The following is a 288,358-nucleotide window of genomic DNA, read 5'->3' on the forward strand; positions in this document are numbered from 1 at the left end:
CAATGATGGCATTTTTATTGTTAGTGAAAATAATGTATTTTCAGTTCCAAATCAGAATCAGTATATACAGAATATATATTCACAATTGTTATAACATACTATTCAGAAAAACAGGGGTTTTGTATCTGTACTTTTTTGTCAATTTTGTGCTCTTAAATATAATACTGTGCTTAAAATTTAAAAATTGGTGTAGGTTTCTCTTCTCCAGGATTTCATCATGTTAGGATAAAAAGTGGTGCATGAGAAAAAGTGATGAAGAAAGAAAATAATAAAAAGTGCGTGTAAATCTGTAAATATTTGATATAATGAAGACACCTGGGCAGTACTACCAATATAATGTAATAACATGTTTTTTTCTGTACCATTACATTCCACATGCCACTTCACTGGTAATTTAATTATTGTTTATCTTTGCTTTTCCCTATAGATCTATCAATATAGTAATGATTTGAAAGTAATACTCAAGAGATAGCAAACCCACAAAATATGAAGATGCGTAACAGAGATAACCTTACATCGTCATCAACCTCTGTATGCCTAAGGTCTCAGGATGAGGTATCCTTGGTTGGCTCAGGGATCTCTGATTTGATTGTTCTGCCACTCATCAAAAGCGTGGTTCTCCAGTGCTTTGTCTTCTTACACCCCTTCCCCCATTTTTGTCTGAGTTAAGTATCTAGAATACTTGACTTCGTTCACAATGAAAAAATCCACATGAAGACTAATGCCTAACAGATTCAATATTTATCAGCATACTGATGATGGCTGTATCCATCAGTACCTATTATTCTTTCCAGAAAGTCTTAAAAAAGCATCATTATAATCATTTACCCAACCTTCAAATATCTCTAATAGCTAGAGAAAACTATTCTAAATAATAAAAGTTAATACATGAACTAAAAACAAATTGAGAAGCCAATGAAATGAAATGTAAGTATGCTTTTTAAAAAGCTATTCAATTAAATTATCTTAAATGAAGTAGTTCCTAAATAGGACAGATAACAATAAATTTTTAAAAAAATCCTAAGAAAAGGTTTTAAAATTTCACTGAATTTTTGTTAAAAAATAACAACATTGGTGATAATTTAAAGCTTTGAAATTATAAGCATGTTCTTAAGATAATGAACAATAGTTATATTTAGCTATCTGCTAGGTGTAAAATGTTTCATGATTTTGAATATAAAAAAAATTTTTATAAAGTTCTCTAATTTAGATTAAGCCTTTGTAGTGTATACACAAGTAACATTTTCTAGAATTCATAAAATCAAACTTAAGAGGAAGCTCAACCTCAAAGGTTTTTTTATCTACTGACAAAGCAAAGGGGAAATTTCATTGAAACTAGCTAATTGAGAATTTGGCTTTCCAAATAATTTTCTATAAAACAAGTAGTTTGAATGCAAATAGTTCTGATAATTGCTTCTATCCTCTATTTGCCTATGTATAAATATCCCCCACTCCAAAAAGGAATCCCACGTAGAATCTTGATGTACATTAGAAATGTTAAAAACTTCTAAGAGTAGTGTCACCTAAGTGGTGAATTTATTAGCAAATACTTTTTACTAAGGACTTGAACCCCACGAAATGCATCCTGTATTGAACTGACTGGGGAGTTTTTACTTTTTATTCTGAGATATTTTGGACAATATGGTGGTTAGGCTTTGATTTATTAGATTCAAAATAGTTTGTTTGGTTTTCTTTTTCACAATGAGGTATGTTAATTTGTACCCAACTATTATTTTTAAAACATTACAATTTGTTTCTTGTCTCTGCTTTAAACTCTAAAAGCAGTGGTTTATTTTACAATAAACAATCTCAGCATGTGGATTGGTCTCACTACAAGTATATTCAATCAGAACCTTTTTAAGCATTTATATTGTAAAATAGGCAATTAAAATATGTAAATAACAGAAAATAATAAAATCTATCCAAGATGTTTTGGTAAATATATATAATAAAATATTGTTAATACATTACTTTATGTATTAAAGACTTGATATATATTATTTAAAAAGTTATATAACATTAAAAGTGTGGAAATTTTGAGAAGTAATTTTGAAATTTAGGTTACAATAATTTCTTTCAAGAAAAAGAAAGATATAATTACCCACCATCTCAAATATTGACAGAAACACTATTTTTGCTATTGATCAAAAGCTATAAAAATGGATAAGCTTAAGCTTTCATAAGCCAGATCTCCCAAAACATTTCATGAATAAAATTAAATTTGTAAAGTAAATGACTTCATTATAATTGAAGGCTCTTTGTAGTTCAACAGTATTGGAATACTCAATTGAGTCCTTAAACAAAAGCTTAGTATTTCTGCCCAACCAGAATGACAATTTAAAAATATATATATAGGGCAGCCTGGGTGGCTCAGCGGTTTAGTGTCGCCTTCAGCCCAGGGCATGATCCTGGAGTCCCAGGATTGAGTCCCACATTGGGCTCCCTGCATGGAGCCTGCTTCTCCCTCTGCCTGTGTCTCTGCCTCTCTCTCTCATCTCTGTGTTTCTCATGAATAAATGAAATCTTTAAAAAAATATATATAAACATACATTTGCGTGTGTATATATATATATTTAGTATACTTCTCGACAAAACTGTTTTAAAAAATGGGGACTCTACATTATTTAATAACAGAAATAGAAACTGTATTTTATCCTAAAACATTTTCAACATAAATTATTATAAGGTCACAATGCAAGGGAAATATATGTAATTTATATAACAATTTCAATCATAATGTGTAAATCACATTAAAGAAGATGGAGGCACTGCAGTTCAGAAGAGTTCAAATTTCTTCCTTACTATATAAAAAGAAGTCAATTATCTATATCAAATAATCTTTTTATTATCAACCATTTCAACATGTGATTTCACTTATTTTTTGTTCTTTTCTTTGATACTGAACTAAAGCTGATACAAATTGGCCTTTTAGTTTTGGGCAGTGGCCAAACTGATGTGACTGGGGAGGGGTGGAGAAGTGTGTCTTCTTGTAAAAATTCTTTAATCATTTCATAGAGGTAAACATACTTGAATGCTAAATACCTGACCTTTTCAAATAAATGCAGACCTACCTTGATTTTTCACAATAAGCTCTATTAATTTCCATGAGACAATGTTTTCACAAATGTAAGGCAAAACAGATGTTAAATTACTTAAGAGAACTCATAATTTAAATAATTAAAACTAATTTGTGTTTAAAGCTATTTGCAGATTTATTAGAGAAACAAATACAAATATGCATTTCTACAGAACTGTTTTTTTTTTTTCCAAAATGAGCTTAAAACTTGTTCCACAGTTTTTACTTGTTTATATATCTATGGTAACCCAAGTATTGGCTTCTGTACCACTTGTAATGAGACAATTGCCCTTCCATTGCAATTATAAAAAACTATTTAAAAAAAAATTCGGCACATACACGTTAAATATTTTTCCTTAAAAAAATAATCTAATCAAAATATTGAATACTTTAGATTTAAACAATATTTTATTTACAAATCTGATTTGATTACTTTATTAATTACACAAGGTAATGCTTCAATTTTCAAGAACAGTTTTTTTTTTTAATATATAGACCAGTGGAATGACATCCTACCTAGTAATATGCACTACACTTCATTTTTTTTCAAAATTAACATGACAAGTTTTCTAATACTTTCATTTTTTTGGAAAAAATGTTATTTTATTGGGGCACATATCTGATGAAACAAAAAATAACATGCAGAATTCCAAAAATAATCTGTTAAAGTAATGATACTTACCCTTTATGTAATAAGACATCTATGAACAACAGTGCATAACAATATTATGTATTCATGTTTATGAGAAACCAAGCAGGAGGCAAAATGAATTCATTCTGCTTTCTAATCATGTGCAATTTCATATGGCTGTTTGCATCATTTAAATAAAGTGTGTACATTAAATTTCTAAGACTGCATTGCACCCAAAATTATTATGGATAGCCATGCTTGCCCTGTATTTAATGAGTGATGAATTTCTCCTACTAACAGAGTAACTGCTCTCAAATCGTGTCTGTGATGTAAAGAGTATTAAATTATATTTTCATTCTTTTCAATTGCTGCCTTGGAAAGCAAGAATTCCCTTCTTGGAGAAGACTTACAGTAAGTAAAATTTACTTAAGGACTCAGTGAGGAATCAGCACATGAATCAAGAATGCAATATAAGAATGGCTTAAAAAAATGTGATTATCAGTACCTTTGTTGAAATCTATTACCACCATTAAAATTTCCAAGGAAAGATAGGGCCTGTAACATAGTGATTCCATTCATTGTTAAATTACTAAAATCTACCAATTTAATGCTTTCATACTGTTTATTTTTTTCCAATAGAAAAATAAATCTCATACATTAGAAGTGGTACACAAAAAACTGGGATAAAATTTATCAGATTCTTGATAGCACCATTTACACATTCTTAAAGTAAACATTAATATGCACTTTCTTAGAAAGCGATATAAATATATAATACAGGACTTGCTAACCTCTGTTAACCATCTGAATACGATGGAATAATCTATCTCTACTGTGCAGGTAGGCTGTGCATGGTGGTGTGGCAATATAATTTTAAAAGTTTGTTACAGATGTGATGGGAAGCTGGAAGGAGTCGAATAAGCAGAAAAAAGAGCTTAGATCTATTGTAAGCAATGAGTCGAAATGAGCCGTTACAGGTTAGAATTTATCTTTGTTTCTGATCATTCAATGAGAAAATGACTTCCACAGAAATAGATACATTTAACTGTTTCAGGAGTGGGGTGGGTGAGGTGAAGTAGGATTGAAAGTCCTACAGGTAATAGCAATAACTGGAAGTGCAGACGAAATTGGTCTTCAGTGCAAAGAGGAAGGCAGCCGTTTTAAAAAGTCTAGGTGCAATGTTGTGGTGCTGAAAGAAAAGCTCCCAGTGATAAAGGAAAAAAAAAAACTGCAATGCAACTTCAAGCAGTAATTTTGTGGTGCTGAAAGGACAGCTCCCAGTGTTGAGGAAAAGATCTTGGATCTAGAATGAGGTGTCCAATCTGTATGATAAACAGCACACTGTGTCTCAGAGCGCCCATTCAATCTCAGTAAGTAAATGAAATATTGATTGAAAGTGACCCTGAAACAGAATGCATTAAAAAGACATAGAAAGCTGCAGAACTGAGGTAATTCGTATTCAGCATGTTCACCAGCCTCCCTATAGCAAAACAAGTCTATAAATAGTTGCATTTCATAAGATGTTTGGCCCTTGTATCATCAGTTTTCTCCATTTTGGATCAGTATAGCTGAACAGCCATTGTTACATGCCTACCTGTGGCAGTTTGAAGCCATACTAATTTTCTTCCAGTAAATTAAAGCATCACATCACAAATCAATTCTACATGGTCTATAAATTTCAGAGAATAAGTTTTTAGACAGCATGAAGCTGATTTACACATAATGCACACAAACCCTTATCTGTTACCATAAATTAAAATGTAAATATCTTCAATTTAGCTTTCAGATTTAACTAACATATAACCATGCCAACTAGCAAAAGTTTAAAATTCCCATTTACAATTAAAATCGAACTGAGTGCATTTTTAGCAATACTAGCTAATAAAATACACATAATTGTTTAAATGGTTTGGCTTCAAAGTAACATTAAATTCCAGATGAAATGCATGGGCTCCACAGTGGACTACTGGAATTTTGAAATAAAAGGTTGAAGATTTGCTAAGACTGAACAAAACATTTTAAAGACCCAACATTTGAAATGCTTCTAATACACATCCTAGATCACTTCCTTTCTCTTTTTCAACTAAGTGGGGCCCCAATCTTTGCCTTTGTTCACTGCTGACTCTGAGACAGCATGGTGAAAGAAATTTACATAGATATTATTTACTGTTAATGTATTATAAATGATCTGAGACTTGTGACATGCAAGGAAAAAATGAGACGGGAGACAAGTGATGCTACATGATGAACTAAGCACATTTATAATGATAAAATGAGTAAATATAATAGCGGCAATGCTAACCACTGATTCCACGAGATACACTATTTGTCAAAACTTACACAGCTACAGAGTATCGACGATAAATAGTCATTACCAATTAACACAGTTTACTACAGCTTTTCTCTTTCATTTAAACAAGCATATCATTCCCTTTTAAAATCATTCTCTAAATAAATATTTAGAGATAGAGAACTCTAAATGAAATAACAGTCCAATGTTAAAAACTAAAAAAAAATATGAATCTACTCTTACAGTTTGACAGAAATGAATTATTAATAGTGGAAGGGGAAGGGATCAGGAAATAATTTCAAGTTCTCAATGTCCAAAAGTAAATTGCACAGTAAATCAATATGAAATGAAGAGTCCATATAGTTCAATGAACAAAAGGGAAAGTTCATGAGGACAAAGATCACAGTTCAGAGAGAGGCTGGACGAAATTCAGACATGGAGCATCACACTCATTGTTCTTTAATTGGTTGCACAGAAAGGAGCAGCTGGGATGCCATTTAGCTTGCTAGGATGGACGTAATCAATGGGTTGAAGTTGAGATGGAAGTAATTCTCTTTTGTAATTCAGTTGCTCAGCCAGATGATCCAGAGGTAGCCAGCATTTTATTTTTGTCCATTGAATTTAAGACTGCATGCACAGCATGAGGAGGTGCTTGGGGATGGATGCCCCTATGAGTGGCCTTGAGTGGGCAAACTCAGAGGTTAACAGATGGTGTGTCAAATGGCCTGGACAGTTGGCACTCAGGAGAGGTACAGAAGAGGGTGACAGTTGTTGGGTCTTGGGAACAAAGGCTTACTTTGAAATGACCTGTCAAAAAGCCTGACAAAGGTAGATCACACTACCTCTCAAGATAAACTGCCTCTTCTAAATAAGCATGCAGGAAATACTGTCTGGTTGGTGACATAAAAATGCTCCACAAAACATGCAAATTACCGAGTATTAGAAACTGCATTGGCTGCTAGCGCCATGCTGCAAAGACTCCATCATGGGAGCAAACAGCTAAATCACAGATAGCTTCACAGTAAAATCTACATTCACAATACTAATAGGTTTCTAGTGTTAACAAATTATACACAATTATAAGCTCTTAAAATGCAACATACTTATCAAGCAGTTGCAGATAATGAAACATTATCAGCTATCAATAATTTGTTGGCACTTTCACTTTTGTTTATAAAATTTCCAATACACTGTACCACAGTTATGTGTCTAAACAGTGAGGATGTTAATGGAGTAATGACTGTTCTACTGGCCAGGCGATGGGATCAGTAGTGAATTCAGTGCTTAAAAACAAATGTACAAACCTCTGAAGAGGTGGGACTCCATGTGAGAACTTTTGTTGAACTTACAAATGATGAAGAATGGGCCATGGCCAGCATGCAGCATTATTTCCATTGTCTAGTTCAGATGGAGAACAGGTGCTTTTATTGATCTGTAAACTTACCAATATAATTTTCCACAGTTTTAACCTTTTAAATATTTTACAGTGCTTTTATGCAACTATATTGCTTTTTGATCATTTTAAATTTAAAACTTATTTTCAAAATATTGTTTCCTACTTCACTGTGCCCTAAGCAGGAAGTAAGACTTACATGACAGTGCTTTGGCCTCACTCCATTTTAGGTCACTGACCCCACCATACTCAACCTAACAGTAGTTAATTTAGTGTTATCTAGAACTAATACTGAAAACTATACGCATATCCCTGTCTACATTCAATCATTAAACTACAATAATGCTGGTAAAATGGCAGGCTTAAATCTTACACTAGAAACACCTCTGACAAATATACACAAGCAAAGTATAGAGAACAAAACAGATCAAGAAAAAATTCTTTCTATGAAACATCTGGTAAAACACATATTATTTACATATACACATTGTCAACATAGTCGCATTCATTTGCATAATTATATATTAATAACAGAAAAACTTCACTTCTGCAAAGTACAGTACATCCTTCTTGAAAATGGGGTAAAGGAGGGGTTAAAACAATCTGATGTATAATTGGGGCACTCAACCCACTTTCTGAGGATTGGCAGCCCGCACTCCTTGCTCATATGTGATCCTTTGTGTAATTAAATACTGAGCAGCCTGTGTTGCAGCTGGTGTTCCAGTAATGGTTACCTTCCGATTCCTTGTGCCAGGTACGAATTCTCCTTTTTTGGAGATCTGTATCCTTGCACCAGTCAACTCCTGGTATTCCACTAATGTTTTCCCTCCTTTGCCAAGTATTGCACCAACTAAGTTTTCTGGCACTGCTATTTCAACTACATCCTTTGATCCATCTGTGGATTTTTCTGTTCCTAGAATGGCACTGGCAGCTAGGGGAGAAGCAGCTCCAAAATATCCATTGGTTGCAGCAGTAGCAGCAGCCAGGCTACCTAATGCAAATGTCCCCGCCGTACCACCAGCTGTGCTGCCACTGGCTGAGGCTTCACTGGCATAGGTGGCCAACAAATTGGCTGCTGCTGCTGCTGGGTTGGCGCTGGCAGCTGCTGCAGCCAAGGCCCCTGTTGCTGCTGCTTGACTGAGACCTAAACCTAAAGTGTTGAGATTATATCCGTAGCTGGCTAAAGTATTAAGTGCAGAGGTGATGGCCACCAGGTCATTGCCTGTGAAGCCAGATAAGACTGCTGGAAAGGCTGCAACGCCAGCAAGGTTAGCATGTCCTAATAGCCCTGCGGCTGCGGCAGCAGTTGGTAACACTTCAGCAGTGTTTGCATAAGGAGATCCGGTTGGATTGGAATTTGCCACTGGACCTGTAACATTGGCATAACTGATATTGAGACAGCTGCCACTCTGTGGATCCTCTTGTATCTTCTGGATGATAAGTTCAACAGCTTTTCGGTTTTGTTCAGGTTCTCCACTCACAGTGACAACCCTCTCTTGCAAGTTGATCCCATCAGGTTTCTGGGAAAGCTGCACCCAAGCCCCTGACTGCTCCATTATAGCCTTCACAGTAGCACCTCCCTTCCCTATTATCAGACCTGCTGTGCTGTTGGGAACTATAATCTTTACCTGTAATTAAAAAAAATACGTATAAATAATACTTCTGTTTTGCACATATACATTATATTACTTTGCTATCCTAAAAAAATAATAAATTGAAAATTAGTTTAAACATAAGTTATGAAAGAGAAATATCACAACTTCTAAAGTGACTTTTATCGCATTTTAATACAATTATCTTGTAAATCAGAATTTCTGAAAAGCAATTTTCAGCTTAAAATTATTAAAAAATTTCCTGGAGTCTTTGTGCATTGCAGTAGAAGTTATAAGAAATAACTATTTTTTTTAAAAGGTATCATAACTATACATCAATGGTAACATTTTTATATAGCTCCAAAATAAAAACACTGTTGATATTCTTAACCTATTGTAGCTTTAAGAATACCTTCAATCTAAAACCTATAAAAACAAAGAGTGCTGGATTATAATACAAAGTTTGTAAAGATAAAAGTAGTAAAATTCTAGCTTGAGTCCCTTCAGAAAATTAATTTCATGTTCCTTACCACCTAGCAATTTTTGTATTATTCAAGCCTTACTTGTTTCGTGACTAATATTTTCAGAGATCAACAAAATTGTTGCTAGTAGTATTTTTGATTTTTCAACTAAACTGGCACAGAATATGGAACTTCATAAAAATAACAGCTATTTCTAAATAATTAATACAAAAAATTTCAATCACTTTAGGTAGGTGAAGAACGATTTGAGAATGATATTACCTGGATGTTGTATTTAAATTTGTAAAAAGACTATCTTAGATAGGTAATTCTCTTTTTTGGCAGTCACAGTTACGTTTTAAAAAAATAGGGATCACCATTATATTATCAAAGGTTACTAAAAAATTACTGAAGTCACAGGAATAATTACAATGATGCAATGTGACCATATGAATATAAAGGCATTTTAGCTAATTTGTATTGAAACATACATCCCCAAAACCTAGCCTATTTTATTTAATTACAAGCCTATTTTATTTAATTACAATCAAATACTATTGTAAAAAGTATAAAATCAGTATGATATTTTCTATAAACCCTAAAATTAAAATATAAATATTAAAAATTTTATTTTGGCAGCACAAAGATACACAGGCACTGTTTTATGACTCTCCAGGTAGATAAAAAACTGTGAGTGTTATGTCACTGGCAAAACACTGAAGGGATTGCTTTCCTTGTTCTAGATATTAAAATGGGCAGGTTGAAGCAACTTGTTGAAATGTGAGCAGGGATTTGGTAGAGATATTCTCTGAAATAATGCATTAGCTAGTTTTTAGCAAGTATTGTCATGTTATCTTGAAAACACAGATCTGGGTAAAAATATATTAAAGAAATGCCACCATGCATTTCTAGCAATTGTGCTCTTGAAAGGAGCAAGCAGTCAGAGTATAAATTCAAATTCTATACTGGGTCACCTCATAAATATGTTTACATGTATTAACACTCATGTACACACACACAACCAACTTTTCTTTTCACACATACAGTTTATAGGAATGAGATTTTGTTTCATTCTAATTTGTCTATAAAATAATTTCATTTTATTGAAAACAAGCTGAGTTTTCTAGAAACATTTCTTAGGAATGTCAAATATATCCTTCATATTCCTCCTGATTAGGTGCATTCAGTTCCAAGAAGCAGGCTGAGAAATAATTTTTTAAAACATGTTGTTAATTTTGTTCATAGACTTTTTTGTAGAAAATCATTTGTCTAAAATGCTGCAGTATGTTAAAGTATTAGAATTAGAAAGCTTAACCATGATTACTTCTTACACTAATTATAAAGATTAATTAGAAACATCCTTACATTTTATCCTGCACACACGAAGTACTGAGAAAATTTACTTAAAAGTAAATCTTAAAAGATTTTAAATATCTGTTAAATATGATTATATTTTATAAATAAGTACTTCTTTTCAAAATCAGAACATTTTTATATAGTTGAAAACACTTATATATGGCAAACTGTAGTTTTTAATTTAATTCTTATGTTTTAACATAATTTTTATGAAGAGAAATATATTAACCATAACTTTTAAAAGAGTTGTTTTTAAATTATTTAAAATTTTAACATCACTATTGTTTTTGCCCAATATTATGATTACCTGCATGATTATAAATCAAGAAAAAAAGAACACATGAAGGGTTAACTATGGGAATGCTCCTATAGACTGATAATAAAAATAAATGAAATATATAAATACACAACATCCATCCTAAAATCACCTTAAGCTTTTATGAGATGCGTGAAAATGATACTAATTTCTACTATACTCCACATCAGTCTCCTACTATATTTACTGCATCTCCACAGCTTTTTTTTTAAAGTCTAGTATTAGTTCTATCCTTTCAAAAGAACTTGCAAACGTGTGCACAGCATTTCTATTATTACACATTTGTCTTCTCTTTTCTTGCTTTACCCTTTTTCATTTTTCTTTCTTTTCCATATTCAAAAATTCTGAAATAACATATAGTTCAGAAATGGTGTGTGAACCTCTCATATCAGTAAACACCTTCCAAAAAAATCTCTTTGGAAATTGAAAAATGACATCATGCCATCTATCTTTATATTAAAGATGTCCTTCTAATTAGAATTACTGTTAGCCCACACAAAAAAAGATATCTTCATATAGTAAGTACTAGTCCCTGGATTTTACTTTTAACTATTTGAAATGATTTTATATAAAGTACTGTCACCATAACTGCTATTTTATAAATAGTGTTGTGGTTCCAAAATTTTGTTGGTAGAACTTACATTTATTCACATATAACTAAGTAAAGGTGTGTTATGATTTAAGAGAAGATATTAATTATTGCATATTAATATTTATAGTAACACTTCCTAACTTTAGATAGTAATAATTCTGTATAAGGTTACTGATCTCAGAAATTAAATTAACGAATTAAAGAAAATATAAATATAAAAGTTAATTAAATTCCAAATTTAAAAATATAAATACTTAATAGCCTAGCAAAGGGAATATGTCACTTAATTTTTACTTTTGACCCAAGGAAATGAAAAACCTCTTTGATTTATACTTTTTTCCTTGAAGAATTAAAAAAAAATGTATCTATTTTCACACTTAATCTAACATGGACACAAATAGGAAACAAACTCTCTGAAAAGAATAAAGTGAGACAAAAAGAAAAATTAATCAATTTGCATAACATCTCAGAAAAAGTAGAGTTCTAGTTCCATTTTATATGTCAGGTCAGAGCCAAGAGGTGAAGCACCAGTGTGGAAACTTGGAAATGGTGGGCTACTGAATACTGGGTGGGGTACGGGAGAGCAAAAAAGGGTGGAAAATTGAGAGGAATTAAAAAAAAAGCCTGGATTCTAATTAGCGTATAAATTATACGGTGTCACATACACCAACAAAATAGATATACTGTTGACAGCTACAAGTCAGTTCTCAGAACTATGCTCTAAAGGTGCTACCATCAATTCAATCTTTTATGGAATGTTTACTGAGTGGTCCGGGTCCTCTGTTGGGAGTTAGAGATAAAGGATATATATGATGCTGCTCCTGCCTTTATGGAACTTTTAGATTAGGTGTAGAAAAAGATATGTAAATGTAACAGGGCAGTGAAGTCTTAAAAGTGCTGGTACATGTACATGAAGACTACACAGTAGACACAAAACCTAACTGGAAGGAGAAGGAGTAAGAAAATCTTTGAGACACAATGATTATATTTATCTAAACGTCTTTCACATTTTTGTTCTGTAAGAATCCTGCTCTTTACTATCAGACATTCTTGAAAAGATAGGTCTCTGTTCTATGTTGGTGGATTCCCATTCACACCTAAACCCATTTCAATAGTGATCATGTGCCTAAGTATTGTTTTTTTTTTTTTTAAGATTTTATTCATTTATTAGAGAGTACGAGAGAGAGAGACAGAAAGAGAGAGAGAATGTGCGGAGGCAGGAGCAGGAGAGGGAGAAGCAGACTCCCTCATGAGGGAGCCCTGATGTAGGGTTCTGTTGCCAGAGGGAAGATCAGCACTGTTGAATGAATGAAATAATAAATGAAAGGTATCCGCTCTTGATAGGCATTGCTTTATAAATATATGTCCATGCATATGTGGTACATAATATGGCAGCCCTAAATAATCCATACTATTATATACTAAACCTCCGAGGGTCCTGGGATCATGACCTGAGCCAAACGCAGATGCTTAAACCTACTGAGCTACCCAGGTGCCCCTTAAGTATTTTTTTTAAGAAAAAAAAATGTTTACTTAAGTTTTCTCTATTCCTAGATTTAAAATTATGGACTATGAGATAACTATGAGCTAAGATTAACAATATAATTATGCTAATTTTATTAGTATCAAGTGATTTTTGAGAAAAAAGGTAATAAAATGGCTATTTTTCTATGTACAGCCAAAGAAGAACCTCTATGGGAATCCTATGAAAAGTATTAAAAATTACAATTAGGTAGGTTTTAATGTTGATATGTTTCTGATTAAAAATAAATATTAAGCAAAACAAATTCAGTCTTAGCCAAATAAGAATTAAAATTCATTATTGTCTTATAAAGCAATGTAAGTGTCTGTAGTCATCATAATTCTTCATCATCATGACAGGAAAATTATTTATTTCGCAAAGCCATACTTTCATATAAATTCAAAACAAGCTCCATTATAATTTAAACGATCTCAATTAATAGTATGGATTATTTAGGGCTGCCATATTATGTACCACATATGCATGGACATATATTTATAAAGCAATGCCTATCAACAGTGGATACCTTTCATTTATTATTTCATTCATTTAACAGTGCTGATCTTCCCTCTGGCAACAGAACCTAATTTTCCTTTGGGGAACACCCTCTCACTCTTAGTACATGTGCTTCAGGTAAGGCTGACAACTTTCTAAGACTCTACTAGTGGAAACATAACAGAGCCTCACACATCACAATTTCCATACCCCTGGCAGTTACTATTTGGGACTATGCACATAGCCCAGAATGGTCCAATGAGTGAAACTGAGAATTTGGTAAAACTGTTAGGACAGAGATAATTGTGTTTCTAATCTATCAGAGCACAAGCCTGACATTACTAGTGACTATCTTGTCACCCTATGGAAAGAAGAAGAACCTGACTAAAATAAAGTTAACCTAGATAAAAGAGACTACAGAAATGAAGGAGAAAAATTTCTGACAGCATTTTGGCATCTGAATCTAACCATGTCTAAAGCTAGCACAGATCAATATAATTTGTGTTGGGTTTCTGTAGTTTATAAACAGCCAAGTAGTATATTAGAAAATGTTTTTACATTCTTGTTATATCATATATTATTTGCCTATCCAAATGAAATACTGACATCTGTTGTACCTCTTGATGCTCTAAAAGTCAAAACATTACAGCTCTGGTAAAGAAACACAAATGTATTCCTTAATTTACCTTTTACCAAGATATACCCTACATGATCTAACAGAATAAGTCTCTATCATTTCCCCGATGTATTACACCTTAAGCTACCAAGGACCATTTTGTAGTGTCCAATGAAGAAGATGTATGTGTCATTTTGGGGATCCATATTGAATTGATGACCAAAGTAAATTGAAAACCTTGTATCTTTTGATTATAGATTTTTATACACATAAATAACTGCCTTCCTGGAAAGTACTGATTAAACAAAATATTTACAAGACTGTTACATGAACACAAGTATCCAAATAGAATAAAAATAGCAACTCTTCTCTCTACTAGTCTATTTAATCTACTCATTTTTTGATAACCAAATCAAAGGCAATACAGCTTTCATAAGCATGCATAATATTATTGTAAAATACCATGCTGTCTTATATATCTTCACCTGTTCTTCCCCCACCACAGCCAATACCAGGTTTCAAACCTGGGAGCCATCTGTGCCTTTTCTTGCTCTCTAGATCCACATTCTGTTATTGTACTGTTTATTTTTCTCTCCCTGAAATGCTTCTTGCCCAGACCAACTACTTTATCCTATCTGAAGAAATGTGTGGTATAATAAAAAGGATCTAGAATAGGCATTCAAAGATACAGGCCCTCACTCTGGCTCTGTATGTGACCTTTGTCAAATCACTTCAGTTTCATCATCTGTAAAATCAGGCAACTTGGTAAGATTATGGATGAAGAGCTTTTATTTTATCGTTATAAAAAACCCTACTCAATAGCTGTCAGTGACCACTCCCCCATTCAGTTATCCACCGAATTATCTAGAATTCTTATGTAGACATTCCAAATTCTCTATATCCTGTCCTTGACTTGCCTTTCCAACCTCATCTTTTAAGACTGGTATACCACGCTGAATCCAAACTTTACCTTCTAGTTCTTGGATATACTCTTTATTAGTCATTTTTCCATGTCTTTGCTTATTATTGATTCATTTGGTCCAACTGACTGAAATGTCATCTACCTATATTCCCACACTGTTCTTTCCATGCTATATGTTCTCTAGGCCTTTAAGAAAACGTGGGGAGTTGATCCTTTGGTCTCATATATGTGAATCTCCAAGAAAGGTGACATTGTGGACATCAAAGGAATGGGTATTGTTCAAAAAGTAATGCCCCACAAATGTTACCATGGCAAAATTGGAAGTCTACAATGTTCCTCAGCATGCTGTTGACATTGTTGTAAACAAACAAGTTAAGGGCAAGATTCTTGCCAAGAGAATTAATGTACGTATTGAGCATATTAAGCACTTCCTGAAGTGAAGGAAAATGATCAGAAAAAGGAAGCCAAAGAGAAAGGTACTTGAGTTCAACTGAAATGTCAGTCTGCCCCATCCAGAGAAGCATATTTTGTGAGAATGAGTGGAAAGGAGCCTGAGCTGCGGCAACCCATTCCCTGTGAATTCATAGCATGATAAGTGTAAAAAACAAAAACAAAAACAAAAAAAACCTCAAGACTATAAAAAAATAATTCAAAGAATATATTACAACTATGCTGAAATACACAAAAGATAAATGTATAGATGTTTTAATCTTATCAAATCACTGACATTAGTCACACTCAGATTTATGGTCATTTAAAAAACACTAACATTATGAATGGATGTTATACTTTGTCAGATGCTTTTTCTGCATCTATTGAAAATGATATGGTTCTTATCCTTTTTTTTAATTAGTGTGGTGTATCACATTGATTTGTGAAAACTGAATCAGTCTTGCAACCCACAAACAAATCCCACTTGATCATGGTGAACTATTTTTTTTAATGTATTGTTGGATTTGGTTTCTAGTATTTTATTGAGGGTTTTTGTGTCTACATTCATCACATATTGGCCCATAGTTCTCTTTTTTTAGTGGAGTCTTTATCTGCTTTATCACCTTTCTCAGGGTGATACTGGCCTCATAGAATGAATTTGGAAGTTCTCCTTCCTTTTCTTTTTTTTGGAATAGTTTGAGAAGAACAGGTATTAACTCTTCTTTTAAATGCTTGGTAGAATTCACCTGTGAAGCCATCTGGCTCTGGACTTTTATTTCTTGTGAGTTTTTGATTACTGGTTCAATTTCTTCACTGGTTATTGTTCTGTTCAAGTTTTCTATTTCTTCCGGTTTCAGTTTTGGTAGTTCATACAAATGGTGTTGGGAAAACCGGACAGCAACATGAAAAGAATGAAACTTTCTCACACTTTCTTATACCATGCACAAAAATAAATAAAAAAATGGATTAATGACCTACACGTGAGACATGAAACCATAAAAATCCTAGAGGAGAACACAGGCAGTAATCTCTTTGATATGGGCCACAGCAACTTCTTTCTAGATATATCTCTCTAGGCAAGGGGAACAAAAGCAAAAATAAACTACTGGGATCTCATCAAAGCAAAAGCTTCTGCATAGCAAAGGAAACAATCAGCAGAACTAAAAGACAATCTACAAAATGGGAGAAGATATTTGCAAATGAAATATTTGATAAAGGGATAATATCCAAAAATCTATAAAGAACTTATCACACTCAAAACCTAAAAAAACAAATTATTCAATTAAAAACAGGCAGAAGATATTAATAGACAATTTTCCAAAGAAGATGAACAGATGCATGAAAAGTTGCTCAACATCACTGATCATCAGGGAAATACAAATCAAAACTACAATATCACCTCACACCAGTCAGAATGGCTAAAATCAACAACACAAGAAACAACAGATGTTGGCAAGGATGTGGAAAAAGGGAAACTCTCTTGCCCTGTTGGTGGGAATGTAAACTGGTGCAACCACTCTGGAAAACAGCATGGAGGTTCCTCACAAAGTTAAAAATAGAACTACCATACGATCCATCAATCGCAACACTAGGTATTTACCCAAAGAATACAAAAATACTAATTCAAAAGGATTCTTGCATTCCAATGTTTATAGTAAAGTATTATCTACAATAGTCAAATTACGGAACCAGCCATGTATCCAGTGACTGATGAATGCATAAAGAAGATGTGGTATAGATATACAATGGGATATTACCCAGCCATAAAAAGAATTAAATTTTGCCATTTGCAATGACGTGGATGGAGCTAGACTGAAGCGAAATAAAATCAGAGAAATACAAATATCATATGATCTCGCTCATAGTGGGATTGAAGAAACAAACAAAAAAAAAAAAAAAAAGGGAAAAGAAAGAGGAGGCAGGCAAAACCAAGAAGTGAACTATAGAGAACTGATGGTTACCAGAGGGGAGGTGGCTGGGCGTGTGTGGGGGGAATGAATAAAATAGGTGATGGGGATTAAGAAACACACTTGCTATGATAAGTAAATTGTATGGATGTGTTGAATTACTATATTGTACACCTGAAACTAATATTACACTCTATGTTAACTGGGATTTAAATAAATCTTGAAACATTAAAACATAAATAGAAGAAAAAAGATATACCCTGAAAATGTAAAAAAAAAAGAGAAAAAAATCACTAAGATTATAATAATAAAATTTTTAAATATGTACTATTTGCCTTTTTCTTAAATTTTCACTGATTATGTTTTTCTATGATAATTTGTAGTTTCTTATTCACTAAGGTTTTGTGGCTAGGCTTTTTTAGTCATAAGAAATGTCGTCAAGTTGGTTCTAAAAGTCCAGAATACAAATATATCTGTGTTTACTTAATTAAGTGATGAGCTGGAACAATTAATAACATGACTAAAATGATAGGTTCTACTGAGTCATAATCACAATTCATAACTGGTGCAATTAACTCCTCTCCCTTGTCTTGCTTCAAGCAATTACATTTTTACCTCAGAATAATTAACTCTAAAAGGTTTTTGGAGATAGTACTTCATTTTACATATTCTTTCAAAGGGCCTTACTTTACTTGTCCCTCTGGCTGTTAGATATGAGAGAGAATGACAGACTGTACACTGCTTTTTTGTGTCTCTCTGGAAGACAGAAAATGAATGATAATCCCCATGAAATTTCTAAAGGCAAATAAAGTTTAACTTAACTATTTTTTACTTAATACATTATTTCATGTTGCCCCTTGAAGCATTATTAGAAGTTTTTATTTCTTCTGATGACTGCTACGTAATTTAAAGATACATCACATCACATTCCAGAGAGGAATACACTTAAGTATAAGAAAAATCAGAAAAATAATCTTTTTATAGGTAAGAACAAGGAAAAGAAAAGCACTTTTAACTATTTCTGTCGAGACGCTAAGCACTCTAGACATAATTATGTCAAAAGAGAAAAATACTAGAAATCAAATAATTATAAATAAACCACAAGGGTTGTAAATGATAAAACACTTTAGGACAGCTTATTATTTACAGATGAAAATAATGTGGAGCACTGTCATCTTAATGCTTACTAAAATATACTTTACTAAAATGAGGTTTAATTTCTGGAAGTCCTATTTGTCTCATTGTCCATGTTTCAAATCATCCAAAGTCTCTTAGAAATTATTATTACTATTACTATTTTAAGCCATCTCTTCTTAGATCAGCTCTTTCAGAGTATATAAAATATGATGTTTAGTATTCGTAATTCTGATTAGTGAAAAAATGTATTTGAAACATTTGGGTTTTTAATATGAAAACTAAAGATTTTAATTTTGTATTTTAAAGGTTGTAATATCAATTTAAAAAGTGAAAAACAGGGATGCCTGGGTGGTTCAGCAGTTTAGTGCCTGCTTTTGGCCCAGGGCGTGATCCTGGAGTCCAGTGATCCAGTGCCACATCGGGCTCCCTGCAGGAAGTCTGCTTCTCCCTCTGCCTGTGTCTCTGCTTCTCTCTCTGTGTCTCTTATGAATAAATAAATAAAATCTTTTTTTAAAAAAGTGAAAAATAGCTATGAACATTAAAGTAGGGACTGTGTTCATGGAAGTGAATGATAAAAAGGGACAAGAGATAGGAGAGAGGGAATCAAGAATTGTTTTGGATATTTTAAGTTTGAAATCCCCATCAGACATCTAAGTGGTGATACCAAGTAGGTCCAGAGATCGGAGGAAATTTGAGAGTTAACACCGAGATAATTACGTAAAGCAACAGGAATGGATAGGGTAGTCTAGGAGATGGTGAAAGTAAATAATTCATTAAACAGTGAACAGTAAAGAATTGTGTTTGACAAGAAAATACCCTGCTAAAATCAGTAAAAAATTTTCAAAGTAGATCAGCAAAATTAATCAATAAAAAAAAGTGAACCAGGACTGGTCTTTCTTAAAAAAAAAATGTAGGGCAGTATATTGCCTTTTGGAGATCACACTATAGTATACATTAAATTATAAAATGAGCATAATCTTTACCTTAGTTTCTCTCTTCTTGTGATCCTTCTGGGAAATAATCCAAAACACAGAAAACATCATACGCACAGAACAGTGCACAGGCACTATATGCAGTTGTAAAATAATGTGGAAAATAACACAAAATCCTAAACTATGTTTGGTTTGGATTAAATAGTGTAAAATTATATGCAGGTAAAACAAATGACAGGAATAATAGAGGCTGAATTTCAGGTGTGTTTTTTTTCCTTTACCATATAAACTTTTCCCTTATTTTAATATTTTAAAAGCAATGTAACAAAAGGAAATAACAAAATTACTCCCAAATTAGGATGCTGAATAAATAAATCCTGCAAAAGCAAAATAAACGGATGAGCACTGGTTGTTATGCTATATGTTGGCAAATTGAATTCCAATAAAAAAATACAAAAAAAAGCAAAATAAACAATTTATTTAAAATAGTTTTAGTACATTTCTGCTATTCACTACACAATTATTTATTCAGTGCCTATTATATACTATGCACTGTTCCAGATGTTGAAGATTTTATAGAAGTAAATAAAAAGGATAAGATCTCACCCTTACGAAGGTTACAGTTAGATGATATAAAGACTACTTAATATTGAAATTTATATTATAAAATTAGCTGAGAAATGAGAGAAAGGAGATTTAGAATATTCTTTTAAATTTTAAGATAAGGAACTTTAAAATAACAGTTTTAAATAAGACTCATGTAATTAAAATAAATGCCTGTTTACAAAAACCACAAAGGTAATTTTGGAATTTAAAGCCTTTTAAAATTCTGAGTTTATTCATGGATTGATTTGACACACTAAGATATAACCAAACTAATTAGATATTTTTAGAAATAAATGTCTCAACTATGTTTGAAAAGACTGATGTGCCATATTTCTTACATGATTTAAGATATTACTGAAATCAAATGTCAGTGCTTGTAGGTATTTTAAATTTACTAATCATGCTAATACCACATTTCTTATATTTAGTTTTATCAACTATTTTTCTGAAGCCATAATACATGTTTGCAGTTCAGAATCTTACTCGTAAAGTTTGATAATTTACTGTCACAAATGACTATTGTTAAGAAAATGAAAATTTCACGAATTATTATTTGATTAACACTTGGGATAAACAAATATTAACTAAACATAAGGCTACAAAATAATGTCTGTAGCTTAACAAACTTTATTATTAGTCACAAAAATAAGCTTTTCCCCTATATATGGACTGAAGAGGTTCACTTCTAATATTTAATTAATCATAAATAAAAATAAATTAATTTTATAACTTCTATTATTTGGCTAAAAACAATTTGCAGTTAGTTAATGAAATAGAATATTTCCTTTTCCAAAAAATATTTTCAAAGATTAAGTGAAAAAACTATCATCTAATTGAAGAAAAAACAATAGTTAAATCAAATGCTTAATAAAATGAATTATAAAGCCATTAGGTTCAGAAGAAAAGATGTAAAACATCAACTTAGGATCTCCTAGAATATTCCTTAATCAAAGATAAAAAATTAGAAAAGCCAACAAGGAGAAGTAACTTTTTATTCTATAGAGAGCAGGAATAAAATTCTCTAATCTGGCAAAACTACTCTTGTTTGAAAGAACATGTAAAGACATTCATTCCTATTTCTAAAGATTGTAAAAAGAAAATTAAAATGTCGAAAATAAGCTTGATAACTATCCCTTTTATGTGGCTTTATTTGAAAGATTAGAAAAAAATTCTATTGAGCTGTACACATACACACACACACACAGCAAGAAGACTGATACAGGGCAGCCCCCGTGGCACAGCGGTTTAGTGCCTCCTGCAGCCTGGGGTGTGATCCTGGAGACCCAGGATCCAGTCCCATGTGAGGCTTCCTGTATGGATCCTGCTTCTCCCTCTGCCTGTGTCTCTGCCTCTCTCTCTCTCTGTGTGTGTCTCTATGAATAAATAAAATCTTAAAAAAAAAAAAAAAGAAGAAGACTGATACACATTCTGGAATAAAGAGCATTAAGAGCTTCTATCTAAATGCGTGTATAACGTTCTGTCTAGAGAACATGCTGTGGTATAAGAACTACTATAGCCACGACTGCAAGGAAAACGTTGATAAGATACATAAACCACTTTTACCTAGGAGGTAGTCCAGAAAGACAGAGTATTACAAATCTGTCACTTTCTTCAATCAAAATAACTGAAAAACCCTAGACTTTCCATAAACATGAATATATCCTCAGATGAAATCATACCTCAAAAGAGACTTTGGAAGGTCATATAATCTGGTATTTACCATATAGCATGTTATGAAAATATAAATTATGTGCTTTCAGCAGCAATTCTTAACTTGCCCTCTGATTTATCCCAACACTGGGTGTGAAGAACACTATCTACAGCATAGCAAACTAACAAACTTAGAAGTTTGCAATGGAATGAATATGGTCAGGAAGTACTCATTTAATCCTTTTCCATAATTTTGGGCAAGAGTATTGCTAAATCATCTTAAAAAAATATTACTGTAATCTGCATATAAAGATCCCCAAGGTAAGAGAACTCCTAAACATACCTGATAATCGTCAAAGGCTACTACTGGTATCTGAAAAGATAATCATCCTTTGTATAATAACCCTTCAGATTTAAATTATACTGTTAGTAAATACTAGTTAGTAAATTCTAGTTAGTAAATTCTACCATTCTCAATGCTGAACCTAATACCTACCCTTCAGCTTTTGCACAAATCAAGTATTTTTTCTTTAATAATTTTCAGATAAAGTGTGTTATCTCATGAAAAAAGTCTTGATAAAGTTTGAGAGAAGCAGCATTGTATAGTACACAATCATCATGATTTGAGTCAACTACGATGCAGTTTTCATACAGTAAACAGCTTCAGAAAGCATTTCTCTAGCTCTTTAAATATAGACGTCCAATCTTGTGCTAGCCCTGTTAAATAAGTATCTCCATAGGTAATTTTGATTGAAGCTAGGACTGAGAACCTTTGAGAGATGAATTAAGAAAGAATGAAGAAAACTATCACAAATATCAATCATTTAATTTGACATAACTTTAAAATATGAAAGTTTTCATTTCTTTATAGTCATTAAGTGCCTCCTCCAGGCCTGAACCCTTTCTCATGACCCTTCTTGAAAATCCTCAATAAAGCAATCCGCAACTAGAAAAAGAAGGAACCAAGTAGCTCAAACAGATATATAATGTCAAAGACAGTCCAATTTTCCTCTTGGGAAATTCCCACTTTATATTCTTAAAAGCGGAGTATATACCACAACTGAAGTCATTATTTTCTCCATCTTGTTTTACATTCTCATAGTTAAGATTTTAAAAACAAAGTAGAGATATAAACAGAGTAAGTTAAAAATGTTCATATTTCTTGTCATCACCCTGATGATACATGAACTCAAGATGTTTTTTGACTATTAAACATAGGGCCATATGTTTCTTACCAGCTTAATATTCTTTAGATAATATATTATAAACACTATTCTAGGCCAATTTATGAGGCTCTAACTCATTACTTTTAATAGCTTCACCACATAATATTCTGCAATACCATAATTTATTCAGTTACTCTCCTGTTAAGAGGTCAGGCTGTTTCCTAACTTTTGCCAGTGCAAATAATACTGTGATATATACATCCTTGTCTCTATATTCCTATGTATTGGTGCTTTAAGTTTTACTGGATAGAATCTCAAAAGCTGCAATTTTGTAACATTTCTTACATCAACATCGTATAAGAATGATTATTTCCTACATCTGTGCCAGCCACTTTTAATTTATAAACAAATGCATGCACATACACACAGACTTTTGTGTTCCCAATATATGGGTATTATTAACACACATAGAAGTCTATCTAATTGGTAAAAAAAGTATAATCTTGTGATGTTGATTAATATTTCCTTGATGCCTCATGAGGTTAAACATGCTTTCATATGTTCATTGGATATTTTCATTTCCTCTTCTGTAAAGTGCCTTTTCATAATCTTGGCCCTCAAATAAGAAAATTAGGAAGTGGCAAAGATTTGATTTGAAGCCAGGGAATTAGGACTCCAGATCACAGTTCTCTTAACCCCTAAGTGATACTACCTTTCTTAATATATAATAAAATACAGTAAATTTTCATATGTACTTGGATTTCTGAAATCTCTATTATGTTTCACTGGCTAACTTTGTGTTAATTCCACATTCTTTTTATTATGATGGCTTTATAGTAAATTTTAATACTGAGTGAAGTATGTCATCTCACAAAATATTATTTTTCTTGATAATTCTTTTTATTATTTTCCTTCATAATTCTTTTTATTAATAGCCTTATGGTAATTCTTAGGCACTTATTTTTCATATGAATATTAAAATCACTTGCCTTTGTTTCTCTCTCCCACAAAACCAAAAAAAATTGGAAGAAAATGAAAATTACAGTACATTTACATCTTACTTTAAAAGTATTGATATTTCTACATTAAATTTTCTCTTCCAAAATTATTTTAAGTCAATTCATTAAGGAAGTATTTTATGTACTTTTCTGAAAACTGTACATTCTCTTAATCGGGGTTCTTATGCTTTTTTGGTTCAATTTATTCTTGGGAGTTTGAAGATTTTGATATGTATATAATATACATTAAGAAACTACGCTCAAATATTAGTGATTTCTTTAATATTGGCAATTTCATAAGGCTCTACTTAGTAGTAAGCAAAGTATATAAACTCCAACATATATAGTAAAATCAGTAAGTTCACTTAAAAAGAACATTTTGATTTCATTGTTTTCCTAGAACTTTCTTAAATACACTTCTAAAGAACACTTCCCGACATTTCATGTGCGTGCGCGTGCGCACACACACACACACACACAAACACTGAAGGATATGAAAATTAATTTTGATGGTTGGAGAATTGTAACGATTGAGATAAGAGATAAAAGCTTGACTGGCTTTCAAACTGTATTCTGAGTAAAACAGAAGTCTGAAGAAGGCTATGTCCCTTTCACGTAACCTCTTTATTCAATACAGAAACACATAAATCCAGAGAACAAACTGGTGTTTCCAGAAAGAGGGAGGTGGAAGAATAGGTGAAATAGGTGAAGAGGATTTAGAATTACAGACTTCCAGTTATAGAATAAATGAGTCACAGAGATGAAAAGTACAGCATAGGGAATAGGGCCAATAGTATTGTAATAACATTCTATGGTCTATGGTAACAACTGTAACTCCATTTTTCATAGAATTTCCAATCACCATGTTGAGCACCTGAAACATTGTATATCAACTATACTTAAGTAATAAAAATTTTAAAAGCACACTTTATCCAGTTGGTTTATATTTTTAAAGAACTTATGCTGAAAATGTCATTTGAGGGATTTTCAAAAATAAACAGTTTTAAACATATAGGCTATAAGCCTATTCTTCCTCCTAATACTAGTCATTCAACAAGTATTTACTGAGAACCTATTATGTTCCAGATTGGTGCTTTTGATACATGAGATAATAAAACAAAGATCCCTGTTCTCATGCAACTTACTTTCTAGAAAAGGAGAGAGACAATACACAGCAAATACGACAATACACAAAGTATATGGTATTCTTTGAGGTGATGGAAAAAACACTTTAAAACACTCCTGTTTTAGTTTTATATAGGGTGGTCAAGTAGGTCTTATTGAGAAGGTGAATTCTGAACTAAGATTGGAGAGCTATAAAGGTATTAGCCAAGAAGATCTGAGATAAAGAATTTCATGCAGAGAGAGAGAAAGAAAAGCAAGAGCAAAATACTGAGGCTAGACCATGCCTAATGCCTTCAAGGAAAAGCAAGCAGGTCAATTTGGCTGTGGCAGAGTGAGTGAGGACGTGAGGTAGGAAATGAAGTGAAAGACGTAATGTGACAAGGGCCAGATCTTGTAAGTTAATGGGTATTATTTTGGTGATTTTGTGTTTTACTGAGTGAAATGGGCAACTATTACAGGTATAGGCAAAGGAAAAAAAAAAGACTGATACATTTTAAAAGGAATACAGAGTTTGTGGAGAAAAGACTTTTGGAGACCAAGAGGAGAAAGGCAGGAAACTCTACAAGGAAGCTGTTGCAATAATTCATGCTTGGACTAAGGTAGCAGCAGATGTAATGAGAAGTGATTAAGATTGTATATGCTTTTTTAAAAGTAGAGGCACTATTATTTCTTATAGGAACTGGATTTGGGGTACAAAAGAAATAAATGAGGTGAAACCAAGATTTCTGGTCTAAGCAAGTGGATGTATAGCATTGTCTTCTACTGAGATAGAAAAAGGGGATATAGATGGAGCAGGCTTGGGATAGTTTTTGGATTGTTGAATTTAAAATGTCCATTAGATATGAAAGTGGAAACTGCTGCATGGAAAACTGAATACAGTCTATCATTTCATTGTGATATCTGGATTAGAGATAAGTATGAACCCAAGTTATGTGGAATCTGAATTTTAAGGGACATCTCTGGGAAATATATTCAAAATTTTGAACATAAAATTAGGTATAGCATCTTGTAATAAGTTTGTGGAGGTGAGAAATCTTAAGGTTTAATTAAGCTTCATTGGTTCATAGGAAACCTGCCTCACACTGAAAACATAAATTTTGCAGGTTGTCAGCATATGAAAGCCATGATATTAGATGAGGAGAAAGAAAAGTATGAACCCAGAGGTCATCTCAACTATTAAGATATGGGGCATTCCCAACATTAAGTGGGATGAGAAGAGGAACTAGCAAAGGATTCTGAGACAGTATATTGTATGATGTAGGAGACAAATCATGAGTGTGAAATATCCTGGAAATCAAGTAAAGAAAGTATATCAAGGAAATGGAAATGATAAATCATGACAAATACCATGGATAGGTCAAGTAACATGTGGATTAAGAACAGACAACTGGAATTAGCAGTGTGGTCATCTCTGGTGTCCTTGGCAAACACAGTTATAGTGGAATGAAGGCAAAAATCTTCCTGGAGTGGATTTAAGAAAGAATGGGAAGAGGGATATTGGAAAACAGTACAGAAAATAATTTGTGAATTTTGCTACAAAGGAGTATAAGGCGTAGGGCATTAGCTGGTGGGAGAAGTGGGATAAAAAGAAGTTTTGTCTTTTAAGATGGGAGAAAAAAGACATATATGTATGCTATGGGAATGTGTCCACAGAGACAAAAATCGTGAAAGTTAAAGGAGAAAGAAGGTAGAACTGCTGAAGGGAATTCCTTGAGTAAAGGAAAAAGGATGAGATTTAATGTATAGCTAAAATTACTGGCTTTACGTAGAAGGTAAGATAATAGAAGAGAATGTAGAATATGTGGGTATAAATACTGGCTCAGTAAGTAGATGTGTTGGTGTGAGTTTGTGGACGTTTTCTTTTGATTGTTTCAATTTTCTCAGTAAAGTAGGAAGTAAGGTTGTCGGTTGGGAGTGAGGATGGAGTAAGAGATATTAGAAGGTTTGATAGAGGAATTTTTAGATTGGCCCCATGATCTCTGCCTCCTTGGTGCTACATTTTGTGCAATTCCCTCCATGTGAATGAGGGTGAAAATTGTGACTTGATTCTAATCAACAGAATGTGGCAAAAAGATGGAATGTCAGTACTGTGGTTAGGTTATATTGTATGGCAAAGGTGGTAAGAAGTCACTCCTGTGATTAAACTCCATCTTGCTAGCACACACTGGAGAAAGATTCTTCTGCTGGCTTTGCAGGATGAAAATAGCCATGGTGCAAAGTACCTACTGTAGAGAGGGTCAATCTGCAGGGAACTTGGGAGACCTCTAGAATATGACGGTTGCCTCTTGCCAATAAACAGTAAGAAGTCAGGATCTCAGTCAGACAACTGCAAGGAACTAAATGCTACCATCAACCTGGATCCACTTTAAAGCACATTAGGCTCTAGTCAAGCTTCTAGATGAGAATGTACTCCAACTGACACTTTGATTGCAGTTTTGTGAGACCACGAACATAGAACTCAGTGAAGCAGTGCCTAGACTCTTGACCTTTGGAAACTATAAGAAAACAAAGGGGTGCAACATATGAGTTGCCTATTTTTATGTTTTATTATATTTTGGTATATAGTTATCAAATTTATCAGTAAACAAACAAATGTCAATAAAGCACATATTTCTGCAATCATTATTTTTCTTTTTACTTGTCATGAAGAATCCCAGGAGAGCTGACAATCAGGAACCTAAAATTAAGGGTGGAATTTAATTTTTGGCACCACTAACTGATTAACAAAACCATTTTGTTGAATTTTGAAGTGACTGAAAAATGTAATAATAACTTAGAACTGATGATCAAACCCAACTCATTGCTTTTTAATTTCTTTATAAGTTTTTTGAAAACACATTGCTTAAAGCATCTAATTATATTTATTGTATCTTTTTATTTGCTTCATATTTACAATTCCATATATAAGAAATTTCAATGTTGCACCTTATAATAGGCAATACATGCAAAAAAAAGTCCTAACTTTTCTTTCTCATTAGGGGAATAATAGCAATTTGCTTTATCATTAGACAACATAAACCTTAGTACTCTCACTAGAGAAGAAAATAACTGTAGAATAGTTTAAACTATCTTAAAAAGCATACAGAGACTTCTATTACAGAAATATTTTGGAGTTAAAAAAGCAGTTGGATTCTCAGCAACTAGTATCTGAGAATCCTTCTTTAAAGATAAAACTCAGTTTTCATAAGCTACATGTTATGTTATTTACCACCTTACAGAATACTTTCTTTTTCATATCACTTATAAGATACTTTAGAAAAAATAAATTAAACATAAACTATCATTTAAGGTTAACATCACATTCTAGACACTGTAACACAATGAATTTCTTTTTTTCTTCAAACCCTATGAGATGCTATTGTTATTTGAATTTCACAAAAGGGGAAAGTGAAAACCCAATTTACTCAGCAAATAAGTGCCAGAACAAGGATTTGGATCATAAGCAATTTGGCACCAGTTTTGACTTATAACTATCATTCTGCAGGACTTCTCATATGATAGTCCTTCAGTTTTCAGGGGGAAATTATTATAGACCCACAACACTGTAGTTATAATCTGCCAGTCTGATCTGTGGAAATAGTCTGACCTGTATAAACAGAGGGCAGAAAAACTAAAATTTAGTATGTACTGAAACACATAATCATTTTTAAAAGAATAGAAAAAGTTTTTGAATTTTGAAACTGCAAGAAAACTTACTCCTCAGTGTATTTTCTTTGCTTTTTTACTTTTTTTTTTTTTTTTTTGCGTATTAGTAGTTCCTCAGACCTTTTTATCATATTACGGTGACAATGGGACATCATTGTAACATAGACAAACTATTCTGAAAATAGAACTCAATCATAACTCATTTAGTTGTTATTGATGAAAATAACACAATCAATTGGACATATTTTATATATATATATTTTGTATATATTTATATATATTTATATTGTTTTATAAAAGTTCACAAGGAAAAAAGTTTATAGTTTGGTAGTTTATATACAGAGTACCATATTAGTTGTAATACATAAAAGTAATTTTCTTATAGTTTTAAATGTTCATTTTAATTATGGAGATTTTAAGATTATCATATTGGAACCCATTTTTCTATCTTGGTTAATTAGCCTTACAGATCTATGCTAACAGAGTGTGAATTTGAATCTACTGGGAAATACTAAGGGAATAAAATGATTACAAACTACATAAGGATGGGTGATGACTACAATTCCTTTAATAAACTTAAGAATCTTGTTTGGTTCTTCTTTTATATTTTGCCTCATGTTATCCAGGAGATATTATGCTTGTTTGCATAAAAAAAGAAGAATTCAGAATATAAATAAAATATATTTAACAAATATAACTGAGTATAGTGGACAGAGTATGAAATCACAATGAATTATTATTTCAAACAGAAAACTATTAGAATTGGCAGAGGTGGATACAGTATGATATCTAGACGGTAAAAATATTAGTAAGCTCCAATGTATAAATTAGCCTTTTAAAGAAGTCATTTAATAAAAATTCATGTGTTCAAATAAAAATAAATAAAATACAAATCTAACTTCAAAGACAAAATTATTGAGATAGTTTTCCTTTTCAGATCCAAGATTGTTTATGTTGTACGTTGAGAAAACGCCTTAGTTTTTTTTTTTTTTTTTTTTTTTTTTTTTTTTTAATTGCTGCTGCACTCATTTGTCTTATTTTTGTTTGGAAAATAAAGAATAAGGTACAAGAGAAATATTAAAACAATAAAGTTACTTGTTCCAACAGTTTTCTATATCATGTAATTAAAGTTCATTTAAGAGATAAGGTAAATATAGAGAAAATATATAAATACTTTTTAATCTCATGCATTAATATTACAAGCTTCATTCTCACCTTACGTTGTATCATTTCTTTCAACTAGAAGTGCTGGGATTCATCACTAGAGATGTGTAGTATTTTAACTAATTTATTGGGGCTAAAATGTGAGTATTATAAAGTAGTTTTGTCTAAAGGGAATGCTACTGCATAACATGAAAATCAAGCTCCTACTATAGAATAACATAATACCCTATGTTAGTTTTGCTTCCAGCTATTATTTTAATATTTTTCCTGAGGCTGCAAAAGTATTAGACTCAATAAATAAGCAAAATAATTCTGATAGTCTTAGATTACATGCAAAAGGCACATTTAATATAGTTAGCAAATATAGTTCAAAGTTAATAATTTATTGATCAATTATAAGAAAAATATATTTACAAGATAAGCTTTTGTTTGATAATCAAATAATACCATAAGGCTTTGTATTAGAGAAAAAGTAGAAATATTAAAGAAAATAACATCTGTCACCTAAATGAAGCTCAACTCAGACAAAATGAAAATGTGTTTAATCATTTTAATGAATATATTTTTCAACATTTGTCAAGTACAGTATGGCTCTGAATTACATAAAATAGTTTAGATAATATACTTAAATGTGCCAAAAATAACTACAGTTTTGAAAAATGACCTACAAATATTTAGTACCAAAACAATCATCAAATCAAACTAATATATTTCTAATTGCAAAGTTTGCCACTCCACCAAAGAAAATGCTTGTATTAAATGAGAGAAAATAATACCATTTCCTAAGTTGTAAAACAGAATTAAAACTATAACAAACACCAATTTTCTGTTATTTTTAGATCGCTAGAAATGTTTTTCATTGAAAGTGAGAATTGTTTATATAGTGAGGCATGTCTGAAATAAAAAACAAATGAAAATGCATTCACTTTTAAAGATATACCTTTGCTCAATAAGTCATATTTATACATTTTTTTACATATATGATATCTTAACTTATATATCAGTAATCCTAGGAAGAAACAATAATGGAGATTATAAACAGTGACTCAATAAATAACCCACAGAGCTCCATAAAGTCATAATTTTAAGGGAAAATCCAAAATTCAAGGAGTCTACAATCTGAATATATTTTTGTTATGTAAGTTAAAAAATGCATATAAATTTTCAGGAATAATTGATATTTCTTTCTCAGGTTATTTGGAATCTGATCATGGTGCACATATGTGAATGAACGAATACATCCTTAACCCACCATTATCTTTTTCTCCAGTGTGCAGGCAATCACCCGTGAAAAGTATGGTGTAGATGACAGGATGATACTGTACCTGATTAGCTCTGGAGGTGGTCATGGGATCAGATGGAGAGGACTTGGTGGTAGTTGGGGAAGATGGCAATGTCTGGGAACAAAGCAGTTCAGGAGCAAATCAACCTTTAAAAGCCTTAAACTGATTATTTAAATAAAACAAAATAAAATAAAATGTAATATAACGAGAACAAAATCCTATGAACAAATTTTTCTCCTACTCATTCAAATTTAATGGAATTTAAGATTAATTAAGTAACTAATGCATGTAAATATGCATGCATAAGCATGTAAAAATAAATTCATGACTTGAAATCATGGTGGTGACTGATAAAAATTCACATGAGTATTAAAGGTATCCTGACCATATTCATGAATAGTAATCTCTTTTCTTTCCCTCTTGTTTGCTTGGGGGAAAAGAGATGTGAAACAAAAATTCAAGAAATTCAATGAGTAAAACTGAAAGAGTCATCTTCCTATCAATGAATACAGTCCGGGATTGGAAGAAGTGGTGAAATGAAGTTTACTTTGGCATAAAAGCATCCACCTACTTAATATGTTGAACATCACCAACAAGTTGATTCCACATAAATTTAGGGATCCATACTTAAAAGCAACTACATTTGTAGTTCTGAATTCTTAAAGCACATTATCTTTTAAAATAATAATTTTTAATAAATTTAGAGCCCATCTGAAAATGTAAACATTAACCTCATATTAATAAACAAGTAATTAATAGCATTTTAACAAATTGCCATATTTTTATCATTTATGTTTAAAACTAAAAATTTAATATAGATGTGTTGTAGCACCATCAGCCTGTGTTGAAAATAAACACAAAATATTAGGAATCATATTTATTGTTCACTTCATTTCGAAACATTTCTACATACTATATATAATATGCTGTATGAGGTCATTAATGTACTTGTTGAACAATTCATTAATACATTTTAAAAACTTCTCAAGTTTGATAGAATAATGTTGAAGTGTACCATGTTAAACTTCTTTCTTTTAAAAACTATTTTTCACTTAGCAAATAATATTGCTTATGTAGCAGCCTCAGTAGATAATATTACCTTATAGGTGAAATGGGGTAGTTTTATAGTATAAACACAATTCTATGTGGACATTTTATGTTAATAAATATGCATCAAAATTACTCAGATATGAGCAAAAGCATAACTTTAAAGGTTCAGCAGCATCAGGAAAAGCAAATAAAATTACTTAATAAAATCACGTTTCTTCATTTGACATTTCAAAAGTTCTGATTTGGGTAGAACAAAGCACGTGTGCATAAAAGAAAGAATAAGAAATTCACAGGCTTCTACTTAACTTACTGTTCTCCAGTAACAAAAGTAAGATTGGTTCTAACATCAAATCATGTTATAAACAGTCCGCTCCTCAAGTGATTCCTGGTTCTTCTAAGTTAAAACCTAAAATACTTTGAGGAAAACTAAATGTTGAGTTAAACCAAGGCTTTTGTTAAATCATATTTAAAAAGGGCACAGAGCTACTTTCAGAAGTAAAACCTCATAAAAGAAGAAACAAAATCTTCAAATCCTTTTTCTATTTTTGCTCTTTGCAAAAAGATTCCCATCATTTCTCCAGAGAGACTTTCATTTTCACTTATTAAAGATTGCTCTAATATTTCCTATTCATGCAATTTTATGCTGGAATATATATCATTGACTTCACACTACTATATGTTGAATAGTAAAGATTTTATTTTCCCATCTCTGGTTACGACGTTATTAGAGAATTCCTTGGAGTAGTTAACATACATTTAAAAATCTGTTCTGTACTTATCTCAGATTATGAGGTTGCTCATGAAACAATGTGAAATGAATCTAGAGGTCATTTCTCCCCAAATAGGTTAGAATTTAAGTATATTAACCTACAGAAGCACTAAGTATGTGTTGGGTTCTTGTACATCCATCAGGGTAAAATCAACCTGAAATATTCACTACGACACCCACCTCGTCCTAGATATGAATTCTTAATAAGGTACTGAAACACTGCAAAGAATGATGCTGTAAAAGTAGTAATATCAAGTGGCTCAGAATTTGTAGACACTTAGATTAATATTATCTTCTGTCAATTTGTTCAATCCCTTTCTTTTTGCTTGGCATATATATGAAATACTGGACATGTATTATTAGTAACTGATACAACTCATAGTCATCAACACTGTCCTTAATAATTCTGATGCTATTTCTTTCTCACAGAAACAAAAAATAGTAGCTTTGAACTTCAGGGAAAATATTGCTTTTAAACCATTAAAAATTTGCTTATTAAACATAATCTGATAATAAAGTTTAATATTTTAAATAAACTAGTGAAAATTATATAAATTTGAGCTTCAAGGGATAAGATTATCAAAATATCACAATAAACTGTCTTTAAATATATTTTCTTCATTTAAATTCCTAAATTAATGAACACATAATGAGTTTTGTAGCTATTATTCATTTTGATACTTTAAACACAAAATGTCTCCTCCCTTTACCAATTTTCTTATAACTATAAAAAGATACCAGAGAGTTTCCATTTGGGTTGATATTTTAAAGTACTAGCTACAAAAAAATTGTACTAACAGATAAATGTAAATATATTAAAATAATGCCTTTACTTTAAAATGTTTATTAAGTAGTTTAAACAGCTTAACAACAAAAATAGTTTTCTTAACAACAAAATTAGAATCAAAGAATCCATAAGAAATATTTCAATGTATAATATAAATGATATGTTTGTTCCCCTATATTTTATAAACAAAACATTTACTCCTTCTTACTACACAGATTTAAATTTAGTGGTTTCAAGTTAAAGATCATTTAATAAAATTTCTGACTAAATATCCATTTAAGCAACAGTATATTAAAATAGTTATTATAAATAACATGTACAAAGGACACTCTCCTCTAAATTTTTTTTTTACATTTATCAAATAGTGATTGTGAAGGGCAGTCATTTTGTAGCACAATTTACTTTTCAAATGGAAAAGTATAACATAGTTTTGTTTAGACAAATTGACTAGCTATTTAAGAATTCTACTTTAAAGATTGAAGGCTGAATTACTTACTGCAGAAAAATTCAAAGTATTTTACAATTTCAAAATAGTGAATCCTTTCAAATGGTTTTAAAATATTCTTGATTTAACAATAGACATTAAGTGGGTCTATAACTTGGCTTCTGGGAATAAGAACTAAAAACTGATCACAAATTGTAAAATGCGTTCTTGTTAACAAGTAACAAGTGTTGCTGGACCAGAAAATATTACTATAAATAAACTCTGTAATATATGCAGCTTACCTCCAGGCAAATCTACAGTAACAGACTGTTAAGAACCTCTGATATTTATAGGTATAGTGAGAACAGCAATGAACAACAAATCACAATTGTAATTCAAAATCTATTACTAACTGAGTAATATTACTCAAACAATCACTTTCCCAAACCTGTGTTTTGAGTTCTGTTAAAAAAATCTGTATAGTCCTCTATTTAAAAAAAAGGAAAAAATACGTGAATATGTAATTGTCATCTTTGGTTTTTCATGGTGATAACATCTTCCCCTTCTTCCAACATCTGGACTATCTGGAACCCATCAGCACTAATATGGTGCTGGTGTCCAACTCACACAGGTCTTTCAGAACTTATTCTATAGCTTATTTTCCTCATAATTACTATTTTGCACCTTTATCCTTCTTCTCAGCCACTCAATCCCACGGCTTTTATCTACCTTTCAACTGATAGTCTTCATTACCTAAAAGAAATCATGATTTTTCAGAATGAACATCCTTATACTTTTTCCTTTTCTAAACCACTTCCTCCCTCAACCAATCTTCCTATTCTTTTCATTATAGACAAAACTGCCTACTCAGACTTCCACTCTTCATAGGTTAGGATCTTAACACCCTAAATATGAACTTTCCACCACTCCTGAGGCATCTTGAGCAATCACAGTAATCTCATCTCTAATTTCTCTGCCTCTTCAAGCTCCTTTTTATTCTTTAACATAAGCCATTTCCTCCTGCAGGGGTTACATGAGCCTTCCTCAGCTAACTTGTATTTCACTCTTTTGCATATCCAAAATTCCAAATCAGCATTTCTACCCTTCACACCATTTTTTTTCTCTTTACCCAACTGGCCTCTTTACTTTTAGGAAATAATAGTAGGATATAATGACTTTGCTCTCACCATGTGGTTAACACTAACTTTAAAATCTCCAAATATTTCCTATTAAAAGAGAATGCTTGTATTTTTCTCAGGCATTTGATCCTTCTTAGCATCTTTCCTTAAACCTTCCCTCCTTATTTTATCACAGGGAATATTACTGATTTCCCTTTTATCTTTATCTCTAATAAAGAGCAATTACTAGGAACTGGGTATACTTCTACTCAGTTAATGCAACATCCTTATGAAATAGATTATTATTACTAGTCCCATGTTATAGGTAAAGAAGTTGAGGTTCAGAGAAGCAAAACAACTCACCCAAAGATATGTAGCTGATAAATTAAAGAGCCAGGAATTGAACCTGGGCAGTCCTGCTCCAGATCTTATGCACTAAACCCCTATACTAATAATGCCTCTGACTACCTTTCCTGATAATTGCTTCTTTATTTCATTTTGTGCTTCTTTTTTCTCCCTCTCCTACAATGAAGATGGTAAAGTGAAATTAATGCTTCAAATATAATTTAGGACCTATATTTTTGAGTTTTACACTCTCACCTGTACTTCTATAAAAGACTACTTCAAGAGAAAAGTACACTACGTACAACTTACTCAATTTGCCTGCAACACACAAAAATATTATCTCAAACAGGCACCTAACTAAAATTCAGTTATTGCTTTCTAGGCTTCACCATTCTGCTAAGCTCAAAACCATACGTAATCAGTATTTATTCTTTTCTCACCATTTTGAAACGGGAACTAACCTGTCTCAAAGCCTTACAGATTTTATTTATTTATTTATTTATTTATTTATTTATTTATTTATTTATTTATCTTTTAACTTCAAGTATTTGTTTCATGTTCACTACCAAAAAAGATTAGGTGTTCATCATCTTCTTAAAATACTGCCTAGTCTCTTAACTTAACCTTGACCCAAGATATTCTATTTTAAATGAGGTTCTCTTCTTGGATAAACTTATTCCAGATACTGTAAAAGGCCCCAAAGACAGAAATCTATTTGGTTTCATTTTATCAACATTGCTAAAAAGTGGAGACCATATAGTCCAATGTTAAGATCAATTACCAATTACATTTCCTTGGGTAAGTTACTCAATTCCTTTAAACATCAGCTTCTATAACGTTATTTATTTATTTTTAGTTTCTATAACTTTAACATGGATTCTGTACTCTACATGACTCATAGGTTTTTGTGAAGATGGATAAAATATGATAATACATGTAAAGTGCATAGCACAATGGCTGGCACAGAATAAACACCACAGATATCACTATTATATTACTGATCCTTCATTCTTGACCACCAAATCTTTATTTATTTATTTAGCCTGACAAAGTTTAACACTCCTTAAATTTGTGTCGCATAAAAGAAGAAAATATTATCTTACAAACCTTCAATCCTACAGATCCACATAGTAGATCACTAGGCTAATTGTCATTATTCTTTTCTCATATCCATAATTGCACCTACAGGCACCCTAAGAGTCCGTCTGGATTTTTAGCCAGAAGAGAACAAAATGCAGAGGTGCCTCCTTTTGTCCTAACTTTCCAGAGAAAGTGAAAGAGCTCTTTTGGGAAATATTAGGAAGTATCCATGATCTATAGAATGCCCCTCAGCCAGACGTCCAAAGTTCACCATGATCTGGTCCCATCCTATCTATCTAATATTAATTTCCTCTAAACTCTACCGCAAATGTTCCTCTTCTGTCACAAGGGTCTCCTTACTATTCAACCATTATATCTTTCTTCTCAAATCCATATTGTTTCACATGCCTAAAATAAGCTTTTTACTTTCTTCTCCACTAATTAGGAAATTCTTATATAATCTTCAAGGTCCGGTTCAAATCTTCACCTATTTTATAAGATCAAGTGTCACTCAAGCCTACATTTCTTTCACATGCGTCTGAACTTTTATGCTACATTATTTACGTTGTAGTTTTGGTATATAATACAGTCTGACATTTCATTAATTAATTTAACAATTTATGATCTCTCACAAACTAGTTTTAGAGAACAAGAGCTACAACTTAATAAATCTTGCAATTCAATAAAAAGGAATTTAATAAATTCATGACAATAGGTGAATAATGAACACATTATGTGCTATTTTTGCCAATTTTTCATGACAGAACTAAAATTCTTGACTAAGATTTCTGATATCTTCATTTGATTTGTTTTTTAAAATACAAGTGAATTCTCTAAATGCCTATAACCACTTCATTCTTAATGTGGCTTTCCTTAAAACTACATTTGAGGCAAGAGAGAAAAATACTGCTGAAAATCTGTAACAGACACAAGAAATTAACAAATATTAACTATATTACTAATTTGTGGTTTCTACCATGTTTTAGGGTTTATTGTACTGATTCATTATGTAAACAACCATATTTAGAGAAGGATTTGAGGGACTTAGAAGATTTTCAATAATTCTAGGAGGGGTAAAAGGTATCAAACTCAAAATATAAAAAGTTGGAAATGGAAAAATGTGTACTACAGAGTCTGAACTAAAGACATGTTCCAGGAATGAGTCCAGAACTTCTACAAATAAGGTTTAAATTATTTGAAGATCACTGAATGTTTCTATTTGTGTGTCATGAAAATAAGAAATAGTATGTTCTATGTTGTAATTAATTATGTTTTATTTTGGTTTACTGGCTCTTGATGCATATCAGTTTCTTAGTATACTGACTTGTAAAATGAACACAATGGTATTAGGTACTTCATAATAATAATAACCTTAATAATTCTAATTAAGGTTATAGAACAGAATCTACAATATTTTGATTATTCAATAGCTGTTATTACTATTATCATTTGAATATATAAAAATTGGAGACCCTATTAGTGAATAAATATTTTTAAAATAAAATGGCAACAAGATACACTTGAGAGGAAACAACATCTAATATTCAAAGTTGGATGTAAGGCTGTCATGCTAGATTTCATCATTCCACTACCTGAAAGATCTGCAAGACCAGCTTGCAGTATATTCCTAAGACACTATATTTGAGCACTCATTCAGTTAATAAGGGTATTTGGGTAGAATTTGGGCAGAATATTCTGGTTCATGCAATTTATTCAATTAACAAGTGTATCTGGATTCAGAATATAACATTCTGTTAAAAGTCCAAAATATATGGTTTGAAATAATAACTTTTAAAGTAACTTTTATTTATTTAGAACTAACTTTGACTTCCTGTTTTAAGTACGTTACATATACATTATACATTTTTAGGAAGCAACACCTTAAAGTTATCAATCATAAAAAACAATACACATTAGTAATAAACAATAAGAAAATATATAATTTCATATTCAACATGGATTCATTTCTATGCAGAAATTATATTTTCTATCTCTCATTTTTATATATTCTAATTTTATTCTTTGCAAAATTTAAATAAAATTCTAAAAAAAATTTTTTTAAATTGTTTTTAAAATTAACTTCAGGACTAAATAAAGCCTAAAGCAGAGATAAATGTTATCAGTTAAATGAAAGGCCACCATTTTAAGAAAATCTTACTGTGATGCTATGTTTATAATCTACAATATATATAAATATCCCATGAAATATATTTATATATTCTAGAGCAATTTATTTTGGACATAGTATTTGATAATGGATAACCAGTATTTCTAGAAATAAAACTATAGTATTTAAATTTATATACTTGACTTACTATTTAGGGACTAATTCAACAAAAAATCTTTTTGTTAAAATAGAAAAACTTAGAACATAAAAAACTACTGATCTATAATATCTTGGAAACATTTTCGATCTTTTTGCCAGATTTTTCAAGTAAATATTTCAATTTTTAGATTTACAAAGAAAGGGATTAAAGATTAAATATGTTGTTCTACTAGATTTAGTGTACTTGTCTGATAATTTTTTAAAATGATACTCTATTTACATACATTATTGATTACATGAATATATTAAAATCAACAATAATTTTAATTCCATCAATATCTACATGGCTTACAAATGAATGCAAATACACAAAAGTCAACCAATCACTATTTTTTTTAACACTTAACTTGAATTTCAATAACATTATCTGAACAAGGCAAGTAAAAATAAACCAAACAATTTCAAAATCTAGTTTTCATCAATCTATACTGGTACTGGATATATGGTAGCCTTCAAATTTCATATTGCATAGAGACAATTGGAATTTTAGCAATGATTCATATTCTATTATTTGATGGTACTACCCATTATTATAAAAATAATAAATAATTCATATCATTGTCCTAAATATATCACGAGTAATATTATACTACTCAACTTTACTTTTTAAAAAATAAAAATGTTCACTCTTGTCTCTAAATATTTGAACTTTTCTCACAGAAGTTATAAAGCAAAAGAGAATAGGCTGGAAAAGGCAGAAAGTCAATAAACTTACACTGTAGTGCCAACTCTGTAAATTCTTAGCCCCAGGTGATTTTAACCCAGAGGTCTTTAACTAAACTCATAGTTTTAGAATCTGGATAGAGTCTTGGGGTCAGTTTTAGAAATATTCCTCGTATTCACTTAGAGTTGAGACAAACTAAATATTTCAAAACTATAAATGGCTGTGAAGAATAACAAATCTACTGATATTTAGAGCTCTAAAATATTTACATTCTGCCATGCATAAATTAAAAGACAACTCCTTGAAAACTTATGAAGGGTATACAAATTGAACCATTTTGACTGTGACAAAGAGTATAAAGTGATGATTTTATATGGAATAACAGCTACCTGATGTAAACATGGAAAAATATTTTTTAATAGTAATTAATATAAAATGGAGTGTTAGCCTATAATTTGAAAATATATTACCTAATTATTAATTCCTATGTCTGTATATGATTAGTCAGGCTTATTATTATATATATGTTGGTAAAATTATAATATATTCATAACATTGTTTAGTATAAAATTTCTTCTCAATTCAGAAACATGAAATTAATAAGATTTTGAGCTACATTTCAAATTTATTACAATAAACATAAAATTCTGTAAATTAAATACTCCATGAATTAATGAAGAATAATACATTTTTTGAAGGCATAGTCTATTGATAGCATAATCACAAATTAAGTAGCTAATTAAAAAGGGCAAATGCAGAAACAATAATTATAATCATAAGGTATCAAAAAAATTTCAGAATTTAAAAGAGTTTATGGGGAAGAATTCCTAACTTAACACTAAAGAATGTCATTTTTCTCCTACATCATGTCAGCCATTATTCAACCTTAAAAGCTCACATTGTCTTTTATCAAGTAAAATTTCTGTTACAGAAAAATCTCACACATTAAAGATTAACATTGGCCCTTTATGACATATATATAAATACTACATCTTATACATAATGTAATAGCTGATTTAAAACAAAGTACTATTTGTTAGGTACAAAAATTTACTTATACATAATTGTTTATAAAAAATGTTGAATATAACAAATTAACAAAACAGTAGTTTATATGCATAGTAACTATACTGAAGACTACAAGTATTATTAAAAATATGGTAATTGAAATGTTGAGGATATTGTTTCAATTTTTATATTTTAATAATTGAATGTAGTTTAAAATAGATTAAATTCCTATAAATTAATCAATTTTGTGTCTATAAATTTTTTAAAAGGCAATCACAAAAGAACCGAGGCACATAATTGTTCCTCAGTGTAATACTAAAAAACGAGTTGTTAAATCAATCAATAAATCAACTGATCAATCTAAGGAAGAGACTGGTAGTCTTTAAGTACATAAAATGACAACTTTGTTATGTATTACGTATGCTTAGGAAAAGAAAAACTTTATATGCTAAGATGTTAATGCTTCTTTTATAAGGAATTCATACTATCCTGTGGATATTTCTCTTTGATTTCCCAACTAAACACTCACTTGTTTGATGCGATCTGGATTAACGGTGGTCTGGGGTTGTAGAATGCTGACTGGTTCTGTCTTGGCCACATTTTGGGGCATTTCTCGAATTTTTTCTGCAATGAATCCATGAACTGCATTCAGTGCTTCAACTGTTCCCTGGATCAAGCATACTCGTTCAGTAGTACCTGTGGATGAAAGATTACTTTTCAGAAAACCTTCCTTATTTTATTACTTTATTTTCAAAAAGCTATGAGAAAGGATGATATAGTAAGGCCAATAAAATAAAAATGCAGAACTCTTAATTCACTAGAAATGTTCATTTGAACCAAAAACCAAACAGAGTGAAGACATACATAAATATTCCTTTCTTCATTTTTAACTCATTCTTTTCTTTCTCAAAAAGGGTCTTTGGATTCCAGTAGAGCCAGAGATCTTAAGAAGTTCTGAGCATATCATTCATTCATCAACATAAAAAAAAAGTACTTGCTGAGCACTTATAAAAGGACTTAGGGTTAAAAACTGGTAACACATAGATAAAGATTGATGGACCCAGCTTTCAAAGAGGATATCTTAAGAGTGAAAAACTAAATTAACATCAGGCAAGACAATTATATGATCGTATGATATGAAAAATAATGGATGTACCTACATGAATGGCACACTTGGATGATCTAGAGTGAAAAGAGCATTTAAATTTGTGTGTAGGGATGCCTGGGTGGCTCAGCGGTTGAGCATCTGTCTTCGGCTTGGGGTGTGATCCCAGGATCTGGAATGGAGTCCTGCATCAGGCTCCCTGTGGGGATCCTGCTTCTCCTTCTGCCTATGCCTCTGCCTCTCTCTCTATCTCTCATGAATAAACAAATAAATCTTTAAAAAATAAATAAATAAATTTGTGGGTAGAGGAGGTCTTGGAAAGTCCAGGTTAATTTCTTCATTTTATTCACTTACCCTGCTCTTTTTCTAATCATAGCAACAACATACTATCATAGCAACACTATTTGATATTTTAATCTTTATTTTTAACTTTCTCACTAGAATGTAAGCTCTCAGAGGACAAGAGATTAGCTTGTTTTGTGTTATAGCTTCCCCAAGCTGTCAACAATCCCTGGTACAGGGCAGCCCAGTTGGCTCAGCGGTTTAGCGCTGCCTTCAGCCCAAGGCCTGATCCTGGAGTCCTGGGATCGAGTCCCACGTCAGGCTCCCTGCATGGAGCCTGCTTCTCCCCTGCTTCTCCCTCTGCCTGTGTCTTTGCTTCTCTTTCTATGTCTCTCATGAATAAATAAAATCTTTAAAAAAAAAGTCCCTGGTACATAACAGGTGCACAATAAATATTTATTGCATAAATGAGTCAATGTGGTCTTTATCATGTAATTTTAATAATAAGACAGAATATCAGAGTTAAGAACAAAATTTTAAAATAGTTTTTGGGGCAGGTGGGTGGTAAGTGTCCAACTTTTGATTTTGGCTCAGGTCATGATCTCAGGGTTGTGAGTCTTCGTGCTCAGCATGGAGTCTACTTGTCTCTCTCCTCTCAAATAAATACAATCTTAAAAAACAATTTATGAAATTTGAAATTTATGGATAAATGATGAAGATTAATACTGTTCATCTCACATCAAGTGAATAAAATGTAAATATATGTGAGCATGACTAAGATGAAACTGGTTGGGTCTAATACACAGATCCTATAACTCATTTTATATGATACAGATAAGCCTTCAGACAGAAAAAAAAAAAAAAACCCAAAACTTAGTTTTCAGATAATTCCGAGTCTCATTATAGCAGCTTGGTATTAAATTCAGCATACTGGGATGCCTGGGTGGCTCAGTGGTTAAGCGTCTGTTTTCAGCTAAGGGTGTGATCTTGGGAGTCCCAGGATTGAGTACCACATTGGGCTCCCTGCATGGAGCCTGCTTCTCCCTCTGCCTATGTCTCTGCCTCTCTCTGTGTCTCTCAGGAATAAATAAATAAAATATTAATAAATAAATAAATAAATCATAAATAAATAAATAAATAAATAAATAAATAAATAAATAAATTCAGCATCCCAACACAACACATAAACTTACATCTCAGGAGTATTTCTTTACTAAACAGTTACCAAAAAGAATGATTATTTTTAAATTTATAAAATATTTGTTTTTGAATTAATATGAAAACTTCCAGGGCAGCCCAGGTCGCTCAGCAGTTAAGCGTCTGTCTTAGGTCCAGGGCATGATCCTGGGGACCCGGGATTGAGTCCCATGTCAGGCTCCCTGCATGGAGTCTGTCTTTGCCTCTGCCTCTCTCTCTTTCTCATGAATAAATAAATAAAATCTTAAAAAAAAAAAAAACTTCCAAGTACTAACACATTTTGGTACTACAGTTTAAAAATTCTAAGCTACTATATAAAACATAATTAAAGTGCATTTGGACAACAAAGTTGCAAATCTATAAATATTTAAAAAATCATAAGGAGTTTACATTGCTTTAAGAATTAGTTGCCTTGATAAGCCATTTTTCTAGTATTTTTGAATTTTTAAAAAGAACAGTAAAGGATTATCATTCTTCTACAAAAAAGATTTATATCACAAGAATTTAAAGAGTAATATATGGATAAACCTAAATTAAATCTTCATATTTTAAACAATGAGGATTTAAGTGAATGAAAAAACTAGGTTTCTTAAATTGTACAAATATTTCAGTAGAGAGCAAGTATGTCTTTCATTTGGAATGTTTAAAAGAATCTGAAAAATATAATGTGAGTTTGAAGATTTAATATTTCCTGTTTCTCCTAATCTGCTTTTTTCATCCTTGTCTACCTAGATGTATCTATGTGGTTCTTGGGTAAAATGATCTAGGGAAGTCTTTACAAGGTTGTATTAACTGTCCAATAAATGACTAGATGCAATAATAATTAATAATAACTGATCAATGTAGTTCATGCAATATGTTCTCATCTAAGTCTGGAGGCAAAACAAAACAGATTACATTTCTGCTTTTGGGGACAAATACAGAGTGCTCTTTTGCAGATGGCAAAGCAGGAAAGGAAATCAGTTCAACCTCAATACGGATTCTGGAAAAACAGCAACAACATGGCACTAAGTAACTAAAGAGATTATATAATCCATGTTGCTTTTAAAATTCTAATTTAGGACAGTGTATATCATGTTAGACAATACAGTAACCCCAACAGAGTAACAATACTCTTCAGAGTATATAGACTAACAGGAAGTAAATGGAAATCACTGAGCCATAAAGAAATGATTATCTAAAACTGAGTTTCATATAGCATATAGGAGACAATTTGGAGATCATTTATAGGTTCAAACTTGCAAATTGTATTCTTCGAGAATTAAATTATATCATTGTCATTAGTACTACCAAAAAAAAAAAAAAAGGAAAGAAAAAGAAAAAAGGAGACTGTACATTCACCAATGGGATTGCTGTGAACAAATTCTTCTACTGAACTCTAATGGCCTTTTCATTCAGATAATACAGAAGTATAATTTTTAGGAACAAGTCACAAAGAGAGAAAACTGTCAGGTATATGACCAAACTGTGTAACAAAAATGCAGATATAAATCATAAAAGTTGCTGTTTTTGTCACTTTAAAGGCTTTTAGGCTCCACTAGTGTCTAAACTAAACTGCCAGTTTTTTACCATTTGTTTAGTAGTAGCATTTATTTCCCTTTGCAATAGACTAGCAACAAAAGCTGAAAAACAATTACATAGAAGTACATGCCCACATTTTTTAAAATGTAAAGATACAGATGTATAAGACACATTAATTTAAAAAGGCACTTTTTTAAATTAAAAAAATAAAAAAAAAATAAAAAGGCACTTTTGAGGAAGAAATTAGAAAAACTCTAACAAGTAGGGTCAATGTCAATATAGGCAGTGAAATTTAAAATAGTTTCCATTCTAATTTCACATACAATATCACATATTGAAAATGCATGATTCTAAAATTAGGTACAATTTATCAAACAGATTCCATAGCAAAATTCTGATAGAAAGTTAATAAAATATATTCACTCTGTATTACTGTAACTTTGAATAAGTCACTTAAACTGTTCCTGCTCCTATCTGAAGTATTCTATCACTTACACAGTGAACTCTATTCCTTATCTATCAAGTTTGCCTTTTCCCCATGTGTCAGAGTTCTTTCTTATACATCGTAATTTTTCCTTTTCTACTAGATCAATTCCATCAGCAGAAAAACATTATAATTTCTTCAATTTTTAAAGACTCCTCCCTTATGACAATTAAAAATTACCCTTTGGTAAAGTAAATGAAATAACTGATTTAGGCAAAGATCATCAAAATCACAGATTAAAGGTTAATAGGTAACTTTCAATGGAAACATAAGGCAGTCACCAATTGACTTCACTGATAATCATTAGCATATGTAAGAAGATGAAGGTGAACCATGTGCCTCTTGATATGATGAAATAGGACACACACGGCATTGATTACGAAGTATGTTTCCCAAAGTAGATGAAACTAAATCTAATTAAAACATTTACACTCCATTACAGTTTGCCAAAAATACTGAAAACAAAAATAAATGAAATGACACCATGAGGAAGCAAAGATACAAATCAAGAATGTAGATAGTAAAAAAAAAAAAAAAAGAATATAGATAGTCTACAGGCCTATTGATCTAGCTTCATCAATAAAAGAGGGACTAACCTAGAAGAGCCTTCAGAGATATAATGATCAAATGTAAATTAGAATTTGGCTGGATCTAGAATCAAACTTTTACTTTAAAACAATTATAGCAATATGATAAGAACTAGGTATTAGACAGTATCAAGGAATTACTGTTAATTTTAACAGGTGTGATTATGGCATCAAGTTGTGTAAAAACTGCTATTTTTTCTTTTTTTTTTTTTTAGATGCACACTGAGGTATAAACACCAAAATGACTGGGCTTCACTTCAAAATATTTCTGCAGCAATAACAAAAATGAGTAAATAAAATAAGTATACAACAATCTAGATATTGCTGATATATGTGAAAGGTATAAGGGGATTCACTGTATGATTCTTTCACTGTATGTTTGGAATTTTTAAAATAAAAGAAGAACATTTTAAAGGCTTCCTTGACCTTGTACCCCTCTCTCCAGTTATAGCTTAAATAAAATAAGTATACAACAATCTAGATATTGCTGATATATGTGAAAGGTATAAGGGGATTCACTGTATGATTCTTTCACTGTATGTTTGGAATTTTTAAAATAAAAGAAGAACATTTTAAAGGCTTCCTTGACCTCGTACCCCTCTCTCCAGTTATAGCTCAATTTCCTTATCCTTCAAAATTCCTTGAATGGGTTTTAAATATATACATATATAAATACACACACACACAAACACACTCACGTATATATTCTTCACCATGTCCTTTTTTCTTGAATCTACTCTAATATGGCTTTTCTCTCTCACTCCATGCAAACCATTCATCACAGCTGTACCTGGGTAAGTCCAATATTCATGTCTTTATGTTGTTTGACCCATCAGCAGCATTTGACACAGCTATTTGGTTCTAAAAACATTTCACTTAGCTTTCAGGATATCATACATTCAACTCACTCATTCATTTGACAAAATCTATTAAGTCCCTACTAAATTTGGGGTACTATAATAGAAGCTGAGTGACCAGAAGAATCCTCTTGCTTTCATGGAGTTCATATTCTAGTTCATGTAGACATTATATACAAAACAAAGAAAATATACAGAGAGAATACAAAATAAATTCATGCTATGGAGAACATTTGGGAAGAGTAACAGCATGAGCAAAGATAAAAATTAAAGTAAAATAGGAAAGGGGCCTTGTCTGTATGTTCACTACTGTATCAACTGCCTAGAATAGTGTCCAGTATACTGCAGATGCTTAAGAAGTGTTTTTTGATAAATGAAAAAGTCTAAATGTTCTTATCTGTATATTGAAAACATGTAATTGATTTTAAGAACTATTTATTCATAAAACGTCTATCAAACCAATTACCTTCTTTGGGTTTATAAGATCAGCCAATGTGTGTAAAACAAATATATTTGAGGAAATGATTTTAAAAAGTTTAGTAAGTCATAAATTATCATGTCTATTAGAATGAGTCTAATCTAGAATAATGGGTATATACTAATCATATGATTCACATATTTCAAATTGTTAGGTATAATGAAAATTAGTGAACATTTTGTTTGGGTATAAGAAAATGTATTGGTTTATTTTAAGAAATTTTTTTTTTAAAATGTATTGGTTTATACTCTTATTGAGAATATAACCTAGTTAAGAATGCAAATATATAATTCTTGAAGAAATACCAGTATAAATCTAAAGTAAAAGATCTGGTTGGATGAATGACAGTAAAACATATCAAAACAAAAAATCAATATAAAAATCTAGTCCAATATTAATAATTCTAGGATAACTTATTGACAATGATTTTGGCCTTGAAAAGGACTGGGAAAGTGGAAGTGTCAATTTTGCAATAGGCAAAAATTGAGATTTAAAATAAAACATGACATACAGATAATTTTTATAATAAGATAATAGCTTCTAATAGTACTGAGAAATTACTTATTCTAGACAGCATGTATTCTGAATAAAGGTTCATTTTTTTCAACATAATATTTAGTTTCTGTCATTTTAAGAAAGATCTCCCAATTTATTATATATTTTCAAATATATTTAACATTTCCACAATAACTTGCACTTAACTATGTAGTTCTGGGCAGTAATAAAATGGTAATCTCAAGACTTATGTGCATCAATTTATCTTAAAACAAATGAACATTAAAAAATTTTTTAAAAAGCAGAAACAGACTCATAAATACACAAAACATACTGATGGCTGCAAGGAGAGGGGGTGGGGTATGGGTGAAATAGGTGAAGGAGATTAAAAGCTACATACATCCAGTTATAAATTAATTAAGTCACAGAGATGGAATGTACAGCATAGGGAATATGGTAAATACTATTATAATAATACTAATATAGTAACTGTATGGTGACAGAGGATGACTCACACGTATTGTGATTGAGCACCTAGTATTATACAGAATTGAATCAGTATGTTGTACACCTGAAACTAATACAATATATCAACTATATTTCAATAATAAAAAAACAGAGAGTATCACTTTTTTAAATGAATAAAGCCATTTTCAAGGAGTATTTCACTAATTTCAATATATAATCATGGTAATTTAATTACTTGCATGTTTTTGTGGTTTAAAAAAGCAGAAACATTAGCTTTGCTTTCCTTCAATTTATTAAAAATATACTACACATTATCCATCATTTGTAATAACAGGCATTACAAATTTCAGGTTAGGTAGAACAAAATGTAACTTATTTTAAAAGATGGAAATAACAGTAATAATGGTAAATTTAACAGATTAAAACTGTTAAAAGATTTTAATACTTGAAAACACATGCCCTTAACATACCCCTTTCAACAGATAATGGTACTTTATCTTTAATATCACCCTCTACAATGATCTATATCTAAGAGATACCTATTCCTATTAATGCCCTTATAAATAGTTGATTTATATGTATTCCATATTTATAGCTGTCATTACATCAGCAAAAGTCCCATTTAAGGGTATTTAAGGAAATTATACCAGCAAAAGCTCCACTTAAGGATATTTAAGGGTCTGGTAGGTGTAGAAATATAGTATTGGTTTTTTTTTCAGGGGAAAATATATACTTTACCAATTCCAAGAAGCGAAGCCATTCAAAGGTCTCCTTTGAAGTTAATCACCATAAATCTTTTCCTTTGGCTTGCTTTCTTTTCCATGTCATGTCCCTATACTCACAGGGAAGAGCTAACTTAAAATTTTAAGTAATTTTATAATATGTATCTTAGAATATTATTGTAAGATAAGTGTTTTAAATATTTATTATACTTAGTTAAATTTGCAAGCCATCTTATGATTTATATAAAAATGTTGTAATATATGTACTTAATATATTATTAATATAAGTGTATATTATATACTAACTAACTTAATATTCACAATAGCCAGAGCAGATAATATTATCTTGAAGTAGTTGGGCCAAGGACATATAACTAACAAATGTAGAGAGATGTAAGCTTTTGTCAAATACCATAGACTTTCCATTACAACACATACTTTCTGAAAATGTAACATTAGGGCAGCTACCAAATTACCTCCATTTAAGAAAGTCACATATGTTTCAGCTTGATGATGGGACAATAGCTTTCACTTAAGTCTGATAATTTTTTTTACATACACTGAATCATACCATTGGTATCACTTCACTGATTTATTCCAAATCTGGCATAAAATGAAAGAAATGATTGACCTTTCTTGCGGAGAATAGACAACTATTACAGGAGATGGTTAATAACTGTGTGGACTATTAGCAAATTTTTTAAAATTAAGTTTTCAAATCAACAAAAGTACTTAGGAAAATTGCCATAAAAAGTAAGTTCAATTTGTAATTGCAGCTTTTATACCATTGTGCAGTTATGCACATTTGATAATGTTTCCTCCTACTCTTCAATTTCTAAGGAAAAAATATACTATTTCAAGAAAAGGCTTTTTTAAAAAAGGAAATCATAGGAATTGACATTTTATGATACAAAGTAATAACTGCTTTTCTTCTCCAGGTAATTAACTATCCACACAATCCTGTGTCTACTTCTAAACTGTAAAACTATGAAAAAGGGCCGTTGTAACATCCTTTAGTCCCAATATAGCAAAGGCCTGATTCTGTTTCCAGAGCATGGTTTAATGTTGATATATACTCAGTCAAACCAAAGAATGAAAGTATACTTTTCAGAAAAATCAAAAGTACTCGTTCTTCAAATAATTTAAGATGAGAGGATGAATGGGAATCAGAGTAGATGTCCAGCTTCTTATAAACTCATTCTCTGTTCCATGCATGCAAATGGCATGGTCATTTACTTTTAAACAGCCATTCCCATAAAGTAGTATCAGGAGCAGAGGAGATACTAACTTCTGAAGAACACTGAGGTTTGAAAGCAGACATATCTGAAAATTTTAACAATTGCAATTGTTCTCCTATATATTATAACTCATTTCTACTTTTTAAATTCTGAGGCCATGCAAAAGGACCTAGCTAGCAACAGTTACAATGACAACTAGTTGTTCATTCATCCTTAGCACAAGTTTGTGTTGAAATTCAGGCATTGCAATCCTAGTTTGGTCAGTATTATTACCTTTGAACTTCCATCATGGATTATAGGAATATAAAACTGCCTTGACTAAATTTTATTAAAAGTTTAATAAAATAGACTTCTTGACTTTCCTGCCACTATCAATCACTGTCACCCCCTTTTTTAAAAAAGATTTTTTAATCTATTTATTCATGACAGACACAGAGAGAGAGGCAGAGACACAGGCAGAGGGAGAAGCAGGCTCCATGCAGGGAACCCGACGTGGGACTCGAACCTGGGTCTCCAGGATCAGGCCCTGGGCCAAAGGCGGCGCTAAACCGCTGAGCCACAGCCATCTGGGCTGCTCACCATTTTTAACATTGATTTTGTACGCTTAAATTTTTGCTATAAGAAAAACTGCACTTAGAATTCTTCTAGCTATTCCTTAGGCATTAACAGGAATTCACTTGCAGAAGTTTGTGGACCATGCACAGAAGCTGGGAAAACAGCTCGCAACAAACATGTAATATCAAATTAAGCTTAGAAACTCAGAAGCATGACCAATGGTAGCTAATCAAAGTCATCTGAAGGTAAGTAAAGAAACATACCACTGGACATGCAGCATGGTAGAAAATCTGACAAGTGCTGCTGATGTAAGCTGCAAGATGATGAACATCTCTGGTGACAGTTCTGTTCCTAACACATAAGTTATCACTTTGAGATCCAATACAGATTAATGAATTACTGCAGTTTAAGCAGTGAATTTTTATTTTTTTGTTTTTTATTCCGTATTTTCTTTAAAAAGAGTTATTTTGAAAAAGACTCCCATCTTTATCAGGAATCTATAAATCAAATATGAAGACAAGGTCCACATTTGCATAGGTTTTAAGAGGGAGTGAATTATTCAAGTTAGTGAATGATAACAAATGTCATACTCTTGCTCACATGTACTATATCAAATGAATGTAGAGGAAACATGAAGAATTGTGACCCATTAACTTGCTGGGGGAAGGAATATGGGAAGGCAAATTTGTAAAGTTTGGAAAAATGATAAAAATTTCAAAAGTATATATGCAATCCTTCATTCAAGAGGATTGTTTTATTAAAAAGGTATTAATTTTGAGCACAGTTTTAACTTGTGTTGAGATGATATAAAACAGTAAAATATTTTATAATTGTAAATTACATATAACATAAAATTTGCCATTTAAACTATTTTAATTATGCAATTCAGTGGCATTATAGTCATAAGGTTGTACAAATATCACCACTATTTCCAATTTTTTTAATCATTTCAAACAGAAAACATGTAACTATTAAGAAATAAATCCTCATCTCTTCCTCTCCACATTCCTTAGTAATCTCTAATCTATTTTCTGTTTTTATGAATTTGCCTATTCTAAATATTTCATACAAGTAGAATCCTACAGTATTTGCCCTTTTCTATCTGGCTTATTTCACTTGACAAATTATTTTTTCAGTTATGTTATAGCAAATATCAGGACTTCATTCCTTTCTATAGCTAAATAATTTTCCATTGTGTCTATATATTACATCTGTTCATCCACTCATCTCTTGATGGACACTTGGGTTGTTTCCACCTTCTGACTATCTTGAATAATGCTACGATTAACATTAATGTACAAGTATCTGCTTAAGTCTGTTTTCAATTCTTTTGGGTATATATCTAGAAGTGGAATTGCATGGCAATATGGTAATTCTGTATGTAGTTTTTTGAGGAAGAGCTAAACTGTTTTCCACAGATGCTGCACCATTTTACGTTCCTGCTATCAATGTATGAGGACTCCGATTTTTCCATTTCCTTACTAATACCTGTTCTTTTTTTTTAATAACTAGCCATCACTTGTACAATTGATTTGCAATCCCCTAATGACTAATAATTTTGAATATGTTTTCACTGCTTATTCACCATCTGTATATTCTTTGTGGAGATATGTCTATTCACCCCCTTTCCCCATAATTTGCTTTTCTTTTTGTTGTAGAGTTTTACTTCTTTATTTTACAAGAAGCTTTATCATACATATGATCTACAAATACCTGCATATAATATATAATACCTGCATATAATATATGCATACATATATTAAATTTTTTATGAACTGTCAATTACATTCCATTGGTCTTTAGGTCTATCACTATGTAAGCATCACAATGTTCTGATTACTGTACCTCTGTAATAATGTTAGAAATTGGGAAGAGTGAATCCCTAACTCTGGACTTTTTCAAGGTTGTTTTAGATATTCAAGGTCTCTTGAAATTCCATACGAATTTGAAGATTGGGTTTTCCATTTGGGTAAAAAAGGCTGCTGGAATTTTAATAGAGAGTTAACTGAATACAACTGTAGATTGTTTTGGGTAGTATCAACATCTTAAGAATAGTAAGTCTTCCTACTAATGAACACTGGATGCTTTTCCACTTTTTTAGGTCTTTGGTCTTTCATCTCCTTGGTTAAACTTATTCCAAGGTATTTTATTCTTTTAGATGCCATGTACATGAAATTGTTTTCTTAATTTCCTTTTGGTATTGTTCATTGCTAGTGTACACAAATACACGATTTTTTTGTGTGTGTGTTGATCGTTATAACTTTGCTGAATTTACTAACTCTAGCAGTTTTTAATAGATTCTTTGGGGTTTCTTATATACATTTGGGATCACGTTATCTGTTAAAACAGAGTTTTACTTCTTTCCTTCCAATTTGGATGCCTTTTAAAAACTTTCCCTGTTCAATCATTCTGGCTAGAACTACCAGTACAGTGTTGAGTGCTGAAAGTAGGTATCCTTGTCTTGTTCTTGATCTTAGCGCTAAAGCTTTCAGAAATTCACTATTGAGTGTAACATTAGCTGTGGATTCTATAAGTGCCTCTTATCATGTTGAAAAAAAATGGCAATATTTTATTATGAAATAAAATGTAAACCAGCACTAAGACATCCTACTAATCTATACTCTCTAACCATACATGATAGTTTTGCTGTGACCATAATGCTGAGAATAACTAGCAAAATATCTTATTTAAATAAATGGCTACAGCATGCCACAACAGATTTGGAGAAAAATGTGGCTTTGAGGCTGAAGGTGAAGTTCAGAAGTTTTTCAAAGTTCTTCAACTCAATTGCTAAGTTATTTTTTTTATTCTCTGTTCTGAAAAGGCAATGGGGTAGGTTGACAATTCATTTTTTCAACACAGAGAACTAAAGACTTATAAACTAAGGAAAATCAGAATATATTAGAGTTAAAAGGGCTAAAGGTGAGGTATGAAAATAGATAATATATCTAACACCAGTTTGTAGCTCAAAACAGGTAGCTATGTTCAGATGAGTTTCTGTGATATCATGAACTAAAATTAATTGACTTACCCATTATATTTTTAGTTTCAAAAATATGTCCTAGAAAATAGCAAAACTGTGTCTGTAAGAATAATTTTCTATAATTTCAATTCCTGTTTCATATAAGCCTGTCTCCTATTTGTCTCTGATACTCTGAATTACTAAAAAGTTATGAATAAAGTCTGTCAACTGGAGAGATCTCAGGCTAGATGCTACCTGTTGTGTAATAGAGTGATTCCTGGTCAAGATATATTCATGCACTAACATAGGAATACATAAGTCTCCATAGACTTAAACCTCCTGACCCTTTGATTAGTCCTTTTGACTTCTAATCCACTTGAAGACAGATCCTTGGACTCCTGATAACCCACTGGCTTCGGATCCATGTGAGGACAGATGACTGGTTTGCTTTCTCCTGGCCTCCTTTCTTTTAGAAGGGATTTAGATGTTCAGTTTCCTGTCCACTCTACTCTCTATGTAGTTTCTGGCTTCCTGCCTTTACTCATTAACCTGCCCCTGTAAAGAAGTCCTTGAATTTCCTTCAGTTAGTTCATTTGAGCCAACTGTTTTCCTGTCTAGTGATTACCACACCACAGTACCTCACTACCCCTGCTCTTCTCCAATCAAAGACCACCATAGCATTTAAGGAGAAGAAAAAAAATAAACTGGGGATGCCTGAGTAGCTCAGCAGTTGAGTGTCTGCCTTCAGCTCAGGGTGTGATCCCAGGGTCCTGGGATGGAGTCCCATCCCATCCCCCCCTCCCTCCCATAGGACGTCCCGCAGGGGGCCTGCTATTTCCCTCTGCCTATGTCTCTGCCTCTCATGAATAAATAAAACCTAAAAAAAAAAAAATAATAAACTGGACTAAACTTTAACTGTTCATCTTCTTATATAGAAAGATTTCTATTCCACATATTCCCATATATATCAGTTACCAGCAGAAGTCTCTAGTCATCACATCAGATTCTTATACTGTCTTCTCTATGTCTCTAAATTTGACCCAATTCCCTCCCTTTCTATATCCCTCTAAACCTCTTCATTGTACCCTCTGTTACTTCCAACACATGCTTCATATCCAAAACCTCTTTTATGAATTTCCTTTTAGTTTCACCCCTTGATTATACCTGGCTGTTCCTTTAGTTCTTTATGTCCCACAGAACATTCTTAACTGGGGCAGTTTTTATTCTGTCAAATCCCAGGTTACTCAATGCCACAAACTATATAGATATTTTCCTTACTCCACTTTGCCACTCCCTTGCTGTCCTTGCCATTATATTTTCTCTTAAAGTTTTTGGAAACAAAGTCTGAACAGGAGTACAGGTATAGAGTTAGATAGTAAATCAGATGCTAAAGTTTTCAGTCAACAAGAAAGAATGATAGGGATGCTGGTAAATTATGCAATGAAGACAAATAGTAAATGGTATACTATTGTGGTATTTTACTTTTCCTCTCCATACAGTAGCCTCGGTTAGCCATTTCTGCCTTATGGAAACACTTCCTTTGGCTTTCTGGTTGCTATACTCTTGCTACGTTAAGTAATTTAGTTCCCTGGTTGTAAATATCATAAAAATGTATTATGAATTCACTCCCTGCTGATACTTCCCTAGTCCAAGCCATCACTGTCTCTAAATAGGACAGGCTGCTTCACTTCTTTCATCTCTATAAATCCACTCCTTGCTCAAAGTAATTTCTTGAATATGCAAATCATATGTAATTTACCAGTTTAAAATCAGTGTATTCTCATCTTAGAGTTAAATCCAAATTTTACTCTGGCTTTCAAACCCTTCATGATTTGGCCTTGGCTTAGTTCTCACTCCTCAGCTCATATTACTTTCTCTTTTTCTTCACTCCAGGGAGTTGGGTCTTTTTTAGTCACTAGAACATGCCAAGGCTTGTTCTCACTTCGGCTTTTTTTCCTACTGACTTCTACCTTAGGAGCACTTTCCTTCTATCTTTTCCTATAGCAGCCCCTTTCTCACATTAAGGCCACGGTTCAGAGACACTTCATCAGAGGTCTCACTCAATAACCATAAAGTAGCCCACTCTCATTCACTATCACTTTAAGTTCTTTAGTTTCTCCATGATTCTTATAACTTTCTGAAATTCTTGTTTGTTGTAATTTGCTTACTTCATTGTTTGCCTCCCCCAATTAGAACAAAGATCAAAGAGGGCAGGAACCCTGACTGTGTTGTTTTTAGCTATATCCTCAGCCCAAAACTTACCAGACTGTTAATAAAGAATTATTTATTTAATGAATAAAAACTATGGCTTTGCATAAACCACATTCTAGTTAAGATTTTATTGATCCATCTTGATTCCATTAAACTCTATTATAAATGCCAAAGGAAGAGGGAATATACATACAGAGAAAAGTATTAAACAAACGAACTACCAACAGAACCATGTACAATAAAGGGCCATTATTAGACTATTTTCTATTTACTAAAGGTCATTATCATACATGGTTTCCTATCAAAGTCTACAAATGAATATATCCACCATACATTTCTATTTCAAAAGATATGTTCTTTCTACCCATTGTTTTAGAAACATCCATGGATGGGAACTCAGCTCAATGTCTAATGACTATTTTTTCTAAAGTACACCCATTTCCACACATAATTTTATAAAGGGTTTTCCCAGGGAAAAAGATCTAAGTAAGTCAATTCCCAGCACTAGCCAAATAAGGAATATAGTTGAAATTTTCCAATTAAACTTAATAATTATAATGATAAAATATCAAATCCTGACCATAAATTAAGGCTTTCTTATAATATTGCTGCATATCAAAGTGTGACATTTTAAGTTTAGCACCTACCAGAATACCAAAACTATTCACTTCTAAGAAAAAAAATATCTTTTTCAACTAAATTATTTGACCAAATTCTGCTAGATTATATTAGAGCTAAATCAGAGTTTTAATGTATTGATCATGACCATTTCTATGTAAAAATTTGAGAACATCTGACTTTAAATAAGAGTTCATCTCTATTTAATAGATGAAAAATAAAGTGATATTATGGGATATTTCTAAAGGGCCATTAAAACATTAAATTATTAAATGAGTCTCGAACAGATCCAATGGAATCATTATTTGATAAACACCTATAATCAACTCAGATATTCTGAAAAAAAATGCTCACGTATTAATAGTAAAATAATTTTATTTAGAGTAAAACTACCCCTAGTCTTTTTCTTTTGTTGAATCAAAATTATAGGCATCTGCATATATTGCAAGCAAATAGTGTATTACACCAAGCTGAAATATCACAGAAACACAAATGAATACAACACAAACTTAACATTAGGAGCAAATTTGTCAGAATACTTTTTTATAAAGAGTCTTATTTCTGAATAAGACTTATAAAAGAGCCCTGATGGGTTAAACCTGGAAATATTGTTAAGAAATTTTCTGTGAATTGATTTAAAAGGAATAAACATTTTAGAAATTTACCTATAATCTTCTTATAAATTGTTCCAGCATATTTAAAATTAGAGACCAATAATCTAGAAATATACATAACACACTGTGAACGTGGAAAGTATAACAGATTGGTTTTTCTTCTAATTTCTAATAACACTGAGGAGAAAGTCCCTACTGACAGGAAACTTTTAAGCTATACGCTACTATTTTCTTTTAAGATTTTATTTATTTATTTGAAAGAGAGAGAAAAAGAGAGCATGAGAGAGACAAGTGGTGGAGAAGGAGAAGCAGGCTGCCCTTCGAGCAGGGAGCCTGATGTGGGGCTCATAGGATCATGAGAACTCTGGGATCATGACCTGAGCCAAAGGCAGCTGCTCAATAGGCTGAGCCAAAGGCAGTGCCCTATAGGCTACTATTCTTTACCTGTAACACAAAAAAGGAAAATAACAAAGTGATATAGAACTTCATGGGTACAATAATATGTAGCCTGAAAAAAAAATTTACAAGGACTTTGATTACATTTAGTCTAGAGAAAATATACATGACTTTATGTACTCCTATGTTTCTCATACACAACTAATCTATTCCAAGCTTGCTGAAAATCTGTTCTTTTATGAAAATCCAATTAGGGCTTCCTTTCTATTGCATAGTTGTATGGCTATGATATAGAGAAACAAATTCAATATATATAAAATGTTGCAAATATAGTAGAATACCAGCTTAGTAGTTACAATCAATTCCAACATGGTTTCAAAGTTTAGGCTAGGGTTCTCAAAGCCACAGCATTTGGTAATATTACAGTACTATGGTAATACTAAATAACAACTACACCACATAATTATCAATGTCTGCTTGACTATTTCCCTAGTAAATCCGTGTATTTTCAAGCAAGTACATCTCTGTTTTTAACTCTTTTCTTAGATGTTCTGCTTGCAGTTATCCTTTTACCAAAGGAACTTCTATTTCTCTCTTAAAATCTCTAGCCAGTTATCAGTTTCCCAAGTGTTACCACGTTTCCATACTCTAGGTTAAGTGCATCCACAGCCCTCTGTACTTCGCCAAAATAGCAATTATCACAGATTATTATAGTTGCCTATTCCCTAGTCTGTCCAGCCCATGAGAATGTGAGCTCTTTGTTGATACATTTATATTGTTCATCCTTACACTCACAGCATCCTGGAATATATGTATGTGTGTCAAATACTCAATAAATATTCATGATCTAGTAAGTGGCTAAATGGAAGTATATAAATAGATAGCAGGTATTAGCTCAGTAAAGCTTTACTGAGTGGTCTCACTTAATCTGAGTTCTAAGTCCTATGAAGGAAGAGTTCACCAGCAGATGTGAAGTAAGAAAGGGCCATTCCAGGATGAGAGAAGTACATGTGTTAAGGTAAGGAAGTCTGAGATCAAAAGGTTTGTCAGAACCACGATGTCCATGTAAGCAGCTCGACAGAGTTGGGAAAACAGTTCAAGTGAAATATGAAAAGAGATGAAGATGGAAAGAAAGGAAGAACCCAGATCAGACAAAATACTTGTAAGAAAAATAGATATTATGAGCTGAATGATATGACTACATTGGTAAAAGTTTTGAAGTTGTCACCTCAAGAAAATTCAATAATTATGAGAAGTATTTTTTAAAAGAACGAAAAGCATAATTGTGTTATACAATCACCTTTTTTAAAGATAAGTTGAAGAAGAAGATACAAGATTTTTTAAAGCATTAAAACCCCCAAATGCTAGTCTAGCACTTCTCTAAGTAAATTTTACATAACACTTGCCCTACAATATGCTCCATGAAGAAAAAGGAGTTTCTCGTCCAATACTGTTGAGGGGAAAAACTACATATAATAACCTCCTCTCTGAATGATTCATAATACATACTAGCATATTAAAAACATTAAGTCCTACAATAAAGAAACTCACTTAACTTTTAATGAATACATTTATTTATCCATGACAGTTTTTTGGATGTAACATCTGTTAACATCCTGCCCAAGCAAGCAATATTTTGCAGAATGTACTCTCCAAAACTAAAATGCCACAAATCAAATTCATATTTGAAGGGTTCACCTTATAATTTAAAAAAGGCAGCAATCCACTATTATTTGTAAAATATAAGGCCAGATATTTAAAAAAAAGATATATCATCTTCAAGTCGGAAAAAATTTCCATTACCATCATCTAGATATTGTTAAGATAATATTCTTATTTTACTGGCATATCTAGGGCCAGAGAAAATAAAGAGGCCACAGAACGACATCTAGTTGTACAAGTGCCAGGAAAGAGGGGCTACATGTTAATTTAATTGCATAGGAACAGGTATACAAATCCCATATATGAATGTATATACGTGTACAAATATTAAGGGATGAAGAATGCTAGCTGTTAAGATTATTTTAATGAAAAATTTCCTGGAAGTACGCTTAACTGAAGCAAACAACAGATTTGTTTTGAATTTTGACACAATTTTTAAGTATAGGGAAAGAGTGGTCAGATTAGCCAGTTTCTTGTTAATACAGCTAGGAAGTTCATTTTTTAAATTATTATCTTATTAAGAAAAAGGCAGGTATTATTGGTAAAGAATCAGGTCCTATCCTTTTTTGTATTGAGAGTTTTTCATTCTCAATTTCAGTAAACTTTAAGCAAAATTGACATTATATTTGATCCGGCAAATTTTAAACTTTAGTAATTACTAAATTTGAGCAGAACAAAATATTTACTATGCTATTATAAAATTTTTCAGCTATCAAATCTTAACTTGAAGTGTTTCTTTATTATTAATTCAAAGTATTCAGTCATTCTTATGTCTCTCATTTACAAAAATGAAAATAAGGGAAAAACTAACATGGCCTAGAAGTTTATATCATTAAGTGTTACAAGAGCTATGTGAAAACATTTCAAATTAGAACAAAATGAGAAATTTAAAATAATTACAACATTAGCTGCTCAGAGTAATAGTATCAACTAAATTGGTTTCTTCAATATTGCTAGTATGATGAAAATGGTTTGTTTCTACTGTTATTCAGCTTTAACAGAAACCAACTACTTTTTCTTCCTTTTTTCTCTTTCATCATTTCCTATGTCTCTTATACAGCCTGCTGTTTATCTGCATTTTATTTGCTTCGCTAATCATGGATATTATATGAATTGTGTTCCATCTTAGAACATGAGCCTTTCTATATTTGTAAGTTTCTTGCTAACATGTCATGGAATATAAAACCTATGGGACTTTGGGACCTTAATTTAAGCCTGTGGTGCTAAAGATGCAGCTGTTCATTTGCAAGTAATCTCTGCTGTTAAAGCCATAGTATAGCCAAAGGAAAAAAATTCATTTTATACCACTTTTTATTGTATTTAAGTGCACAACAGTCAGCATTACATAGTATTAGAATATTTTAACTTGCTAAGACCGTATTTTCAGAAGAAGAGAGTATATAGAATATCATTTACCCCAAAGTGTAAATTTTACTACAAGTTATGCATATAATTGACTTTGAAGGTAATGTTTTTCTAGAACTTAAAAAAGATACTATGTACAGTTAACTATATTGCAAAAACTGGATAGTTAAAATTTTAAAAATTTACTGTGTGGCAAAGTTCAAGTATAAATAATTATATTTTGTTAATTAAATGGTTCTGACAATTATAACTCTCCTAGGTATTTCTAAAAAGTCACATTTTTCACCTTGCTTGAAAGAGGACATATACAATAATACTGTCTTCAAGTTTTATGCTATTTTTCTTAAAATGCCATTTTAGAATCAGGTACATCATTTAGCTCTATATAAATAAAGTACTATGTTAAATAATGTACTTCCTAGCTGTTTTTCTCCTTAACTGAAGATCAATCAGAGATTATAACACATATTTCTTGCCACCTCTGCTTAGTCTCCCTTAGTCTCTCATCAGCAATGTATAAAAGTCCCTGTTTCCATACAGATTCTCCAAAACAGTTCAACATATAACTTACTACTTCTGTAGACACCAAAGTTAGAAGACTAAGATCAAAGTAGGGGAATCTACAAAGTATGTGATAAATACTGGATTGATATCTAGTACTTATACCTTAACATGTGAAGTACTTTGAAAAACCTTAAGGAAAAGATAAATATCAAGCAGAATAAAATGAACTAGGTATACAAATGGCCATTTCATTTACTCTCTTATAACACATACACACACATAAACACACAAACACTCAGACATATGCCAACATATCCTTATATCATGATCATGCCACTAAAAGGGAAGCCAAAGGAAGGAGTGAAGAAAGACTGATTTGCTAATCAAATGAAAAAAATATTCAGTTCACTGTATTTAAAAAAGCAAATCAATCACATCTGACTATAGTTCTAATTGGCAAGTAATTATAAAGGTTTGGTATGGATAATGTAGGAGTGGGTACTCTAGTATAAATAATCCTGCTGGAATTACAGGTTGGCACACTCTTTCTGGAAGGCAGTTTAGCAACAAGTATCAAAAATATCATGACCTAGTAATTTCATTTATACATCTTTAAATTTACATGAAACCAATGGAATACATGGATGCAAACACAGACTTGTTCATGACAACATTCTTCTAATGGCAAAAAAATTAAAGTTTAACAACAGAAGTTTGGTTAAATAAATTGTGATTTTTTAAATAAGATTTATTTATTTATTTATGATAGACATAGAGAGAGAGAGATAGAGGCAGAGACACAGGAGGAGGGAGAAGCAGGCTCCATGCCGGGAGCCTGACGCAGGACTCAATCCCGGGACTCCAGGATCGCGCCCTGGGCCAAAGGCAGGCGCCAAACCGCTAAGCCAACCAGGGATCCCCCAATAAATTGTGATTAATCACGATAAGTTAAAGGTATGATGAGGACTTCTATTTACCAGTATGGAAATAAATTCAAGATGAACTAAATGAAAAATATCAGTTAACACAAAAGCAGGAACAACCCAAAACATGAAGTGCCCTGGGTATGTTTGGTACTTCTTTAATAACACATTTTAAATCGTTGTTCAAGGTTTTAGTGAGGGCAATCTTGATACTGGAATTAAGGGATTATAAAATATGAAATTTTCTATACCAGAACTTTCTGGAAGGCATACTAGCCATTCAAAATCAGGTAAAAGTGTAAGTTAATCATTACTATAAACAACTCATTACTTACATACTATGCATAGCTCACTCATAGAATGTCAGGTCAATGTCAACTACCTACCTCATGGTCCACAACACAGCGTATAACTATACCATGCAGCTTACATGTGGATATTACAAAAATATTCAACAGATTTTATTTTCATTAAATAGGTATTTATTTCAGTGGTAGTGGTACTACTTACAGTTTTTATACACATTATTTATATGCACATATGAAAACCCAAGTTAACAAAAAACATACTTCCAATTTTTTCCAGTGATGTTTTGCATATTAAATAAACAAACATAGATGTAACTTAAGGAGAGACACTTTAACACCCTGTTCTTCCTTGTCTCAAAATTACAGAAAGCTGTCTTATTGGGCCAGAGTTTATGAAAAATTCCTGAGTAAGGAAGCTGTTTATTCTTATTAAGCAGGTCCTCTTCATCATAGGTATACACTCCTTTTCCCTCTAGTACTACATTATGTCTTTGTAAAATTACTTATGCTATTCATTATTTGTTCAATTCTTTATCCTTGAGGACAATGGTCTTGTATGACTCGCTATTGCTTGAAGTATGCCCTATACATGCAGTCAATATCCAACAAATTACTGCCAAATGAACAAAAATGACCATGAATGAAACAGAAAAAGTATAACACAGCCCCAAACTTACAGAAAACAGAAGCTATTCAAATAGAAGTAAGAGAGGGTTAGTAGAGCAAGAGATAGTATAGTTCTTTGAAACGTGTAGGAGGGAATTAATCTTTGCGTCCTTCCTTCCTCTCTTCATTCCAAATAGTAGAAAAATGGGCTTCTGATCCCAGGTTTCTGTAGCAGTGACTACAGAAACTTTGGCTGGAGAGGCAGCAAGTGCTTGACTAGACATACTCAAGTAAAACAGATGACTACAGACATACTGAAGCAAGGCCTTAGTAAATCCTATTCAGAGAGGCTAACAGGAAAGCTCATATGTAAAGTATATAGAACTTAGACATCACTACATATTTGAGAAAAATAACAGCTGAACAATGTTTATACAAAATTTATGAATGAGCTGACAGTAAACTGAACACAGCTTTACATTCACTTCTACTAAGCACAATGCTCATTTTATCAAAAAAATAAAATATACACATATGCATGAGAAAAAGTATGAAATAATATACAGTATATCAAAATTTAAAAGTAATTATCTTTGAACAGTATGATTTGGTTTAATTTTTGCTTATTTTACTCAACTACACTTTAAAATTTTCCTATAATTTCATGTGTTCTTGAAATCAATAATACATATTAATAAAATGACCCCATTGTAAATAATTGAAACATACCGTTAGAAATATCTTACTCAACTTTGTAATTCATTCAGAAAAATAGGAGTCAAGTTTAAACAATCTTTTAAAAAATCCTTTTCCTTGTTTTATTTGTATTAAACTATTTTAAAATCTTAAAAATTAGACATTTGGTGAAATTAAAAAAAATGTTAAGTCAGTTGTACATAAACATTGATGCCCATCTAAAACATACTAGTCCAAGTAATCAAAAATATTAACAAAAGTTAATAAAATCAATAAATAACACTATCAGATTAAAATACATTAAAGGGAATATAATGTTTACATTACAGTAATTACAGCCTTCTAAAAAATGCCAAGTTATTTATCATTTCTCAGAAAACAAATCTCAATTCTTAGAAATCTTATTCTTAGGCCAATGCTGTGTTACTAGTACCTGAATAAACTACTACTTCTTTAGCTAAAGTTTTTTCCAGGTTAGGAATTTAAGGTATTTTTTAATTAGGCTAATCTTTGACAGCATAAAACAACTTCAGTAGGCCTTAGAAGAATAATTTGGATCTGGAGTTCATAAAGGGAAGTAAACTCAACATCAGTAAGATAGACTTGGGGATGAAATTTACTTTAAGAAATCCAAGAACTTTTCATGCTTAACCTAGTTAAGCCTTGCTACATTGCTGGATTTAAATCATAGTCCTCTTCATCTCTCATGAGTACTCTAGTCCTCACCGATAAAGAAAATCTTGACCCATTGCTGACTTTGAACCTGATCTCTGCAGATAGAAAGATAAACAACTGTCCCTTAAAGACTGTTAACATATCATATTTGATATTAGATAGGTATTAGATACCAAATAAAATAAAAATCTGGAATAGTTTAAGCAGCCAGCAGTTACCTGAAATTTCTTGTATTTCATTTTTGTACTAATCCAAAGATTATTCACATAAAAAGATTACTTGAACATCACTCATCATCAGGGAAATACAAATCAAAACCATGATCAGATACTACCTCACAACTGTCACAATGGCTAAATTAACAACACAAGAGCGGGTGGCTGGGTGGCTCTGTTGGTTAAGCACCCAACTCTTGATTTCTACTCAGGTCATGATCTCAGGGTTTTGAGACCGAGCCCATTTTCAACTCAGTGCTGGGCATGGAGCCTGCTTGAGATTCTCTCACTCCCTGTCCTTTGCCCCTTCCCCTCCCAAATTAACAACACAAGAAAGAACAGGTGCTAGTAAGCATGTGGAGAAAGAGGAATCCTCTTGGAGTATTTGTGGGAATGCAAACTGGTACAGCCACTCTGAACAGTCTGGAGGTTCCTCAAAAAATTAAAAACAGAACTGTCTTACAATCAATCCAGCAACTGTACTACTAGGTATTTACCCAAAAGGATGCAAAAATACAGAAGGGGTACATGAACCCCAATGTTTATAGCAGCATTATCAGCAATGGTTAAACAATGGAGAGACAACAACACAGACAACAAATATCCATCAGCTGATGAATGGATAAAGAAGATGTGATACACACACACACAGGAATACTATTCTGTCATCAAAAAGAATGAAACCTTGCCATTCTAACGATGTGGATAGAGCTAGAGTATGTGAAATAAGTCAGTCAAAGACAAGTATCACATGATCTCACTCATATGTGGAATTTAAGAAAGAAAACAGATGAACATGGGAAGGGGGGAAAGAAAAAAAGAAGAGAGGGAAGAAAGCCATAAGAGACTCTTAATGATAAAGAACAAACTGAAGGTCGATGGAGGGAGGTGGGTGGAGGATGGGCTAGATGGGTAATGAGTATTAAGGAAAGCACTTGTTGTGATAAGCACTGGGTGTTGTAAGTGATAAATCACTGAATTCTACTCCAGAAACCAATACTGCACTGTATGTTAACTAACAAAATTTAAATAAAAAACAATAAAACCCCAAAAATTCTATATGCAAAAAAAAGATTACCTGACATATTGCAAGAGATTATTTCTGTGTATCAGTGATTTTGAGATGCCTTAGAGTTCCAAGTTAGTGTTGTGATGAATATCCACGAACTAGCAGTACCCGAAGTCTTAACTCAAGAGCATCCTGGTTGCTATGTGCTAAGGTGACTAGCGTTAAGAGATGTGAAATCCCAAAAAAAAAAAAAAAAAAAAAAAAAAGAGATGTGAAATCCCTTAAGTACTGATTTATCATAAGTTATATCTGTTTTAATGTTATAATAAGCAAGAACTTAGCACTATTTCCAAACTTTAAGAAACGTATTTAGTGCTCAAATAAAGGGCACCCCTAGCTAATTAGGATGATTGCAATAGAATACCTCAGTAAAATATGTATTTTATCAACTTGAAGAAATAGATTAATGGCAAAACTAGGTTCTAAAAGGCATGTCTGATGATTTCTGCAAATCTTGTCAGAGTGGTTAACAGATCTGAATTGCTAACTGAAGCGTTTCCTGCTATGCAGCCCTTTGTTCATGTTAGGCTGCTACTTCTTATAGTATTGTGGGTAAATACCTGATTTAAATAAAAGCTTGATTTAAATTTTTAAAGAGTGTTTTTTTTAATGTGTCCAAAATAAATTTTTAAAGTAATAGTAAAATAACACATGCTACAGAATGTGATTAATCATATTTCATTATTTTTATTGAACTTCATGAAGTCTATCATTTGGAAACATACATTTTTAAATAGCTTTGGTTCATCTCATAGTAAAATCATACTATATTCTTTGTTTTGTCAGGTCAAGTTAATATTCTAAATAATCAGGCAACATATTCAGCAAGAATGTTTTCTGCTGTTTTTCCATTTTATCATAGCCACAGGTACATCATACTAACATCTACAGAGGAGACCCAGAAACAAAACCAACACAAAATGTGTACTACCATAAATGTACTATGCTAACAATACCACAGGAAACATTTGTGATGAAAATCCCTTCCTTTGATGAAGAAATGAGCTAGTGAAAGGAATAAAATTCTATGTGAAAAAAGATCAAATAGGTATTTGTTTATATTAATTTAATAATGTTAATTAGGATCCCTGGGTGGCGCAGCGGTTTGGCGCCTGCCTTTGGCCCAGGGCACGATCCTGGAGACCCGGGATCGAATCCCACGTCAGGCCCCCGGTGCATGGAGCCTGCTTCTCTCTCTGCCTATCTCTCTGCCTCTCTCTCTCTCTCTGTGTGACTATCATTAAAAAAAAAAAAAAATTAAAAAAAAATAAGTTAATTAATAACTAGTAGGGTACTGACTGGTAAGAAAAAAGGTTATTATTTGGTTCTTTTACAAAGATGAATATAGCATGCTTACCCTCTTTCTTAAAATAATATCTTGCTTTTTTATTGATAATAAAGTGAAATATTCTTAAGGATTTAATATAGAAGTTTCCTAAGTATTTACAAATAGTGTGTATGTTTCAAAAATTTCTGTTGTTGAATCTTGGTGCTCATCAAACACAAGTAGGATATAGGATTGTTATATTCTTACATCAAACCAGCAATTACAGCCTTTCTAAATACAAATCTTCACATCACTATGAATACTTATTTCCTGGATACAAGGAAACTTCTGAAAGATCTCAGTTAATGATATAAAATTATCTGTGTATGCAAATAAAGATGAAGAGTAAAGTGAAATAATAATAAAAGGAAAGTTTAAAATTATGGAGACCAAAGACACATATTTTCTTTTAAAAAGCTCACATATAGTTGGCAGAAAGAAAATACAAAATATTGGATGAAAAGGTGAATAGTATTTAAAAGAAAAAATGAATTAAGGATAAAGTGAAAATATCTAAATCAAGAGTCAGCATGAAGAAAAGTCTTCTACTGCTTTATCTCAAACATGAACAAACTAATGGCAAAATGAATTTGTGGACATAAAGGTTTCAAATACATTTCATTAAAAGTCTTTCATTTCTTGCTGCTCAACTAATAATAAAAGACTACATGTCAGCTACAGATTTATTTTACATTTTCATTAATAAGATTGTAAATAATTTTTACAAAATTAGTTAAAACTTTTTTTTTTTTACTAATTATTGAAGTATAGTCAACATATGTTATATTAGTTTCAGGCACACAACAATCCATACATGACTCAATGCTCATCACAATAAGTGTAGTATTTTTAAAATAAATATAATTTTCAAATAGCATTTCATATTGATATATAATTACAAATAGGACAAATCACATTGCTTACCACTGATTCAGTGATTCAATAAACAGATTATATAAGGAAATAATATTTTCTTTTTTTTAAAAGATTTTATTTATTTATTCATGAGAGACACAGAGAGAGAGAGAGAGAGGCAGACACACAGGCAGAGGGAGAAGCAGGCTCCACAAGGAAGCCTGATGTGGGAATCGATCCCTGATCCGGGGATCACACCCTGAGCTGAAGGCAGATGTTCAACCGCTGAGCCACCCAGGTGTCCCAGGAAATAACATTTTCAGATTAGAAAGTCTATAAGAAAATATCCTACTATATTGTACATGTACTTTTAATTAACTTGATAATGTCCCTTTTAAGAAAAAAGTCTCAAAAAGCTAGCATCCAGCATGGTATCTAGCACAATAAAAAAGGTTCAATAAATACTGTTAAGTAAATCAAGGAGTAAAGAAAATTTCTCACTTGGATTTATTTTTATCTAATAGAATATTTTCTAATATCTATAATTCTGAGCAACATGCGTAGTTAAATTGCCCAGATGTACAGAAAGTATGGCAAACGAATATCCCTAATGCTAAAAAAATGAGGTATTTTACATTATTTGATGTAGTTGTAGAAAATATACTTAGGAAAAAAATACACATCTATTTGTGTACTTTCTTGGCCACACAAAAATTAATCAATAACTAAAACATAATACCTCTATTCTGATTACATCTTCAAGTACATGTTATATTTTTAACTCATTCATCATAATGAATTTATAGATAGGGTATTAATTTATTAAAGAAGAGTCTCCCAAATTACACCAGCAGGTTTTTACAGCATATGTGGGAGAGGGAGAGTGGGAAAGCAGGAAAATAAAGATTGCAATTTTGACTGACATAGTCAGCTTTCATAGTCTAGCAGTGTAGTAAATATGGGACAGATGTAAACGTCATTACAGAACTGTTTATTGGCTCTCTGTACATTTCACTCAATAGCGCATATCATGAATTCTTGGGAGAAATACAGCACTAGCATGTTTCAAACTTGCTTGACTAAAGAACACCTCTTTTTGTGAAATTTCTCATTCTCTTCCAACTACTGTTCCACAAACTATATTTTTGGCTATATAATGTAAAGTCACTTTAAAAAAGAATATACTCGGGGTGCCTAGGTGGCTCAGTTAAGCATCCAACTCTAAATTTCAGCTCAGGTCATGATCTCAGGGTCGTGAGATAGAGCCTGGTATCAGGGAGTCTGCTTAAGATTCAATCAATCTTTCTCTCTCTCTCAAAAAAAAAAAATACACTGAACTTTAAATTTGAATATATACTTTAATTCATATCACTGGGAAACTACTTATTCCAGAATTACACTAAATATTTAGTTAACAATTAAAGACAAGTTTATGAGCATAAAATGAGCATAAAATGTAAAGCTATAAAGTAAAATATGCCCAACTTTTTAAATTAAAAACTAAAATAAAAAGTAAAAACACAGATTTAAAATCAAATGGTATTTTGCACATAATTTATGAGATGATGCATGGCCATTAGTGCAAGTTCTAAGATTTCTTACTTGGCAATATTTTCTTAAATTTACATAAAGCTAATATGTTGTTTACAGCAATTGATTATTCCAATAAATAAGTTTGTGATCAGAACTTATGAAAAATTTGCATGAGGCAATGAAAATTTTGCTTCCCACCATATCTTATTCACCATAACTGCTATCAGACAAGCAAAATAAATATAGACAATTAGTATACCTTGACATTATGAACGTTTATGTAGAGGATAAACTACACAGATGACTTTTTTTGAACATAAAGAGAAATAGCATGTATCAAATTAAATTATTAAATTCCCAGTGTTTTAAATTATGCAATATTAATTACATAAATGATACTACAAACTTCATCATACTGCAACTAAATATCCTATTAAAAGCTTTAAAGATTATATAAAGTTATACAATGCACACAGTATGATATAATAAATGTATTTATCCTACAGCAAAGTTTATAAAACTTAGGTTATATTTTCTCTAGATATATCATGATTTATGAAGCAGAATATGTGTGTAGTTATCACCAGTAAATTTTATTTGAAGAGACATAAACACACTATGTCCAATTAACATAGTATAAGATGATAATTGAAATTTTAAATACAAAATGAAACCACAAATGTTGGAGAGGATGCGGAGAAAAGGGACCCTGTTACACTGTTGGTGGGAATGTGAACTGGTGCAGCCACTCTGGAAAACTGTGTGGAGGTTCCTCAAAGAGTTAAAAATAGACCTGCCCTACGACCCAGCAATTGCACTGCTGGGGATATACCCCAAAGATACAGATGCAATGAAACGCAGGGACACCTGCACCCCGATGTTTATAGCAGCAATGGCCACGATAGCCAAACTGTGGAAGGAGCCTCGGTGTCCATCGAAAGATGAATGGATAAAGAAGATGTGGTCTATGTATACAATGGAATATTACTCAGCTATTAGAAATGACAAATACCCACCATTTGCTTCAACGTGGATGGAACTGGAGGGTATTATGCTGAGTGAAGTAAGTCAGTCGGAGAAGGACAAACATTATATGTTCTCATTCATTTGGGGAATATAAATAATAGTGAAAGGGAATATAAGGGAAGGGAGAAGAAATGTGTGGGAAATATCAGAAAGGGAGACAGACGTAAAGACTGCTAACTCTGGGAAACGAACGAGGGGTGGTAGAAGGGGAGGAGGGCGGGGGGTGGGAGTGAATGGGTGACGGGCACTGGGGGTTATTCTGTATGTTGGAAAATTGAACACCAATAAAAAATAAATTTAAAAAATAAATAAATAAATAAAAATGATTTATACTTTCTCCTTCCAGGATGATTTTATCTACAACTAATTTTCAAGTGCATATAAAATACTTTTAAAATGTCTAATATTTAATATTATATCTATCTACTGGTCAATAATTCCTACTGCTTTCAACATCCAGAAAAGTATATACAAAAGTTTATACATTACAGACTGGTTTAAACTTTCCATCTGTAAAACCAGAAAAGGACATTGGGAACTTTATTTAATTTTCTGTTGCACTTTATCTTCTGTATTTTAACAATTAACAGAAACTGATCCTATATGTTCTTACAAGAGTGATTTAAGCAGTTAGTAAGAAGGACATTTTACTTTTATGTTTTAAAACATAATAAATTCAAATTGCTTCTGGTGAAGTCTAATGAAAGATGTTTATTTAAAAAATTTGTTAGAAAACTGAGACAAAGTGAGTAATTTTCTAGAAATAAGATAGTATAAAAAGGTCTCAAGGGGATCCCTGGGTGGCTCGGCGGTTTGGCGCCTGCCTTTGGCCCAGGGTGTGATCCTGGAGACCCGGGATCGAGTCCCACATCAGGCTCCTTGCGTGGAGCCTGCTTCTCCCTCTGCCTGTGTCTCTGCCTCTCTCTCTCTGTCTCTCTGTGTCTCTCATGAATGAATAAATTTAAAAAATCTTAAAAAAAAAAGGTCTCAAAATGCTACCACTATTACATTTAATTTTTTTGAAACAAAGCAGGAAAACACTTGATTAACCACTTGGCAAAAACTTTTAAAAAATTATTAACGTATTAAAATAAGGAATCTGATTTTTAAAATCATCTGGAAGCATGCATGAGAAAACCTGTTGTCATGGAAACAGCCAGTGTAAATGGCAATAAATTCAAAGAAAATGTCAGTGCTTCTGAACAATGAATGAACGCAAAATAATGCTCTTGTGAAATAATAAAGCACCAACAATGAAAAAAAGTATGGTGTTAAGACATTTCAAAATATTAATTTCCCTCTATAAATGTTACTTGTTATAGTAAGAAGTCAGATACAAATTTTGATAAATACGTGTAATGAAACAAATGAAAAGTATTCTCAAACATTAATTGGGAACCGGAAATGACACTATTGTTAAAAGAAACTACAAATTCACCAGTTCTTGTACTTGATAAGTTCAAATCAAAACTATTAGACTGTTTATAAACATCAATATATAAATTACACTTAAGTTATACTTAATATAGACACAATAGATAGCGTTTAACAATAGTAAATCCTTTGAAAGTGCTAATTCTTACAATAGTATAATATACTACTGCAATTCTTTCAGCCAAAATATTCTAACAATTTCTTAATGTAATATTCAAGAGAATTAAAATGCTTAAAAGATAAAATTAAGATGCTAATTAGTATTAATGTCCCTCATTTATTTTTAAAATTATAAGCAAAATAGCTTTAAATTTAAAAATTCAGTTAAACATTACCTATACAAATTATATTATATACCAAAATCATATAGCTAAAAGTTTACATCATCAGTTTAAACATAGGTGACAATATATAGATCTAATCTCACATTATCTGAATTTTGTCAATATTAAAATAAATACAAATTTCAGATAATAACTCTATTAAACAGTTTTTCATGCATGATATCCATGAGGGAAAACTGATATACATGTTCATAGTTATGGTATACATGTACTCTCACAGATTGATATTTTAAATAATTACAATAAAATATTCAGGTTAAATAAAAGAATGTAATTCTCCAACAGTTGGGCACTGACTTGTTAATATAATACTAAGGAGTTAAAATCTTAAAATTATGACATTATATATTTATAAATAGATAATGTTTGCTTAAGATTCATTATTTCATTCTGAGTAAAGGAATGTGTGCATTGTTTGACAGTTGACATAAGTAGTACTTTGCCTTTTTCTCTCAAAAGAGTATTTAAATCATGACTCTGGGTGATGAATGGAATTGCTGAGATCACTATATCATACACTTGAAACTAATATAACACTGTATGTTAATGAACTGGACTTAAAACTTTAAAAAAAGAGTATCAAATCAAAATCAAAGTTTCCATAGAAATAAACAGGTTTTATACTAGTATGGCCTTACTACATAAAAGTTGCCTTAATTTATTTTCTCATTCTTTTACAAGTTTAACTCAAGTATTTCAAATGAGTTTTGCTAAAGAAAATTTAACTCTATTAATTAAAAATAAATATGAATTGGGAAAGAACAGTATAAACTATACATATTTGCCTTATTTATCAATCCTTTATTATATCTGCCCTTATCTTCAAAAGCAAACCCACAACCCAGCAATATTTCTTTCATTTTCTTCATGTATCATTTTACCCTATTTGTTTTAATACACTATTTCATTGTTTTAGTATACTATTTCATTATTATTTTCATGTTACTAATCATTCTACTTATATCTAATTATTTTCCTCCTTTTTCTTTACCATCTACTTCCTCTTCTTTCCAATGTCTCTATAAACTTTCATATTTATTTATTTATATTTAAAAGATTTATTTGAGAGAGAGAGAGTGTGTGTGTGTGTGTGTACATGGAGGGGGAAGGAGCTGAGGGAGACTGAGAGAAAGTCCAGCTGACCACGCTGAGCACAAAGCCAGATGTGGGGTTTGATCTCACCACCCCAAAATCACGATTTGAACGGAAAACAGGAGCTGGGTGCCTTACCTACTGTGCCATTCAGGTGGTCCCCTCCTTTTTTAAAAGATTTACAAACTTTTAAATAATACTCCCCAAATGGTCAATGAAGAGTAGAAATGGACAATATTTGTTACTTTCAAGCTATGAAATCAATCTCAAGAGAAATTCTCATTTTATTCTCCATGTTGTCATTAGGTATTACTTTTAAAAACTGGCTGGTTCACAGTGCTCTCCTTAGGGTTCCAGTTCATACAGCCTATTTATGATGTGTTAACTTGGGCTGTATATTGTAAGTTCTGAGCTTATATTTATTTAATGCAAAAATTATACAAGTCTAAAAGTTGTTAAAATCAGGTGGTGCTCCTCAGTAAATTTCCTGAAACACTGACTATAGAGAATATTTCTTTATTATATGTGCATTACTCAGTTGATCATAATTACACATTATCTACTTTCTCTCCTATGTTCACTAGATGAAGTTAATTGCAAGGCAAACTCAGTTATTTATAATTTACTCATCAAATCTGTAAAGAGAAACTCCAAGTTGTTATCTAACAAATGATTGGGCTCAAAGATGCAAAATTTTATGTTACTAATCTATATAGTTATCAGTATGTATTTATACTTTGATCATAGTTATTTTACATTTTTATAATAGGAGATAATGAACATGCATCTTATTTTTTTAATTTTTTAATTTATTTTTTTTGAACATGCATCTTCTATTAAAAGCATGATAAAGAATGAATGATAAAAGAAAAAAGTATTGGTTAAATTATCATTTACTTTCCCATGATGATTATTGCAATGCTTTATCTGTAAAGAAAACCAAATCATGGCTGCTCCTTGGAACACTTTACGAAGTTTGTAAATTTCTCTTCTCATATTTATGTCTACAAATATTATTTGCTATTTTAACACTTATTGAGATACATATAAATATGTACATAAAGTGAACAGCCATCAGAGTGCACCTTAAATTTTTCAAAAACATATCCATGTAACCAGCATCTAGATCAAGAAATAGAGCATTAAAAGTTGTACCACTGCACCCTGTTCCAGCACTACCTGCTCTTACCAAAACTAACCACTATCCTGACTGCTATAGAGATAAGTTCTGTTTGATTTTGAACTATATAAAAATGGTATCATACAGTATTAACTCTGTTATGTCTGGTTTCTTCATCTCAATATTGCATTTGTAAGATTCAGTCAGACTGTATTTGTAGTAAACCCATTCTTATTGCTGTATAGTATCCCACTGTGTGAGTTTAACAGAATATATTTTTACACTCTATTGTTGTACTTTCTAGTTCAGAGCTATTGCTAATAGAGTTATTGTGAATATTTCTGTATATTTTTTGGTGAATGTAGGTACACATTTCTGTTGGTATGTTGTAGGAATGGAACTGCTAGGCCACATGGTAAGTGTATGCTTAGCTTTATGAGATACTCTAAAATGATTTTTTACTGTGTTGTACCAATTGAAACTGCTAGCAGTTTACAAGACTTATAGTTAATTCATATGTTTGCCAACACATAGTATTGTCAGTCTTTTTCACTTTAGTCACTCTGGTGGATATACAGTGGTATCATAACTAATGGATCTGTCCTCTTTTAAGGAGTTTATTGACCATTAGGATCTTCCCTTTTGTGAAATTCCTATTCAATTGTTTGGTCCATTTTTTCTAGGATATAGTTTTTTGGTTTGAAAGTAATCTATGCATACTCTAAGTATAAGTCATCATCATATATATACATATATATATATACACACACATATATATGGACATCAAATATATGTCATTTTTTGGCTTGTCTATCTGTTAATGATAATCTATTGATGAACAGAAATTCTTAATTTTAGTAATGGTCCAAATGTATTATTTTTCTCTTTATGGTTAGAGCTTATGTTCTACTTCAGTAACATATGCCTACTTTAAGGTCATAAAGATGTTCTGTGTTTTTTCCCAACATCTTTATTTTCTGATCACTGACATTTATATTAGCAGTCTGTTCGTAATTGATTTTTAACAATAATGTGAGGTGGGAGACAACAAATGTATTTTTTTCCCATTTGGTTACTCAATTGACCTAAACTGTATTTCCACAACTGCACTACAGGATCGCCTTTGTCACAAATGAACTAACAGTATATAGTCTGAGTTTGTACCTGGTCTCTTTATTGAACAGATTTTTCTATTCTACTGGGCTACATCTATCCCTGCAGCAATACCACTGTCTCACTGGGTCTGGTTATCTGGCAGTGTAAGTCATTTAACTGTGTATGTCTTTATTAGGTTTGAAAAAATGAAGCCCACATCACTTTCTTGATCAGTGTCCTTCCGTATTTAGAATAAAATCCAAACTCCTTACTAGGGCTTACAATGCATTCAAGTTCTGGCCACTGCCTGCTTCTCTGATTTTATTATCTTATTTTATATCTTAACCTCTTCTCCCCATTCCCCACCATTTGCCCTGTATGCTGTAGCTACACTGGCCTTCTTGCAACACTCTAGCTCTTTTTGCTAGAATGCTCTTTCCCCAAACACTATCATCTTTGTACAGCTTATTTCTTCATAAATACCAGTCCTGAGACAGATCGTTGTTATTCAGTTTACCTACAAATTCTCCTTCTCAAATGCTAGTACTTTAGTTATTTACTGGTATCCTTGGTCACATTTGTAAGTTTTAATAGGAGCAGGGCTTTTTACAGGTCCTGTTTCCTTATTCTATTTCAAGTGCCTGGGTATGTAAGTGCTCATTAAATATTTGTTTACTCTAAGTATCAATTAATAAAGACTGTACACTATGGTTGAAAGAAAACAAAATTATAAGTCTAGAAGACTAAATGGAATATGTACCTCAGAATGCTAATTAAGATAATTTAACAATTGTAATTAATTTTATTATAAATACCAATTTACTGCTTGTCACTTTCCAGCTAAAACTGAAACGCTATTCTTACCATTAATAATACATGTCTGAAAAATGTACTCATAAATAGGTTATATATTCCATGAGATGGCATAATTATATGTAAATCACTAGCCCATTTCAACAGGTATATCCTTTGAACTCAAAGAACTTTACAAACTATTATGTTTCCTCTTCCTCAATTTCAGAATAAAGATACTATGCATTTATTTTAAACTTCTCAGAAAATGTCTGCTGAAATAAGTATGTGAAATCTGGGCTATAAACAGGATTGGAAACACACCAACTATTCTTATGAAATGCCACTTATAATTGAGACTATACAGTTAAATGCACTCCCAAGTTTTAATCTCTATCATAAACATGGAATAAATCTAATACTGTATTTATGTTAAATAGCTTATTTCAAAGTAATAATAAATCATATTATTTTGTAATAAAAGTTTCTTAAACATGCTTATTCCAAAGTGAAGAAACATTTTATGTAAAGATATTTTACTTCTGATAAAAATTTTCATTAGTGGATCACTTTAGTTGTAGTTAATAGGAAAAGAATTTTAAAAACTCCATACTACTTATTTAGCTAAATGTGGACATTAAAAAATCTTAATAGTGTTACGATAAATAAAATAATAATTTTCCCAAATAACAGATATCATAAGTGATAATAAACATTAAGAATCATTAATGATGTTTTACAAAATAAAATAATTGGTGATTTAAGTATTTTTATGATAAAAATTGAGAACTGAGTTTTTCTTTGCAATTTCAAATTCTAACTGCAAAATATAGTCTAAAAGTTCCAAAACCTGGATGCCTAAATCCAAATCCACAAGTATTAACTGCAAATAAAATTTAAAAATGACCGAGTCAGATAGTAACCATACCTCTCCAAAAATAACTTTCAATAAATAATAATTAGACAAGAGATATAATGTATAAGTTACAGAAAAAAAAACCCTAAAATCTGCATTGCTATCCTTGATGAAAAGACTAAATTCATTCCCAATTATATTAAACCAAGGAACTGATAAAAAAGAAATTCCTACTGGAGTTGATCTTGGAAATTGAAAAGGTGATTTTACTGCTCATTAAAAAATAAGGCATAATTTCCTATTTTTTTTAAAGGACACAGATGAGAGTATACATTATCCAATTAAGTCTAAATCCATAATAATTAGAATATTTTGATATTCATCCACCACTGTCAGCACCAACAAAAAATGGGTCAGGAGAAGAAAAAAGGCCTGAAACATATTCTGAAAAATAAATTATGTATATGATAAGGTATTATAAACAAATGGAACTCAGATTATTCCTGTAAAAAGGAAATTGGAAAAGCTATTTGAGAAAGAAAAAAAGTGGATTTGCAACATATTACAGAACACGTTACATTATAGGTATATTAAATAATTAAAGGTTTAACTAATTTTTAGAAAGCTATTTGACAATAAAAATTAGGAACTTTAAATTTTCATAATTTGGCTCTACAAAGGAATACTCAGAAATGCAAAAATTTATGGGGGGAAGGAGTTCATAAACAATGTAAAAATATTCCAAACAAATTTAATTTTCAACAATAGATCAATAGTTGAAAAATTATGTTACGTAGGATATTATGCAGCTTATGATATATAAATAAAAAACCCAGTAATTTCCTTTGAGAATAACAATTATTTATAAAGAAAGGGACAAAAAGATAGTTTCTGACACAGAAGAAAACAGTTAAAACTTTACCAGTATTTGTGTTGGGATTATGGGAGATTTTTGTTTTCCTTTCTACAGTTTTTTGTTGTCCAAATTGTCTATAAATAAGTCCACTTTCAAACAACTATAATAATTATGTAAAAGCATTTTAAAATAAAGGAGTGCCTTTATTCTTATAAGTTAGGTTGAAGATGTCAGCTTATTTTACACAGCCCTCTTTTATTAATAACCATTTCTTTTTACCACTTTTACGACATAATAAATATTTGAAATTTCACTATATTTCTTGCTTTGGAGTAAACATTGGCTTAACCAAATTAAATATCATCTTTTTAATTATATTTGGAAATAAGGAACTACTGCTAAGATTTCTCATGCATAAAATGTGAGTACTAGATTACATGTTTTCATATTTTTTTGAAATCCAACATTCTGTATATCTACAGGGTTTGTCTATGGAAAGAAAAGCCTATGTTCAATACTGAAATAATTACTATCAAAATTTTATAATAGAGAAATTAACACACCAGAAAACATTTTCTCCCTTTATTACTTTATTTTTAACCTAAATGATTTACTCGTTTTTTCATGTAAAATGTTCTAATAATGTATTTAGAACATACAGTTCGTCCAACATAACTATATAATGTAGAATTTCAAAAGTAAAAGATATTGTCAATGCCCAAGCAATCAGGGAAGAATTTTTAAGTTACATTTACACATGAACCAATCATATTACAATCTGTGAACCTTCTGAAGGATCAGAAGAGACAGCATGAGTGAAAGTGGATGTGAGTGTAGAGAGCCAAGTGAAGATAAACAGTGAGATCGAGGTAGTAGCAAATGATGTGCATTAGAGAATAAATAAAACAGATTAAATATAGGTAGAAGAGGACCAGTTTATAAGGGGCTTTGAAGTTCAGATAAAGGATTTTGGATTTAATGTATAAGTTCTGAGAAAAATGAAGCCATTCAGATTTCTTTTTAAAAAATTAGACTGTTAACCTCTATGCAAAAAAATTTAGGAAACACAAAGCCAAATAACTAACAGAGGATGAGAAGTCATAATAAACTATAAAATGATGCACTAAAATAAAGTATGTCTTCTTTATAGTACTTTGAATTGTTTTTCTAGAGATGGTAACAGATTTGCAGGACTCAGTTTCTCTCCCCTTGGATTCCAAGAGAATAATGAGAAATACTAGTAAAACAACAGCCAGTATTAGAGAATCATTCTATGGCTAAGAAAAACAAAAGTTATATGACCTTAAAAGGAACAAATAACTATCTGGAAAACGACACAGGAAAACATATTTTCTAAAACAAGTAACAGAAGGGAAAATGTTTTTCTTAATTTACATCCCCATCAGCATGATCTTGGAAAAAAAAAATATGGTAAATTGCATGAATTAATGAATGGGATAAATTTCTCTTGATATGCATATATGGTCAGTTCTTACTACTTGCCGTAGTTATGATCCACAAGGTCACTGCAAACACTAACAACGAACTAGAACTCTTCAAGCAAATACAGGCTTAGGTTTCTGTGACCAGAGTCACACATTTTCATCAACCTTCAATATATAACTGTTTTTTATCAGTGTTTCTGCTTAGGAAACCTTTAGTATATATTGTCGATTCATAAACATTGAACTTGGAGCCAATAGCCCTGTAAGTCATGCCTGAATAAAGATTACCCATCATACGTATTTTCTCTGTAAAGTACATCACAGCCTTCCTGCACTGAGAAACAGTAGACAGCTCAGACAGCACTCAGCACCATGCTTGAGGCCATTTTAACAGCGTAATCACCAGCAAAAAGCACAAAATTGTGAAAGACGTGGCACTAAACTGTGAAAAGTATACTTGTTTGGAGTATGAGAGCTGAAACAAGAAGGCAAAGCGTTGCCTTGTTTGACATAAGCTGTGAATGTGTGCGCCAGGTGACCTAAATTTTTCAGCACTCCATGGAAGTCTGCAAATGATACTGAAAGCTCCGTGAGTATTAATATTGGGTTTACAAATAAATTTAACAGGTGAGCAAATTTGCAAATACGGAATCCATGAATAAATAATACAAATTGACTGTATTTAATGGAATGAACCTTGTATGACTTGAACTTAATTCCTATTCTTTAAATAACTGGATACATAACCAGGAACAAGAAACAAATTTTCCTATCCAAATAACTGAAAAGCCCTCCACATTTATTTCTAGATTCTTCCAGCTCAAGCACCGTAGAGCTCTTTGATGTAGAACTCATAGTCTCCTTAATGAAATTTTCTTTTTTTTTTTTTAAAGTTTTATTTATTTATTCATGAGAGACACACTGAGAGAGGCAGAGACATAGGCAGAGGGAGAAGCAGACTCCCTGCAGGTCACCCGATGTGGGACTCGATCCCAGGACCCGGCGATCACGACCTGATCCAAAGGTAGACATTCAACCACTGAGCCACCCAGGCATCCCCCTTGATGAAATTTTCAAACAGGCTCTGACAATGGTAAAGTCTAACACTAGATTTGGTAAAATTTATGCATATCCAAAAATAAACAAACTGAATAAAGTTTGATCCCAAAGTACTTCTGAGAAAAGTAGTCAGAAATACTAATTTTCCAAAGAGTAGGATTTGAAATTCAATGTCCCCTTGAGATAGTTCAGTATTTCAGCTCACAAGCTGAAAAATGTGTAAAGAAAAAATGACCCACCTTCTAAATTTCCTAGCATTAGAATTAGCTTCAAAACTGCCAAGATTGTATATTGCTTCCCTTGTAATCAGTTTACTGGACTTATTATTCTAACACAGAAAACCCATGAGTTATCCATAAACTTAAGGTAATGTTGTTAGCAAAATTAGTATCAATAAAAAGTAAAAAATGATATAAGGATTTAATAATTATTCAACCAATTGCTTTTATGCAACAAAAAGAAACAAAACTGACTCATGATTTACCTCTCAAAAAATGTTTTTCTTTGGTTTGGGCTGGACACATTTGTTTTTTTTTTTTGCTGGCATTAAATGGTATGAGAGTACTAGCAGATTATTGCTTTTCTCTGTGTATCAGACTTGACTATCTTGTTTTTAAGTAATCAATGTTTGCAAAAATATTTCTTTCTTTATAAATCATGATTTTTAAAATTTTACTCTTTATCTTCCTCTTAAAAGGTATGCAATCAAAGATATAGTATGGAAATATTTATTTAAAAACCTTGTAAGTGAAAGTTGGCATGAGAGAGCAGGGATTGGCAAATTTTTTTCTGTAATGATTTAGAGAGTAAATATTTTAGGCTTTGCAGGCCCAAAGATAAAATCAAGAATATTATGTAGGTCTACATAACAAGAGAGAAAACAGATTTCCACAATTTTGTATTGACAAAATTCAAATTATAACAATATTGCTACTACTAACAACAGCAACAGCAGTGGAGAACATACAGGTCTAATAAAATTCTTTTTTTGGGAGGGAGGGGAATAACATTTTTCTTAATTAGGGTTCAGTCAAGGTTCCTATCAAATCACTTGCAAATGTTCATCTGTTAACATCAATCTAGAATGAGATTTTACATACTTTGTTTTGGAAAATGAAATGTCTTTTCACACAGACAGGTACTGCCAAATACTGATCAATCCAGGAGCATATGATATTTTGATGGCATAGCCATTTCTTAGGAGGCATTTATAGAATTCTAATAGATTTTTCCCTTAAAATTTGCTTTTAGCACGTCATTACATTACAAATTAATCACTGTCAATTGAAGATTAAGTGGAAGCTCAATTGCACAGTTAAATAGATTTTCAAATATGGAAATCTACCTTGCATTGAGGTCTGAAAGATGCTGCAAGAAGTATGGGTTGAACTCAGAAAATATATCTGCTGTAAATCTGTGTGAGAATGGAGATATCACTTCTTATTTTAATTGTTGATTGCACAGAAAAGACATACTTGTGATGCAAAAACAGTTACTGTAGGAAAGACTTTACTGCAGTTTTATGTTTTGCACAGAAGTGTTGTTTATCAAGTCCACATCAAAAGCTGGACATTATCAAGTCCACATCAAAAGCTAATTTTCACAGCTACTTAATGTCAGTAACAGTGGTTGAGGGTCAGAGTCATTTTTCCCAGTCAGAAAAATTTCCACATTGGTCAATCAACTTTATCACTGCTAATTTACTGAACTGCTATGTGGTAGGACAAATCAGGATAGTCATTTTTCATTTTTTTAAAAATTTTCTTTTTTTTTTAAAGGATTTTATTTATTTATTCATGAGAGACACAGAGGCAGAGACACAGGCAGAGGGAGAGGCAAGTTTCCTGCAAGGAGCTTGATGTGGGACTTGATCCCAGGACCCCAGGATCACAATGTGAGCCAAAGGCAGATGCTCAACCACTGAGCCACCCAGGTGCCCCTCCCTGGGCTTTTATTTCTGATAAAAATTCAAAGAATGGACAATGATGAAGTCCATGTGAGTGAAGGAAGTCAACCAAATTATTAGCTTGATAACACATGATGAATTCAATATATGTTACAAGATATTTGCCAGTTTAATAATACAATGAATAAGGCACAGGTTTTCAACACATCTCCACAAGCCACGTACATTTGTAAATACATATTTTTACTACCATCAGTAGTAATACATCTTAACACATTCTGCTTAAAGTTGTTATGAATTGATGTTTTCTCAACTTCTTTGAAAATAGTCTCAGAGACGATTACCAGAAGTTTACTTACCAACCACATTAATTCCTTGAATGAAAGTTGGCATTAACTCCTTGAATAAAGTTTATAGTCTCTGGACACGTTTTAAATTACTTACCATTGAAAAATGCCTTCTTTGCTTGACTAACAAATTAGCAACTCATAAATTTATTTTGGTTGCAACCTCATTTCATTTTTAATTTTCGTAAATAAAATCTTCCATTTAAAATTTTTCTAACTGTTGCTTTTTAGTGTGTTGGGGATGTTGTCATGACTGCATTATCTGTTAATGTTGACATTTATTCTTTAACACAGCTACCTGTGTGATTATGTAACACAATGCTTTGTGACCTGATTTGTAACAAAATAATCCACACCCCATTGTGCCTTAAAAGTACAACACTTGAAGTTCATATTTCTCTTCTTTCCTTGTTTTGACATTATGGATATGCACTGGTAAAAACAAGTAAGTAAAATACTGTGGTACAGCAAACACTGCTGAGTTATTACTGTGTCACTATGATTTGTAGTGCATGGAGAAGCAGTGAGAAGTGATGAAAGTGCCATATGTGATCTCTGTTGCAACTACTCAATTGCCAGTGTAGTGTGAAAAATGCCACAGACAATGCAGTGTGGTTATGTTCTAATAAATTTATATTTAAAACACTGAAATTTGAATTTCATATAATTTTCAAGTTTTTTAAAATACTATTCGTTAAGATTTTTTCAACCACTTAAGATTTTTTTTTTTAAGATTTATTTATTTATTTTAGGGAGGTGGAGAGGAAGAGGAAGAGGGAGGGTCCCAAGCAGGCTCCGTGCTCAGTGCAGGGCCTGACTCATGGCTCTACCTCTCAACCCTGGCATCATGACCTGAGTCCAAAGAATTAGAAGCTCAACCAACTGTACCACCCAAGTAGACACTCCAACTACTTAAGATTTTAAAAACATTCTTAGCTTGTAGGCTGGGGAAAATAACACATGAGCTAGGTTTGACTCACAGATCAAAGTCTACCAACCTGTGGTACAAATAAAACAAAGTCTCCCAAAAAAGGCTTTCTGAAAGCTAGTGATCACAGGTTAATTAGTTTAAACAAGATAGAAAGCAGTCTGTGGATCTGGTGCTTGTGGATTAAATATTTCTGGAGAATAGAACAGACTGTAAGTCACACTGCAGAAAGACTTTTACCTGTATTTTTTGGTGTCGTTAAAGGGGTTTATGAGTTCAGATGAACTAACATGAGTCCATCATAAAAATCACTCAAAGGACATGTACCACTAAGATTTTATTCAACGTTAATATTAATATTAATCACCCAATAGTAAAATGACATCACATATTTTACATCTGTCAAATCACAGGAAGATGCAGAAGACCTTCTTAGATCAACTTACTAAAGTAGCCAACATGACCTAGTAGTCATCTTCTGGAATAATAATAAGGTAAATCTCAGAATATCCAATAAGTTCTTCAAAGTGTATTTAGGACACTTTTTTCCCATGCAACATGTGATGGAATCAATGACGTGAAATGTCTTTTAAATGTGGTTTTGCATATTTATGGGAGCCGCAAGAAGACATCCAAGGGAGTAATTCAAGTAACCATTAAATAAAAAGTGAAAATTTGAAGTTAGAGGAAGTATTTTTTAAAAAAAAAACAAAAAACAGAGAAATTACCAATATTTTAAGTGTAGATATTTCACTACCTTAGTAGTACATGAATAATTATTTTCTCAGAAATATTACTACTGAAAATGTAATAAACTGCAATTAGTCCCATCTGCACTTGAAAGTATAATGCAAAAATAAAACAACAACAACAAAATCATTTCACATACACATTTTTGGAAGGTAAAATATTTACTTGAGTTGATATATACTTGGTTTCAAAGTAACACTACTCATAAGCATCTTAGTTTTGTTAAAAAAATTTCACTCTTTTACCAAAATGCATCTGTCCAGTGCTATGTAATGAGAAAAACATCTGTCTGTTTTACATTAGCAGTCATTGTACTTTTATTATCAGCCAACTTATTTTGTATTGGATGTCTCAGCTGCAAACATTAAAACAGATGTGGCCAATTCCTATAAGAGCTTTCTCCTGTAGTCAACAAAGAACTTTGCTAACTTCTCTTCCATCTCTCAAATAAAAAGCAAGTTTCTTAAGACTCAAATGCCTACTACTATATTTATAATGAAGAAAAAGTACAAACTAGATTCAGGAAAGGTCCTGTGACAATCTTTGTAAAAAAAACTTCTTTCTTATCACACTTTTATTAAATGACTATGACACACTTCAGATTACAGTTACATGTCTGAAAGTTATTTGTGAAGTTATTAGAAAATGAAATCACATTCTCCCATCACAGTATCATTTCTGCTTATTATAAGTCCTCATTTCCTCTTTCTTTCTCTTACTATCTTAATGATTTGCATCTATCAGTAAATGTGTAACTTCTTGAGTATCCCAATCCCTGAGATAAAAGTATACCCAATTCATAAAATTGCATTTTTCATAAACATCAAATCATTAATACATAATATATAAAACAATCAAAAGGTTTTTGTTAAAAACACAGTTTTGTGGGCTTCCACTTTTAGAAATTTCCTATTTTTTTTTTTTACTAGATTAACGTAGTAAGCAACCTCTTATATTCAAAGCTCTCTAACATTCTTTATGGCATATTTTTCCTAGAGTCCCTCAGCCTTTTCATCTCTTAAATCTGCCTCCCTCTTTGTTTCTGCAGCATTTTTGTCTCCATTCTTCGTCTGCTTTGTAACCCATAAAGAAAAATGTCAATATATTTGTTTTGGGAAGACTTGGGATTCATTTGAATATGACTGTATAATGGACAATAATACATGTCCTTTAAGATTCTAAAATTCGAAGTGTTACTAAAAAAGTGTAAGTTCTAAGACTACATTCTTTCCACCTGGTAGTTTGAGTTTACATTGTTATACTGGAAATTATACAATTCTTACTTTTTCTATTGCTTGTTTTTTTTTTTTTAAAGATTTTATTTATTCATGAGAGACACAGAAAGAGAGAGAGAAGCAGAGACACAGGCAAAGGGAGAAGCAGGCTCCACACACGGAGCCCGACATGGGACTCAATCCCGGGTCTCCAGGATCACGCCCTGGGCTGAAGGTGGCGCTAAACCGTTGAGCCACCCGGGCTGCCCACTATTGCTTGTTTTTTAAGTTAAAGTTCAGTTAAAAAAAAACAAAAAACTGCACGCTAATTTGTGATGTACTCAGTGGAAATCTTCTTAATATGCTAATAAATGAGAGTTAACTGACAATATTAAGAAATCAATCCTAATATTGCTCAGCAAACAACTCAAATTTGAGAAATGTTAGATATGAGGATATATTTTTAACCTAGTAAACTGGGTGGGGTTTATTGATGACTAACATGGTTCTGTTTTTCATCAATTACTAAATACCAAAAGTGTAACAAATTTGGATCAGTTACTTTTGTATTCAGTCATTCTTCTTACAATTGCAATGCTGGTGTTGCTTAGAAACCTATATAAACACTTCATGTCTTTTCAAAGGAGGAAATAAATTCTTGGCATAATTTTTAAGCTGAAATAACTACAGAACTAGATCAGAAACACCTATATTTATTAGAAGTTCTAGTATTATTTACAAAATTCTTAAATAAATGAAAAATATTTTCATTATTTAAAAATGTGTTATATTTTTTAGTCAACACTTACTGAACATTTACTGCCCACACCATATTAAGTACTTTATAGTCATGGATTTCTTTAACCCTTGGGATAATCCTACAAAGTTAATTTATATATGTCCCTCATTTAGTGACAAAGGAAAAAATCTGTTACATTTCTAATATTAGAAAAATATATATGCTTACTCACTTTATTAGTATATGAACTGTATATAGTTACTCATATTCCTCTGTAATTAGCTACACTGTACTAGAAACTAACACTTGTATGGATGGTGAAAATTATATGATTAAGGTTTGCCCTGAATTTAGAATCTAGAGAAACAGAACTAAAAGAAACTTGTCTTTATTTTTTAATAATACCTACTCCCTTCAAATTATCTAAAATAATTAATGGGCAAATCTAATTTCAAGACAGTGCTCTTGAAAATGCACATATAGATTTTATGATACTAAAGCAAAACAGAGAAATACCATATGATTTCACTCTTATGTGAATTTAAGAAACAAAACAAGTGAGCAAAGGGAAAAAATAAAAGTTGGGGGACCCAAAACGAGATTCATAGAGAATGAACTGATCGTTACCAGAGGGAAGATGGGGTGGGTAGATGGGTTAAATAGGTGATGGGGATTAAGGAGTGCATTTGTGATGAGCAGTAGGTGATGTATGGAATTGCTGAAATACTGTATTGTAATACCTGAAACATAACACTGTATGTTAACTATACTGGAATTAAAATAAAATTTAAGAATTCATTGTTTGCCTTAAAAAAATAAAGAAAATCAGAGACATACCAGCTACATAAAAAAGTGGCTAGTCAAGTCTAGAATGTGGCTATCCTAGACACAGCGTCTGTACTAGAACCCGAGAGATCTTGGGAGGGCTTCAGTCCTTTGAAGTTCCTAAGGATGCCTAGATCTGGTTCACAAAGGAATGAATGAGGTAGGTTAAAATCCAATGGAGCATACTGAGTGTTGCAGCTCTGCAGTTCTAAAGAAAATTGTTTAAAACTCAGCATGGAAAAGGGAATTCTGTTCACTGGGTAAAGACATGAGTGGTGATGTTTACCCTGGAAAATAGCCAACAATGTTTGTAACATTTTAAATGGCTCTGGGGCCTGGCAGTGGGACAATTAGATAATCAAATCCCAGTTTGTGTGGAGTTGAATACTATGGGTGCAGATTGTACAAGACCCACATTTCCTGTTCATGATCTATGAGGGTGCCTCTAGGAAAGAACCTTTTGAGGATGAACATTAGTAAAATCAACAAGCTGATCAGATCTGCAGTGCCCAGGTAAGAAATCACAGCCACCTGGTTATACCATTGTCCAGGGCACAGTCATTCATCTACCATTTAGAATAGGTCTAAAAGACAAAGTCAAGTGATTCTATAGCACATGAGACCAGGGAAGCCTGGCAAATATATCCAGACAGACAAGTGCACAGCAAGTAGAAAAGGGAACTTTAATGAATACAGCCTGGGGCACCAGATACTAGTCCTACCAATAGGCTATCTCTCTTTTCTCCTATTGAGGATACTGCGGAGTGCTGACTGAATTAGACACCTTTCTGGTGAGCTACCTACAACGGAGTTGAAACCTTACAGTGTGGGTAAGACATAAGGGAGAATCAGAAAAAAGAGTGAAATGACTGCTGAAGGGACTAATTATGATGTAGAGACTGAATCACATGGCTGGGAAGAAGAGCAACAACCTTGGCTGTGGAAAAGTGAACAACTTAGCTGAGGGCCAGGGTAGAGAAAGGAAATAATTTCTCCCAGCTCTTATCCACAGAGCATCTGGCCCAGAACCCAGCCATCATTCTCAACTTGACCACTTACAAACATTAATTCATGAACTCTCAGAAACTTCCCAGAAGATACTGACATCAAGAGTGAACAGAATAAGATTAACTTTCTGGACACTATTATGACTTTATTCAGCCTATTCCTATTATTCTTGGTAATTGTGGTCCTCTCTCTGCTACCTAAGACAAACGCTTTTGCATGTTTCTCAGATTATAGCTGATTATTCTAAATTCTCTAGCCCAAGTGGTGATAAAAAACTGCAGTGCCCCTGTTGCAATTTTTTGCTCCCTGCTGGCCAAAGTGGGGTATGTGTGATTGCCAACATCTCTTGCTACACTTGGATTAATGACATATGTAACTGGCTTGACGATGGATGAGGAGCCTGGCTGAGGTCTTGCCTCCAAAAAGTACTGATTACCCAATCGGGAGTTATATTTGATCTAAGCCCTATAAGGACAATTAAGTGAAGTGTCTGATGAAGTGGTTAATGCTCATGAGATTTGTTATCTCAATATGGAAAGGCTGAGGGCAGGAGTTGTAGGAGAATGGCTCCGACATAATGCCCTGGAATCTGTGAATGTATACTTATAGGCCACATTGGCAATGTCTTAAAACGTAACTAATGTGCATCTTCCCAGAATGTGTTGCGATCTTTTTGGAACAGAGAAAATGGGAGGCTTATGAGGAGCTGCTATGAGGCCACCCCAACTCCCCTCCCTATCAATCAGGGAGGCTATCAGGAAACAGTTTCTCGTAGCTTCACAGGTTCTGATGAGCTAGCTATAAAGTTTCCTACCTCAACCTGACCGACTCTCAACCCCTTAGGGTATAGCTGCAGACTAATAAGTATTTAGCTGCAGCCTAGAATTGGCTCCTCAGTAATGAGATACCCCATTACTCATACTCCAGTCATCTAGCATCTTTTGTTTTCATGTTCTCCTTTTATTGTGTGGGACAAGAACCTGGGAATGTAGTACCTTTGACTTCTCCTCCCTTTGTTGTCTATGTTAGTAATAAACTGAATCTAAAAGTAGCTCATTTTATGTTTACCAGGTCATTTTGTCAGTCAGGTATTGGCCTTGCATGCATGCTTGGAAGAAATATAAACAATAGTATATTCATTCTGTTAAATACTATGCAGAAGTAAAAATGAATGAAGATATCAACATGTAAAGACTTATCAGACATACTGTTAAGATAAAAAAAAAGCAAGTATAACATGCTTATTTCAGGTTTATATTTTTTAAAAAACCCTACAAATAGGTGTGTGTGTGTGTGTGTGTGTATATATATATATATATATATATATATGTATATATATCAGATTGTACAAGACCCACAATTCCTGTCCATGATCTATGAGGATGCCTCTAGGAAAGAACCCTTTGAGGATGAACATTAGTAAAATCAACAAGCTGATCAGATCTGCACTGCCCAGGTAAAAAAAAAATCACAGCCACCTGGTTGTGTTTATATATATATAAAGTATTTGTTAGTAAAAATATATTAAAAATAATCAGAAAAGAAATACATCAAAACTTTAACCATTATGTCTGGGAGAAGACCAAAGGAGTAGGTAGGAAGGCATTTTCACTATTTATTCTACATCAATATTATTTGAACTTTTCAAAACAAAGTATTCATAAACTACCCACAAAATTAAAAGAGATGATTAATTTGATTCTGAATATATAATTATTGGTACCCCTTAACAATTCAGCTCTCTGTTGGGGGGCAGAGGTGGAAAAAACATGAAATATAAAAAAGTATGACAACTATGTGTTAAGTAAATAAATGTTAGAATCCATACCTATCTCATCTAAATATCATCCTCTCTAAACTTCCTCACGTCTGAATGTAATAACAATAACGATATTGGCAATAACAGCACCCAACAACATTTTCTAATTATTTCATATCTGACAAGAACAATGATAATATATTTATATATATAAATTCATTCAAGACAGAAGCACCCTTTCATTTGTTGGATGGGTAAAGCAGCTAGAATAGTATTTCTTACACAAACCTATATCAAATCTATCTTTAAATTCAAAAGAAATTATCTACTCATTTTTCTATATTCAAAGCCCATCAAATTTGTGAAGATAACTCTTTCAGCCTTCTATTAAATATACTTATTGATCAAATTTGTTTTCATACCGTGGTCAACTATTAAGTTAAAACAGATCTTTCAAAAGTTAAATAATAAGATTTCTAGGAGAAAACAGATGAAAACATTTGCAAAAGTTTCTTAAGACACAAAAAGCAAGAAACATAAAAAGGCATTTATAAACTGAACTTCATGAAAAGGCACAGATAAATGAAAAGATAAGCCAATAATGTGGAAGAAAATATTCATGACACATATATCCGTCAAAGAACTTGTCTCCAAAATAAGTAAAGAACTCTCGTAACTTAGTAAGAAGAAAATAATCCAAAAAACATGGGCAAAAGAATTGAAGAGACAGTTGACAAAAGAAAATATATCAATGGCCAATGAGCACAAGAAAGCCTACTAGGGAAACACAAATTAAAACTACAATGTGATACAACTTCATACAATTTATAAAGGCTACATTATGAACTACCACGTACTGGTAAGAATATGGACCAACCAAAATGCCCATATATTGGTCATAAAATGGCACAACCTCTTTAGAATAATGACAGTTTCTTACGAACTTTAACATTTCATAGGATCCAGCTATGCCGTTCCTAAGTATTTACTTAAGAAATGAAAACACCTGTCTGCACAAAGAATTGAACTAAAAATGTTCACAGCAATTTTATTCTAATAGTCAAAAGCTTAAAGCAACTTAAGTGTCCATCAACAGGTGAATGGGAAAAAAAAGCACTACATATTCAGATAATAACTACTCCTCAACAATAAGAAGGAACAAATTATTTACGTATGCAACAACAGGGATGAATTTCAAAAACATTATGCAAAACAAAAGCAGACACAAGGGTACATAATATAAGATTCCATTTAAATTAAAACCCTAGAAAAGTCAAATAAATCCACAGTGGCAGAAAACAGATCAGTGATTGTCAGTGGCAGGAGTGCATGTAGGAAAGAAGGGGTTAAGGCAACAGGGAAGGTGTAGGATGGTCTGGCAATGGACACAATGAAATTTTTAGCATGATGGAAATATACTACATCTTGACTGAGGTGGTAGTTACATGGACTTATATTACTTATATAAAGCACATAAAGACTTTGAAATCATCCTTATTAAACATGTCTTACAAGCTTTTCATATCTTTTAAGGACAAAGATACTTCATTTTGATGCCTATATCTCATGTGTCCATATACATTTGCTGAGAAATTACTTCTAACAAATTTCAATATTATATCTAAATTCCCTCCCTCACTATAGACTTTTTCATTTCATTTTTCCAGATAAAGATTTATAAAAATATTACTAAATAAAATATGATTTTTTAAGATGCTATATCGGTTCATAAATCTTATTAGGATGTCTATTTCTAGACATCCCACTGGCTTCAGTAGAGTCCTTCATGTTGCCAGTGGACTAATCTTTTAAAAATATGAATCTGTTGATGAAAAACTCAGAATTAATGTTATTAACAGGCTATCTATAGGAAAGTACAAATTCAAGAATAATCTACAATATAGCTTTTAAGTTCTATCCATTATTCCTTCCTGGTAGACCTAAATTCTAGCTGTAATGATGTATTCACATCATTACACTCTCAGTCCTTCCTGTATTCAACTTTTTGTGGCCTTGGTGCCTGCTACCTGCATTCATAATGAAATCTTTATCAGAAGTTCTGTTTCTTTTGCTTCCTCCTAGCAAAGTTAACTTTTCTTCTCACTTCAATATACTTCCTGAGATTAAGAATCATATATTATTTTTTGCACATATAGAACATAGCACAATGCTTAACACATATTAAGAATGACAAACGTCCCTTTGAAATCTTGATAGAACAGACAACTCACTGGGAACAATGTAAATTTTCAAAATTGACTTCAACAAAAATGAAATAACCGAAGAAATTTAAAAGTCTGTCAAAGAATTATGTTCAAATAAGCTCTGAACTCAGACTGCTTTATGTGATCTTTCAAATTTTAAACTTCAACAATTTTCATGCTATAAAAACTATTCTGGTCGATAGAGAAAAATAAAACACCTTTAAATTCATTTTATTAAGTAGCATAACTCTGATATTCCAAATGGAATAGCAAGTCAGACACAAAAACAAATACACATAGATGAATCACGTTTATTAATATAAATATTTTAAAAAAATCATAAGGTACTGGTAAATTAGATCCAGCACTACTGAAAAATCGATATACTAGAATGAATACATCTTAATCCAGAAAAGTAAGTGTGGGTTAATATTTGGCTGTACATGAAAGTAACACAAATATGTCAAAAGAATGGAGAGTGAGGAGATACTGAACAGTGACCAAAATACTTTCCTATGATTAGAAAAATGTCTATCCTAAACCAACAGCAAATATGATACTTAAAGGGAAAATATCTTGGGCATTTGTATTAAAAATTGAAAGCAGAAATAAGACAGAAATAGAAACAAGAGGCATAAAGTTACTACTATAAAATAGAGAAAAAGTTATGATTACTTATGATTTTATGACTGTTCAGAAATGCAACCATACTTAATGTAATAGTTCAATAAAATAGAAAAAAGCAAAATAGTATAGAAATTTAGTGGGATTATCCTACATGTAGCAGATGAATAATAGCCTTTCAAATAATACACATATGCTAATTCATAGAATCTGTGAATGTTCTCTTATATGGCAAAGGAAACTTGCAGATGTAATTCCATTAAAGATCTTGAGATGGGGAGATTATCCTAGATTATCCAAGTGGACCATAAATATAACCAAAAGGGTCCTTATAAGAGGGAGACAAGAAAATCAAAGGTGAACGTAGATGTGATGACAGAACTAAGACTTTGTAGTGATTCAAGGAAGGAATCACAAGCCAAGGAAAACGGGCAATCGCCAGAAACTAGAACAGGCAAAGAAAGGGATTCTCCCCTACAGCCTCCAAAAGGAACCAGCCCTGTCAACACTTTAACTTCAGCCCAGTAAAACTGATTTTGACTTTTGGCATCTAAAACTGTAAGAGAACAAATTTGTATTGTTCTAAGACACAAAATTTGTGGCAATTGTCATGTGACCATAGAAAACTAATACATTCAAGAACTATAATAATAGTTACATATAGGGCAGCCCCAATGGCCCAGTGGTTTGGTGCCGCCTTCAGCCCAGGGTATGATCCTGGAGACCAGGGATCGAGTCCCACGTCAGGCTCCCTGCATGGAGCCTGCTTCTCCCTCTGCCTGTGTCTCTGCCTCTCTCTCTCACTCTCTCTCTCTGTGTCTGTCATGTATAAATAAAATCTTTAAAAAAATAGTTACATATAAATAAAAAAATATTTAAAACAGTAAGTAGGAATGACCTTAAAGAATTTAAATCATTAAAGAATGATCTTAAATGAAATGTGTTGAACATCTATATAGAAAAAGCTTTCCTGAGGCAGAAAAGAAAAAATAATCTCAGTTCATATATGAAATCCTAGATATTTTTTTAAAAGATTATTTTAAATAATAAAATTTATTATTTAAGGACTCCAGGATCACGCCCCGGGCCAAAGGCAGGCGCCAAACCGCTGAGCCACCCAGGGATCCCCAAAATCCTAGATATTATAAGAATATCTTGTGCAAATAAGTGAATAGTTTTAACACAATTTCACTAAGAGAAAACAAGAATACCATATTTGGAAAGGATATTTGGCAAAATGATTTTAAATTCATAAGTAAAACAAATGGAATAATATACCAGAATAGTTGTTAGAATAAAGATAATAAAATCAGGGGATTATAACGCTAGTAGATAACTCAAAATAAAAAGATACTACAAAGCAATAATGAGTACCATAAGAATTAAAATAACAATGGACCAGAATAAATAGCCCTTCCTCCTAAATCCCAGGAATACATAAAAATTTAGTGTGAAAACAGTATAGGTGATTACTTATAAATTATATGGCTGGCATAACTGGATTACTACTTAGAAAATACAGTTAGAACTTTTCCTCTCAAATATCTTAAAATAAATTCCACATAAACTAGAGACCTACAAAGTAAAAAATTAGACAAAACCATAAGTAATCAAATATATAACCTCAGAATGAAAAAAGCTATTTTAAGTACAGACATGAATATATGGAAATATGGAAAAATGATAGATTTGACCCTAAAAATACTTAATTTTGTATTTGAAAAACACAAAATTATTGGGGGGTGGCACAGATGGGGAGGAACTGGCCAATATTTTAAATGCACATAATTATCAGGAATCAGAAAATTGGATGAGAAAAACACCCATACACTTCTACTAGGAGTGTAAACTTATTTAAGTTTTCTTAAATATAATTTGGCACTGAATCCTTAAATATCTTAAATACTGCATGCATGCGTATGACCCAGTAAATTAATTATTCTATGTTTAATAATTTATGAGAACAATTATAAATGAACACAAAAATGCAATACTTGTACTGTTATTTAAGTCAAAAAGGATTGAAACAAGTATAAAGTAAGAGACTGATTAAGTATATTATAACAAATGCCTAAGTTGGAATATTCTGTAGACCTCAAAAAATTACACTTCTGAAGAATATATATCCTCTAAATAATGCAGTGGGTCCAATATTAAGTGAAAAAAGATGAAAAGCTCTCTATATAGTATGAAATCTATTTTTATAAATAAATGCACAGGTTAGAAGAAAGCACAGAAACACATTTATAAGGGCTATTTTTATCTTCAATACTTTCCCTAATTCATGAAAATAAATTATAACTTTATATTCAGAAACACTTTAATTAGAATACAGGAAAATGGAGTATCTCCAGATTGGAAAGTTTTTCTTTTCCTTCTAAAAGTAAGGAAAAGGTCATTTACCAAAAAACAAAAACAAAAACAAAAAAAAACTTCACTGATTTGACTCCATGAAAGTAGATAATTCTTCATATAAAAAGTGCCATGAACAAAAATGAAGGCACTTGACAAAAAGGGAAAAACATAAGCATTTGGGACAAACAGGTAATATCCTATCCTTATATTATCCACTCTACAATATATATTAATTATGTACTAATACCCAACAATATTCTAGCCTCAGAGGGCATAGCAGTAAACAAATAAGAGCAGATGCTTGCCCTCATGGATCTTTCATTCTTATTGGAAAGAAGAGGTAATAAGTAAGTAATGAATAACTTCAGACAGTGGTAAGTGCTATGAAGACTAAAAAGCCTGGGGGGAAAACAAACACAATAGAGGCAGTAATGTAGCAGAATGTGAAGGGTGTGAGAAGGAATGTTATGTCAGAAAGCTGGGGACAGCTCCTCTAAGGAGGTAATATTTAAGCTGAAACATGACAAGACAGTCAAGCATGTAAAGACTGGCTGAAGAGGGATTCAGAAAATGGAGAGTCACTAGTGCATATTCTATGAGGCAAGAAAGAGGTTATTAGCTTGTTTGAGAAACAGCTGAAGTGTTTAGAGCATAAAGGACATGGGGGAGACTAACATAAGACAAGTTTAAAAATCGCAAGGCCGAATAATGTTGGGATGTTTATATCTCTATAGTTAATGTGACCTTTCAAATCAATATGGAAAATAACATCTCAAAATAAACAAAGCTAGAAACAAGCCACAATTAGAAAACCAAAACCTGTTAATAAACATATTGAAATTTCAATCTAGCTAGTAAAAAAATATAATTTTCTACCTTTGAAATTGACAAGCCATCACAAATCATTATTTATGTACAATGACAGTGAGGTGAAAAAATGATGAAACATTAATGCTGTTTATGCTAGCAAAGAGTAAGGAAAAAATAATCAAAACCAGAGTGTAATTTAAATAAATTATGGTACATTTTTGCCATGGAAAAGTGTAAGTCCATTAAATTGTATCTTCAAAAAATATTTCATGTTCAATTATGTCTGATATTGCTGACTACACCATTTCTAATCCATTCACAAATTCTATCAGTACTCCTCTAAAAACATCCTCCGTCTCATTATTTCTACTGCCAAAAGCCCTAATCCTAGATACCATAATTTCTGGGACTACTGCAGTAAACTGCCTAATAATTACCTCTCCTAGACCCTAACTCCTTTTCCCTGTTGATCTTCCACACAGCAAGAAGAGTGATGTCCTCAGTGTTAATTATCACCAAACTCACCAAATTATCACCCAATGTCTTCACATTGTAACTATAATACAATTCCAACTTCTTACTATGGCCCATTTAATCCGGTTCTTGCATTATTTCAAAGACCTCACCTCTTGCCACACTCTCTCCTATCTCCCCTCCCAACAATGTTCAACACACACACTTCCATTTCTTTCAATTTTTTTCAATATGCCAAACTCACTCAGATCCAAAGACCTCTGTCCTTGCTCTTCCTGATGCCTGGATGTGATTTTCTTCCTCCTAATCATTTAGATCTCAATTCAAATGTCCCATCTTTGATATTTCCTCTCGCTATCCTAGCTACAGCATACTCCACCTCAACATTTTTTATTATATGCATTTGTTTCCTTCCCAGTACTTATGCCTATCTAAAATTATGTATTTAGTGTCATATGTTTCTCTGCCTCTTCAGCAACAAGAATAAAAGCTCCATAAGAGCAAAGACTTTCTGCATTTCCAGCATGTCAGACAGTGCCTAGCACACAGTATCACTAAACACATTGAATGAAGAGTAAAAATAATTGATTGTACAAAAATAACCAAATGTTAATTATATTTAACTTACTAAGTGACATGCAAACCACGAATATCATATAATTTATAGGCTACAAAAGCAACATATGCTATATTTTATATAAATCTGGAAAATAGATAAAAAAAAACCTATGTAGGCTTTATATTTTATTTTTATTTTTATTTTATTTTTTATATTTTATTTTTATATAGCAAAAATAAAATTAAATGGATTTGAAAATTTATCAAAGAAATAATTGAGATATGAGAATATAAAAAGGTGAATTTACAAAATTAAAAGCTCATGTATACATGTGTATGTGTATAAATAGATGATAGATCTGGATAAAGGTACATATATACTAAAAGAAACAGGAGAGGAATGAGAAAAAAATAGGAACATACTGATCAAAATAATCAAAATCATAAACTGAAAATATTTTCGAGAACACATTTAAAAGGTCATCTTATTTCTGTATAACACATTCACTCAAATAATTTTATAAAACACTAAAAAATCAGAATAAGCACATATTCAATCAAATCTGAAATGAGAGCTCCTTAATAATGTAAATTTCCAGAAACCAGTGATTATCTTCAAAGACTACAAGGAGAAGAGGCAAAAGGGAAAAATAAGTTCTCTGTAAAGTTCTACCACAGGAAGCACTAAAATAGCCATACCGCAGTTATTCCTCTTAGGAAGCCACTGTATCCTCTTACTAGGATAAATTAGATCCACCTGTGGGACTGGTAGTTGGGTTGAAGACTTTCGCAAGACTGCAAAAGAAGCTTCCTTCCCATTTGTATTATGGGAATAATACCAGCTCTGAAAGAGCTAGAAAGGGACTAATGTAAAAAGTGAAGTAATCATAACTTGTTAAATTACATTGTCAAAATGGCATATAACTATTTTTTAAATGGTATCAGTGAGAAAAAAGACTCAACTTTGAAAAGTTATAGCAAGAGCCACAAACCATCATATATACCAGCATATTGCCAGGAAATTCCATTTTCACATAATTAGGACCAAGCCAAGTGTCCAAGATTACTTAGAATTCACTTAAAGCACCTTTCCTGGTAGCATTAACACTAATACCAAGTTGGAATAATGCGCGATTAATTTTAACTGTGGCACTGCTCTGTATTTTAGCAATCCATCCAAAACTTTTAAGGCTTAAATACAAGGAATCAACTACCTCACAATTAGTTGAGTGAACCTAGAAGGGATTTCTGAGACTATAATTCATGGGAAAGCACAAAGGTGAATAAAATTTGTTTCTTATCTTCAAGAAAAAGGTAATATAAACAAAGACCAATCTTTTTTTTTTTTTTTAGATTTTATTTATTTATTCATGAGAGAGAGAGAGAGAGAGAGAGAGAGGCAGAGACACAGGAAGAGGGAGAACAGGCTCCATACAGGGAGCCCGACGTGGGACTCGATCCCGGGTCTCCAGGATCAGGCCCGGGGCTGCAGGCAGTGCTAAACCACTGCGCCACTGGGGCTGCCCAACAAAGACAAATCTAAAACATGATTCTTGGCAAGTGACAATGAACTAGAGTTTATCAATGTATATAGAATGAAGCATACTGATTCAAGATACATCTTAAAAGCAAAATAATTAAGATCTAGAAATAAAAAAGATGACACTGAAGTTAAAGGAGAGGAGAAAGTGGTATTATTTTGATTCTGGGTCACAAGGTATATGGTGAAGTATAAGCAACAATGACTGAGTTGGGAGTCAGAATGAGAATTGAGAACTGAGATTTATTTTGTTTTTCAGACGTGCTGAATCTGTCATAACCTGCAGCACAAGAGGAAAAACATGGAGCTAGGATTTCAGAGAGAAGTGTAAAAAATATCAATTAATGGTCAATTCCCTTTTAAAAAAAAGATTTGTTTGTTTACTTATTTATTTAAGAGAGAGAGAGAGAATACATGCATGAGCAAGCAGGAAGGGCAAAGAAAGAGGGAGAGTGAATCCTCAAGCAGACTCCCTACTGAGCACAGAGCCCAGTACCGAAACCGGGCTGGACCCCAAGGTCCTGAGATCATGACCTGAGCCAAAATCACAAGCTGGCTACTTAACTGAGCCACCCAGATGCCCCTGGCCAATTTTCTTATTATGTGCACTTATATCTGTAATATGAATAAGGCATTTTGCGTAGGAACATTACCTAGGTTTAAGTAGGTTTCAATGAATTTTACGGTTTATAAGATTTTTTTTTTACATTTTTTTTGACCCAGTAAAAGAGGGTTTTTAATTAAAATCCTACTCAAAACCACAATTGAAAAACAAAAGGAGGGCAGCCCGGATGGTTCAGCAGTTTAGTGCCGCCTTCAGCCCAGGGCCTGATCCTGGAGACCTGGGATTGAGTCCCACATCGGGCTCCCTGCATGGGGCCTGCTTCTCCCTCTGCCTGTGTCTCTGCCTCTCTCTCGCTCTCTCTGTGTCTCTCATAAATAAATAAATAAATAAATAAATAAATAAATAAATAAATAAATAAATAAAATCTTTAAAAAAGAAAAAAGAAAAACATAAAGCCATTCAAAAGGAAAAGAAAATGGAATAACAAATACTTAAAAGAGAATTATATTTCAAATGGCATATTTTGAAAAAATATTTTTTAGCATTAATTTTCCTATTTGTCCCTACCAGATGCTTCCTAAAAATTCTCCTGGATTTTAGTTTTCCCAAGTATGCTCACAAAAACTTAGAAAAATAGAACTTTGTTCTTCCTAGTATCAAACTTCTGTCATATGGTAATATTTACCTTAAACTAAGTGAAAAACAATGATAATTAATTTTACTAATTTTTTAAATAGAGTATCTGAATAACTATAGTGATTACAGAGTGGGGTAACTAACAGGAACAAACAGTGTTTCTTGGTATCTAAAGCTGAGCAGCATTAATCACTTGGCCATTTTTTATAGTTTGTTCCTTCTTATGTAAATATATACACAAAAATTTACTGGTATAAGCAATATGACTTTAGATAAATAATAATTACAATTCCTGGCATCTATACTGCTTAAAATTCAACTAACCCTGAGATCTTCCACATTTATTTATTTGTATAACTTTCAACCTGAACCTGCTTGGAATACGTGGTTATCCTTACTTACCATAGTTATATCAATCAACTGTAATAAAACAAGGAAGAAAAATAAAGAATGCAGGGAGCTAAGTGGAGAAAATTGAGCAAAACAGAACTGAAACCTAGAATGAACACGTCTAAGAATAAATAAAGTGAAATGCCACTGGGATAAAAAACATCAGAGGCATAATATATAATTCTTGCCCCTTCAAATAGTTTTTGAAATATGGACAGAAATAATTAAGAATAGAAGTATTAATCACTCAGTAATAATTTTACAAACTTCAATCTCAGGTGTTCAGAAGGATTCGTTAATTTAGCAAGTAATGTATGGAACATGTAATAGAGACTAGATGGTAAGGGGTTCACCATGAAGTCAGTGGCTGTCTCAGAAATGCTCACAATCTAATCAGAATGACAAATTTATAGGTACTACAATAATAGCTTACACAAAGTATCTGTGAGAACATAGTAGAGAAGTATTTATTCTAACCGCAAAGACCAACAAAGACTTCACCTGAATTGGACATTGATAACTGGAAAGGATTCCACCATGAGGAAAAAGTAGAAAGGGCATTCCAAACTCACAGAATAGCCTAACACAAGGCATGGATATATAGAAATGGATGAACCTTCACAGAAATGTATAGAAATGCAAGCTGCCTGTTAATGGCCTCAGTGTAAGTAGTGTAACAGGATATTAAAATGGGAGTTTTCTGGTTTTCTCTGTTTTGGTTAGGACCTAAAGCTGAGAACAACAGGTTCCAAATACTAGAACTAAGGTAACAAACAGACAATTATCTATGCCACATTTGGAAAAATGTGGCCAAAAATTGTTCAGGCATTGTTTGCTCCACTATTCACATAAAAAATATAAATACATATTGGAGGAGAGGAGCTTATACTGTTTGAGGAAGAAACGGAACACCAATTTTCTCAAATTTTGGCCTATGTCTTTTAGAATATAGAACATTTAAGAGATGACACAGGAACTGGACTTTGGCCTAAAAACAATCTAAGAGATTGTTTAACAAGGCAAGAGATTAAGGTGCCTTTCGTGTGGGGCTACTAACTTAGAAATGGCCAACAACACTTCAGAATTTGTGAAGTAAAGAATTATCTTTTCCAATGGGACAGGTAAGGATTCCTGGGAAGCGAACTTGCATTGAGACATTTTTAAAGGAATTCTGCACAGAGGATTGCAAAGGAAACAAGATAATCCCAGAAGAAAGAGGTCTGAAACAGATTAAAAAGTCAGAAACCAAGGATAGTTGTCAAAAGAAGACAAAGTAAGTATCAACTGCATCCAGGAATTATAGCTGAGTTGTCCTCAAACAGTGGGAATCTTTGATAAACCCAGAAAAGCAAAACAAAGTTACATTTCCAACATACCTTTACTATCAATTAGCTCTTCTCTATTTCTAACCTCAGACTCTGGGAGACCAAGGAGTACTACAAGGAGAAGGAGAAAAACGAAGGCAAAAACTAATACAAATGTCTACTATTTCACATGTCCCCACTCAAGTTTTTAAGCCTTCTTTGAACAAAACTTACAAAAAAAAAATTTCACATTGGATGAGAGTTTGGAATTTTAATTTCTTAGCCTTGTTTTTTTTTTTTTTATACATATATACCTGAAAAGTAAAGAAAGAATTAAAGAGAGAATGAAAAGAACAAGAAAGAGAGAAGAGAAAGAGGAAGAAGAGCAAGAGCAGAGAAGAGGTAAAAAACATTTGAGCAGCATGCATTAAGGGGGCAGAAAAGAAAATATTCAGGGGGAGATTTCAGGTACAGTGACAGGAAAGAATAAAGTAACTTTCTACTTGTACCCTAGTGAGTTCACCTCTTAATAAATCCATTAAGAGTGATAAATGGTGAACAAAGTAGTCGATTTTAAAATACCAATAATTTCTTAAAGATTTATTTACTTTGGGGGTCGGGTCTGAGGTGGGGGGAGGAGAGAGGGAGAGAAAGAATCTCAGATTCCCCAATGAGTGGGAGCCTGGATGCAGATAAAGGGCTCGATCTCACTGCCCTGAGATCATGACTGGAGCCGAAATCAGGAGTTGGATGGTTAAAAGAATGAGCCATCCAAATGCCCCAAAAGGGGCAATTTTGATATGATTATTGTGGAGTTTAAAATCTTTTATATAAATATAGAAGAATTAAAGTTTTTTAAGGAGTATAAATTATATGTTGTGGATTTGTTTAGGGGAACTTAACATCTATTTCACTCTGCTTCCTGAGTTGCAGAAACTCTGTTAAGTAACTAGGTAAAATAAGTTAAAGGCAGACTCCACTCTCAACAAGTTCACAAAGAAAATAGGCACAAAGGCCATTGTAATACATGAGATATTTGCTAGAACAGGTATAAGCAAAGCCTATAGGACCATATAGAAGGGTCATCTAACCAAAGTGTAAGGGATGAAGGAGAAATAAGAAACATCTTTTAGTTAAGGAGAAATCTAGGGATCCCTGGGTGGCGCAGCGGTTTAGCGCCTGCCTTTGGCCCAGGGCGCGATCCTGGAGACCCGGGATCGAATCCCACGTCGGGCTCCCGGTGCATGGAGCCTGCTTCTCCCTTTGCCTATGTCTCTGCCTCTCTCTCTCTCTCTGTGTGACTATCATAAATAAATAAAAATTAAAAAAAAAATTTTTTTAAAAAAAAAGGAGAAATCTAAAAAGTGAGACCTGAAGGATGAGGCTGAATTATACAGATGATAGCAGCCTAGGGATAAAGGGGTGTTGTGAGTGGTTGGAAAGAATGCTGCTGCCCAAAGAAAGCATGACATATTCTGGGAACTGCAAAGTGATGAATATCAATTAATCAATACTGCAGTTTGCAAGGAAAGAAATGAGGTTGAAGACATAAGGGGGGAGCCAGATCACATGCACAGAATTTAGATTTTGTTGTAAGATAAAAATGAGGTCCACTAAAGTTTTAGTAATACTCATTTTTCTATATACTGTGTATCTGGCATACACAAAGCACTTTTTCACATGTTTTATTGTTTTTCCTCACAACAACCCTGTGAGGTAGGTGTAGTGATTTCTTAATAACAGATTGAAAAAAAAAAAAAAAACCTTACAGTTGTTAAGCAATTTATGCTTTATTAAATAGCTACAAAGTGGCAGTCAGGATTCCAGGCCATGCTTCAGAAAATATATTAGGAACATTACTCACACACAGGCACACAAACACACACACATACACACACACACACACTTTATCTATGACACATAAAAATTTCAGAATTGAAGGCAAATTTTACGTAATAAATGTTTGTTATCTTAGTATTAAAGATAAAGAGATTTGTGGCATAAGTAGTCCTTCACCCACACTTAGATTTTATCCACACTTTACATTTTTCAACTAATTAAATTACTTGGGAAATAACTGAAGAATTCATAAAAAATGATAGGAATTAGTTGATATATAAAACAAGAATAACAAACATTCAGGTAATTATATGATTATCTTATCTTCATATAACTAGCCTGGGGTTTTTGGGAAAAAAAAAAAACATTCACATTTATTTCTAAAATATATAAATTCAAACTGCAAGTATTGTTCTATGGATATCAATTAAGTTTTGGATGATAGAAAATATTCTGAATACTAAAGTTTATTAAATAAAGTAACTCAAATACTAACCATTTAGTGTAAAAAGAATTGTCTACCCAATGTTAAGTTGCAAAAGCATCTCCTCAGTATTCACAATAAAACATCTGAAAGTATTCATTTCCCTATCACATGACAAGAATCTATTCAGACAAATTTGAGAAGATAAATAGTATTTTAGAAATTCGTTTGGGATGAATATAAAAATATGTCCCTAACTCAATGATGAAAGTATGTATTTTATAAAACTAAGAGAGTATCTAAGAATTTTAAAATATAGATTGAAAGTCTCTATGAAAATGTATGCTCTGTAAAATGAGTTTAAGTAAATTCAACACCTAAAATACATTTCCTTATATTTTATTTTCTCACCAATTTCACTATTTCTTCAGTTGGTGCTACATTTTGTTTTAAAGCCTCCAACTGAAAGCTAGATGTTACTAGAACATTACTGAGAGACATCTAAGTACATAGTATTAAGTATTAAAAATTCATTTCATCTATGTACTTGTTTCATTTTTTCCTATTTCAAACAAGAGATTATACTGGGAGAAGATGAAAAATACAAATTTAAGATTTAATTATTCTTGATGTAGTATTTCTGAATTCCAAAATTATTAAATGAATATAAATTATATAATAAGCCCAACCACAATTCTGGTTCTTCAGAATAAGATGAAGAGCCCCTCTCTTGGAAAACAATCAAATAGAAAAATTAAGTATCTATAAGATACTTTATGCAATGAAGATAATTTCTAAATAAACTAAACAAATGCTCCAAATATACAGTTTAAATACCAACATTTTCCTTTATTTTTGATTATACAAGTAGTACATGTTCATTTAATTCATATAATACAGAAGTATATTCAATAAAAATGAAGTTTCCATCTAATTCCCTTTTCCAAATAACATATATTAGAAGTATATTAAATTATAAGATTCATATGGTTAAAGATTGAATCTATTAAGTTGTTAAACTTACATCATCCACAGAAGGTCTAATATATAACAATTCAGTATAAATGAAAAATATATACTCAGATATGCACAACAGGTATAGTTTGTACTTTTTCATCAAAAAAGAATAGAAAGCATGTGGTCTATTCTGTCAAATATAATTATTTCAGTTAATAAAATAAATGGGATTAAGCAATACTTACAATTACACTGTTTGTAGAAAATGCAAAAGAACCAATTATAGCAAATCAAGTTTTACATATACTGATAAAATACCTTCTTGCTAGATATACATAAGTACAGTATGCTATGTCTAAACTATATTCTTTAAAATATTAATGTTTACTTCTTTGGTGATTTAACTGTTGAATGAAGTATTAAGACTAATTAAGGGGGAAGTCTCATTAAAAAGTTAGATTTTGGTAATATTTAACTGCACTCTACTTTGAATATAAAGAGAGCCTAGTTTTAAAAAAATTTACAAGATACTTCTATGATGAATAGGATATTGAGAATTTTATTTATTCTCAAAAAAAGTTCATTTCAAAACACTAGGGTAACTCCACTATAAAATTAGAGATAGTTAAAAATCTTGATAGGAAATCAGACCTCTTTTTTTTTTTTTAACTCTAAAATACTATCACTGGGCTTTTAATTAATACAAATAATGTTCTAACTAGGTAAGTAGTTAGAACATTTATCTAACTAGAACAAAGTTACTTGCACCAAAAAATCTGGATTACATAACATAAGTTACAAATCTGAATACAAAGAATTCTGCCCCTGAGTTAAACAGAAAACATATAAAGAAAGGATCTATAGAAATAATTTCTTCCACCCACCTCATTTTACAAGTAAGTTAACTGTGGCCCAGAGAGGCTTTTATCTGCTTTGACTGAGAATCTATAGGCATAGAGATGTACACAAATATCATTTAAATTATGATATAAAGTTACCTAAACAAAGACACTGTATTTCATATAATTAAGGTTCTGTGAAGACTATGAGATACTAGTTTCTTGCCATAGAAATTCTACAGATGCACAAAAAAATAGATAGTAAGTCATACTGCTGACTAGAAAAGCAAAAACAATGAAATATAACAATCCATATCATATTGTTTAACAACAGACACAGCATTTCCTAATGTTATTTTCCTATCCTATAAGACATAAACATGCCAAACTGTTACTAAAGATAGCACTCTGGTAAAATGCTTTTACAAAAGGAACAAGTAAATCATTAAAAAATGAAATGGGAGAGAAAGACTAAACTACATTAAGTGAAAGTTCAAATATTTACCATGTCTTCTCTCCCAAGCTGTTTCAATGTGTTAAAAAAAAATTCAAACTCATTGCTTCTTAAACAAAGAATCAAAATTAGGTTCATTATAAACTGGCTTTGTTGCAAAGCTTTCACCCAAGAATGAAAGTATTAAGACTAAGACATAAAACAGTGTAAGCAAAACTAATTAGGATGTTCCTGTTGAATTTTAAGTTGATTTGTTACTTAAGAACACAGCTCTAAAATCTTAGATAATATTGGTTTGGTTATTTGAAAATATTTAAAAACAAATTGATTCTTTTAAGTTTCATTAAAAGTGAAGTGTTTATAAAAGCACTTTAGTTTCATATGCTTTTAGAATAAAACAATCGCCAAGGAGTGCATCCATTTGTTTGTTATACCAATCACAAATTAGATGACCTTAAAAATAAAATTTAGAGCCAGGGAGAGCAGCACTAAGTTTAAGTGACCTCAATACATTTTTAAATGATGCTTCCCAGTTATTATTCTCTTATTGGGTTTTCCAGTCTAGGACGGGTACACAAGAAACTTACAGTCTATGTAGTACTCCTAGTCAGTTTCACTCTGCAGATGGCACAGTGGAGAAATACCTTCTGTACAGGACCATGTACAATTTCTTCCGCAGCTGTCAGCACCTAGGGGAAAGTGCGCTGTTAAACAGTTGCTGCGTTCCACCTCAGAAGTGGCTGCAATTCGGTGGTGGGTGAAGTGACTCCTGTACATATATACAGGGATGAAAAGTACTATAGAAAATGAAAATATTTAACAACAAAAGTGGCTGTCCCAAAAACTGTGCCACAGAAAAACAGAATACATCATTAAGTACCAAGAGCCCTTACAGATGGGCTATTGTTCATTTAAAAATTCGATGTTAAGAATGATTGAGGAAAAAAGTAGAAATACAATTATTCAATTCACAACGTAACTATAAATCAATGTTAAAACGCATAATGTTGAAAAATTAAACCCAAACATAGTATACTGATTTATAACATTATTTCTATAGTAATTTACCTAATAAAACCAAGCAAATATATACAATTAGATTCTTACTATGTTCAGCTATTTTAATGCTTTTGTTTTAGATGACAATTCAAGAGGGTAAAAACAAAATAGGTGAGATAACAGAACTGAAGTATAAGTGACATGACAATATCTTAAAAATGTAAGGAAACTCATCCTAAAATTCTAAATTACTTTATATTAAAAAAAAACACAATTTTATAAAATAGTAAGTCCTCAAAACTAGCAATGGTTATTTTTCATATAATGGAGCTTTAAAAGTGAACTCAAATAAAATGACAACTTTTCTTCTTCAGAGTTAGAGTTATAATCTAAATACAGTCTTCATCCTTAGCCCAAATCAATGTTACCTAAGTACACAATAACTTGAATTCATTCGTACAGAAAATTATTACCTCCAACTTTTACTACAACTATACCTTTTCTACATATTTTATATTGATGGAATCATTAGATCAAATTTAAAAATTATTCTCTGAGAATATCATTGACTCAATCACAAGGCTGGAAGGCACTATCTTTCTAATTTTTTATCTCTAGGCTCAGCTATTATGTTTATACTACTATAAAGAAGTAACGGTTTACGTTACTTCAAAATATTCACATTTAGATTCCTGAAACAGATTGAGGATGCTGAGAAGCAGAGCCCAACAAATCTGACTATTAAAAAGCATCCATCAAACTTCTGAATCTCACTTGCCATACCAGAATTTATGTATTTGTTTTGGCATATACTCAACAGAGTTAGAGATAGTTCACAATTTCCTTTCAGCTTCCTTAAATTCTTTCTAGAATAAGCATAGTGTAAATAAATATTACATCCCTTAAGTTACAAGAGGTTGTAGAGGAAGACAAAAGTATAGAGTTTATCAGTCTCTTTATTAAAAGAAGACATAGATCAGAGATTCTCAATCTGAAGTCCAGGTATGGGATGATTTAGGTAATCTAGAAATTCTACAAAATTGCATGCTAAAATAAAGACATATTATATGGGTCCACAAGCATATTTTTCTAAGGCAAGTGGGTCGTTTTTGTGAAGTTCTCAAAAGGTTCTGTGACTTCCCCTCCAAAATTTAAGAACTACTGATTAGTGATATGAAGATACCCAATTGAGTAGGCATCCTTATTCATTTAAATTAAATGTCTAACTCTGAGCAGCCGTTTTCTTTTTGTACTATGAATAACAGATACAGGGATGTTCCAACAACTAAATGAAATTATTCACATAAATACATGGTACAGTATCTGATCTATTATTATCAGTAATAGTAATAACTGCTCAAAAAAAAGCTCATCTCAACGTAAACTTCCTTATAGGGTCTCATCTTGTTTACTTCTAGGTAACTTCATAGCTGCGTCTTCTACTTTTATTTAGCTCTATCTTCTAAAAGAGACCAATATCACGAGCTCTACATTTCTATATTATTTTAGATGTTAATGCTAAATACAAGTTTCAGAACACTGCTATGTATTCCTAGAGTCTATATTTCCAAGAGAGTCACACTGGTCCCTTCTATGACATTGTACTTACTTTGAACAGGCTCAGATAATGGAAAATATTCAGCTCCAATTGTCTATATAAGATAATTTAATTTCCTTTATGGGTCTTTCTTTTCATGCATACAATAACATTCAAACAAAAAAATCTAAATTTGAAGAACCTATCAAAAGGGATCACATTTTCTGAAAAGGTTGTACAAGAAACATTCTTACTTTCATAATCATTTTCTTTATTCCTTTCATTTTTGTCTTTCTGAAGGTAAATGATTCAATATACAATCATACCGGTACATCCTTTAAAAAGAATCTGTGAATTATGACATCTGTAGATTACCATACCCTTAAAATAAGTTCACAATATTATAAAGAGCATTACAAAATAGTGTTTATGGTGTTCTTCAAGATTGTGGCAACTTTTAAATACTTATCAAAAATGTCAAATGAACTTTTACCACATATTAAAGATTCTCAGTGAGGAAATTGAAAGGTTTGCTTATGTATGTACAAAATAGTAGGATATGATGCAACAACTATATAGTTGGTTCCCAATAATTTCAATTGGGAAAAACGTTTTTCTAGAGTCTTCTCACAATGAGTTACATTTTATGTATTCACACACTAATAAAATACATAGCAATAAGATAAAAAGGGAAAAGCCTTCAAGTAAAGTAAAGAGAGAAACCTATTAAAGCATTCAGAGTATTGCAACACAAAGGACAGGCAGGAATAGAACATACAGTACATGTAGGGGTCAGTGAGGAGGAGGACAGTAAACACAGGCTCAATTAGGCTAAAGAGTTTTAGAATATTTTACTCCAAAGGGTGACATGTTGAGAAGCATTTTACAAAAATCACTCTAGCAGCATCATGGAAAATGAGCTAAGGTGTGGATGGTTCAACTGGGATGAAAACAATGGGAATATATAATTAGGAATAATAAAAAAATCTATTAAAAAAAACCAAAAATATACTATTATGTAAAAACTAGAAGAGTAAAAATTGTCAGATAAATCAAAGCTATTTCTTTTTTTTTTTCAAAGCTATTTCTAAAGTTTGAGTATAGAAACTAGCATTCCTACATTCATTTATTCACTCAATAAAAAAACTGTCTCCTATGAGTCCTTTAAAACACTAGGTAAAACACTGAACAAAGGAGCCAACAATTTGCCCTTTCAAAGATTACATGCTAATGAAAAAGAAGATAAACTTCTTATAATAAAATATATAGAAATCATATAATATAATAAATTATAATAAAATATATAGAAATGATTCAGATATAAACCAAAAAAAAATGTTATAGGAACAGACTGACAAATATACTATTTTAACAGAGTAGTCAGAGAAAACCTAAAGAAGCAGCATTAAGTGAACAAAGAATGAAATGACATGAGTCCACAGACTATCTGGGGTAAAAACACTACATATAACAATAACAATATATTGTTATTGTTATATAACAATAAGAGCAGAGTTCTGAGACAGGAACAAGTGATCAAAATTTTAACCTAGTGTCAGATCACATAGAACCTTCCTTATAGGCCATAAATAAGGCCTTTGAACTATTAAAAAAAAAAAAAAAAGGCCCTTACAGAAAACCACTGCAGTATTTGGACTGGGGAGTGATATAATTTGTTTTATCTTTTATAAGGATCATAGGAGCTACTGTGGTGGAATTGATAGTAGCCAACAAGAATGGAAATACAGTAGCCCCCCTTTATCCACAGTTGTTATAACCTTCTGCAGTTTCAGTTACTCATGATCAACTGCTCTCTGGGAGCATGTGATCCTCCCTCTAGCATATCATCGGAAGGTCAACAGTAGCCTAACACTACACACATCACAATGCCTGTCATTAACTTTACTTTTTTTTTTTTAATTTTTATTTATTTATGATAGTCACAGAGAGAGAGAGAGAGGGGCAGAGACACAGGCAGAGGGAGAAGCAGGCTCCATGCACTGGGAGCCCGATGTGGGACTTGATCCCGGGTCTCCAGGATCGCGCCCTGGGCCAAAGGCAGGCGCTAAACCGCTGCGCCACCCAGGGATCCCTAACTTTACTTTTCATCACATAGGCATTTTATCATCTCACATCACAAGATGGTTGAGCTCAGTGCAATAAAATATTTTGAGACGGATCACATTCACATAACTTTTATTATGGTATATCATTATAATTGTAATTCTATTATTAATTATGTTGTTAATCTCTTACTGTGTCTAATTTGTAGATTAAACTTTGTCATAGCTATATATGTACAGGAAAAAACAGTATACATAGGATTCAGTACTATCTGTGGTTTCAGGCATCCACTAGGGCCTGTCTTGGAAGATATACTGTATTGGTACTACTATACTAGCAGGACTGTGGTAAAATTTACATAATAATATGAGGTGAGATTAATAACCAGAACTCAAGACTAAGAACAAAAAATCATCAATCATGTATTTAACATTCCGAAGTCAGAACATGTGAGAACCAACTGCTCCTCCATAACTGAAACATGTTCACTTTTCTCAGTTTCTTTTAAACCCAGAACTCTCTACTTTTGTCTCATTTTGAGTGAGTCTACCAACTTGAGAATTTGTTTCATTTTCTTAAAATGTAGTTGGGCTGTGTGTTGTCAAAGAATTCAAATCCAGAAAGAGGTGATCCAAAAGACTGGCAAGAGGGAGGACGGTTATCTCATCTCTCTCAGCGGACTTCTGCTTCCATTTATACTGCTTGTCATCCCATGCCCACTCCCCTTCCCCAAGCTTATTTGAGAGGGAAAAAAAACCCTCAAATTTGGAAATCAGGGTAGAGAGAACCGAAGTCACTACCTGTAATAGCAAGAGTGCTTTGGCTGTGAAGGCAGCTGAACTTGAGCCTCCAGACAGCAGGGATCCTAGCAGCCTTTTACATCCAGAGATGTAAAAACTGAGAATGAATAGAAGACAAGCCAGAACTGGATGGTGTGACACTCCAAAAGTATCTTACCCATAAAACAGGTTTTACACACATGCTGCATCAGAATACCAGTGTTTGTCTCTCTTTCCCCACAGAAGGCATAAAGTCTAGTCAGTGTTTAGCAGAGAAGCAGAAGTAGAAAAATAGAACAACACAAGTTCTCCTGAAAAAGTTCTCCTATATATAAGTCTCCTCATAGGAGAACTTTTCCCCTTTTCCATCTCTTTCCTCTAGATATCAGAACCCAAGAGGAGAAATAGGAATTTAAATGAAAAAGCAGATCACCTGCCACTCACTGGAGTGAACAGACTGAATGACTAGATACAACTCTTTCTATAATCTAGAGCCCAAGTGGCACTGAGTAGAAGGGGAAAATATGAGTTTTAAATTGGGCTATGAGGTTAAAATTCAAATTAGGCAGATTAAACAGACTCCACTAGATTAAAGTCAGATTAAAGTGATTTTCTGAAGTGTCCAAAAAGCTATAACATTTTCTCGAGATGAGTTAAGAAACAAAGTGGCTTGACCAATCATTAACAAAGGTGCTACTGGAGAAAAATATAACCATTCCATGTTTCCATTCCCACTTAATTCTCCACCTCAATTCATACTGTGTTATGAAACATCGTTAGCGCCGTTAGGCTATTGAGTGATTCTGACTTTTTATCGCTCTAAAATATTCTACCAATATCACACTAAATGCCTGCATTAACAATTTTACTTCCTATTCTTAAGAATGACTAGTAATGACATAACTATAGGCATTTTATAAGGAATTCCTTAGATTTTCCCCTTAAATACAAGTTAAATATTTATTTTCAACATTTATAATTTTAGATCTTATTACAAAAACTAACAAATACTAGGTTGTATAGAAGCTAAAAAGTAAAATGTCCTTAAATAAGACTTAAAAGCTTGCAGAACAAAAAGGCTCCCATGCAGGATAAAAGGCAAAAGGGCAAAAAGGAAAGAAAAAAAAAAAAAAAACAGACTAGACATTCACAATGGAGTAATTTAAAACACAAGTTTAGAGAATATTCTGTGCTGACTCATAGCTTAATAACTAGGACTTTCCCTCAAACTGAATCATATTCTTTCCAGTCATTTAGTATTTAATGTTTAATGGGAATTCCCTAAAAATTCAGATAAATCCTTTAACATAAGTTAAGAAGTATCAGTATTTCACATGACTAAATTATACATAACCGTATCTGTTTAAATGTCACATTTTTAGAGAATTCAGGATCCTATTATATTGGTTATTTTATAATACTTTATGTAAAGTTTCCATGTATTTTATAATCATTCATCATCCTAAATTATGCCATGTATATTCAAGATATATTTAATCAATTGGTCCTTCTCAGAGATACAACATAATGAAAAGAAAATAATGTGAGTCAAAATTACAAAACTAAGTTCTATGTTTATACCTTTTTCCTAGGCTATATTTTAATAGGATATAAAAATAAATATTTTGTTGTAAGTCAAATTGAAAAGTAAGGAAAATCGTGCAAACTCAAGTCATCCAAACCTACACGTTAATTCACTGTTAGTAAATAAATATTAGCCAGAATGTCAACACAATATTAAGGGGAATAACATAGTTGGAAGACGGACGCTAAACAACTTTGAGACTTACTAAACAGCCACAGTAGTCAAAATATGTGGTATTGGTTAAAGAACAAATTGGTCAATGGAAGAGAACAGAAATAAATGCAAGCAAATATAATCAGTTGATCTTTGACAAAGGAACTAACAAAATTCAATGAAGAAAGCATAACATTTTCAACAAAGGATGCTGGCACAACTGGCATACACATGCAAAAAAAAAAAAAGAATCTGGATACAGATAATAAACCTTTCATAAAAATGAATCAAGACAAAGATAATAAAACTCCTGAAATATCACATAGGAGAAAATCTTGGCGATATGAGATTAACAATGACTTTTTAGAAACAATACCAAAATCATAATCCATATAAGAATAAAACTAAATCAGAATTCATTAAAATTAAAAACTTCTGTAAAAAAAAAAAAAAGGTAAAAAATTTTAAAAACAAGCCACAGATGAGGAGAGTGTGCAAAACGCACATCCAAATATATATTAAAAAAACAAAGAATATACAAAAACTCAAACTCCACCAATGAGAAGACAATTTTTAAAAATGGGCAAAATATCTTAACAGATATTTCATCAAAGATATCTTACATATAGCATGTAAGCATATGAAAAGATGCTAAACATCCTAAGTGTATCAGCCTGTTAGGGCTGCAATAACAAAGTACCACAAACCAGATGGCTTAAGCAATAGAAATTAATTGTCTCATAATTTTGGAGGCTAGAAGTCCAAAATCAAGGTGTTAGCAGGGTTGGTTCCTTCTGAGGGCTGTCAGGGAAGGATCAGATCCCAGGCCTCAATCCTTGGTTTATAGTTGGCATCTTCATGTTTCCATGGAATTCTTCCTGTATGCATATCTCTGTGTCCAAATTTTCCCTTTTTATAAGGACATCAGTCATATTGGCCTAGGACCCACTGTAATAACTTCATTTTACTAATTCTGTGAAGACCCTATCTCCAAATAAGATCACAGTTTGAGGTACTGGTGGTCAGGACTTCAAAATATGAACTTGGGTAGGGAGGAGATAATTTAGCTCAGAATGGTATATCATAGGGAATTACAAATTTAAAAATCAATGAGATACTACTACACACCTATTATAATGGCTAAAATCCAAAACATTGATACCAGCAAATGCTAAGGAAGATGTAGAACAGAAACTCTTATGTACTGCTAATGGAATGAAAAGTGGTACAACCATTTTGGAAAACATCCGGCAGTTTTTTCAAACTAAACATACTCTTATCACATGATCCAGCAACCACACTCTTTGGTATTTACATGAATGGGCTGAAAATTCAGGTCCACTAAAAAATCTACACAGAAATGTTTATAGCAGCTTTCTTCATAACTGCCAAAACTTAGAGCCAACCAAGATGTTCAACAGGTGAATGAATTAAGAAACTGTGGTATATCCATATTACAGAATATTAATCAGTGATACAAAGAAATGAGCTATCATGGCATCAAACAAAGGACATGTAAAAATTTTAAATGCATATTGCAAAATGAAAAAAAAAAACCTAATCTGTATGAATCCAAATATACAACATTCTGGAAAAAGCAAAACTACAAAGCCAGTAAAACAATCAGTGATTGCCAGAAATGTATGGGGAGGGAAGGAGAGAGGGAGGGAACATAGAGGATATTTAGGAAAGTGAAATTGTTCTGTGTTATACTGTAATGGTGGATACATATCACTATATATTTGTAAAAACACAAAGTGAATTCTAATGTAAACTATGGACTTCAATTACTAACTTATCAATATCAGTACATAAATTGTAACAATTGTACCACATTAATGCAAGATGTTAATAATAGGAGAAACAGTGTTCTGGGGGTACAGGACAAAAAATACATGGCAACTCCTTGGACTTACTACTCAATTTTTCTGCAAGCCTAAAACTGCTCTAAAAATTGAAGTCTGTTAATTAAAAAAAGAAAAGTGGCTGTTATATTAAGACGATTGAGAAGTGAAAGGTTTAGGATAATTACATGGAAATAGAAATAGACCTAAAAATCTATCATGCAAATGATGACAATATTATTTTTGCAGTAATTGTTATGAAAGTAAATTATGCAAGAAATACATTATATCTAATTTTAAAATATGTGACTTGAGTATAAGGCAGGTAAGAAACAATGGTAACATTGTTATGATGGCTGATATGCAAATGAGCTTATCAAGGTAAAACTTTTTTGTTCCTCATTTTCCCCTGACATTCTTTTGTAAAGCTATTTTTTTATAGTCTTACCAAAAAACATTTTCATTCTGAAGCTTCTTTTTCAAGTTATTGCACTTGAAATGGAACACAGTGAAGGAGAATAAGCATTTCATGTATTCAAAGTAAGAAATTTAAACATACATCTAAACAAACTTACTTTCATCATACATAAGTTTGTGGGATCTCGGTACATATTAAGCTATATGTTTATAAAGGTAATTTAAGCCACAAAACACAATAAAATTATAATCTAAATATAGGAAAGCTGTGTCTGGGAAACAAGGTTTAAATAGGCCAAGACATTTTGTTAGGTTTAATGTGCTATTTTAATTTCAGAAACCCAGATAATGCCATGGATATAACAGTATCAAGAGTTTGATGTTATTTTTTAAAAAATATCCATGCTATACTTACTTTAATCATTATAAAATTCCCTAGCTTACCTGATGATATTAGGATGGAACAAGGTGATATCGTTTCAGCAAAATGAAACAGAAAACTTCTCACTAAAAGAATGCAAGGATAAGTTTTTCCTCCCTGCCTACATATTATATGTCTTACTTGGACACAACTGAACATTTATATAGACAAGGGAATTTATAATTAACTATGACATGAATTTTCAGAGAGGTTAATAGTTCTCTACCCTTTTAAAATTTTAAAAAATAAGTTATTGTTCTGGTGTGTAGATTTACAGATCTATCTATACCTCTGTGCAATCATTATTCTATTTTTTTAAAGATTTTATTAATTTATTCATGAGAGACACACAGAGAGAGAGGAGAGAGAAATAGAGAGAGAGAGAGAGAGGCAGAGACACAGGCAGAGGGAGAAGCAGGCTCCATGCAGGGAGCCCGATGTGGGACTCGATCCCAGGTCTTTAGGATCAGGCCCCTAGGCTGAAGGCAGGTGCTAAACCGCTGAGCCACCTGGGCTGCCCCTTCTATTTATTTTTAAATATTCTTCAGTACATATAGGACTCTAATGCGTCTTTCATAAAATGAGAAATAACCATTAATATTTTATGAAATATTAAAACCAATAACCATTTATATTTTATGAAAATATAAAATACCCTGGTAGCTGTATTAAAGATAATGATTAGATAAAGTCTGGTTTGGATCCAACAATGTGGAATTAATCTTACTCTGATCATTTATTAAATACTCTACTGGCTCCCATAATTCTGGGAAGGATACTGAATACCCATTTATAAAAATATAAGATAACTATAAATTTTAATATCATTTTCATCTGATGTAAACAGGTTTATATTTGAGATTGTCTTATTATCAGTTGCTATTGACATTACCAAATCTAAATATCCATGAATGATATTCAAGATATCATACACCAAATTTGTACTTTATGTGATACTAAAAATAAATATATGCTTTATCATGACTCTAAGACCATTCCCTAATTTAAGAATGCCAAAAATGTACATGAATCTCTCAGAACTCCTTATAATATCTATAAAGTATCTTATCATATTTAATAATACATGTCCTTAAATAATAATTTCCTCAAATTTCCTCTACACAAAGTTATAGGAATATAATGAGATCATTCATTGTGATAATTTAGTAAAACTTTATTGAATAAAAAAATTTAAATTTATTATCTATGCCAGGTAAAGACACAGCACAGAGACTATCAACAAAGAGATAATCTATAACTTCCCAAGGTTTTTATAGATAAAAATCAAATAATGGCAGTCTTTACCTAATTCATAGAAAAATTAGATTAAGGGATAAAACTGCCTAATTTTAATATTACACCTAATTCTTAATATTTGGCAACTCCCTCCTATTGCCTATACTAGAATATTCTATTAGTATAACATGGTAGTTATGAGGAGAGACCTTGGGGGGCAGACTGTGAGCAAATCCTACCTCTGCCTCTAATTTTACAGACAAAAAAATGTATATATATATATGTATATATTTACATAGATTTATGCATATACACATTTCATGTACATATGTATATGTTAAATAATGCAATTAATGTGTATATACATTTATGGATATGTATATATGCATGCACACACAAACACATACACATATATATGTAGCGCATATATATATATATATATATATATATGCTTTGAGCAAATCACTTTATCTCACACGATTATTGTGTGAACTTATTCAGTTAATATACAGAAAGCATATAGTTATAACTGTCCCTGGCTCACAGAGAGTTCCATATAATTATTAGCTATTATTATTATTACCATTGCTGCTGCTCTACTAATGTTAAGTTTAATATACTGATGTTCCCAATGTTCTGCAGAATATGATTTACACATATTCTATCACTTGAATAAGGAGATAAGTTTGGGGACTACTGCCACTGAAACAGAAAAAAAGCATGGAATTTTGAAATTTACTTGGAATTTTTAGAGGGAGTAGAGGAATAGCTGTGCGCAGGAAGTATCTCTTGTCACAAAATATTTTGAACTCTCTTGAATTTAAAATCTATTTGCATGTCATATGAGATTTGTGAGTAGAGATAATAGAATTGCATCCTATCCCAAACCTTCTTTATTCTTTAACAGCAGCAGCTGACACAGGAGAATAATTTCCTGCTTCACTGTGCTGACAGTACATCGCCTAGATTCAGAAATTATATCCTCAGCAGGAAGGCAATAGGTTTCTGTCTATACTGAAGAAACAGGAGGATAGAAAAATTACACAAATAGAAATGATTTATTATTATTATAAAAGAAAAACCAAACTATATTGAATAGATTTTATTTTTAGCTGGTGACTCTAAGTAGAATCAAGTTTATTTTAAATTTCAAGTGTTTGGCCATAATATATTTTAAAAATAAAAGATTTATGTTTTCATAATCTTTAAATCTTGGAAACAAACATCATATTTCTACTTCTGAAATTTTTAAACAAAGGAAAAATTCTAATAAGATCAACTAAAATTTATTGGTCCTGATTTTTTTAGTTATACCTAGTGTGTAGAACACTTTGTCCTTGTTCAGACAGTAAATGTCATTAAAAAAAAAAAAAAACAACTCTGAAAAATGGTGGTAAACTATAATTTTTTATGTTAATTTTGTGTTACCAAAAAATTACTCTTCATTCAATAAGTTACTTCTAAATGTACATTTGTGAGTGTGCCGATATGCAGTATATTTATAAACTACTAGGTTTTCCTCTAAATACTCTAGTGACTTGCTTTATTTAAAGTGATTTTTAAGATGTACATTAGTTTCAGTAACTCTAAATGTCATGAAGGTATTGTAGACTTCTTGCCTATAATGATAAAGTATCAATCTCAGGTTCTAGAAGTAAGTTCCCAGATTCAATTTTTTCTGCCATTTATCAGTCATGTGGTATTAGGCAAATTACTTATCATTTTGTTCCCTCATCTATAAAATGAGGATAATAATAATGTCTTTCTAATGAGATCTGTTTGAAGATTAAATGAAAATCTACATTACAATACTTAGAACAAATCTAGCACATGGTAAAGATAAATGCTAGTGGTCAATAATATTACTAACATGGCTGAGTGTGGCAGATTCAGCATACTCCCTTCTGAAACTTCACTAAAATGACAAAAAAGTACAAAACCAAAGGACAAAGAAAATGGCAGAGAAGACAAGAGTAAACAAGAAATTAAACGTGGTTGTGAAAAATAAAAAACAGGCAGAAGACTAGAGACTCAGCACAGCAGAGGAAGCTGAAAACTAAGTGGCAGAAAAAAAAAAAGGATAATAGAATTTGCCTAATGGAATTCCAAAAAGACAAGAGGTAATTTTAGCAGTGGATACTGAGGAATTCTCTAAAAGTCTATACAGAGAACACTTTCACACATGGGTTAACTACTGCATTCCACATGTCTTCCACTTCCGGATCAGAGGGCTGAACGTTTTGAACAGAGATATTCCTTAGAAGTAACAAGTACAACATAGATAAGGAACAAGGGTCAACTGGATCTCAACTGGTTCCTAAATGTTGGTAGGTAGAAGTAAACTATCCAGAAAGAATATTTGCAGATTCACTGGAGAATATTTAAGACCTCAGAGAATAGACCTATAGATACACACAATCTGGCATCTCCCAGAAAAATTCAGGCTCTTTGCTTAATCATACTCATGAAGCCAGCAAGGCAACAATTCTTGTTCTCAGACACACAGCTTCCAACCAAATCTGCAGTATCTCATTAAGTCAAGGCTTTCAGAAAAGTCTCCAACATTAAGGACTAAAATTGTATTGAATAAACAAAAAAAAGTACTCAAAAGAAACAAAACACAAAGAGCAGAAGAATTCTTAAAAAATATTAGCCTCATAGATATAAAATATACCAATTATAGACTCAAGATAAAAACAATGTGCTATGTGAAAAAAAAGAAAAAGAATAATCAGAGAAACAGTAAGAACATTTAGAAAATAAAGATGGCTGAAATAAAATATTTAATTAAACAAAAATTCTAGAAAATGTCCTAGTAAGTAGAATATAAAGGAATGAGAAAAAAAAAAAAGGACAGAAAAGAGAATGGGATTAATGTCTTTATAATTCTGAGGAAAAATTATTTTATAGACTATAACTATATACATAAGCCAGTATCTTTTTTTTTAATTTTTATTTATTTATGATAGTCACACAGAGAGAGAGAGAGAGAGGCAGAGACACAGGCAGAGGGAGAAGCAGGCTCCATGCACCGGGAGCCTAACGTGGGATTCGATCCTGGGTCTCCAAGATCGTGCCCTGGGCCAAAGGCAGGCGCTAAACCGCTGCGCCACCCAGTGATCCCCATAAGCCAATATCTAATCAAAAGGGATGATGGGATGAAGATATTTTCAAGTAAGCAAATTTGAATGGCTCCCTTATCAAGAAGCACCTGAAAAATAAAATATACTTCTGAAAAAATGAAAGAGAAAAAAGGAGGGGGGGGGAGAGCAAAGGATTCAGGAAATTAACGATCTAGCTCAGAAGAATAGCTAGGCAAAGTCCCAAGATGTTCACCAAGTACTAGAAGTAGAAAGCAACCAATCTAGATTGAGAACAAACCATTTTGGAAAGAAAGAACTCTATAAAAAAAAGACAAATTTGATAGTGTTTCAAATCATATTTGAGCATTCAAAAAAATTACTGATATGCATATAAGATGCTGAAACATTTAGGGGGAAAATAGTAGCATCACTTCACTCGGAAAGAGCAATGTTTATAATATGATACTTTAATACAAAATTATTGGAGAAGTATGTTGAGAAAATGGAGTGATTACTGTGTAAGTATATGAGAGAATGAAGTGACACAAATGTAAGAATAATCAACTTCCAACTTATCAAAAGGGAAATTAATAGAGGAAAAAAATCGATAAATCAATAAAGAACAGCACCAGCAGAGTGGCACATAAAAAAATCCAGACGTGAATTGAAACTTATGTCTTCAAATGATAAAATTTTCCTTTTTTCACAATTTATTAAAGAGATTTTTTTTTTTTTAAATTACCACATATAGGGCAGCCCGGGTGGCTCAGCAGTTTAGTGCCGCCTTCAACCCAGGGCATAATCCTGGAGACCCAGGATCGAGTCCCACATCAGGCTCCCTGCATGGAGCCTGCTTCACCCTCGGCCTGTGTCTGTGCCTCTCTCCCTCCCTCTCTCTCTCTCTCTCTCTCTCTCTGAATAAATAATAAAATCTAAAAAAAAAAAAATACCACATATATTCTTGAGTGATCAAGTATTATTCCTTACCTTTTGATGATTAGGTGTTATTGTACATACCAATTATCATACTTGTACCAGAACCTCTGGGGTATAAATACTCCGTCCTGCATTAAACAGACCCAGGTCTGTCTTTTTTTATAATTTTAAAGTAAGAGTAAAAAATAAAAATAAAAGAGTAAAAGATTATCATTACTGCTATGTTCTAACTTAGCATTACAAATCTACGGAGCACAATATACTGTCTTTGATTATCTGGAAAACACTTTAGAATTTTGTAGGCTCTAAAGAACATACTATTATGTACATGTATAATATTATATACTTGTGATATAGAACAAACTATTATTATGAACATATTAGAGATATTTGAAAGTGTGTTCAAAATTAATATAATGCCTGGGGTGCCTGGCTGCATCAGCTGAAAGAGCACAAAGCTCTTGATCTCAAGGTCATGAGTTCAAGCCCCACAATGGGTGTAGAGATGAATAAAAAATAAATAAATGAAATTTTAAAAATGTAATGCCAGATACCAAATTTATTCACCTTATAAATTTAAAATAAAAATTTCTCCCACAAAAATTATAAATTGACAAACAATATATGTATTATCTAAGTATTTACATACATTGTTTGTCGTTTTCTATTTTGCCCTTGTAAATAGTAGTACCAGTATTTTATCTGGTAAAGTCAATTAAATACAAGCAGTATGACAAAAAGAAAAACATTATCTTTAAAAGAATCACAATCTGAAAAGCTTATTAAATATGCCTATCTAATAACAATACTATAATCATTGATTCTAAGACACATTTTCTTCTACATTTTTTTTCTTTCTTGTTACATAAAGTAATGGTTTATCTTACAACCTATGGTACTTTAGACTTAATTAAATATGGTAACTAACATTACAATATGTCAAGCACTGTTCCATTTGCTTTATATGTATTTATTAATGTAATCCTCACAATTCTGTGAGGTAGGTATTATTGCTATTCCTATTTTACATATGACAAAACTCAAACCCAGGTTAAGTAAATCGCTGGAGTTTACACGGGCTAATGAATAGAAGACAGAAAATTCCAAATTCAGTAGGAAATCTAGTTCCAGAGACTAAGTTTTTAAATATTTAATAGTACTGTCACATCACTATACATAATTTGTCCCTTTCTCTAAGACCTCCTAACTTCTAATGCTTTTTTCTTCTCTGAAACTGCAACTGCTTTTAAATAGAGCACTTTCTGTAAACAGAACCTCCTGTTTCTTTGGTTGTATAAGAATAAAGACTAAAATTAAAAGTAGAACTACTTGGTTGCCAGTGAATAAGGAGCATAAATGGGACAATTAGTCAGCATTCATTCTTCAATTCCCTGCTCAGCTGCTTCTCACCCTTTCTGTTGTAATCCCTAGGGATATAAACCCTCAATATACTTTCAGTTCTGATGGAAGATGTTTAAAAGCAGTGAACTGGCATACATGTGATATAGAATAATTCTTTTCTAAAAACAAAAGTCCCAAAGTTTTCCACTACACGATTTCAAATTCATGCCTAAAGTACAATGGCTACTTTAATTAATAAGGAGTACTGAAGGAGGAAATGTCACACAATTTTAATTACAATTAACTTTACTAATAATTGTTACGTAGATACAAATAATTTTTCTTTGGTAAATAGAGAACCTCAAGCACTGCTAATGAAGGTAAAAATCAAGAAGCCATTCTTACATAATTTCATAATTTCGTAACTGCATGCTGCTCTATACTAAGACAATAACAGTTCCTAAGGGCTTAGCCTGCATTCTGATAGTTTTTACACCATCATTCGTTATAGCCTCTTGCAACCAGTACTACCATAACCATGCATACACTGGGAAACTGTAAAACAGAGAGATAAAGAAACTTACTCAAATGAAGTCAGTCAGTCGGAGAAGGACAAACATTATATGTTCTCATTAATTTGGGGAATATAAATAATAGTGAAAGGGAATATAAGGGAAGGGAGAAGAAATGTGTGGGAAATATCAGAAAGGGAGACAGAACGTAAAGACTCCTAACTCTGGGAAACGAACTAGGGGTGGTAGAAGGGGAGGAGGGCGGGGGGTGGGAGTGAATGGGTGACGGGCACTGGGGGTTATTCTGTATGTTAGTAAATTGAACACCAATAAAAAATAAATTAAAAAAAAGAAACTTACTCAAAGATCAAATGATATCAAATGATAAGGCAGGAATTCACACTCAGTTCCGCCTTATTCCAAAGCTTCTGTTCTTTCATATACTGAATAAGGTAAGGTAGTTAAACAGGTGAAAATTGTAACAAAAAATTGACATTAATCCTATTAGTATGTAATATATAAACAATATGGTAAAGAATTATTTTTGGTATTAAAATATGTCCACGCATGTCTGGTTTAGCGTTTCTGTCAGATAAGAATGTTAAACCTTTCATACACATAATGTTATATGTCCTTTATGCCTCAACAAAAAAATTACATTAATGCACAATTTGTATTTAAGTAAAATGCCTTACGTCCTTTTTGACATAGTTATTTAAAAATCCACACAATGAGGAGCACCTGGGTGGCTCAGTCGGTTAAGTGCCTGCCTTTGGCTCAGGTCATCATCCCAGGGTACTGGGATGGAGCAGAGCCCCACATGCAGAGCCTCACCCACCCTCTCTTTCCCTCTGCCGGCTGCTCTCTCTGGCCTACTGCTCTCTCTTTGTGCTCTGTCAAATAAATAAATAAAATCTTTAAAAATAAATAACTAAATAAAAATCCTCACAATAAAATTCACTTGAGGGTCTCTGCATTACACATGACACATGCAAGGTTGATTTCAGGAAGGGACTGTGTTTTCTTCATCACAGTATTTTTTAAAAAGTTAAACCTTTAAGTACTATACCTGAATATTAAATTCACTTATGGGAAATTTTCTAAAACATTATCACACATATCCCTAATTTCTTAAATGAAACATTTCCTGGGGATCCCTGGGTGGCTCAGTGGTTTAGCGCCTGCCTTTGGCCTGGGGCACGATCCTGGAGTCCTGGGATCGAGTCCCATGTCAGGTTCCTCGCATGGAGCCTGCTTCTCCCTCCTCCTGTGTCTCAGCCTCTCTCTAGGTCTATCATTCATAAATAAATAAATAAATGAATGAATGAATGAATAAATGAATAAATAAGTCTTAAAAAAAAAAGGAAACATTTCCTGATGCATGAGTCTCATCACTGTGAGCCTCAGTAATTACACTGTGCAGCAAAGTAGTTAGTGTAAATAGTGAAAGATAAAACTTAACAGCTACTGAAATCAATAGGAGTTCTGCAACTTTGTTAAGAAGTCCATACTGAGAGAAATCTCTTCTGTCATTGGTCCTTCTGTTTTGAAAAGAACACAACAGTTTGACTTTGTTCTCTATTTTTACCGACTGGGAGTTTTACTATTTTACAGTGCTGCCCTTGAGGTCTGTTAAAGCACTCTTTCCCTTTCCAAGATTACAAAGATATTTTATTTTCTTTCCTCCAGTGGCTTTCTTTTGTGCTGCTAGATCTGCTGTAGTCCTAGCACCACAGCGCTTGCTTGCACACCTGCTCCCACAGTCCACCCTCTCTGCCTTCTTTCTTTCTCCCACCTTTTTTCTTTCTTGTCTACCTATTCTGTATCTATCTTATTACTTCTTCATTTCCACATATAAAAGACCAAATATTCAGTGTGATATGAGGCCAAGACATGATAAGAGCCTGGATAAGACAGGAAAGAAAAAACGCACACCATGCTCATTCATTTTTGTAACCTAGCATTGAGCACTCTCCTATTTTAAGGACCAAATGATATTGTGTGAAAATGAACTAACACTTAATAAAAACAAATCTCTGACAGATGAAAATAATTAACTTAAAACCGGGACCACCACATTGTCTCTCTTACTGCTTTTTTTTTTTTTTTCCTAACTCCTATTTAATCTCTGGTGCCGAAAATTTGACAGAAGAAAAAAGGAGCATAAGAATACAAACTGAAGGTAAAGTTCTTAAGACAACACAAAATGGGCATCCATATAGAAAAAAATATAACTCAGAAAGCCATCTATGATTGTTACAGGGCATCTGAGTGAGCAGAAAGAAACCATGATACAACAGAAAAAATGGTAAAAAAGAAAATGTTGCGTGGCAGAGAAATATAGAGATAACATTATAATTTGAAAAAAAAAACTATATGAATTACATGAATGACAAAGCATTGTTTCAGAGTAGAATAAAAAACCAAAAACGTTATAGGAAGTACATAAAACAGGTTAGCAAATTCTTTAAAATGCCACGATTAAAGAATTTAGAAGAGCTTAAGCTATATTACAGATCTGTAATTTCTAAGAAAATATACCTATTTTGAAGACTATTAACAGAATTATTCTATATGATCAGCTTCAAATTCCAGGTCTAACTCATTGCCATCAGAACAAGAACTATCCCTAAAAATCAACTACATGCAGAGTCCCATACATATATGCTACCTAGTCTAACTCCAATGGTTCGACTACCCAGAGAAAGTGATTTGACTTTTGTACTTCAGTTTTCAATTTATAAGAATACACCTCTACTTTATAAAGTTATTGGGAAGAACAAATCACATGTATGCAGTGTGTTGAATATGGCCTTGTAAATAGTAAATGCTCAATAAATGTCAGCTGTGTCATTACTATTGTTATTATTTTACTATACTCTTTCCCTTATCATCAATTAATTCACTTCTTAACTAATAAGAAAGTTAATCCCATACTATGATCAAGACTGTGGAAGCAAAAACTGTAATTCTGAAAGTAAAAAACAGATACTGAGAAAAAGGACCCACCATATTTCTTCTTTCTTATTCAGTATTTCTTATTGATGCTAGTAATTTTTACTATCAATAAAAATTATAAGAAAATAGAAGTCATCATAATAAAAGATGAGAAAAGCAAAAAGAAGTAATCCATTTACAAACTTTTTTAAAGGGCTAAAAGCTACTTTCAAAAATCTTCCCTAGGAGACCAGTTCTTAGACAAACATTCTGCTTTTTCCCCCCTCTCCTAAAAGTAGAACCTAGTATATTATCTTCAACACTACCTAGAAATATCTCTTACATAGGATGAGCTCATAATAAATAACTAGAAAATGAGAAAAAGATCCATTTAATTTCCTATAAAAAAACACTTGCCTTGCCTTCAATTCAGCTCACTTTTAATAAACTTCACAAGAAGATGCTAAGTTATGATTTAAAAACCAATATATTAAAGTCTATATACTTTTATTTAAATTTTAAAATCCAACTTAAAATAACACACAGTATAATCAACTTTAAATATAATTTTTAAGAATACCTTCAGAAAAATTTATTTATAGTTCTTATACACATTATCCTGTGACACTCACAGGTCTTGCCTGATTTGAATAGTTTGGTAGTGGTTAGAGTAACCTAATCTGGACAACTGTTAATAAGATAACTTCCATTTCGTACATGGTTTTTATACATGTTTCATCTCTACTCTTCTGCTTCATTAACTTTCCATTTTCTCAAATCTATTAAATCTGAAGTAGCTATATCAAAATGCAAAACATCTGATAACATTTTAGGCGATGTTTCTCTTGTTCAATATGAACTAGTAATGCTTTTTTTTTTTTTTTTTAATTTTCCTACTTGGTAATCAATAAAAGCTTTCTTCACTACTGTCAGATGAGAAAAGCTTAACAAATACTATATTACGTTTATTTCCACTTGTAGTTACAACACCCAAAGAAGTTTCTTGATATTTACTATGTGACACATCTTAACATAAATACTGATAGGACTGCTAAAGTCAAGGAAAAGGTGGCAATAAGGAAAGGATCTGCTGGGATGTTGGGAAAAGCTAAGTAGACAATATTGAGGTAACAGGAGAGATTTAGGGAAAATAGAAAAGATTCTTTTTTTTTCATAAGGGAATCACAATGCAATAATTACCAGTTTTTGACATGTATTTCTAACTCTACAGTACTGTAACTGTTATTACATGTTCTTTTTCAAAACTCCTTGAGATAATAATTCAGGATTCCATTTCCTTACATACACCACCAATGATCAACAACATAAACACTATTTAGAACAAATATTTATAGATGAAAAAATCTAACCCTACACGTAGGCAGTGCTGTACAATGTAGAGCAAGGACTCTGAAGTCAGATAGATCATTTTGCGTACAGAGCAATCTTCTTCAATTACCAGGTGCATGACGGGTCAGGTAACCTCATTTCTGAAATGGTTATAATACATGTATAGACTACCAGAGTACCTGGGGGAAACAGGTTAACATAATTTTGAAAAAAAAATCTAGTATACTTTTATGTTTGGCAATACAATACGTTAGATAATCAGACCAGTCTTTCTGCCTGAAACATCTAAATATGTTGGGCAAAAATATTAACACATTACTCAATGGCATTTGCTAGCTGGCAAGAAAGTAATAAATATTGAAGTCAAGACCTAAATGAATGCAGGAACCCTGAGGAATAGCAGAGCATTTGAGAGAATATTTACCTTGAATACATTTTATGAACCAATGTAATTTGAGCTTCTATCTTTTTATCTTCCTGAATATAAGGATTAGGATAAAAAGCACAGAGTATGTTCAAGGTGGGCAGCCTACTAAAGAGTCCCCAGTAACCCTGATACCAATTTGCCATGTCATCATTGTAAGAATTAAACAGAAACATCTTTCACTATGACTATTCCCCCAACATACACTCTTGGAAAGAAGGAAATAAAAATTTCTAGTAATTCATAAATGCAAGTCCACCTTCAAGCAGGTTTCAGCCTGAATTTATACTTCAGTAATTTAAGTGACCTCAAGCCAAGAACTCAGTTTCAAGTTGTTCCAACTAGGAGTGACCGCAGGCATCTTACAAAAGTAAATGCAAAGCCACTCTGAAGGGAACTACCTTTATCTGAGGTTTCAAAAACTGTTAGAAAATAAACTTAAAAAAAAATAAACTGTTAAGAAAAAGTAATAAAAATTTATGAAGTGTACAAGGAAGCATGGCTACATGAGTGAGAACCAGCAGAAACAAGAGATAGCAGAATTATCACAGAGAATTTATTTAGTCTTGGAAACACATGAGCAAAGAGATCTGAAAAAGAATCAAACAACACTTCCAGAAATGAAAAATAACCAAAATTAAAGAACCAAGGAAAGTATCTTGCATATAGAATACCATACTATATTTTAATTCACTTCTTTTCCATTTTCCTCCCCAAAACACATTTTGATTAAATGAGCAAGAAATCTGAATAATTTAAAAGGCTGAATTATAGTTTACACTTGCATGCAGTTTATTAATCATATTTCTTGACAACAAACCAGATGATGAAAATATTAATAAGCACTGAGAAGTGGATAAAATATATTTGAGTGTTCACGTACGTTGAGTTTCCAACGTAATTTCTAAAAATTCCATGCGCCCTGCCATCTTTCTTTCTTTATTTAGAAAATTCTGTTTGTCGTGGAAAGTAACTGGATAAGCCTCAGATCTAGATATACAAACTATCAGAAAGTTCAAAGTGACAAAAATGAAGATGTAAAACTTGCCCATTCTTAATAACAAATAATTACCAAACCCAATTGCAATTACTGTAACAGTTGAGAGGATAGCCTAAAGCAATTTTCTAGTTAAATTAGTCCTAGATTGTTTCAAATCTTTACTTCTTCAATAGTATACTATTTCTTTGTGTGGAACTTCCCTTTCAGCATCTAATGAAACAAGCAAAAAAATAATTTTGAAGTTCTGATTCAGTACATACTTAAACAAGAGTCCAGTGTTTTCATTACTTAATGACTTTAAACCTTCCACTCTTGATTCTTCACCTTAAAGGATCTACAGAAGTAAATGCCAGAAAAGATAACAGGAGGAAATACTTCTCTACCTCACTAAAATTTTTCACTAACTGTAAAAGATACAAATTATTAGTTTCTAAAAACTGAACTAAAGTAATCCATCCTCTATCACTGTGCTGATAGCACTAAAAATCCCATCAATGACAAAATTACAGTTGTCATAGAAACAGATTAGGGAAAAAAAAAGGGGAGGCTTTTACCTATATAATACATATATGTGTACAGACACATATATATGCATATACACAGACACACATACACATATGTCCATATGTTTAAAACCAATAGATAAAAGTTCCAGACGCCTTTTGTTCATAAAACAACACATAAAACTAAATTACTCTATCTCAAAAAAAAAATAAAATAAAATAAATAAATAAATTACTCTATCTCCTGAATCACCTCTTTCAATTGTTCAGGAAGCAATGTTAGGATACTGTAACATGAATAAACAGAATCTTTCATAATTTATACTACATAGACACTTCACCTTTGGAAGGAATTCCAAACCAGGCTTTACTAAGTTCAATATATCATTTATGTTCTCCTTTGTTGAATCCTCCTAAATTCTGTGAAATGCTTCTTCTCCCAGACTGGTGAAGTAGAAAGCAATGACTGGTGGATCTATCATTCTGGTTTTAGAGACTAAATAATATAGATTAAAATATTTTGATAATATATAATATATGATTAAGGATACTTTTCCTACTGCCTGAGATTTGGAAACTAGGACTCAAAGAAGGGAACAAGAAGGAAATAAGCATCCTTACATTCTGAAGAGAACAAAACAACTGAGGTCAGTCTCTCTTTTGTGAGTATCCTGCCCCTGGGGTGTTGCAAAATAAGGGAATGATCTCTACATACTGAGGGTACTCAAAAGAAGAGATTACCTTTTCACTTAAGAACCCATATTAAAATATGAGGGATACACTATAAATAAAGATGCTTTGGTCTTCATTGTCATTGAGCTAGCAGTCTACTGTGCTAGACAAGATTTACAATTTCTATGAACACGAGAAGTACAGCATGCTTCATGAACAAAAAGATGGGTCCTTAACTAGATTTACATGGTCAGGGAAGAATTCCTAGATGATGAAATATGTAAGTTGGAACCTTAATGGTACACAGGAATACTGATGTGCTTGTCTGTGTGTATGTGTGTGTGTGTTGTGTGTTTCATTCAATTAGGGGTAGGTATAGAAATAAAACCAACTATCTCTGGAAGGAAAAGTAAAAGCCCCAATCACGTGAATCATTTAAAGAATTTGTACTTTTAGGATAAGGTTATTTGCAAAAAGATTTTTTTTTTTTGGCAAAAAGATTTTAAATAAGGTTTAAATAGTCAGATTTGTTTTGAAATACATGAAATCTATGATGAGAATTACACAAGTAAACGTTCAAAACAGTTTTGATCTAAATATATGGACTTAAGGACGACCTAAACAAAAGTAATAATTAAAGTCAGAGGAATCTTTAGGGGCAGGGACAAAATCTAATGTAACTACTACATCGATGGGATGATTTAAAACTCATCTAAAATGCTTAAGAAGGTACAGTTAGAAAGATAAAAAGAGAAATGGGATCTTTGTCAAGAAAGTCAAAGGAATCTAATAGTATCAAGAGAGTGCTTATCAACATGGAATGCTCCAGAAAATTAAGAGGGTGATCACTAGATGGCTGAAAAAGTTAATCCAGTGAGTTGAAGAACTAAGAAACAACAAAACTTTAAGAGAACTGAATAACTTCAGGAGTAGCAGATTGCTGAGAAAATTGAAATTCAACATACCAATTATGCTTTCAAGAAATCTGCAGAGGGGAGGGAAGCAGTAAACGTAAGAGAATTATCAGAATCAAAGAAAGGATTTAGTCTTTTGTAATTTAAGATCAATAAAAACTGAACATATTTCTAAGCAAAAGAAATGATCTAATGAAAAAATAAAAAGATCCAAAAAGAATGAGATAATATAACAAGAGTCTAAAAAAGGTAAAAAACAGGATAAAATGTAGCCTCAAAAGATGAGAGAATTCCCTCTCAAGAGATAAATGTAGGCAAAGAGTAAAGGTAAAGTTATAGAGTAATATGAAGTACAAAAGAAGTTGATGGAGGTCCTTAAAGATGATCTAAGGAAACTGAAGCAAATTCAGTTAGAGGGTCTGAAGGTACTGCAATGAATTTCTAGGGTGACAAAGATGAAAAGTTTGAAAAGTAGGCACAGGATAGAAAGCTAAACAGAGATAGCTGAAAGGATAAAAACAAGAGCTAGCTCAACTGGATAAATACATGTTAGACTAAAAGCAAAAAAAAAACAAAAAAATCAAACTGGTCCAATTTTAGTCTTTTATCTAGGGATGCTCAACAACTCCGGAGCAGAAGTACACAAAGTGGATGACAATAAAAGTATGAGGCTGAACAACATCAGATCTTACACTTAACATTTTAAATACTGACAGTTCAAGAAAAAAAGGACTGCACATTTTTAAAGATTTTCAAGAACAGAAATGGATATCACAAAATTGAAAAAAGCAAAACAGCAATGATATGTTTAGTGTAGAGTGTAGTACATTCATTACTACCTTGGAAATGTCACTCAGTTTTAATTTCAAATCATTTCATTCTGTTAGTTTGCACACATATCCTCTTTACCAGAGTCTTAATATAAAACTATATTTTGTACAAACAACTTTGGGTTCCAGTTTTAAACAGAGCCACACAAATTAGCGGTTGCTTAAAACTGAAGAAGTTATCAGAAAATAATTACTTAATAACTTCAAACTTTTAAAGTTAACCAGTTACTCCAAACATAGTGGCTTTTTATATTTAAAAATCCTAACTGTATAGTCACATATCTTCTAGGTAAATTTTAACTAAATAATTCTCTAAAAATTGCAAATACCCCCTACCATTTAGGAGTTTTGATCATCAATATAGGTTTGAATATGTAATAACTAGTGATTTAGAAAGTTGTTTTAACATATTATGCACTAAAAAAACCATATTATGCACTGTATTAACATATTATGTGCAATCTGATTTAAAATAAATAAGAGTCCAAATTAATTTGACATAGACTAAAAGGCCCTCTAGCCCTTGCCTGACACTCCAGCTTCATTCTGTAGCCTTTCTCTTGATAAGAAATTTGGTCTTAAATGCCTCTGTATATACCAAAATGACCACTACATAATCCATACTTAATAAATATTTGCTACATGGATAAATAAATAAATTACAAATCATGAATTATGTTAAAATTCAAACATTATTTCCTACTTATATATAACTCTAACTAAATATGATCATAACCATAATCTGTTTTATTTGCTTACGTAGACAAATCTTAAAACTATTTTGCAAGGATGAAAAGTAAAAGCATGATATGAGTATGTTGAAACCAACCATGTAATAACGCTTTAAAAACAAAACTTCAATAAAAAAAAAAATTAAAAACAAGTCAACTATGGGAAAATTGCTTTCATTGAAAGGATTTTTTGACATCATAATAGGATATGTTAAAAAAGAAAATGGGCTTTTGGATCAGAAAAATCTGTATAAAATCTGTCTCTATCAGCTGTGTGAAAATTGATATTTCCAAAGTAGTATATAAGAATGATGTGCAAACTCATATCTCACATAAATGAACACTAATACTAACGGATGATTTAAGAAAGAAACACGTAATTAATAAGCATGCCAAAATAAAATGTTTTAAGTTACAAATCTTAAGCTATAATCTTGAATCACAAAATTAAATCTCGAGGTAGTATCAAGAGTGCTTATCAACATGGAATGCTCCAGAAAATTAAGAGGGTGATCACTAGATGGCTGAAAAAGTTAATCTAGTGAGTTGAAGAACTAAGAGACAACAAAACTTTAAGAGAACTGAATAACTTCACACATACACACGTTCTTACCCCTTGTAAAACAGGAGGCCACGTCCACCAGTTTTTCCTTTTTTACGACAGTGACTAAACAAACTTCTACTGAATCATCTACATATTGACAGGTATACAACAGATTGATTTTGTCCTATTCTGGCAGATTATTTCCAGAGATCAAATATCTTTTGCCAGCAAGACATACCAATGAAATGTATAATTAGAAAAGAAGTCAAAATTGATATTATATAATTTGTTAAAAATAAAATGGTGCTATAAAAATTCAATTATTTTTTCTCCTTGTGTATGAAATAATGTGGTTTCCTTTAATAACTTAGTTCAGAATGAAAGACATAAAATAGTAGAGTAAAACCTAACTGATTTATTTTTTTTATTTTTTTTTAACCTAACTGATTTAAATTATAAAGTGAAATGAAGTCCATTAACTAGAATAATTTTTCATGGGTAGTAAGATGAAATTCCCAGTCGACAAGCAACAAATGTATCTCAAAATATTTTATAGGAAAATAATTACAACATGAGTAATATATTTTTTAGGTATGTAATTTCTTTAAGGTAAACCCTCAAAAAAAAAGATGAAGTTTTGACTTAGCACAACATTCCAAATAGTTCAATATACATTCCCAATGTGTGTATATATATATATACCACCTAACAGTTTGCATTTTAAGTTGTGTCCTCAAGGATTGATACATTTCATTTTGCTACAATCCAATGAACTGGAATTATTTAGAGCTTTCTTAATTCTACTGCTTCATATTTATTCTTTGAAAATCAATTCCTGCAGGTATAAAATATTTATGCTACTATAATGGATATACTGATACTGATATTCCTTAGAATAAAGATTCTTTCCTATAGACTTCCCTATAACATAAAATTAAACATGAATCTAGATTTCCAATTGTTTTATCTTTTGAAATTATAAACAATTTGAGGGCTCAGTCTGGTCAATCCAGTAACTAGGAGAAGCTACTCTCTGGCATTCTCCAGAGTTTTAACAATGAATCCATTCCAACCACATCTTTAGTTGACTTTCTTCCTGGCTAATCAGAACAGAATGCATTTTTGCAACATTTATTTTTGTTTTTAATATGTGCTTTTGACTTTTATAAAAGGTAAATAATCTTGAACAAAATTAGAATCGTGATGGATTAAATGTAAAGTCTGACAGAAAGAAAGGAAGGAAGATTTTTGGCCTTAGAAACTGTAAGGATGAAGCTGCAGTTAAGATGGAGAAGTAGATTTGGTTATCTGAAAGACCAGAATATTTAATTCTAACATATTTATTAGACATACAAGTGATATCAAGTAGGTAACTGCAACATTCGTCTGCAGATCAGGTGAAAGGTCCAGAATGGATATAAACATTTGGTAATCATGGAAGAGCAGATGGTTATTTAAAGCCATGACACTGAATAGGATCACCAAGGGATAAATATGTATAGAAAAAAGTAGAGAGCAATCCAAGGACTGAGCTCAGGAAAATAAGAAGAAATCAGCAAGGGAAACTTGAGGCTGCGTTAGTGAGGCAGAGGTCTGCTGGAAGCAAAATGAAATGCTTCAAAGAGGAGAGAATGATCACTGTCAACTGCTATTGACTGGTATATTGAAAACGTTAAGAAAAAAAAAAAAGAATTGCTAAAACATGTCTGAGTACCTAAGAGGGAATGAAATCCAGAATAAAAGTGGAGGATTAGCCTTTGTTAGGGGCAGGGACAGTTTATCAGAATGAGAGAAAATGTAGACTACATAGGTACTGATGTAGTTAGGTAGATAGATCTGGTGGTAGGAGCTTATGACGTTTTTTAAAAATTACTTTTATTTTCTCAGTGACACAGGACAACAGATCATGAATCAAGATGACACAGGAAGTTTAGGAATTAATACTTAAATCCATCATATATTGTGTAGCCTGCTACCTTAGTTCCAAAGAAGAGTGCAAATGTTCTAAGTGACAAGGAAGTTGGAGCTATTTTCAGTTTTCACAGATTATCTCAAATTTCTCTATTACCAAGACCATACCCTAATATAATCAGAGATAAGCCTCAGTCATCTCTTCCCTAGACTAATTCAGCTTCCTCTTCTATAAACTGCCAACATTCAATATTACTCTCAATCTAATCAGACTTCAAACACTGAATATCTCTACATGTTCTAAGTATCTAAGAATAAATCCATCACTCTAAAGATTAATTATTCTGTAATTAAATGACCTCTAGCAAAGTTTCTCACTTTATTTTTTTTTAAATATTTAGTATTCTTACAAATTCAAAGGTATAAAATTCTAAATAAGTAATTGAATTTATACTATGGCAGACATTCACTAAGATTTTATATTTTCGACAAAATAATAAGAATTAGTATGATTTGAATTACATTTATTGTCCTTAAAGGCACATTCATACAAAACAAGATCATATCTACACTTATTCTTACTATGGAATTAAATAGATCTTCAATATTTAATACATAAATAATATTTAATATGTAAGGCATTTGTTTATACACTGATTATAACAAAATGGACATATCATAAAAAAATTTTTCACCATAATGGCAATCAAGAATTTTTGTGATGAGTCATGGAGAATATGAATTTTTTTTTAAGGAATGGAAAGTAATAAACCATGACCCCGAAACATATTCTTAGTAAAACTATACCACTAAATTTTATTGGATCTTTCATGGAAGTTACAGGAACATGAACTAAAAGTGTTTTATATAAACAATTAAAACAATTTTTTAAGGTTAAAAAAAAGGAACACTAAGTCTTGTGAATTATCACCTATATTATTAAACATCTAGCATCCTCATTTATATAGTATGACTTCCTTTTTGACTAATGGAAAAGATTTTCAGAAGTCTTGGTATCTAGAAAAACATGATGAAAGAAGTATTTAACATTCTATATGCCACTTGATTTCTTCCTCATAAAGCTCCAGTCAATATTTTTAATGTTTTATATTTGACTGTACAAAGATGAAGCAGAGATTAATAAATTATGTTAATTTTCAAGAGCCTTATACATACAAAGAAGCCCATATGCTTCATATGAGATTGTAATATCCTTTGGTATTATAAATTCATATCCCTATTTTTTCAGGTCAATGATATGGGCAATAAAACTCTATCTTCAAGGGTATCATAGAACAGATTTTTAAGTCTGCACACAGAAATATTCATATAAAATACCTGCATAGCTGCGAATGGAAGGACATCTTTGAGTATTCAGAAGTTCTACATTCCATTAACCAACAGAGGTGATGTGCTAAAAACTCATTCCTAAATGTAACAGTGAATATCATTTGTAATCATCTACTAAAATATGAAGTATATGAAAATTGAATACATATAAAAAGTGAATTGAAAAGTGAATTTTTATAAACATACGTATAAAAATATAAAAATGTATTTATAAAGTCTAAATGAAAAATACTACGTTATTTATATTAATTATCTTAAAGGGGGTGGGATGAGAAATTAGCTTTAACTTTATATTGTCTGCATTTTAATAACAATCAGTTATTATGAAAAAAAATATTTGAAAGAAAAATCCTCACAGTAGTTGTTTTCCTTTTTAGGGTCATATTTCTGTAATTGATTTTACATTAAAATGTCTGTTGTATATTTCGTGTTATTAAATGTAACAAATATAGGAAGGAAGAGATTTTAAAAAGATAGAGTCATAAAATGCTTATTGGGTCAAGTATCATGTGACATACTTTTATATCCTGCCTTTTGTGGTACCTGAACCAACAACTTATAACTATATGAGAGGTACTAATAGCTCCATTACACAGATGAGAATGTGCTAGAGAAAATTTATAGGTCCCAGAAGATTAAATGATTTGACAAAAATCCTATAGCAATTGTCAGAGACCAGATTCAAACTCTGCTCTGCTACCACATGTTCCCTTAAGGTGTTACATTCCATCCTACATACCCAAAAGGCACTAAAATGCACTGAACTGATTTGATAATTTCTTAATAAACTTCACTATGTAATGTCCAAAACATATTTTCCTCACAAAAATTTTGATCATAGTAAGTATTGTCATAGTTATTTGACTAGACCTTTCTAACCTCAGGTATAATTTAACAAATCTCTATCGGTTATGTGATTTAAAAAGTGAAAGCCGAATTGTATAATGCTAAACTAAGAAAAATTAAATAACTTCACATAAATAATCTCATAGGTAAGGTGAAATTTCAAACTATCTTAGAAATTTTGTATCAATACAAAGATGGAAAATTATATAAAAGATATCAAATTCAATGTTTACAGAGGTCTGGTCAGGAGAGAAAACTTGTTTTTATGCCTCCATTTTGCTTGATTATTACAGTTTTTATTTTGATGGCAAAATTCAAATTTGTAAGATTTCTCTATTTTATGAATAGGGAAAAATTATGAAGCCATCAAAAATATCTGTTATTTCCCAATGACGGACTAACGTGGCAGTTGGGTGGATCTTACCTAAATTTTGAATACTGTATTTCTGAACTCAAGTTTGTAAGTAATATGATGGAAAGATTTACAGAATAACAGTAAACAGGTTCATCATTAACTTGCTATATCTCAAATCATTCTAACTTTCACTGTCTGATTTTTCCTGAACTGTAAAGCAGAGGTAAAAATTCTTGCCAAAAACAAAATTCTTAACTACCCCGATTTTTAAAGAGTTGAAATGAGATAAAATGTAAGATCTAACTAAGCCATGATTAATAGATTACTTTTATGTATTATTTACTTTATTAAATAACTTTTCGTTATATGGTTTCAGACTTTTAAAAACAAGACCATCACTTTTCTCATTAACAATAACAGAAATAGTTTAAATTCAGACTCAGGCTCTTTAAAAGATACTGCACATAGAAAACTGTTACTGAAACATTTCCCCAACTCAAAATTTCTTCAAAATTTTTCTCCAGCAGAATTGCATTTGTCCTGCATATTTTAAGTGGCCAAAAAATGTACATAGTCTTTATATTATTTATCCCTTTAAATTACTTAATTTTCCCCATCACATTACGGTTTCCACTTATTTTTAATGCAGTCTACTGAATTATTTGAAGGGCCTTCAGAAAAATCTTTGTTAAAATCAATATTTAAAAAAATCAAACAAAAACATTATGTTCAGGAAAGCTGGAATACGATTTTAAAGTTGAGTATTTTGTCATAAAGGGGCAATATTTATTGCAGTTTGCTTCAAATGGCTTCACTGCCAAGACTCTTAGAGAACCTCAAAGCTTTTCCTATCAACATATGTACATTTTCTAAAAATAAAAATACTGTTTTCAATTCTTAACTATTTATTTTGCTAAACCATTTTTTTGTCATACAAATATGTCAGCATTATTACTCCTTAACAAAAATACAACGTAAGGATTGCTATTCACATAATCATCTGTCAAACTACATACTATTTGCAATATTTTCATTAACTTTCACAAACTTCAGAGAATAACTTACTAACACAGATCCCATGTAGATCATTTCAACAGTGAAAAAATTTTTACAAGGGCTGAAAACAGGGATTTACAAAGTACAAAATCTCTCGGTATTCTAAGCCCACCAGCATGAAACTATATAATAAAAGTAGCAGCCTTCCACTGTAAAATTACTGATCTTAGTAATACAGTACATTAAACATGCCATTTGAGATATATGCCAACCTAAACTGCCACATATGGCATATCTAGCTTATTATCACAGTTTGTGTTTTCATATCCAGAGTCATTCTAGTTCTTAAACAAGATGTCAAATACACCAGTGTAGCTAAAAATGTGATAAAGCTTTCAGAGGAACATACCTTTCCTTAAACAAAATAGGTATATTCTTCAGAAGAAATTTAAAATATTACTGTAAAGAAAATCTGGCTGAAAATTTCTAGTTTAGAGGATAAGGAGTAAATACAAAGGAGAATATCATTTAAAGGCAGGATTCAGTAAAGATGTTAAATTCAAATAAATGCTACTTTGAAACGATTCACAAACTCAGAATTTCTTCAAAATTTTTCTCAAAGAGAACTGTACTGCCTCTGCAAAAAAATGTATGCAGTTGTCTTACCTATATTATTATCTTTTTTAAGAACAAGTCACATCATACAATGATATGAGTATCAATTTGAAGGCAATGAGACTTTGTTCTTCCTTTTTATATTGAATTCAACTTTGAGTTATACAACTGGTATTATTGAATTATGAATAGCACTTAAATAAAGATTACACAGTGAATATTTTTATTTCAAATCCCCATCTGGTGCTTAATGTCACTTCAGCTGTTCAATTTTTTAATGTTTCTCTACACAACTAGCCAATAATTTCACAAATCAGTATAAAATGCTAGATAGATTTTTTAATCTCATTTTCTAAATGGAAAAACAGTACCATATTTTGGTCTTTTAAAAATTAATCTGATTTTGATACAGTATTGATTAAGACTGATTCCTATATGAAATAAGTATTTATCAATTGATGGAGAGTCCTTCTGAATCTCAATAATCAACTGAAATTCCAAATTAAAAAATTACATAGCAGAGAATCCACCAACAATGAGTAACAAGTTTTAATTTTCACTTTCATTGACCTAACGCATACCAATGTGTCTCTCATCTACCAAACTTTAGTGTTCAAATCAGACGACATCAAATTCATATTAAAAAATGTATACATTGTGTAAACCACAAATTTTCATCAAATTAAAAGTGAACATACCTGTTCACATGCCAAGAAAGCTAAAAAGGCCTACATATTCATGTAATTTAAGAAATGAGAAAAGTTTAATCAGATATATGATTCTAAACAGCCATGATTCAAAAGCAAACCAGTAAAAGAAACCATTCAAGTCACTAACTTTAAATGTACCTGCATAGACAAGATTTATAAAAATGAACAAATGTCAAAAACAGATTTCTTATCCACACTGTCCTGAATACAGCACAACATTCTTCACTGGCAGTTGTCCTTCACTAGGTACCTATACTTTTTTCTTCTACACTTGGCACATAATTGCTTAATAAAAGACAACCATCATATTTCTTAACATCTCTTTTTTTCTGTATTCTAGTTGCCTCACCTTTCTCTTCATCTTTTCCTTCCAAAACAAATTAGTCTTCTCTAATCTTACTTCTATTGCCTAAGCAGAAAGCCATACTCCTCAACCTCAGCTCTACTTAAGGTAATCTTTCTCCAAAGTACAAGTATCCTTCTATATTTAAACAAATAGGTACATAAATTTTAATTCCAGTACCCTGCCAGTCATTTCATAGATGCAACCCATATTTTTTCTTTAAAATAATTTTTGCTAATAAATATATCCAAGATGAGTATTTTTCAGACAAGCTTTTACCATTTTCACATGTAATACATTTTCTCTTATCTGTACAAATGTCTATAGTATCTTCCTACCCGCTTTCCTCACCCCTTCCCAGCAATATCCACTCTTTATCCCAGTAATACCAAACTAACTTTTGGACCCCTGAATATAACAGGAATTTTTCATATCTACATGGATATATATTTTGTCTTTCAGGCTCAAATGACCTTCCACTCTTGTCCAGCCAGCCAATTAAAACTCAACCGCCAAAGCCCCCCATCTTCTTTGAAGTCTTCTTTGAAGTCCACCCTCTCCTCTCAAGATCTGGTCACAAATGTAGTTTTACTTCTAGACAAAATTCTGTCATTATACATTTATTAAAATTTATTATGACCAGGTATTTACATTTCATTTCTTATTGCTTCCTTGCTTGAGAATAAGATCTTCGGAGCATTGCATACCTAGTTCTAAACCCACTGCATACCTAGTTCATAACTAGTTGATGCATATAAACATTCATCAAAATGTTAAAATCTGGTCATGGTAGTAGCAGGGGAAGCAGCCAGGTAAAGAAACCCTACAACAAAGTTATTTGAACCCACTCTTCTCCACTAGCTTAAAAATAATAGCACTTATAAAAATGTAGGGGGTGGGGGCTAAGTATAAGACTAAATAGATTTATCTACCAAATCTTGGACGTTTTCATTGGTTTATTGTAGCAGAACTCAATATACTAATACAAGAAAAACGTGAGTATTTCATGCATTTCTCTAAATTTTAACTGTTTAAAAAGTATTTAAAAGACTAAAGCAGCACAAATTTGGTACTTTCCTAAAATTTTAATTTCAAATAAAGTAACACATTAGTATGTTACACCTTAATATTCAGTTTAGTCAAACTCTAAGCAAACAAAATTCTGCTCTACTATGTAGCACTACGATGGTAAAAAAGACATTAAAATACATTAAAAATAAAACATTTATTAATCATATTTTTAATAATGTAACTCTAACTTAGTGATTAATAATCTTTGATTTTCAGGGTATCTCAAGAAAAGTCATCAGCCAGCAGACTTCCTTACTTGCCACAAATAGCCATGTGGCAGTAAATAAACTATAAAGTGACATAACTATAAAATGTTGTAATATAGGTATTTTACATTACTTTTATTAATAGATATTAATTAAACTCATATTGCTTAAGTCAGAATATTTTAAAAGTTATTTTCAGTTTTGGAGATGGCTTTTAAGTACTCTCCATAATACCGGCTTCTGGGTTTCCTTCACACAGGACAACATGCTAATAAATACAAAGCAAAACTCCCTTCTCAAATTCCACTCTTCTTCCTTAATACCTGGCCCATGTCAGGTATTAAGGAAGTTGTCCTAACACTTCTATGACCATTTCTGGTTTGTTCCAATATCTGAACCCATTAGTTCACTTATCTGAAATATAGACTTTATATACACACACTACCCTCTATTCAAGGTACTAAAGATAAAATGCTTTCTCCATCCACTGTATTGATATTACGTGATCACTTCACAGAATAAGCCTCAATCAGTTATTTATTCATTCATACATGCATGGATTTAAATGTAACTACCACCTACGTTTACAGCACTTGGCTCTACACTGAACATATAGCAAAGGCATGAAGGATGATAGAAATTCCTTCACACCAATGGAGCCTAATTTAATTAACTAATGTAAATAAAGAACTATCACAAAAGATTTTTTGTTTTAGTTTAAAGCTGTAAAGAAAAAAAAACCTCAGAAATCACATTAAGTATTTTTATAATTATGTTAGAAAGTAATCCTTAAGCTTACAACACAATGCAAACATCATCACAACTCTAATTAACTGAGAAGCAGACCAATTTAACAAAATGGATAGACTAAAAAGAGAATATAGTGATGTTTTAAAATTAATAATTACTGGGGATCCCTGGGTGGCTCAACGGTTTAGCACCTGCCTTTGGCCCAGGGCATGATCCTGGAGTCCCGGGATCAAGCCCCACATCGGGCTCCTGCGTGGAGCCTGATTCTCCCTCTGCCTGTGTCTCTGCCCCTCTCTCTCTCTTTCTCTCTCTCTCTCTCTCTCTCTCTCTGTGTCTTTCATGAATAAATTAATAAAAATTCTTAAAAAAAAATTACTGTGTAATATACCTTCATTTTTACTTAGATTGCCTTACCACTAGCCTGTTGCTTATTTTTTAACCTTAGTATCTTGTCCTTTTAAAATCAATTGTTATGAATACCCAGCCAAATATGTAATACTTAAGGAAATTTTTATATAAGTCACAAAAATATGGAAAATACATATACCCTTGAAAACAGATTTGAATTAGAAAGTCTATAGATTTTTTAAAAATCAAGGTCAATAATCCATTTAAACCCAAATAAAGAAATTAAAAAAAAAATAAATGAGCTAAGGAACATGGAAGAAAAAAAAAGAAAAAGAAACTTCGCAAATGAAGAAAAATAACAAAAGTGTAGAAATCAAATCACCCTGAAAATACTGACATTTTCAAACTACAACTATGGAAAAACAAAAAATGACCAGGCCATCTTCTAAGCAAATATAATCTGTCATATCTTTTTTTTTTTCTCATATGTGGTAATGATAAAGAGAACCTGTCTATGGCCCTTCAGTTGATTCAGTGAATCAACAACAAAAATTGTCCTAAAATAGGTAAAGTGCTTTCAACTTAATGTTCAAAATGGGGAAGGGAGTACATTCATTTTAAATTTTTTTTTTAATTTTTATTTATTTATGATAGTCACAGAGAGAGAGAGAGAGGCAGAGACATAGGCAGTGGGAGAAGCAGGCTCCATGCACCGGCAGCCCGATGTGGGACTCGATCCCGGGTCTCCAGGATCGCGCCCTGGGCCAAAGGCAGGCGCCAAACCACTGCGCCACCCAGGGATCCCGGGAGTACATTCATTTTAAAACTAGGGAAGAGAAAAAGTAAAAATGCATTTCCTCAGAGAGTCATATCCAGGAAGGGAGGGGGAAAACAGAGTAGAGCACAAGAAGAGAACAAAGTACCTACTAAAATTCCACAAAGTACCACAAATTTAGAAAACATATTTAAAAGTTACAGGACAAGTACTGGCATACATCACTTAATCTTCTGGTATCTTGGTTTTCTCAATGGTTAAATAGAAATCCTGGAAGAGATCAGATCTAAGATCCATTCCTTTCATCTAGTTCTACAATTCCATGATCTTGCCAGCCTCTTCACATGGTAATAAGCCTATTTGCTACTTCTAAGTGTCCCCATTAAGTCTTCCACAGAGATGCCATAGAACAGAAAAAAAACTTAAGACAGAAACAATTAAAGCACAACTTTTTAGGGAAAAATAAAACCTGCCCATATTCCTTTGACAAAGAAAAAGATGCTCTGCAGTACCTCTAAGTCTTGATGATCTACAGCTGAGCTCATAGGAAGCATCTGATAAATACACATAATAATTAACAAGGGGAAAGCTTCCTGACAGATTTCACACTAGGTTTCTCAAAAAAGTACTTCCATGACTTAAAAAAAAAAAAACAAAAAACAAAAAACATAAATCAGTCTTAGAAGGGCAGTACCGGTGGCGCAGCAGTTTACCGCCGCCTGCAGCCCGGGGTGTGATCCTGGAGACCCAGGATCGAGTCCCACGTCAGGCTTCCTGCATGGAGCCTGCTTCTCCCTCTGTCTGTGTCTCTGCCTCTCTCTCTCTCTCTCTGAATTAAAAAAAAAAAAAAAAAAAAAAAAAAAAAAAAAGGCCTTTTTTTTTTAATTTAGTCTTAGAAAAATAAAAAGTTATACAAAGAGTAATTAAGACTAAATATGTGAATGAACAGTCTCCAAATAAACTCCATTACTTCCAATACTAACTCCTCCAAAAACAAATTATTTCAAGAATGAATATAACCAAAATTGAAAAGTTACAATTCCTCAAAATATTTAGTAATATAAAACAAAAATGTGTACCACATTCCTTACTATATTCAGTGTTAACAAAATGTACTACCCTAATTCCTTTCTTTCTACCCTTCCCCCAAATTACTAGATCTTAAATTATTAACGATTTAAATGAAAACTTTCTTCTTTATGATAAGAATGATTTTTTAAAACTGAATCAACGGAGAGTCAGCATTTATTATATCCTAGAGGGAATGCAGGATTTGAAGCCTTTTAATTTATAAATAAGCACATTATGTGAAAATTTCTCCTGCAAAAGAATTATGGAGTATCCAATGTAAAACTGTTCTCAAAAACCTTTAAAACAGAAAAATTACTCCTCAAAACTTCAAAAAGTGGTTCAATTTCACAAGGAAAGTAAAAACCACCACAGTCTGAAATTTAAAAATTACTGAGTTCAGAATGAAATTCATCATAAATTACAAATACACTGAACATCAGTATGACATAGATCTTAAAATGAGAACAAATATGTTAATTTTAGATATCAATTATTAAATAAAATTAGTTTTAAGAATAGTAAAAAAAAAAAAAAAAAAAAAGGTTTATTTTCCACACCAAATAATCTTACCTGAATCATTTTGCTGTTAAAAAACTCAAGATACTGATTTCATTTTTCATCTGGTCCTGTCAACGATGCTATGACAGGCCCTGCAGGAAGCAGCAAAAGATCAATGATGGAGTGTAGCTATTACGTGTTTTCATGATCAAGTTTTGTTATGGAAAAGGATATCCGTATAGTAGTTTGAAACTCAGGGAATATTGAAAATACCTCAAAAAGTTTGTCAGTGTACATAATGTTCTTTTTTTCTTTTGTACTCTGCGGTCTTAAATGCTTATTTTTATACAATTACCTTCTTTGTCAAAAATTTACAAATGATGGTGCAGTATATACGTGAAATTTTAAAGAATCATATCTATATTGATAAGAATTGATAAGAAAACAATTATCCAGAGTGTCAAAAATGAAAAATGTTTAAAAGTGTGGAATGATTCTCTCAACTTCTAGAGATAATTATTTTAATCTTATTTCCTGTGATTACTATAATTACCAATAAATTATTAACTATTCATAATTTAATTAAAATAAAAAATAAACTTTAACAGACTTCTTATAAACAGTAACTTCAGAATCAAATAGTTACTGGCAATACTGGTAAAAATTCCTTCAAGAAAAGCATATAGGTTACAAAAAAAAAAAAAATCTGTACAAACTCCAGGACTTAATTACTCTTTGGTAGTTGATAGATTATATTCAATAAAGACCAAAATTTTAAAATTAGTAAAACTAATAGAAGAGTCAATACTACAAAACTCCTTCAGAAGATTCCAAATGATATTTTAAATTTCAGAATCATTTTAAAATAGTATAGCACCTTGCCAGATTTAATTTAAAGACATATTTACCTTAGGAATTAGTTTCTATTCAAGGGCAATTAAGAAAACAGCACTGTAATAAGACCCCTACAATAAGTGGAAACACTATTAGAGGACATAAGAAACTTCTATGTTTGTCATGGAAGTATACTGAACTCAGTCTTTCAAGTAGATGAAGAAATTCAAAACAACAGAAATAAATGATAGATTAATCTTCTCAGAGTTTTTATGCTATGCCTGTCTTGTTTATTGAAACACTTTTTTTCAAAGCATTCAGCAGAGTTTGCTTGCCAAAGTTCCTAACATGCTAAAAAGATGCAACATAATCTTACAATGGGTTCTTTCTCCTATAAGGATGAATAAATGTGAAGCTAAGATAATAATAATAATAATAATAATAATAATAATAATAATAAATTACAATGTACCTCCGCTTATTTTTGTTCACTCATGATTTGAAAATGTACTTGTGGGATAGGGAAATTTAAATACTTCTGACGTAAGATTATTTTCTATTTCTATACAACATCTCTTTTTTTGGTGGATTCTATCAGATTCATAGAAATCATTTTAGTTTCAAATGTTTCCATACAAAGAAGTTGAAAAGCCGATACCATATCTTTTAAGGACAAGATGAGGAAAATGGAAATTTCATCAACTCAAGCATCAGGAAGTACTGAAAAGTACTGCTTCATTTCTTGCATGTTGTGTTTTATACCATGACACTTCAGTCTCTGAGGGTCAGGTTAATTAAGCTCCATAGCAGCTGCAGTGCAATGTGAGACACACACTGCTGCGGTTCCCACCAGTCCAGTCCAATTACCTGTAGTATTCCAACACTGGACAAGTGACAACCAACCTCTTCTCTCTAGTCACTTGCTCCCACTGGTCTACTGATAAATGTTAGAACAAACTAACCTCTTTTTGGAAAAGACTGCAAGCTGAATGCACCTGCTGCAGGCTGCAATGATGAGTCCCAGAGAGATGTTTGTCAGTCAGATCTCTGCAGATGTTGTTTAACTTTATGCTAGAGCTGTATCCAAAGATGGAAATGAGATGGCAATCAAGCACAAATCTCCCACCCTTGTCCCCCCAATTTTATTTTGAAAAGCTGCACTTGTTCATAAAAGTGCTTTAAAACAACTCTACTAAACTGAAAACAACTAAGACTAAACACTATGGTAAAAAATAGTTTATTAGGTACTGAATTTTAGGTAACAAGTGGCGTAATTGTGTTTCAATAAGTGTTATTCATGTTATTGAAAAGCTTAAAAATTAATTCTCTTAAGCCAAAGCAAAGCAAAATAAAATAACACAGCTATAAAATAGACAAGTTTTCAATGGGTGGTTTATTGCTCGTGTTTTCAGTGATACCACATATTCCTAAGAGTTCCCAAGACACAGACTGTTTTTCCTCTTGTATATTATACAAAACATCTTCCATACATAAATATTGAACTATTGCACCAATTGCATTCACTACTTTTAAACTATTCCTGAAACCTTTTGGGGAATGATATTTGCAAGGCGGTGTTGTTAGGTATACTGGATTTCCTTACAACGTCACATATTTAAATGAGTTATTTTTCCAAAATGCAGAAGGTTTCAAATAGCAAATACCAAAGTGACACTGTACATTGTAATTCATGAAAACACCAACACTGTAAATGATGTTCCACAACTTACTAAATCAAGGATAGAAGATATAACATCAGAACAAAATTAAAAAGAATCAAATAAATGGAATACCTAAGATTTTTAATGCTAATTCCATTTTTCTAAAAATTCTATGCTACTAACTAAATATTTGCTTACATGAGTTAAGTATCAAAATTGTATCTTTTGGGCTCTACATTTTAACATAGATTGTGCTAAGCCAGTTAAATTCCTTCACATGTTAAGATTTCCTGTTACTTAAAATGAGAAATAAAATATTAAAAATACAGCAGATTTTCGGAGACATTAATGTCCAAGTGAAAGATTATGGTTCCTCCCCCAACTGAGAGTATAGAGAGACAAAATATAAAGTAATCCACAACAGGTAATATGACAAATATAATACCACAAGTTTAAGATATAAAGAAAACCATATTATGTATTAGCAAATCTTTGATCACACTAAAATCAAAGGTATAGCATGATGTAATGATAACTGTCATATTAAACTCAACAATACTAGAAATTAAACTGCCTAATTTTTCCTTTTTACAACTATTTATCTACTAATTTTGCCTTAACATATTTATCAACAAATTTCTAAGATGCTTTCCATCTAAAGTGTTTAGACTGCAACTTTTAAAAGCTGTAACTAAAGTATTCCTTTTGTACTACCAATATCATAATACTCTTCCTTCAACAATATAAACAAAAGAAGTGACCTATTTTAAAACTTCATCAACTCATCTGATTTCGCAAAAAATGATCATTTTTCTGCTATACAGTCCCGATCCTAAAAGTTAAATTGGCCACTGAATTCTCCCCATGTTAAAATTAAGGCAGTGTTGGGTATTTCCTTCACTAAAAGAAAAATTCACTTACGGTCTGCTTTTTCATGAGTTTTAAAATTTTAACATATAAATGGTTTGTGATTTAAAAAAAAAAAAAATCACCCAAGTTGGACAATGCTAAGATTATGATATAATAAATCTAGGAATATAAGTTCAAATTTTAACTTAAGGACCATAAAAAAAAGTAAATACATCAAATGTGATCCAGTTTCATTAGCATAAATATGAAAACAATATAAGAAACACACTAATATATGCTGAGATTATAGTGAAGTATTTCTGTTTGATTGATATAATGAATATCTCTACTATCATACAATGGAATAACAATAGGTACATTACGAAATGTTCTAAAATCTAAGGCACACATGAAAATACATATTTTATAAACCCTTTAGTATTCCCAACCAATAACGTATTCAATAAGTTTTTGGATTATCTATGTTAACCATGCAATACTTTTAACATATAAAATCAGTCTATTTATTAACAAAAACTAAACACATCTTCAGATGCCAAATAAAAGAATAAAAGAGAACACTATCGCCATTCTGAAAATGCATTCAGTAATATATTCCTCCAAATGAGAAAGCTGTTTTTTACTACAAAGCAACAACTTTAGGGAACCCATTTATAAAAAAAGATATATAAATAAATAAGCTATTTTAATCAAGTAAGAAAAAAAGACATATTCACAAATCTCAGGTGGTAAGTGTTCTGTAAGATTTAGATTTTTAAAAAGATAAATGAATTACGAAGCACAGCAAAAAATAAAGCATGTCTACTTGCAGATCTTTTCTTTCTGATTACAGTAATTTAAAAATGCACCTTACAATCCTGATCATACAATTTCCCCAAATTATTTTACTATGAAATGTGAAATATACAATGCAATATACAGTTCTACAAATTCTAAATCATACCAACTAATGTGCACAAAATGTTTTCTTGATTTCAACCATAAATATTAAAAATTACTCAAAAAAGCAAGGTTGCTTAAGATATTTTAAAGACACAGGTTGAGCAAAAAAAAAAAAAAAAACCCATAAAAAAATCTACAAATATGATAAATATGAATAGACTATATTTGCTCTAATAAAAACAATGGACATACATTTGAGTTGAAATTTGTTAAAATATCCTCAAAGTGTGGCTGTAGTCTGCATTATATATTCTACAGAAAATCTGTCTTACGTACACCAGTATTTTAACTAAACCTTCTGAACACAATTACACTGTTTCAAAACTTAGGTAATTTGGGAAAATCCATTAGGTTATACAACTAAAGTACACTTTTCCACAAATACACTGTCTTACCAAATGAGAAACAGAAAAACTCTTCATGAAATAAAACATTAAGCATATTCATTCTAATCCAACAGGAGTCATAAATGCATACATGAAACACAAAAATGGGCTTCCCAATAAATTACTGCATAATCCTACAAGAAAGTCCTTATAACTCGGTGACATAAATCACGTTTTTCTAATTTACTTCGTCTGAGATGAGCAGGTAGTTATCCCTTAAATATATCTGAGTACGAGAACTTGAAAGTAGCTCAGAGGCTGTTATGTTGAGGAATACCAGGACCTTGGATAATTCCATAGCCTTGTGGTCAAGTGTAAACAGAAAGACCATTAAAATTGGAGTCTATCAGAAGAAGAGAGATGTATCTGTCTGAACAGGTAATAACCTAGTTAATATCATATTTAAATAAAAATTGTTCAGAATTAATACAGCTTCTTATTAATTACAGGCTTTATTTTATCCTTAAAATTGATTCCAGTGTGTACTTGGTTTCCACCTGTTACAGGCAGAGGATAAGCCTTCTTTTATCCAGACATTTCAAATCACATTTGATCAGGTTACGTCACTACACACACAAAATTTTGTTCAACGCGTTCCAGCTTTCCATTTTTTCCAACGGATATTCTTGCTCTATATGAATAACATGCCTCAGAACTATAAATAAGCAATTTCAATGTAATAAAAAAAATATGCATAACTAAGTGGACTAAAAACAAAAGATCTAATTCTCGGTGCACCCTTTCCAACCCACTGAAAATAAACTATATTCAAATGAAAAGGCATTTAATTTACTATTTGGAATATCCTTGATAAACACCAATTTTCTGTAACATCCCTGCACATCTGATACCACCTCATGTTTAATGCAGAAAAGCTATTTCATTTTCATCTATTGACAGTGAATTTAATTTACCATTGCAGCTCTTTTCCTAGAACTATCACGTTATTAATTCTGCAATCAAGCTCTTTTGAGTGCTTTTATTTGTACTACGGTTTTCACAATTCCACATTGATTTTTTTTCATCATAATATATCTTTTAAACATACAATCGTGAATACGTTAGTAAACTTTCTTAACGCATAAGGAAAGTTTCAGAGACAAGGAAAGCCATCTACAAAACTACACTCACAGGAGCAAACTTTCAAAGGACAGCATATCTAATAAATTACATTTCAGTGTAATATTTGTAGTGTTTACCAAATATACTACATTAATTTATATAACTAAATGATATTTTCAACCATCCTAAACCTTATCTAGCATAATGGTCCATTTTATACCACCAATCAATTGGCTATGAAAAAGAAACCCTCTGTTAAAGAACCCTTACTGAAATTAGATCATTGAAAGGAAATAAGCTTTTTTTTTTCCCCAACAGGAAAAAAAAAAAAAAAAAAGGCAGTATCAGTTCCCTCAGCATTGAATAAATATTTTTTATGGCCAATAAAGACAAAATAACCCAAAAAAAAAAAAAAAAAGGCAGAAGCTACACCTGGGTAAAAGCAAATCAGTTCATGTTTTTTACCTAAGAGAATACTATTCAATTATGCAGATTTTCCAGTTAAACTTAAAGTCCATATACTGAGTACCAAAACGATAAAAAAAGAAAAAGAACAAACACGCAAAACTATGTAACACTTGAAATAAAAAGCACACACTGAAAAGTACAAAATATATATATATATATTATACCACCTAGGAAACTTGCCATATTCCAGTAGGTTACAGTACCACACAACTGTTAACATAATTTAACCCAATACAGCTCTTCATAACACAAATTCTTAAGTATTATTTTACTTCTTACATAATAATATATTTCCTTGTCACAATTACATTAAAAACGCAGTATTTTAAAAATCTGAAGAGGCAGCACTCTTTACTTCACTCCAGGGCCAACAAACAAAGCAGTGAAGCAGAAAGAGGTACATAATGGATTTAGAAGTAAATGGTCCATTCTTTAAGAAGCCTTCCTACCCCCACTTCTGAATTCACTCTAGACTAATTGTCATTACAATGATGTCTGAAAACTTCAAAAGAACCCTATTTCCTGATGCCAGCTGTCCACGTTTCTATCTTTAAATTTTAGAGTTTTTTTCCCTAATTAGAAAAAAGTATTAGAAGTAGTATTTAGAAATACCCAAAAGATGCACCTCGTAATTGTTCTTAAATCAGACACAATATATCGACTGAAACAAAACATTAACACCAACAGTAGAAATGTACTTTAGGATTTTCCACAAATACAACATATAAATAAAGTCTATACTCTTAAGAATTTATCTGAATACGGCACACAACACAGGTAGATGTTCTCTTTCTTTCCGTGGGGATTTATCAAACAATCTCTTCATCATTGCACCTACCTGGGTAAAAATCTTTGGACTTAGACAGCTTGATGGTGGCTCCAGTTTCTTTTTGCAACTGAACAATTGTCTGTCCTCCCTTCCCAATTATAGATCCAGCAGCATAACTAGGTATGAGAACCTTTAGAAAATACTGGCCGTCTTCTGAAAAATGCAAAGAAATATACTTGGTTAACATGATAATTTTAAACTTTGTATCCCCTCTCCACCCTCAAGAGGGAAAAACAGCAATTAAAACCTAGGGCATACAGCTGCAGGAAACAGGGGGTTAAATTTTTTCAAAGAACAAAAGTAAGCCAATTGCAATGAAAAATAAGTAAGTACTAAATGATTCCCATTTTGTAGGATTTCTACTTTCAAACTTAGAATTAAAAACTAAACATGTTCCATCATTTTGCAGCATTGTAGAAACTGATGACTAAATTCCAGTTGTTATTCCAAACATGGAAGTCCTCCAATTCTATCTGTGGTTACTATGGTAAAATGAAATGAACTGACCCTTTAACAAAACTTCGGAGATTTATATGATGACAAATCTCCACTTAACACACTGCGATATAATAAATAAGTAAGAGGGCTGTAAACAGTGATGAGCTATATATATATATATATATATATATATATATATATATATATATATATATTGGTTTGACCCTAGCAAACACCTAAGGACTACAATTAGCCATCGCCTATATTCTACTTAAAGTATGCAAAACAAACATTTCTCCCACCAAATAATCCACCCAAACTGTAGGGTGTATTCCAAGCCTGCAATAACTGCCAGGAAATAACTCAAAGTGATGTGAACTGGCAGATCTAACTAATCCTGGGGTATTTCTTTAGCACTTCTTAGTCTAGCATGATCTCGTTTAAGCTCATTAATTAAAGGACCTTAAGAAGAATTCTGCCAATACTAAAAAGCTTAGGAGTCATTTATATCAAACACACTTAGAAGTGACCCGACAGATTATGTTAGTTCTCCAAAATAGCCACCACGATTTTTAAAGCGGAGGGAGTGGATGACCCAAGAAAGAGTGAAATGAAATGTTTTCGAGAATAAAGCCAACTCCATAAACTTTAATTTCCGACAAACTGATGGAGTCTTAAAATAGGAAACAGCCCGGTAAATCCAGCTTCCTCCTGTGAATAAACGTCCCCGGTTTTTGCGGGTGTGCCGTTCGCAAGACCCCCATCCGTCTCTAGTGTGCATGCTGTGGATAAATTCACCTCTGCCTCGATGCATTGGGTGCATTGTTAGGATGACTCCAGTGCAAATGAAGAAGCGATACCGGTCCCGTTATAACTCATCTTCCCAGGAAGCGCAGGATGTTAAACTAACAAGCCACAGTACCAGACACCCCCACCCTCGTATGCACACCTCTGAAGACAAATCAATGAGACATTTGCAACGACAATCTAAGTGCGGTAAGAGCATGCACTCGTCAGGATTTTGCCTACTACTTGTGGCCCAAAGCAAGGGGGATGGAGAGAGGAAAAACTCTCCGGTGCCCCAGTCATTTGCTATCCGCTACCCAAGTGCCATTTATTTATTTATTTTATCAGACTGTTAAATGCAGCGCGCATCTCCGGGCGGCCATCACCTCGCTCGGGGGTCATCCTCCTCCTCCTTAACGGACCCCCCGGCCCAGGTCTAGGATATTTCAGTGGTCAGTCTTTGGACCGATTAAAAGGAAAGATAGGTCTATTCCGAAAACCCGGTCGCCATTTTGATGAATGATAAACAGAGAAATGGAAATGTGTCCGGGACGGCGAGGTGCGGGGCAGGTGCAGGGGAGGGGGCGCGGGGCAGGGGCGCGAGAGCCGCCGGGTTCGGGCTGGAGGTGTCCGGGCCGCGGGAGGGAGGGAGGGAGGGAGGCCGGCGGGCGGGCCGGCGGGAGGGAGGGAAGGAGGGAGGGAGGGAGGGAGGGAGGGAGGGAGGCAGGGGCGGGCGGCGGGGGATGGGGCCAGCGGGGAGGTGGAAGCGATACCCACCGCCCGTATTGGTCCTCTTGGTGCTGCCGGCTTCAGGGGGGGCTTCCAGCGGCCTTTTCCGCGAGTCCGGCGGGTCCAGGTCTATGGGAACCCCAGTGTGGGTCCCGTTCTGCTGGATGGGAGCTGCCGCCATCATGTTTGCAGTTCCTGCCGCTGCTACGGGGAGAAGGTTCTCCCTTTTGTTTTGGCTTTTTTTTTTTCTTTTTTTTTGCGTTTGGGGTTTCTTAAGGTTTTTTTTGTTTTTCTTTTTTTTAATCGGATCAATAGAAATCTCTTTAGGAAAAAAAAAAAGCGATGTTGCTGGTTTGTTCTCACTGGGGAGGGGGCAGGGCTGAGGAGCAGCTGCAGTGCAGTGTCAGAAAGGAGACAGGGGAATGGAGGGGGTGTGAGAGACGGAGGGTGAAAGAAGGAGAAGAAAGGAGCGAGGGGGAGAGAGTGAAGGGAGAGGGGCGCGTGAATGAGCGGGAGGAGGGGAGCGGGGAGGACGGGCAGAGGGAGTGGGAGAGCGCGAGGGCTGGCGGGGCGCGGGGAGAAGCCGAGGAGGAGGGGAGAGTGAGGGAAAGAGTGAATGAGCAGGAGGAGGGGAAGGAGGCGGCTGCGGAGAGGAGCGGGCGGCGGAGGAGGGCAGGAGCCGGGAAGGAGCGCGGCGATCCCCGCGCCGCGCTAGCGCTGCGCTCGCTCCCGCTGCTGGTGCTGCCGCCGCCGCCGCTGCCGGAGCGGTTCTGCCGTTGCCTGGGCTGCTCGGCGATGCTGCTGCTGCCGCCCGGTCTCGCTCATTATTTCTCCCGCTTGTAGGGGGGGCTGGCGGGGAGGGAGGGGGATGGCTGCGAGGGGAGGGTACGGAGGGGTTGAGTTCGTAGACTCCCACACACTTCGCGCTCGGGTCCCTGCCTCTCAGCAGCGCCGCCGCCGCCGCCGCCGCCGCCGCCGCCTCCTCCCAGCGCCGGTGCCTCAGCCTGCGGGGGCGGAGGGGGCCGCGCCGGAGGCGGGGGAGGGGGTGCGAGCGAGTGCGCGCGTGCGCGTGCGTGTGCGCGCGCGCGTGCGTGTGCGCGCGGGCCGAGCGCGGGCCCCGGGGGCGCGCGCCGGCGACGGGGGCGGGGCCGGGGCCCGGGGCGCTCCTGTGGGAAAGGGGGGGGTGAAAGGTCGCCGGGCCGCGGCAGCACGGCTCAGGCAAACGTAAGCGGCTTGTCGCAGACACCGAGGGGTCCGAGAAACACGCTAGGCTAGAAGGCGGGAAGCGGAGATTACTGACAGCCGTGCTAGCCAATAAGATGGGAATGTAAGGAACGCTCTTCAGGCCCCTTCCCAATCAGGACCCTCGGGTAGGAGAGGGATGAAGGGGCGGGGTGGGCGCTCCGGCGGCGGGGGCCGGGGTCGGGGCCGGGGTCGGGGTCGGGGCCGGGGTCGGGGCCGGGGTCGGGGCCGGGGCCGCGGCCGCGGCCGCGACGCTCTGGGTCAGTCCGAGAAGGGCGCTCGAGTGAGACGGCGTCCAGGCTGGAGGAAGACGCTTAACTTTAGGCTCCCGGGACTCCTAGGCACTGGGTACGCGAGTCCCTAAGAGTGAGGTAGAGGACAGCGAGCGTGTCAGCGCACCGGCGGTTTTGTGCGGGTGGATCTCGTCCCAGGAGTGCTTGTTAGTGGCACTGGGTGACCTCGTCGGGGAACTTAGAGTGCCCCTCGCCGCCTTTAATCCTTTCGGGGGCAAGCCAGGTCGTAACTAAACAAAGCTGGGTGCGGGGGTCTTCCCTTCACCAGGCGCCCATGGGCAGGCAGCTAAAGACCCGCAGCCGCTGAGTGGGCACAAAACTTAATCATTGAAGTCTGAATGCAAACTCCTTGCAATGTGCACAGCTGACGACGATACAGATCTTGGGTAGACAGGGAATCTGAGCCTCAAGTGTACAAAGCTACAGGAAAAGACCAAAATTACACAGCTACAGCGGACTCTGCAAGTCAGGAGAGACTCAGTTTACGGATCAGTAAACTGATGCACGCGAGTATTTTGCTCAAGGTCATCTGTCAGATTGCTCGCCTGATTAATCAGTGTGCTAGGAATCACGTAGGGGTAATCGGGAAAACATGGGCTTTGGAGCCCAAAATCTAGGTTTCAAGTCCTTGCAGTCATGTTCTAAAAGTGTCTTGGGCGAATCCTCTAACGCGTTGGCTGTTTATTGAGTGCTTACCATGTGCCAGGCCATCCATTTTACATGCAATGCTCTTTATGTGCAGTACATCATAGAGTTATTTCTGTCCCTATTTTACGAGGCAGTTTAGGTTTAGAAGTATTAATAATTCAAAGCCACATAGGTATAAATATTGTCGCAATAATTCAAACTCAGGTCTTCCTGAGTCCGGAGTCCGTCCTCTGGAATATTGCAGTACTCCAGAGCTTCGGCTCCTTCGCGCTTAAAAACGGGGGCTGCAACCCTGCTTTCCACAGGTCTTAAACGAGTCAAATGAGATAATGTAAGATGTGAAATGTGTTGTAACATGTGAAAAGGTATAAACATACTCGCTGGGTTCCTAGAACAAAGATGCTCCTTCCTCGTACTTTTCACTACAGCCCTTCAACCTGAATGATGGCTTTAGTAAAAGCTAGCATAATAAAGAACCTCACTGCAATCCTATATTCTATCCAAGAATACCTGCGTATCTGAGGCAATAACCAAAGAGAATAGAATAAAATTTAATTCCTGACAGAGAAGGGAATGGAAAAGAATACTAACCCTCCTTACAGCATCCCTTTATTGCAAGGAACATGTAGGCGGCATTGGGATTTCTGGTGCTTTTTAAGTGATGAAAGATAGATTATAGCCCACTGAATAAGGGAAGAGATAACAGTTTGGGAATAAAAGTTCATCTGGAATTATGAAAAACACTTTGCCTCCAGTCAGAGAAGAAGATGTGCAGAGACTTCAAAGAAAGGGAAAGCAGGTAAGTTAGTACATATTGGGAAAGGTCCTGTGAGCCTTTAAAAAGTCCAGGATTTTTATCTGATATATGATGTAATAGGAAACCATGATATGGCCTTCATGACCAAAATGAAGAGGATTTATACACAGAATTGGATAAAAAAAAAAAAAAAAAACAACAACAACAACAACAAAAAAAAAACAAGCCACAAGGGAGCTGTGATGAAAGAAAATCAGGGTTTGGAATAAGTATGTGGTAGTCAAGATAGAAAAAGCTGATGCCAGACATTGTGTAATCAAAGTGTTCTGTGAAGTGTACCAAAAATATGCGAGGATGTTTTCAAATGAAAAATTAGAAAAAGGCTGGGATTTGCTACGAGATTGTTTTAAAACAGTGAAAGACAGGGGACAAAGATAATTCAAAAATGAAGATAGTTCAAAGCTATATTGTATTAAAGCTTGGACAAAGTATTCAGCATAATGTAGTTTTGAACTGGGGAAAGACTGAGACCTGGAAACTGATGTTAACAAATTTCTGAAAATAAAAATAATAAATAAAATATTCAAATTTCTGAAAATAAAAATAATAATAAAATAAAATATTTTATTTTAGAAAATATCTGTCATTGCCGTGTATAAGTTAAATTGAAAATGAACTTTCTAAGTTAAATTAGCTTCCTGAGAGTCATGACACTGTATTCTTATGATATTGATTTGACCCTTCTCTTATTTCCTTCTTTAGACTTAATATTTAAATGCTACCCACCATTCCATGGGGCCTAGAAGCAGAAGGTATGATTTTAAATGTGGATAGCATGCTTACCAATAGTTTATTTAACTCTGATATGCCAGGGATTGCAGAGACTATCCTAAGACCTGGTTGGACATCTAAGGGTCAGTTAGCTTATGATCTGATTTGGTCAATGAAGGTTATCAGAGAATACATTCTATTCTCCATTCTCTATTATGTTTTATTGTTTGTTTTTAAAAAAAAAAAAAAAACATACTTCTCCATTTCACACAGTGTATACCTCTGCCATTCTGATTAAATAGACACAAACATTTTCTCTCTTATTATGCATTTTTATCAGCTAATAAAACTGGAAAAAAAAATTTTAAAAGCAGCTCCCAGTTTATATAGTATGCTATACCTCTTTTGCTGCAAATAAACTGTTTGAATGATTTTTTTAAAAAATATAATAGAAATGTTTGACCTTTTAATTCTCTGAAAAGAAATATTTTATTTTTTAATTAACCAAGCAATTGGCACTGCAAATTTAATAATATTTTCTAACACCATACAAGAGAATGTGTGCTTTTCCTTGCTTAATTGATGAAAACATAAGCAACTCTGATAGAAAATGATATTAATCTGAAGAACAAAATCCTTGGTCTTTATTGGCTTTCAGAAGGGGTTCTTTTCTAAGTTTTAGAGTAAAATGGACATAAGATAATCTATTTTCAATAATAATGCTTGGATTTTTAGAGAAAACACAGATGGTCAATGTCCACAAATATTCCTAAGCCCATTCGCCTGCTTCCCCCCGTCTTTCTTACAGCGAGTCCTATTAACTATAGAACTTAATGCTGTCTCTACTTGAGTGTCTCTTCAGCCTATGCTTTGGGAAACTTTTCGGAGTTTGTGTTCTACCAAAATCAGATCCTGAGTTAAGTATTCAAGCACCAATAGTGTATTTTAGAAAGTGATTTCAGGAAACAGTAAGGATTTGGGTAAATGAGACAGGGAATGGAAGGAAGGCAAGGAAGGGTGAATTACCAAGCACGTTACACTGTGAGCAAACAGAGCTTAATCTTACTGGGATTCCTGGGAAACCATTTAAAACAGTAGCTTCAGAACTAGCCCACTCAAGGTGTGAGAAAACTGAGGTATGTATATATGCACCAACTCTCTTCAGTCATTGATGGAAGTCTTTTCCTAGGGTGCATTAATTTAATGCATGCTGGCTAGTCTTCCAATTGCCAGAGCTGCATCCTTTTCTGACAACTTTCCCTGGCCGCTGGAGTCTATTCTGCCCTTATACAGGCTGGAAATGGCTAGGGAATCAATACTGTGCTATGGACACATCCCCCACCATTGTGGAAAATCAGGCCACTTGTGCCCTGGGAGGGTAAGGAAATATGGGTGGGGCACTAACAGTTTGTTACAAATATCAACATAAGTGTATGAAAAAGAAAAACAGAAGACAATCTGTTACTGCAAACTATTGTTGGAAGGCCAAATAAATATGAAGAATTTGGAAAGCTGGAAATACTAAAAAAATTAAGATTTTATAAGTTTCACGATCCAAATATTGTAACCATTGGTTGTAAGAAGACTGAATATTTTTTTGGTTTTAAAAAAACCACATTTTTAATTTTTTAAGATATAGACAGGAAGAATCAATGTACATACTCTATTTTTTCATCTAATGCAGCACAAAGAAAATAGGAGCAAATATATACCAGAAGAGTTTATCACCCAATCCCACCTCTTGAGTTTGTATAACAAGTTCTACAAATAGACATATTGATTAGAAATACTTTTCTAAGATTGCACTTCTTAGAAAAATTATTTATTAAACTTTATCTTCTCAAAAATTCAAATTTTTATGTTGATGTATTTAATCACATTAATTCATTGTTGGCGAATATGTTTATGAAACAGTCTATGAAAGCTCACCCTAATTTATATGGAAACATAAGTGTGTTATTAGCATTATTCCAAAACATCCCCAAGCCTTAATATTCATCCCAATACATAAAGAGATATGTTAATATTAGAAAGAATCCTAAGTTTGTTGGCACGGAGTATATTTCCTTGATTTGTAACAGATCAATAATGTGGCATTTTTCTAAATATTATGAAATACATCTTTTCACACTTACCTTAAAGACAATAAATCTGAACTAATACTTTATACAGTGCAACAAAAAGAACCTTGTGATAATTGGTACATGATTATGTAAATAGTAAACATTAGGAGAAGTTGCATGAGGGGTATTGGGGAATTTTTATCTTTGAAACTCTTCTGTAAGTCTAAATTATTTCAAAAAAAAAAAAAAAGTTGAAAATAAAAAGAACCTTAAACTGATAATCTGGTTCGGACTCTTACCTACTCAGCTTTGCGATCTTGTTTATGACCATAGAATCTTACAAAGAAAATTGTCAATATCAAAATGCATTAACATGTATTTGTAAATCTGTTAATGATACACATTTTGAAGGTATAAGTACTTTAGGCACAATGGAAAATGATATACCAAGGAAAACAATTTTGATACTGTAAATAATATATTTGATATATTTATTCTCTGTTACATTTTTAAAGCAATCACTCATTGAAATCTATAGTTAAAAATATTTTATTGGGACGACAATCCAAAACGTGACAGTTCCATCTTTTAAACTATTTGGATATGAAAAATTGCTGGAGTAAAAACAAATGATAAAGATGATAAAATGAGAGAGAAAAGTTAAGAAAAAAGAACTTCAAAAGTAGATTAAAGAAGTTGTAATTAACTAGTATTCATATGTAATGTCTACTAAGTTGAAATCACTTATTTCTTGCATCCATAAAATACCTTCCTCTACACATACTTTATTCTGATGCCTAGAGTGATCCTGAGTTTCCGTTTGTTCTGGTCCTGGCTTAGGCCATCAATACCTTCAAAATTGTCCTAATTTGATAGTAAATTATATAGTGACCCTTATACACTCAAGAGTTTTGACTTTTTGTCTGCTAATTATAAACCTAAAATATTTTTTATTCATCAGATTCTTTTATATGGCAATTTCTCCATGAGTAATAGTAGAAATGTTTATTATTGTTTACTCTTATATTACATTGTGGTGTAATAAATTAGTATGTTTCCACATCCTCTAGGCTTCATGATGTTTTATTCCCTATCTATACTTTTTTTAGTTTCAACTAAGCTAGAGATCAAGAACAGAGGTAGAGAGTAGGAGGATAGAACTTCAAAATTTATTTTTTCACATTTGAATGTGGAAACAATCATTTTGATAGATTCTTTATCAGGAAGTACTATAGCAAGATGATGTGAATTGAAGAAATAGACATTATAAATATAATGAAATATATCTTCAAATGATAAACCATTAGACCCACAAACAGCATCAGGGAATTGCATACATTATGGATTATTCAGATTTTCTGAGTGTTTACTTCCTGCTGTTCAAATAAGCCTTAGTCCTTCTTGAATTCTAGACAAGGTTTTTACAACTCTAGTCAAGACTACTTTCTAATGTAGTCTGCTATTTCCACTGCTTATTACACGTCAGATAATAGGAAGTTCCATTTTTCTTATAATAATGTTACATGTGTTTATAAGTACAAGAAGAAATTGGTATCCTTGTATATTAAAAAAAAAACTACATTACCATACTCTACCTTGCTGGATTCTGCCTCGCTATTTAATCCTTTGGTTTCACTGTGTAAGCATTTCCGTGGTAGGTCAGAAGTGTCTAATTGACTTCATGTAATTCTAAATTATTTTATCCATGTTTCATTTCATATAATTGAGAATGTGTAGGGCTTGCTTATTAAAACCTGCATTTTACATATGGATGTTAAATGTCTGTTGTGCAGAAAGAAGAGGTGCAGGGTGTGTGTGTGTGTGCGTGTGCGTGTGTGTTGTAAAGGGACTGGGTATAGCAGATCTACCTAATGTCTGAAGGGAGGCTAGAAAATTTAGTAAATGCATAATTTGCTTTACTTAACTTTTTCCTCTCAGAGTCAAATACTTGTAGGCTTTAAGAAAAATTATTTTTTCATTTTTATAATGGAAATTCTTATTCAAAAGGAGATAATATAGTATAATGGATCCCATGTACTGTATACCTACCTTCAATACTATAAACTTCTGATCAATCTTGTTTCATTTAACCTCTTTCTCAGGCTAATTTTTAAAAGTATTTATTCATGAGAGACACAGAAAGAGAGGCAGAGACATAGGCAGAGGGAGAAGCAGGCTTCCCATGGGGAGCCTGATGTGGGACTCAATCCCAGGACCCCGGGATCATGACCTGAGCCATAGACAGACCACTGAGCCACTCAACCACTGAACCACCCAGGTGCCCCTCTCAGGCTAATTTTGAAGCAAATTCTATCATTAGATTTTTATTCTGAAAAAAGTATAGCCTTAAAATAATCCAAAATACCATTATTATATTGAAAATAATTGACAAAAACTCATTATTATCAGATATCCAGTCTGTGTTTAAATTTTCTGAATGTTATATGAATAATATTTTTTACATTTTGTTTAAACCTCTACCCAAATAAATACATTACAACAGGTTCATATATTACTTAAATCTCTTTTAATCTATGTCAGTCAAGCTTCAACCAGAGAAGCAGACTAGTAGGATATATATTTTTTAAAACTTTATACACACACAAAGATACATAGTGATAATGATATTAAGGGAATTGGCTCACACAGTTGTGGGCTTTGGCTAACCAGCCCTGAAATCCACAGATGGACACTCAAGAAGCAAAGCTACAGGAGGAAGGGAGAGCAGTTGCAGGCCCAACTATGCTTTAAGTCTCTGATTTTCAGAGACCTACTTGCTTTGATGGCTACCACCTGATTAAGTCAGTCCCACCTACGGTAATCTCCCTTTTAGTCAAATAAAAATTGGAAATTTAATTATATCTCCAAAATCCCTTCACATCAGGCCCTAGACTACTGCTTAATTGAATAACTATAAGAAGTTGTATATATCCTGCAAATGGCTGCTGCTTCCTCTCTGTCTTCCAACTCTCACAAAAGAATATCTCTTGCAGACTACCCTAACTACAAACATACTAGACAAGACATTCTGTGAAATGTAGTTCAACCTAACTAAGTTGACATATCACAAAGCTATCACAGCCCACCCCTTTATACCCTGGCACCTGTGCACAGCTTCTTAAACCATTTGAAGTTACCAGGGAAATACAAAACCAAATCATACTTGTAATAAAAAATAATGATATACAGAATGAACTATCCCATATAAAACTAAAAACATGCTAGTCATTTCCCCAGCAGAGGATACAAAATCTTTGGGTGATGTTTCCACTTCTCTTGTGATCTCCTGTCGATTAAATATGGAAATATAATAGTAACTGTTATTAACACATTTTATGTTACACAATAAGAGATAATAAAGTAATATATAAGTACTATAAACATTCACATCAAAAATATTATTAATGATTATAGTCTTCATTTCCTCATATGGTCACATCTTCAGAGCTGGTATTTCTAGTCTTCCACAACTTTCTTCATTTCCTTTTCCCACTACCTTTTCAATATCCCCTTTGCTCTCAGCAAACTCCTCACCTGGTTGTGGGTCTTTGCCAAGTGGGATGATCCAAATCTTAATTCCTGAAGGAGCTGGGCTAGTAGAAATCCTATCTGAATTGAATTGTTATAGTTTTCCACTGACTTTAATCAAAGGACATGAGAATGAAAGAGATGCTCTAGGGAATCTCCTGTACTTCAGACAAAATCCTCTTTACTCTCATTGTATAATAGCACCCAATTTTCCTTGATAGCCAGGATCAGTCACTGCATCCAGCACAGTAACTCCTTTCTCATTCTGTTGATTCACAGGGTTGAGCTGCCCAAAGTGGCCAGATGGCAGTCTCAACTTCTAGTTCAGTGGAATCTTTATTGTATCATCTGGTGGATGCATTCCTTGCTTTGAAACTAAGATCTTTAGACCAAGGACAATAGTGAGAGGAGCCATTCGCATTTCCAGGCTTTGGATTTACAATGTAAGGATCTATAAATTCTGGTTATGGGAGAAATAGTACTATATGCTAAGTCTGATTTAGAGCATGGATCACTGGGATATTGCCCCATCTCAAAAGGTATTGCCACCTAATTGACGCCATGACTGAGTTTTCAAAAGGGTAATCCATAGCCCTATCAAACCAGCTGTTTCAGAATGATGGAGGCTATAAGACAGTGAATTCCATGAGTATGAGCTCATTGTTACACAGTATAAAAATTTTGTAATATAGCAGGATCCTTTCTCAAGGTATCCTTCTTGGATTTGTAAATTGCCTCAGGTCCAGAATTTGGGGGCCATGACTCTATTTTGGTGGTTCAAGTCAGACTTCTGGTCACTAGTCTAAAATTTCCACCTATATGGATCAGGTAAGAATTAGTAGATTTCCCATCTCAGGTAGGCTTCCCATTTCAGATAGTAGGCTTCTCATCTCAGATCAGGTAAGAAGTTAGTAGGCTTCTCTCTCAGATCTCTAGAAATTAAGCTTAGGTCTTTTTTTTTATATCCTCCAAGTATCCACTTAATATATTGAATAAATCCTATATATTCTGGAACATATGGAAGACAGTTAAAATTGTTATTTTAATATCTTTGTTTATTGGTTGTATTATATGTCATTTCTGATATGGTTTTGATTGTTTTTATTCTCTTCAATATGAATCATATTGTCCTGTTTTTATGCATGTCTGGTAATTTTTATAGGATATCAGGTATTATTAATTTTACCTTGTATGTTGGATATTTTTGTGTTACTATAAATATTCTTGAGCTTTGTCCTTGAATGTGGTTATTTTGGGGTCTTGCTTTATGAGGTAGAACCAGATCACCATCTAATCTAGTGCTAACCTTACCTCAGAACTGAGGCAAAACCATCTTAATACTGTAGCTGATGCACAGTGAATTATGAGGTTTTTCCATTCTAGGTAGAGGGAGCAGGAACTATTCCCAGCTCTGTGTGAGCACCAATCCCTGTTTCCTCATTTCCTTAGATAGTTCCCTCCAATGCATCTGCTGTTTAGTACTCAGCTGAAGACCCAAAGAGACCCTTTCATATATCCAAAAGTCTATTTCTGTGGACCTCTTTTCTCACAGTATTCTGCTACCTTATGAATTTTAGCCACTCTATTGAGTTGTTCCTCAAAAAGCTAAACAAATCTCATATGACCCAGATATTCCACTCCTAGATATAAAGTTATCCAAAAGAAAACAGGATCAAACAAATACTTTTACATGAGTTCTAGTGAAAGCATTATTCACAATAGCCAGGAAATGGAAGCAACCCAAATCTCCAGCTAAAGAAGGGATAACAAAATGCGGTATAGTCACATGTAACATATACTATTTACCATTCCACAATGGAATATTATATAAGTACAATATGGATGAACCTCAAACACATTATACCAACAATATAATATGCATGTTATTTATTGAACATAAAGTATATGTTTATTGATCATAAAGTATATATCCTATATGCTAAATGAGAACATATTTATCATATTTGTGTGGATATTCTAAATGATAGAACAAAGAATACTACACACACACACACATAATATGTGTCTGTTTCTTTGTCTGTTTTCTTTGAAAAAATGTTTATTCAAGTCTTTTGCTCATTTTAAATTTTTGTTGAGCTGTAGATTTTCTTTGTATATTCTGGATACTAGTCCCTTGCCAAACATATGATTTACAAATATTTTCTCTGATTTTGTAGTCTGTCTTTTCAGTTTGTTGAAACTGTCCTTCGATTTGCAAAAGTGTTCAATTTTGATGAAGTCCAACTTGCCTATTTTTTTCTTTTCTTGCTTCTGTTTATGGTGTCATATCTAAGAATCAATTGCAAAATTTGAAGTCATGAAGATTTACTCCTATGTTTTCTTCTAAGAGTTTTATTATTTTATGTCTCATATGTAGGCCATTGATTCATTTTGAGTTAATTTTTTATAGTGAATTAGAGTTCCAACTTCATTCTTTTACATGTGGAAATCTAGTTGTTTCAGCATAGTGTTGACTATTCCTGTCATGTATCATAGAAAACATTAGAAGCCAGAGGATCATAGCTATAACTTCCTAATTACCTAAGTATTAACAATACTTTCTTTCTTAATTAAAATTTAGGAAAGTTTATGTATTGGTACCTGGAGGAGAAAGATAAAGGAAAATAAACCTAAGAAGTAGATGGTAAGATTCTCTTTTAGATTGAACAGAGTTATCAATACCTATATCAATGGTATATTTCAGAGCCTCCAAAATGACTCTCTATATCCTCCATTTTCCAGAAGCCCCACTATCCCACAGGAAAGAAAAGCCTGTGGTGCTGAGAGATAAATATTTCAAGTGTTCCAGACTTTTCCCATTCTATGTTTCCACCTCTTTGTTCGACTAGCTCTTAGAGTGCTAAGCCAAAATGAATGGTACTACCATCATACTAAACTTCACACTCAGATTTCCTTTATGCTTAGGGTTTGGTCTCACAAAACATTTTGCGCCTTAAACTGAGGAAAAATTGGACCTCTTTCCTTTTTTTTTTTTTTTTTTTTTTGGACTTCTTTCCTAATAGAATTTTTGGAAACTAAGAAAAGAAGAAACAGAAAGTATAGAAAAATAAGTTTACTGTGTCCCCTGTGTACTGATAACTGAATTTTATCCATAAATTAGCTTAGTTGGTATATGTTTATATAACACCAGGGCTAGCACCCCTTTTTCTTACTTCAAATATGCCATGGAGGCATGTTTAGCCAGGTGCTGTTAGCTGGAGATAGATATCCCCACAGCTAGATAGTACATTTTTCAATTTGATATTCAGGTTTATTTCCATCTCTCGGTCCCCCACTTGTACCCTGCAGTCAGTCCCAAGCCCTAATTTTTATGCTTCAACCGTTTGAGCCAAGATGTGGTCCCATATTTCCCTAACTAATTTCAAAGATTGCAATTGTTTATTTTATTAACACAACCTTCCACCCCACCCCTGGCCCAATCAGCATCTGAATTTGTCTGAATCATTTTTATTGATCAGCTATAAAGTTAGTTCTATCTAAAATGAAACTGTGTTCCTTTATCCTGAATTTTTGTGTTAAGAATTTATTGCACTATTACCTGCTTTGTATCATCTAGTACATAGGATACTCTAAGGATGAGAGAGATTTTTCTTACCAGAAGATAGCCAAGGTGGGCAGCCCGGGTGGCTCAGTGGTTGATCATCTGCCTTTGGCTCAGGGCTTGGTCCTGGAGACCCGGGATCGAGTCCCGCATTGGGCTCCCTGCATGGAGCCTGCTTCTCCCTCTGCCTGTGTCTCTGCCTCTCTATCTATCTATCTATCTATCTATCTATCTATCTATCTATCATCATCTCTCATGAATAAATAAATAGATAAAAATCTTAAAAAAGAAGATAGCCAAGGCTTAGTATTCTGAATCCAAAATCTCTGCCTTAAGTCGGGGGACATAGAGGTTTCTGTGTTTCAAAATACAACACTGTTAGGTAACTGGAAGAAGAACACCCAAGAGTTTTTGAGGGAAGAGAGGCTCATTCAAAAGAAGAGAGATGTTGGTACTGAGAGTTGAGAAGGAGAAAGTGACTCCTATCTGAGAGGCAGGGAGAGGTATAAAATGTCAGTACTCTTGCATGCATCTCTCTTAATGGAGAATGACTAAGTGATGCTATGAAAGACTAACCACTTAGTATTGCAGCCTACAGGGCAGTACTATAGGTCTTTGCAGCTCTGCCCTCAATGAGTGGTGTCACCATGGTAAGCTTGTTGAGACTGCCAGTGGATCAGCATACAGCAGAAGATGAATTGCAATAACAGCATCATGGAGCATAAAGAAATAATAACTGCCATGACATAAAGACTAGCCCACATCCCCACAACCCCAATTTCTAGATGGGTACCAACTATGCATCCTCCAGATCCTTGAATATTCCTAGGAAAGAAAATAGCTCCTTCCATTAATTTCAACAAATATAATCTTGTACAACTCTAAAGGGTGGGAATTTGGACTATAATTTGGTTTGTTTTAGAATAAATAAAGCATATTACTTACTATGTGGAGCAAATTCGTACTGGCTATATTAACATCCTATCCTGGTCTCTCAAGCGGCTCTGTGGTTCTGATAGAAAATGCCATCATTCTTTGCTGGAATCTGTCTGAATCCTGTCAGCTTTTCTGACATAAGCGGAGTTCTCATCTCTCACAGTTTCTTAAGCCTTTTATATATTGAACTGCCCACTAAATTCCTATCTTTCTGTCAATGAGAAATCTCTGAGTTCCTAGTTTATTTGCAAAACAGAAATAAATGACAGATACTAAGTTTAAGTACTACTGAGGGTCAGGACCAGTTCTGTCCACTGCCACAAGTCATTTTGAAATTCCCCCAGAAGCTCACAAATGGTACCCATCCAGAATTCTTTCCCATGTTGTTACTTGGAAACTGTTTTTCACCAACCATAAAAATATTAATGAATGTCCACTAAAAATAAGGCTAAGCTTTTTTTAGTTAGGCCTCCTAGTAAAATTTATCCAGGTATGTGTGTATCTACACCAGTTGTATATTTTAACTTACTACATATGCTACATTTCCTCACATGCTCTGTTTCCATGTCAGTCTTTTCACAATCTTAGTTTGGAATATTAAATGTTACTTCTTTATGCTATTTGAAAAGATTTTCAGTTCTGCTGTTAATGATCTGTAATATTGGACAAGCACTTCCCCTCTCTGGATCTTATTCATCCATAACATGAAGAGTTTTATTAAATTATTTTTTAAGAATCCTTATAGTTCTGACTTTCTGTAAGGATAATTTGAAAACACTATGCAGTATGATTAAGAAGTCAAAGAAAATGCACCTTTATTTTCTAAGGAGTTATGTGGTTAAATTAAGTTTAATCTATTACTTTTGGAGAGAATATTCACTTATAGTTTGTAATATATTACTGGTAGCCAAAAGTAGAAGAATAAAACATATAGAAATAGATATTTTCAAAAAATGTATAAATGTTTAAGTGGCTTTACATATTATGTGTGAGCCTGAATTCTTTACATGATTTTAAATAGTGAATGTATTCTTTGGTAATACAGACTTATATGTGTTCCTGTGATTCATACAAAATGAATCTTGAAATTTGAAATAATTGAGCTTGATTTATACAGTTGAGAGGTTACATACTGACTACTTTGTTTTATTTTGCCAGCATTATATTTCTATTTGGGAGCCAACATTTAAAATAAATAGACATCATGTTGTAAAAAAAATATGTTTTGCAGTGTCATTTTGAAAAATCACATATTGTGGTAACTCTGGTCCTACATTTCCCACATTTCCACGTAGCAATGATTGGCCAATGCTATATAGCAGTTGTCCCTCTAGGTAGGACATGAGTTTGGGGCCTTGCCCTGGTTCCCATCACTCATACCTAAACTGGGCCACTTCACTCATTATTACCTGCCTGGAATTTCAGCCAATATGTTTACCCCCATTTGTTAAGACTCATAATATTGAATTCAAATACTTTTCCTCTGGATTTATAACCAACAATTTGGATTTCTTGTCTTGTCATCCAAATTTAGCATGATTTCTTCAAGCCTTCTGAAGTGAACAAATGTCAAACTTTGATTGGCATAATGTCTAAGTAGGCAGGCATTGAGTTATATATTCTTCACAGATACAATACAGAAAAATATCAGTATTATAATTTTTCAATTTGAATTTGAATGCCAATTAAATGGACATAATATCTTCATTATAACCTTGTAAGTAACATTAAGTCATAATTATGGTCCTTCAAATTCCCACTTTGACACATAGAAACTTGTTCAGGTATCCAAACACTGAAAATAAAAGCTAAGCTATATATCATATATAATATAGGTTGTAGTTTTAAGTAGAATCTTTTTTCTAATAAATATAAAATCTTTTTATAAAATGGGAAGAAAGAGCCTTTTATTAATATAAATTTACAATATGAATTAAAATTTACAATATTTACTTTGAAACTAATTATGGAGAAAAACCAAACCATTTAGTAATGTAAAGATTTGAAATTAGAGACTGTAAATAACAGGTTTGGCATCTGATTTATTTCTTTATTTGGTGGCAGAGTAGCAAGAAAATCCTGATTTATAAAGACAAGTTGCAACTAGTATTAATAGATTTTTAAAAAATACATCTTTTCTGGTAATTTTATAATTCTTTTTATACTATGAAATTTATATATTTATAGCTTTACACATTTATAATTTTAGTATTATTATTAAGTATTATATTATTATTATATTATATTAATTATAATTAATTTATAGCTTTATAAATTTATAACTCAGATATCCCAGAAAAAGTTTTTTACTAAAGCAAATGCCAAAAAAAAAGTTAGGATGACAACACAAATGCAAGTATTGCTGGTCACCACCGTACTAAAATTTGATGAGTGACACATTTTATTAACATGACTTAGAGGTGTTAAAAATACTTAGAAGCTCAAAAATTCAAATTAAGTATATGCAGAACCTCAGCTCTTATGGAAAATAATAGGAGGCATACAGTTTGCAAAATATTGTTCAATAACCAATTAGCACCAGATAAAAATATTTGGAGGAATAGAAAACATTTTACTTAAAACTGGGATCATTTTTCTTTTATCTTTCTCCTTTCTTAAAATATATTTAATTCTGAAAGAGAAATCTAGAATCAATTAAAGTAGGAAATTATCTTGATGTTTCAGCCATATTTGTGCTCTTTCCACTAGAAATTCTAAAATGAGTGGTAGAATAAGAAATAATATGTTGTGTCTATAGAAGTTTACGTAGAAGGAAATAGAGACTTCAGGGTAGAAACTCCAAGCTTTTTTGAATAGCATTGTCCAAAAATTACAAAAGTACTTTTCTTTAATATTATAACATATACTTTCCAGCCTTCAGAACAGGCCACTTGGCATAGATAATTAGTTTTTCTGGGTTATATTGCTTGTTTGTTTGTTCTGTTTTATTTTGTCTTGAGAATTTGGTGGTGATGCTGGAGATAATGAGATCCTGAAATGTTCCTAAACAGATGTGCAAATATGAAAATCACTTCACTATGATATAAGGCTGTTTCCTTTTTCCTAGTTCTGATTAAAATACCATCAAAAAGTTACATTGGCCTGGGCAGTAGATTGCCATACAGGTTGTTCTAGCGTATTTCACAAAGTCTATGTTAGATATTTAAATTTATTTGTACTATGAGGTTACGAAATCCAAAGCTGATGTCTAGCTAGGTCATAATTACATTGTTATTTCTTAGCACAATGCATGGCAAAAATATGTGTGTGAGAAATATTTTTTTAAATAAGTCACTGCTACTATTTAATTACCTATTGATTTCATCTATAGTATGTGAGAACTCAAGGCGTTTGGGGGATACTTTCAGGGTAATGAAGACAGATGCAAACTACTCAGGAGGAGTCAAATTTGCAAGGTTTATGCTACACCTACACGTAAGCCAGCTACATTTTGATGGGTAGCCCTTATTTTACTATTTTTAGATCAGTGCTTGTCATTATCTTAAAGCTAAATCTACACAAGCCTCCACATTTGCTGAATGTATAGATTTAGTACTATTTTCCATGTTGTTCCACAGTCCATATTGTATGAGAAACTATAGTCACACAGATGCTACTGCCTTTTGTAATTAAAAAGGATGAAAGATGAAGTTTTATTTATTTATTTTTTTAGGTAGTATACTTAGTACACAATTTAAATGTCAAAAATAGCAGTTACTGTACTGTTGTTGAAAACAAATTTGTAGGCCTAAGATGATTCCTCTTCTGCTTCTGTCTGGAGTGCCATGTGAGCAAACAGACTGAAGTAACTTCTATGTCCCTGTAAATGCTCTTCTTGACCAGTATATCTAGTCAGCTGATTCCCAAATGCCAAGCCAGCTCTGGATCTTCTTACTCTGAGATGGCCCCAGACAATCAGATATTTTCTACTTTTCTCTTGCTTTTCATTCTTTATCCCATAAAAGCTTCCTGCCTTCCACCTCATTTTGCAGTTCTCTGAAATGAGACAGTGTGCTTCACCAAGTGTTTGATTGTTTGAATCAACAATCAAACAAAATTGACTTGAATCAGTTTTAACACTGTCAAAATAGTGAGAAGCACTAAATTATATGTATGTGAGATCTCAAAAATCAAGATATTATCATATAAACAAATTGCTAATATACTTTATGAATTTTCTAATCAGTAACCATGTATTGGTATTTAAATATCACTATTAGTTAAGTATATCATACATAGTAGGATCCTTGAAAAGACGATAAAATCACTGCAGAGCTCTACCTGCCAGTATTCCCAAAATAGTAAGTTGCCTAAACATAAGTATATGACTCCCAGGACTTTAGAGTCGTGCCTTGTCCCCAGTAATATCCCCAAAGCTAACACTTCATCTGCGAATTGATTTTTTTGGTGTATGAAACAGTCAACAAAATGTCCATTGCCGCCTTCTTTGTGCTGTTTGGGCCATCCTTATCCCGATTTATTATACTCACCTCATTGACCCATTTTTCTTGCTTCTTCTGTGCTCTAGACGACCTCCTCCCTCTTTTGACTCATTTTTTCCACACATCCACAGAGACACAAATAACAATTGAGTACCGCAAATCTTCTACTACTACCTTTATCTTAGTTACAACTATAGGTGACCTAAGTATTAAGTAGAAAAGAAGGAAATTATTACTGGATTGAACATAAATAAATGTTAATGTATATGTATATATATATGTACATATATAAAGTATGTGGGCATTGTTTGCTAATACTAAGAATATTTGTGTTTATAGTCATAAATTAGATTGGCTTACAATTTTCAGTTATATCTATAATAGATATCTATAGTATTTTTAGTTTTAGTATCAGGGTAATGCTGGCCTCATAAAATATGTTGGAAAGTATACCTACTTTTTCTATGTTCTAAAAGAGTTTGTATATAGTTGGTGTACATTCATCCTTAAATATTTAATATAATTTGTCTCTAAAGCTATCTAAGACTGGAGGTTTCTTTGTAAAACATTGTTAATTTTTGCAAAGTCTAGAGCTGTTCAGACTTTTGAAATTTATTGTTTTATCACATTTGGAATTTCAAGGATTTTGCCCATTTTGTTTGTTGTTGATTTGGCATGAAATTGTTCATAATATTTGTTTACTATCCTATTAATATCTTTAGGGTCTATGGTGGTGTGGGTGTTCCCTCTTTCATTGTTGATATTAATAGTTTGTATATTCTTTATTTTTTTCTTTTGTATCTATAGATTTATCAACCTCATTGATTTTTACAAAATATAGCTTTTCACTTATTTTTTATATTATTTGACTATTTTCTGTTTCACTGAGTCTCATTTTTATTTTTATTATATCCTTTTTTATATTTAGTTTTGGTTTAATTGGTCCTATTTCCTAGCTCCTTATAGTGGAAACTTAGGCCACCGATTTTGCCCAAAAAAGTTGAAGAGGAAGAGATGTGTGACATCTCTGATAGAACTACTGCATATATGCTATGATTGCATTCCCTTTTCCCCTCTCCTATGAAACCGGAGAATTATCCTTTCAGGGGAATAGAGCATTAGCCAATCCTCAATTGACATGAATGTGATGGAAAAATAACCTTTATTGTCAAAAGATTTAGGGTTGTCTGTAACCCCTGGGATAATCTAATCCAGAGTTTCTTAATGTCAACACTGTTAACAATGGGATAGGATAATTCTTTGATGTTGAGGGACTGTCCAGTGAATTGCAGGATTTTTATTTTTATTTTTTTATTTTTTTTTATTTTTTTTAAATATTTATTTATTTATGATAGTCACAGAGAGAGAAAGAGAGAGAGGCAGAGACACAGGCAGAGGGAGAAGCAGGCTCCATGCACTGGGAGCCCGACGTGGGATTCGATCCCGGGTCTCCAGGATCGCGCCCTGGGCCAAAGGCAGGCGCCAAACCCCTGCGCCACCCAGGGATCCCGAATTGCAGGATTTTTAAATCTTTACTCACTTGATGCCGGAAGCACCCTCTTTCCCATTATGATAAGCATAATTGTGTCCAGACATGGTCAGATGTCTTCTAGAAAGCAAAATCCATCCCTCCCTTCTCTGGCTGAGAGCCATCTGGCTGACTCATATACATACTCACATGGAAATAACAAAGTAAAAATGAAGCACTATATCATTATACACTAAAATCAATTCTAGATGGATTAAAGGCATATAGATAGAGACAAAGCTATGAAACATTTAGGAGATAATATATTAGAATATCTTAATTTCTTCAGGTAGGAGATCTCCTAAGTGAGACATGAAAAACATAATAAAATGAAGGATTAATAAATTTGCCTAATTTAAAAAGATATCTGTTCATGAAAACACACCTTCAAGAGATGGAAAACATAAGCCACAGAGTTTCAGGAAATATTTGCAACACATAAAACCAATAAATAATTAATATCCAGAATATGTAAATATTCCTCCAAAGCACTATTTTAAATTTTTGGAAAAATGTTTCTGCTGTTGATGTCAAAAAGATTATGGCCTATGTTTTTTTTTAGGAATTTTATGAAAAAAAGAAAAAAAAAGGAATTTTATGATTTCAGGTTTCATATTTAGACCTTTAATCCATTCTGAGTTTATTTTTATACATGGTATAAGGAAGTGGTCCAGTTTCATTCTTTTGCATATAACAGTCCAGTTTTCCCAACACCATTTGTTTAAGAGACTGTATTTTTCCCATTGTATATTCCTACCTCCTTTGTCATAGAATGATTAACCACACACATTTGGGTTTATTTCTGGACTCTGGACTCTGTTTTATTGATTTATGTGTCTATTTTCTGCCAGTAGCATACTGTTTTAATTACTAAAGCTTTGTAGTATATCTTAAAATCTGGAGTTGTGATACTTCCAGTTTGATCTTCTTTTCAAAATTGCTTTGGCTATTTAGAGTCTTTTGTGGCAAGTTTTAGGATTATTTGTTCTAGTTCTATGAAAAATACTGTTGCTTTTTGGAGGAATTGCACTAAATCTGTAGACTGCTTTGGATAGTATGGGCATTTTAGCAATACTTGTTCTTCCAATCCATGAGCATGGAATGTCTTTGTATTTACTCATGTCATTTTCAATTTCTTTCATCAGTGTTTTATGGTTATTAGATTCTAGGTTTTTCACCTCCTTGGATAAGTTTACTCCTAGGTATTTTATTCTTTTTGCTGAAATTGTAAATGGGATTGTTTTCTTAATTTCTCTTTCCATTACTTCATTATTAATGTATAGAAATACGACAGATTTCTGTATGTTAACTTTTCTAGATATGTCTCCTAAGGCAAGGGAAACAAAAGCAAAATTAAGCTACTGGAACTACATCAAAAAAAAAAAAAAAAACTACATCACTTTTCTACAGTGAAGGAAACCATCAATAAAACAAAAAGAAAACTAACTGCATGGGAGAAGATATCTGCAAATAACATATCCAATAAAGTGTTAGTATTCAAAAATATATAAAGAATTTATACACCTCAACACCAAAAAATCCCAGGTAATCCAATTTAAAAAAGTGAGCAAAGGACATGATAGACATTTCTCCAAAGAAGACATTCAGATGGCCAACAGACACAGGAAAAGATCCTCAACATCACTAATCATTAGAGCCATGCAAACACTGAGCTCAAACTGTTTTGAAATCAAAGCAATGAGCAGTCACTTCACACCCATCAAAATGGCTAAAATCAAAGCCACAAGAGATAACAAGTGTTGGCGAGGATATAGAGAAAAAGGAACTCTCATACATTATTGATTGATGGGAGTGCAAACTGGTGCAGCCATTGTGGAAAACAGTATGAAGTTTCCTCAAAAAATTAAAAATGGAATTACCATATGATCCACCAATTCCATGCTGAATATTTACCCAAAGAATATGAAAACATTAATTTGAAAAGATAAATGTTTATTTATATATGTTTACTGCAGAAATAATTATAATAGCCAAGATACTAGGAAACCTAAGTGTCCATTGATAAATGAATGGATAAAGAATATGTGAGATATATATGTGTGTGTGTACACATACACACACACACACAAATGAATATTGCTCAGCCACAAAAAGAATGAAATCTTGCCATTTGCAGCAACGTAGATGATCTAGAGAATAGAATGCTAAGTGAAATAAGTCAGAGAAAAACAAATACCAAATGATTTTATTAATATGTGGAATTCAAGAAACAAAGGGACAAATGAAAAAACATTCAAATATAGAAAACATTGGTCATTGTCAGAGGGGAGATGGGGATAGAGCAGGGTGAAATAAATAAAGGGGATTAGGAGTACATTTATCATAATGAGCACTGACAAATGAATAGAATTGTTGAATCATATTGTACACTTGAATCTAATATAACATGAAATTATACTTGAATAAAAAATAAGGAAAAATTAGAATTGCTTAATAGAAAAAAGGAAAAAAATATTAAGAGTAATTTTACAAAAGAAGAATTTTGTGTAAGTACAAAGCATGTATCTAGTTGCTTGATCTTATTATTAATCAGGAAGATGCAAATTAAATCTGCAGTGGGAGAGTTCATATCAAGCAGATTTATAAAGTCTTAATATCACATTTGGCAGCATATGAAGCAACAGTATACTCGTCTTATAGGTGTGTTAATTTGAGCAATCACTTTCTAAAAAGTTTGTAATCATCATTAATAGACATTCAGACTGTTCATAAGTATTTCTTATTCTTTTCCTGAATATATGGTAATATTGTACTACCACCTTGAAGTTAAGTGTGGCTATGTGGCTATCATTTCCAAGTGGGAGGCTTTAAGACCTGTGAGTGAGTGATCAGGCTTCTCCCCATTTTCCATGGCTACTTCCTTTCTTGAAGAAAGGTGATGTAGAAGAAACTCTCCCTATGCAACCCCCATTTAAGATGAAAACATAACACCAGCAACAAATAAGCCTTTGATGTGTATACTATAAGATTTTGAAGGTGGTTCTAGCCCATTATGATTTCTATAGTATCAATGAGTAATATTGAACATGTTTGAATTTATTAGTCAGCAATTCTAGTAGTTGGCATTTACCCTATTGACTCTGTGCACAAAGAAGCCATTTAGAAGAATGCTTTAAAGAACATTGCAGTTGTACCAAAAAAAAAACCTGGAAAAATGGAATATCTATCAACTATAAAATAATAAACTGTAGTATATTCATGCAATGGAATCCTATAGAGAAAATTAATGAAATACACATAGCCAAATATGTCAACATAAACCTCAAAGTATATTGATCAATATAAGAAACAAGTGAGAATAGATACAGTAAGATTCCATTTATGTTAAATGCAGTGTGAAGAGTCCATGAAAGTTATGTATTGTATTAGAACTCATGCATAGGTTGTAAAGATGTAAAGATAACTTAGCAAATGATTAATACAAAATTTGAGATACTGGTTTTTCTCTGGGAAGTGGAGGAGAAAGTAAAATGTAATTAATGAGGGGCAATAGTGGGATTTTAACTGGTAATATTCTATTTCTTAACCTGGGTGATGTAAATATGGGTGTTCATGTTAGTGTTACATTGTCACCTGCCCTTATTATTTTATAAACTCCTCTCCATATATTCCATATTTCATACACAAAACAATTTTTAAAGTTATCAATAATGATTCTGACACACAATGACCCCAAAATAGGTTGAATCATATTTTGGTAAAAGTGGCTTATATAACTCCTTTAAGGAAAGTCTGATTTTATTGTCCAAGGATACAGATGGAGATGAAATTGATTATATCCTAATTCTGCTTTGACTTTTGCAAGATGTTAGGAAATTCACTTATTAGCTCTATTTGCATCTTTATGTTTATAGAATAGCAGTGATGTGCCAGCTTATTTGTAGATTAATGTCTATAAAACACCTTGTACCTCCAATAGCACCATATAGTGTATTAATATAATAAAAATACACCTTAGCTTCTGAGTAATGGAGTTTTGTTTGTTTGTTTTTTAGTGGATACTGGATATATTGGCAATCTAGATCATCACTGGCTTGGTTATAAGTGATGATAAACATTTAGCTTAATGTGAGATAAAAATGATAGCAATTAGATTTTTGAAGGCTGAAAGTTTAAACACATAACAAACTATGAAAACACTTTAATAGTGCTTTTTGTATGATGAAAAAATCTTTCAGGGTCATACAAGTCCATAGGAAGAGAGTTTTCAACAGAGTACAAAAATACAATCATCCTACTTAGGATGTTAGCAGTGAATGTCAAAATGCCATGCTGCTGGCATTTGGTTTTAACTCTTGAAGACGACAGGTAACCATCCATACAGCATTAGTTTTTCAAATGGTCATGACAAAAAGTACTGTCACTGCCAAAACCACAGATAAATGACCAGCTGTCCTTTTTTAAAAGTGGGTGAGGTCTAATACAGTGCTTTCTTCAAAGGCAGGCCATTACAGAGAGAAGATTAAGTCAGGCATGAATGAAACAGGTGTTAGAGGACTGACTCCAATATGAGTGACCCAGACATAATGTCTAAGGAAGTATGACAATATCAGGTAGGATCTAAGGTGGCAACAATACATCCTTGTGATGTGATGGATGGAAGTGCTCTACTAGTATCTAGAAAATAGCCATACAGTAATAGGGCCCTGTCTCTACAAAAAAGTTGCAGATAAGAACTGGGGAGACTTAAAGGCTGAGTAGGGCTTGCTATCAGGGAGGTAGAATGTAAATCTGAACACAAATTAGGCTAATAATCATAAAGAAAAGATATATAATGTGACTATTCTAGGGAGTTCACACTAAAAACATTATATTTTCATTCTAAATCCTTCTTAGCAAGGAATGGAAATTTGAATAGCCTGCCAGACTTCTATGATTCCCAGTTTTACATAAGGAGCAAGAGAGACCATCTGACCTAGTTTAACATGTACAATCGTTAAAGATAATAAAATGGTTATTAATTTAAACCATTAAATTTTGGAATGTTTTATTTTGTGGTAGTAGATAACAAAAACAGAAATTGGCAGCAAGAAGTGAGGTGCTGCTATAACAAAAACCTAAAGCATTGGCTTTTAGATCAGAAAGGTCTTACAGAGATAGTCAATGGAGGCTGTAAAACTGAAGAAATTGTTATTTGAGCCTGGAGCAAAGGTGAGCTTCTGCCCTATTATGTAGAGGGAGAATGTTTAACAATGCTGTGATGTGGTACAATGAAGATAGAAAATATACTTATGACCTTGTGTATTTGGCTCAGGAGGTTTCCAGACAGAAAGTTGTAAGAGTCAACTGGTTTTTTTAGATGTATATGACCATTAATAGGGTGAAATGAACTAGAGAAGAAACCATTTAATTTTCAAGTAGTATCTAAAGTTCAAGTCAGCAAATATTTTCTTTAATGGGCCAGATAGTAAATATTTTATGCTTTTCAGGCTGTATGCTGTCTGTAACAGCTACTCAACTCTATAGTGGTAGCATGAAACTGGACACAGACAATTTGTAAGTGAATGAGTGTGGTTATGCTCAATAAAAAAAAAATTGATTGACAAAAGCAGGTGATAGCCTGTATTTGACCTATGGGCTATAGTTGACCAACCTCTGATCTAGAAGAAACACTTTCAAATAAGGATTTGTTGGGTTGGAACATAAGTTATTCTCATATTCATCTTTTCCAGCCCATATGAGATTTTCAGAGCAAATTAAAACCTGGGGGCAAAGATCAAATCCACAGTGCTGCCAGGAAAACAGCCACAGCATGAAGATCAGATCAATAGTGCAGTTGAAAGACTCGGTTTAACCTTCAGAGAGATTAAGGATTTGTCCCTTATACCCTCTCAGCTAGACAATAGGGCTTTTAAGAATCCTAAGGGCTTGCCTTATTGACCTTCTCAGCTAGACAGAATTTTCAAGAGTCTTTAGATAATGCTTCATAGGTCCATTCAGCTAGAAAAAAGGAATTTCAAGTATCTTAAAGGTTTGTCCCTGTAGAATCCTGATTCTAAGTCCAAAGTAGAGAGGGGTGTGTCTTTAAAATCTGTCATGAAATGTGTTATAGGTACACTGGAAGTCCAAAAATTTTAACAGAAATTTTAAGAGCTTGGACTAAAAGGGACAGAAGTAGTTCAAAATGGAAAACGATCTTGGTGTTACTAATCTCATATGAATAGGACACAGCTGAGAAAATAACAGCAACACATTCTACTTCTTATGGAAAAGTAAAGGTGACAGGAGGCAGAGCCATGAAGAATGATTCTCAGGGAGCACAGGTGGACCCTAAATGAGAAACAGTCTCTATCCCTGGAGAAGGAAGAAATGGTGACATGTCCTGCCAGATTTCAGAATTGCTATGGGCCAGTAATTGCTATGTGCTTTCAGTTTTACACTTGTAGAGTGAACGTTTCTGTTGAGGCTACCATGTGCTTACCTCATAGTTGTATATTAGGTGTGTATGGGGCATATTACGATTGTGTTGGTGTTTCAGTTTTTAGTTCACAGATGCTCCTGAAGAGCTTGAGGAATCTACCTCATCTACATTTGATTCTGATACACGTGACAAGATTTGGATATGAGCTGATGCCACAAGGGAATGGGAATTTGTGCAGGTATTGGGAAGTGTTAAGTATACTTTACATGAATTGCTACAACCAGAAAGCAGAATCTGGAGTGCCTTTCCAAACTCCTCTCTTTTTGTATACATGTTATTCCTAATTCAAGTGGTGGAGTTTATTTCCCCTTTCCTTGAATGTGGGTTGCCCTTGTAACCAACTTTGAGCAATCAAATGTCCATGAAATTGGTACAATTATTGTTTTGGGACCTAGAAAACCAAGCTTTAAGAGGATTGATAGTATGGCATATATAAAATGAGCCACTCAGATCATACTTTAAAGAAGAACTTGCTGTTCAGCAATGATGAATAAAGACAGCCATCAAGTGTCAGTTCCTTCAGCATTTACCTCAGCTACAGAGACCTGCCTCACCTGAGGTCATGCCTTTCCTGAAGACTAAACAAAGATGGTACAAAATCTGAACATTTTGTTCTATTTTTAAAATGTTTTTAATTAAAGTTATTTTTTATTGGTGTTCAATTTGTCAACATACAGAATAACACCCAGTGCTCATCCCATCAAGTGCCCACTTCAGTGCCTGCCATCCAGTCACCCCCACCCCCCGCCCACCTCCCCTTTCACCACCCCTAGTTCGTTTCCCAGAGTTAGGAGTCTTCATGTTCTGTCTCCCTTTCTGATATTTCCTACCCATTTCTTCTCCCTTCCCTTCTATTCCCTTTCACTATTATTTATATTCCCCAAATGAATGAGACCATATAATGTTTGTCCTTCTCCGATTGACTTATTTCACTCAGCATTATACCCTCCGGTTCCATCCACGTCAAAGCAAATGGTGGGTTTTGTCGTTTCTAATGGCTGAGGAATATTCCATTGTATACATAAACCACATCTTCTTTATCCATTCATCTTTCGATGGACACCGAGGCTCCTTCCACAGTTTGGCTATTGTGGACGTAGCTGCTAGACACATCAGGGTGCAGGTGTCCTGGCGTTTCATTGCATCTGTATCTTTGGGGTAAATCCCCAACAGTGCAATTGCTGGGACATAGGGCAGATCTATTTTTAACTCTTTGAGGAACCTCCACGCAGTTTTCCAGAGTGGCTTCACCAGTTCACATTCCCACCAACAATGCAAGAGGGTTCCCTTTTCTCCGCATCCTCTCCAACATTTGTGGTTTCCTGCCTTGTTAATTTTCTCCATTCTCACTGGTGTGAGGTGGTATCTCATTGTGGTTTTGATTTGTATTTCCCTGATGGCAAGTGATGCAGAGCATTTTTTCATGTGCTTGTTGGCCATGTCTGTGTCATCCTCTGTGAGATTTCTCTTCATGTCTTTTGCCCATTTCATGATTGGATTGTTTGTTTCTTTGCTGTTGAGTTTAATAAGTTCTTTATTGATCTTGGAAACTAGCCCTTTATCTGATACATCATTTGCAAATATCTTCTCCCATTGTATAGGTTGTCTTTTAGTTTTGTTGACTGTATCCTTTGCTGTGCAAAAGCTTCTTATCTTGATGAAGTCCCAATAGTTCATTTTTGCTTTTGTTTCTTTTGCCTTCAGAGATGTATCTTGCAAGAAGTTACTGTGGCCGAGGTCAAAAAGTTACTGTGGCCGAGGTCAAGAAGTTACTGTGGCCTGTGTTCTCCTCTAGGATTTTAATGGAATCTTGTCTCACATTTAGATCTTTCATCCATTTTGAGTTTATCTTTGTGTATGGTGAAAGAGAGTGGTCTAGTTTCATTCTTCTGCATGTGTATGTCTAATTTTCCCAGCACCATTTATTGAAGAGACTGTCTTTCTTCCAATGGATAGTCTTTCCTCCTTTATCGAATATTAGTTCACCATAAAGTTGAGGGTCAACTTCTGGATTCTCTATTCTGTTCCATTGATCTATGTGTCTGTTTTTGTGCCAGTACCACACTGTCTTGATGATCACAGCTTTGTAGTACAACCTGAAATCTGGCATTGTGATGCCCCCAGCTCTGGTTTTCTTTTTTAAAATTCCCCTGGCTATTCGGGGTCTTTACTGATTCCACAGAAATCTTAAAATAATTTGTTCTAACTCTCTGAAGAAAGTCCATGGTATTTTGATAGGGATTGCATTAAACGTGTAAATTGCCCTGGGTAACATTGACATTTTCACAATATTAATTCTGCCAATCCACGAGCATGGAATATTTTTCCATCTCTTTGTGTCTTCCTCAATTTCTTTCAGAAGTGTTCTATAGTTTTTAGGGTATAGATGCTAGAATGGATGCTGAATTTTGTCAAATGCTTTCTCTGCGTCTAATGAGAGGATCATATGGTTCTTGGTTTTTCTCTTGCTGATATGATGAATCACATTGATTGTTTTACGAGTGTTGAACCAGCCTTGTGTCCTGGGAATAAATCCTACTTGGTCATGGTGAATAATTTTCTTAATGTACTGTTGGATCCTTTTGGCTAGTATCTTGTTGAGAATTTTTGCATCCATGTTCATCAGGGATATTGGTCTGTAATTCTCCTTTTTGGTGGGGTCTTTGGTTTTGGAATGAAGGTGATGCTGGCCTCATAGAATGAATTTGGAAGTACTCCATCTCTTTCTATCTTTCCAAACAGTTTTAGTAGAATAGGTATGGTTTCTTCTTTAAACGTTTGATAGAATTCCCCAGGGAAGCCATCTGGCCCTGGACTTTTGTGTCTTGGGAGGTTTTTGATGACTGCTTCAATTTCCTCCCTGGTTATTGGCCTATTCAGGTTTTCTGTTTCTTCCAGTTCCAGTTTTGGTAGTTTGTGGTTTTCCAGAAATGTGTCCATTTCTTCTAGATTGCCTAATTTATGGGCGTATAGCTGTTCATAATATGTTTTAAAATTCTTTGTATTTCCTTGGTGTTGGTAGTGATCTCTCCTTTCTCATTCATGATTTTACTAATTTGAGTCTTCTTTCTCTTCTTTTTTAATAAGGCTGGCTAATGGTTTATCTATCTTATTAATTCTTTCAAAGAACTAACTCCTGGTTTTGTTGATCTGTTCCACAGTTCTTCTGGTCTCGATTTCATTGAGTTCTGCTCGAATCTTTATTAACTCTCTTCTTCTGCTGGGTGTAGGATCTATTTGCTGTTTTTTCTCTAGCTCCTTTAGGTGTAAGTTTAGCTTTTGTATTTGAGTTCATTCCAGTTTTTGGATGGATGCTTGTATTGTGATGTATTTCCCCCTCAGGACTGCTTTTGCTCTATCCCAAAGATTTTGTTTTTTTTTTTAAACATTTTTTTAAAAAATTTTATTTATTTATGATAGTTACACAGAGAGAGAGAGAGAGAGGCAGAGACATAGGCAGAGGGAGAAGCAGGCTCCATGCACCGGGAGCCCGACGTGGGATTTGATCCTTGGTCTCCAGGATCGCGCCCTGGGCCAAAGGCAGGCGCTAAACCGCTGCGCCACCCAGGGATCCCTATCCCAAAGATTTTGAATGGTAGTATCTTCATTCTCATTAGTTTCCATGAATCTTTTTAATTCTTCCTTAATTTCCTGGTTGACCATTTCATCTTTTAGCAGGATGGTCCTTAACCTCCACGTGTTTGAAGTTCTTCCAAACTTCTTCTTTTGATTTAGTTCTAATTTCAAGGCATTATGGTCTGAGAATACGCAGGGGACGATCCCAATCTTTTGGTATCAGTTCAGACCTGATTTGTGACCCAGTATGTGGTCTATTCTGGAGAAAGTTCCATGTGCACTTGAGAAGAATGTGTATTCAGTTGAGTTTGGATGTAAAGTTCTGTAGATATCTGTGAATTCCATCTGGTCCAGTGTATCATTTAAAGCTTTTGTTTCTTTGGAGATGTTGTGCTTAGAAGACCTATCGAGTGTAGAAAGCACTAGATTGAAGTCACCAAGTGTAAGTGTATTATTATCTAAGTATGTCTTAACTTTGGTTATTAATTGATGGATATATTTGGCAGCTCCCACATTCGGGGCATATATATTGATGATTGTTAAGTCCTCTTCTTGGATAGATCCTTTAAGTATGATATAGTGTCCCTCTTCATCTCTTACTACAGTCTTCGGGATAAATTTTAGTTTATCTGATATAAGGATGGCTACCCCTGCTTTCTTTTGAGGACCATTTGAATGGTAAATGGTTCTCCAAGCTTTTATTTTCAGGCTGTAGGTGTCCTTCTGTCTAAAATGAGTCTCTTGTATACAGCAAATAGATGGGTCCTGCTTTTTTATCCAGTCTGAAACCCTGCGCCTTTTGATGGGGTCATTAAGCCCGTTCACGTTCAGAGTTACTATTGACAGATATGAGTTTAGTGTCATCATGTTATATATTCAGTCCTTGTTTTTGTGGATTGTTCCACTGAACTTCTTCTTAAAGGGGAATTTTAAGAGTCCCCCTTAAAATTTCTTGCAGAGCTGGTTTGGAGGTCACATATTCTTTCAGTTCCTGCCTGTCTTGGAAGCTCTTTATCTCTCCTTCTATTCTGAATGAGAGCCTTGCTGGATAAAGTATTCCTGGCTGCATGTTTTTCTCATTTAGGACCATGAATATATCCTGCCAGCCTTTTATGGCCTGCCAGGTCTCTGTGGAGAGGTCTGCTGTTAATCTGATATTTCTCCCCATATAAGTTAGGGATCTCTTGTCTCTTGCTGCTTTAAGGATCTTCTCCTTATCTTTGGAATTTGCAAGCTTCACTATTAAATGTCGAGGTGTTGAACGGTTTTTATTGATTTTTGGGGGGGATCTCTACTTCCTGGATCTGAATGCCTGTTTCTCTTCCCAGATTAGGTAAGTTTTCAGCTATGATTTGTTCAAATACATATTCTGGACCTCTGTCCCTTTCGGCGCCCTCGGGAACCCAATTAAACATAGATTTTTCTTCCTCAGGCTGTCACTTATTTCCCTTAATCTATCCTCATGATCTTTTAATTGTTTGTCTCTTTTTTCCTCAGTTTCCCTCTTTGCCATCAACTTGTCTTCTATGTCACTCACTCATTCTTCCACCTCGTTAACCCTCGTCGTTAGGACCTCTAGTTTGGATTGCATCTCATTTAATTGATTTTTAATTTCTGCCTGATTAGATCTAAATTCTGCAGTCATGAAGTCTCTTGAGTCCTTTATGCTTTTTTCTAGAGTCACCAGTAGCTTTATAATAGTGCTTCTGAATTGGCTTTCTGACATTGAATTGTAATCCAAATTTTGTAACTGTGGGAGAGAGGACTGTTTCTGATTCTTTCCTTTGAGGTGAGGTTTTCCTTCTAGTCATTTTGCTCAGTGCAGAGTGGCCAAAAACAAGTTGTATTGGGAAAAGGAGAAAGAGAAGAGAAAGAAGGAAAGAAAAAGAAAAAAAGGGAAGAAAAGAAAAAAGAAAAAAAAAGGGGGGGGGAGCAAACAGAAATCAAAAAACAAAAAAACAAGGGGGAGTATCCTCTGATTCTGTGTACTGTAAATCCCTCGACTTCCCCTGGAACTTTCCAGGGCTGCTTGGTTAATAATTTGTTTTTCCCCTGTCTAGCTGCTCTTCTGGGCTGTGCTGATTTTCAGGGGTTAGCACTTGGGGGAGCTGCTCTGCCCCCTGCCTGGTGCAGGGTTCAGTGGGGGTTGTTTACCCTGTGAGGCCCCAGGAGGGACAAGCACAGTGGCTGTGGCCAGCTCTAGAGCCCTGGAGTCAGCTCCCGCAGGAACTACAGAGCTCTCCGTCTGCAGGGCCTGGATGCTGCTAGGGCAGGGCCGCTGATCTGCTCAGCTCGGGGCAGGAGTGTCCTTGCTATCCTGGGCCCTCCTGGCCTTTGCCTGTCCCGGAGGGAGGCCGGATCCTGGGCTGTGTCCCAGCGCCCAGTGCTCCCGGGCCTGCGCTGGTGGATTCGCGATCCCGCCCCGCAGCCCCCTCCGCGCGGAGCCGCCCACCGATCCCCTCCTAGAGCTGCTCCCAGGTCCAGCCCAGTGCATGCTGCAGACCATTAGGGAGCTCTGCCCACGGTGTGTGGGCGCTCTCCCCTGGGGCGCAGGTGTCTGTTAGTGTCCCTGGGAGCCTGAGGGCATCCCCGCCCCTCCTGGGATCCTGCTCTAACTCCCTGCGAGCACCTTTCCGCCCGGGAAGATTGGTGAAGCTCCTGCTTCTCCCGAAGGGGGCTTTCCTGTCCTGGGTCCCCGCGGGGCCCCTCCCCCTTGGATGCCTTTTGTGTCTTTACTTTTTCTTCCCGTCTTCCTACCTTGATAGAAGCGTGAACTCTTCTCACTGTAGCATTTCAGCTGGTCTCTCTTTAAATCTCAGGCCTAATTCGCAGATTTTCAGGATTATTTGAAGGTTATCTAGGTAATTTGGTGGGGACAGGTGACTTGGGGACCCTACTCTTCCGCCATCTTGCCCCGTCCTCTGAACATTTTGTTCTAATGTGCAACAGATTTGTAGGTTAACCACCTGTATCACAGTTGGATTTCTTGTTTTGCTTAATCCTGTTGCTTCCACTGTTTCTACTCAGGTGTTGATCAATAATAAACATCCTGTACCCCAAAATTCCCAGAATCTTTTTCTGGAGAGTCCATCTATGACATATAGTTTCTACTATCTGCCCTTAAAATTTAGTAACCATGTTGTCAGAAGCCATATCTCTATGGAAAGGCCAGATGGGGAATACTCTGGTGGATGAATCCAGCTAAGTGTCTTGTTACAAATGCTATTACCAACTGGAAACTATGTGATCTGAGCCATCTTGGACCCTCTAGCCTGGTTGAACTTCCAAATGACTGTAGCCCTTCTTGACATCTTGTGGATTAGAAGAATTACCCAGTAAGACCATGGAAATATGAACAATATAAAATAGTTGTTTTAAAGCACTAAGTTTGGGACGGCCTGGGTGGCTCAGCAGTTTAGCGCCGCCTTCAGCCCCGGGCCTGATCCTGGAGACCTGGGATCAAGTCCCATCTCAGGCTCCCGGCATGGAGCCTGCTTCTCCCTCTGCCTGTGTCTCTGCCTCTTTCCTCTCTGTGTCTCTCATGAATAAATAAATACAATCTTTAAAAAAAAATAAAGCATTAAGTTTTGGGGCAGTGTGCTATCCAGCAATAGTTAATTGAATCATTTCCCAGCTCTCTCCTTGCTGCATGCAAGTTGTGCTTCTCTAATGAGGGCTACATTTCTCTGGCAAATTTCCCCTGTAGCTACATCCTTTGGATTCTGTTAACTGGTAACATCTCCATCTTGCTATCCCTAGATTATTGTGCACCTATTGTGAAAGTCAGTATTCCTTTGTCTTATTTCCTATAAAAAGGGAAAATACATCCCAAATTTTACCAAATCAAGTAGAAATGATTTCTAAATATAGGAGGTTTAGGGGCACCTGGCTGGCTCAATCAGTAAAGTATGTGACTCTTGATCTTGGGGTTGTGAGTTTGAGCCCCACATTGGGTGTAAAGATTACTTTAAAAAATTAAAAAATAAGGGCATGTGGTGGCTTAGTATGTTAAGTGTCCAGCTCGTGGTTTTCGCTCAAGTCATGGTCTCAGGGTCAAGGAATCGAGCCAGAGTCAGGTTCCATGCTCAAAGCGGAGTCTACTCGAGCTTCTCGCCCTCTCCTTCTGCTTCTCTCTCTGCTCATTGCATGCATGTGCTCTCTCTCTCTAAAATAAATAAATATTTAAAAATATTAAAAAATAAATATGAGGTTTAAGTTGAAATCTTCCAACAGTCTTTCTCTTCTTTTTTGCAAATTTGTCTTATCTCTGAAAAGAAGTACTTTGGCTTACCCCTGCTTACAAACAATAGGCAAAAGGTAAAGTATATTAATCTCATTTTATTTCCCTAAAAGGAAAAACAAATGTTAAATGTCTGTATCAAAAGGTCTTAGCTTTCAAGTAGGACATGTTGTTAAGGGTTCTGCCAGTAGTGTTTGACAGTCTGATATGCTTTTAATAGACTTTGAAAAATGTGGCCTTAAACAGAAGCAAATAATGTTTAATGATGACTTTTTAGTTAGGTGGATAAGTTTGGAAAAGGAAAAGCTTTTAAAGATCTTCAATATATTTTTATTTATTTATTATTTATTTTTTTAGATTTAACTATTTATTCATGAGAGACAGAGAGAGGGAGAGAGAGAGAGAGAGAGAGAGAGACAGAGACACAGGCAGAGGGAGAAGCAGGCTCCACACAAGGAGCCCAGTGTGGGACTCCTGGATCATACCCTGAGCCAAAGGCAGATGCTCAACCACTGAACCATCCCGGCATCCCTATTTATTATTTTTTTAAAGTAAACTCTACCCTTGATGTGGGACTCAAACTCACAACCCTGAGATCAAAAGCCACATGCTACAGTGACTGAGCCAGCCAGGCACCCCTCAACATATTTTTAAATTGTTCCATAAGATAAACAAATATTTTGCTATCTTATATTTAGTCTCCCAGACTTCATTAATAAGCTAAAATCAAGCTGGTCTTCTAATTGTTACACAAAACAGTATCAGCAGTTTGGCAAATAAATTGCATCTTAAGTATCTACAATCAATGACGGATTATTATATTTGTGCCATTTAATGCTAGTTATTTTGTAAGTTTTGAGTATTTTTGGGATGTTTGACTCAGATTTTTAAAATTAAGGTTAGGCTAAACCCTTTACTGAAGTTTGCCCAGAACAGACTCAGTTTATGCCCACTGTCTCATCATTACTATTATCATTATTATTGCTTTTTCTTTTTCACAAAACTGTATTTTGGATGATAAATTGTCTGGTTATCTTATCTCAAGTGTCAGTTATATCTAAGACATAACTAAGCATACTTATACCAGAAAATAATATTAGTAATGTTTAAACACCATAAAGGCTATTTTTTTTTGTTATTTTTGCCAAATAACAGGGTCAGAATATCTTTAAATGAACTTGAAATCTTTAAAAAGGTTAACATGAATTTTAAAAAAGAATCTATATAGTTTTAGACTTAATTGGTTGAAAATGCACTTTCTCAAGTTGAGATAAGCTTAATAGTAAAATTATGTTCGAGAAACTGACTTTTATAACTTTTGTCTATGGAATATTTTCCTATATTTGAAGAAGACAAATGAGGTTTGAAACCACAAAGTAAATTAAAGCTTTTCTTGATTGGTAGTTACATAAATTAGAGAGAATGTCAGTTTTATATTAATATTTAATAATAAGTTGATTAAACTTTGATTGAAAGCCTGTTTGTTTACATATATTATGTAAATTAATTTGAAATAAAGTTTATAGATTTAGGTGATGTTTACATTTTTCCAGTTTCTAAGTTTACATGTGCTGTATAAATTTTGATGGTATATGATAGTACCTAAATAAGTTTGAATTTGGGGAAAAATAGCAAAGTAGTAAAATTAGTGATTATGAAGTTTTTCAAAATTAAATTTTAACCTTTTTTATTCCATAAGCTTCATTCTTTAGTAATTTAAAATGAAAAAGATCATATGTACTGATGTGGACAAAAATCTCTATGATGGTTGTTCTCTCTTTGGGGTTCATGTTTGCCAGTCTACTCCTACTCAAATCTATCTTTGATCTTTGCTTTGTGAGTCTTACCCATATGAACTATACCAGTCAGTCTTCCTTAGCCTGAATATGAGATATGGGACTAAAATATTCAAAAACTTCTTAAAGCTCAAACAAAAGAAAACTAATAACCTAGTTAAAAAATAGTCAAAAGATCTGGACACCTCACTAAAGAATATATGATGGCAAATAAGCATTTGAAAAGATGTGCCACTTCATATGCTATCAAAGTAATGCAAATTAAAACAATGAAATACCAGTACCCACCTATTAGAATGGCCAAAATCCAGAGCACTGACAGCACTATATACTGTCAAGATGGAGCAACAGGAACTCTCATTTATCACTAGTGGGAATGTAAAGTGGTGGAGCCATTTTGGAAGACATTTTGACAGGTTTTTTTCTTTCTTTCTTTTTTTTCCTTTTTTTTTTTTAAACAAAGCTAAATATAGTCTTGCTACCTATAACATTTCTATGACTAGGTATTTACCCGACATATTTGAAAACTTATGTCCACAAAAAAAAAATCTTCAAGTGTTTTTAGTAGGTTTGCTCATAATTATAAATAACTGAAGGCAACAAAGATGTCCTTCAATACATGAATGATAAATTAATTGTGGTGCATCCATACAATGGAATATTACTTGATAGTAAGAGAAATGAACTATCAACCCAGTTAAAGACATGAAGCATCCTTAAATGCATATTGTTAAGTGAAAGAAGATAGTCTGAAAGGTTACATACATTAAGATTAATTATATGAAATTATTAAAATGGTATATAAGATTAAAACTATATAGACGATAAAGAAATCTAGTGATGACTAGATTTGGGAGGAAGGAGAGAAGGTGTAAATATTTTTTTATTTGAGGGACTGAAATTACCCTGTGTGATACAAGTATACTTGTACTCTGAAAGTATAATAATATACTATTATACATATGAATATATAATAGTATGCATCTGACAAAAACCTTTATAATTTTTTCACACGAAGAGTAAAGCTCATGTATATAAACATTTAAAAAATTATCTAGAAGGTTGGAGAATCCCAAATTGGAATACAGACTACAATGAAAGAATCTGCCCATATGCCAAGTGTGTGTGTGTGTGTGTGTGTGTGTGTGTGTATATATATATATATATATATATATATATATATATCTCACAAAAAAGGAGGTAGGGAGGAAAGGCGCTAATGTAAATAGCTGGAAATGAGTGGAGCCTCTAATTCTTAATGCAAAACGTTGTACTTTTAGCTGTTTCCAATGGGAGTATGAGTTAATGTTGATAAAACTACTATATATATATATATATGTATATGTATATACTTCAATTGAACAATTAAATAAATGAATAGAAGATAGTGGAAGCCAGGTTTCTCACCATTAAGTGGAGGTTAGAGATAAGCAAGGGAAAGAGAATGATCCATGTAGTAAAAGGTCAGAGCTGGAAACATCAGTATGAACTCATGTTTCAGTATGAACTCATGTTTAGCTTAATATAGGTATATATGGTTGCATACAGAAATATTTATAGATATGTGTATATACACAGATTAGTATACACAATTATATATTTTTTAACCTGGCAATTGAGAGATCCTCAAAACAATGACATCCAGTAACAGCAAGGATATCTAGTACCCAGATTTTGGTTTCTAATACTATCACCAATAAGAGGAACCAGAGCTTCTTGGATAAATGGTTGATTCTAAGATTGGATCAGGAATTATATGAGTCTGGAGCATCACACAGTGCTAGAACATAGAGAAGTGTAATGGACTGAAAGTTTGTGTCTCCCCCAAATTTATATGTTGAAATATAATCCTCAATGTGATGTTATTTAGAGGGTGGGCCTTTGGGAGGCTATTAGGACATGAAGGTGAAGCCCTTAAATGGATTACTGCACTTATGAAAAGAGGCAGGAGAGGTAGTAGCTCTCTCTCTGCCATGTGAGAATACAATAAGTTGGCAGTCTACAACCCAGAAGAGGTTCCTTACCAGAACCCAACTGTGCTCGTACCCTGACCTTAGACTTCCAGCCTCGAGAATTGTGAGTTATAAATTTCTGTGGTTTATAAGCTACCTAGCCCGTGGTAGCCTTTATCGTAGCAGCCTGAACTAAGGAAATGCCCAAAACAAAACTAACAAAACAGAAACCTACATTGATGAGGTTTGTTCAAGGGATAAGAAAGCCAACTGAAAGTATTGCAAATGGCTAAAGCTAGAAAAATTTGAGCAACAAAATAAATAAAGGATTAGATTGTAATCCAGAGTATAAGATAAATTCCCATGAGTCCATGATGGTATAAATATGATTGAATAAATAAATAAATAGGGTAGAAGAGACAAATCTCCTTTTTAGAAGAATTTAAATAATTTATGTAGATTCTTTGCCTTCATGGAGAGGGCGTATAAACCCCCCACTCCTTAAGTGTGGGATATGTATAGTGACTTTTTTCCTAAGGAAGGCAAAATGGGAAGGGGAGGATAATGAACAATGAGAAAACCTGACAAATACTACCTCAGCGAGGTGATCAACATCAGCATCAACATCAGTTTTAGGTTATAAAGCAAGTTGGTAGTATATGCCTTTGATAGGATGTGATAAAATGGCAGTTTACCTCTCTGATTTTCCTTGCTAAAACTCATAACCCCAGTCTAGCTATGAGGAAAAAAAAAAAAACTGCAAATTACCTAATATATATATATCCTTCAAAACTGTTAGGGTCATACAAAACAGAGAAAATAAAAAATTGTCACACCCAAGAACTGCCTAATGAGACGCGATACTTAAATATATAGTATCCTGGATGGAATCTTGGAACAGAAAGAGAGTATAAGGCAATAACTAAGGAAACTGGAATAAAGTATGAACTTTAGTTAATTATAATGGCTCAACATTGGTTCATCACTTGTAATAAATGTACCATACAGGTATGAATGAGGAAATTACTTGTAGGGTATAAATAAACTCTGTATATCATCTCAGCTTTTTCTCTTTTATACTGTAAATCTAAGACTGTTCTAAAAAACAAGCTCTATTTTGAAAAAAGTAGTTTCAGTGTAACACATAGTAGTTTGATTGTCAATGCAAGGTTAGGAAAGGAATACCTTCGTGCATTTAAGAACTGCGCTCTTGAGAATAGAATAAAACGTTACAGCTTAAAACAACCCAAAGGACCATCTTGTTCAACTTCTGTATAAAGAAGGAAGGTGAGGGACTCCTGGGTGGCTCGGTGCTTGGGCGTCTGCCTTTGGCTCAGGGCGTGATCCTGGAGTCCCTGAGTCGAGTCCTACATCGGGCTCCCTGCATGGAGCCTGCTTCTCCCCCTGCCTATGTCTCTGCCTCTCTCTCGCTCTGTGTCATTAATGAATAAAATAAAAAATCTTAAAAAAAAAAAGGAAGGAAGATGAGAACAAGAGATGTTAAGGGACTTGCACAGTGTCATGGAGTAGTGGAAAAGTAGGTGCATTCCACAAACAGTATTGCTCAGCAAATGAGTCCCCAAATTATTGGAATATTTGTCTGTGTACCTGTGTAACAAACTATCCTTTCTAATTTGAATAATTTTAACATATTGAGAGGGAAAAGTTGGGACCCACCCACAATTTAATTAGAGACTTTTAACAATCTGGTTGTACAACAGCAGATTTTAGAAAAGAAAACCCTCTCAGTGTAAACTAACTGTTAAATAATTGAAAATTGAAGGAGCTTTTGGGATAGAATTAAAAATATATGGAAGTATGATTTCAGATAATTCCCTGAATGAGGGAAAAAAAAAAAAACAGCATTGGAAAAACACATTATGCATGTTGTAATGTTCTATTTAGACCTTGGAAAACAGTCATTTGGTGGAGTTACTATAGGGATCATTTGAAGAACTGAAGAAAAAACAACAAAAACTTTTCTCTGATAAGTGCCTATAGTTAGTGAAAGGTTTTACCTCCATAAATCCAAAGTTCAGAATGATTATGGACCAGGAGAAATTCATAACACATGAATGAATCTCCTCATGTGTTGAGCTAAGCTCTGATTGCTTACAGATGAAGCTATCTGTGGTATTAAGGTATTGATATTTATTGAAACCTTTTTTATATATTACATATCTTTTTAAGTTTTGGTCATTAAAATAATGGAGACTTTTTAATCGTTTATACTAGAAAAAGCTCAATTAAGTTTAGCAACTTTGCTCCATCTCATCACGCCTTTTCCATGCAGGTTTGAAATAGGTCTAAATGTTAAAACAATATTTTCCTAAGTAGATGTCACATCAAACAATGATAAAAACAAAAATCACAAAGGACCTAACCAATTTTCATGATGCTTGTCTAACCCTTTTATGCAACATGAATAGATTTGATACATGGGTCATCAATATCTTATAGAAATATAATTGGCAGGGATGGTAAATTCTAGTTACCCCACATTCTGATAGCTGACATATGCTTACATGATGATGGCAGTTATTAAATATTGCATTCAGATTCATATATATGATAGAACAATGTTAGAGATTACTTGGGAATAGAAGAATGCTTTAAAAAAAGATGAACAATTCGAAACTTGCTGTTGAAGCAAAGGTTCAACAAATATAGAGCTAGGTCATAAGAAGTCTAAATGTCTAACAAAATAAACATATGCCAATTCAGGTTTTCAAACTAGGAATTTTTTTAAAGTTCTTTCGTGCAGAAGTTACTTTTTATTCTCCAATTTTGATCATTCAAACTGTTACTTGTACTCTGAATGTACCTATAAGCTAAACATGGATTATAGTTTACACAGCTTAATTATTAATTTTACATAGCTCAGAAAATAATGTTTTTAAGGAATGAAAGCCAAAAGACTGTGAAGCCATATATATGACATACCATTACACCTCTCTTACACAGATGGTCATCCAGATAAGCACATACAAAGAAAATTATCAATATATAGGAAATCAGATGTTTTCCAGTTGGTGATCAAGGAAGTTTCCTTCATCTTCTGCTTTTTATACAATTAGGTTACTCCACTGTATATAAATGGTATCTTTGGTTACACACTTTTCACAACTAGTTCAAATGTTCTTGTCAAATTATTTATTCTGTAAGAATAAAATTTTTTCAAATACATTGACAATATAATTTAAAAAAAAATCTAGAAATACAGATCTGCTGTCCCACCACCCTGCATTGTGAAGATAAGCAGTTTTCTGCTAAGCCTGCTGGCGCCCAGCTCGCAGAAGGGCAGCTGCTGGAGTTCAAGGGGCCGCAGGAGGTCGAGGATTTCTGCGTGGCCTTTTGGATGAAGGTGTACAGCTGAGGAGTGGCCACCTTTGGGCACTTCAACATCTACTACGAGGGTGGCTCTTCAAGACGTGCCCCAAAATCCCCGTGGACTGCCTCTTCTCCCCTCTGACCTTTTGGTTGCTGACCAAGATGTGGCCCCTCTACTTGTTGCATTCAGATTCATATATATGATAGAACAATGTTAGAGATTACTTGGGAATAGAAGAATGCTTTGATGGATGGGGGATGGGGGATGGGGGATGTTTGCACCTCCATTCTCCACGGGCGGCCCCTGGAACAGGGAGCCACCTTCAGGGTGGCAGAACCCCACTCAGAACGCGAGGACTGGGGCAGCCCGGGTGGCTTAGCGGTTTACCCTCGGGCATCATCCTGGAGACCCGGGGGTCGAGTCCCACGTCCGGCGTGCAAGAGTGGAAGGAGAGCCGAGCAAGGGTGCTAGGTCCCGCGTGAGCGCCAGGACCCAACACCGCGCACCCCGCACCGCGCACGCCGCACCCCGCTCCGCGCACCCCACACCCGCACCCCGCTCCGCGCAGGCCGCTCCGCGCAGGCCGCTCCGCGCACCCCGCACCGCGCACCCCGCACCGCGCACGCCGCACCGCGCACGCCGCACCCTGCACCCCGCTCTGCGCACCCCGCACGCCGCACCGCGCACACCGCTCCGCGCACCCCGCACCGCGCACCCCGCTCCGCGCACGCCGCGCACGCGCACCCCGCACCGCGCACCCCGCATCCCGCACTGCGCACCTCACACGCCGCACCGCGCACGCCGCACCCCGCACCTCACACGCCGCTCCGCGCACCCCGCACCGCGCACGCCGCACCCCGCACTGCGCACCCCGCACCGCGCACGCCGCACCTCACATGCCGCTCCGCGCACCCCGCACCGCGCACCCCGCTCCGCGCAGGCCGCCTGGGCCGTGGAGCGCCGAGTGAGGATGGCGAGGCCAAGCCAGGGCCGGCTCCAGACGCAGAAGTTGACGCTGCGGGCCCCGCCCTGTACCCTCGGGCACCGCCGTCCGGCCGCGGTGCCGCCCCTCTCCTTGGGTTTGCTTTAGGCCTCGCTTTCCTTTTCCGTATTGGCGTTGAGCTTTCCTCCGCTGGGGAGGGAGGGGACCACGGCCCTCGTCCCTCGGGGCCCCTCCTCGCTGGGCCCCCGGGTCGGGTCCCCGAGGCGGGTGGGTCCGTGGGAGGGAGAACCTGGCGGCGGCGGAGGGACGCGCACCTGGCAGGAGCCCGAGACTGGGTTCCCAGCTCGTGAGGGGACCCATTGGTTCGTGCTCACCCCTTCTGCGGTTTGTTTAGGATCTAAGTGACATGACTTTATGAGGAAAAACAAAAAGGTCACCTCTACCAACGGGGCTTTGGAGACTACATCAACGGGAGGTCGTGGCCTCTAGTCCCAAGCCTGTGTGGTCAGGGTGAAGGAAACTGCACGTTATTTACCAGTATTCTTTAATTCGTCTTGTTGATTAGGCCACCATCTACTAAATCAAAGAAATCATCAGTGTTGTTGCTTAGTTGTGGTGGATTTTCATCCTTAGTAATTTTTCAGTAAGTAGAAAAGGAAAACTTAACTTGTTTTGTCGTTGGTATTTTTATGAAAGCAAAGGGACTGTCAGTGTCTCTTCTTGAATTTAACTCTGATTATTTTACATTTCCCCCCCTTGACCCATTTTGTTTTGATTTTCCTCCACTCAACTGCCTTTTCTCATTCCAAAGTTAGCTCTTCTATACTTGAATATCTTCTTCCGAAATACTGTCTGGCAATCTGCCAATGTTTTTCGCACTGATATGTGTCAGCTTTCAGGATTGTTCAGTCTGTTGGTCTGTTTCTCTTTGAATTCATCTTTCCTCCCCCTTCTAATAGCTCCTGTATTGTAAGTTTCAGTTTGATCTTTACTGTGGAAGGAGCCATATTCCCTACTTAGCAGATAAATTACAGAATTCCTTCATCTCTGAGAAGCCAGAAAGATCAAGGTACGGTCACAGGAGTTTGATCACCACCTAAACTTGGGGGCAAACTGAGCAGAAAGGAGCTTCCCCGTTCCATTAAATTTTATTCTTGCACACTCAGTGAACCAGGAAGATGGTTTTAAATCTATTCAGCTATGCTTTCTATTATTTGCAAAACCTCCAATTTAAAGCCTTGATTGAAGGTTCTCTAATTTACCCACAAACCACAAAATAGAATTTTGCAGTAGCTACAGTGAAAGCTCAGAAATTCCCAGATTGTTCTGATGATAAGGTCCAAGCACTTGGCCTGTGGTCCATTCCTTCCAGACCCCCAAGACTGTGTTCTATTTACTCAGTTTTTTTAATATAATTCTCAGAAATGGCTAAGGTCAGATATGCTGTCATAAAGTCCTAGCATGTGTAATACCCAGTTTGTTCTTTGCCATTGTCTCATAGGATCTAAACCTGTTATTGTATCCTTCTTTATAATTTATTCTAGTGTTAAAACACTTCCATTAGATACTATATTTTTTATGTCTGAAGAACATTTTCATAATGAATATTTAAATATTTACATGACATTGTAGAAAAGCTACTGAACGAAGTATTAGGGGATTGGGATTCTTAGCCCTGTTTTGTTTCGGCTCATTTGATTTTTACCATACTTATGTGCTAATTAGGCTGCTTTTGTTGTTAGAAATAGAAACCTATCCTAGCTTACATAGACAGAAAGTAATTTCTTGGGAGGGAGAAATAAGAATCTGTTACTTAAAGTCTGAAAAATCTAAAATCTAAACATCAGGGCAGCTTTTTGAATTCTGGTAGTAACAACGAATAGACGGTCTCATCAGGTGTTGCTGATGATCATCTTCATTCCTTCCTTCCCACTCCCACTCTCAGATTTCAGAGATCTATCTTACTGGTCTAAACTGAACAATATGGAAGAAAACGGATCCTATTGATTGCTCTAACTAGTATCTAATGGGAAAAGAGCATTTCCCTGGAAGTAAAACTCAGGTGTTGTTAATGGAGGAAGAAAAAAGATATTGACAAAATAACAAGTTCCAAAAGAAAGTGACAAAATAAAAAATTGTTTATTCAATCTTTAGGCTTCCAAAGATATCACCTCATATTGCTATAGTACGTTTTATATGAAATACTGGGGAGATGGCATAATAATTTTCAGTTTCGTGACTATCTTTGAGCTGGGGCCTCTTTCCAGCTGTCAGTGTTGTGGGCCGATTCCTCATTCTATCTTTGCTAGGCTACTGCCGTAGCTTCCTAACTGACTGTGTGGGATCTAGTTTTACTCATCAACTTCCTAGTTGCTCCTCTTTAACTGTTAGAGATATATTTCTAGAATACAGTTTTGTCTCATGGAAACTGTAGTAGCTTCAATACTGTCTAAAAGATCCTTAATACCCATTCTTATCACCATGCTGGGCAGAATTAGATGCTATTTCACTTAACTATTATAGCATTTTGTACATACCTTATTTAGCATTTCTGATTCACTGAGTAATTTTTGTGAAAAAGGGGTAAACTATTTAAAACAGTAAATACGATAAATTCTCAGATAAACTCACATAATCCTACTTGTCTTGTTATTTCTGTTTTCTAAAGCAATTTGTATCTGTCCATATAGCTACTTCTCACCCACAGAGCTTGATAGGAGAAGAATAAAAACTTGCGTATATTTAAAGGAAAAAGACCCAATTTCAAAACGTCTGTAAATGCTTCTGCTAAAGAGTTTATATTTGGAGTGAACAGTCTTTCATTTAACAGACCACCTTAATGAATTTGTATATATGCAAAACTGGCATGAAACTAATTTTCTGCATAATGAAGTGACAGGTTATGGGGATTTTGAATATCCTGGTGGTAACATGAGGGAGAGGGGTTTAGGGAGCCTGAGAAGTAATATGAAGAGGAGATATGAGAAAATTTTTGAAGGAAAGAAAGTTATACAAACATGGAACTCATTGTGTTGGGGAACCTCAGTTAAAAAAAAACCATAAAAACAAAAACCAGCCAGTGAGATTTCCCTAGGATAGGAATTGCCAAAGGGCTTATAAGAATGGTTGCATCCAGTACTTAATATTAAGTCACTTGCTCTTCTGCACATTTATTTATTAGAGATTTTATTTATTTATTCATGAGAGACTGAGAGAGAGAGAGGCAGAGACACAGGCAGAGGGAGAAGCAGGCTCTATGAAGGGAGCCTGATGTGGGACTCAATCCTGGGACTCCAGGATCATGCCCTGGGCCAAAGGCAGTTGCTAAACCACTGAGCCACCCCAAGGATCCCTCTTCTGTGCCTTTCCTTGGGTGTGTTGTGCCTGTCTTTATGTCTCTTTCACTCTTCCCTGATTATGTAGCAACCGGTTGGTTTAGATAGGATTAAGCTTTCTTCTCAGCATATTGGTCTAAACAATCAGGTAATCCCATAATACCATTTAGATGGTGATTAGTTTGAAAGTAGTGTAGACTTAATTCAGGTTTAACAAGTTTCCTGACATTTTCTGAGGCACAGGGGTTGGTTTAAGAAAGATCTATTTAGCAGACACTCAAGACTTTTTGTCTTATGGTTGTGAGAATTGCTCTTCCTGTCCTACTGCATGTGGAGACAGAGTTCCAATTTCTGATGGCAGTTATCCATTGATCATATGGGAAGTCATCCTTTGGAAGACTGACTGTGAATAACAGAGATGGAAGAATGGAAAGAAAAAAATTAGTATTTGATGACTTAATTTAATCACTAAGATCAAACGACCTATATAAACTAATCTTGAAGCCTTCTACACTTCTGGTGTAGATTTCTAGTTAGATGACCCAGTGAATCTCATTTATTGAATAAAACCAAACTCAATTCTCCCCCTTCGAAATAAACTTCTCCTATAGCATTACCAATTTTATTTATGGATCTATTGATTCATTTAATTGAATAATTGATTTACCATATTGTATTAGTTTCAGATGTACAACATAGTGACTCAGTATTTCCATGCACTATGAAATGGTCACCATAGTAAGTGTGTTTACCAACTGTCACCATGCAAAGTTGTTACAATATTATTGACAATATTACCTGCCATGTATTATATCTGTATGTCTTACTTATGTAAAACCGGAAGATTGTACCTCTTAATACCCTTCACTTATTTCAGCCATCCCCCTACCTTGCCTCCCTTCTGGCAACCATCAGTCTGTTTCTGTTTTGTTTTGTATGTTTATGTGTTTTGGTTTTTTAGATTCTATAAATGAAAAAATATCGTATATCAGTCTTTCCATGTCTGACTTACCTTATTTGGCGTAATGTCTTCTAGGCCCATTCATGTTGTCACAAATGGCAAGATTTCATTCTTTTTTATGACAGAATAATATCCATATATATATATTTATTTATATATATATATCTCACATTTCCTTTATCCATTCATCTGTCAATAGCCATCTATGTAGTTTCCATGTCTTGACTATTGTAAATAATGTTGCAATGAACATAGGGTGTATATGCCTTTTCAAATTAGTGTTTTTATTTTCCTCAGGTAAATACCAGGCAGTGGAATTGGTGGATCATATGGTAGGTCTATTTTTACATTTTTTAGGAACCTCCATATTGTTTTCCATAGGGCTGCACCAATTTACATCCCTACCCACAGTACACGAGGGTCCTCTTTTCTCTACAGCTTTGCCAACTCTTGTTATTTCTTGTCTTTTTGATAACAGCCTTTTTGACAGGTGTAAGGTGATACCTCATTGTGACTTTTATTTGCGTCTACCTGATTGCTAGTGATGTTGAGCATCTCTTCATGTGTGTGTTGGCCATCTGTATGTCTTCTTTAGAAAAATGTTTATTCAGGTTCTCTGCCCATTTTTTTACTTGGATTGTTTGTTTGTTTGTTTGTTTGTTTGTTTGTTTTGATACCTACTTTTAGGAGTTCTTTACATAATTTGGATGTTAACCCCTTTTTGGCTCTGTCATTTGTGAATATCTTCTTCTGTTTAGTTGGTTGCCTTTTCTTTTTGATCATAGTTTACTTTGCTGTGTGAAAGTTTTTTGGTTTAATGTGGTCCCATTTCTTTATTTTTGTTTTTGTTGTTTTTGCCTGAGGAGAAAAATACAAAAAACATCAATAAGACCAGTGTCAAAAGGCTTAGTGTATTTTCTTTTAGGAGTTTTATGACTTCAGGTATTAGATTTAAGTCTAATTCAGTTTGAGTTTATTTTTGTATATGATGTAAGAAAGTGATTCACTTTCATTCTTTTGCATATAGCTGTCTAGTGTTCCTAACACCATTTATTGAAGAGACTATCTTTTCCTCATTGTATATTCTTGCTCCTTTGTTGTAGATTAATTGACCATATAATCTTTGTTGTAGATTAATTGACCATATAATCTTTGGCTCCATATTCTGTTCCATTGATTTACATGTCTGTTTTTGTGGCAGTACTATACCGATTTGATTACTATAATTATGGTATAGTTTGAAATCTGGGAGCATGGTGCCTCTAGCTTTAGTCTTTCTCAAGATTACTTTGGCTATTAGGGTCTTTTGTGGTTTCATACAAATTTGGGAATTATTTGTTCTACTTCTAGGGATTGTATTGAATCTGTAGATTTTCAGTAGTATGAACACTTTAACAATATTCTCCCAATCCAAGAGAATGGTGTTTCTTTTCATTAATTTGTATTGTTTTTAGTTTTTTTCCACCAATGTCTTATAGTTGTTAGAGTGCAGGTTTTTCACCTCCTTGGTTAGATTTATTCCTAGATATTTTCTTTTTGAACAGTTTGTAAATGGGATTTTTTAAAAATGTTCTTTGTGATAGTTGTTTTTGTGATAGTTTATTATCAGTCTATAGAGACACAACAGATTTCTATATATTTTGTTGCTAATTTTTCTATTGATTTTATTCCTTTTTTTTCTAATTTTGTCAAGTGATGTCTTTGTCCTCCCACTTTTTACCCTTTTTTTCTTATAACCCACATGTAATCTGTTAGCAAATTTTGAGAGTTTTTCCATCAAAATATATCCAGACTCTCACCATTTAATTATTTCTGTCACTACTACCCTAATCTAAACCCACATTATCTCTCTCTTGGTTTATAACCATAGGCTCCCAAATGCCTCTCAGCTTCTACTCTTGCCATCCTTTTCTCTAATGAGTAACTGTAGTGATTCTCTAAAGTTATAATTAAAGCAAGACAGTCTTCAGTCATAAAGTTATACATCTGTAAAAGCCCAAGTCCATTCACTAGCCTCTGTCTGATATGGACCTCAGTTATAGTCCAGATCTTATATACTACTTTCCTGGTGTGTCACACTGGCTTCCTTGCTTTTCTTCAAATCTGCCAAGTTCATTGTCTCTATGTTGCTGTTTCATCTGCTTAGAACTCTTGTCTTTAAAATGTTCCCATGGCTCACTTCTTCAGTTCCTTCAAGTTTCTCTTAAATGCCACATATTTAACAGATTAACTAAAATAATAAATAATAAATAAATAAATAAATAAATAAATAAATAAATAAATAGATGAACCATGCCTTGTGCCCTCCTCTCCCCTAATGTTGTCTCTGATATGATCACTGCTTATATTAATGATCATATTGGTTATTTTTGTCCCCCAAGAAAAATTCATCTTCCCAAGATTTTTTTTTTTTTTTTACTATTTTTTCATTACTAATTCCCCAATGCCTGGATCAATAATGCACTATTGAATTAATGAACAGTTTAGCACTATTTGACTTCATTTTTTTTCTTATTGATTACAACCAAGAGATCCAAGGAACTGTAGTTCTCACTTAATACCCATTCACCATTCCCAACTTTTTAGAAAGTAAGATAAATATTAAGGTCTTCCATTTACGGATGCTTTGGGAAAGATGAAACGCATAAAAGATGAAACAATTCATCAAAAGCAGGAAATTGCAGCAAAACTTGAGGAGAAAAACATGAACTTTCAGAGAAACCAATAGATGGGAAAGAAGACAATGATTTCCAGTATACACATGATAGGAGCTTAAATGAGTTCATTTAAATATAAAGGGGAGTATGGTAACCCACAGCTGAAGGACTTGTTAGTTGGGTTATATTATTTGCAGTTGTGATTTTCCTTTTGTACTGTGGGCTTTTGGTGAACAGGATGCTTCTATTTATCTTTGCTCCAGTACATGGAGAAGGCATTCAGTGGATAGCTGTTGCATAAAAGAAATAGCATTGGAGAAGAGGTCTACAGTTAGTAATGCCAGTAACTAGATGTTAGATGTGTTATTTATTCTGCCTTTGCTGGGCCTTGGTACTTTTATCTGCAAAATGAGAATGCTAGACTTAATTAATTAAATCCTTCCCAACTATAAAATATTCTATAATTTTATCTGCTTATGTATGAGTGGAGATATACATATACTTTCATCTAGTAGAAATAAAGATATACTTCTTAAAAATTTCCTTTGCAAATATATTTTGGTTAATATAGCTGCCATCAATTTGGCTTATAAAATAGTGTTTTCAATGATCTTTTAGCATGATAGATTAACTTTTATGTTCAGAAAGCCATTTCCTCTGAATGCTGCTGAATTCACACTTCACTAATGGCAAGTATCCGATTAGAACTAATTTCATAGTGATTCTTTGACATTTTCAAACATAGAAATGTGTGCTTTTTTGAATAAAAGTGAGAACATATCATAAATTTTAAAAGTTCCTGTTTAAGTTCAGTCTAATATTGAAGAATAGTTATAAAATGAAAAGTGCCTTAAAGGCTAACTAACCTCTCATACAACAAGAACTTTCTCTATCCCTCTATTTCTTTTGCTTTCAGCTACCACATTCTCCATACCTGGATCCACTGGAGCTCTGTCTCTGGTCTATCTCACCAGCCACTTGGTCAGTTTCTCAGCTTCACTATTTGATAGAACTTAAAATTAGAGAAGCTGATAGTGCTTCACAGAGAGCATAGGCCAACAAATCAGCTCATTGAGTGAATTTCAAGGCAGAACCTCAACCTGTGAACAAGATCAGCAGAGGAGAGAAAAGAGACTTCCTGTTAACTTCTGGATGACATAGACACTGGCAATTTATCCTTCAGTAAAAAAGTAATGGACCTGAAAGATAACAAGGAAACTTGGGGTAGCAAAACAGCATCTTGACCTTTGTGACTGGGTCACTAGAATCCATTACCTAGGACCTAGGACTTTATTTCAAGTATACTTAAATTGGTGGAGTTGGTGCTACCAGAAGACCTCTACCCTTGGCTGAAGTTAAGTTAGACACTAGGTGATGGCCTTGTTCTACAACTGGTACCGATTAGTGGAAGAAGCTAGAGAAAGAGAAGGAAGAAAGAAAGGGTTAAAAATGCCTTCATTTTTAGGGAAAAGAATCAGGAAGATCAAGATAGAAAACAATAAGATAAAAGAGAAAAACCCAGAGGAGAATAACTTGTTGAGGCTAAAGAAGGAAGTAGTTTAATAAAGAATATAGTTAGTTATACAGTGAATTTTCATCTTATCTATGGTTTCTATAATTCTTACTTCAAGACGTAAGTTGAAAATGATGTAAAGTCAAAATTATTTTACAAAAGTGCCACAGTAGATATAGACACATAGTTTTTCTGTAGAAATTCAACACAAGTAATTTTTTCCCCACAAGTTGAAATAGATGCTCCCTTCTTTTCTTTCTTCTCTTCCAACCTTCTCTTCCTTCCTCTTTCCCTCTCTCCTTCCCTTACTTCTTCCCAGCATCATAAGTCATAGTTGAATTTAATGTAGGGACCATGTTGCATGTAAAAGATAATTTCAACACTGGATTTACACACTGATCAAGTAGCTCACACTGTATGAGCTACTGAGATGACAATAGGTTGATGTATCCCATCTGGTGCCATTTGGGACCAGGGCTCATTGTATGGAATAACACATCAATCACCTGCTTATGTTATATTTTCTTTCCTTTGGTCAACTTTTGAAATTTCAGAAGTTCAGTGCTTTATGATATGAATATTCTTTTATGCTGTAAAGAGGTCAGGAAGAAAAAATAAATCAATAAAGAGGTCAGGAAGAATAGAGACTGGGAATATGTCATTTTAGTGACCATTTAGGGAGTTATAAGTAATCTCAATGAATATGTAGACTAAATTGGGGAATGGGAGTCAGATTTCAAAGACAATGAGAGGAAACTTCTGGATGTGTTAGAGTAAGAGGTAATCATTGAGAGCAGTGTTTCTTAAATCATCAATATACATAAGAAGTTTCCAGAGAATTTAGGTAAGGGTGACAAATCTGGGCCTTATTTCAGAAATTCTGGTTCGGTAATATCAAAGTAGAGACCAGAAAAGAGAGCTTTAAGTGAGTAAAGGATGTTTTAGGTGCTGGTATCCTCAGATCACCTGTTGATGTTCTCAGGTCTTGGGGGTGGAAAGGAGAGAAGAAGACCAAGACAAGACCATTCATTGGGGTTAGCTATGACAAGGAAGGGAGTTCTGCCTGAGGAGTAAGGGAAGATAATGAATATCAAGAAAGAGCTGAGCTATGGTAGAATGAAGATGATGTTTTAATTTAAAGACTGTAAGTTGATCTTTCAGGAGACAAGGACAGGGAGAGGAGAGCATTAAGAAAATATTTTATGTATTTCAGATTGGTGGGGGGGGATGGGAGGGACAAGCAGACTCTACACTGAGCACAGAGTGTGACTTGGGGACCCTGAGGTCATGAACTGAGCTGAAACTGAGTAGGACTCTCAACTGACTAACCCACGGAGGTGCCCCAACACTTCCATAATTCTTCTACAGAAGTAGCCTCAAACATTTGTCAGCATATCATCTCAGGAATATTATGTACCCTTATCTGTAACAGTAATTATTACAAGTATTTTCCCCAGGGAGGGCAAATCCTCCAAAGAATGTATATATTTATCTTAAAAAAATGGTTTCAACTGTATCTTTTTCCTCATAACCTCCCTCCTGAACTTAAGAATTATTTTCATAGAGACTAAACAGTAAATTAAAGACAGAATTGCTAAAGAGCAGTGATTTGCCAGTTTAAATTTAGGCAATATAAATTTTTAGAAAACTGGGTCTTGATGAGTCTAGGACTTTGTCCTATTTCAAGAAGCAAATCAATTAATAACTTGGAGGGCCAAGGCGAAAGTTTGTCTCTAAATTTGTTTCTTTGTTTCCTCCTTATACTCCTGTTTTTTCATTAAGGGCGCTGTTTTTATTTGTCTGTTTCCTGTCTACTTATCTTTGACTTGACTAGTTCATCTTGTTGACATTACCCAATATGAAATAGGTTTTATAGTATGCATGATATATCCTTTTGCACAGTGGTAAAGAAGTTCAGACGAGCTTTTGGAGGACAGTTAGGATAAAGAATTGTAGTCCATTCTTAGCCAAAGTATGGTAGGTGATCTCTCTCAGATCTGAAGTCAAAGAGCAGGCTAAAATGTACAGATACAAAGCTAACATTTATTGAATGTTTATTGTGAGTCACAATACTACTATCAAAAGGCAGTACTCCCAGAAAGGTGCCCTTGGGCATAAAGAGTATGTATGATGATTAATTTTGTATGTCAATTTGCATAGGCCTTGGTACCCAATTTTTAAAAAATCAAATGTTTGTTTTAGAGTTGCTGTTAAAACGTTTTTTAGATGTGATTAACATTTACATGAGACTTTGAGTAAAGCAAGTCATTCCTATAACGTGAGTGGGCCTTAACCAATCAGTTGAAGGCCTTGAGAGAAAAGACTGAGGTTCCAAAGAAAAAGGAATTCTACTTCCAGACTGCATTTGAACTCAAGATTGCAACATCAGCTTTTGCCAGAATTACCAGCCTGAGGGCCTGCTCTGTGAATTTCAGACTTGCTAACCTTGTGTATTACATGAACCAATTGCTTAAAATCCCTCTTTCACTCACTCTTTTATCTATCTATCTATCTATCTATCTATCTAATCTATCTATCATCTATCATCTCTACAAAGTTTCTTGTTTTCCTAGAGAACCATAATACAAAAGGAAATTGGTGAATCTTGGTTCTTCCTAATGGTTCAGGGCTTTACCTATTTGGGATGAAAAACATAGTTAAGACGCAGTGAACAGTACAGAATTTACCCAGGAAAATGTGTATACATGTACATAACTGTAAAATTTTGCATACATATACACGGTGCCCAGGGATAAGAGCCCTTGTTCTGGGTTTTGATGTCAAACTGATTTGCTTCTAAGTAAAATGCAATGAGACCTTCTAGGTCAGAGGTTTCATTGAATTTCACTCAGGTCATAGGTAAGAATCAAAGGCCAAAAATATGGTGGGCAAATAAGGATATGATTTGTGTTCTTAAGGGGGAAAAGAAATGCTTCTATCAATGTACTTTTGAAGGACAATAAAGTGGCAGAATGCATATATGTCCAGAAACACTTTGCCAGTGTAGAGTACGAAGCCGGAAAGTTAATGGGCAGAGAGGGTTCCTGTATGACAGTTGATTTTTACCGAATCACAAAGATTTTGCCAAATTTACCCAGAAACCCAACTACCTGGAGGGAAAACAAGAAATAGGTTGAAATAGGTTGAATTCTAGCAGCTACTTATTTTTAATTCCCAACTATCAATGAGAGGTTATTTAATTCCTACCAGAGTTTAGAATATGCTTATTCCTTATTATTAAGTGGAAAATTCTTCCTTTCCAGATGGTCTCATGGATATTTTACAAAATTTTAGAGAGTTGATGTTCAATGTGCTACTTTCTGAAGTAATGATCTGTGACCCATAAATAAGAACAAAAAGTGGCTGCTAGGGATTAGTACAAAGAGGACTCAGAGTCTGTGAAAGTTAGTAAAAATTTAATAGAAAATAACTTCAACTATAAAATAAAGCAGCACAGTCTCTCAAAGATGTTGTATGCTGTATTTAAAACATCAGAAACTATTAGTTAACTTACTTTGCCAGGTTAGCTCATTTTTTATATGTATCAGAAAAAAGCTTGTTTGTCATTTCTGTGCATATATTTGAAACTTTTCATTGAATCATTGCAATATAATTTAATGCTACACCGATACCAAAAAGGTTCAGACCCTTGCATGCTAAGAATTGTAAACTGTGAAAGGAAGGAAATTATTATAGCATAAGTGTATGTCTTTGCATTCAATTTAATGCCAGGTGAGGATCAGGCATATCTGTGAGTGCAGGATCAAATCATAGGGTAATATTTTGTTGTGGATTGGCGAATATAACAAACTCTGTGTATATAATATGGTGTGATGATTAATCTTATGTGTCTACTTGCCTGGGCTGCCCAGATCTTTGGTCAGACATCCTGAGTATTTCTCTGAGGGTATTTTGGGATGTGATTACATTTAAATGGGCATACTGCGGAAAACATATCACCCTCTGTGAAATGAGTGGATCTCATTCAATTCATTGAAAGCCTGACTAAAATGGAAACAGGCTCTTCCTGGGTCTCTAGCCTGCCTGCCTTCACACTGGAACTACACTATTTGCTCTCCTGGGTCTTGAGCTTGCCAGCTTACCCTGTAGATATTGGAACTTCAGTGTCCATAATCATTGAGCCAACTCCTTGTACTCTCTCTCTCTCACACACACACATGTCTATAATCATCCCTTTGATGCATTTTTTGGAGAACTCTGACTAATACACATGGTGTTAAAATAGTTTTAGCACTTATTTTAAATTTTAGATTCTTCTATGACTGTTTATGGTAAGCTTTGTATTCTTAACTTTTTTATTACTTTTTTCAAATAAAATATAATTTTTAAAGATTTTATTCATTTATTCACAAGAGACACACAGAGAGAGGCAGAGACATAGGCAGAAGGAAGAGCAGGCTCCATGCAGGGATCCCCATGTGGGAATTGATCCCAGGTCTCCAGGATCACGCCCTGAACCGAAGGCAGACACTTAACCACTGACCCAACAAGCAACCCTCAAATAAAATATAATTACTTTTAAAACTAAAATTATTGGTAAAAAATGAAAAAAAGGGAAGAATTTAATTATGAATTTGCTCTGGTTTAGGATGAAATAACGTACTATATTAAACATTATGCCATGATGTAACACATTATGCCGGAAATTCTTCTACAAAGTCATTAGAAATTTAAAGAAAAAACAGAAAAGAAAGTTAAAGTTATTTTTGTTGGGGATCATTTTATGGCAATAAAAATTACTCAAATCCCCAGTGTGGTATGCAGTGAAATTTTGAAAAGAGTTCTACAATCTCTGCCAAGTTACAACATTATTTGAAACAAAACAAAGTAAGCATAAAAATAAAGCTTTCAAGTTCTTTCAGAATAAATGAAACAGCTTAATGTTATGAAAAATGTATGCAAACACAATTTGAATCTGATGCTGAAAATGCACTTATTAAATGACATTCTATTATATTGTAACAATTGTATTAGATTAGCAGGCAGCTAGGAAAACACAATTAGTGCATTGTCTGAAAATAAAGCTAAGAGACTACAAGACTATGCATACAAGTTACTTGACTAATTAATTCATAGGCTGACATACATGAAAATCTTTACAATTCAACTGGACAAGAGAAAAAATATTCCAGAGCTCTCCATTACTTGTTTTTCTTTATACTGTGTGAATGTAAAGACACTTGTTACTCTCTAAATCACTTGCCATAGAAAGAAGAAATTGTTTTGAAATTTTGAGGGAAAATTTAACAAAAATTAGCATGTTATCCAAATTAGAAACTTTCTATGTGAATCAGGATTTTCTCATAAATATAGACCAAATAAATAAAATTTAAACACTTTCATCTGAATTATTATTTTATTTGACAAAATCACATTTTATGTAAAACAAACATTTATAGTTATGTCGAATTCTGTATTATCTAATATTCATGACAAAAAGTGATATTCAATCAAAAATCATTTCCAGTTCAGGTTTTCAGATTGAATCCTAGATTCTTATCAATAAACCATGTTGTTTACAGATAACATTATCTCAAAACATCAAAAATATTTAAACAAAGTTTTAAAAAGAAATCAAAGACAATTAGTAGTGTTTACATAAAAACAAACTCCTGTCCACCGATAAAATATATGAATTATTCATTAGTTAGTGATTTACTAAGTTACCAAAAGTAAAGATATTTCTTTTTGGTTTTTATTTATTTTGATTATCTAAAATATATGTATACTGTATTTCAGTTTTGCTGTAATCATAGATAAAATTTTAAAAAATCAAATAGAATATTTTAATGATTTTAATTATATATATATTATGCATGTATCTTTTTTTGTAGGACTAAATCACACTCTATTTCAAAAAATTATTTTCTGTAATCTGTTATTTCACAATAATAATATCTGGAATTTTATACTTTTGAAAGAAATTATTTTCTTGCTTTTCAATCAGACACACCATAGAACACTTTATAAACTCTTAAAAACGCTTTTAAAAAAAATGGTGATAGGTTATTAAAATAAAGCAATTCTAAACTATTAGTATGTATCAAATTCAAACAACAAAATAAGTACAATAATTATTTTTTTATCTTCTTAATACTGCACGGCCAATTTCACATTCAACTGTGTTAGAATTATCTGTGACCAAAATATGCAGAGCATCAATTTGCAATGCCTTGTAAATATAGGCCTACATGTTGTGGGATTAATATTTTCATGCACAGCAAATCAGAACAAACATATTTTCTTCAGCCTATGTCAGTCAGACCTTGACACTGTCATATTCACATGCCCTTCAAAACCAAGACCAAGAAATTCAGTTTGTAAAAAGACTGATTTGATAATGACAGAAACTGACAAGTATCAGCTTTAGATATCATTTTAGAGATTCCAAATTTATGATCTCTGTGAAAAACATGTCTTGAAATATACAAATCAGTGAATCCAGAATTACATTTCTTGGGTGATATAATGGTAATATACACATCTCCTTTCAAATATAAAGAAAATGAATGCAATTTCCTCTTTCCTTGCCTTAATAGTTAACAATTTAGGCATTTGGTAATCTTTACTATAGCTTAAATATTTATTGATAATAGTAAGGATATTTGCTTTGAGGAAGGAAAGAGGGGTGGACAGAGGATATCTTGGGTCCAGATAGACTTTTTAGCTGGATGACTTTTGACAAGTTTGTTAAACCTCTGAGTGATAGTTTTTTCATCTGAAATATGAATATATTAACTATTAGACATGTTTTTGTGAGTATTAAATTTTAAATCTATGTGAAATTGCTGGTAAAGTCTGGCTGGCAGTAGGTACTCAGTAAATATTCCTTTCTACTCTCATTTATCGATATTTTCCCTCAAAAAAGATATATAAATGTGCCTGTCCAATATGGTAACCATGAACCACATAAGGCAAATTGAGCATTTAAAATGTGGCTTTTCTGAATTGAGATATGCTATAAGTATTAAGTACACACCAGATTTTGAAGACTATTAAAAAAAAGAAGGCAAAATATCTCATTTAATTATTTATATTACATGTTGAAATTGATATATTTTAGATATATTAGTGTGCATAAAAATATTATTAATTTCACCTGTTTCTTTTTTTAATGTAGTATATAAAAGTTTTAAACTACATATGTATTTGTTCCTCACATTCTGTATTGAATAGTGCTGATCTAGAAATGAGAAGATATAAAAAAATCCAAGGTTCTAATAAAATTCTAATCAGTATCGGAGAAGGAAAGATTTTGTTATCTTTTAATACTTTAGAGTCCTTGGAGAAAGGAATCACATTGTATTAAAATCTTGTAAAAAGCAAATTATGCCAGATAGCAAACATTTTTGATTAGTCTCCTTAGAGTTAAAAGGTGAAAGAAGTTTTTTCTTATGGTCTACTATAATTTTAAAAATTGGAATAAAGTACACAAAGTTATGTTGCAATCCCTCTTCTCTGTGCTTTGCACATAATGACTTCATCGGCAACACTTAAGCACATATTCCTTATAGCTAATGGAGCCAAGCGTCTCTCTGAACTACCTACGATTTATTGAGGTCTCAACCAGCCAAATTTCTTAACCTAGAGAAGCCTTAGCCAATTTCTCAGAAGGTAGAGAGTGACAAGAGGAACTGCTAATAGCTAGTCTGACCAACTTCACACTATAATAAAGTATACTTTCTAAAAGACAAGTCTGATCATGTCTTTTCTCTTAAAATTTTCCTCTAAAATCTTGAATAGGTTTTAAGGGAAAGTTGAAGACTACTTTCTTAAGAACTTTCCATTGTTACATTCAAATCTGTTTTCTGTCCCTGTCCCTGTAAGTATGTAGAGCACTGTTGGGTAAGGGTTCCTCTCCAGTGCATGTTTGCTATAGGGTATGCAGTCTAGCAACACTTGGCCTTGCCACATCTCTCCTGGATAAGGAGAGCTCAGGAAAAATGTTTGTTTTCTTCTTTCTCGGCTTCTAAGTTTGTGTGTGTGTGTGTGTGTGTGTGTGTGTGTGTGTGTGTGTGTTTTAAACACTCCTGTTCTTTGCATCTGTCTCTCTGGAATTAATATTATAGCGGAGAAACAGATAATGAATAAGAAAGATAGGTATCTTAAATATATGGAATATTAAATAGGGTCAACTGCTAAGGAAAAACAAATATTTAAGGAGAATGGGGATATATACATTGGTAGAGGTTTGGATTTTAGATGGAATGGCCACAGAAGACTTCATAGAGAAAGTGACATTTGAGAAAAGATATGAAGGAAGTGAAGTGCTATTATTCTGTGGCCTCATCCTGTGCCCTTGTAATTAGGAATACTTCTTACCAGGAGTTTCAACCCTTTCCCCCATAGATTCAGTATGAATAAATACAGGAAAATGTTAAACAGGGCAGAAGATGTGTGGATGAGGCCTGCCAGAAGGTCTGGGAAAGGGCACATGAGCCCTTTGAGACAAAGGGAACAGTTTTACTTCTCCATGTATTTCATCTTCAAGCATTAATTTGGTCTTTGATTCAGGATTTTTCAAAATATGGCTCTATTCTAGTTTTATTTATTTTTTAAAGATTTTTTTTAATTTTTAAATTTTTTAAAAGATTTTATTTATTTATTCATGAGAGAGAGAGAGAGAGGCAGAGACACAGGCAGAGGGAGAAGCAGGCTCCATACAGGGAGCCTGACATGGGACTCGATCCTGGGTCTCCAGGATCAGGCCCTGGGCTGAAGGTGGTGCTAAACCGCTGAGCTACCGGGGCTGCCCTATTCTAGTTTTAATAGATGGCTATGAGGTTAGTTAATAGGTAATAACCAATAGCAAGAGAAAAAAACATAGAAAAATAAATAATATCATTTGTTGCAGTAGGGATAGGAATTATTTCAAACATATGCATGCACACATAGCTATGTGTTTGCTGGGCAGTGATATAAAACATATTTCTTACCATGGGTCATGGATAAAAGAGTTTGAAAAATACTGTGCTAAGTACAAGAGAACTTCTGAAGTGGTAGTTTCTAAAGAAGGGTTAAGAGAATGAACGAGGTGGGGTGCTTGAGTGGCCCAGTTGGTTAAATGTCTCCCTACAGCTCAGGTTGTGATCCCAGGGTCCTAGAATCAAGCCCCATGGGGTGCCTTGCTCAGCAAGGAGCCTGCTGCTGCCTCTCCCCTCTGCTCATGTACACTCTCTCTCCCTCTCTCAAAAATAGAAAAAGACAATGGATGAAGCAATAAGGAAGGTGTAATGGGCTCTTGTCTCTGAGGAAAATGAAAACATACGGCTAACTGAAGATAATCAGGTATCCATTTACCCCTATTTGTTCAATTGAGACTAAAAACTACATTTAATGGCTTGTTTTTCTAGTCCTTTTTATTTTTGATGTCCCTCATGTGTGCATATGTGCACATGTACAGTTGTGTATATTTCTGTGTATGTTTGTGATTTATTATAGTGGCCACAGAGACTCTGAGGAGAAAGATAAGAGTTTACATAATTTTCAAAGGAAGTTAGAAAGTTGGGGAGACTATGCTACTGTTTAGCTGACATGAATAGAATCCCAAGAATTGAAATGGTGGTGGAAACTACCAAATGGAGAAAGCTGAGTCTATGGGAGCTTCTGCAAAGATGGAAGGAAATGAAGAACACAGGGAGCTAGTAGAGACCATGGAAAGGTCTAAGGGCTGAGCTGTGGAGAGGCTCAAATGGGTCCCCAAGACCAGGTCACATTGGCAGTTTTTAAGATTGAATCTTAGCCCTGTGTTCTCTCTACACTGCCTGCCTTATTAAATATATCTCTTTTGATTCTTCAGTTACTATTTTAATGAAGATGATTCTTAAATCTATATCCATTGGCATAGTTTCTCCTGAATTCCAATGTAGTATCTTCAAATTCTTGCTGAGCCATTCTTTGAATATGTCTTTTATTATGTTTTCTGGCTTCTAGCCTGAGAGCTTAAAGTACATTCAGTGCTATCCATATATATCTGGAAAGCTGGCAGGTAAATCCCACTAGGAATATCTGTGAATGAGAAAATAAAGCATCTTTTGATCTTTCCTAAAAACATAAATAATGGAAAGTCACATTCTTCCAGGTTGGTTAACAAAGTAAGAGAAAGACCTCTACAGGCCAGGTTATGAGCCACACTAGCATACATCAGGAAAGATTGCCTCTGGTGGAAGGAGCCATCCATTACATGCAGCACAGAAGAGGAAGGGGAAAGGAAATGAAATTTCCTGATAGAAGGAAGGCTAGTTTCTTGAACCACTGGAGTATGTGGGCAACTGTTTTCTCAAAAGCAGTATCAAACCATTTTTGTGTATTTCCTGTGACCCTATTTTACTCATAAATCGGTGTCTTTTGAAGAAACATGAACTACTTTTAGATTAATACAAAGATATTGAAGTCTCCCTCATTTGTTAGCTTTTGTCTTGCCCATTGTATCTACTGATGCCCTTCAATTCTGAGGAAGTTAGTCTTATTATCATTTATAGTCTTATTATCATTTCCCATTGAGTAGAGCTTGGAATTACATCAAACTCTCATACTTAGAATCTGGAGCTCCAACTGTGAGTTTCTTTTTAGCCAAGACCTGAAATCCAGTGATCCGTGTGTATGCCCTAGGTGCCAAACTGATTAAGTTTTCTCTCATATGATTTGAGATCTAATCCTGGATTACAAGAAGGTCCAGCAAGGCCATCAGGGAGCCCTTGAGTCAAAATCACCTCTCAGGGAGTCCCACAATTTCCAGGGACAGACTTGCTTCAGTATCCCTGCCAGGCTCAGTTGTTGATTAGGAACAGCCCTTCCGAGACGTACCTTTAGCATAAACACACAGTTGGATTTCAGTACAGCAGCAGGAGCGCTTGGTCAATTAGGCTTTCTGTAGTTGGTCTTTGAGGTACATTCTTATGGCCCCTAGCCACCACCGCTTTTCTCTGCCTAATCCAATCTTATGCAGTATTTTTTTTTTTTCAGATACATTTGATGAGAATGGAGCCTGAAACAAAATCCTGTTCCACTAAAAATGTCATTCCAGATTGTTATGTATGATATATTTTTAGTGCAACCATTCAAACCATTAGCAAATTATAATGGAATTGAATAATTTCTTTTGCTTGTTCATGAATATATCATCCAAGATCATACCTAATTGATAATTTGCCTGAATTGCAATATGTGTCTAGAAATCACTCAGTACATAAATGGGCTAAATCTGTCAACAACAACAACAACAAAATGAAATGAGACATGCATGATTTGTGTTTAGTGAACCCATGTTGATTCCTAATGATCATTTGTTTCCAATTGTTCATAAACCATATTATAATAATAATTTCTAGAACTTTCTATGGAATTAATTTCAAACTCTTCAGTATAGTATAGAATTCTTAATTTTTTCCCCATTTTTAATTTTTTAGCTTATTTTTTATTCAAGTATAATTAATACACAGTGTTACATTAGTTTCAGGTGTACAATGTAACTATTTAACAATTCTATGCATTACTCAGTGCTGACCATGGTAAGTGTATTCTTAATCTCCTTTATTCTTTCACCCATCCTGCCACCCACCTGCCCTAGGCAACCACCAGTTCACTATATTTAAGTGTCTGTTTTTTTTGTTTGTTTTGTTTTTTAGATTCCACATATGAGTGAAATAACATATTTGTCTTAATCTGACTTATTTCATTTAGCATTATACCCTCAAGATACATACATGTTGCAAATGGCCAAGATTTCATTCTTCTTTACGGCTGAGTCCTTAATTTTTAATTTAAAAAGAAATTAACCATTTTTTCCCTCTCTAGTATTTTGGTTATCTCTTTCTGATTATTCACAGTGCCTCAAGAAATAGTTCAATGGTACAGACATTTTATTTGAAAGTTCCTTTTTTAACCTGGGATATAATTCATCTGGGACAAAAGATGTAAAGTCATTTAGGGAAAGAATTGCTTTCTTACAGTCTTATATTTCTTGGGTTTCAATTTCCTCTCACCAACATTATTTTTGCTATCCTTGACAGAGAAGATGGAAATAAAAGTTGAATGGTATAGCTTTTTCTTTGTCATGTGTTATAAAAATGTTACTTTGAAGCAACATGTTCATTTTCTCTGAGCATAACTTTAAAACCCTATTTTGCGCGTCTTTAGAATTTTGGCAAGCCTCATTGCATTCTGGTTATTGGCCTTTTGAAAATCACTCTTGTACTTCTTAATCACTTGCATATTTGTTGTTGGTCATACCTCTTTCTTCTTTCTTTTGTACATGTTCTCTTTTATAGATGAATTCAACTACCTTTTGTCCTTTTCACAATCTAGCGATTAGTGTGGCCATGAGATGTGAATTATGATCATCAATTCTGTGCTCCTGAGTTCTTATGGAAAATTAGGAGGATCCAGAGAGAGAGAGAGAGAGAGATCTTTGTCATCAAAATTTGTTATGTCATTCTATTTCTGAATATCTCTCTTTATCCTAATTTTTCTTCACTTAAAAAATCATATTCTTTATGGAAATAGCCTCAGATTTCTTTTGCCATCTTAAAAACAAAATTTTTGTGTTTTTTATACTTTGTTTAGTTTTTTCTAATCAGGTTTCAATTATAGTTCTAAAATTAAACTGGATTTTGTTCATTATCCAATGAAATGAAATTATGAAATTACAAATGGCATAAAGACAACATTTTTATGATAGTAGTTAAATGGAAAACTACATAGAATTCCATATTGCTTAGGAAGATCTGGATTTAATAAAATGAGGCACACTATAGAGGATTTAGATATATCAGTTATTTCCCTTATACAGGTAAGAAATCAAGTCAAGGCTTAGAAAATTTAGAGACTAATTTGTCCATGAGAATAGGGGAACCTCTAACCTCTTTGGGAATTTGTTTCCTGGAAGTCAGCAGCCAGACTTGGGAAATTTCTTAATTCTAAGCTGTTTGTACATTTGTTCTTTTTGTTTTTCTACAGTTCCCAAGGTTTTTCTACTACCTATGTTTCTACTAGGGCTCTTCCCATTGGAAGGTATAGAGTTCTAGAGTCGGGACTGTGGTTAGGTGGATGATAGTTGTATAAGTTACATAAACTTTCCAAATATTTTTCTGGACTTGGAGGATCAAATGTATTGGTGAGAATATTAATATGTATAAAGCACTTTAAACACACATAAGCTATTTTTATTGGATTATGCAGGGAGTATAAGCTCTATCTGAACCAAGTTGCTAGCATACAAAAATGTTGAGGAGGATTTTTAAACTTTTAAAAAGAAGTGGAAAACCAGAGTATTTGTAAGTCCTGAAACTTCCATTTTCTCAGGTAGTCAAGAATATTGTATGAAAATTTAAAGAATAAAAAGTGGAGGATGATTAAATAATTGACCTGCTGATTAGAGTAATTAATAGCTATGGAAAATGATTAACCCTATAATTTAAAAAAAGCCGTAAAAGGTAGTTTGCTTTCTTCCCCTTTTTCTGTATTCATCGTACTTTGATCTTATAAACAATGGTAGGTTTCTTAATATAGGGAAATGGCCAACAAATACACACTGGGGATTATAGAGAAAGGATAAAAGGTATTTTATTTCTCTTACAACTGAAATCACGTAAGAACCTAAAACAGTAGAGATGAATACACTGGATATGAAATGGCTGCATCTCTCATTAATTTCATTTTTAACAGACTAGTCATTCAGTTATGTTCCATTTTCAAATAGCATTTTGGCATACCATTCTTTGGTCCAAAAGTTAAAGTAATGTATTGCATGTAAATTGTGGAACTAAGTCAAAATTATTATTTAACACCTACTGAACACACTTAATATAATATGTAGTGCTATTTACAGTATCATAAAAATGACTTATCTACAGTTCAACAAAGTTTCATGTGAGACAACGCACCTTTCTGCATTATGGATAGACAAAAAAAATAAAATCCCAAGCACATTAAATCTACTTAGATTTTTTAAAACTCATTAATGTACTCTAAAACTAGTGTTGTATAAGAGTTTAAATTCAGCATTAAAGAAAGTGCTCTGTTGTAAGTTTCATCCTTGTGAAGTTCATTAAATCTCCTTAATGCATCTGTTATAAGTCCTCTACATCAGGCAGAAATTAGTATAAGGAGTTTTAAATCATGTTCATCCTCTTAAAATGGTTTAAAATATGCTTATGTACAGTTACTAAGTACAATCAAGTATTTTATTATAATAAGTAATTTGAAAAATTCCCATTATAAATCATCTAAAAACATTCTTCCTGAAAACAGAACTTACCATGAGCTTGAAAATGTATGTTTGCTTTTCAAATTCTTAGCCGTGTATTCTAATGTAGGTTTTTAATCAGATCTGTTTTAATAGATCAAAACTACCCTAGCCCTGTCCAAGGTTATGCAGTTTAATAGAGGACAGCACAATGTACTCAGCAAATTTTACAGGGTGGAATGAAAACATGTCTGTGGGCAGCCTGGGTAGCTCAGCAGTTTAGAGCCGCCTTCAGCCCAGGGCCTGATCCTAGGGACCTGGGATTGAGTTCCACGTCGGGCTGCCTGCATGGAGCCTGCTTCTCCCTCTGCCTGTGTCTCTGCCTCTCTCTTTCTCTCTCTCTCTCTGTCTCTCATGAATACATAAATAAAATCTTAAAAAAAAAAAGGAAAAGAAAACATGTCTGTGTATTAATGATGTAGTATTCTTTATGATTAAATTTTCAGATGAAGAATTGCAGCATCAAGTAGTGGAAATAACACTGGGGCTGGAGTTAAAGAACTGAATCAGAGCTCATTTAATGTGTTGAGTAAACTTGGGAAGTCACTTGTTCTCTGTGAGGCTGTTTTTCTCCTTAGTCTTAAAAGGATGATAAAACCCAACTCATAGCTTCACTGAGAGGTGACTTTGTGAAAGCCCATGGTTAAGTGTCACTTCTTTACTAGTCAGTTAATATTTGTTTGATTTCTTATTTATAAGAAACAGGAAAATGTCATATTCTAGTAATATATATTCAATGCTCTAATTATCACATAACTTTAATGTTTAGCTAAACATATTAAGAGGTCTGCTTTGCTCATTAAATGACCATATGAATTCAGTTTTGGAAGGACTACTGCATTTATTTGGCAGAATGATTCTGATTTTATTGTTTGACTTGGTGAGAAAAAGGGTGCATGGCCACTTTATATATACACAGCTAGGTTTAGTACATAAAACTATACAGGTTTATAGAACCTCTAAAATTTAGATGTTTATCGTTTCAGCTGAAGAAAAAAAAATGTAAACCTGGATTTTTTTTTTTTCCTTTCTACAGATCTAAAGCAGTTCAGCTACTCTATTACTGTAAATATCTGCCATTGGCGTTGCTTGGAGAATTGGTAGAAATCATATAGAAAAACCTAGCTTGGAAGTGACCTCTAGGTTTCATTTCCCTAGCTACTGGAGGAGGAGTGTATTTGAGAAGCAGTGTAGTTTAGCTCCAGGAGATTAGAGTGTGGGTATGAGCCAAGACATTGTTGGCTGCTGCTTGATGAGGTGACTTATTTGTGGAGTGGGACTGACAACTGTGTTTGAAGCTAGGTGATCTCGGCCCGAGGCACTGTGCTGCAATGGTAGACACATGGTGTGGCAAGATTAATGGGAAACCGGGCTTAACAGAGTGTTGAAGTGTTAAAGAGGAAACTCAAAGACCTTGTCCATCTGGATTGACCTTCAGGTTGAAACTATGTAGACCTAAGTGCCTACATGCTATTTACCTTGGAGAGCTCTGAGTTGGTCACATGGATATATGATTTTTTGTTTGTTTCTGATGTGAATCAACTCGTCAACATGAAATGTTAACAAAAACATCTAGCCTAGGGTTTAAAAATGTATTCAACACAAAAAGTCCTGAAAATATTCAATGCTTCAAATAATTTCCCCTAACCTCTGAGATATCTTGCACTAAAAGTGTCTTTTTGTTGAAATATTTTCTAAAATATTTCCACTTTTACTTTTCTGCTCCCAGGACAACTTTTCCTCTGAACCACAACTACTCCTTTATTTTATTTTATTTTTTTGGGTTCTGAAATAACCCATCCTGCAGCCATAAACAACTTGCCTTGATGGCTAGCCAAGACTCTGTCCTGCCACAAACCTCCTCCTACTTTTTCATTTCTTTCTCCAAGGAGCAATAAACATGAATCCTGACCCACCAATGGAGCCCCAGAACTGAGAAGAGATAGACTACCTCTAAACAGGTAGAAATAAAAACAATGCCTCACTTCGATAATACTAAATGTGTTAGGAAGACAGTCTCCAAGAGAGAGGATAAATAATCTACATAATGAAGAATTAGTTAGCAGTGTTATGTAAATATTGTAGCAGCATCAATGAGGAGGTAAGCAGAAGTATTTTAAGACACTATATTATACAATACCCTGTGCACTGTTTCCTGGTGATAAGGTTTTTAAAGCATCTTTATAAGCTCTTCTTCTCTGTTGTGACAGGATTATTTTTGCACATTTGGAAAGCAACTGAAAAAGGAAGCTTGGAAAAAATCCTGCCTAACAAAGCAGCCATACTCAAATAGCTTGAACTATAAGAAAGAACTGATTTAAGATACAAGAATGGATAAGATATGAGATTTAAACATGATAAAAAGTGATATCTTCATTTTTTCAATGCTGTGTATTCTTGTTGTGTAGTAAAATGCTAAAATAGTAAAGGATTGAATTGTTTTTCATTATTAATACCCTGAATTTTAAATAGTCACTGAAATATTTTATATAATAACATCCAGAAGTAATAACACAAATAAGGATAAAGTTAGTGAATGGAAAATGTAATGTACAAATTACCAAAAGGAAATCATACTAGTTTTAAGAAATGTTTTAGCCACTGGTATCAATAAATTGATTCCCCACTACTTCTCAGAAAAAGTTGGCATACATTTTTCTCACTACTACACCCCTAAAAAGCTCAGTTTTAGAATGATGAAATATTTAAATCTTTTGGAACTATCTAGATTTTAGATAGTTCCTCAGAGAGTATTGACTCTTGATTTGACTGTGTTGCACAAATCACCGAAATTCATGAATTCTAAATATCATTATAGATATTGGTTTAAGAAATGTTAATGTTTCAATTTAAAGAAATGGTGAAAAGGTAGATACTAGGAAAAAAAACAAAAAAATGGACATGTTTCAGATGATAAAAGAATTGAATAATTAGGTGTGGTTAATCAGCCCCTCAATGCAACTTTTTTTTTTAAGATTTTATTTTTATTTATTCATGAGAGACACAGAGAGAGAGAGAGAGAGGCAGAGACACAGGCAGAGGGAGAAGCAGGCTCCATGCAGGGAGCCTGATGTAAGACTCTCCCTGGACTCCAGGATCATGCCCTGGACTGAAGGCAGGGGCTAAACTTCCGAGCCACCCAGGCGTCCCAATATACAACTTTTGATTGTCTAGCAGTATTAGTATCATTTGTAGGCTCTCCACAAATAATGTTTGATTGAAGGATGCCTTTCTCGCTATATTCTTCCTACTGCCATTATTTGTTGTATATTCAAGGCAAACTCATTTTAATATTAGTCATATTTCAATCAAGATGCCACCAGAGCAGGGATATGTCTGGGAGTAGAAGCCAGAAGCCTAAATATGCTGAAAGAAAGTAGGTGAACGTAGATACAAGGAAAATCTTTAGTTTCAAATCAGGTTAAAAAGGAGAGTAAATATAGAAATGCAGACACAGGCTAGAATGTAGGAGTTACATTCAGGTAACCAAAATTGAGCAGGGAACAGATTAAAAACAATGCATTTAGCAGTGGCAATCAGGTGTCCAGAAATGAATCAAATTTCTGAGGGCCTAGGATAGCAAGGTCAAGGTCAAGGACTTACAGAAAAAATATTTTTCCATATGGGAAAAATCCTACTTCAGATGGTATTTATGACTCCAGACCCAAGAGATGTTGAATTCAATTCAGTATATGAATAACTGGGATGTGTAAAGTCAGTCTTTGTGTGCTCCTAGTTGATTGCAGTTCATATTCTCTCATTTCATTGCGACTGAAAGTACTGTAAGAGATTGTACGTGATGAGAGGCATTAATCTTATAAAGTCTATCTTCCCTGCTACCAAAATGTTTACCAAACCTTATTATATATATTTTTAATAATACATTTTTTTATTCAATTTTGTTCAATTTGCCAACATACAGAATAACACCCAGTGCTCATCCCTTCAAGTGCCCCCCTCAGTGCCTGTCACCCATTCACCCCCACCCCCTGCCCTCCTCCCCTTCCACCACCCCTAGTTCGTTTCCCAGAGTTAGGAGTCTTCATGTTCTGTCTCCCTTTCTGATATTTCCTACCCATTTCTTCTCCTTTCCCCTCTATTCCCTTACACTAATTTTTATATTCCCCAAATGAATGAGACCATATAATGTCTGTCTTTCTCCGATTGACTTACTTCACTCAGCATTATACCCTCCAGTTCCATCCACGTTGAAGCAAATGGTGGGTATTTGTCATTTCTAATGGCTGAGGAATAGTCCATTGTATACATAAACCACATCTTCTTGATCCATTCATCTTTCGATGGACACCGAGGCTCCTTCCACAGTTTGGCTATTGTGGACATTGCTGCTATAAACATCAGGGTACAGGTGTCCCGGCATTTCACTGCATCTGTATCTTTGGGGTAAATCCCCAACAGTGCAATTGCTGGGTCGTAGGGCAGGTCTATTTTTAACTCTTTGAGGAACTTCCACACAGTTTTCCAGAGTGGCTGCACCAGTTCACATTCCCACCAACAGTGCGAGAGGGTTCCCTTTTCTCCGCATCCTCTCCAACATTTGTGGTTTCCTGCCTTGTTAATTTTCTCCATTCTCACTGGTGTGAAGTGGTATCTCATTGTGGTTTGGATTTGTATTTCCCTGATGGCAAGTGATAGCATTTTCTCACGTGCGTCCAAACCTTATTATAGTATAAATACATGGATAGTTAATACACTGCAGGAAAAGCAGGATGGAAAGAGATTGGTGGAGGGGATTTATGAGCTATGTTAGTGGTGACAGAGTTGGAACTTGAGATGCCACTGAACCATTTGAGCTTACTGAGATTAGATATGAAAGTGGAACTGGAACAAGGTCTATAAATCTGTTTTCCTAAGTTATGAATTAGGATTTCGGAGACATTAATGAGGAGCAGTGTTCTTCAGATCTTTGGGAAATCATTGAATTTAAGCTTAATTATTTAATATTTCACTTTGGTTTCATCTCAGAAGTAAGGTGAAACCATTTTGTTTATTTTGCTTATGTGGTGAACATTTTTAATGGAAATACACTGTTAACACTGAAATCTAATCCATAGTCACTTATCATGTAAACCAATCATTCAGAGCTCTACAGATTGATTATAGCCTCAAAGTGAAAAAAAATTTTTTTTCAAAAATCTAAACGGACTAGTGGAAAAAGGACTTCATCTTGACAGGAGGGTATATTTAATAATAAAGGACAATGTCAGCCACATTTTTTTTTTTCAAGAAAATGCTTTTTTCAGTACTTGGTGTTATCTGATTAACTAATATACTGGGTGTCTTCATTATCAGATTTTAGATTATCTTAAGAAATCACATTTCTGGATTTACCATTTCCCAATAAAAATTTAATTTTTGTCCTAGGACTTTTATATTTGAAAGCTTTTTAAAAAATTAAATGTATTAATAAAAACCAAATTAAATATATTAATCAAACTGTTGGCTTCTTAATTTCCCTCTCTACCCCTTTTTTCCATTTCTGCCCTCCTCATTTGGGGGCATTTTCCTTTCTATGCCAAGTGAAATTAATGACTTTGACTTAGAGATGGACATGTGATGCAAACAGGGTCAATCAGATTGCTTCATTGGAATTTTATGTGGTGGCTCTGGGAAATAAATGTTCTTTCCTTCCTCTGATGTGGCTAGTATAGGATTTGTGAGCATGGAGTCAACTACAGGCAATGTCCATCTCCCAGTACTTGGAAGAATCAAATCCTCAACAGGAAAAAATGAGGGGAAAAACCAAACATATAAAGATGGAGAGAGCAAAAGAAGTAGAGACAGGAGGAAGATGGCAGTAAGATTGGGGAAAGAGGAAGAAGGAAGCAGACACCTATTCCTAACTTAATCTGGTTTACCCCATTCTTCCCAGGAAATAGTATAAATTCCCCAACTCCTTTTATTTTCCTTAGACTAGTTTGAATTATGGTGGTTCCATGATGTAATGGTGAGCACTCTGGACTCTGAATCCAGACTAGTTTGAGTTGGGATTCTGTTATTTGAAAGTAAAAGTGTCCCAACTAATATGCTGCTCAGGTAGATTTTTTTCCCTCATAAAATGTAAGCCTAAATTTCACTAACTTTCCAATTTTTTGGAGTTAACTTGTTGGCTAAGATTTGTGCTTTTCAGTAATTAATTTAAGCAGATAATGTTGTTAATATCCCAGTTTATCTCCTTGAAAGGTCACCATTATGAAACTTTTGGAATTGAACTAATTTATTTTTTTAATTTTTAAAATATTTTATTTAAATTCAATTTGCCTACATACAGTATAACCCCAGTGCTAATTTAAATACATTAAATCATGATTTTCATTCAAATACTTTCTGTGGTTTCAATTCATTTAAAAATTTGTTTGAATTTGTTGAATTTTATGAGGAATAAATTAAAAGTCAAATATGTTTAAGATTCTAAATATCATGTTATTTAAAAAACTACCCTTAAAAAACCCTAAACTGTCTACCCTATGTTGCAGCTTGATTTTAATTTTAATTATTTAAATGTGCTTCTATGCTTCTAGCAAATTAAATCATATATACTTGAAATTCAAGTACTTTTTAAAAAATGGATTTAGAGCAGTGTTAACTTCACAGCAAAATTAAGCAGAAGTTACAGAGATTTCCCATTTATTCTCTGCTCCCACATATACCCAGCTTCCCCTAATATCAGAATCCTACTATGGCCTGGTACATTTGTTACAATTGAAAAACCTACATTGACATATCGCTATTGCCCATAGTCCATAGTTTACGTTAGGATTCTCTCCTGGTGTTGCACATTCTGTGGGTTTGGACAAATGTGCAATGACATATATTCTCCACTATAGTATGAGTCAAGTAGTTTTATTGCTCAAAAAATCCTTTGTTCTTCATCTATTTAACCTCCCCCCACCACTTCTTTTTAGTGCTGAATAATACTCCATTGCTTGGATATACCAGAGTTTATTTATCCATTCACCTCCTGAAGGACGTCTTGATTGTTTCCAGGTTTTGACAATTAAGAATAAAGCTGTTATAAAACATATGTGTGCACATTTTTTTATGGACACAAATTTTCAACTCTTTTCAGAACACACCAAAGAGCCTAATTGCTGATCATATGGTAAGAGTATGTTTAGTTTTATAAGAAACTGCTAATTTGTCTTTCAAAGTGGCAATACCATTCTGTACTTCTACCAGCAGTAAATGGGAGTTCCTATTATTCCATACCTTGCTAGCATTTGGTGTTGTGTTTTAGATTTTGCCCATTCTAACAGACATGTAATATCTTGTTTTAATTTGCAATTTCCTAATGACATATGATGTTGAGCATCTTTTCATACTCTTATTTTCCATCTGTGTATCTTTTTTGGTAAAGTGTCTGTTCAGATCTTTTGCTTGTTTTTTTTTAATTGCCTATTTTTAAATTGTAATGTCTTGTTGTTTTAATTTGCAGTTTCCTAATGACATGATGTTAAGCTTCTTTTCATTTGCTTATTTACCATCTGTGTATCTTTTTTGGTGAAGTGTCTATTCACATCTTTGCCTATTTTTTAATTGGGTTGCTCATTTTCTTATTGTTGAATTCAAATATGTTTAGAAGTAAAATAATTTATTCTTGCAATGTGTTATTTCTAAAATAGAACTATACAAATGCAATATATTCTATTCAAGAATATGAATTGTTAGTAGCAACACATATACATAGGAACATATATATGTGTGTACTCACACACACACATCCCAAATCTTGGAAATATTCTTTTTCTCCTAAGGATTTTATGTGAATTTGTCCTTTTAAGCAATGGTCACTCTAATACCAATTACTCATTTAGGTGCTTTGCTGTTTTCAAAGCAGGTCTACATCAGGTACCATGAAATTAAATGAGATAGCTTGCTTTTATCAGTGGTTACTCATCACAGTTTTTAAAATAAAGGAGCAGAGACTCAAGGTTATTTTGTTTACCCAGAGTTCCAAAGTTGGTTTGTAGAGATGGACTTCAACTTAGACCTCTGACTCAAAGTCTCACTGCTAGAAGAGGTTTAGAGAAGTTTGTTTGTTTGTTTTTCCTTCTTCAAGGAGGAAGAGACTAGTTTGTGAGGGATATGTGAGTCTATGTTAGTGCTGTGAGTAGGCTTTGTTCACGGAGTATGCAATAGCAAATTTGAAGAAGAGCAAAACACTACTCACTGTTTACCAAAAACATGTAATTTTATTTTCCACCTGGAGAATATTTTGTCTTAGTTTTGCATGTGGAGGCCTGTGGTTGTGCACAACATTTGTCTACTTGAGTATGCTAGTCATTTAACCAGACCTTAGTTCATCTGAAAAGTCTGCTCTTTTCACAAACTTCATTTATAACAATCTTTAAATTCTGTAGTGGCACATTAATCTGTTTATTGACTTCTGGGCCAATATCACATCATTCTAATTATTATAACTTCAAAATGCATATTGAAAATGATGTGTCGATATCATTTAGAAATATGACATCAATATCCTGTAGAATAAAGAGGTAATTTCAAATCTTCTGATATTTGCCTCCATACAAAATAGTGTGTTTCTATGGCTATTTATTTGTATGTTTTTTAAAAATATTTTATTTATTTGAGAGGCTGCGTACAAGAGAGCACAAGTGGTGGAGAGGGAGAAGCCAGCTGCCCATTGAGCAGGGAGCCTGATGTGGGGCTTGATCCTAGGACCCTGAGATCATGACCTGACCTAAAGGCAGCAGCTTAACAGACTGAGTCACCCCGGTGTCCCTATGACTATTTATTTTTTTACAAAATTTTAGGTAGTATCTATCGGCTTCCTGCTATGAATGATTGCACTACTTAAGCAAAAACGGGAATTCTGGCATTTCAGTATTTATTTTGCTTAATATCTTATTCCATGAATTCTTTTTCTTAAAGATTTTATTTATTTATTCATGAGAGATACACAGAGAGAGGCAGAGACAGAGGGAGAAGCTGGCTCCTTACAGGGAACCTGATGTGGGACTTGATCCCCAGACCCGGGATCATGCCCTGAGCCAAAGGCAGACACTCAACCACTGAGCTACCCAGGCGTCCCTTATTCCATGAATTCTGAACATAGTTTTCAAAAAAATCAAACTGCTGAAAGTGTTCAGGTTTTATAAAATAAAATTTATCAGTGAAAATGAAACACTTTAAATAGAGAAAATTTATACGTATTATAGAATACATCTCTGTTCACTGTGTTTTTATGACTTTCTTTGATCTTAGCTCTCTCTTTTCCTCCCCCTCCAGTGATGTGCTCTGAGTAAATTTGGATGTGGCTGGAAATTGGGGGAGAATCTCAGGAGCTCCAGCAATGTTGAGTTGTCCTGAGTGGAACTCTGTGCAGGTCTCCACCTCAAGGAAAACCCACAGCTTTAGCCCGTGGCTCTAAATGGCAACAGTTTTGATTTCCCTTTCAAATAGCCCGGGAGGGTTGGTCTTCTTGGTCTAAATATTTTCATTCTCATTGGGGAGATGAAATTCGTTCTCTTCAGAGGGCTTCCTCCAGCATGTTCATATATAGCCTTTTTAGTAAAGGAAGGCGTCAGGGGAGTTGCAGGAGCCGAGTAGTCAGAAAGGACTGAGTGGCTAAGACAGTGTCCGGGATGGTGGATGGAAAGTCAGGGAAGCGGGCATGAGGAAAGACTGCTCGGAAAGCTGAGGAAGATGAATAAAGCCACTGATCAATGTATGAAATAATGCATCTTGGTGCTTGAAAATTGCAGAAAATAGATTTTGTTATTATCACTCTGAAGGGGAGGAATTAGTTTTCTTATAAATTTTTCTTCTGCCAAATATGTACTTTCCCCCTCATTCTCAATTCAGAAATCTTATAGAGTCAACATTCAGAATTTACATGATTATGATCATAAATATTAGTCATGGCTAAGCCATGTTCTATACGTTTATTTTTTTGAACAACTTTTTGTCCCTTAGGGTTAATGTTTTCTGTTGCTCTTTTCCTTTTTTTTCTCTTCTCTTCTCTTCTCTTCTCTTCTCTTCTCTTCTCTTCTCTTCTCTTCTCTTCTCTTCTCTTCTCTTCTCTTCTCTCTCTTCTCTTCTCTTCTCTTCTCTTCTCTTCTCCTCTTCTCTTCTCTTCTCTTCTCCTCTCTTCTCTTCTCTCTCTTCTCTTTCTTTCTTTCTTTCTTTCTTTCTTTCTTTCTTTCTTCTTTCTTTCTCTTTTCTTTTCTTTTCCTTTCTTTTGATTTTATTTATTTTTTCATGAGAGATACAGAGACAGAGGGAGAAGCAGGCTCCCTGCAGGGGAACCGATGCGGGACTTGATCCCAGGACCCTAGAATCACGACCTGAGCTGAAGCTCAACCACTGAGCCACTCAGGTGTCCCTCTGTTGCAGTTTCTTATTTCTATCTATGGTTTTTCTTCTTCAAGGCAAACAAGAGGCAAAGCAGGTTGGCTAGAAGACAGAGTCTTATAAAGTATAATGTAATGACAAGAGTGACATCCCAACATCTTTGCCATATTCTTTTGATGAGAGGCAGGTTACTGGTGCTACCCAAACCTAAGGGGAGGAAATTACATACACAGAAAGGTATGAATACCAGAAGACAGGGATGGAGGCCATTCTAATTTAATCATTTAATCATTTAATTATTGTGTCTGCCACATAATGATCTCTTTGTTTTATTCTTTTTCTAGCACACATTCAGCCCCATACTAGCCAACAGAGTAAAGAACACTATTACCCTATTAAGTACATCAGTCCTCTTTCTACCCCTTTATGAGCCTCTGACCTCTTGCCTCAGTTTGGACTGTTGCTTTCTGGGCCCGCTGCACAACAGTTTTCCTAGGATTTTCATTCACCATCATACATGGGATTCCCTTTTTGTAATACCTGTTTTGGATTGCCTTTTTCCTGTCTTTTTGTTCCTGTTTTTCTACTACATCATAGAAATCTTGTTTGGGGAGATTATGCTAGGAATTTTGACATTAATTCTATCTCTAATCTCTACCTATTTCTAAACACTTCTCTCTTGGTATTCCCTAAAGCTTGATGAGTTTTGGAGAATTTTTTGCTTCTGAGATAGTGGAAATACAAATTTTATACAGCAAAATGTACTGAACTGCATAGAAAAGGCAAAAACAAAAAGAATGGGTAGGTGCATAAACAGCTATTTTAACATCTTGCATGACTAAACATAACTATTTTGACTCTCCATTTGATGTGGTTTTTTGGCTATGTAACAAATTATAGGTTGGAAACAATTTTGCTGTAGAATTTTGAAGGCATTGGTCCATTGTTTTCAATTATCCATATTACCACTACTGAGCATGATCTTATTCTTTGTATGTGACCTTGTTATCTCTATAAACTTTTACTACTTTCTATTTTTTATTTTAATATTTTACAAAATTGTGCTTTATGCATTTTCATTATGTTTTTTAACTCAGAAAGTTTTTTTTTTAATTCTAAATCATTTTCTTGTATTGTTTCTTTAAAAATTCTTTTCATTTTATCTATTTTCTCTTTGTGGAACTCCCTTGAGAGGGAGGTTGATCTCCTGAATTAATCTTCTGATTTTCTTATAATTTTTTCTTAATTCCCATTTCTTTGTCTTTTCATTTAATTATCCAGGAGATTAGCTTGACTTTTTTTCCAGCTCTTCTATTAATTTTTTAAAAATTCTGCTTCAAGAGTGGTAATTTCTAGCATCTCTTACTTTGTTAAGCTTTGTCACTTTTTTCTCATATCTTTATAATATAATTTTTTTGATTCAGTGTTTTAATGATCTCTCTGATGTCATTCATTGCTTATATTTTTGAAGTTTATTTCTTCCTTAAACTTCTTTTTGCCTTTTGCTTGTTTTAGTTTTTTTTTTTTTTCTCATTTTTAGGCTTTCTAATGATCCTAAGCTGATAGTTTTAAGAGTGAGATGCCAAATAGTTGTTTGAAAATTGTGTGTATGGCTTAGGTTTGTCCTTACAGTATAGGGTTATTGGGTGAGAAGTAGACTCTGTCATTGGGAATCTAAATGTTAGTATCTATATGTCTTTTCTCTTGAGTTGATTATTTTTTAGAGATAAAGCATCCCTTTTCCTTTCTGGGGATTTGTCTGGCTGTCAGCACATTAGGACAATAGGGGTCTCTTTGTTCAGAATACAGAATGTCATTAATTGCTTTGAGTATGGCCATATGTTGGCCTATAATTTCCCTGATATCCCTAGGTCTATAGATCTGTTGTTCAAACTCTCTATAAATTAACTTGATCGATTATTCCTCCTAGGTAAAGGAGAAGCAATTTCAGAAGGAAGGAGAGGAGCTAGTTTTGAACTTTTGAAGCAAATTATTTAGTATACCTTTTGTTTTCGGCCTCATCCTTCATTCTGGCTTTCAGAGATAATCTGGTGCTTCACAATAATAGCTTCTCTGAGATTTTACTACCAAAGTGAGATTTTTCCATCAAGATTAGAATCAAGTTGATTCTCATTGATATTTTCCTTCTGCAGACAATTTTCACCTTTTTTTCCCATCTCTAAGTGTGTCATAGCTTTTACTATTGGTTAATGAATCAAGGGTCCCTACACCTCACTTCAGACTGCCTTAAATTAAATTAAAAAATAAGGCAGGGTTGATTATATTTCAGCCACCTGTCCTATCTGAATTCCTCAGGATATGCTTGGATTCATTTTAGGGTTTAGACAAGTGAGTACTGATGACTTTCCAGATTTAACATTTTTATTTTTTTTAAAGATTTTATTTATTTATTCATAGAGACAGAGGGAGAGAGAGAGGCAGAGACACAGGCAGAGGGAGAAGCAGGCATCATACAGAGAGCCTGACATGGGACTCGATCCAGAGTCTCCAGGATCATGCCCTGGGCTGCAGGTGGCACTAAACCACTGAGCCACCCAGGGCTGCCCTTAACATTTTTATTAGCCAAAACTAATTTTTTATTTAATTTCTAGATTTTTTCTTAGGAATTCTTAAACAACTCTTAGATTTATGGTACTAAATTTTCTTTGAGAATAGACTTTTGCCATAATGTGCCATCATGTTGCAAACTCTTATTTTATTTTTCATTTTAATTGCTTAAAATGAACTGCCCAGTTACTTAATATTTAAGTTTCCCCAGAAGAAAAGATCTTAGATAATTAACTGTTTTTCACTCAGTGGAGTAAAAGAAAGGATTAACTAAATAATCTAGTATCTGTAACATATAGTATAGGGTCTACAAATACTGATCAACTTGAATTGATAGTTATAAGCTTCCATAAGCTCAAGAAACAGCATTTCTCATCTATTTCACCTGCAGTAGTCCTTTCCAAAAATAATTTTCTATAGCACAGAGGTGTTTCCTTGGAAGATCTAGCCAAGGTTGGTTGCTTCGGGTCCAGTTAGTCTTGGGCATGCTCTCTTCAAAACATCTCATTAATCTTTAAATCCTATGATAATGACACTGAGCTGTGAATACATTGTATTCATTTCATTGTTCCTTTAACTCTCGTGTCTAAGATTTTACTTTGTTCAGTATGGGTATATATATATTTTGAATCCCTTTCTTAAGGCATATCTTGCTTAGATGATTTTATGGCTAATATACAAAATCTATAGTTCAAAAAACTTATAATATTCTTTTAATAATCATTAAATCAATAATCAGTACTCTTCTGTTTTTACTATTATTAAAAATTGCCAGACCTATTTAAATATAAAGTTTTATATCATATATAACTTTTACTTTATCTTTGTGACCTAATATCCAAGTAAAGACACAATATAGCCAGCTTGGATCTAGAAATAGTTAGGGAGTCAATAAAATTCAAGATTTCAACTGCTCTTGCAGAGATAAATAAGGTTAAATCAGACGCAGCCAAAATAATGCAAACAATGTTTAAAAGACCTTAAGGAAGACATTGCTAGTTGCCTATCCAATAACTATTCTCCCATTGTTTAGTGATAGAATCTAATATAATTAAATATTCATCTGTCAGTTGTAATGATATGACACAATTCTGACCAAAGAGATACATTTAGAAGTTGCTGTGTATGGGAGAAGAGGCTTCTGAGGAAGTACTTTATTTTAAAAAGGACAGGACTACTTGCTTCTTTGACTCTTCTTGTCTTTTGACCTTTATCCTTCCACTTTCTTTCTGCCTAGAACACACATACCCTTGGTGGTAGAGTAACTACCCTTTGATTTGAGAAAAGACCCTAGAACCATGTACAGATAAAAAAAAAAAAAAAGAAATCTGCAATGTGCTTTTAAACATCTCTCAAAATGCATTATAGAATGGTAGAGACACCCCTTAACTTAAAAAAGCACTTTTTTCTTTGTAGTTACCACTTTTTAGAACATTTTTATTATGTATGTTTTTAAGCACTTCTCTAAATGTATTAGGGAAGAAGTGTCATATCCATTCCCTGAAATAACACACTTCTTAAAGTATTCCTCATGTACAACTAATAAACACCATTATTACATGTGTTTTTAAATACTACTCTAAATTCATTACAGAATGGCAGACACATCCCTTAACTTAAATATTACTCAGCTATTAGAAATGACAAATACCCACCATTTGCTTCAACGTGGATGGAACTGGAGGGTATTATGCTGAGTGAAGTAAGTCAGTCGGAGAAGGACAAACATTATATGTTCTCATTCATTTGGGGAATATAAATAATAGTGAAAGGGAATATAAGGGAAGGGAGAAGAAATGTGTGGGAAATATCAGAAAGGGAGACAGAACGTAAAGACTGCTAACTCTGGGAAACGAACTAGGGGTGGTAGAAGGGGAGGAGGGTGGGGGATGGGAGTGAATGGGTGACGGGCACTGGGTGTTATTCTGTATGTTAGTAAATTGAACACCAATAAAAAATAAATTTAAAAAAAAAAAAAAAAAACACCTTTTTTCATGATAGAAGGTGGGAATTCTTTTATAAACACCATTATTATAAATCATGAACACTTTCTTGAGCAGCTAAATCAATCCTATATTGCCTTTTTATGCACCTTAATAACATGAGAAAAATCATTCCATATTTTGGTAAGTTACCCTACTCAGATTTTCATTGATTCCTGCTGACTATAATTCCTAAGATATCCTCCATACTCTCTGAGGAGACTCCTTGGCATGTTGCTTACATTCTATACTGCTGAGTGGGAGACTTCTGTGCCAAACTAGGTCTCTCAGTGAACACTGTTTAGTTTTCACTAATATCTGTCTCTTTTGAAAAAAAAAAAAACAGTGGTTTTGATTCCTTTTATCTTATAAAAATTTAGAATTAGTTGAGAATACTATGTGGCTATAAGAGAAAAGTGAGCTTCCTGCCATAATGCATTCTGTTCTCTGTAGTATGTAGAAAATCAGAGCTCTCGGTGTAGATTTTTTCTTGCATTGAGGAAAATCATAGGGAATATGTATGCAAGGGGACATGCATGTCTCACCACTCACCAGTGAATATGTATGCAAGGGGACATGCATGTCTCACCAGTCATCACTCTTCCAGTCCTTGACATTTTCTTCCAGTGGTAGACCTCAAGTACATCCATTTCAACCATGGCATATGATTAAATTGATGTTTAAAAAACAGCTAATTATGCATATAAGGTATATAACAATTTAATATTGTGATCAATTTCCATGAGTTGTACTACCTTTCTTAGGTACACTTGAAAAGTCTGACAGACTTTAATATATTTCAGGGTAAGATACATTGATAATAAGCTAGTTATACCAAACTTAGAAGTGTGAATGCATTCCAGGAAATGACAGCACTAAATGAATCTGTGCTGTCACAGTCAACTTGGGATAATCCGTATGGAATTGCATCCACAACATCATTTACTCAAATCAATTAAGATGCAATTATGGGCATATTGGTTGATGACTTTATGTCTCTATGTTTTGGGATCCCTGGATGGCTCAGCGATTTGGCACCTGCCTTTGGCCCAGGGCATGATCCTGGAGTCCTGGGATAGAGTCCCACATCGGGCCCCCTCCATGGAGCCTGCTTCTCCCTCTGCCTGTGTCTCTGCCCCTCCCCCCTGTGTTCTCGTGAATTAATAAATAAAATCTTAAGAAAACAAAAACAAAAACAAACAACAAACAAAAAATATCTCTATGTTTTTTAGAATTGTGCTATCAATGGGTTTTGCTAGGGCTGGTGTATTATGTACCTTAATGGGAGTACTTGAGTGATTTATAGTCAAACTGGCATTTTATATTTATTTATTTGTTTATTATTTATTTATGAGCGTGTGGAGGGGTAGGGACAGAGGGTGAGGGAGACAGAATCTCAATCAGGCTCCACGCTCAGTTCAGAGCCCAACATAGGGCTCAATCTCATGACCCTGAGATCATGACCTTAGATGAAATGGTGCTTGGGGCTCCTGGGAGGTTCATTCCATTACATGTCTGTCTCTTGATTTCAGCTCAGGTCATGATCTCAGGGTGGTGAGACTCTGGACTGAGTATGGAGGAGCCAACTTGAGATTCTCTCTCTCCCTCTCCCTCTTTGCCTTCCCCCCTCTTGCACTATCTCTCTCTCTTTCTCTCTTAAAAAAATAATAAAACGTTGGATGCTTAACTGGCTGAGCCAAGAGCTTTATGGAGGGGAGCTCCAGAAGTCAGCATGGGGGTCTTTATGAGAACACTGGTGCCCCTGTGCAGGGCAAAACTATGTTGCCTGAATGAGAACATCTGCTGCAGGGCTGATAGCTGAAGGGAAGTACCAGAGATTATGCAGTGCAGGAGATGGTTGGGTTCATGACCAGGTGAGTGGAGAGGGGCCTTGGGAAACACCTCAGACATTTAGCTGGTACTCTAGAAAGGCCATGTTTTAGGAATAACTAGAAAATAAAGTAAGGACCATATGACAGGAAAAAGGATAAACCCAAAATAGACCCTCTTTAATAAAGTATAAAACAAATCCTTTATGATCAAGAAGATCTGCCAGGAGTTTAACCGCTGGCCAGATCAGGACTGGATGGACACCCTTAAAGGAAGGTAGTATAAAGCAAATGGTTCAATCCAAACTCTTGAGTGAGGAAAGTAGCTGTGGGGCAGGGGGCAGGGGATGATGGACTTGAACAAAGAAGTGGCCTTGAGTGAAATATTGGTCCAGAGGAAGAAGGTGATTGAAGGTCATGACACAATAGGAGTTGGAACCCTCATGAGGAAGGTGACTGATTTGGAAGTGACCCACTTCAGCCATCCTGGACTGATGGAAATTTAAGATCCTGTCACACATTGAAGAAACTTGAATGGGGCTTCTAGGTAAAGGACATATGGCTGTTCTTGCAGCTTTTCGTACATTTAATTTTTTTCAAATGAAAAAAACTGATATTAAAATAATAAGAAACCACACTTTTTTGATAATATTAAATCTGATGCAATACCATGGGATAAATTATTCCAACTCTCAAGTTTTCTTCCCACCCCTCCCCATGCCATCATGTTATAAAATAGCTGTGTGCATGTTCTGGGTGAGCATGAATTTTAATATTTAGGTCCTAGAGATATATCAATGTTATACAGGTATGAGAACATGATAAATACATATAGATATAAATATTTGTTCTAAATAATAGGTTACTAACTCCAGTAATTTATTCATGTCTAGAACTGGGAGCCAATAAACTTGTAACCAGAATGAAGGCATATTTAATGACCAACAATATGGGAAATGACCATGTCTTCAAATTCATAGCAGATTGATACTCAGTCACTTATCGATACACTGTAAGCAAAGCTGGCAAATACCAGGGAGGTTTTTCTTAGAGGTTTCTAAGCCCTTGGGAGGTGTTCCAAAACTTGACTCAAGTCACTGGCAGGAAGTACAGGCTCTTGAAAACTACTTGCTGCTGCTCCAAGGGCCATTTTAGGTTGTTGGGGCTTATCCAGAATAATCTCCTGAAGTGACCTATGAGATACATGGAGCCCTATCGTGCCTATTTCGAGCATTTGTGCAGCTTTCTCCTTTACAAAAAATCTTGTGCCACTTGACAATATGAAGGCAGTGATGATGGCTATGGTGGTGTGTGTGTGTGGGCAAGGATTTTGTGGGATGTGGGTGTGGGGAACAATGTAATTTGATTAGAATCACTGAGAAATGATTTGCCTTTACTGGAACCTAGCAGATAGAAGTTGGGTATGAAGTTTCCTCTTGTTGACTTTATGTGCTGAAACCTATACACTGTTTAAAAAAGATCATATGAAGACTACCACTAATATTTTTTAAGGGGCAAAGCAACTGAATAATTTTTTGGGAAAGAGAACACATTTTGATGATAATATGTAGAAGATAGAAGGTAGAAGAAAAGATAGAAGATAAGAAAAAGAAGAAAACAGGATCAAACAATAAATGGAACTAACATTTTTTGTTTCAATGCTTCAGAACATGTATATTATTTTCATTTTAAGTCCAACATTTATATCATGAATTCTTAATGATAAATTTTATTTGATACGGTGTATGTACTTTATGCCTATCATGGAGCAATACTTATATTTGTGAAGGGATAACTCTATAATGTGTAAATAAACAATGATACCCCAATTGCTCCAGTCAAATCATCTTTTGATTATTTTTCTTTATTTCACCTTCAGGGACAATAAACTATGTTAGTATCACTGGTTCGTGATATGTTTATGTTCTTATTTGTGCCTTATTTGTGCCTTATGTTCTTATTTGTGCCTATCTAAAAAAGTTCAAATTTAAATTGTTTTTGAATACAGAGTGTGGCTCCATTATCCTACTTGTTCTCCAAGTCACCTCAGTTATGTTTATGCCCAGGATTCTCTGATTCCTGTCTTTCTTTATGCTAAATCAAGAGCTTATATGGTACTGTATACAGAATCCTAATATTCTAGACCAAGCAGCTTGTGGCTATAAGGAAAGACAGCACTTTCTTGTTATACCCAAAGTGTAATGGGATGCATCCCCATTGTATTGACTGCTTGCTAATAGCATCCTCAAAATGTCTCCCATTTTTTTTGAGTTTCCTTTAGGAGCAGTATCGCATGGGCCCTAAATTAGCTATCAGAAGAATTTATTATGACACAGTGCCCTTATTCTCTGCTGCTTCTACTTCAGTTTGCACTTTTCAGCTCTGTTTTCTACAGAGCTACTTACAGATATTTCACTGCTATCAATACCCAGCACAAGAGCACCAAAGCACAGGTATAAAGCCAAAGTTCCTGTTTCAGTTGATTCCACATTTCTAATCCTCAGGACATCTGAGCAATTCATAATTCCATGCGAAGTATGATGTGATGATTAATTCTTTGTGTCAACTTGACTGGGCCATGAGGTGCTCAGATATCTTGTTAAACATTATTTCTGTGTTTATCTGTGAGGGTGTTTCTAGGAGAGATTAACATTTGAATAGGTGGATTTAGGATAAAGCAGATTGCCTTCCCTAATGTGAGTGGACATCATCAAATTCAATGAAGGTCTAGATAGAAAGAGAAAGGCAGAGGATGGTTAAATTTACTACTCAATGTTCCGCTTGAGCCAAGACATTGCTCTTCTCCTGTGCTTGGTGCTTCTGAGCCTCAGGCCTTCGAACTCAGACTGGAATCTACACTATTGGCTCCCTGGCTCTCAGGACTTTGAACTACCACTAGGTTTCCTGCTCTCTAGCCAGATGGCAGAAGGCAGAATGGGACTTCTTTGCCTCTGTAACCCTGTGAATCAATTCCTTATAATAATTTCATTTCATATATATGTGTGTGTAAAATTTTATTTTATATAGAATTAAATATATAAACATATTTATTTACATGTATTTAACATGTACCTATTTCCCCCTAATACTCTCTATTGTTTCTGTTTTTCAGAACCTTCACTAATACATATGGGAACTTGCTTTTTTCCTACTGTGTGCTCCACCCTGATACCTGGGTCCAAAGCAATTTTACTTGTGCCCAGCACCTGAAAATATTATCAGATTCTGCCTCAATCTCTCTGTCCATAGAAGTTCCAAAGTAATCCCAGACAGTAGATTGGGGGTAAATGCTGTGTCATCCCTTTTCTGTCCTCCTCTGTTCTAATGCCCTGACTCCAGTCAAAGTTTTCCATACTTTCTCAGTTACAAACCAAAAAACATTCTATGCTTGTTGATGCAAATGGATACCAGTACCTAAGAGTATAGGGAGTCTTTACACTAGTAGCTTTTAGCTATTAGTGTAGCTTCTACTTCTAGCTATTCAACTACTCGGTTTCAGCTCAACTAGCTAAAAAATACTATAAACTTTTTTTTCAAATTCTGATTTCACAGTTCACAACCTAAAGCAAAATGTAATATATAGAACAAGATAAAAGAACTCTTAATTTCTCATTTTAAGGGAAAATATAATACTCTGACAATGCATCCAGTAGACATAGGGTTCCTGTATCTCTGTGCATAATTATACCTCTATATGAATTATGAGAGTAAAGTACATAATGGATACAGTAAGCTTCTGATCAGAATTGAGAGCACATGTGTAACTTAGAGCAAGGCTGTAAGGATTTATTCTCCCCAGTAGAGAACATAGGCCTGTCTTGGATTGCTTTTGGGGCTTGCTGACCATGCCGATAGCTTCTGCAGTGGAAAAAAAAACCACAGTTGGTGCAGATATCATTTTCTTGAGATACTTTGACAGACATCATATATAGTGTGGGCAATGGCAAAATGACGTGGATAGGCATAAACAACACTGTCACACCATTACCACTGATCACTTCAGGAGTCTGAGCCAGAGAGAGAAAAATGGCCAATACTACCTGGTGGTTGAGAAGAGATTCTCAATGAGCACAATGGTGTCTCTTTCCTGATGATTCTTTGACACTGGGATGATGTTTTTGGCTTTATTTAGTTCTCTATAGGTAAGATGTCACTGATGACATTGCTAAGAACAAGATGCCACATAAAATTAGAGACACTTGGCATGGTCTTCTTGAAATTTTTGAGTTTGTTTGTGATTGAAATCACAGAGGAAAATAGAAACAAAGTCTTTAGCAAATGACATCATGCACATCAGACCTGCTGATATTTTTTCTAATACCCTGAAGTAGGAAGAATTCACAACTGCGTCATTTTCCTTTTAGTATAAAACTAGGTAACACTTCTATTATTTTTCTGTGCTACCAAACCCTGGTTTTCTGATTTATGTACACACTAAAACTATCAAAAAGAATGTTCTAATATTTGTATCACTTTTAGAAATGTCAATGGCCATAGATACTTTCTAAATGGTGAGAATTTTCTTCAATGAGAAAGCCTTTGGCTTGGGGCAGAAAACAGCTTATTGTACTCCGGTGAAGCATCAACAGGCTTGGCTACCACCTGGATTTCCTACTTTGGAGAAGTCCCATCATTTTGACTTTTCATTGCTTTTGACACGAGGATGCACTGCTGTCAAAGACCCAGCCAGCAGTCTTGAAAAGAATCTTATTTATTGTTATGAACAATACCAGTTTCTTCAAAATCAGATTGTTTATTTATTGTTTTCAAGGCCAGATTTTTAAATCATGTCTTTTCAAGAAATCTGTCACAAATTCAAGCATAATGGAAAGTTTTTGAACACCAAAAAGTTTGCTGCCTTTTTAAGTGTTTGACTAAACTTTAAACAAGTTTTACTTATTTTGTGAGAAAAAAAAAGCCCAAATCATAGGAAAATTGTATTTGTGAACTGATTCAGGGGCAGATAATTTGGACCAATAAAAAGGCAGATCTTCTGGTTTTATGCCCTTACATTACCTGTGAATGATGTTGAAAAAAAGAAGCTCTTTTGGCCACATTTTCATTCTGCGAGAGGTGAGCAGATTTGACAAATATACAAACTTTCTAATTCCAAGCAAAATGCTTCTAGAGCCTGGAGTTGAGACTGACAGTCTTGTCGTTTTATCCATTGGCAGAAATCTTTGGATATATCAAAGTACTGAAAAACTTCTTTGAAAGTTACCCCTGCTTCTATGACCTTAACATCAAAATATGGATTTATTTTATTTTCTCGCTGAAATAGACAGGATCAGTGATGCAGTACTTGGCAAAGGTGACCTTATTGACTGGAGGAAATTATGTGACTAGAATTTCTTCAAAGGGTCTTGGAGAATGTTTTGTTTCTTAACGCAATCCTATCCTTGACTTGCAAAGAGAGTAATTAATGGTTATTCTAATTCTGAATAATATGGCAGTGACATCTTATATAACAAGCTAGGATTTTTCACTGCTTCCTGCTCCCAAACTGAACAAAGTCATAAATCTGTTGAATGTCCAAGATATTACCATGTTAAAGTACCCTAAATCAGGTTTCTTATTGAAATTTGCTGTTGAGCCATGTTAGATTAGTGTTCTTTTTACTTTCACAATACAGTTCACTTGTCTTTTATTTCAGAAAGTGATTTCTAAATTTTTCTTGAAAAATTAGAGGCAGAAAGAATTATTTATTCATATTTTTTAAAAAATCTGCTTATATAATAAAATTACTTCCTAATACAATAAAATGAAATTTGTGCAAAAGTTATGTATGTGTTCTCATGTTCACTATGCTGGGGAAGGGACTGTGGCTTACGTAAATTTTACAAAGAATTTAGTCATTTTAAAAACTACTACACCCCTAAAAAAAACTACTCAACTACTAAGAAGTTTTCAGCTTTAATACTGTGTGACTCTGTTTCAGAATACAGAATCAGAATTAGACTTCATAATCTTCATTTGGTTTCATACCAAAACAAATATTTAAATATTGTCACATTAGGGTTGCTATAACAAAATGTCACAGAGGAGGCAGCTTAAATATCAGAAATTTATTTTCTCATTTATTTTCTCATAGTTTGGAGTCCAGAAGCTTAAGTTCAAGGGTGGGTTTCATTCTAAGACATCTCTCCTTGACTTGAAGATGGCCACTTGTTGTGTCCTGACATGGTCTTTTTTCTGTGTTTGCTTCTTGCTGTGTCCCAACATGGTCCTTCTCTTGGTGTCTTTCTGGGTGTCTAAATCTCTTCTTCTTTTGACAACAGTAAGATTGGATTAAGGCCCATCCTGAAGACCTCATTTTAACTTAATCATTTCTTTAAAGACCTTATCTCCAAATACATCCACATTGCCAGGTACTGGGGGATTAGGACCTTAACATATGAATTTTGTGAGGACGCAGTTCAGTTCATAGCGAGTATCTTCTCATTGTAAGGTGGGGATGGCTTCCAAGGAAGGGGGAAAAGAATTTAGATCAGTCTCCAATCATGGATTTCTTTGGCTAGGAAGGAAGAGAAGTTTATGTGTGCTATTTATAAGTATGCTAGAGATACAAAACTAGGTCAAAGAAAAGTGATGAGTGGAGAAAATCGAGACCTTCAAAGAGATCTTTATTTATTTATTTTTTAAATTTTATTTATTTATTCATGAGACACACACACACACACGCACACACACAGAGAGAGAGAGAGAGAGAGAGAGAGAGGCAGAGACACAGGCAAAGGGAGAAGCAGGCTCCACGTAGGGAGCTCAGTGTGGGACTTGATCCCGGGTCTTCCGGATCACACCCTGGGCTGAAGGTGGCGCTAAACCCCTGAGCCACTGGGGCTGCCCCAAGGACGTCTTCAATTAGCCTTTAATTAGCCATGTCAAATGATGAGACATCAGATAAGCTAAGTGTAACAATTGTCCACTCTCTGAGAAATGTCGTCATCAGTGTGGAAAATAATTTCAAAACAGCTTAGTTTTCCCTTTATTTGTCTAATATTATTGAGGAAATTTATAACCACATTCCTAACCTCCTCACTCTCTGTTTTATTTATTTGTCTCACTATAACTGCTCTTTTGGCACCCTTTAAAAAAATGTTCTCCCAAATTTCCTCCATTGTCTTTAGCTCTTTGTCTTTTATCCTGTGCTCTTATCTATTTCTTTCTGATCCTTCATCATAAAATCCCCCCAAAAAAACATCGGGCAAGAAGAAACCTTCTTTAGAGGGAAAGTAAGAGAAACAGAGAGGGCAAAATCAGAAACCTGGGAGGGGAAATACCTAATAATACTCATTAGTTAATTGTTTTGGATTTGTCACATGAAGAATATAGATTTTTGGAAATGTAGGATTTGTTACTGACCTTCCCAACAATGGTTATAGTCAATGGGATCAGAGGCTGTTAGAATGGGTAGAACCATGTTGGAATTGAAGCTGTGAAAAAAATGCTCCTTTAAGATGTTAACTCTGAAGAGATGCATAAGTAGAGCAATAGCCAGAGATAAGCTAGAGGAACATTCAGGGAAAAAGGTTTATGATTGGAAAAATTTAAGCAGATTTGAGCAGGTTTGGATTCTGAAGAAAAGAGTCCATTGAGAAGGAGAGGATACACATTTGAGTACGATCCATGAGAAGTCCATGAGAAGGAGATAAGAAATAGCTAATTAGGGAAAATCTGAAATACAGATACATTTTTAAGCAGGATATTGAGGTACTTAATGCATAATTGACTATATTTTTCAGGGAAGTAGGAAGAAAGATTTCTCCAGAGGTAAGAGTTGTGAAGGTTTGGAATATTTGGGGAGACCAATAGGAGACGGAATAAAAAAGTTTTGGCTCTGAAGAATTTTAATTTTGAAAGTAGAAAAGGAAATGACTTCAACAATCTTAGTGCAACAGTTACTTCTCTGGTCCTATAACTAGCAGATAATGATTGTTGGTAAGAACTGTGAAGAAGCTGAACTACGTTTTTTTTTTTTTTTTTTTTTTTTTTTTTTAAAGGCAAGAAAGTTAACTTTATTTTCTCTACCTTTTTACTGAGCTAGAATAACTAGGTATTTGCAAGGTCCATGCTGAGTGTGTGGTGGGTTTTCTTAACATCCCATTCTTTGTTGAACTACGTTTTCATCATGAAGATGCGTTTTTACTGTAGAGCTTCTTAAATTAAGCTGTTTCAGTTTGAAAAGCAAGGAGGTGTCCTAAGGCTCAGAAGATCACCCCCCCCCCCACCTTTATCCATTGTTGCAAACTATCAAACATGGTAACATTAGCTGCCATAACAATTGTGAGAACTTCTCATTTCCTTCAAGTGTAGGCAAATGGAGGATGTATGCTCTATTTTGTTTTTATGGTCCTACTTTCAGGCAGTGTCAGCTGTTTTTAGATTGACAATAAAAATCCTTATTGCTGGGAGAATTGTATTTCACAAGTTTCTTCTCTCAGTTTTTCTATTTTCCCTTGTAGAGTTGTTTGGCAAGGCTGAGGAGAGAGAGAGAGAGAGAGAGAGAGAAAGAGAGAGAGAGAGAGAAAGGGTGATTTGAACAGCTACATTAGAATTTAAGCATCCAATGTCTTTAGTGGAGAGTGGGACACAAGCTGCAGATGCAGACAGATTGATTTTTTATTCTTTTTATTGATTCCTTAGTGATGCAAGAAGTATGGCTGAAGAGTAGTTTTGTTTTCATAACTATTTCTGATATCAGAGTAATGCAATTCTGTAAAATTCTCAAGAACATGGATGATTTTTTGATATATGATTTCTTTGTCTTTTGGCATAAAGGTACTATCAAATATAAATAAGTCTTTACTCACTTTTAGGCTTTTTGGAATATCAAGCAATACATTTGAAATTATCAGTATTCTACATCATTCTTTTATCAGTTGATCTATCCATAAGCAACTATTTCCTGAATGCCTATTCTATAGGTCTTAATGATGAGAGCTTGAAGATGCAAAGCCAAATGCATAAAGCTGTTCTTCTTCCCATGGTGCTTTCAATCTAGCCACCATTTCCTCCAAAGGATAGCTTTGCATATTATATGTTTGTGCTCAGATTTGATATATGGAGTTTACCTGGGGAAGCAAGTCACAGGAATCCTCCATGTGTCATTAAAGAACCAGCCCAATGTTCTAGGTGAAAGATTAGGGCTATAATAATCAAAATAGCTACACTTACAAAATTGCATGCAAAGAGGAAGATGATGTTCTTAGTACATTCTATACATTGATCCCCTAATGAACACTATGAAGTGGCTATTACCATTCTCGTTTTACAAATGAGTTAAATTAGCTGCCAAAAGTAATTTCCAAGTGGTAAAGAGAGATTTTACCCCAGGTACTCTGACTCCAGATGCTATGCTCTTTACTACTTTACTATATATTACTTTGGCATATTAAACACATATAATTAGAGAATGAAAAATTACAAGTAGCAGGGCATTGGTTCTCAACTGGGAGAGGCTTTGTTTTTTATAGGACATTTGGTGGCATTTGGAGGTATTTTTGGTTGTTATAACTGGAGGAATGCTACTATATCTAGTGGTAAAGGCCAGAAATGTTTCTAAATATTCTGTAATGCACAAGACAGCACCTCATAACTAGTTATTTTCTAGTTAAAAATGTAAATAGTTCCAAGATTGAGAAACCCTTCCTGAGAGAGTACAACCTGGAAATGAGGCCGCAGAGAAGGAATGTGACCTTCCAGAATCACCAGATTAATTTACAGTCTTCTGAGGCCCAAACCAGTTCCGCCTTTGTTTTTCTATCATTAGTTATGTCGCACCATGGTGTGTCTCAGGGTTTCTGGGTACAGGGTTCTTCACAAGTGTTCAGTGAGTGTTGTAGTTCACTTCGTGTTGGGGGAGGGCTGGCTTAGTCATCAGTAGAATCTGAAAGTTTGCATTTTTCCTCACCTTTCTTTTCTGTTTCCTTTTGGTCACCTGGAATTCCTCACATACATGCTTTCCTATTGTCATTGGCTGCCCAGTGCCTTGGGTGTATGCCCTCTTTTCTCTGTAGTGCTCCCAATCCAAAATTACCTTTTCTTTCTTCAGTCCCTTTCATCAAAACTCTCTCCATGAACTTTAACTTTTGGGAATAAATCTGAGTAAACATAATTAACCTAAGTTGAAATGTTTGGCAGTCACCCACACACCATCCCTTATCCTTTCCTGGAATGTTTACTTTCAACGTAATGATTATTTGACTTAGGGTGGGGAAAACATTGTAGTTGGGAAGCTTTCTTGTTGTCCCTTGAATTATACTGTGATTATGCATTCATAGATAACATTTGCATTGGAAGTAAGCATTGATAGCCTTGTTAGTGCTCCCAGGTCTGAGGGCATAAACACCTCTGCTTTCCTTTCCAATCTCTCCGCAAGCCAAAAATGTTTTGTGTCCCAGGAAACCATTCTGATCAGTTGGATCAGTGCACTATCCAACTTAGAGTGCACTTGTGATCTATTACAGACTAAATGTTTATCCTTCCCTGGGCCCCCAAATTTATATGTTGAAGCCCATTCCCCAAATTGGTGATATTTAGAGGTGGTGCCTGTGGGAGTTTATTAAATCCCGATGAGGTCATGAGTGTAGGACTGTCTTCCTCTGATAAGAAGAGGAAGAGACAAGAGCTCTTGTCCTATCTCTGCCACATGGGAACACAGTGAAAAGACAACTGTCTGCAAACCTGAAAGAGGTCTCTCAGCAGAAAATGCATCTGCTTATAACTTGATCTTGGATTTACCAGCTTCCAGAAATGTGAGAAATAAATATGGTATTTAAGCCACTCACTCTATGGCATTTTGTTTATAGCATTCTGAGCTGAGACATGATCCAAGACGTTTAGTCACCTTAAGGAGTATCTGGTGTAGCCTTCTAGACAAATCAGGAAACTGTCCTGGTGTTTGGATCTAGGTAAGTTGTAGAGTACTTTTAAGTCTCCTGTGCTCTACTGGGTGAGCCACAAATGATTCATTTCTCAATATCCGCCATAGGTCATCCTGTGAATAATTAGGTAAACATTGGTCTGACTTTCTGATTCCCTGGGTATGTGTCCAAGTGAGGCAAAACCCTGGCAGAGAAAAACTCTTGTATTGGCAGCCACCTCTTATTGAGTCCATTAGATCACAGAGTTAAATCCTGTGACATCTGGGCAAGATTAGGTAGGGCAACTGAGCCATGAGCAAAGCAAAACTAAAATTTACCTTTAGCACCCCTCTTGCCCCAATTATGCCTAGACATTTGATAGTTTTCCCAGTACATTATTTTAGTGTTGTTTAATCCAATTTTGTTTTGTTTAATTATAAATTTCAACTTTGTGAATACGTGTATTGACTTATTGTTTTGTTTGTATGCCATGATCATCTAAATTCTCATGGGTGAAAATCTTGGAATATAACATTAATATACTTAAAAAAAGATTTTATTTATTTACTCATGAGAAACACAGGGAGAGAGAGAGCGAGAGAAGCAGAGACACAGGCAGAAGGAGAAGTAGGCTCCATGCAGGAAGCCTGATGTGGGACTTTATCCCAGGACTCCAGGATCACGCCCTGGGCCGAAGGCAGGCGCTAAACTGCTGAGCCACCCAGGTGTCCCAACATTAACATGCTTTTAAAAAATATTTTATTGGGACGCCTGGATGGCTCAGCAGTTGAGCATCCGCCTTCAGCTCAGGGTGTGATCCCATGGTCCTGGGATTGAGTCCCACATTAGGCTCCCTTTATGGAGGAAAATATTTTTAAAATATATTTTATCTAGTTATTTGAGACAGAGAGAGCACAAGCAGTGGGGAGGAGTAGAGGGAGAAGCAGAGTCCCTACTGGGTGTGTGTGTGGCGAGGTGGGGGGCTCCATCCCAGGACCCTGTGATCATGACCTGAGCTGAAGTCAGCTGCTTAACCAACTGAGTCACCCAGGTGCCCCTACTTTTTTTTTTTTTTTTAATTGAACATCTGCATTTGGAACTTAGCTTGGTTTTCCTGCAAAGAGATCATTTGTGTTCTGTGATGCTGATATGGAGGTGGAGAAGGTATAAAGATAAAAAGGACTGTCTACAAAAGCAAAAGAGTGACACCAATAACCATCAACAGGTTGAAATTGCAGCTCAGGTCCTTAATATTTGTCTTTAAATGACATGCACAATTCGTAGATGTAATGTGTTCTATGCTCTTTTGAATGCCATTTCAATTATAATTCCAAATTACAAGGTACTCTATATTATTGTGAGCTTGAACAAATCAGACTTGAGCCTTAGTTTCTTAATTTTTAAATTGAGAAGTTTGGACACGATAAAACTAAGATCTTTTCCAGAAACAAATGATAACTTGTTGTGGTTTATAATGTTTTTCTTTTAATTGAAAAGTTATATATTACATTATTTAGATTCCTATGCTGGCTATCGGCAATGTGAGGTTTTGCTAATATAATAGACACAAAGAGTGAACTCTGTATTCATCATATAAAAATGCGGAGTTGGATTAATAATGGATTTATGTTATGGTTGTTTTACCCTCTTTTTTGACTTTTTTTTCTTAGCTGTTTTCAAATGTAAGAGTGTTGTAGCTCAGTGTAATCTTGTATATTAATGCGTGTTAATGTGGGACAAACCCAAACCTTTCTATCATTCCTTGGATACAGGTTGAAGTAGCATTGTAACCTGAGCTTTAGTACTGGTTCTGTTGTTAACTCTAACACTTGGAGCACATCATTCCATCTCTGCTTCTTGATTCCATGTTTACAATACAATATCTTGTTTCTTTTTATTTTTTACTTTATCTGCTTAGAAAGTTAAATATATGCTTATTGTATAAAATGCAAATGTGAAAAGGTGTAATAAAGGGGAAAGAAAAAATAAAAATTCACACACACATTTGCAAATACATGTGTATATAAACATATGATATATATATATAAATTCTATTTTTCTTCAAAAGATCTCCTAGAGACATATCAATGAATAAGGCATCACCACTGTTAAAGGACATTGACTATCTCATTTAATGAGCTCTATTTCACTGACGAAACATTTAGGTTAATTTTTGTTTTTTGCTATTGCAAACTACTATGAATATATCCTTACATCCTTATTGTAATCTCTATTTATAATCAACTCCTAGAAATAGGCTTGTTGGATCAAAGAATATTTAGATTTAACATTTCACTCCTGCCATTATGTTGTCCCTTACAAAGATGTGTTTTGCACCATCAGCAATTCTGTTTCCTCACACTATTTATTGGTAATATCTCCACCTTTGTCAGTCTTATTATGACAAATGACATCTGACCATTACTTGTTATTACACTGTTTTGCCGTATAAGATTTTATTTTGAAAATACAAGGTGTTATAATTATGACAATTATAATTTTTATAATTTTATTTTTTCATCATGATAAGTTGTACACTTTAATTCCCACCCCCTACTTCCCTTATCCCTTCACCCACCTCCCCTCTGGTAACCATCAGTTTGTTTTCTATAGCCTATTTCTTGGTTTGTCTCTTTTTTCCCTTTCACTTGTTTGTTTTGTTGCTTAAGTTCCACATAGAGTGAAATCATATGGTATTTGTCTTTCTCTGACTGTCTTATTTCATTTAACATTATACCCTTTAGCTCCATCTATGTCATTGCAAATTGTAATATTTCATTCTTTTTGATGGCTGAGTAATATTCCATCACACACACACACACACACACACACACACACACACCACTTCTTTATCTCGTCAGTCAGTGGGCACTTGGGCTCTTTCCATAATTTGGCTCTTATAGATAATGTTGCTATAGATATCAGGGTGCCTGTATCCCTTTGAATTAGTATTTTTGTACCCTTTGGGTAAATACCTTTTGGTGCAATTGCTGGATCATAGGGAAGTTTTATTTTTAACTTTCTGAGGAATCTCCATATTGTTTTCCAGAGTGGCTGCACAAGTTTGCATTCCACCAACAGTACAAGAGAGATCTCCCTTTCTCCACATCCTCTCCAATACCTGTTTTTTCTTGTGGTGTTGATTTTAGCCATTCTGACAGGTAAGAGGTGACATCACATTATAGAGTTAATTTGAAGCTCCCTAATGGTAGTGATGTTGAACATCTTTTCATGTGTCTGTTGGTCTTCTCTACGTCCTTTTTGGAGAAATGTCTGTTTATGTCTTCTGCCCATTTTTAAATTGGATTATTTGTTTTTTGGGTGTTGAGTTTGATAAGTTCTTTAATAGATATTGGATACTAACCCCAACAAATACGTTATCTGCAAATATCTTATTCCATTCAGTAGGTTGTCTTTTAATTTTGTTGTTTCCTTGCTGTGCAGCAGCTTTTTATTTTGAAGTAGTCCCAAAGCTTATTTTGGCTTTTGTTACTCTTGCTTCAGGAGACATATCTAGAAAGAAGTTGCTATTGCTTATGTCAAAGAGATTACTGCCTGTGCTCTCTTCCAGGACTTTTATGGCTTCAGGACTCACATTTAGGTCTTTAATCCATTTTGAGTTTATTTTTGTGTATGATGTAAGAAAGTGGTCATTTCATTCTTTTCTATGTTACTGTCCAGTTTTCCCAACACCATTTGTTGAAGAGATTGTTTTTTTTTCCCATTTCATACTCCTTCCTGCTTTGTCAAAGACTGACCAATATAGTTGTGGGTTTATTTCTGGGTGATAAGTATAATTTTTAACTTCTGCTAATAATGAGACTAATCTTAGGCTAGAATGGTTGGGACAGAATTGTGGGGGTTTTTTTTGTTGTTGTTGTTGTTCTTTGTAGATTACTTTCAAAGGTGTTTCCTTTCCATCCTTTCCAGGGATTAAAAAAATGCATTTGCTTCCTTCTGTATGTAGCATACAAGTTCAAGGTCTTTTCCAAAATGCATTTTCACTTTGTTTCTTGGTGTCATAGCACCACATGATTAGGTTGTATTCCTGTAGAGATAATGTCATACAATCTGTACTCTGATCTGTGGAAAAACTAGATATTGCTCATTTAACTGCCTTTTTTTATTTGTTAGCCTATAAAAGCATAATATAAAATGTTCATTTCAGCTTTAACAATATCTAATTAGTGACATTTCCTTCACCAAAGTTTCTTTCTTTTTATTGGCTCTAGACAAACTGTTTTTTATGTCCTACAAAATGTCTCATCTTTTTTATTTCTTTTAAACTTCATTATCTTTTTGATGACACAGTAATTTTCTTTCCATCTTTTATCTCCCTTCAGCTGACATCTTTACTTTGTCTTTACAACTATGCAAGCTTTTATATATGCATTTATTTTGGTAACTTTTAATGGAAAATTCAGTTTCTATGAGGTATATGCTATTATATTTAGAAATACTTAATTAAGTTCTCTAAAGTTTAGGTGAGCAGCTTAAACAAAAAAAATGTATAAATGTGGCATGACAGCACCCTTATGGGACTTGACCAGGGAGGATTTGGGGGGAGTAGTGACAAATTAAATTAAATGGACACCTATTTTTCATTAATGTCTTCTCAAAACATTAAGGTTCAGGGAATCTGTTTTGTGCTCTCTAAATTTGAGATTAGAAAGATTCATGCATAGTGAACTAAAGCAGACAGTATCAATAAATGGGAAAAAAGAGAGGAACAAAGATTGAGAAATGGTAGAATTCAGAATTCAGGATAACATACTGGTTTTGCAAATAATAATTAAACATTTTGCAAATAAATTTTCAGAAATATGAGGCTCATTAAAAAATTTATTGGATCTGTACAATTAGTTATTCAGATTCACTAAGCACCTTGTTACTGTAGAAAGTATATTGGATGGGGAGCTAGTGTAAAATAGTGAAAGTAGAAAATAGTGTAAGTCGTTATTCATCTGTATTGTTTCTACAGAGGTACAGTTCTGTGATAGTCATCTTTTTCACTGTTAGGTCCTTTTCTTTCTTTCGAATCAAAGTTATACCATTTTGGTAAGAGAAGGCAATTACATACATTGGTCTCATTTGAAAATATAATCATATACCTTCCAGAAATACACAATTCTTATTAAATTTAAACCAAAAGAGAATAGAAAGAAAAGGAGAAGCAGGTGCACGGTCTCCTTTGTTTATGCTGACACTATTTAATATATTCTGGAAACCTTGGGTCTTTTGGAATAAAAATGGTTCCCCAACTAAATGAAGAGGAAAGAAGCATGATTGAAAGTTGAAATACCCCATGGGAGAACATTTACTAAGACTGTCCCCACCAGTGATAAAATGTGGGAGAGGAATTATAGCATGGCTTTTAAGAGTTTGGCCTCTAAAGTTGAAAACCCCTTGTTTTACACACGACTCTTTAATTTACTAGTTGAGTTTGCCTGTCTGAACTCCAACATCCTCATCTGTATAATGCAGATAATAATAGTACTGATCTCATAGGGATATTGACAGAATAAATGAAGTAATACATTTTGTGCTATTAGTAAATTGCTAATAGTAAATTGTTTAGCATAGTGACGAATACATAGTAGTACTGCTAATAACAAACATTCATTGATCTCTAGATGCCAGTGACTCTTATAATGGCTTTCCATGTACTAACTCGTTAGTTAATGTCAGAGAGAAACAGTGCATGGGACAGGGCAAAGGGAGATGGAGAGAGAGAGAATATCAAACAGAGTCCACACTGAGCATGGAGCCCAAAGCGGGACTGGATTTCAGGACCCTGAGATCACGACCTGAGCCGAAATCAAGAGTCAGATGCACAACTGACTGAGCCACTCAGGTCCCCCAGGTATGTTTTATTTTATATATTGTTATTTTATTACTGCCAATGCTTCTTCAATATTTCCACTGAAACATCCTCAGAGCTGAGAACACTATACCTTCAAGTTTCCAAGAGCATGGTCTGAAGAAATGCAATACAAACAAATATTTTCTGGAGTCACTTGTATATCTTCAAATTAAGCAAATTTTGTTTTCTAACCATAATATTTCCTTGTCATAAATAAAAACAATTATTTCCCTTAGCTACTGTTATAGGCTGAACTTGTCCCTTCAAAATTCATACATTGTCCTAATCTCTAGTACCTCAGAATGTGACTGTATTTTGGAGATAGGGTCTTTAAAGAAGTAATTAAGGTTAAATGAAGTTATTGAGGTGTACCCTAATATAATATGCATAATTCTTAAAAGAAAAGAAGATTGGGGGCAGCCCCAGTGGCTCAGCAGTTTAGCGCCGCCTTCAGCCCAGGGTGTGATCCTGGAGACCCGGGATCAAGTCCCACATTGGGCTCCCTGCATGGAGCCTGCTTCTCCCTCTGCCTGTGTCTCTGCCTCTCTCTCTCTCTGTGTCTCTCATGAATAAATAAATAATATCTTTAAAAAAAAAGAAAAGAAGATTAGGATACAGACAGAGAGAACACCATGTGAAGATATTGGAAAAAGATAATCGATCATCTCAAGGGAGAGAGGCATTCAGAAGAAACCAATCCTGCCGATTCTGATACCTTGATCTCAGACTTCTACCCTCCAAAATTGTGAGGAGTAGATTTTTGTTATTTAAGCCACCTAGTCTATGATATATTTTGGGGGCAGCCCTGGGAAATTAATATGTATATCTACCATCTAGTAAGAATAATACTCATGAAAGATATACTTTATTTATAGTAACTTCATGTATCTTTAGTTATTTCATCACATTCTCCTATGAGTCTGAGAAGGAATTATACCTGTTGCTTTCCTTGGAATGAAGACTCAGTGTAGAAACAAAAAGATTATAATCCTTTGGGGCACGATTCAAAATATTTATTAGGTTAATTATCTGTATTAACTTATCATTGGTAGTAATGATTTCCTGGTTCAGAAATTCAGGCTATCAGCACCAGGACTATGAATTTATTTTAAAGCACATCCCTTGATGCCTATTTAAAACTTGAATATATAGTTAGTGCTGCTATCAGCCCCTTTAGATTAGACCAAAGCCATAAAACTGAAGTGATAGTGAAGACAATGCAATATTCCTAATCAGAAAAGAATGTTATCCTTATGTATAGAATATCAGAAGTTTTATTCACTTAATTTATAAACAATCCATGAAAACATCTGTATGCTTACTATAATTACTGCCAGACAATCAGAACAAAACATTTCACTCAATTGCTAAATTTTATTTTTTTCTGGGCTAATTTCAGTGACCATATGTGCTGGCCTCATATCAAAGTAGTCTGAATATGATGGTAACATATAAAAAATCTATTGGATAGAAAAATATTGACTATAAGTAATAGCACTGAATTGGAATGATACTCAGTGTTGTAAAAGTGAGTCAAATATTAGCGCTACAAATATGAGCAATATTCCATTTGGGTTTATTTCACAAAATATAAATGTAAATTGGTTACTACTTCTCCAAAATGGAGTGAAAAACCTAACGTTCCTGAAGACTCGGGAAATTATTCAGAATATAAATATAACAATTCATCTATTGACTTTGTATCCTAATAAATATCAAGAAGAATTGTCTGATATAAATGCAGACTTTGGGCTTGCTAAAATCAATATTTATCTCTCAGGTCAGTCAATTTATTGATATTCATCTCAATGAGAACTCAGTATGTATGTATATCACTGTGGACTAAATTTCAACATAGAATTGTTTAAATCTTGAATTTAGTTTTGCTTCCCTGAGAATCCTTGCCCCTCGCCCCCGATTTTATATGGTTTGTATAAGGTCCAAAAGTAAAGAGTTTAAATCTATTAAATATTTTAGGCTTTTTGTCTGTCATACCATTTAGCAAAAATGAAAAGTGTTGCCTATAAATTATTTAAAATGATAACTTCCAAAGTAAACTCTCACCAACTTAATTTCTCAGTGAAGTTTTCATAGAGTGCATAGAAATTATTTAAAGCTATGAATTACAATTAAAGATTTTCTGGAGAAATGATGTCATGATTTTAAAATCAGTAAGTGCAAAGAAGTATGGTAAGTAAAGGTTAAAAGCTCCTAAAATACTTCTTTTGTGTGGCAATCATCAACTGGTAATTGTTGTAATGTAGAAAATACACATCACACATGAATATAGAATTCAGGCTAATGTTACAAGCTAATGAAAAGGAGCAAATTTGCAGTACAACTACTTCATACATTTGTTGTTTGAGCTAGTCACTTTTTCTTTGAAGCTAATAACTACTTCATTACAGAAACTGGTGCCTGTCTTTAAATATATTTTATTTATTTCTCCAAGTATACTTAAACTGCACTTATTTTTATAGTAGGGAACCAAGTATATTGAATATTTTTATATTGTAATCAATTTATGTCTTGCCTAAACTCCACATGATAATACATAATTGACATAATCATATCTGATTTATTAATTACCTATTTATATTTTTCTTTGCTGTGGACAGTGGCCTCAGTTCAATTGTTAGCTGTAACATACCCACCAAAATTTTACCATTTCTACTCTTTTCTATGGAATGATGTTAGCTGTTAGAAAATCAGAATATAAGGTTTACCCACTTTCAAGAGGTCTTATTTATCTGGTATACCAGTAATCATGAATGTCAGGGCCCTCAGGTGAGGCCAGTGAATTTGGCATTCACTTGAATATTTCAAGTCCTTTGGCAGTAAAGACATCCCCCAACTAGAGTCAGATCCTAAAGTTTCTCTTCCTTCTTTAAGCATCAAAGCTAAACCATGGCTATTGTCTTACTTCTCCCACCTCCTGCTTTTTGGCAATCTCATTTAGAAAAAGGAAACCAACCCTCTTGACTTAACTATGAGACTTATATTTCTCTTTTTATATTATTGATTTTGATCACTAGTTTAGTCAAACTTGCTCTTTTTTACTGTTTCCACTTCACCTCAAAATCTGAAATCTATAATCTCACCATAGTTTCCCAACTCTTCTCTTTGAATGTTTTAGCATAGATGTTTTTTTTATCAGTCTTAGAGGCTAATTATAATTAATCTTCCCATATTATATCAGCAAGAAGAGCTAAGAACCTTTTCCTGACACTTCAGACAAAATTAAAATGATATCTACATGATAGATATTATACAAATTAACTATAATTAGTTGTCCTTTCAATATAGAGTTTTGTTTCCTTAAGGTTGTAAATTTGGTAATTTAGCTTTAGATTATATCTTCTACATAAACTAGTTGAATGAAAATTAGTTAAAACATGTAACACTCATTACATGTTTTAAGGCCTTTTAAATTTTTTTGTTGACTGGAGCACCTGTGTGGCTCAGTCGGTTAAGCATCCAACTCTTAATTTTGGCTCACATCATGCTCTCAGGGTTGCGAGATCAAGTCCCATATTGGGCTCTGTGCTGGGTGTGGAGCCTGCTGAAGAGTCTCTCTCTCCCTCTGCCTCTCCACCTAAAAAAATTTGTTGACTTCTTTAAATGGAATTTATTACTTTTTAGTTGATTAACCTGTTTTTTATAGAAACAATCTTAGACTTCAAGCTAAGATTTTTCTGGTGTTTTTTTTTTTTTTTTTTTTTCGCACAGAAATTCGAAATGTATAATGTGTAATAAAGCACTTAAAATCTTAACTAATTGAATTGACTGGGAATAAATAAATTTTGGATGACTATTTTTAGAAAATTAAGTAATACTCATGCTTTAAAAATTTGGGCATTTTTTAAACATTTATTTTTATTTTTATTTATTATTTATGATAGTCACACACACACACACAGAGAGAGAGAGAGAGAGACACAGGCAGAGGGAGAAGCAGGCTCCATGCACCGGGAGCCCGACGTGGGATTCGATCCCGGGTCTCCAGGATCGTGCCCTGGGACAAAGGCAGGTGCCAAACTGCTGCGCCACCCAGGGATCCCAAAATTTGGGCTTTTTTTTTTTTTAAATTTTTTTTTAATTTATTTATGATAGTCACAGAGAGAGAGAGAGAGAGGCAGAGACAGAGGCAGAGGGAGAAGCAGGCTCCATGCACCGGGAGCCCGACGTGGGATTCGATCCCGGGTCTCCAGGATCGCGCCCTGGGCCAAAGGCAGGCGCCAAACCGCTGCGCCACCCAGGGATCCCAATTTGGGCATTTTTATATCTCCATTTAACTGTCAGTTTTTCAGAAAGTCCTTCCCCTGCTTCCACATTAGAATAATTATTTGTATCAGTCTATTTTCTTGCTTTTCACTATTTCCTTTCAATGAACTTAACACAATTTATGATCATATTTATTTATATTTATATACAAATATATTTTATTTGTTCATCATTTACCTTCTGTACTAAGTTTGCAAGCTCAAAGAGCCCAGGAACCATGTATGTTTTGTTCATTAGAATACATCTAGGGCATAGAATAGTATCTGGCATATAGTCAGTTTTAAATAAATGTTTTTTTGATGGAGTTAACTAAGAATTATAGTGAAGTAGAAGAAAGAAGATAGAGAAGAAGGACAAAGAGAGCTGGAGGAAGAAAATGGTGATTAATTTTAATGGGTCTTATTGTGCACCAGCAATTTCACCTTCATAGCAAAACTGTCAGATCAGTGTCAATGAAGAAAAGGAGGCATAGAAGGTTAAGTAACATGCTTGTGCTTATGGTCACACCCAATACTGAATCGGACGACTATGGCATTTTCCCTAGCTGCTCATCTTACTGACACCATCTTTTTCCAAGACTGTTGGCGTTTGTGAAAGTTGACTTACATGAAAGTAGTGTTATGATGTGTAGTTCACTGAGCCATGTTATAGGAACTGGATTTTTCAGGCACTAAATAGATTCAATTCAGTTTATCTTAAATAAAAGGTATTTCCTAGGATGCCTGGGTGGCTGAGAGGTTGAGTGCCTACCTTCGGCTCAGGATGTGATCCTGGAGACCCGGGATAGAGTCCCACATCAGGCTCCCTGCATGGAGCCTGCTTCTCCCTCTGCCTCTGCCTCTCTCTCTCTGCGTTTCTCATGAATAAATAAATAAAATCTTTAAAAAAAGGTACTTCCAAAGGAAACCTAATTTCAGTGGTAGTAATTGTTTTTCTTGGGGTCCATTTATCTTCTGGGTCTGTGAGCTATACCCTTACCTGCCTAGTTATGTCAGGTAACTGTCCACCCAAAGGTTTCTGAAATTTCACAATTGTTCTGTGAATCACCATTGCGATGTAAAATTATTAAACCCATATATTATCTTAAGCCATAGGGTTGCTCTATGATTTAGTAGTAAAGCAACAGGCCAACACACTGCTCTCAACTTCCTTCCCTTCCAATAAACTGATTTGTTCTGGACTTCCACATCATTTGTCCTTGCTTTACAGAAAAAGTATTCCTAGTTTCCAAGGCTGGTTCCTTTGTCCTTGATTGAATTCATTCTTGTTATTGATTGAATTCATTACTATCCTCAGTTCCATAATTGTCCATAATTTATCACTCAATTTATAACTAATTTCTTTATCTTCACTAGATTTTCTTTGGTCAACAGATTGATCAAAGTCTCCCATATTTTAAGTGTAAATAAATAAGAAAAACTCTTTCTCAGGCCTTGTTTCTCTGCCAAATTGACACCTCATATCTCTTCTTAACTTTATTAAAATTTTTGAAAGACTGTTTTAAATTGCTGTCTCCATTTATTAACCATCCATTAAAATGTTTCTTTATGGCTTTTATCTTCCACATTTTACTGAAATTGCTTTTTCAGAAGTCATCAGTAGTGTATTATTTGCCATTCCTAGTCATTCTTTGTAGACTTCCTTTTCCCCAACTTTTCTGCTATATTTGACCACTGTTGACTACTCCATTCTTTAACCTTTCTGCTCCATTTGATTTCCTGACATTGTTCCTTACTTAGTTTTATCATAGTACTTATATTCTGATCAAAGAAGTAAGAAAGATGATATTTTCTTCTTAATTTTACAGATTTATAGTTTTCCACATATTATCTTTCTCCTTAATTGTCTCTACCACTGTTTCTGCACCTTTGATTAACCTTCAAAAAATGTAATCTTTCCCTATATTTCTGGTCTAGGACTTTTTTTATTGTTTAACACATATTGTTTAATATCCTTCTCTGGCTTCTGGGTAGTAACTATCAACTTTACATATTTTTCCTGAAATTCTCTTAATTCCCAAGAATTTGCATGATGTCTTGAAGCCATATTAAATTTAATCCAGTAGAGCTGGTACTTCATCTTCCCACTTGCTTATAACAAGGAAGCTGTTTATCCTTGAATCTTTTGTTGCCCTTACCCACACTACTGGTAAATTATTGAGTTCTGTTTGTTCTTGAGCACACTGGTGCTTCATCAGTTTATCATTTATTTTCACTTGTTCCTTTCATATTGCAGGTGGAGACATCATCTCACAACCAGAATATTCCAGTAACTTTCCAACTTGTATCTGTCTTTAGCCTTTCAATATACTACTCCAGCTTTTATGTTCAAAGAACTTAGATGATTGCCTGTGGCCTATAAAATACAGTCACATTTCCTTTTTTTAAAAAAGATTTTTTAAAAAATTTATTTGAGAGAGACAGAAAGAGCACAAGCAGGGGCTGAGACAGAGGAAGAAGCAGCAGACTCCCCACTGAGCAGGGGGCCCAACAAGGGGCTTGATCCCAGGACCTGGAGATCATGACCTGAACTAAAGGCAGACACTTAACCATTTGAGCCACCCAGGCACCCCCAGTCACATTTCTGAGTGGTGTTCACAGGCTGCTAGGACTGACTGCAGTCTGCTTATACAGACCACCCCCCCAATGCATTCTTCCATTAAGCTTAGCTTTTAGCCATTTTTCTGGGTACACGGTGTACTTTCATGCCCTCATGCTCTTGGTCCTGATGAACTTGGAATACCTTTTCCCTACTTCCTGTCACTGAAAACTATTTAATCTTCAAAGAGTTATGTTAGTTTATTCCACTGTGCATTATGATTATCTACATTTCTACTTTGTAAATATTTCTAAAACAAATAATTTATTCCCATTTGTATCCTTCACTTCATCCAATACCACCTGTGCAATACACAAACTCTTTCTCTTTTGTGCTGATACATAGACAGTGTTCATGAAAAGTTTCTGGAGGGTCACTATGAAGTTACAAGATTTAGACTCATGAAAATCAGTTTGGCACTTTAGTGTTTCACTTTTTCATGCAGGGATTGTTTTACATAGAAGTATAGTTTGGCAAGAAGGACAGAGTTAGTCATTAAAAAGCCTTTATTCATCAGCTCTCTTTTCAAGAGCCTGTATAAAATGCTTGGTGTTCACATGTAAACTGCCCTCACTGTTCAGGGCTCTTTACCTAGATGCTTCACCAAGAGCATTTCTTTCAGAATATACAGGCTGCAGCTGATTTTTTTTTTTTTGAAGAATTTAGCCACCAGATCTCTGAAATGTAACAAGTGGTTGCCATTGCTGCTTATTTTTTGCTAGTGAGTGGTGAAAGCAGTGAGCATAGGGTATTTGTAAAGGCAACAATGGAAAGATTATTGAACAGAATATTTACCCAATGTCAGAAAAGGTTTTGCAAATGTAAAGTTAAAAGTAAATAAAATTCAAACCTACTTATAAACCTAACACAAGCTATTCCTAATACAACTTCATTTGTATCACCTCAGAATGTTTATTCAAAAAGCCTTTGAAACTTTTAATTTATTTAGTTCCTTACATATTTTCTTAAAACAGTAAATAGAAAAAAAATTAAATTATAGATGAATAAAAAACTAAAAAATCTGTTTTTTATTCATCAGAAATAAAACTCTTTTTTTAAAGTCTTTTTTTTTTCATTTCAGTTAGTTAACATACAGAGTCATATGAGTTTTAGATGTACAATATAGTGATTTAATCCTTCCATGAAACACTTGGTGCTCAATAGGACGAGTGCCCTCCTTAACCCCAATCACCTGTTTCACCCATCCTCTCACCTACCTCCCCTCTGGTAACCATCAGTTTGTTTTCTATAGTTAGGAGTCTGCTTCTTGGTTTGCCTCCCTCTGTTTTTTTTTTTCCCCTTTGCTTGTTTGTTTTGTTTCTTAACTTTCACAAATGAGTGAAATCATATGGTATCTGTCTTCCTCTGACTTATTTCACTTAGCATAACATACTCTAGTTCTATCTATGTTGTTGCGAATGGCAATATTTCATTATTTTTTATGACTGAGTAATGTTCCATTGTGTGTGTTTGTGTGTGTGTGCGCGCGTGCACACCACTTCTTATCCATTCATCAGTCAGTAGGCATTTTGGCTTTTTCTATAATTTGACTATTGTAGATAATGCTGCTATAAATATTGGGGTGCATGTATCCCTTTGAATTAGCATTTTTGTATTCTTTGGGTAAATACCCAGTAGTGCAACTGAAAAGTAAAACTATCTATCTGCACACATGCATTTTTAAGCAAAAATGGGAGTGTACACTGAATTTGCATTTTTAGTTAACATGTTTTTAACATCTTCCTGCACCATTAAATGCAATATTATTTTTAATCATTGCATATTAATCTAAGTACAGTGATTTACTCTAGTATTTAGTGGATCCATGGTGATCAGTATCTAATATTGCTCTCATGTAGATTGTCTTGTAAACATTTTGGCTGAGAATTTAGTAGAGTGTATTTGGGAGGACAAGATCAACAGGGAGAGAGGGAGGAGCTGAGAAGGCACCCTAAGTCCTGGTCCTCCCAGGGCATATTTCTAGCTCCAATATCCTTGACTCACACTTCTACCCAAAAAGAAAAAAAAAAAAGTATAAATATATTCAGCCTGAACATTCAACTGATTTAAAGTCCTTTGATGACTCAAAGAACAGTTGCAGACATCAGAAATGAAATCTTAATCTGTGCCAGTTAAAAGCTGAATAACTGTATTTCATTATTAATATCAATAATATTTTATTCATTACACATACCAAAGAGATCAGAGTTCATTCATTCTTTCATTCATTAAACACAGCTATGACAGACTTGCTGTGTCTCTAGAATAGGAGGAAAAGAGAAATGAATGTCCTAAGTTTTAGTGTGTGAAGTAGGAAATAGAAGCAATTTGGGTGGTCAAGTGACTCAGTGCAAGTACTCCTACAGTTTCTCTTTGAGTCCCCAATTGGTCCGAATTGCTTTATCTGGACCTGCTGTTTATCTAATCAGACTGTTCTACTTCCTATGCTCCAAACTGCCTTGTGTGTCTTGCCTCCACATTTTTGGTCTTGTTCTTTCTTTGAAGAAAAGGGAAACAACACACTGTCAATGAAGACTCCACTACTTGTTATATTTTCATTGTTTTCTTTCTTGAGAAATTTTTCAAGCTACATTCTGAGGTTTGCTCTTTATTTAAATAATTTTGATGAATTTCACAGTGATAGGATTTGAATACATTCATGTGTGAGTGACAAGGGGGCTCCTCAGGCTTGATTTGGCCCCCGTTTTACACATTCCTGGATTTCATACTACTCATTTGTAGAATTATTCCAAATATAATTTAAATAGGTATTTGTTTGATTCTGTCTTCTTGAAGTCAGAGACCATGTTCATCTTATTCAGTTCTGTATTCCAGAGTGAAACATAGTTGATGGCACAAAGTAGGAACTATAAAACCTACAAAGTAGGTTGAATGAGTAAATAATTAAATAGATCTTTAAGAGCAGGATACAATATATAGTATTTTTCTAGATATATCTGACCAAGAAACCCTTCTTTTATGGATTATCCATTGAATCCCATAAAGGCCCTTCAAGTGCATAAAGTCCATATTAAGGAAATCTTCTTATATTCAGTATCTAGTTTTCCTCTTTTGTTCTGTAAGTCAGAAATGTTGTCACTGTTGGTGCAAGAGTCCACATCAAAACCGAGGGATGATCCTTGATTTTTGTTTTTTTTACTCTCATTCACATTCCATCAGCTCCTAGCCCTTTCTGCTTCTACTTTCTTTTTTTAACCTTATTTTTAAGACCCTGGTCTAAGCCAAGAAAATTGATCTCTGACTATATAGTCTCATCACTGGTTTTCCCTATTACCCCATAATCCCTTATTGCATCATAACAGCCAGAGTTTTTGTCGTATTCACATCTTACTTAAAATATTTTCATGACTTTAAAAAATTTGTGTAAATCTCTGCTGCTTACCTCTTGATTTTGACATCTTATTTCCTGAGTTACTCTACACTCTAGTTGAATTGAATGTTTGTTTCCCCCAAACCAGCATGATTTTTTATCTTCTGATTTCATCATAGAAGGCCTCACATCTGTGCACTGCATGATGCCAAGACTGTGTGTTGTGAGTGGAGCTCCCTAGAGTTGTGCAGCATGATTTCCCTACCTAATCACTAACCTTTATATATCTAGATCATGGAACTCTTTCTGACCCTTCTTGTTTGTTTGTTTCTTATTCTTCTTATGTTCTGACTAGCCATCCTGACTTCTGGCGTATCTATCATGACCACTTGATGATTGTTGGGCTCCTTTGCTTTGTATCTCCAGAGCCTCCCTATTTTTCTTCTGCCACAGCACTTCTCACAGTCTTTTATCCTGTTTCCTTCCTTTCTTTTTTCCTTCCTTCCTTCCTTCCTTTTTTTTTTTTAAAGATTTATTTATTCATGAGAGACAGAGAGAGAGAGGCAGAGACACAGACAGGGGGATAAGCAGGGTCCATGCAGGAAGCCTGATGTGGGACTCGATCCCGGGACTCCGGGATCACACTCTGAGCCGAAGGCAGACACTCAACTGCTGAGCCACCCAGGCGTCCTCTTTGCTTTTTTCTTAATTAGGCTGAAAGAACTATGGAAGCAAGACCTCTTGTATTCCATTATAGTTCAGTATTCACCATCTGGCCGCTGTCTAGCAGGGCCTGTATCTTCCTTGGGGTCTTTGTCTTTGCTATTTACCCTGCCTACAGTACTCTTTCCCAGGTGTCCTCCAAACTCTCTCCTTCACCTCCTTCAAGTTTATTCAAGTATTACCTTCTTTGGTTTCTGACTACATTATGGTACTCCTTCCCCTGTCCCAGCTTATCTTCCTTATTTATTTATTTATTTATTTTTGCCTGTCTTTTGGACTGAACATTGTGTCCCTCCAGAATTTACATGCTGAAATCCTAGTCCTCAGTGTGATGGTATTAGATGGAGCCTTTGGGAGGTAAGTAGATCATAATGGTGGAGTCCTCATGAATGAGATTAGTGCCCTTATTAGAAGAGACACAGGAGAGATCATGCTGTCTCTCTCTGTCTTGCAAAGGTACATTGAGAATATGGCCAAGAACCCGACCATGCTGGCACCCTATTCTCAGACTTCCAGACTCCAGAACTATGAAAAATAAATACTTGTTGTTTTTGCCATCCAGTCTTCAATATTTCTGTTATAGCAGTTGGAACTGGCCCAGATAGTTTCTTTCTGGAGCTCACTATGGGGATAGCTGAACTGTCAGGGGTCAAAGTAGTCCACTATGACAATAAGCCAAAAGAAATAGCTAAACATTTACACTAACTGCTATAGTGTAAGCAAGAAGTTAAACTGGTGGAGATATGGACTTTCTCCTCTTCCATTTTCCCCATGGAAAGGCACATTGGTTGAGGGTCAGGCAGCTCCACACAGATGTAGGGATTGTTTCACTGAGGGAGCACTGATCAAAAGGTTCCTGCAGTCTTGTGGACCTGAAAGATAATGGGAGAGAGAAAAAGATTGGGAGTGGTAAAGTACTGAGTGCTGATTCAGAGTGAAGAAAAATGTCTTCATATATAGTTACATCCCATAAGAAGTTGTAGGCAGAGTAACCTGGAGAAAGCCTAAGATAAAGACCCCTGATAAGCAAACCTTAAAATGAAAGTACTTGGGCTAAGTATGTGGATGAGCATAAGAGCACGGCTGACCATGAGGACCTGAGACCGATGTAACTCCTTCAGATTGTAAGCACTGGCTGTATGTACACCAGGTCTGATGTGGAGAGGACACCTTTTCCCCATGAGACCTGCCAGATAAAGCCTTTGTAATTGCCAATGATCAGGCCTGAAAAATCACACCTAGGTTTTTAAGCAGGAGCCAGACGACTCCGTCTTCTTAGAAGTTACCACTTTAACATGCTCTATGTTACTACTATATATTTTATTTGTTTTCTGTATCTTTCCATGAGAATATGAGCTTCATGAGGGCAGGCAAATTTTATTAGTGTATTGCTAATGTGTAGAAAATCATAAGTAACTAATATTTGTTCAATGAATGAATGAGTTTTTTTCATATCTGCATTTTTGCCTTCACAATTAAACTGTAAATTGCTTTGAGGATTGAGATTTTGCCACATACTTTTTTCCCTTAAGTATATCCTACTTTTCATTTAAATTAGATAGTTTAGCTGCTAAAAATATTCTTCTCTAGATTTGTTTGTAATTTTTGACCTTCATTTTAGGATAACACTTTAGAGTTATAATGGCTGAGTCTTTATTTTAAAATTTGAAATTTTAAAAAACAGATTCTATATATCTATCTCTCCAGCTTTTCTCTCTTCCAAGTTAAATATTTCTATTTCCCTTAACTGTTTATTGTATGACAGTGGAGTTGAGATGGTTAATTTTATGTGTCAACTTGGCTAGGGCATGGCACTCAAATATATGGTCAAACACTAATCTAGATGTTCCTTGAAGATATTTTTTAGATGATATTAACATTTAAAGCAGTAGACCAAATACAGCAGATTGCTCTCTATAATGTGGGTGGGCTTCGTCCAGTCATGTGAAGGCCTTAAGAAAAAGACTGACCGCATCCAGAAAGAGGGAATTGTACCAGCAGACTATCTTCAGACTTGAACTTTAACATACTCATCTCTGAGTCTCCACCTAGCCAGCACACTCTGTAGATTTTTCCAGTCTCCATAATTGCATGATCACATGAGCCGATTTCTTAAAATCTCTCTCTCCTCCTAATACATAGATAAATATAGATCTAAATATAAGAATATCCTATTGGTTTTGTTTTCTGGAGTACATTGAGCAAGAATGCTGTCTTTTCACTGTTTTATTTACTGTGTTCTGGAACCATTACAATTTATCAGTGTTTCGCTTAATATATGGCTCCCAAGCAGACACAGTGCTCCAAATATGATCTTATCAGTGTAAGGGACAGGGATATTATCGACTTCCTTGTTAAATACTGTCTTTATGTAAATGCAACATAAGTGTGCATGACTTTTGTTGGCTCATATTAAATCTCTCAGTGATTAAAAATCGTCTAACTCTAGCATCTGTTTTGTTCCAGTTGTGTTGGGAGCTGTGAATATGGATCTACAAGGTATAGTCCATTACTCAAAAGACATGATTATTTCTTTTCTGTTTATAATCTTTGCTATCCTGTGTTTGTGAGGTTGACTTTTTAACCAGAAGTATTAGACTTCATATTTATCTTCTACAATTCCTTCTTCTGAATTTGATGCATTGTTCCAACTCTAGTAATGAAAAGAAAATACCAATTTTTCAATCATGATTCTGTCATTCAATACTTGACTATTTCTCCAAATTAATACACATCTTTTCTATGTCTATATCAATTTTTTAACTCAAAATTGTGATTAAGGCTCACAACAGGTTCAAAAATGAGCCATGTAATTGTCATGGTTTGAGGATAATTGTTCAACTAACACATATCCACATAATTTACAAACATCCTCTCCGCATATATCTTGTCCAAAAAGACATCAACAGAACACTGCATTATATGCCTCATTGAAATGCAGATTCACTATGTCTATATAATTTAATTAATTTGGTATAATTTATTCTTAGTGAATTTAAAGTGGCTCTTGGTGATTACCACTTCCTTTTCTAGGTGTTCATGAGCCATCTGTCTAATTATATGTCTTGGAATTTTGCTGGTAATTGATAGAATGCTTTAAGATGTGAGATTTTTGTATGTACATTTTAATTTTACATGGAATTCAATAAAATATATCATTTTTAGCATCTTTCTGTATATCTTTTTTAAAACAGTTTTCCCAGTCACCATTACATGGGGAATATCTTGTGGTCCCAAGGGAGGAATGCAATTATATTTCAGAAATGAATCCCATATTAGTCTATTTGAAGGGAACCCAGTAAGTTCTCTCTGTTATCTCTGCTTCTCTCTTCATATCACCTTAAGAGAATATTTATAGTTTTCTAGTTCAGAAGTAGATCATGGTGACTACCAATAACACTCAAATTTATGTCCTCTATCAATAAGTAGTATATTTTAGGTTGAAATCCTTTATTCCATATTCCATGCATAAAATATTTTTGTTTCTCTTGTTTAAGATTTCCATGTCTGGATTAATCAATGTTGTCAGGAGATGGAGTTATAGTGTATGAATATGACTACTCTATTAATATGTGGATGGCAGGAGGTAGAGAAGTTTCTAGAACTAGAGATGATGTACAGATAACCCTGTAGGTATCCACATTACACTTCATGTGTCATTTAGGTATTTAAGGATCAGAACTGGGCAGCCTGGACCCAGGAGGCCTAGAATTGGAAAGCCATTAGCTGAGGCAGTATAATTCCTGTCTTTCCTGGGATATCAGGTCCCTCATCTACACTTTTCTCTGTATGCATGCCTGATGGTCTTGTTGCTTTCAGAATACTTGTACACTTTGTCTACTTGTGACTTTTGCTTCTCCATAATGTCAATGTGCAAAATGGTTCAGACTTGCCATGATGCTAATGCTGGCGTGCCTTAAAATGACTCTTCAATTCTACTACTTACTTTTTTCTGACTAGTTACTATTTCTGAGGCTCTTAGTTTAGACTCTTAGAAAAAGAGAATCTACTTAGTTACTAGTTGGCAGTGGATTGGCTGGTGTGTGTGTGTGTGAGTGTGTTTCTTATCTGCTGAGAAGGGGACAAAGGCAGGGCAAGCATATTGACAGATACTTTTGCTTATACAGAACATAATGTATCAACAGACCCTTAAATTTGCTTCTTATTATAGGTATATCCATAAGTGTCTTTTATTTGCATTTGTTTTATCCTTACTAGTAAAAAAATGCGTTTCCATCATAGAGAATATAAGCATTAATTACTTATGCTTATTTACTATTTTTGGTTAATATGAAATAATCAGCATCAAGTACTGGAATTAACCATTTTTCTTTTTTAAAAAATGTTTTCAGGGATCCCTGGGTGGCGCAGCAGTTTAGCGCCTGCCTTTGTCCCAGGGCGCGATCCTGGAGACCCGAGATCGAATCCCACGTCGGGCTCCGGGTGCATGGAGCCTGCTTCTCCCTCTGCCTGTGCCTCTGCCTCTCTCTCTCTCTCTCTCTCTCTCTCTCTCTGTGTGTGACTATCATAAATAAATTTAAAAAAAATTTAAAAAAATGTTTTCACATGGCTGCCAATGGCTGCCAGAGCTTTTTATTATCTTTAGTTATTTTAATAACTCCATACTAGACTTTGTATTTCTAGAGTCTATATAATCTCCTTGAGCCTCAGTTTCCTCATCAGTAAAATGGATATAGGAACATATTTATGTGAACAATTTAGCATCTTTTATATGCATAAAGATGTTCAAAATTACAATCCTTTCCCTTTGTCCTCACAGTGCATGCAGGAAAATGTATGTAGCTATGTTAGTTTCCTTTATATACTGTGCCCTTTTGTTTCTACCTTGTTAATGTTTATAATTTTCTTATCAGAAGTTGTTTTTCAAGGCTTCCAATCCTTTTAAAAGACTTGAAGTCATAGAATCACTCAGATCTACTTTCTGAAATTTTTGAAATCCGCTTTCTGAAGTCCAAGCTACCTGTCAGACTGTGCTGAGTGTTTCCTTTCTTGGCTATTTCAAGCACTAAGATGACAAGTTGACTTTCTCCCAAGGTTCCTGTCACTTGAATTTCATGAACCAGTTCTTTCTTTTTGGTCAAAGTTAAAGCTAGAGAAATAGTCCTCATTGCTTCATCACCTAGCTGAGAGAGAAAATTTTCGGCAAAATGAGACTTCTAGCAGATGCCTGGTTCATTGACATCTCAGCTAGATAGAACCTGCCTATCTCTACTTCATTCTCACATCAAAATCATTTATGCTTTCACTTCTTTAATCATTGCTGTGATAATAGTGCACTGTTTCTCAAACTGTGGTAAGAGGATGAAATTTCATGAACCATGAGTATTCTGTAGAAATTTAAAATTTTGTGCATTTTATTTTAATAATAATCTAATATCTTAATGTAATCACATTCTAGGTTATTATTTCAATTACTGTATTTTCATACATATTTATGACTTCATAGATGTCAAACGATCACCTAATGTGACACTATTAAATATTATTGTGCTGGTAAAATAAGTAGGGCTGCCATTAAGCTAGCATATCTTAATGTCAAAATGAGAACAATAATCTCTAAAAATTGTTGCTGAATTATTTTATCTGGTATAAACTCCCAACCTTTATTTTGCCAATTAAATTTGCAATTAAAGATATTTTATTTTTTGAAATAATAACTTTAAAAAAATTCTGGTATAGTTAACATATGGTGTTATTTTGATTTCAGATGTACCATATAGTGATTCAACAATTCTGTACATTACTCTGTGCTCATGATAAGTATGCTATTCATCCCCTTCCCCAATTTCACTCATCCATTTCTTTCATCAGTGTTTTGAAGTTTTCACCTCCTTGGTTAAGTTTATTCCAAGGTATTTTATTAGTTTGATGCAATCATAAATAGGAATGTTTTCTTAATTTCTCTTTATGCTACTTCATTATTAGTGTATAGAAATGAAACAGATTTCTGCATATTGATTTTGTATCCTGCGACCTTACTGAATTCATTGATCAGGTCTAGTAATTTTTTGGTGGAGTTAGGGTTTTCTATATTTAGTATCATGTCATTAGTAAACAGTGAAAGTTTTACCTTCTTTTTATTTCTTTTTGTTGTCTGATTGCTGTGACTAGGACTACCAGTACTATTGAATAAAAGTGGTGAAAATAGACATCCTTGTCTTGTTCTTGTCCTTAAGGGAAAAGCTCTTGGGTTTTTAACACTGAGTATGATGTTAGCTGTGAGGTTTTCTCTTCGTTGTGTTGTGTTGAGGTATGTTCCCTCTAAACCTACTTTATTGAGGATTTTTTAATCAGGAATGGATATTGTTCTTTGTAAAATGCTTTTTCTGCATCCACCTAAATGATATTTTTAAGATTATTTCTCTTGATGTGATGTATCTCATTGATTTTTTGCAAATATTGAACCACCTTGCATTCCAGGAATAAATCCTACTTAATGGTGGTGAATACTTTTTTTTAATGTATTGTTGGATTAGGTTTACTATTATTTTATTGAGAACTTTTGTATCTGTTTTTTTTAAACTTCTTTTTTTGAAAGATTTTATTTATTCATGAGACACACACACACACACACACACACACAGACTGAGAGAGAGGCAGAGGGAGAATGCACACAGGCAGAACACAGGCAGAGGGAGAAGCAGGCTCCATGCAGGGAGCCCAACGTGGGACTTGATCCCAGGACTCCAGGATCATGCCCTGGGCTGAAGGCGGGTGCTAAACTGCTGAGCCACCCAGGGATCCCTTGCATCTATGTTTATTAGAGATGTTGGGCTGTGGTTCTCTCTCTCTCTCTCTTTTTTTAAATAGTGTCTACATTTGGTTTTGGTAATTAGGGTCATGCTGGCCTCATAGAGTAAATTTGGAGCATTCCTTCATCACCTATTTTTTTCCTTTCCTTTCCTTTCCTTTTTTTTTTTTTTTTTTTTAGAGAGAGAGAGAGAAAGAAAGAGAGAGGAGGATGCTGGGGCAGAAGGGGACAGAGAATCTTAAGCACCCAGTGCAGACTCTAGCCTCAATCTGAGGACCTATTATTACTATTATGGCTGAGCTACTTTTGCCTTCAGTCTAGTTTGCCTGTTTTGGAGAGGAATCGGTCCCTGTGGTGTTAGTGAGCCAGTCTGGGGCCACCTTGGGCTTGAGTTGAGTCAGACCAGGTATTTATTTGCCAGATGCAGTAACACTGAACTGCAGGGCACTTGCCCCATATTGTCTCTCTAAAAAGTTTTCCTTGGTGCGAGAGGCCCACAGTTAGACTACTGTTTGCCCCCAGTTTATTCACTGGGGTCACAATTGAACTGGCAAGTGTTCAAGAGGATTATCATCCCCTCTCCCTGAGGCAGGGGCCACCTTGGAGTGGTGCTGGCCCCTGTTAGGGCTGCTTGCACACTGTCAGGCTTGTGGTTCTGCTTTGGATGAGTTTCTACCAAGGCCTCTTGGAGAGGGCAGGTCTGCAGAAGATCTTGGGGGTGGGGCTTGTAGTGCCAGCAAGGTCTGTGTTTGCTCTCTGAGGGGACCTGCAGCCACCTAGAAAACTCTTGCAGAGGCTAAGTTGGAGGGGGTGGATTCACAGATGCACACAGAATGGGGGGTGGGTACACTGTTAGCAAGCTAGGTGGAGAGTGTTGTGCTGACCTAGTTCCTGCAGGTGGTTAGGTATCTAGGCTGGGGGCCAGGGAGGGAAATGTGTCCTGCCAGCTTTTTGATTTGGAAAAGTCTCCTAAAGATATCTGATCCTCTAGCTCTGAGATTAATAAATAAATCTCCTTACTACATATCCCAAGAGTTTTTCAAACTGCCACTTCTACACTGTATCTCTTTGGGGCTCTTGGTTGTGCTATCTCTGTAAAAGCAGGGACTCCGTTTTCTATGGCGTTTTAGTTCTCCCAGAGTTGAACCTGACAATTTTTAAAGTTCCAGGTGTTAGGCCCCACTGATTGTTGGGCCCCTTTGCTTTTCAAAGCTAAATGTTTGGGGATCTGCTCCTTTTCCCTTTCTGAGCCTGCAGTATCCCTCCATCCCATGGACAGTTCCTTGGATCCATTTGGCTCCCCAGTGCATCTCTGGCCTTTAGACACTCTTTGATGCACCTCTTCTCTAGATTTAGCTGTGAAGGGTCTTCAGTTCATTTTCTGGTTTATTTACACTGATGTCAGTGTTTTCTAGTTGCATCCATGGAAAGAGGTGAGTTTAGGATCCTCTTACTTTGCCAGCTTCTCCAGAAGTCCTCTAGTAGTAAAAGACATTTTTATTGAATAAAAATTTAGTTTTTTAGATTAAAACATTGAGTTGACTTAATGCAAAAGACAGAATACTTAAGTTGTTACTGGCTAATAAGAAAAGAATATAAAAATAATGCATCCTTCATCAAATGAGAGCCAAACCGTTCTGTGGGAATAATGATGTCATTGAGTTTGAAGAAAAAAAGTGGAGAAAGAGTTGAATCATTACATGGCATATATAATCTAAAGCATAACAGTACACTTCATATCTGCCTTGGTTTTGTTTAAGAAAAACCAATATTCTATTAAGTAATGTTGTTAATTATTATTAAGTAATGTTGAATGCTGTTGGTGGTGTTGGCCATTATTCTAATTTAGACAGTATACATTTTAATTTTGTGCTAGAGTTGGGATAAATGTTGGAGCTTCAACAGTGAGACAGAGGAATTCTTGTTCGTCCTCTAGTGGAGCTTTCAGAGCAAAGTCAGGGACGTTGTTGAAGCCTAATGACTGACTATTGCCATGGTGCTTTTAAGCCGATGAGATACAATAGTACCAGGTGAATGAAACGACATCTTTCCATTCCCCTCCTGACACTTATACAGCTCTCTGAATTACGTAGATGAACATCAAGCTTTCAGGTTACTAGTCAAAGAGTTAAAATAGAAATATAGCTACCTCTGGGTATATGTCTCCTTAAGAAAAAGTCTTAAAAGCATCCTGACTATCTGTGTGGGTGGTCTCAGATTGTGTGTGAGAACATGGGGAAAGAAGGTGAGGCCAAGGTGGGTAAATAAAAAATTCACGAAGAGAAAGAAGAGAAGAAAGAAAGAAAAGAAAGAAAAAAGAAAAATGAGAGGAGAAAGAGAAAAAATAAGTGAAAAATAGAATGCAAATCCCAGTGAAGTTGAGATTAATAATATAATCTAATTCTAAAACTACAACATTGTTAATTTAACCAACATAGTATGTATATGTATTTGATTATTTTCTAGTATTTTCTTTCAATATTTTTTCTATAACTGAGTATAATATAGTATAGTAATTTATTTTAAAGTCAGAAATATTTAGATTATGAGATAATCATTATATTTCATGGTATGAACAGTTACTAGTTAAAATTTCAAAAGAGGCATGTAGCAGGTAATAAAGTTAAATAGGGAAAAACTTTAAAGCTGAACATGTGAAATGTATCATCAGAAAAGTAGGTTCCAAAATATATCAATTTATATTTTATTTTAATACTAGACTAATATAACTTCAAAGATGTTGTTGAATCTTACAATAATTATGAATAAAATTAAAATAAAATATATTTCATCTAAAGTACTGGAGAATATAAAAGTAGAAAAAAAGTAGTCCATATAGAAGAAGTTGACTGAAATAAAATAACACAATAATAAATATGAATGAGATAAATTTACTTACTAAGCAGTTGGAGGTTAGGTAAAGTATTTTTTTAAAAACTACATGTTGTTTACAGGTGATGCTTGAAAAAAGTGATTAAAAATATAATTACATTAAACAAGCAAATGTTAAAAAAACATGAAATTGTATTAGTAATATAATATCAAATAAATCTGGTGATTTGGCTAAAGTTTAAATCAGAGGAGTCATTGAACTATGAATGAACATTCTTACAAAGTGGTCTGATAAAGCATTAATATGTAAAAGCTAACTAAAAAAAATTCAAACCAGAAAATCTATACTACACATAAAGAATGTCTTTGATAAAGACTAGCACAAAAATCTTATACAATAATATATATATAATAAACTAAACAGGAAATGTAAATATTATTTTGCAAGTGATTTCTCAAATCTGTGGAAAAAAACCTGACTTTGGAAGAGTTAACTATCTGAAAATAATATTAATCTATATCTGTTTTTAATGTTCTCACGGTATAAATTAAATTTAGGATGAATTAGTGATCTACATAGGTCAAATAATTAGGTGAAAAATAGCCTACAATATTATATTCTAGGAGGTCCAAAATAAGCATTACTTTAAAATTCTAAGCTTTTTTTCACTAGTGAGGCTCACCTAATATAACAACATTTTTTTTCAGACTTATTTGATCATGGAATATTTTCCCACATAATAATGTTGTATTAATTTCCCATGTAACTAAAACTGTACTGGTAATAACCTGAGCAAGTGCTGTGCTGTAGAAAATGTTGATAACTATTGTCACTAATTTTTTTTTTCCAGGAGGAGGTAACTGATGAGACACAAAATGTCTAGATTTTGAAATGAATATTGCCAAAATCATTATTGTTTTGATAAGAAAGTCACCTACCTGAGAAAACCTATTGCACCTAATAAATAAGTTCCATTCATGGCCTCTTAGAAAATCAATATCATTTCTATATACCGGTAAGAAACAATTAGAAAATTTGATAAACATCCTATTTATGATATTACTGGAATGAATTGAAGTTGATGAAAAAAATTTTGTTGGACTCTATATTAAAATAAAGAAAAATGTTGCAAAACTGTACTTAAAGAAATTATAAACATAACCTCACTAAATGTAGTGACGTGAGTGGGAAAGAATTTCTAGAATTTTATTCTCATTCTTCCTAGCTCACTTTCTTAGTTCAATCAAAAGTCCTCTTTTTAACGTGAGGCATTTAAGGAAAAGATAGCAGAGTAAAGCTAACATCCCTCAAGTTTTTCCCACCAGAGGAGGATGATTCATCATTCATTGCAATCAGTCAGAGGAGTAAGGGTCTAATTATATTCTGAATTACTTTACCCCACTTAGGGACACAAGTTCAATAATTCAAACCTTTTTTTTTTTTTTTTTGGCTAACTTGTACTGCTTGGTAAAATTGGTCGTTGTTTTATAATTTATTTTGAGTTCATACATTATATTTCTTGAAACATCCACAAGCAATATGATTTTTTTGTTTCTTGTTTTTTTTTTTTTTAATTTTTATTTATTTATGATAGTCACAGAGAGAGAGAGAGAGAGAGAGACGCAGAGGGAGAAGCAGGCTCCATGCACCGGGAGCCCGATGTGGGATTCGATCCCGGATCTCCAGGATTGCGCCCTGGGCCAAAGGCAGGCGCCAAACCGCTGCGCCACCCAGGGATCCCTTGTTTCTTGTTTTTAAAAAGAGATAAGTCATAGTAGTATATTGCAATGGAACTCCATAATAGTCATTATTGCCTTATCGTTATTTATTTCACCAAAGTAAAACAACTCAAAAATTACTGATAATCAATTCAAATATAAATTTTTCTGAGTAGAGCTTTTCAAAATGATTATATTTTATACTTTGAAGAATATTCACAGTAGAATAACAAAAGAAACACAGAAAAATAAAGGTATTTAAATTAATAATTAAAACTATGTAAACAGAACAAGCATGTCAGTGAAAACAATAGTGCATGGTTTCATAGAACCATGTATATAAAGAACTTATTATATATTAATATTGACTTCTCAAGCAACATAGATTAAAGGATAAAATGTTCAATAAATGGTAGATCAACCTGATAGCCATTTGGAAAAAAAAGCACCTTTTAACACCTCTTCTCTTCATCATAAACATTAGAATTAAACAAGTACAAATGGCTTTAAATAAGAGTGTAGTCCATAATATAATATTGTCATTAGCTCATAGGCTATGTGTATCTGACAGTTTTCTTTGTAGAGAGCATGTGTCAAATAAAGTCACATGTATGCACAGGGGTTGGTACATGTTGGTTGTGGTAGCATACACACTGGTACAATTTTATACTGAAGTAACATGCAAGCCTGCATCTAAAATATACATATGTGAACCATAACCTTCCTAATCAACGATCTCATCATAAGACATTCATTTACACACTTCACTGTGAAGGTTATACAACAGATGGGTTAACTTAGCTACACAAATCTGATCACCGGTGTTTCAGTGATTTAAAATTTTAGCATGTGTAACAAACTTTTTTATTTAATTAAACAAGTAATTTAAACTTCACAAGCTTCAGTACCCCCTTATATACACTGCAAATAAAACCTTTCTCATTGGGATTATATATGTCTGCATGTGTAAAATACTCTGGCATGGAGTAGGCATTTAAAAATGTGAATTTCCTTCTGGTTTTCTCTTCCCTGAGTGGTCTGCTCTCTCCCTCTGGATGCCTAGTAAAAAGTAACAGATTACTTTATCTGAGACTGTTCCATGCAAATAATGGATTTTAATTTTTGATACAGGACAAATGGACACTAATTAATTTGTAATCTTTTTCTCTTAACCTATTAGAATAACCCAAAGAATTCACATAAATAGCAATATTATGCAATACAGCAAGAAAGACCCACAAATCTAACACTCTGATTTATTTATCTGTGCCTGTGGCCCTGACCTGAATGCTTTAGCTTTACTGAGATGAATATGGTATGCACCATACTGAAAGTACAAGAGTCAGAAAATTTGCAATTATATTTCTTTATACTCAGTTTAGTTTTATTAACCCAGAACTGTGAAAAATACCCAGTCACTAAAGCTATTGTTTCAGTTCTTTGCAAGTGCTGTCTTCTTCTGCAGTATTCTTCTAGGACTGTCACTCCTCTCCATTTATCTCCCTAAATCCTACTCTATCTTAATTTCTTAATTTAGACATTATTTCCCAGGAAGTCTTTTGTGATTCTACCAAACCTAGGTAATATACTTATCCTTTCATGTAGTTCCAGAGCACCTTGACCTTCCTCCTCCAAGACATTTCTCAAGTTGTAATGAAACTACTTTCCTCATGTATCTGAACTGCATACTAGACATAAACTCCTTGAGAGCAGGGACCTGCGATATTGTATACCATTGTCTCCTTACTGCTATGCATGTTTCATGGCACAGTGTAGGTATTCAATTAATATTTTTTAAATTGAGGGTCATTAGGAAAAGAAAAAGGATTCATATGGTTTTTTTTTTAATTTTTATTTATTTATGATAGTCACAGAGAGAGAGAGAGGCAGAGACACAGGCAGAGGGAGAAGCAGGCTCCATGCACTGGGAGCCTGATGTGGGATTCGATCCCGGGTCTCCAGGATCGCGCCCTGGGCCAAAGGCAGGCGCCAAACCGCTGCGCCACCCAGGGATCCATATGGGTTTTAATCCAATGTCAAATCTGGAAAGAAAAATATGTAAATCTAAATTATAGACTCATTTCAGCCATTCAGAGACTACTTGGACTTTTAAACTATTTTAACATATTAAATTCATTCTCTGTAGTGAGGATTTGATGTTTAAAAGAAATCTAAGTAATACCTTGTGAAAAATTTGCCAGTATGTAAATATTTAATGGACAATTGTATTACCTGCAAACTTACCAACTTGTGATATTTGGAATCAAATACTAAACTAGCTTACCATCACTTATAAACACCAAGAGACTCCAGAAGTATCTCAGTTTTCATGCTTTTAGCAATAGAAATTAGCATAGTAGACTGAAACAAAACAAACCAGTAATGAACAGAGGTGGAGTATAATCTGTCAAGAAGCCATGTGCTGGAAACAGTAGTGTTGAAAGGCTAATTGCAGTTTTTCAGATCTTTGCTGAGCAAAACCTTGTCTTTAAGGGAGATTTGATTGTTTGCAGAGCAAATGATTTTTAGCTTTCCAAAACATCAGTGTATTTGATTTCTGATCTAGGAAACAAATACCACTGTATTCAAACACATTTTAGCAATTCAATGACTGCAACAATTCAAGTAGGAATATTAAGGGGAATTAGACTGTATTACCACTTAGCTTTAGGTCCATGGATTAGCATTCTTAGTCACTTTGTCTTTTAGTATGTAAGGAACACAATTATTGAAATATTGAGCTAATTTTTAAAGTCTTTTTTGCCATTAGAATTGACATACCAGTTTTAGACACTTGTATATAAAAATTTCCTGTAAACATTGTATTTGTCCAACTGCAGTTGTCCTTCTGGGTGATTGGAGTTTGTGAAGATAAATGGTAAACTTACACGTTGATCTTTTTTTATACTTAGCCAGCACCCATGCTCTTCATTTTATTCTATACTGAAGCAAGTTGTCACTAAAATATCGAGGCAAAATGATGAAATTGATGAATATGGAGCTGAAAGCAATCTATCAAATACTAAATATTTATGATTGTAACATCAATTAAAGAAGGAAATGACTAAGTGACCAGGAAAGTTCAGCATCTCTCAGGTGCAATTGTAAGTGCATTAGTAATATATTAAACATGAGAGATATATTACTAAATGATTATCTGTAAAAAATAATCCTATCATTTTCATTGTTCACCACTTTTATTGGTTTTTGAGATTTACTGAATATGTGTTTTAGATAGAAATGTGGTGTGTGGTTCTTGAAATAAAAAAATGCAACAGAAGATTTTCATTATTTTTTTAGAAGCTTGTAATGTAATTAGGAACATTTAAAATATTGAAACCGATTTTCTGTAATTTAAATTGCCATTAGTATGGATCATTCCAGATTACTCTAGTATTATTCCACTTAACAGCTGAAGAAGGGATAAATAGAACAGAAACAGTCAGGTGGGATCAAGAATGAATGGCTTCCTAAAGAAGATGAGGTTTACAGTATGTGTAGTAGATAATATACTTTCCATTGCAAGTAATAGAAAACTCAAGTCTAACCTGCTTAAAAAATAAAGAGGATTTATTGGTTCCTGTATCAAAAAAATCCAGAGGTAGATTTGGTTTTCGAAAAGGATTGATCCTGCAGTACATAATGTCATCAGGATCTGGCTCCATTCCTTTGCAATCTTTTGGCTCTGCCCTCCTCAACATGTTGGCATCCTATTCTGGCACCCTTCATTTGGTGCCTAAAATAATGATTTCAGAATTCTAAACCTTATACACTCATCCCTCTTTCCAGAGAATGAGTTATCCTGGAATGCAGTCTGAAATTCTCAGAGCACCTTTGAATCTGAACCAATTACTGTGACTGGGGAGGATGGAATGCATATGCCACATCACTGCCATTGAGAAAGAAATTAAATTCCTCAGAAGTACCTGTATCTTAAATGGAAACAAGAGGCTATTAGGAAGGGAAAATGGGGAATAAGTGGTGAGAAGGCAACAATGAACATTGGCTAGACTTGAATTTTAAAGAAGTGAAGAACATAGACTTATAAAGAAGATAGAGTAGGATTGATTCCAAACAGAAGGGGTAATGTGGCAATCCGCAAGTTATGTTGGATCATGAAGATTACCTTAACTCGAATGTAAACAAATAGTGAGATATTGTTGAATTAAATGATTGGAAGTTTGGGATGTTCTTGAAGATTAGCTTAAGGATGTTAATTTTAGAAGTATATCATATGATGGGTCCCTTGGTGTCTAAGTTTCCTCAGGTGAAGCTAATTAATCTTTCTCTCTAACTACCCTCCATGCATATGGCAGCCCGAAAAAAAGCTACGTCAGAAATCCAAGTAAAATTACTAGCATAAACTATTTATTTATTTATTTATTTATTTATTTATTTATTTATTTATTTAATACTCTTAAGGCATTTATTTATTAAAACGTTCTCTGCCAAGATTTCACATTACCTTAAAATTCAAATCAGTCTTTACATTTCTCTACTGAGGACTCCACCTCAGTGTATGACATAAAAGCACCTTCTCCAGCAGTGAGTGTTACCAGCATCCACACAGTGAGCCCCATGGTCAACCTCTCTGTTCCCCAGGTGACCCAACTAGATGTTAATACTGCTCTGCTACAGGGTAAAAGCTCCTAACTCAAGCTCATTGGAAAAGGGGTGAAACTTCTGCAAAGTGCACTTTAAGAGAGGTACTGTTTGCTCATGAAAAGAAAGCAGTGAGTCCTCTAAGAATAATAAAAGGGGATATTTTACAGTTAAACACATGATTTAGAGTGAAGAATTTGAATGTTGCTTTGCTGGTCCAGGCTGTTAATACTCTTCTTGTTCCTCCTGTGGGCCCCCTTCAACAGGTATCACAAAGCCTTCATCTGTGGCATAGAGAATGTCCACGATCCTCTGCAATACAGGGTTGTTTTCCCCTTCGTTCTCCTGGCAAACCAATTCAATGTTTCTTAGCTTTCCAAAGTAGAAATCTCTCTCTTTCTCCAAGTCTTCGACAGTAAGTTTCAACACATTGACCTGTTGCATCAATTCAGCTGCTTCATCATCCACGTTGCCCACACCAGGATTCTTTCGCACCACACCCGGGCCAGCCTTAGGGGTTGCAGTAGTTCTGTGTGTTGCAATGGGGCTCTGTGGAGCTGCACTGCTAGAGCCCGGCTTCGATTCCGTCTTCGTCTCGTTCAAACCGCCCGCCCCGGCCCGCCCCACATAAACCTTTTAGTTATGAGAAAAACAATAGTTTTAGGGAAGGCAGAAATTACCTGAGTGCAGATGTCATGGACAAAGAGATTAAGTATAGCTTTTTGCAGTATGAATTTGAACAGTACTGATAGTTGTATGTGCAAATTCCTCAACTCCCACTAACAAAAATGCCATAGAACTGATCTCTGATCTCACCTTGGCATAAGCTGTGTACAGTTTGGGTTGTTGATGTCTCACAATTGATGGTATTTTAAAGTTGAGTAATAGAAAATTTGCTGAGCATCATCTTAAAACCAAAGAGTATACTCCCTGTGAAAGGTAGAAGGGCTTTGATGGAAAAGAATGTATGTTTTCCCTGTCTACCATCTAAGAGGGTATCATAATACAGAGAGTAAGATCTAATGAGACAGATCTTGGACTTTGTTGAAGGAAAAAAAAAAAGTCTTCTTGTATCACTGTGATGCTTCCACTTTAGACTAGGAACTGTAGATTGATTGATTGATTGATTGATTCATTCATTCATTCATGAGAGACACAGAGAGAGAGGCAGACATAGGCAGAGGGAGAAGCAGGCTTCTCACAGGGTCCCAATGCAGGACTCAAAACCTGGACCCGGGATCACGCCCTGAGGTGAAGGAAGACGCTCAACCGCTGAGCCACCCAGGTGTTCCTGTAGATATATTTGACGTAATCCCAGTATTGGGAGTAAGCTGGTTCTTTAACTCATCGTGACAGCATTGGAGATGAAGGAGAGTCTGATGAAGACTACTGAGGAAAACGTTTAGCCTATTTCCTCTGAGAGTAGTGACATCTAGTAGTCCTTATAAGTAATTCACTATATTTGCCTTCCATTTTACCCAAACCTTTAGTAAAATATATGTATTTTAAATGTATAGTTTGATTTTTGCTGAACTATAGTGAATTGGAATGGACTTATGTTAGGCCTGGAACAGAGTAAGCCAAGGGATTCTTCTGACTTTGCCCTTGATGCCAGAGCAATGTATAGTGGTGGTTCCCCATTGTAGAGAGATATGAAAAATGGAGCCATTATCTTAGAAGGATCAGTAGTAGCAACGACAGTGGTGAGATGACCTGGTGGGGAGACCAAGGAAATGAAATATCCCTGAGTACAATAAGGTATTGCAGAAGTATCACTGAGTAGAAGCAAAGGGACTCTCATAAGTAGCAGGGAAAACTCTGATAGGGATTATTAAATAAGAATGTGAATTTATAGTGTACCCAAAGGCTGGTGGGGCCAGAACATTTTGCTAATATAAGGAACCTAATAATGACATAATAACAGTAATGGAGGAACATTGTACAATACTATTAACCATGTATAGAATTGATCAGAGGGCAAAATAAACTAAAGATCAGGAGGATGAGTGGAAGAGTGAATGAGAAATATATCAGATTCTTGAATTTTAAATTCCTCTTTAAGAATCTGTAGGATTTAGAGTTGACTATAATATGTCTTGTGTGTGGTATTAAGCTAACAATAATTGAAAACAAAGAGTTGAATCTAGAGAAGAAAAAGAAATGAGAGAATGGGCTGTATGTTTTCAGTTATTTTTTCATTGGTTGCCCACATATTTCAATCTAGATCTGGAAGTGCCATAAAGTCTTCCATTTCAAGGACACTGCCATTATTCTTAAACACCCCCTTTTACATGGCCTTTACTTTGCCTAGAAGCGGAGCTTGATCAAAAAAACAAAACATCGATAAAAAAACAAAACAATGTTTCCTTATGCCAGCCGTGTTCATAATTCCTTTACATTATAGAAGTAATTTTAGGAGATAAATAGAATATCCAACACCATTTCGGTGCCCATTTGTATTTCTATATGTCAGATGAATTCAGGCTTGTGTGTGTGTGTGCGTGTGTGTGTGTTAAGTGTGTCCTGTATGTTTTTTAGTCAAGTACTGTGCTGAATCAGAGGGGTGACTGAAGAGTTGGGTGGGCTTGCTATGACAAGAAGACAGCAGTTTGACATGTGGCGATATCTGAGATTTAACATCAACAATTACTTTTGACAAATTTTGAATCACTTGTTAATTTACAGCTATCCACGTGCTTCATTAGCTAAAGAATATTTAGCTCCAATTTCAGGGATCATTTTCAGTTTTAGTAATTATAATCATTCTATGATTAAATTTTGATCATTTATCTCTAGGTCCATGTTACAGAAAAATGGATTAAATATTATGTGTAATCATAGTAAAGTGACTTTTAAATAATTTATTCACAATAGAAAATTAAAATATATTTCCAAATAGAAGTCCTTTTATTGCTAGTATAAGAATTTTACTTTTTAATTAGCATAAAAATATTTAATATATTAGCCAAAAGCTATTTCAGATAACATTCTCCTTTCAGATTCTGCTTCTTTAGAAGATTTAGATATTTTTTGCTAAAATATCTTTATTAGAGATATAATCTTAAAATTCTTTAAGTTGTTGAATGATGGTAAGTTGATTGTTCTTATTTTATCTAATGTTAACATGTGATAAAAGATCTTTCAAGGTATTTAAACTTTAAATTGTGCATGAATATTTATTTGAACAGCTTGATGATATTTTATACTCATAAGTATAGCTCTCTAAAAAAATGAATTTGAAGATTTCTTTTGCTAATCCTTTTGTATTTATTGTATTTGGTAGGAAAAACTCAACAAAAGCACACATTGTTTACAAATTTCACATAAAACTTGGTGGCCTAGTTGCTTGTTTAGAGGTAAAGTTGTTCTCTCTTCTTTCCTTTCTCTTTATGCCCCTGTCTTCTCCCTTCTTCCTTCCCTCCTCTTTTCATTAATTGAAAATCTCCACTGCTATTGGGAGATAAGAATGCCAGTCACAATGTTATAATATAGAGGTGTCTCAGAGAGCTATGATTTTATATTGTCATGTGGAAACGATTAGAAGCATGGATGGCATTTTCCTTGAGGGCATGGGGCCTGTCTGTTTTATGTATTACATGCCCTGTGCTAATATACAACATAATGAGCACCTTCATTATAAACTCCAGTAAAATAACCATGTAAAAATGATCCTGAATCTCACTTTTGATTGCTAATGTATGCTTATAATAAAGTTTAGGAATTTAGATTCCTTGATTCCTTTACAAGTTACTTTCAGAGTCTTTTCCTTGGTCATTTTAGTTATATCAGTTATTTCTAGTATTTTTTTTAAATTAAGATTTCATTTCTTTTTAAAAATATAACCTTGGAATTTCCTGGACCTTGGCATCTGGAAACAAATTTCAAAATTTTGAAGTGGTCTTTAGGTTTCCCTTTTTTTTTTTTAAATGTTAAAGTTCAATTTTAAGTGCATTATAGTTTCTTCCTATTTGAAGAATCAAATTGCTTGTAAGAATACATCACTAAAATGTTAAATATTAAAATATGATAATGAATAGATGATTTACTTTCTAAAGCCTGTTTTGATCTGTTCTTTGCTTTGCTGGAACAAACATCTATCTAAGCAATGAGTCAGTACAAATTATAAAAATGTACTCATTTTCCTTATGCTCTTAAAATGAAAGTATAAAAGGGAATGATTTAGATTAAAAATCAGCTCACAAATTAATGTAGTTGACGTATTCATCACTTTCCTTATATGAGATCAGTTTTCTAGTAATCTAGAAGTTTGGGTTGTGCTTGACAATCTGTGTGTAAGTTTGAATATCTAATTACCCATTTAAAATATCAGAAACATTTTTACCTTTTTAAAAACAGGGATCCCTGGATGGCGCAGCGGTTTGGAGCCTGCCTTTGGCCCAGGGCGCGATCCTGGAGACCCGGAATCGAGTCCCATGTCGGTCTCCCTGCATGGAACCTGCTTCTCCCTCTGCCTGTGTCTCTGCCTCTCTCTCTCTCTCTCTCTCTCTGTGTGTGACTATCATAAATAAATAAAAATTAAAAAAAAAAAAACATTGTCACCTTCTCAAATTTAAGATGTTTATATTCAAAGTTTATTCAGAAGGTATAGATTTAAAGGTTGTGGAATTATGACCATTTGTTATTTCTTTAGCTCGAAATTCCTAGTAAAGGAAAGTAATAATTGGGATATTTTCCCCTTAGAGCCAGAGAAAATAATACATATTGTTATTTTAAAAGTCCCTTCAGACACCAAAACTATCAAATACTTGGCATTCAAATTTAGGGTCTCTAGTATTGAAAACATTTTAAGAACATGAATTACCAAAAGACTTAGAATTGCAAATGCTGAAGGAGACAGGAGTTTCCATAATTCAGAATAAAGAGTGCTAACATTATCACAGCCAGTATAATTATAAATAAGAAATTTTTGCAGATTTTATTTATGAGAACAACGTTCACAATAGCAAGGATTGAAAATTCAACTATCAAAAGTTGGGAAGTTGGGAACCATCTGATTTCCCTTTACCTAAGCAATAACCAAAATACTCATCTCCAAAGACTCAGTTAAATTTTTATTGACATTTCAGATTTATTGGCAATGTATGTAAACATTCAGAGATGTACCATGTGAAATTCAAATTTATTTATTTATTTATTTATTTATTTATTTATTTATTTATTTATGATAGAGAATGAGAGAGAGAGCACGAGGAGGGGAGCAGAGAGAGAGAGGAAGAAGCAAGCTCCCTCCTGAGCAGTCAACTCAACTCCAGGCTGGATGTAGGACCCCAAGATCATGACCTGAGCCAAAGGGAGATGCTTAACTGCCTTAGACACCCAAGTGCCTCTAGCATGTGAAATTGTAAATAGTACCTGCACTATGTCAAGGGAGGGAGGATATAGAGTTATAATAACAGTTACTATGCAAAATTTTTGAGTATATATATATATATATATATTGTTTTTATGATTTTATTTATTTGAGAGAGAGAGCTTGAGCAAGCAAGCACAAGGAGGTGTGGGTGGTGAGGAGCAGGGAGAGCAGGAGAAGGAGAAGCAAACTCCAGGGAGCCTGATGCAGGACTCAACTCCAGAACCCCGAGATCATGACCTGAGCTGAAGGCAGAGGCTTAACCTACTCATCTGCCGAGGCACCCTTTAAGTATATTTTTATACACTTGAAAAAAAGATCTACTTTTATAATATAAACACAATCTTTAAATATATTTCAGTAAATCCTATATATTCAAATAAATATATAAACATAGTTTTTTCTTCTTTTACCTATGCTTATTAGCACCCAGGCCTTCCCACAACTTATTCTGGTGGATTGAATTTTGTAGTTTTCTTAAAAATCTCTGAAATAGCGTTTTAATGCATGAAAAACAATAATTATTTTTTGGTTAATGTGGAAAAAGTACTAAGTTTCAAATTTAGTTTTGCTTTGTTCATCTTATATTTTGATAATATGATATATATATTGTCACAAGATTTAAAAAAAGGAAGAAAATATGTGTCCAAATTTGTACTTCTGATAGTGTGTGCCTCAGTTTTGAGATAGTGCATTTAGTGCATTAGATTCTGTTAGTGTGTGCATGTTTACCATCAGGTAGGGAAGTTAGGTAATTCGATTTCTCTTTGGGGTACAGGTGATTCCTTACACAATGCAGAGCACAGGTAAATATGAACTTGGAGACATGATTCTAATAGAGCAGATTGTTTATCTAATTGCTTGAGAACTATTTGCAAATAGCAGTAAATGTGTTGGGCTGCTATTATCCTCTATCAGTATGCTCTCTCTTTAGACAAAGGTTGTGATAAATTCGAATCATGTCACATTATTTGTACTTCCTTCAATATGCTGTGCACTTTGATTCTTTTCTGCTGTTCCATCCAAGTTTCTTCTTATCTCTAATAGTTATACATATTCCAAATTGATTTTTCTTAGATGAAGTCATCCCTGATCCAGCTGCGGGCAAAATTAACTAAAATTTATTTAATTATTTAAAAAATTATTTGTTTACTTCTAGATTATATTTATTATAAGGTCATTTTCTATATCCAATCTCTTTTTATTTTTATTTTTTTAAAGATTATTTATTTATTTATTCATAGAGACACACAGAGAGAGAGAGGCAGAGACAGGCAGAGGGAGAAGCAGGCACCATGCAGGGAGCCTGATGTGGTACTCGATCCCGGGACTCCAGGATTACACCCTGGGCTGCAGGCGGCGCTAAACCGCTGCGCCACCTGGGCTGCCCCAATCTCTTTTTAAAATACTTATACCATTTTCTGTCTCCAGTCCCTCTTTTACATATTTATTGAATAAAATAATTTAATGTCTAATAATTTTGTATTACTTGCAACTCACACGTATAGTTCTAATTTATTTCTATTCATTGCTTGCTATTCAGTTTTAGTATTTTTCTATAGAAAATTGTACCTTTTTATTTCTCAATTTTTCTTCCTAAGTCTTGTCTTAGACCTTTGCCCTTGAATTTCAAAAGTGGAAAATTTTCCTTTGCTGTTCCATTATAAAAACAAATAGGAGCACCTGGGTGGCTCAGTTGGTTAATCGTCCAACTCATGATTTTGGCTCAGGTCATGATCTCATGGGTGGTGAGATTGAGCCCCACATGCAGATCTGTACTAACTAAGTGCAGTCTGCTTGAGTTTCTCTCTCTTTCCTCCTCTCCGTCTGCTCCCTACTGTGCTTGCTCTGTCTCTCTTTCTTTAAAAATAAATCTTTAAAAAAATTAAAAGAAAATTTAAAAATAAACAAACAAAATCCCTCAAACTCTTTCTTACTGAGAACCTGTAAAAGTCCTTGTATTCATAGATACTCTATATTTCCAATAAGAATTCAATCTTAAGAAAGATTATTGGCCTCCCTTTTTGTATGTTTGTGCACCACAAACTAGGAAGACACTTTTTCCTTGTTTCATAGCTTCATGATCTAATGTCAGCTATAGTCCCCAAACCAGTTTTTCAGCAGCATGCTGCTTAAACCTAATGCCCTTGCCTCCCATTCATCTTAGTTGAAACAGAATTATTGACAGAAATGATTTCTGGAGGGAAATTAAGAATAATAATTAATGTGATGCCCCTTACAGTAACTAAATAGCATGTCTATCTTTATTTGTTTTGTAGGAGACATGGTAACTCCATCCAATTTAAATGAATTGGTGTAAAATTTGAAACAGGGACTCTCAACTCAGAGACCTCATTATACAAGGATGATACTATGTTACATTTAAGTAGCACCTGTTGAAAATTAACACTTAATAGGGTACAATTACTTAACAGTTTCCTCCAGAGGAAAACTGCCTTACCTCTTTAATTCGATTCACTTTGCCTAAAAGAATTTGATGTATATTATTCAATCTCTTAACAGAGGCAAAAATACTTGTTCATTAGAAAGTAAACACATTGGTTGTTTAGCAATCATGTTACACAGCAGAAACTTATTTTTCCCCTATGGACTTTTGTTTCAAATACTTGTTTGCATTTTATGTTGAGTTTATATGTCACAGAATGAATTCTTCAACCCCAAATACATCTGTTAGGGTTAAAGGACTAAATAAAATCAAATTTATTTATTCTAAAAATTATTTATATTTTAGTTGACATATCCGTACAGATCATTTAAAAGGTCAGATAGTACTTCAAAGCTTGTAACAAGACAGTAACGAGTCTCCTAACCCACTGTTTCCTTCTAAATTCCCCCTCCCCAGGACTGATGTTCAGTGCATATACCTTGGCATGGCCTTACCAGTTGTTTATGGACAGAGAGTATTGGATTAATTGGTGTCTATATGTTATTGGTTGTTAAATATTTTCAATTCAATCATGTTCCTATCTATCCCCAATTCTCAGTCCCTAGAACCAATTACTTTCAATTCTTTTGTGAAGAATAGAGATAAGTAATAACAAACCACACAAAGGAAAAATGAGGCCATTATTTATTCCAGAAAAAAATCAAAAAGTTACACAAGAAGGAAAATACAATTACGATAGAGTTAGCAAACTAACATCATTTATATAGCTATAATAATGTTAACTCTGAATATTGATTTATCTCAGACCTAGTGTATAACTATATAGAGAGAATTCAAGAAAGGGTATTGTGTGGGGATGACATAAAAGTGGCAAGGTAGCTTAAGTCGGTTAATAGATAGTATCTAAAATTGATGAAGTAGCCAAATAAACATGTAACAAATTATTTAGAAATATGAAAGAAAATAGCAGAAGAAACATCTAAAGAATTCATTTCCTCTCTGCTCAGTTGGAAATACACTTTTTCTATTCTTTTAGTGATTACCCTAGAAGTTGGAATTTGCATACTTAATTCATTAATGTCCAGATATACTTAATACCTTTGTTTTCTCAGACACTATGAGAACTATAGAACATTTTATTTTCATTTACTGCTCCATCTTCAGACTTACAGGTTGTTGATTTGTGTATTTTAATTTTTAACCACAGAAACATGCTTGTTTTATATAGCCATTGCTCATTTGTCACTTGCTTTGCTCTTCATTTCTGGGATCACTATCCTTCTGCCTATGGTACTTCCTTTAGAGGTTTTTGATGATGCAGTTGTGTTTTGACTGGGGTGAGAGACAGAGTCATGCTGGACTTGAGACTCTTGTATGCAGAAAGAATCTTACATTGAAGCATTTTTAAGTAAAATAGAAGAGCTTTTCTGGTTGTATGTGGTTAGACACCTTGGATTTACTTAGCCTGTGAACTCTGATCCTGTTTTGGCCTCAGTTTTCTCATCTGTAAATTGAAGCTACAGGAAAAAAAAAAAAAAAAAAAAAGGTCCTTTTCTAGTCAGCAGTTCTCCATTATTTAAGATCTCTTTAGTCTGTAAATATAATTTATCAATTCATCACTATCCATAAGCATAATGATCTATTTTTTTGATTCATATATAATTTCTTTACCCACTATCTCCTCAAAGCAATATCCAGAGGGTAAAAAAGAGAAGGGAGTAAATTACCAGATTTGGGATGTAACATTTTGCCAGTGATTTCTGTCTTTATTTCATACTTCATTATTTGTAATGTTAGAAGGAGGGTGGTAAAACTAGGGTCTGTATTTCACTCTGTCCCAAAGGTTTGAGGGGCTCTCATAG

The 288,358-nt window shown here is 33.9% G+C and overlaps 1 protein-coding gene and 1 long non-coding RNA gene across 7 annotated transcripts; one reads left to right on the top strand and one right to left on the bottom strand.

Moving 5' to 3' along the window:
* Positions 1–5,945: 5,945 nt before the first annotated feature.
* Positions 5,946–154,637, bottom strand: NOVA1 (NOVA alternative splicing regulator 1). 5 transcript variants are annotated; one of them, XM_072838089.1, is made up of 6 exons: positions 146,428–146,524; positions 144,704–144,783; positions 106,562–106,663; positions 41,408–41,574; positions 31,350–31,421; positions 5,946–9,018 (listed from the first exon to the last, which is right to left on the bottom strand). In XM_072838089.1, the coding sequence occupies exons 4-6, from the start codon at positions 41,486–41,488 to the stop codon at positions 8,014–8,016; spliced, it is 1,158 nt and encodes a 385-aa protein (XP_072694190.1). In that variant the 5' UTR covers positions 41,489–41,574; positions 106,562–106,663; positions 144,704–144,783; positions 146,428–146,524; the 3' UTR covers positions 5,946–8,013. The 5 variants fall into 5 exon arrangements, with proteins under 5 accessions (XP_072694190.1, XP_072694186.1, XP_072694188.1 ...); XM_072838085.1 differs by lacking the exons at positions 106,562–106,663; positions 144,704–144,783; positions 146,428–146,524 and adding exons at positions 151,693–151,836; positions 153,685–154,637; XM_072838087.1 differs by lacking the exons at positions 106,562–106,663; positions 144,704–144,783; positions 146,428–146,524 and adding exons at positions 151,693–151,836; positions 152,920–153,282.
* Positions 154,638–154,808: 171 nt separating this feature from the next.
* Positions 154,809–221,362, top strand: LOC140639745 (uncharacterized). 2 transcript variants are annotated; one of them, XR_012036355.1, is made up of 4 exons: positions 154,809–155,006; positions 157,339–157,388; positions 213,372–213,461; positions 220,629–221,362. It is a non-coding gene; the product is annotated as an uncharacterized lncRNA (long non-coding RNA). The 2 variants fall into 2 exon arrangements; XR_012036356.1 differs by lacking the exon at positions 220,629–221,362 and adding an exon at positions 215,139–216,212.
* The last annotated feature ends 66,996 nt before the right edge of the window (positions 221,363–288,358 follow it).

This window comes from Canis lupus, chromosome 9, assembly GCF_048164855.1.
Source record: "Canis lupus baileyi chromosome 9, mCanLup2.hap1, whole genome shotgun sequence".
NCBI classification, from domain to species: Eukaryota; Metazoa; Chordata; class Mammalia; order Carnivora; family Canidae; genus Canis; species Canis lupus.

What these genes read in the sequence shown, in the direction of transcription:
- NOVA1 (XM_072838085.1), bottom strand. Translation starts at nt 153,820, where the DNA reads ATGATGGCGGCAGCTCCCATCCAGCAGAACGGGACCCACACTGGGGTT. An exon ending in CAAGAGGACCAATACGGGCG is followed by an intron (nt 151,837 to 153,684) that starts GTGGGTATCGCT and finishes TGCATTTTTCAG; the next exon opens with AAGACGGCCAGTATTTTCTA. An exon ending in GTCCAAAGATTTTTACCCAG is followed by an intron (nt 41,575 to 151,692) that starts GTAGGTGCAATG and finishes TTTCATCCACAG; the next exon opens with GTACTACTGAACGAGTATGC.